Source organism: Tasmannia lanceolata, unplaced genomic scaffold, assembly GCF_043159265.1.
Source record: "Tasmannia lanceolata isolate RefF3 unplaced genomic scaffold, GAP_Taslan_0.1 ptg000029l, whole genome shotgun sequence".
NCBI classification, from domain to species: Eukaryota; Viridiplantae; Streptophyta; class Magnoliopsida; order Canellales; family Winteraceae; genus Tasmannia; species Tasmannia lanceolata.
The window spans coordinates 2,132,137-2,420,286 of record NW_027518706.1 but is presented as its reverse complement, the minus strand read 5'-3'; the positions used below and the strand labels follow the sequence as shown (position 1 = coordinate 2,420,286).

Genomic DNA, 288,150 nt, shown 5'->3' with positions numbered 1-288,150 from the left:
CTGATAAAAATGGCAGGTTCAGAAGATAAAAATATGGCTGCTGATAGCTCTGTGAATAAGCCTTCAAACTCAAATTTTTTTTTATTTTTTTGGTTTCAACTCTACTAATCAACAATGATGTTGCTCAGCCTTCATACTCATGAAGCTTGCTGCGCCGAACTCAAAGGCATTTACTAGAGAAACTGGTCTTGTTGGATTAAACAGCTTGCATGCATACTAGATGCTGAAATTTGTTCAATAATTCAGAATTTCTGAACTGATTTTGTCAATGAGCCAGTATTTTGCAAGCAGCGAGCGTGGGCTAGTGATAGGATGGCAGGGGCCAGGTAATGGAGGTTAGGATGGGGGAAAAGGTGAATGATCTTGGATAGCTTTATCCAGACTTTTCTGACACAAGAAATGGAGTTGCTGGATGTGGGTGAATCCCTCCTTGGGTGTAGCCGTGTAGGTCAGAACTGCGTGCAAGTAAGGACTGGTTCCTTCACTGGCTGCTTGTGCTGAGGAGCTTCTGGATGTAGTCATGTGGTAATGACTTTCAACTACAGGTGATATAGGCTTCAAAAGAGAATGGAAATGCTAGCTCAATATCCACATACCTATATTCAAGTTGGAATTTCAATACAGTGTAAAATCTCTGGTAGATTAGATCTCTATTTTTCTGCTTCTCCACTCTGTTCTTCTATTGGGTGTTTTTCGGTTTTTCTTTTTCCTTGTACTTTTTTCTATTTTATTAATACCTTTTTTCTTCTCTTGGGTGTTTTTCGGCCACTTTCCTAGAGTTGGGTTTTTTTCGGTCACTTTCCTAGCTCTTGGAAAGTTGGGTTTTGGTGCCTTGGAGGAGCAAAGGAAAAACACTCCGGTATGTATCCTTCTTAGCCACAATTTGGGTGCTATGGAAAGAATGTAATGCTACAATTTTCAAGGGATACACTAAAGGGGCCCAGTACCTTTTCAATAAGGTGATTGCGCTTACAATATCATGGGTAAAAATCCTAGAAAGCTTTAAATTTGTGTCGGCATATGATTTATGGCATTGTTGGAGGGAGATTGACTCATCGAGAAATGAGGCCACAATTACTCGAGAATGGACTCCGCCGGACCATGGTATTTTAAAACTAAACTTTGATGATTGGGGTGGCAGTCGCTAATGAAGCAGAGGTTCGTGCTATCCATGAAGGAGTTAAAAGGCTTCAGGATGTGGATTTGAACAAGCTAGTGATAGAAGGAGACTCTCTCAACGTCGTCAGATGGTTAAGAGGCACACGTACACCTCCTTGGAGATTCGCAGCTTTATTTGATGAAATCCAGGATAGATTGGGTTCAGCATTGGTGTCTTTCACCCGTGTTAGACGGTCAACTAATGGAGAGGCGGATAAATTAGCAAGAGAGGGAGTATCTAGGGAGAGTCTAGAACTATTTGATTTCCCCCCTACCTAGCTTCTAATATTTGTATTGTTCTGACTATTCGGATCTTCAGATAGTTTCTCATTGTATTTTGGAGTCCTTCTCGGTCTCTTCTCTATTAATGAAATCACTTTACCATTCAAAAAAAAAAAAATCCTTTCCCCTTTTGTATTTCGTTTTTCTTTGTTTTCTTGGTTCAAGTTTTGGTTTTGAAGATCTGCATGTCTTATGCTTTTGGTTCAGATTATCTTTTTTTAAAAAATGGCGGTTTCTGAGAAAAAAGAGCAGGTTCTTTCGACGATCTTGTCCTGGCACTATTTTTTGTAGGGTTGTTCCTGTTGTGTTAAAACCTTTATTGGACTTTGTGGATGATTTATTTCAAAATCTCCATTGCAGCAGTAGGTTTCTTCAGATGATATTTTTCTATGTTCTTATTTCCTTTTGAAGGTTGTGGAACTGGAGTCGACTAGGATTTAGTTTAATTTTTGTGTTTGGGACCAAAATCTGTAAGACTTAGGTTCAATTGTTGAAATTGGCAGTACTAATGTGGATCCTGTGTCAAAAATGGCAGTTTCTAGGGGAGAAAAGGAGAAGATATTTTGGTGGATGTTACATGGGTAGTGTTTCTTTGTCTTTGTTACTTCTAGGGTTTTGTTCCTCTTCTGGAATCTTTTGTTGGACTGGAGAGATTAATTTCCTTTGAAATCTGTTTCCTATAGTCATTTTAAGGAACTCTATTTGTTTCTTTTTTTCTTCTTGAATTGAATTTTGTGAAGTCTTCGAGAATTATCTTTTATATAATGCAACTGTGGAAAAAGGTTTTATGTTGTATATGGAACTGAAAACTTATGAGAGGGTGTAAAAAGCAACTGCCTTCGTCTGGATTTATTCTTGAAGATGTCAGTTTACAAGATAAAGAGCAGCTATTTTGATTGATTTCGGGATGATATATAGTTTTTTTCCCTGCATTATTGGTTCCAGGATTTTGTTCATATTCTTGAATCTTTGTTAGAAGTGAAATTGATAAGTTATTCGCATGTTTTGTATAAAAGTGAAATATATGAGAACCAGTTTTTTTATGCCAACTTTTTAGTAATTATTTTGGGACACCTTCGTGAAAATTTTCTAAAGGATTCAGTAGCCGACCCGAACTAGTTTGGGACAAAGGCTTAGTTGAGTTGAGTTGGGTTGGGTTGAGTTTGGGTGTTGTGTATAAAAGTGTTATATGGTAACTCGCAGTGATAAATTCACCCCCTTGAAAGAAGAATACACCCCCTGTATTTCTGTTAAAAGGGGTGTATTCTTTTTTTTGAGACGGTTAAATGAGAATATATTAAAAGGCGAACCGAGCTGGTTCAAAACAGATTACAGAAAGAGAGAGAAAGAAAATACAAAATCAAGGTGGGAGATAATCAAACCGCTCCATACTAGACCTAAAAACACCATTCCTTGCTAGGGAGTCAGCATCTGAATTAGTTGATCTCCTCACATGCCTAAACGTTATAGACGAGTCAAGAACTAAATCATCAAGTTCCTCGCAGAAAGATAAAAAACGCCACGGAGGAGAAGCCGCACCCAGAAGCTAGAGAATAACATTAGATGAGTCCCCTTCCACTATCACCTTATCTAACACAGAATTATCCAAAAACTTGATCTCACAATGAACTGCTCTCACTTCCGCTTCATTAGAGTCCGCCACTCCAATGGGGCCCGAGAAAGCCCAGAGAACATCCCCCTTGGAATCTCTGCATAATCCCCCAATCCCTGCATCACCAGGATTGCCAAGAGAGGATCCATCAAAATTCAGCTTTAACATTCTCTCTGGAGGAGGGAGCCAGTGTTGATTAATTTTGACTTTGCTAATCGCCTCCTTGCAAATAGTCTGCCAGCCTTTCCAAAGATCATACGCTGAGACGAAATGAAACAAAGGAAGGCTTCTAGCCAAAGAAATAACCGCTGAAATGATCTTGATAAATATCCAGTAAGACGATTTTGCCACACCGTCAAATACTCGGGAGTTTCTTTCCTTCCAAATGAACCATCATGAAGCCACCATACACATCTTCCACAGCGTCTTACCCTTTCTATTCCAGGGGGACAATTCCCAACTTTTAATAAAATCTGATATGGAGTTAGGGAGAGCCCAAGATATCCCAAAGCGAGATAGAATAAAACCCCATAAATCTCTAGCAAACTTACAGTGAATGAATAGATGATCAATGGATTCGCCATCCGATAAACATAAAGGGCAATGGTTGACCAAAATCATCCCTCTCTTCCTCAAAAAATCAATTGTCTGGATACGACCACAACATACTGCTCACACAAAAAAAGAAACCCTTGGCGGGCAAGAAAACTTCCAGATCGAAGCAGAAGGAGACTCAACTTCGCTACACACCAAATGTTGATAGAAAGATTTAACAGAGAAAAATCTGGAGGCAACCCCCCTCCTCTTAATATAACATCCTTCAATCAAAGACATCAACTCAAGGACTGAATTCAGCTCTCTATCAAAAAAGTTTCTTCTGAACTTCGGCTTCCAAACCACTATCGAGTTCACCCTCTTAAAGCAATCCGCCACCCAAGCCACCTTTTGAGAAGACACCAAAAACAGATCAGGGAATAATACCCTAAGAGGAACTGCCGAGCACCACGGATCTGACCAGAAACGGATTCTATCCCCAACATAAACCTTAAAGCGAATACATTTGGTAAATAAAACCTCAACCTTCAAAATATCCCGCCAAACAGTTAGACCCTTGAACTTAAAATTATCCGTAGTACACCAATTCTCCTCCTTCAACCCATATTTGCTCCCTATTACTTTTACCCATAAGGCAGAGGGTTCTGATCCAAACCGCCACAGCCACTTTCCCAACAAAGTCGTGTTAAAGCCTTTGATTCTCCTTATTCCTAAACCTCCATTTTTCAAAGGGAGGCACACAGAACTCCATTTAACCAAGGGAATTCCACCAGAGGAATGAGAACCACCCCACAAAAACCTCCTTTGAATCTGTTCAATTCTAAGCACTACACTCACAGGGCATTTGAACAAGGAAAGAAAATAAATCGGAATGTTTGATAGAACTGCTTTGATGAGAACCAACCGCCCTCCTTTAGATACCAAATTACGTTTCCAGGAGTCTAAACGCCTCTCAACTCTATGAATGATTGAATTCCAAAGGAGTTTATTCGGTCTTCCCACCCCCAAAGGAAGGCCAAGATAAGAAGCAGGCAGAGAATTCAATGTACACCCCAGAATCCTTGCAAAAACAGAAGCTTCAGAAGAAGGAACATTTATAACATATAACCCTGACTTCGAAAAATTAGATCTTTGACCCGAGACCATCTCATAACACCTTAAGACAGCTTTAAGATTCAATATCTGAGAAAACACAGGGGCACAGAATAACAACGTATCATTTGCGAATTGAAGGAGCGAAACCTCCACTTTATTGCTCCCAATTAAGAAACCTTCAAAAAGACTCAACTCACTTCCTTTTCTCATAAGCCGGCTAAGAGACTCCGCAACAATCACAAAGAGAAAGGGGGATAGAGGATCCCCTTGTCTCAACCCCCTAGATGATTTGAAAAAACCTTTGGAAGATCCATTAATGAGAACTGAGAACCAAGCTGAAGATACACAAGATCTAATCCAACCCCTCCTCCGAGAACCAAAACCTATTTTTCCAAGACTATAGTCCAGAGAATCCCACTCCACCCGATCGTAAGCCTTTTCCATATCAAGTTTACATAAAACCCCTCTTTCACCGCTTCGCCTGTAGGCATCAATAGCTTCATTTGCGATGAGAGAACAGTCCATAATTTGTCTTTTATTAACAAAAGCGCTTTGACTATCTGATATTATTGAAGGAAAGTGCTAATCTTTCTTCCATGTCTTCCAACTCTTATTTTTCTTGTTAAATGCAAGAATCATCCGGAGATTTCGCACTTGGTCGAGCTCTTGCATCTCCTCGCTCGTGGCGTAGATCGAGATCTCTTATTTTTTCCACAAATATATGAAAAAAAAAAAGAGGGACAATTTACAGATATGTAAGTTTTCATTTCAGCAGCTTTCCTACCAATATTTGTGAACACCTAGTGCCTTAGCAATTCATATTACTAATATTTGTGATTTGTAAAGTAATCTACCAATTGAGAAGAATTCAGTCACTGAATGAAAGATCTTTCTTGTTCTTGTGACATTCTTTTTATTCTTTTTATTTTTTTGAAAATGCAACTTCTGATCAAATCTTTCAACTGAAGCATTAATTTAAAAGGTTCCCCAAACTTAGGCCCGGTTTGTTTTTCGATTTTAAGAACCGATTGTGAGTCCAAAACTGATTAGGATATCCAATTTAATTATCACCCTAAAAACTATGAGAGAGCTTTGTACATAATATAATATAGATTACCATTCAAAAAAAAAAAAAAACATAATATAGGTTATTTACAAATAATGATCATTGTAGCTTTAGAAACGACAAGTTAATGGCTTCTAAAGTGACCTTAATTTCCCCATGGTTTTAAATTTCGACCGAAATCCGAAATTTCTTATTGAAGTTTCGGATTTTGGTCGGGACCAAAACTGGAATTTGCCGAAATTTAGATTTTCACGAAATACCAAATTTCGACCGAAATTTCGGAATTTCGTTAATTTCTGCCGAAATTTCGATTATATATATATATATATATATATATATATATATATATATATATATATATATATATATATATAATTATTTTATTTTTAAATAAAGATTACAAAATTTTGGCCGAAATTTCGGAATTTCGGGCTGAAATTTCGAAATTAATTAAATAGTATTTTTTAACTATTACGAAATTTTGGATTTCGGTGGGGTCCGAAATAGGTACCGAAACCGAAATTTAAAACCTTGAATATCCCATTTTAAAATAAGATTAAACTATAAAAATCTTAGGAGCGAAGCAAGCTAAAGGGCGCCTCTGCAAAATACCCAGCTGCAAGAGCACCCTATTGGATTGACGTCACTCATCGCATTTATCATTACTTTTAATTTTTGCATTTATCATTCCTCTTACCAGTGATGTGGATCCAATGAGGCGCCCATGCGGTTGGGTTCTGCAAGGGAGACCTTCACTTTAGAATTAAGGTCACTTTTGGGGGCATTCAAAAAGGCCCTAAATTTATGAGTTCACTACTCTTTTTGTTTGTTGTTAAGCTGCAAACTTGTTAATGACCAGCTAGGCAATTTTGCGAAAAGCCATTTTGCGGATCACTTTTGCAGGAGAGAGCCGCCGCACAGGCTCACTTTTTAGCAGATTTTGTCTTTTTTAATTCATCTGGGTGGCCATTCTCTCTTGCAAAAGTGGGCCGCGAAATGGCTTTATGCGAAATTGCCTAGCGAACGATCAAACTCGGGTCCTACATAACACACATGTGATAGAGATCATTGATGGTGGATCCAAATGAGGTGACCTATAGGATCCTGGTCCAGTCCCACATGGATGGGCCCGTTTGTAAGGTAATTACTGAAAAAACAAAATCCATAGCTTAGCTTATCTTCGTGGGCCCTGCTTGTGCAGCCCAAAAAGTACAGAAGAGCCCACACAAAAATGGATGACCTAAGCACTTCATTTTTGTCCCTACCTCAGATCGGCCATGTCCTAAAAATGGGGGCCATTGGATACAATGCTAATCTTTTAATTTATGAAGTTTCTCTATACCTTTCCATCCAAAAAGGGGCCCACAAATCTAACGGTTAGGATCATCTTATGGCCCCCCATTTTGGCACAGTGGTCTATCTACTACTATGACTACAAAATGAATGGTTAAGATCATCCAATTGATTTAATTGATGAACATTGGCATATGTAGGAATGTTCCAAGAAAGCACGACCTCATTGTAACATAACTGGGCCCATTCACATTTACATAGTTGTCCCCACACTAAAATCTCCATCATATGATCCTGATTGTCCGATCCTATAAATGGACGGTCAAAACCTAGCCACATAAAACTTGGTTCTGAGTAAGAGATCTCTTCTGCTCAATGCTTATTATTAAGCTTCCAAATCATTTGATTGGATGGTTGAGATTGTCCGATTAACATAACTATTGGGCCATTTGATATCTAAAATAGGGCCTACTAGATGGACCGTCTCGATCAACCAACGTCGGGCCCGTACCCAATTGAGCTGCACACAAGACAAGATAGACTTGACAGCCATTATGGGCCCCAGTCAAATTGGGCCCAAAATGTTCCATAGCCAGTCGCCAGAGAAGAGATATATCTTATTAAACTTATTAATAAGTTTCCAAATCATTTGATTGGATGGTTGAGATTGACCGATTAACAAAAATTTTGGGCCATTTGATATCTAACATAGGGCCTTCTAGACGGACGGTCTCGATCAACCAAGGTTAGGCCCACAACCCCAATTGAGCTGCACACAAGATAACCATTGTGGACCCCTGTAGGGGCCCACAAATCACAATATGTTTCATAGTGAGATAGAAGAGATAAGCTAATAATATTAACCCTATCTTATTATTATTCCGTTGGTCTTCTTCTCTAACGAGAGAGAGTTCTGATAGAAATCGAGAGAAAAAAGGGGGTGAAGAAACGAAAGAAGAGAAATGCCAAGTCAGAGAAAAAAGGAAAAAGTAGGATCATCTAATCAGGTAAAATTCTCTCATTTTTTTGCATTTTGAGTAACGATTTGTCGTGTATTATCTCATATGTATATGGATTTTGGATATGCCCTAACCGACCCAGATAAGATTCTCCATTTGGATTGTAGAAATTTTAAAAAATTTCGGGCTTTTCAAGCTTTTCCATTGCTTAATTACACATGAAAGTAAGTAGTTTGAACCATTTGTGAAATTTAGGAAGTCTTCACTAATCTTGGTTTCTTGAATTGATTACAATAAGCCCTAATGAGTGTTTATATAGAACACTCAGAGGGATAAACATACCACACACTAATCCAACGGTCGCATTTTCCTTACAACCAATGGTTAAGATCCAATCTTCTCTAACACCATAGTTACTGGAAACTTCCTAGTTGGATGGGAAGCTCCCTTTCCCAGAAACTCGTTTGAAAAGCTAAATTCTTCTCGCTTCCCAAGTTTAGGGGAAATGTGCTTTCCAAGACACTTCCTGCGTGTTTCCTCTTAATTAAGAGTACGCTTCCTATTTAGGTGATTATTTCTTCCTAATGCCCTGTTCGTTTTGAGATTGTAACAACCTATTGTGAGCCCCAAACCTATTATTGGATTCAATAATACGTTTAGGGGCCGTTTGGATACGCGGATTTTAGAATCCAGGTTTTTAGTTTGAAAAGAGGGTAAAAGAGGGTTCATGATCAAGCTGCTGTATGCTGTCTTGACGGCGTTTCTTGGATTTTAAGTGAGAAATTCAGGTTTTAAAAATCTCTCCTGCATCCTAAGATTTCTAAAACTTGGAAATATGGGAGGATCTGCTACTCTCTTGCAGACGGAAAGAAGGGCGAGAAGTCAAAAACGACGGCTGGTCCGCTTCTTCTCTCGTCTCTTAGCTACAATTCTGAAGAAATCCCGGATTCTAAAATCCGTGTATCCAAACGGCCGCTTAATTTTACTTCAATAATCTGTTTGGGGCTCACAATCAGTTGTCACAATCTCAAACGAACATGGCATAAAAGTATATTTTGTCCGTCTTGATAATGCTGAAGGAGTGTATTAAAAAGTAGTGCACTTAAAACTTAAAAAGGGATTTTAAGTTTCAAAGGGATTTTAAGTTTCAAATGAATGTTAAATATACATGAGTAAAATATATGAAATTGTAAATTCCTAAATTTTATAATTCTAATTAGTTGCGATGTCTTCTTTTCTACTTGCAATTCTTACCGGTATTATCCCTTCTTCCCTAATCTTCCCTGTCTGTGTACTTATTTACTTCAGATGAGTCGTCTTACATGCTTTGTGATGATGACACTTCCCACACATTTTCTCTTTATTTCTTTATAGCTTTTCGCTTCTCGCATTTTCTCTTTTCTAAACCTGTCACTTCTCGCTTTCGGTTCCTGCATCGCTTCTCGCACTCGCTTACCAGTCTGGCAACTGTGATTTGAACACTACAGTTCAAATTTTATTTTGAGGGACCTTCAATTTGTAATGATATCCCTCTAAATTAACCATCATAGGAAAAAAAAAATCTGTAGTTCAAACAGGGCCTGAAAGAAATCTTATTGCAAGTAGCTTAGGATTTCATCACTTAAAAGCATGAGCATATATATTCTAGGGTCTTTTTTTAATGATAAGCTGGGCTGGGAATGTGGTTTTTTTGTTTGAAGTAGTATTTGTTGGTTTCTTGATATTTCTAATTTGAAATCTGAGAAACAAGTTTAGGTTTGCTAATGAAAGAGGAGGATTCAGTTTAATTCTCTATCTCATTGAGATCCTCCATCCTCAATTCTTATTAGATAATAACTCAACTCAACTCAACTAAGCCTTTGTCCCAAACTAGTTGGGGTCGGCTAATGAATCCTTCAGAAAATTTTCATGAAGAAGGTGAAAGGATCTACCCGGCTCAAATTGACTAAGTCTACTCCTGACACTAGTTGGGTTCGTCTGCATGGATCATTTTCTTCCATTCTATCCTATCCAAGGTCATGTTTTCTGTTATGTTCCTAGCCCTCAAGTCTTTCCTCACTGTTTCTACGCAAGTTGTTTTCGGGCTGTCCCTACCTCTTTTTACTAGGGCTGCACATGGTTCGGTCCGGTTCGGTTTAAGGGTGTTTCTTGAACCGAACTGATCCCATCGGTTTGGTTTTTTCCCAAACCGTAACCGAACCGATAGGCAGTCTAACCGAACCGAACCGAACCGTTATTGACCGGTCCGGTTTGGTTCGGTTCATGGTTTATCCGTATTTGAGCGGTGAAAAAATCACCAAGGGATACAGCAATTAAAATTCAATAGTCAGGTCCTCTCCTACTAATCTTCAAAACTAACATGAATATTGTGGGAATTAATTTGCAAATCATCTTATAAAATAGTAGGGCATAACTACATAACTAAAAGGTAAGCCAGAGGTTAAAACTTAAAATATGATTCTGAAAGGAGAAAAACTAAAAACTTGACATATTGACAACTGACGGGTAATAAGGGATATTAAACAACATAGATTTTTCTTTTGTTACATAAGGTTAGCAGTATTGAGATTGCTGCCATTGTGCCCAAAGAATTGAGCCTCAAGGGTCAGACAAGATTATATCAGAAAAGTTCTGTTCAAAAATTGAAGATTCAAGAAAACAAACAAATTGAAAGCTTATCAAGGATGTTATATACAAAACCCCATAACCTATGCCAGATCTGCACTGTTACTAGGATTCTTAATCATAATAAACAATAACGGATGGTTATTATTTCAAGTTTTCAACATGCTAAAAGCCTAAAACCAAAGTGGTCCTCCTAAAAGCATGTGAAGCCATTTCTAAATGCAATTATTCACATACACCATATCAATGTGTTGAAAAGTACAATAAGTCAATCACTCAAAAGTTAGTTATGGGATTAAGTAGGGCATCAGCTGTAACCCTACTTCAAAAATGTAAAATATAAGATCAACATTCAGGCTTTCAGTTAGCACCTTGCAATGGTATCTACATATCTGGAAGTCTGGAAGTTCATGGAAAGGTTTCCATAGCCATGACACACTGCATAATAATTCAAACTTATTGCTAACTAATATGGAAAGTATAGGGTCATATTTATTGTACTATAAATTTCTAAACAGTAATGAAATAAGTAATATTTAGTTTAGGGTTTGCCTTTGAGAACCTAGCAACATGACTTGGGACTTGGGAGTCCTACATCCTGCAAGAAGAAGGTAAAAATAGTTCAAGCCACAAAATTAGCAAAGAAGGTCTGTTCAGTGTAAAGTTGAAAGACCAAAGATGATTTAAAAGAACAGACAATTGGATATACTCAAAGGAGCCACAATCTCACACCTTCCTTCCATGTCTGCAAGCCTCATTACTGTTCACAAGTACCCTCGCAGCCCATCTATTACCAAGAAAGTAATTGTTCAATTTTCAGTAAAATAAATGAACATTTTGGAGTCTAAAAATTTAAAATGATCAAGAAAGAAAGACTTACGCGCATGAGGTTGGGGGGTTCCACAGAATCCACACAATGCCTGCAATCACAACGAGCTGAGAGTAACACAAGTCGATATAAACATTTTGGAGTCAATTTCCAATCCAAACAAGTTACAAAAAATATTGAAACCGCAACATGAAGCAGCAAATTCAAATATTTGAAATAGATCGAAATTCCCAAATCTAGCTGGTGAGGTGAATGGGATCTTACATATTTCCATCCGACGATTTGTCCACACCACAGCAGCAGCAGAATATCTCCGCTACAGTAATACAATATGCATTCCAGAGAGTATCATCCTCTCTTCAAGAACCCCAACACCGATATTCACCCTGAAACAAACATAAATTTGGAATAATTATCCCAATAGACTTATATGGAGCTCTAAATTTGTTCATTCCAGAGAGTATCATCCTCTCTTCAAGAACCCCAAAATGCAGCTTCTCCAGGCATAATCTGTTCTAAAGACATATACTCCCATAGTCCCATAGAGCATAGATGGCTAGATGCAATGTAGAGTGGTGTCAACTTTCTGCAAACCATCAATCAAGATTTCTCGTTAGATAAAAAGCAATTCAACAACAGATAGAATTAGACAATAAGAATATTTATTATCCACCACAACAGATAAAACCAAACTATTGATGATTTACTTGCGTAAGGCAGAAGCCAAGTGACTGTCTGACTGACAATAGATTCAGCTGAAAATCATGTTTTGAATGGGAAGATCACCTAGGCTCACAAGTCACAAGGATACATTATGGGTACATGCATAATCTGATATTAAAACTCTATGTAATTATAACATGGCAATAAGATAAAATCAGATAGTAAACCATAAAAACTAAAAAGATCTTAATGAGGGAACAGTTACATTGAGTTCATGAGATGACAATTAAAACAGTTATAAATAACTAAATCCAAGACCATTGCCCAATCTATTTTAGAACATATCCATTATCCAAAATTCCAAATCAAGTCATCAACAGAAATAAAGTAACTCAATCCAGCCATCCAGCTATCAACTCGCATCCTTTCTCCTCAAATCCAATATCCATAGCCCATAGGTATTTTCTGAAAAATAAACATAAGAGATTAAGAGTAAGTAACTCAATTAATTATTTATCATGAATCAAATCTTGCACCCCTTTTCCTCTAATCTTACAAGAACATAATTAGTTACCATGAATCAAGTAACTCAAGAGTTATGTTATTCATGAGTCAAGATCAAAAGCTTCAAAATCCTTAGCTATGCCTACAAAAAAGAAAAATAATTATATATGTATTAGAATCGACATCTACACAAATTGGAATTAATTAAAATTGCCAACAAGAAGTTAAAAAAGAAAACAAAGAAAAAAAATACCTAACTCAAAATCTTCTAAGTCATGTAAGTTCTCTTCAATATCTATAGGAATTGGTGAAGCTCGTAACCAATCCTGTGTACAAATCAAGCATTCTACTAACTTAGGAGTTAGAGAACTACGAAATTTATCAAGTACTCGACCTCCTGTACTAAAAGCTGACTCCGAGGCATCGGTAGAAACAGGAATAGCTAGAACATCACGTGCAATGAGTGAGAGAACATGAAACCTAGAACAATTTAACTTCCACCAATATAATATTTCAAATGTCGACTCCCCCTCCTCAACATCTTCCTCCAAATATCTATCTAATTCCGTCTTGCATTCCAAACCCTTGCCTTGTCTCAATTTCTTTCTAAAATCCGACATGAAATCTGACTTTGCTTGCTCACATCCCTCAACACTTGGTTGATCAACATCCATGTCACTTGCTACTTTTGGTGTGCTACTTGAAGATGATGAGAGTGAGTCCACCCTTTGGTAATACTCAAAAAGACGATGCAATGTGTCCCTCACTCTCTTTTCAAGTAAATTAACCTTTTCAGAGCTATAAAGTCTTGAATAACAAAAGGTCACATACTCTAATTTGTAGCGAGGATCCAACACTACCGCAACTAACAACATTATGCTGACTTTTTCTATATCTCCCCAATATTTATCAAACTTCTCCTTCATCTTCATTGCCATTAATTTCAATGATGAGTCTACATTTTTTGACCAATCAAATAGAATTTTTTCAATTGCACACACTTCATGAAAATATATATTAGAAGTCACATACAGAGTTCCAGATAAACGATTAGTCATATTGTAAAAGGACTTCAAAAATCTATGCAATAATCGAGCATTATCCCAATCAAATTCAGTAGGAACCGCATCCTTCAAATCAATCAAGTATGATGAATCTTCCTCTTCCATCCGTTCAAACGCTTTTTGGAATTTCAATGCAGCATCTAACATTAGGTATGTTGAGTTCCATCTTGTTTGAATGTCTAGGCAAAGAAGACTCTTACATGTGATTTTCTCCTTCTCCACACATTCCTTAAATCTTTGGCTTCTAGCAGGAGAACTCCTAATATACCTAACTGCCCCACGAATATTATTGATTGACATCTTCACCTCATTTAAACCATCCTTCACAATTAAATTCAATATGTGTGCACAACACCTCACGTGCAAAAAATCACCATCCAACATCAAACAATTTTGTGAACTAGCATTTGTCTTAACAATTCTTCTTCTCAAAGATGCAATAGCCATATCGTTGGAACTAGCATTATCTACAGTTATTGTGCACAATTTTTCAATACCCCAATCAAGTATGCACGACTCTATTGCCCCTCCAATGGCATCACCTTTGTGACTAGCAATTAGACAAAAATTGATTATTCTCTTATGAAGCTTCCAATTTTTATCAATAAAGTGAGCGGTGAGACACATGTAAGACATGTTTTGCAAAGAGGTCCATGTATCCGTAGTGAGGCAAATTCTTTCATTAGACAACAAACCCTTTAATTTTTTCTTCTCCACAGCATACAAAGCTAAGCAATCTCTAGCTACAGTCAAACGAGAGATCAACTTGAACCTGGGTTGCAAAACACTACAAAAATACCTAAAACCTTCATGCTCTACAAATTTAAAGGGCAACTCATCTACTATTATCATCTTCGCAAGTGCATCCCTACATACATCTTGGTCAAATTTCCAAGAGACAAGACTATTATCTCCTTCTTTTTGTGTCACTGATTGCCAGGATAAAAGCTTTTGTCTCTTGTCATTATTGTAGGGATACTTCTCACATTTTTGTAAGTGTGTGCGCATTGTACTAGTCCCATTAGCACTACTATGTACATATTCAACACGACAATAATTGCACTTTACCTTGTCCTTAGAAGACATGTGTCCTTCCACTTTTGCAATTTTAGTGTAATGATCCCACACATCAGATTTGTAAGGCTTTTTTTCACCTTTGACTTTGATGCATAGGTTTCTTGTGGAGCATCGAGGCTCAGCTCGACAGTTGGATTAGAGCCGGAGGTATCTTCCATGCTTGACATCTAATAAGAAAATGAAGAATTCCCAAAGATGTTGTTAGGGAATGAGGTTTTGATGAAGGTGATGAGTAACAAATGAATTCAAGAAAATTGACTAGAAAAACATGGGCAATTAGGAATGTAACAACTAATCAGCCGTGAAATTGGCAAGCAAATCCCATTTATGCTATGATCACATCCAATTAAATCAGCTCAAGATAAAAAAAATTGAAAAGAAAAGAAGCAGTGAACCCTAATTGAAAAAAAGAAAAGAAAAAGAGAGTTGAAGAATAAAGGTACCTGGTGGGATAAAAATATACAAAGTCTGTTTGGTCCAAAAGAAAACTGAGAAAGTAATCTAGAATTAAAACACAAGAGACAGTGAAATCACCCTTCGAATGAGAAAACCCTCGATTTTTTCTTTGAATGAAAAAACCCTAAAATGGAAAAACTCTGGCTTTTTTTAATGGAAAAACCCTAGCTTTTTTTTTAATGGGAAAACCTAAGCTTCTTTTTTTAATGGAAAAACCCTAGCTTTTGTTTTGAATGGAAAAACCCTAGTCAATACAACTTATTGAATCAGAAAAAAAAAATTTATTTTCTTCTAGTCTGGAAAAGAAGAATCACTGGTTTTTTTAGGAGCTGAAAAAGAAGAGAATCATCGACTTTTCCACAGAAATTCTACAACACATTAAATGCTTTATTACCTCTTTCGCTATTTTCTCTGATACTTGGGAATCACCGGAGCCAAATGATCGACGTTGGGCGCTTTGAGATGCGAGTCAAGCTTCCATCTTCTTCGTTCAATTGGCTGAGGGGTTTATGGTTCAAAAAAAAAAATGATTTAGGTCACTGGAAATGGGCGAAAATGGTGGATATGATGTTTGGTGAAGAACTAAAGAATCAAGGGCAGAAATGATGGTGGCTGATGGAGTGAATGAGTGATGGTGGTTGATTTAGGCAAAAATTAAAAATGGAAATGGAAACAAAGAGAGGCAGAGAGCTAGGGTGAAGGGTCGGCCCAAAGATGGAAATGGGGTGAGTCTTTACCTTTTTCAAAACCCACCTCAGTCTTTTCTCCTTTTCAAGATTGGGTTTTTTTTTAAGGAGACAAGAGAGAATGACGAGATCACTATTGTGCTAAGTGGTGAAGGACTGAAGGGTCGGCTGTCGGCGGAGACAAACAGAGAAGGGAGATTTGCATTGAAAAATAAATTTTGAAAGAGAGAGAGAGCTAGGGTTTCTTACCTTTTTCAAAACCCACCTCAGTCTTTTCTCCTTTTCAAGATTGGGTTTTTTTTTAAGGAGACAAGAGAAGAGAGAATGACGAGATCACTATTGTGCTAAGTCGTAAGTGGTGAAGGACTGAAGGGTCGGCTGTCGGCGGAGACAAACAGAGAAGGGAGATTTGCATTGAAAAATAAAATTTGAAAGAGAGAGAGCTAGGGTTTCAACTTTCAACTTTACTTTTCTTATTTTTCTTTCCCCTTGGGCCCACTTTCATGGACCAATAAGGCAATAAGAAATAAAAAACGACCTCTCCACTTCTCCAGCATGATTTTTTTGCCCACTGTTCTGTACTTCTGTTCACGTTATAAAGGATTAAAGGGGGCGGATGCGTACTTCATGGGGGGTGAAAATATCAACTCCCTTCTGTAATCTGTAATCTTTCATGGTTTTTTACTTTTTTATACGTTTCTAACAATTGCCGGTTCGGTTCGGATTTTTCGGATAAAATTTCTTTGAACCGTAAACCAAACCGATGGGATCGGTTTTCTGATTTTAGAAACCGTAACCGAACCGAGGGGCAAAAAAACCGAACCAAACCGAACCGAAAGGTCCGGTTCGGTTCGGTTTATCGGTTTGAACGGTTTTTTGTGCAGCCCTACTTTTTACTCCATCAACTTGGCACGAGTCACTTCTTATTAGATATGCTCATCAAGAATTCATATGGAAAGATTCGAAGCTTTTATAGTTCCTTTGTGGAAAGAAAAGCTAAACCTTCCCGAGGCACGCAATGGACAGTGTTGTGGATCTTTTGAGTGGATTTTTTATAATGACACATTACTGGAAGTAACTATATGTTAAAGCATGCCATTCAAAAAAAAAAGTATATGTTAAACCATAGTTACCGGAAATTTCCTAATTGGATGGGAAGCTCGCTTCGTAAGCTATGTTCTTCTCACTTCCCAAGTTTTGGGGAAGCTTTGGGAAACATGCTTCTCAAACGCTTCCTACACGTTTCCTCTTAATTAAGAGTATGCTTCCTATTTAGGGGATTATTTCTTCCTAAAAGTACATTTTCTCCTTTTCATAATGTTGAAGGAGCGTATTTAAAAAAAGTGTGCATTTAAAACTTGAAAACTCATTTTAAGTTATAAATGAAAGTTATGTGGATCTGCTTTCATCACTTTAGAAGATCAGCTAATGAGGTAGCGGATTCTCTTGCCAAGAGAGGAGTTCAGTTGGAAGCTTTGGAGAATTATGACTTCCTTCATCCTTGATTTTTTGTTTATTCGCTTTATTTCGCCCGGTGTTTATTTGCTATCTTTCTGTCTTTTCTCTTCGTTGTATTTTTATTGGACCATCTCGGTCTTTTATTAATGCAATTCTTGGCCATTTAAAAAAATATATGTTAAGCTATAAATTCCTGAAATTTATAATTCTAATTAACTGTGAAGTCTTCTTTTCTACTTGTAATCCATACCTATATTAAGTTATTAACCCATCCTCCCTAACCTACTACAATCCTACTCTTTCTATGCACTTCTTCACTTCCAACGAGGCTTTTTATATGCTTCATGTTGACATTCAATGACACTTTCCACACATTTTCTCTTTACTTTCTTTAGTGCTTTTCTCGTCCTGCATTTTCTCTTTTCTAAAACCCTCGCTTCCCGCTTTCGCTTCCCGCATCGCATCTCGCGCTCGCTTCCCAATCTGGCAAGTATTTGTTAAACCCATTCTCAACTCAACTTCCATTCTGCTCCTGCCAAAGAGAAGAACTGACCTGCTACTAGTGCCACATTCGCAAGGCTATTCTATCATTGACCTGCTTCTAGTGAGGCCTCAGGTTTCAAGGTTCCAGTTATTGGGATCAGTTGGTGCATCGACTGATACACATGTGTGTTTTCCCCTCCCATGATCCCAAAACAAACTAATATATGGTTCTCACCACATATTTATGCCTACTTTTATCTTTACTGATTTCTGGTGTGTTTTGTTTCACAATTACACACACACACAGTAGCAATTTTGCCCATGCTATGTTTGAGTGTAAAATAAGGGACCCAACCTTCAAAACATGATGTGTAGATTAGTGTTTGCTTCCTGATTCTTCCGTGTGGCACATTTTTAAAATGCAACAACTCATCTCATAGTAATTATTTTCTCACCTGGGTTTTTTTAAATGTCAGAAAAACTTTTTTTTTCTGACAAAAGGAAACCCAAAAATCGTTTCTATTATAGGTCATAAATAGGGGTGAGGCTCTGGGGAACTTCCTCGCATATGTTTTTTTTTTTTGAAAACTTCGTTTGTTAAAACAAAAATAGATTGAAAACTTCATCTTGTTCACGTTGATTCAGAATCTATTGTTTGTGACACGGACACGAGTGTTGCGTCTCGACACGGACACGGGGCGTCAGACACGGCAAACTCCCAAAATTTAGAAATGGGGACACGGCTAAAAAAGAAAGTACATATACTCATGATTTGTGGACACGGATTCGTGTGCCGAGTTTTGACTAAGTTTCGACACGGATACGAGGTATCTGACATGGAAACCCCTAAAAAACTAAAAATAGTGTCACACTCATACACATACATACATATAAAGTTGCTAACACTTCTAGCAGTACATCTAAAAGTGTCTAAAAGAGTGTCGACGCGCGTGGACACGACACGTGTGTTGGCAATAAATTCGAAGTGTCGGCCAAATCATAGTTCAGAATAAATAATGTCATAAAAATGCTGAAAAAAAAACAAGAGGGAAAGTTGGCTTTTATAGTAGCCAATTACAAGGAATCAGTGACTAAACTACCCCTAGTTATGAAAATGACTAAAAAATACATGTAAAAAGGAGCAAATGACTAAGCCACCCTATATGCTTTGTACTAATGATAACTATGCTAATCAGCTTCTTTTTTTTGAAATGGCAAAGATATAGTATAAAATAAGGGCGGGGGACCAAGATGGATCACACCCACATGTACAGGGAAGGAAAAAGAAAGAAAAATACAATAAAGCAAAAAACATAAAATGCAAAATATGCTACGGAGGGAGAAAATCAAACCACTCCAACTCCATACAACCAACCCCACTTCTAACCAACCCATCCGCCTCTCCATTAGCACTCCTCCGCACGTGATCGAAGGCAATAGACGAACCCGAGATTAGCTCCTCAATTTCATCAAAAAAGGATAAAAATCTCCAAGGAGGCAATGCCACGCTTTTCAACCAATGAATCACATTGAGTGAATTTTCTTTTTGAGAATTGAATCACATTGAGTGAATCACCCTCCACAATGGTATTATCCAAGCACTCTCTATTTAATCTCATGATAACATGATATGCCGCCATCACTTCTGCCTCTGAAGCATCACATCTCCCCAAAGGGCCGGAATAGGCCCACACAACCTCTCCACTGTCATTACGGAACAAACCGCCAACCCCACCCAGACCCGGATTTCCAATACTCGAACCATCAAAATTCAATTTCCACTTTCCAAAAGTAGGAGCCTCCCAACGCCGAATAATCCGAGGCCGGTTTTCCCTACTGAAACTACCCTCCATCCCTCCCATAGATCAAATGCCGATACAAAGCGGAAGAATGGGAGACATTTTACCCAAGATATCGATAGTGCAATAATTTTGCTTCTCAGGCTGATGTGGAGATTCCTAGGGGATGCTCTTGCATAAGAATCCAAGCAGTATGAGATCTATCACTACCCGAAATCATGGAAAGGATGTTCTACTCACCACCATCAAATGTGTCATTCACCACACTTACAAATATGTCTTGCTCTTACATTATGATTTGTGAACACCCTGCTTTCTTTTCATAATTGTCCACTTGTTTGGAAGCATGGTTTTAAACTTACGTGGAGATATGCCAATTTCAATTACCTATTTTGACTCTCATGGGGATCGAAGTCTGAACCAAAATTCGAAATTTGATTCCTTGATGTACCCACATAACCAAAAAGCTTCATATGTCTAGGAAATATTAGTGCACATTCCATTAATAAGATGAGCAAGTTGAGAAGTAAAAGAAATGGCATGATCATCAGCTTTCAAAACAAGTGAAATATCTATGTTTAGAATTTACCTTACTATTTTAGAGATGCACTAAAACTCGTGTCACTAAGTATTTGATCTCGTTAAACTATTATGGATGGTTGTCTTTCTCTTGCTTATGTGGTGTGTCTATTTGTGCTTAGTTTAGCATTTTCTAACGCTCCATCTTAAATTTTTATCGTTTCCATGGACTTACATAAACTTTCACGAAGCACTTCCACGTTCATGGGAACCAAAGTCCGAACCAAAACAATGAACACAAGAATTTATAGTGTCTCGATCTATCCAAAAGACCTTCTCCACTCTTCCAATTTTTATCTCCTTGGGCTCTCCACTATTTGGACTCCACATGATGGCCGGATCCGAGGCCGCTTTACAACCTCGAGTCTTGAAACTCTCCAAGGGTAACACCCTTCTTTACAAGTGTTTGAAGAAGAAAGAAAAGCTCTCTTGTGCCTCTTAGTAGGCAAATAATACAATGATAACACTCTCCTCACAAAACAAAATATTTTACAAAGATTCCTAGCTTCAATCCTCTCAAAGATCAAGGTGGCAATTCAAAGCTCAAAGAGGGTTTGTGAGGATATTAATGATTATTCACAAGCTGTAGGTATGTTCAATAATAATTCTTAAATGTCCAAAAATGTATTAAATGAGTTAGAAGAGGTATTTATAAGAGATGAGCTCAAAACTAGCTGTTTTTGGTCTTCCAACGGCTAGTTCGGAAGTCTCTTGGAAGCCTTAAGAACTAGCCGTTATATATTTTTTTTAAATCTGTATTTGGGTGCTCGAAGATGTGCTCAGGCGCCCGAAAGTAGCTTTGGGCGTCTCTGAAATGATACCCCTTCCGGTTAAGTTTTTGCCCTCATCTTCGGGCGTCCGAAAGAGGATGAAAAACACATTCATTTGGGTTGAAATTTTTGGGTCCCTTGTGTTTTATTAAAGTTGTTTTTAGGGGCATATTCATGTTTGTCAGGGTGTGTTTTGAGCCTTGAATACCAACTAGACCTAGAGAGGATTGAGTTACATTAAATACATCCTAGGTCTCATGGTCTTCAACTTGACAACCTTGAGTGCATGGTGACTTTGGATCTTCGTAAGATTGCTCTCCTTTTGAATTTTCCAGCCATGGTCCTTTGTCAATGCTTGATATGGTAGCCATGAGTCTTTCCCATTTGAGTTGCTTGTGGAGTAATCTCATAATGACCTGAACTCAATCCACAATGCTAACAGGCAGATCATTAGTGTATAAGATTCAATCAATTTGGGTTTGTGATCAATCAAGATATGGGTGATCGTTGAACCATTGGGCTTACACCCCATAATATCACCTTTGCTTCAACCTCATTTGAGTCACATATTTGGAGCCAGACCCAAATACGAGATTAGCATCCTTCCGTTGGAGTCCCGAATTATTCTTCCAATACTGGCGGGGCCCGATTTTCCTTTTAACTCTCGTTAGAGTTCAACTTTAACCCCCCATTTGGTGTTGGATGCCATTTTGGGGCGATGGTTATCCTTGCTTCATTCTCTTGCACGACCAATTGCCATTCTCTCAAGATATCTTCCACTTGATAGCTTGTTCCTAGCTTAATTGGTAAGGATAATTGAAAGGAGGAAAATGAGGAAAGCGTTGTTTGTACGAAGAGGGAAGGGGGGAAATACTGTAGCGATGAATATGAAGCCCTTCTCTAGCTCAATTGGTAAAGATGATGTTCTTCAACCTTGAGGTCCGAGGTTAAATCCCAGCTTACCTACCAAAAAAGGAAAGGAGAAAAAAATATGTAGCGATGAATATGCCCATGCTATTGATTTATAAAAATTAATTAATTAGCGGTACTTTTGTCCAAAAAAAAGGACATCCTACTAACATGTCAATGAAGGCCGAAATGTTAGCATTCCCCTATATAAAGGGAAGTGATATATTTACCGCCTTTTCTTCCATTGGCCATCCCTTTGTAGCGTAAATAGAGTAGCCATCGATACTCTTTTTACACTACAAGGGGGTGGCCTGATGATGGAGACCATCCTAGGACCCATATTTTAATTTTTGGGAAAATTACATATAGACCCCCTGTGGTTTGGCCATTTTCCGCTTTAAACCCTGTGGTTTGGAAGTTACCAAAGACACCCTCTCAACTTCCTAACATTTTTAAGTAGACCCCCTCCGTTGACGGACCGTTAGTTTAACCTGATGGAATGACTAAAACTAACCATGGTTAATATTTTGAGAACAGAAATACCCTTTATCACTGGTTTTTAGCCATTTGCAAAGGGATTAGGGTTACGTTATTTCCCGCCGCCGCCGTTGCCATTTCTGGTAACCGCCGTCACCTCCACCAAAGACAATGAAACCCCACGCCATGGCTACATCAAACCACATTTCAAGAAAAAAATATTGATAAAAACAAAACAAAAATCCCTAAAATATTATGGTTTATGTGCAAATCACGATAATGATGTGAATGAAGACAAATAAAACTCCTAAATCAAGGGTTTATGTTGATAAATAAACAAGGGTTTGAATCAAACCCTAATTTTCAGTTTTCAAGTATGAAAACCCTAATTTCAATTGGGGAAGACGAGGGCATAACAGTCATTTCCCCCTCTCCGTGCACTCCGTCACGTTAAAAAACCCACGGAAAGTTGAGGGGGTGTCGTTGGTAACTTCCAAACCACAGGTTTAAAGTGGAAAATTGCCAAACCACAGGGGGTCTATATGTAATTTTCCCTTAATTTTTAAGTGTATTTTAGGTGTCTTTTAAGTCCCTTAAGTTATAGTAGCTGTGCCATAGTCTTTTTCTATCAAAATTACTTAATAGGGCCCAGACTTGTATTATGAAAATTTTAAGTGGGGTAGCAAGCTATGAAGCCTCTTGTTTCCCGGCAAGTGCAAAGGTGGTTCTTCTAGGTGGGAAGCCTAGAACCAGAGGAGAGATTTCTTTGGACTGTTAGTGGTTGGGAGCCCTAACCCTAGGTGTGACGTCCTAGAATCCTTGAGCGATTCCAGGTTTATCTTCTTGTTCATCTTTCTTATTCTATTTACTTTATCAGTTTTGATTTCTGTTTGGACTCCTCTGATCTCTGTGCGTAGATTTTCAAACCCAACAAGAATATCTACCCCTTTATTTCCAACCTAGTCATTTATCCCTGCACTCTATCTCTTCTCATGTTGTTTCCCATCCCCTCGATTTCCAACAGTCCTACCTTTTGCAGCCGATAGCCCAGTCAGCTCTTTCTTAATCAATTTCTGCAGATCCGTTCTAACCAGACTTCATCTAACGGACCGATCAAGGCCAAGCTTTACGGTTTGTTGCTGTTTATAGGTTCTCGCATATCCAAAACCCGGAGTAATTCAACAGTTGGAACTGATCCTGAAATTACATCTAGACCGCCGATTTATCAAAAGTGCGGATTCTGTATTTTCACCCAGATTTAAGATTGGATGATCGGATTTGCTCCGAAAGTGGATATATCAATTCCTGTAATACCACTACACCATATCCAAGAATTGAGACAATCCAACGGTCGGATTGTTCCGTACGACCTCTTTTTCAGATCTGCTGTTGGATTTTGTGCAGAAATTTAAATCCACTACACCATATCCAAGAATTGAGATGATCCAACGGTCGGATTGTTCCGTACGACCTCTTTTCAGATCTGCTGTTAGATTTTCTGCAGAAATTTAAATCCCTCATATTGCAAATATTTTTTTTTAGTTCTCCCACAGATCCATCCTGAATCAGATTTGGTACCAAAGCGAAGTATTAGCCTTTCCTTCGACCATCAGGCTAGGGAAGAAAAGGGCTCGAATATATCATTTCCCTATATATATGGGCTTGAGCTCAAAGTTTGGACCATTGCGAATGCGAAGCTATTGGCCATTCTCATCCATTAATTTAATGACGTAGCACCATAAAGGCGGAGAATTTTTTAACCAAGGAGCTGCAACAATTTGCTATGTCCTATCTGTGAAAAGTGCATTGCAATTACAAATATGTTTGAAGGACAAGAATCCTAATCCTAAAAATCTGAAGGGATTGGATTTCATGGCATTGTCTTGATGGACAAGCAGTTCAATGAATCATTTACTTGTTCCTTCAAGGCTACATTGTCACTTTTTAAAGTTCTTTGCCAAGTTGATGGACTTGATTCAGATCAAAGCCTGTAATACGATTATATTTGAGTCAATAAACTGCAATTAGTCACTCACTTGACCAAGGGCTGATTTTCAATTTCTTTCAATTTTTGTGATGATCACTAGGAAGTCTTTCAGTATATCCCATCCTGTGAGTTCGTCCTCATCTGCTAGAATGTGTTCATCTTACTCATAGGGTTACAATGTTTTTTATGAGGACTCCTTCCAACATCTTAGTAGTAAAAATGCAAAGGTTAAGAAAAACTATTTTCACCTTTTTGTTCATTGAAAAATAATTTCTCCACAGAGCCTTCAGTTTTAGATTCTTGAATGAAGCTCCCGTTATACCCATACTCTGCCTTGGCAGCTGATCAGGTTCTCAATTTGCCCATCACTTCTTACTGCTTGTTCTCTTTCTGTCTGTTTTCTTGTTATTGGATCTTATGTTCTTTCTAGTTGTGAAAAGTCATTCATCTTGGAGAGAAAAAGTTGCTTCTTTTATGGGGATTTCTTACCTTCTGTTCTTGTAATTTGAGTTAAGCAGAACTCATATTTTTCTTGCTTATCACAAAACAAAGGGTACCTGGGAATGAGGTAATTCAAGGGTCAGAGACTTGTTTCACAGTTTTGGAGTGACTATGCAATCACCCATAACCCATTATTAAAGTATCAAATTAACTATCTGTAGTTAAAACGGTTGTTGGCATTTCATGTTGTATGATGTGTTGATTGCCACAACAGGGAGCATTCCACTACTTAAACAACACTGTCGACGATAGATCTCAACAGTAAATTTACCCAAGGAACCATATTTAAGTAAGCTAAATGAAACCATTGACATGAATCAAAAAGAAGAATCAATAACAAGCAAACTTGCCACTCAGTTGCATGATATTAAAGTAATCTTACCCAAAACATGTATTTGCTAGAATGTTCTAATTAATTTAAGCTTGCATCTTTTTGTTGTATCATCTATCCATACAATAGATTTTAATTTTGAATGCGTGCATTTAGCAAACATACTAGTACTAAAAGTTCACATGGGGAGGACTAACAACTTCTCATTGGCTACACTACAATTTTTTGTGCTTGCATAGAAGTCAACCATGAGTTTCTACACCATCTTTTTTTGCTTTTATTGTTTCAAACTCACATTCTCAAGTGTGTAGCTAATGGATGCCCAAGCTCCTACCAACAATGATCGTTCAAGGACTATATGGACACAACCAATGACCCATTATTTCATCGAACTTATGATAGATGAAGTCGGTAAGGGTAATAACAACAGTCAAGGTTTTAGCAAGCAAGCATGGACTCACATGACCAGACTGTTCAATAGTAAATTTGGAGTTCAATTCAGTAAAGATCATTTGAAGAATAGACACAAAACTTTGAAGAGGCTCTATAATGATGTAAAGCTTCTCCTTGATCAGAGTGGGTTTGGCTGGGATGAACAACGAGAAATGATCACAGCTGATGACGTTGTTTGGAACAATTATATCGAGGTAATTGTTTACTAAATTAAATCTTGTTACTTACATGCAATACAATCAAGGGTTATTTCGAGGGTTATTTTGAAGAGAAAAGAGTGTCTACTCTATAGAGTAGATAAGTTATCTGCTCCGTCGACCCCCAAATACAGTGGGTGCCCACATTTTTTAGGTAATTCCTTTGATAGGCCCTGACATTGATAGGGTGTGCCAAAAAAATCTGCTCCATAGGATCATCCCAACCCTTCGATTTGTGGAGGTTAAAAGTGGACAAATCGAAGGGTTGGGATGATCCTCTGGAGCTGATTTTTTGGGCACACCCTATCAATGTCAGGGCCTATCAAACGAATGGTTTGGATCATCCAAAAAATGTGGGCCCCCTGTATTTTGGGAGTGACGTGGTAGATATGTTATCTACTCTATAGAGTAGAAACTCTTTCCTCTATTTAGAACTGCCAGTTGCTTTATATACGATATACATGCAGGCACACCCTGATGCAACCAAGTATAGATTCAGGCCTATTTTGAAATTCAATGATTTGAAAGTGATATTTGGGAATACAATCGCTGCTGGAAGATTCAATAGTTCAGGTCACGATGTTCTACTCCTCGGGGATTGTGCCTTAGAAGGGGAGGCCGCTGGAGCATCAGGAGGTCAAGAATCTCCAGTCAAGTGTATTGACCACAGGGTTCCATTCAACGATGTGCCAGATGAGACATCACAATCAGGTGGGGCCATGGATATATCTCCTCAACAGAGCAAGCGTCGATCTGCAGAGCCGTCAACCTCTCAACGCTCTGGAAAGCTGCCGAGGAGCACCGGAGACCGTATGATGGATGCCATTAATGAGATGGCTGTTGCTCTCAAGTCATTAGCGGATAAGAATAAAAGGAATTCCGAGAACTTGATAGATGCACTTAGGGCAGTACCCGACATAGATGATGATCTCATCTTAGATGCTTGTGATCTTTTAGTAGATGAAAGGAAAGCAAATATGTTTTTGGATATGGATGTCGTGCTACGAAGAAAGTGGTTGATGAGGAAACTTCGTTCATAACCTATTCGAGGAACAGATGGAGGGAACAAGCAGAATATGTCTTTCACCGGCTACCGATCGCCTTCCCATCTTGAGTGAAGGATCTTGCTTAGGCCCTTTTCGTTTGAGATTGTGACATTGTGACAACCGATTGTGAGCCTCAAACCTATTATCAGACTCAAACTTTTATGTAATTTTGAGTCCAATAATAGGTTTTGGACTCACAATCGGTTGGCATAATCTTATACAAATAGGGCCTTAGTCTTAGTCTGATTCGGTTGCGGGCTCAGGTGGGATTGGGAAGTGTTCAATCAATGGTAGGAGAGAGTATATTGATGTGTTTATGTTTGAGGATGACTATCATTTTCCATTGTAGTTTGGATACTGCATTGAATTAGTGAAACTGACTTCTGAACTGTTTGTACTGTTTGGCATTTGAAAAAAAAAAACTGTTTTCTACTATTTGCAAGTTGATTGTAATTCAATGATGTGAATAGATGGATTCAGTTTTAATGTTAGATACTGTAATGGCAAAAAGTTTGTGGCCTTCATTTGAGTGGGTGATTTTTGTTCAGTTCTGCCTTTGGATTTCTGGAATCAAGAATAGTAATCAGCATGCTATTCTGATTCCCCTTGGGGAAATGACACGCTCTTGTTTTGATAACGAAACTCCTTGAACTTATTGAATTTTTGTAGGCCCTAGTTTTATGGATGAGGTGTGTATTGAGAACGAGACCAAAACCTTGTGGTCGGTCCACTCATGATGGTCCACTAGATCAACGGTCTTGATTAAACACATGCCCCATAAGTGGGGCCCAATGTTGATTTTTTAAGATCGATCCCACCCACGGTTGTAATAAAAAGAGTGTCACTAATAAAAACAAGGGAATGTAGAGATTATTCACCCTTCCATAAAGTAATGGGCTTCAATGGACCAAGACAGTCCGATGGACCATTGGAATCTGAATTTAAACTGACAAGATCCATGGGCTTATTTCGGTACCCTATCATAGGATCCGAAATTATTATCTATCATTTTCTTGAAAATTTGCAAACCAACTGGACCCTGGATTTTTTTTTCCACGGATTTTTTTTTTTTTTTCTTAAGAAAAAGAACACAAGCTCTCTGGGTCAGTATGGATACACAAAAAAGTGGGAAATTAAAAGTTAAAGTAGAGACTTCCCATTTCCTAGCTTTAAAAGTTAAAGTGAAACAATGATGGTTTAAAACAATTTCTCATTTTAATGATGGTTCAAAAAGAAAATTCTCATTTTTTAATTTAGGACCTCTTTGGATTCCAGGAGTTTCCTTGAAAAAGTTGTGTAGAGGAAAACATTTCTAAAATATCCTACTTGTTTAACACATGAAAACAGATAAACTCTTGCTAATCCTATTTAATTTTTACATGGAGGGATCCTCAAATTATCATAACCATAATCAAGTCATTTCCCTCCAAATCATTGAAATAAAAAGTTTTCTTGTCATATGATATGGATTAATTTCTAAGCTCTGAGCTCCTGAAAGAGGGCAGGGCCACCAATGCTTATTAGAGTTAAAAGAGTCCATGAGGAGGAAGATAATGGCCGTTGGTTTTGCTGTTTGGTTGTAGTAAGAATGAAGTTGAAGATTTCATCCTCCCCTTCCAAGAATCTGATTATGGCCCATGCTTGTCTACCAAAGTAAAAACTTCAACTGGTTTTTCTAAAAACTTCAATTGCTTTTGCTTTTGACTTTTGCTTTTGCTTTTGATTTGAAGTGGGCTTTCTTTATTGTCTAAGAAAAGATTTAAAATGACTTCTGCTCTTTAGCTTTGAAGCAGTAGACTGCTAGTGTGAAAGCACAAAAAGCTGAAGGATACCATAAAAAAGACGAGCAGAAGAATCAATTCAGCTATCCCACTTTTTTCCTTTTACCCCCTTCATTTCCTCTTGGTTTCCTCACATCTGGATTTGGATTCCCATTACTGAATTCCCCCTATATAATCTCTTTATGGGAGTTCCAGTAATACCCTACTGAGATTTGAAAGAGGAGAGAAAAATATCCAAAATTTCCTTTTTTCTAATTAGCCTAGGGTTGATTTGTTAATCATAGGAAGACAATTCCTCTACTGGGTTTTCTCTGAAACTAGTCTTGGGTTTCTTTGATTTCATGAGCACTTTCAATTACTTGAGATAGTAGGGAGAAGTCCTGGATGTAGAAAATATGAGTTAGTCTCACATAACAGAGGAAATTATAGGACTGTTGGGTTTTTTGTATGAATCTAGTATTGGGTTTGTCTGATTTCTTGAGCAATTTCAAATTCTACTTCTGTACCAAACAAGTCTAGCAAAAAGTTACTGGAGAAAGAAGGGAGGAATCATGGAGGTAGTAAACAACAGATGGTCTCAACTTCCCAAAGAAATTCTAGGGTTGATTTTAAAACGCTTGAGCCTTACGGATTATCTCCGGTTTGGCGGTGTATGTGTCTCATGGAGATCAGTCATGGCCGAGAGGTGTCATCCATTGGCACCTCAACCCCCATGGATAATGCTCTATAGCCATGGAGACAGTGAGATTCAAGGCTTTTTCTGTCTCACTGAGAAAAGAGTTTACAAGCTAAATCTGCCTGAGGTTCGTGGGCGATGGTGTTGTGGATCTTCTGAAGGATGGTTGATCATGACTGATTTGATCAAAGGAAATTTTCTCTTGAACCCAATTTCAAGAGCTCGAATTCATCTCCCATCCCAAATATCGATTCCATGCTCCGGCCCAGGTTACATTCGGAAGGCGATTCTTTCGTCGCCCCCTACTTGTAATAATTCCATTCCAACTGACTGTGTAGTTGCAGCCATTCTTTATGATAACAGATTAGGATTCTGTAGATTAGGAGAAGGAACATGGAATGTCTTTGAAGATCGAGATTATGATTATACGGATGCGATATTTTGTAAGGGATCGTTGTATGCCATAAACACTAGCTGGGAGCTTAGGATTTGTAGATTAGGCCCCCATCCTAAATCCCAGAAAGTCCTGCCGCCGATGAACTGTGAACTCAATCGGCTAGTCCATTTGGTAGAATCTTGTGGGGAGTTGTTGATGGTTTCAAGGATTTTGGATTTCTGTGTCGCATCAACACTTAAGCTTCAAGTTTTCAAGCTAGATTTGAGTGTTCCTCATTGGGTTGAGGTGAAAAACTTGGGTGATCACGTTCTGTTCTTGGGTAGGAGCTGCTGTAAATCTCTGTCAACGTCTGATTTTCCTGGTTTTAGAGGGAATTGCATCTATTTTACTGATGAGGACATTACTTGTAAAAGTGGTGTTGAATTGAGGGTATTTCACTTGGAGGATTGTAGTATAAAACCATATCTTCTCAGCAATTACCATTCATTCATGTTTTCACACATTTGGGTTACACCAAATCCATGGTAGAATGAGTACTTCTCTGTTCTATTTATCTTGTTTCAGGACTACGTATGGGCCTGTTTTGGGTATGATTTAGGATACAACTTCGTTAGTTTTCTCCCTGGGTCATTTGATTCTTGTTTCTAAGGAAGGTTCTATTCCTCTTATTCCATGAGCATAGATAAGAAGGGAGTTGCAAGGATTTCAACCAAAGATCTCTATGGAGGAGATTATTTCAATGACATTTTTGCTTCTAAAGTCGTTCTATTGAGCTATATTCAGCTAAATTTCGATGGTGGTTCAGTTGGCAATCTAGACCCAGATGGTAAGAGAGGCGTTATGAGTCATTGCCGGTCCGATCAATATTGCTTGCAGTAAGGATTCATGAAGGTGCGGCGAGATCGTAGGCTTATGCTGAATCAATTTGCCTATAGATCAGTTGGAGATGGTGTCATTAAGCAAGACATAGTTATTGGGAAAGCTTTTACTCCTTTGGTAGTTTCACTGTCCTTCAAATTTTTATTATGAAGTTCTTTTTTATCTTCCAAAACTTTTGTTCTCTCTGTAAGCTCTATTCCTCTTTCTTCTTCTACTCTTTGATTCCTTTTCTGAGATGGTCCTATCTGTTAGCTCTTTCGCCCTTACTGGTCCCAATGTCTACATTGATCAAAACCGTCCATTTGCAAACCCCACCAATGGGCAGTAGCATTGAGAATCACTTGAATTTGGGCTGTTCTAGTGTTCAGTCAATTTCCTGTAAATGGGGTTGTTGAAAACAGTCAGTTGATGGGAAAAACCACCCACAGTTAGAAGTAAAGATACATTAAATGGACAATTAGGTTTGCCCAATTGATCAGACTTTAGGCCCATCTTCACCCATCCATGGATCTGCCAAGTGGGTGGTCTGGATCAACATACACTGGAAGAGGAGTGTACAGAGATAGGATTTTATCCAATCACTACAAACTACTTACTATGGCTTGGATTGTCTATTTGGTTTGATTTTTGGCTGTGGCATACCCAGGTTGGGGCCTTGAATGAATGGTCTACATCTTGTGTAGAAGTATGCCATGATTAGATTAACTAGAATTAGGACAAGCAAAGGGTTCTACTTACACTTTAATTTTAAAATTTTGATAGACTCGTTCATCTTATTTAATATTCAATGGCCATATTGAACCCCAGACATTCAATTCTCTACCCTCGCCAATTGGAGCACTATTTTGTATTGGGAATGATACCTGTATTCCCTTATTTTGATAGGGAATCCCTACACAAAGTTACTTTTACTATCAATGTTTAGCTTTTGGGTCCTCCAGTGGGGAATGGGGAGCATGTATGTGAAATCGAGACCGTTGATCTTGTAGAACATAATGAGACGACCCACATGATCTTGATCCCATCATGAGCGGGCATACCAAGTGTAAGATTACTCTTGGCAGAACCCTAAATGAGGCCTCATGGATCAAGGAGCTAGGAGCATCCGATCAAGCTGTACTTAATGGCATTTGGGGCAATAGGTATATTTTAGGAAGAAGCATAAAAATGACTTTCTTTTTAGCATTTTCCTTTATTATAACGACACTACTCTATCAATATATTTTCTCATTGGTTATCGATAGCTTTTTAGGAATTGTAACAGAATTTAACAGCTAATTAGAAAATCATATATAACTAATTAGAGTGCCATTATCAAAACAAGGGAGTGCAGATGCCTTTCACTTTGGTATATACGAAACCTGTATAGTGGATTAACAAAACGTATATAAAGAGTAAACCTTCCAAGCCTGTCCCTTTTCAACTATACTTTCAAAGTAGTTTTTTTTTTTTTTTTTTTTTTTTTTTTTTTTTTTTTTTTTTTTTGAAGATTCAGAAGCCAAATGAGCTGGTCTTAGAGCTGTTCAAATACTTTCTCAGTTGTGGTTGGATCAATATCACTTCATGAGTTTCAGTGTCTACTCCACTGATGGGGTTGTTCTACATTGCAGTGGATTATATTATCCTGGGATACACTTGTTATCCTCTGTTCATTTCAACCTTTGTTCTTGGATGAAATATTACTGATGAAAAATTGGTGTGTAAAAGAAGAAATTTTTTTGATTTGATTGTGACTGCATTACCGTCTATATATTCTATAAAAGTTACAAAGAAAGGCATAGAGGATAGTCATATGCAAGGTTTTAAATTTCGGTTTCATAATGCGTTTCGGTCCTCAACGAACCCGAAATTTCGGACGAAGGGCTATTTTATCTCGCACATAATTTCGACTGAAATTTCCAAAATTTCAGCCGGATAGTATTAAATAATTATCAAGAATCCATTTTTTTGGTGCAATCCCTTAAATTTCGGACGAAATTTCAGATTAGGTCGAAATTAAAAACCTTGGTCATATGTCAAGTTGAGAAGAGGAATGTAATAGGAATATACGGTGGTTTCTAATTTTCTCTATTACTCCCCTGCAAACATATATTAGGTGTGGTTATCAGTTTTGATCGATTGTAGAGAAAAACAGTAGTTGTTTGCCCAATTCTTTCAAAACATGGCCAAAGAAAATCCTAGTCAACTTGGCATGACGCGGATCAGTACTCGATTGACGCAACGAGTACTAGGAGACTTGAAGGAGTTTTGATAGACTTTATAGGGCAAAATGTGGACTTGGACAAGAACGAAACCAAGGTAAAAAGGAATCGACAAGCTGTTTTAAATGGCAATTTTTTTTTCAAAAAAAAAAAAAAAACATGTTTTGTAGAACTGCCGCTTAATAGTCCTTTTAAAATATTTTAAAGCAAAAAACAACATTTTTTTGAAGAAAACTTTAAAAACACATTTTCTGACAAACTATTCAACTCTTCTCCCACTATATTTGAGAAATAGCAAAATTACCGTCAAGAAGGGTAACACTTGATGTTTGCTTTTTATCTACAAGTCATCACATTTTTGGCATAGGTTCTTTCATAATTTTTATATTAAAATCAATGTTAGGACAAGATATTGCAATCAAAACTAAACATACCTGGTCTATATCATTGATTTCAATTAATTCACAATACAAATGGAAGAAAATTTTCAGAAACTTCAACGAAATCATGAAGACAATAGAGTGATAGGGTATCATTTTTGTTCTTTAACATCATGATTAGAAGTAACATACTACCCGAGGAAGTAACATATATCTTTAACATATTGCTGAAGAAAAATACACAACTCAGATAAAGAGAAGCCAATACTTCTATTTATAGAAAACAAAAACTGCAAAGATAGACAAAACATCAAATCTAATCCAAGGAACATTAAAATTGGTTCCATCAAATGACCAACCCAGAGGACATCTAGTCAATAAGTTACATAGACAAAACTATGCATGAAGGATCTAAAGGAACTGACAAAAAGATCTGAGAGTCGGCATTGCTTCTATTACTTTTGGAACTAAGATAAAATAGCATCTACTCACATTCTAACTTTTACAGTTATTTATCAACTTCCATTGCTTGGGCAGCTTTGGCCTTCGCCAATGCAGTCAATTTGGTCTTCAATTTTCTCTTCCCAACTTGGAAACCGCCAGTACCCTTCTTCCTTCCCTTCTTGTCACAACCATCGATCTAAAACACCAGCAAAAGAAGCCAAAATTTTATAAAGAATCCCAAGCAAAAGAACCATACATATTGGAAAAATAAAAATTCACTTTTTGCCTTTGTAACTCCCATAAATTTAAACCAAATAAAAAAAACTTCATAGAATATTTTGAAAGTTAAAGCAGAAGAAAATGACTGGAATGAAAGGAGAAAAAATCTAAAGCTTTGTTTGGATACATGGATTTTATAATCCGGGATTGAAAATTCTTTGATTTTAAGAGCTAAAACCTGGATTTTGTAAGCTAAAACATTTCTTGATAAATCCATGATTATAAGATCAAGGAGAAAATGAATGAAATGAAAACGGGAAAAAAATCTAAAGCTTTATTTGGATACATGGATTATATAATCCAGGATTGTAAAATCTTTGATTTTACGAGCTAAAGCATTTTCTAAAATCCAGGTCTTGGCTTATAAAATTCATGTTTTAGCTTATAAAATTCATGTTTTAGCTTATAAAATCCAGGGTTTAGCATGTACAATCCAGTATTTTACCATCCAAGATTATAAAATCAATCCCCAGTTTAACAATCAAAGATTATTAAAACCACGTATCCAAACGCCTTGCAAGTGTCTACCTCACCTTTCTTCTCCATTTAAACCTAGGTTCACTTGTGGTCTGAAATCTAATTGGATTTTATGTGCAATTTGTAGGTCAACATGTAAGCTAAGATTTTCACTGAAAGGAAGCAAAGAATTTTACTTCAACTACACAATTTGCAACAAAAACCCACTAGAGTGGCACATCCAAACAAGCCCTAAAAGAAATTATTTTTAAATAGCATAATTTAAACGATTAATTAGAACTATCATAAACAGGCGGAGGCAGTGGAGTGGGAATGGAAACGCAAGTGCGGACTGGCAAATGGGCAAAATCGGACAAAAATGCAAAATCAGTAGGTGGAATGGGGATTGGCTATGCTCAACCTGTGATTATCTTAATTTTAGATGGCGGAATCGATGCCGGTGGTGCTACCAAGTCAAACAGACTTTTGCTCCCCCAACAGTCTCGTCTCCCGCCCCTGTTCAGCCACCAAATCCATCGGCTAACACCGGTGATGAGGGTTTTTGATGGCTTGATTCCAGGGTGATTTCGACATCTGTTGAGGAAGGGATCCCAACCTTATCTAAATCAGGAAAGGAAATAGAAGTGCAAATGGATATCTTAAAAGCGTGTCTGATCGATAAGAGAATGGATAACAACGGGACCGTAGATGACCTTTGGCAATGGGCTAAAAGATCTTGGGGCATCCCCTCCCTGACAAAACCATGCGCCCTAGCAAAATACGAAGTTCTTTTCATGTTCAAATCAGTGGAATTGGCCACCAGGATTCTGACAAAGGAGTTTGAGGCCTGTGAAAACCAGCTGCTCTCTCTTTCTCCCTGGCATAAGGATCTGGGTTAATTTTTATGGAATTCCGCTGCACACTTGGGCTACTTCCACAGTTGAAGCTCTGGGAAATATCTTTGGTCCTGTCTTAGAAGTGAAGATAGAAGGCGGTCATGGTCACTGTATGAGCTTTGTGTCGGCGAAAATCCTCACTCCTAAATGGAAGTTATCCCAGTCTTTTGTTCAAATCCGGATTCCGGGCAATCGTTTCACCATTGGAGTTAAAGTTCACAAATTTCTCTCTAAAGAAAGCAACGAGTCCCAATCGGCTCCACCTAGTGCTAACTCCCACAGCATGACAAGCCTTGTTCCGATGAGTCTATTGAAGCCGCTGCCACTGGTTCAGGTGGCTGATTCGCCAGTGGATCGTAACTGTTTAAGACCGCCGGTGAATCCCGGGGAAAGCTACGGTTCGTTGACGGACTGTAGGAATCTCCGAGGTAACACCGTTGATCTCTTGGGGCCCCCACCATTTAAATTCAAAATTCAAATCGCCACAGAAAAAGAAGGGCGTTGTTCCCAAGAATCTCCAGGTCGTGACCGATGGAAATTCTTCGGGTCATGTGGTTAATCGGCTTGGAAAACATGGTCTTTCCACTGATCGGCATAGTGTACCTTCAAAATCAATATTAAATGGCCTGTCAACATCAAAAGGGGCTTTCAGGCATGTGGGATCGTCTCTAGATCAAGGATCAAAGCGAAAGAAATCAGCTGGATCTAAGTATTCTCTTGATCTGAGACCGAATTCAAAAAAGATTCTGGGCATCCTCAAGAATAAGACCTTTGGGTTTCACTCCTCTGGAATGGTCGTCAAGGTTCGAAATCCCAATTCTGGCTCTATATGGAAGCAGAGAGTTGGTCAAGCTCTATCAGAGGATCAATTTGGAAGGACCTCCTTTGAAAATACAATCAAGAGTAAACCGGACTTTATCATAAAGCCACATCCAAAAAGTCATTTGAAGGCAAAATTGGCTGAGTGGGCTTCAAAAACACCGATTTTTTCCCAATCTATCCACAGGGCATGTGTCACCCTTGGGTGATTAGAAACCTTCGATGCCTCTCTAGTTTCTACCCCCAATTAAGCTTGATGATGGCGGTTCCAGGTATTTGGGGGAGTAATAGGTGAAATTGAATTTCACAGCATTAAAACTAGTCTTAAATTGAAAGTGCTAAAATGAAAGGACCGATGGACTCTTGGCGGGCCTCCTTATTATAGGAGGTGGGGATAAGGAAGATAAGGTGTCCACGAATTAAGCAAGATCTGTTCGAAATGTTTTTTGATGGTAAATGGCAACGTGAAGTCGGTGGCATCTTCGAATGGGATGTTAATCATGACTAGATATATTTCTCATTAAAAGCGTCATAGAAAATAGCGGTATCTTTTTGAGATCTGTCAGAAATAATCGAAACAAGTCTCGTCCCATAAATGGTTTACAATCTAAGGGTGGAAACTTGCTTCTCACGCTTCTGTGGTCAGAGTGGAGTAAGGCTACTAGACAGACTCAGCGGTTTTTCTCTCAAAAGGTGTCTCTTGGCTTCACCTAGGAGATTTAAAAGAGTGAACTCTTTGCCCCTGCTATCACTTTAAAATGGAACAGCACGGTACATCTTCCCTTCCCTCCTCTTCCTTGAGTTGAAAAAGGAGTCGGTCCATGGACCTGTTGGTTCTGGAGAAGATTCTTTACAAGATGAAGACGATGGTTTATGATGAAGAAAGGGCTTCTAGAAATGATCCAACCCATAAGGAAATTATTAAAGATTTCCTCAAAAGACAGTGGAAATTGTTTAAGGAGGCCCAATATAATGCAGAGGAGCTATTCCGTTTAACTGGATTATCTAATGTTAAGAACACTCACTCGCCTTTGTATAAACACCCCTTCTTTAACAAAACTCTGGCCGATGAGAGGAGATTGAGGAAGATTCGATGGGAGGCTAATAAGGTAGTGAGAATTAGAAAGGTGGAAGAAAGGGTTGCTGGTAAAAAGATACTCAGAATTAAGGAACTGGAACCTGAGGATCCCTTTGACTTCACATATGTGCTGGATTATGAAATTAAGTATCTTTTGGGGGAGTTGGAGAAGTGCCCCTCTTAGGGGAGAGTTTCCTTAGGGGTTTTTTGTTCATGAGTTTTTGTGGTGGAGGGAGGTTTTGTTTAGCTTCAAGATCTTCGGTGAAGACCGCAAAGGTTTTTTTTTTTTTTTTGGGTGGTTTCAATCAAGGTTCTTAGGAAGATCATAAAGATGGAAGTCATATAATGAAAGGTGGGTGTAATGGGAAAGAGAATAGTTTTGGGAGCTCTTGTTTATCAGGGCCAGGAGTTATCTCCTAGGCCATCATACGATGAAGTTTTAGGGGAACTCCTGGCCCCTCCTCTATGTAAATTTCGTATGAATATTAATACAATCTGTCACTTTTAAAATTAAAAAAAAACGATTAATTACAATTTCCACCCATTTTCTAAATTTCATCTACCCAACAGCTAATCTTTCTTCGTATGATCAAAATCAAAAACATAAAAGAGAAGAAAAAAAAACACCCAAACAAAAAGAAAATCTTACCAATATAAAGAAAAGTCATGAGTAAAAAAATAGAAAAATTAAAACTCCAAAAAACCCCAATTCGAGAATCAACAAAAAAAAAATGAAGACCAACGAAAGAAGAAAAGGCAAAATTCGCAAAACCCAGATGAAAAAATAAAGAATAAAACTAAATAAATAAGAACCAAAAAAAAAAAAAAAAACACGAAAAAAGAACTCACTTTCATCTTAGTTTTCTTTGCCTGCAACTTCATTGTCTTCTTCTCCTTTTCCGCTTTCTCTCCTATAATTTACAGAAAGGGAAAAGAAATTAGAGAAATCAAAATAAAATCACAAGATTAATAATAAAAGGGATTTTTTAGAATTACTCTGGAGCTCGAATTCATGTTGTCTTTTTCTTATCGCCAAATTGTTCTTCTTCGACATCTTTCCAACTAGAATTTTTCTTCTTCTTCTCCTCAAAACCCTAAAAACCCTAAACACTCTTTTTATTTTCTAAAGAATACTCGAGCCTTACGATTTTTCGAAAATGCCACTAACTTTACAGGATTATTACGAAACTGCCACGCTTGGGAAAAATATACCGTGCGACTGTCTATGCGAGATGATCGTTTAATTGTTCCCTTAATTAGAATTTAGAACTGCTTCTGTTTCTACGTTCCCTTAATTAGAACTGTTATCTGAATTTTGAAACGTATCCTCCTCCTCTTTCAACTGTTCTGCATGAAATGTGTTCCATGTGATGGGAAAAATCTCCCATGCAACTTCTCATCCTCTTTCCAATAAATTCCAATAAAATGAACGTTTCTAAACTCCTAAATACTAGTATAAATCTCTCTCTCTCTCTCTCTCTCTCTCTCTCTCTCTCTCTCTCATTTGAGATGAAGGGCTGGGTTTTGGAAGTGCTTCTTGTGAGTGCCAAGGGCCTTGGGCATTCCACTTTATTTGGTACTCTCTCTCTCTCTCTCTAAAAAGGCTGATTTTTGGGCTATGGCCATAGTTACAAAATTTATATTTGGAAAAGAAAAAATCAGAATTACATATGTACAAAAAAATTGGGAAATTTTAGAAAAATTGCATGTGTTTTTCTATTTAGAAGACATATATTTACTATATTTACACTTAAAATTTATAATAGCAGAACAAAAAGGCATAGAAGGGTATATAGTTAGAGAGAACAATGTGGGCCCCCACTGTATTTTAAGCTAGTGTGAAGGTAACTTACCTACACAAGTGTGTAGGAAATGTTCTCTCATATAGTTAACTATCATGTCTTTTGTAAACTTAGGATGCGAGTTTAGTTTAAACTAAAATGTCTTTTCCGTAATTTTGAATTTCTTATGAGATTTACAAATAATATCGAAGAAATTAATTTACAAATTATTCAACAAAATTGATAAATTATTTGTCAGTTGCCTGTTTAATTCATAAAAGTTGGAAAATTTTGACATTATTCGAACGAAGTAAATAATCTTTTTCAATTATTACCGGAATTTGAAATTTCAAGGGTCCGAAACCGGTACCGAAACCAAAATTTTAAACCATGGTAATCCCAAAATTTTACTCTACAGGTTGTCACTGAGGTGACATTTATGTGGGCCCCCACACTTAGGGGACATTTATGTGGGCCCCACACTTAGGCTCCTGGCTAAAGTTTAATTTGTGGTTTTTGTTTATTAGGTAATTCGGGCTACTACGTCGTACTACAATGTGGCGAGGAGACTCGTAAAAGCAAACTAACACGAGGTTCGTTTCTCTTCTTAATAGTTTATTAAAATGACCAAAATGCCCCGGAATTTTAAAATGACAAAAGTGCCCTCTGGATTGCCCCCAAAAAATCCTCTTGGATTGAAGGGGGAAAAAAAATTCTGCCATTAATTTTTTTATTTTTTTATTTCTTAGGATGTTTTTTCTTGTTTGGAGGAAAATTATATGTTTTTCGCTTATTTAGCGGGATATTTTCCAAACTTTTCCAAAAATTTCCTACAAGTGGTTAAATCAATGTCTTAGACCGTTTCCTACTTAAGGCCATGTTTGGCAACCATGAAATTTTTTTCCATGGAATATTAGTTTAATCAAGTTGTGAGACAAGGGTGGGGAGGTTGTGAGAATGAGAGACTTGTGAGAATGAAAAATAATATGATCTATTGTCCCCCTTTTTAGCCACTTATCACCCTCTCCTCACTGCTGCCCACCTCACAAGTCTCTCAACCTTCCTAAGCTTCTCTCACCACTTCATTAAACTAATATTCCATGGAAAAAAATTTCATGGTTGCCCAACATGGCTTAAGAAGTCATATTATCCTTGATTACATCACAATGAAAGTAAGGGGACAATTTGGTAATTGTAAAATCAGCAATGTTAATTAATAATTAATTTGCTCTTGATTATGTTATTTTAATATAAATTTCTATTCAGGCAAAAGAAGGAAGAGCAGGTGGAATGAGAAAATCATATTCAAATTTCCATTTTCCGACCTGAAAAACATGGCCCAACTTAGCCTGAGGATCATGGCTAAGCATCCAATTGGGAAGGACGATTTGTTTGGTGAATCCATGTAATACTCTCCTTAATCTATTATAACATAATTTATTTTTTCTAATTATCCTCTTTCAACTTTGATAAGCCCCACAATTCTCAAATATTTGATGTTTTGGGGCTATTCACCATGGGATAGGTAAGTGGTGAATACACTACAAGCTAAACTCAATAAAATATGGTTGTGCTGTTATCATTTCCCTTTATATAACATGCCGAGCATAATACTCATTTTTTGTGAGGAGAATAATGGGAGGAAATGCTGGAAATGATAGTAATTCCTACTTCCTAGTAAAAGAAATAAATTACCCCCTTTGTGTGTCTTTTACTGAAGGGTGGAAATGAGGGAAAAGACAAACAAAAGAGAAATAAAATATAGTAATTTCTAGTAAAAGAAATAAATGGGGGTGGAAATTCTGGAAAAGAGGGTGGAAACATCATAACAGCATCTCCTTCCTCACTCAAAACATTTTTGCTACAACCTTTGTTTTTGGTCCATTCCTGCAAAATTGAAATGGGTTTTAACAATCTAAACTGTCTATCTTATGGATTCTACTTTGGTTGGGTTAAAATATAAAAATACAGTGTTTGGAAGAGGCATGACACGATGAAAATAAGGGAGTACAAAGATTATGTTCCATAAGTTAATTACAGCAGTTTTTTGTTGAACAACATAATCATAATTAGAAACTTAAGGCATGCAAAGATGAAAACAAAGGAGTGCAAATATCATGTTCCATAAGTTAATTACAACAGTTTTTTGTGGAACAACATAATCACCATTAGAAACTTCCAGGCCATGTTTGGCAGTCAAGAAATTGTTCTCCTAAAAACAAAGAGTTAATTTTTTTCCTATTTTTCCACCACTTGACACTATAGCCTTACTCCTGCCCTCTTAATTCTCTTCCTCTCCTACACTTTCTACCCCTTTCTTACCTCTTGTCAAACTAATATTCCTTGGAAAAAAATTCATGGTTCCCAAACATGGTTTGTGATGCATCAGATTTTCTGAAATCTTACAGAATTTTTGAAGTATAATCTAAAATTGCAATGTAGAATTCACCTGGGAGGAATATTGACAGAAGTCAGACAGGAAGGATGGGTAGAAGTGAAGCCAGCTCCATACAACATAGTACTTGAAGATGGAACCTACAATGGGGAGATCAAAATTGGTCTCAAGTTCATCACAAATGTAAGTATCTATATATACATAGATAGATATGCATAAATGTATTGGCGTGTATATGTATGTATAGTTATGCACGGATGGATGCATATATTCATGTATGCTCAAATGAGCGCGCGCGCACACACAGACACCCTTAGATGCATTCACCCATTCATCTATGCATACATGGACAAAGATTTACATCACAACTGCCTGTCATTCTGACATGATTGTCTGTGGTGTCCGTAGTTTTCAAATACATGATACATGCATCTAAGCATGTGGATGGCAACTTTTACATGTGCCGGCATGGTGCAATTATCAAATCACTCTCCCCATGGCAAATGGGTATCTAGTTTTATTTTTAACTTTTTATCATGAGGTCATGCATACATTGCTAGGCTACATGCATCATAAGCATGCAAGTTGATTGATGGGGATGCATAGTCATGAAACAAAACAAATAATAGATGCATTATGGGTCGCCAAATCAAGCGCTGGAATCTGCATCCTATTGCAATTCCGCCCAATTCTGGCATTTGGTTCAAATAAATGAACAGAACAAGGGAGGCGAAATTGATACCGGGGTGGAATAGAGGGCGGAATTAATTTTTGGGAGTCTGTTTCCTGTCCAAGAGGTGATATTCTGATTCCAACAGCGGGAATTAGATAATACTTGGAAATTTTTTCTATTCCATTTATTAGGAGAATCAGAATAGGATGCCGATTCTGATTCCTGATTCTGGCAACTCAAGCACACCCTATGTGTAAGCCATTGCATATTTGCTGTAGATATATAAATGAGTGCATTTATAGACTGTTTGGATGAATCAATATATGCGTGCATATGTGCATGAAACATTAGAATTTATAGATTGATGACACACACACCAGTTTATTCTTGATTTTTCATGTGACTATATTGCCATGGCGCTGAAGGTTCCTGTAATTTGCAGGTGGAAATAGAAGAGCCACAAGAGAGAAGAGAAACCAGTGCAAATAAAAAGGAACTCCGACCGTTATATAGAACCATCTTGAGTTACATGCAAGTCCCATGGCTAAGGCTCTCCCTTTTCCAGAAACATGCAAATCCTACATTCAGCAAGAAACACATATAGATAGATGATCAAATTTGGACAAATCCCACCTTCAAGGTTTATCAGAACCATGCAAGTCCTACACAGAGCAGAAACTTACTAAGTTGCTAACAACCCAAATCAAGAGTAAAGACAATGTGCATTAATATAGCTTCTTATATAAAATTTATGGAAATCTACTCTAGTAATTAGTTGGAGATGACTTTTGTGAGATTTTCAGATTTGGAATGAATATCTAATTTGGCAACTTAAAATCCCATGATGTAGGGTTCACATCCTACAATTTGATTTGAGTTCAGTGGAAAATGAGTCCTTGCTCCGTTTGGTTGCCGGAATTTTTTTTGGTTCTTGGGATTTCTGTGGAACAAAAAACTCCCTGGGAGATTGGTGGAAAAAATAACTCCCTGGAAGTATCCCGGTAAAATAAAAATCCCATGTTTGGTTGACCAGACTATGGTGGGGAAAAAAACTTGTTTGGTTGCTTGAACTGTTGGGAAGAAAAAAATTCTTCTGCAAGCTTATTTTTGGTTCCTGGGATTATTTTGGGCCCAGCAACCAAACGTGGGTTTCCTGCGGAAATTCCACAACAGTTCCAAGAACCAAAAAAATTCCGGCAACCAAACAGAGCAAAGGATGATGTAACGGTTTTATGATTGCTATTGGTTCTAAAACTAGTTTTACCTTATGAATGGAAAGGTTAATTTCAGACAACTTTCTTGTGTACATTTTGTGTGTATGCTCCACAACAGTTTCATCACTAAATAGAGATGCCAAAAAACATTATAATTTAATCAAAATTTGCCACAAGATGCTAGGAAGTTGTCAATTTGGTATTCTGTTTCTGTACTGCCAGGTTTTAATAATTCTATTATTGTCTGTAAAAAAAAATCAAGATCCAACTGATATAGCCCAGTAAAAATATCATAAAGTGATTCAAATTTTAAAGATTTATCCAGTAGATGGAACCACATCAATAAAAAACAGAATATTCATCATAAAATTGGCACAAAAAATTCTGTAAATTTATTGTTATATTCTACATATTCATCTATTGATTACTTAAGCTTGTTCAAAATGGTAGCACATACCATCTTGATGAAATGGTATTATTGACTAAAGATCTAAAGAACACCATGGTGGAGATCCGGAATGTAAAGTCCTCCGGCTTCATGTCCACTGCCAATCAGCCTCTTTGTTGCAAATTCTGGAACATGCATTGATCAGGAAAGAATATCACACAACAATTTAGATTTTTAGTTACGCAATTAATAAATAGTAAGTTTGCAGATAACTGAAGAGCATGTAATATGGATGAGAGAGATAAATGATTGCTAATTTTCATATCAGCCTTTCCATCTCATCCGAGAAAATGGCAGCACCATGATTAGATGTTGAAGCAGACAATCGAGAAGTCTAAGCAGAGTTATCAGATGAAGGAGTACTAGAGGCAGCTGCCACATTGGCCTCCGTAGCTCGATTTTAGTTAAACTTTGATGGTCGACCAATAAGACCCCAACAAGTCTCCCTAGTATGGCGACTATTCCCACAATAGTCACATCTCAGTTTGTCCTTGTCATCAGGGGATCTTCTTTTTTTCATTTCTGTTAAAAGTATAAAAGATTTGATAACACCTTCTCCAACAGCTTAAGCTTTTGGAGTTACTGGTTGTTTCACAATTTCCTCCCTTGTTTCCAATCAGAAACGAAGCGGGGGAAGGAAGAGCTGCTTACTCTTACTCTGACAACAGAACAGGTCGATGTTGCATCACAATCCTCCCAATGGCTTCACTTTGAACTAAAGAGAAGACTATATCAGGGACGGGAAGCTCATCTCTTCCACAAATCTGCAAATTTGACATCTCATTTCTGTGTTGAGACTGGCTAGGAAGTTGAAATCCTATTTTGTTCGACTTGATTCAGATGTTTATCTCCATTGTTTGTGTTAAAGTATTAAAGATAAATAACGCCTTTCTCCAGCAGCTTAAGCTTTTGGAGAAGTTGGTAAGTTAAGATGGTATCAGAGCCAAATGTCTCAAGTTCAAACCTCCCGGATAGCAAAAATCCACATGGGATGGTCGGCCAAAGTGGGACCACATGTGCCACATGTTTGCTAAGTGGGCCACGTGCAGGGGAGTGTTAAAGTATAAAAGATAAATAAAGCCTTTTCTCCAGCAGGTTAAGCTTTTGGAGAAGTTGGTAAGTTAACAGTTTGTATTATCCCAGTTCAGAAAAAACTGCTAAGGTTCTAATTCTTCTCACATTCCTTGAAGGATAGAACAATACCTAGAAAAAATCTTCTTCGCCTTTCCAAGAGTTGGATTCCCGCCCGAAGCTCATTTACGTGCACACACCCAAACTTTATTGTTGTGATCTGCACACATGGTTTTAATTCCGGCCGAAATAAATTTCGGATTTCAGTCCAAACCGGCACCGAAAGTACATAGATTCAGTGTCAGTCTGGATTTCGGTAGGAAATTTCAGCCAAATGTAAATTTTGATTTTTTTTACAAAATTCCCAAGATTTTGGTAAAAATTTCCAAAATTTGCGAAATTTTTTTTTTTTTTTAAATAATTTCGGCCAAAATCAAAACATTTTAGTTTCAGTTGTGGCCGAAACCGAAATTTCAATCCTTGTCTGCACTATTTGGGATTTATCAATAAAGCAAACCAAGGCGAAAATAGTTCCCGAGGCTATGTCTATTACTGAAAGTGATCTCTGAATCGTTGGTGATCAACATAATAATCTTTTCCCTTTTTTCAAAAGAAAGAAAGTCAATGTCTCAGATAGGACAATATCTCATTAGAGATGTATTGGAAAAGGGAATAGCAAATGCAACAGAAAAACAAAGTAAAATTTGCGAAAAGCCATATTTTTAATTTTTTTCCCCATTTCCTATTAGCATCTAAAGTTCAAGATCCAAGTTGAAGGTTCTTGGAGAACAAATAAAATATTAGTAATTTCGTGACAGTTGAGCTTTAAACCTTATCATCAAGCTCACTACTAATGAAGGCAATACATGCCATGGAACTGCAAATAAAGCTTCCATGCATAATAAAACAAGAAGTGACAAAAAAGATGGATCAACAAGCACTTTTAGGCATATAAAAAAAGGTCATATGACTCATATGAAGGTCTAAATGGATCAGTAGTCCCTTTACCAATCATTTTGATTGTTTTTAGATCTGTGATGACACCTCATTGAATAGTATAATCACCTGGGCCTAAAAGAAGATTTTTGTTAGTTTATGAGACACCTTTCCCATATAGGTGAGCGTACTCGGTCGAGTAGATAAGCTTATCTCCTCGGTCGGGTCAAAAACAGTGGGGGCCCACATTTTTTGGGTGATCCAAACCATTCATTTGAAAGGTCCTTACCTAGATAGGGTGTCCACAAGAAATCAGCCCCATAGGATCATCCTAACCCATCCAACAGTGGAGGGGAAAATGGGCAGATTTGTGGACAAACTGTGTTTGTCCATTTTTGCCCATTTTTCCCTCCACATTTGGATGGGTTAGGATGATCCTATGGGGCTGATTTCTTGTGGACACCCTATCTAGGTAAGGGCCTTTCAAATGAATGGTTTGGATCACCCAAAAAATGTGGGCCCCCACTGTTTTTAACCCGACCGAGTAGATAAGCTTATCTACTCGACCGAGTACGCTCACCTTTTCCATATATATATATATATATATATATATATATATATATATATATATATATATGGTGATTGCAGTTAATATAGAAGATAAAGAAAATGAATTCTTGGTAAAAAGACAAAAGCTTCATCACCGTTTTGTAATTTCAAGGTAAAATAAACACACAATCAAACATGGGCATAATCATTCACATGTGGTGATTATCATTCTCGTATGGTAATTGTGACGCATACAACTGATAAGAAAGAAAAAAAATACAAAAACATGGGCATATTTAATGATGGGAAATGATTTCAGCTCTACCATGTTTTGATAAGATGCGCGAAGCATCTTATTGTTTAGTAATTAAAGGGCTGTGAGAAGAATATTGTATTTCTCAAAAAGCTCTTACGGGCCCTTAAATACTAAATGGCAAGATGTGTCGCGCATCTTTATCAAACCAGGGTAGTGATGAAATCATTTCCCCTAATGATTTATGCAAACAATTATACAAAATAGAATGATACTTATGGCGGCAAATGTCTGCAAATGATTGCTTGATTAATGCGTGGATATACGAACAGGTCCACATATTTGAAAATCAGAATGTTTGGTAGAATGCAGCTTCTCGACCTGGGACAGTTGGTCCTAAGACCAATTTAATTTACCGAAAGCATAATTTTACATTTGACAATGGTTTTGGAATAAAAACCAAATCTTACACAATACAACCAAATTATACAGAGAAAAGAACAAGAATTTGTACCGAATTTGCACCGAAAACAAGTACACGAAAGAATGACTAGTGCCCGATCGAAATGTCACGTATGGTACTGCCGAGCCAGCTCCCGGAAGAGCTAATTCGGATAGTGAGGCGAGCGGAGTGAGGGCGATCGGTAGTTTTGCGGTAGTGAAGAAAGGGCTAATTCCGTGAGTTGCTTTGATGTAACAGGCTTGGCCTATTTTCCTTTGCCCTTTCCAATGGAAGTTTGATATAAATTGTAGGAAGTTTCATGTATATCCATATCTTTTGTGCCGTGCATATCCATATCTTTTGTTTATCTCATTAAAATTCTCATCTCCATATGAAAGGGTACTTTCTCTTTCCCTGTGTTTTATATTGTACAGTCTTTCAAGTAACCTCCTTGCACGCCCCTTCGTCCCTGGTCTTGCAAAGGCATGACTGATGCAACCAAGAGTTGTTCCACATGGAAAAAACCCTTTTTCATTCATCTCTTTCAACAATCTTTTCACCTCACCTCCATTTGAAAGTTTACACCACCCACTGATCAATATATCATATGTCGAAGAATTAGGCGAAACCCCTCGTTTTTGCATTTCATTAAGAAATTCTCTAGCTTGATTCATCATCCCCACCTTGGAAAAATCACTAATAAGTGAATTGTATGTACCGACTATAGGAACAAAGCCTTTCCTTACCATTTCACAGTATAGTCTAAGAGATTCCTTCTTGTTACTTTTCTTCCCATGGCCCGCAATCAAAACATTGTAAGTAACAGCATCAGGGGCCAAGCCTCTTCTCTGCATAGCATCTATTAATTCATCAGCCTCTTGCATTAAACCGGCCTCTGAAAGCCCACTCAACAGGGTGTTGTAAGTCACAATGTTTGGAGAAATACCCTCAACCAGCATTTGAGAATATGAAGCAAATGCCCTTTTTAGATTGCCACCCTTGCAATATCCACGTATAAAAGCATTGTAAGTAATCGTATCAGCTGAAATTCCTCTTCCAAGCATATCATTCAACACACGAGTAGCCTTTCGTGTTATTCCCAGGCTGCATAAGATTCTAATGAGAGTATTACAAACTGTTACGTTAGGTTTAAGTCCCATCTCAATCAATCGACCATGCATTTGAAGAACCATATCCATCCGGTTACTCTTGGAACATGCACGGAGCACCATTCCATGAGTAGTAGTGTTCGGGCAAAATCCTTCAACAGCCATTTCATTCAGCAAATCCAAAGATTCCTTCATCCTCCCCGCCTCACAGAGCCCTTTGAGAAGGATGTTATAAGAGACGAGATTGGGCATCAACCCATTGCTCTTCATCTCATTCATCAGTTCAAGAACTTTCTCCAACTTTCCCTCTTTGTAATGTGCATTGATTATGGTGTTGTACGTTGCACGATCAGGAGCTAAACCCATACCTTCCATTTCAATGAAAAAGGATTGCGCTTCTTTAGGCTTGCCAAGTTTGCAGAGACAGTTAATGAAGACATTGTATGCAACAACATCAGGCACTAGGTTCTTTTCCATCATTTCTTGACCAGCTTCGAAAGCCGCAGAAACATTTCCCTCTTTGAAGAGGCCATCCATCAGGGAAGTGTAGTTAACACAGTCAGGTACTAAGTTGTTTGTTTGCACCATATCTTTAAATAACCGCTCCGCCTCATCCATCCTTCCACTTTTTCTCAAACCATTTACAAGAACATCAAGTACAAAGTTGTTTACTTCAAGACCCTTTCTCATCATTTCCTTATACAGTTCAAAAGCTTCTTCTTGTTCCCCCATCTTAAAGTACCCGTCTATCAGTGGACCATAAGTAAAAACATTTGGAAAAATGTTTTTCCCCTTCATTTTTCTTACAACATCAACAGCTTCAACAAGCATTCCCTTTTTGGCATAACCGTTCACAATAGAGGAGAAAGTAACAACATTGGCATCCACGCCTTTCCTCTCCATCTCTTGTAATACGAATTCTGCACCCGTCATGTTTCCTGCCTTGCAACGCCCATCAATCAATGCAGAATAAGTAACCTGATTTGGAACAAGATGAAGTTTCAAAATCATCTGAAACATGTCCTCTCCTTCTTCCAACTTACCCATCTTTAAAAGCCCGTCCATCAAAATGGTGTACAACACCAAATCAAAGATAATCCCCCGAACAACCATTTTGCTCTGAAGAAGAGAAGATGGCATAGCGTTCCCGGTTTTTAAAAAAGAATCAATCAGAGTAGAGTACGAGACATGGTTAGGAGGGACACCCATCTTATCCATCTCCATAAAAAGTGTGTGTCCCTCCACAAGCTTACTACTCTTGCAAAGGCCGGCAATAAGCGAACTGTAAGTAACTACATCCGGCAAGTAGCCACTTTTAACCATCCCCTCATACAAAATAAATGCCTCCTCAAGCCCTTTGAATTTGCAATATCCACTGATGAAAGTCGTGTGTGTTATAAGGTTCGGTTTCAAATTCAAAATTTCCTCCGTCAATCTACCATTCTGATTTTGAAAATTACCGATTGTTAAACTGCACATGTTCCTTTTAAGGCCCAAAATCTCATCCATAAGATCCTTCGCCTTACCAAAATCCCCAATTCTACAAAACCCATTGATTAGAGTATTGTAACTAACAATGTCAGGTGAAAGACTGTCCTTCATAACCTCCATCAACGCAAGAGCATCACTCATCTTCCCACGTTTACAATACCCATCAATCAATGTATTAAAACCGATAAGATCGCAACTAAAACCCCCACAATTCAACAGTTCCATCCCCCATTCAGCGTCCCGTAACAACCCTTTTTGGCAGAACCCCTTAATCAAGATATTACAACTAATTGTATCAAAACAAATGCCATTTTTAACCATTTCTGACAGAAACCCAACAGCCGATTCGACCATACCTTCCTCACAAAACCCCCAAATGACAGTATTATAACTCACAGTATCAGTTTCTACAGTTCTAAGCAAATCTAAAGCCATTCTCAACCTACCCACTTTGCATAAAGCATGAATTAACACATTGTAAGTAAAAACATTAGGAAACACATTGCATTTCAGCATTTCAGCATACACATCCCATACCTGAGAAATCAATCCAGAGCTATTGAATTTGTATAAAATCTGATTCCATGAGTGTAGGTTTGGTTTTAGTCCATGCTTACGCATTGAGAGAAACGCTTCTGATGCGTCTGAAAATCTTTTGCAGTTCAAATAGAGTTGTATTAAGGTGCAAAAGAAGGATGAATAGAGATGGAAATTGGGGGATGGGAGTGAAGGGAATTGGGTATTAGGATTTTGTTGGGGTTTTGGGTATGAAGGCTGTTGTTGTTTTGATGAGAAATTTGAGGAGAAAAAGAAAGAGAGAGAAGGTGGGGGAGATTGGAGTGTGAAGTAGGTGGGTTTTTTCATATGTTTTAGAGGGTTCATCATATGTAGATGGGTAAAGGAAAATCTAAAGGAAAATCTAACTGTCTTACTGGAACTGGAAGAACACAGCATCATCAGCAAAAGGATGATGATGAATTTCTTTACGAGGAGTTTCTGAGCACATGATGATTATTCAAGGTTTCCATCAGTTTCAGAGATTCCTTGAATTTGTAGTTCATTGGATTGTTCGAATATAATACTTCCTGGTCAAGTGGTCAGGCAACTCTTTGGCAGATTGGGGGAAATTTAAGGAAGAGAAATGATATACTTGCCTGCTTTTATACTTTTCTTCCTGGGCCACCCCCTTGTAATGTAAAAAGGGTAGGCAGCATTAAGTTTATAACTCATAAATAGACTAGAGGGTGTGGACGGGAAGAAAAGGGGGCCAATATTCACTTACCTTCAAGAAAATTTCTTTAATGTTTGGCGACCACGAAAAAATATTTGATGGAATATTTTTGGGGCACTGTGTGTCTCTTTGTGGGGGAGGGAGCCAGGTTTTTAGTTTGAAAACAGTGTAAAAGAGGGATAGAGACAAGAGAAGAGGCAAACTAGCCGTCGTTTTTACTCATTTTTTACTTCTCTCCCTTCTTTCCATCAACCAGAGAGTAGCTGATCCTCCTATATTTCTAGGTTTTAGAAATCTTAGAAGCTGGAGAGATTTTTAAAACTTGATTTCTTGCTTAAAATCCAAGAAACGCTTCGTTGATCATGAACCCTCTTTTACACTGTTTTCAAACTAAAAACATGGATTTTAAAATCTGCGTATCCAAAGGGACCCTATGGATATGCGGATTTTAGAATCTAGGGTTTCTTCAAAATTGTAGCTAAGAGACAAGCGGATCAGCCGTCGTTTTTTACTCGTTTTTTACTTCTCGCCCTTCTTTCCATCAGCAAGAGAGTAGCATATCCTCCCATATTTTCAGGTTTTAGAAATCTCAGGATGCAGGAGAGATTTTTAAACCCTAATTTCTCACTTAAAATCTAAGAAACACTGTCGGGACAGCATACAACAACTTGATCATGAACACTCGTTTACACTGTTTTCAAACTAAAAACCTGGATTCTAAAATCCGCGTAATCCAAACAGCCCCTAAAAAATAAGAAAAATACAACCTAATTTTAAGAAGGGTAGTTCTCATGCTCTCGCCTGTCCGACTACTCAAATATCTTCTTCTTCATCCTCCTCGTCCCATCTCTCACAGGGGGACCAACTAAAATTAAATGGAATAATTTTCCATGGTTGCCAAACATGCGGTTTGTTTAGGGGGATATGCTATCGTCCATCACATAAGGCATTTCGCGGACAGTCTATTGCATGTGAATGCAACGACGTCATTCAACCTCATGAATGACACAAAATCTGCTGAAAAGTGAGACTATGTGGCTGCACTCACATGCACAGACCATCCGAAAATGCCTTCTGCAATGGACGCTAGCAAATCCCTTGTTTAGCTGTAAAATTTTTAGGCGTACGAATTTTATAGAGTGCTGCCATGGAGGAGTCAAACATGAAACATTGAAACATGTCCCTCTACACCGCAATGGCATAGGGACGGGTACTTTTGCCATTTTTAAGGAAAACGGAAGAGAAACCAAAAGGAATTAATATAAAGCCAGTAGTTACTAACACGTGAAGAGGCCATTTGATGTATCCATGCTTGGTTACTATATCATTATTGAGTTTTATATAGTTTGTTTCTGTTCTTTGAAGCATAAAAGCTAATTAATCAATGGAAATTTTTTGTTGGTCATACCCCTATCTCATGAAAATGACAAAAAGATTAATCCCTTGGAAAATGACCAAAGTACGCCTACAGCCTATCTCATGGAAAATGACCAAAATACTCATATCCCAAGAACTATGACAAAATTAATTCATTACTCGGTGAAAAGGGATTTGGTAGCGTCCATCGCAAAAGGTATTTCCTGGATGGGTTGTTGCATGTGAGAACAGTCTATGGGCTGTTGCATCGCAAAAGGCTAGACTGTAGAACCCGTGGGGTAACGATCTCCCCACTTTTGATGATGACAAACACACATTGATTAGAGGTAAGGAAATCCTTTGATGGGTTGAATAGAGCACTTCTTGCTCCCCCTCAATGATAGATTAATTTTGAATTTATCATGAGATACGTAGTGTCAAAGTTTAAACACATCAAGATAAGCATTTGAGACACCATTAAGCATATTTAATCATGGGTAGACTAAAAGTAGAGCATTTTAGGAATAAGATGTGAATTTTCTGTTGGACAAATTAGATGTTGTCCAGTAGGGTCTGATATATGGCTTGATTGAATCCAGAAATTAGAAATGTAAATAAATCAGTACTTAGCTTTTGTAGAAAACGTTTCTGTAAAACAGATCGAGAAGAAGAAGGCTGAGTCGTGCCACTGGTCACTCTCCTTAAGAATCGTATCCGCCCCCTACCGGTGCAAACCGGGATCCGCGAACCGATGCTCCAAGATAAAACAGCCAAAGTTGGCTCCAGTCCACGTGCACTCGCTGACTGGTCCACCCAGAATCACCGTAGAACTGTGCTCAGATCAGAACGGAGGAAAGGAAGAAGACAAGCAGAAACTTTGATGTTTTTTTCTGTAAAAAACTATATCTCCAATGGTGCTGTTCTCTTCTTTTTATAGATGAGAATATGACTGTTGGAGGATAATTAATCACCATTAAAAGACCAAAACGTTTCTCTTTTAATCACCATTAAAAGACAAAAAATGTTTCTCTCTTAATCACCATTAGAAGACAAAAAACGTTTCTCTTTTGATCACCATTAAAAGACAAAAACGTTTCTCTCTTAATTACCATTAAAAAACAAAAAACGTTTCTCTTTTAATCACCATTAAAAGACAAAAACGTTTCTCTCTTAATTACCATTAAAAGACATAAACGTTTCTCTCTTAATTACCATTAAAAGACAAAAACGATTTTGGTTTTGAAAACACACCACAAGCACACTCACCAAGGTCTTGGGTTCAAGTCCCCACATATGCAAAAGTCTTTTGCTTTAAAACAAGAGAGGGAAACATAATTTGAATCTTCCCTCCAAATTTTTTAAACAAAAAAAAAAGCATCTTTGATTTTTCAAATCTTTTTATTATTTTGTTTAAAAATTCTAACAATCCCCCACAAGATTCAAAATACAGTTGAAAATTGAAAACGGAAGTATCTGAGCACATTAGAAAATAGAGTGGATTCATACCGGTGTCTTTTGGACTTCAACCGATATTTAGGATAAACAGATTACGTTACCGAGTACGGGTAGAGTTAGACTCCTTCAACCTTTCCTCGTGGGTGTAACTGACTAACCTATTATCCACACTCTACATTCGATTCCTTGGTGATTCATTCACAGTTTTGGAACATTTTGGCCTTGTTCCCCTCTTGGTTCTCATGAATGTTCTAGAGAATTACTCGTTAAATTCTCATAGGAAGCGGCCTTACCTCCACATTCACTTAGGTCAGTCATCAAGTATGCACTGCAAGTAACATACCACCCAATACAGGTTATGATCTGATTAAGAGTCTATAACTCATCCTCTCTCATTTGCAGTGAACACTATCTTTCATCATTTTGCATCTAGGAGTAGGGGGTGATAGTGTTAACAAACCATCCGGTGACTTGTTAGTACCCATTGAACCAAATTCCAGGGATCTCCTTTCACATTGGTTGGGTGTCCATCACTAATGATTCATGCCACGAGCTTTAACCCCATTCCTTGCGATGTCTCATAAACCACCTTGTTTATCTGTGGTTTTGTCAGAGGATCTGCCAGATTCCTCTCCGACCTTACAAAGTCGAGTGCTATTGTTCCCTCACTCAAGTATTGCTTTACCAAATTATGCCTCAGGCGTATATGCCTTCTTTTGCCATTATAGGTCTTACTTTTGGCCTTGGCTAAAGCAGCTTGACTATCACAGTGTAAAGACACTGAGGGAACCGGCCTTGGCCATATAGGCACATCTGCCATAAAATTCCTGAGCCATTCGGCTTCAGCTCCTGCTAGGGCTAAGGCTATAAATTCTGCTTCCATAGTGGAACTTGTACTACAAGTTTGTTTAACCGATTTCAAAGAAATCGCACCACCACCAAGGGTGAATACATATCCACTGGTAGACACTGAATCTCTTGAATCAGAGATCCAATTCACATCACTATAGCCTTCTAAGACAGCAGGAAACCCCCTAAAATGCAGTCCAAAATTTATTGTACCTTTTAAGTAGCTCAACAACCTAGTCAAAGCCCGCCAGTGTTCATGTCCTGGTCTATGTGTGTGTTGACTGAGTTTTCCAACTGCTAGTGCAATGTCAGGTCTAGTACAGTTCATTAAATATGACACTGAACCTATGATACTTGAGTATTCCTTTTGGAATACCAACTCACCTTTATTTTTCTTTAGGTGTACCTGACAATCTAAAGGTGTCTTTGCAGGTGAACTATCATATTGTCCAAATTTCCTTAGAATGCTCTCTACATAATGAGACTGAGACAATATTATTTCATTTTCTTTTCTGATGATCTTCATCCCTAAGATTACATCAGCTTCACCCATATCTTTGGTTTCAAAGTTTGACATTAAAAATCTCTTAGTAGATTTTACTATGTCCAAATTAGTACCAATAATTAGTATATCATCTACATATACACAAAGTATTACACCTTTATCCCCATTATACTTACTATAAACACATTTGTCGGATTCATTTATCTTATACCCATTTGTAATTAAGATACTATCAAATTTGTCATTCCACTGTTTAGGTGCTTGTTTCAAACCATACAGTGACTTAATTAGTTTACAAACTTTGTTTTCATGACCAGACACAATGAATCCTTCAGGTTGTTTAATGTAAATTTCTTCTTCTAAATCTCCATTTAAGAAAGCTGTTTTTACATCCATTTGATGTATTACCAATTTATGAATAGAAGCTATAGCTAATAATATCCTAATGGTGGACAACCTAGCAACAGGAGAATAGGTATCAAAATAATCTATCTCCTTTTTCTGTCTAAAGCCTTTAGCTACTAGTCTTGCTTTAAACTTGTCAATTGTCCCATCAGGTCTTAGCTTCTTTTTAAATATCCACTTGCTATCTAGTGCTTTTGTTCCAGGTGGAAGGTCCACTAGGTCCCAAGTGTGATTTTCTATTATGGAATCTAATTCACTTTTAATAGCTTCTTTCCAAAATACAGCATCTGGAGATGTTACAGCTTCAGAGTAAGTTACAGGGTCTTTATCTATTAGATAGGTGAACATCCCATCTCCTAGATTTGTTTCTTTTCTTTGTCTTTTACTTCTTCTGAGTTCTTGAAACTCAGAATCCAATTCCTTTTCAGTTTCAGGTTGATTTCTTGAATCATTACTAGGTTCTTTAGGAATTTCTTTCTTCATAGGGAAGTGATGTTCAAAGAACTCATCATCCCTAGATTCAATTATAGTGTTATATTCAAGGATATTTTCAACTGATTTCAAAACTAGAAATATATAGGCTGTACTATTTTGAGCATATCCTATGAATACACAATCACATGTTTTAGGTCCTAATTTTCTTTTCTTAGGTTCTGGTATTCCAACCTTAGCCAAACAACCCCAAACTCTCAAATGAGATAAACTAGGCATTTTGTTATGCCAGAGATCATATGGTATTTGACCCTTTTTCTTTGGAGGTATCCTGTTATATATATAACAAGCTGAAAGAAGTGCTTCCCCCCACAAGTTCAAGGGTAAACCAGAACTTATCAACATAGCATTAAACATATCCTTTAATGTTCTGTTCATTCGTTCTGCTATACCATTTGATTCAGGTTGGTACGGGGCTGTGGTTTCATGGATAATACCATTATCATCACAGAACTTAGTTATAGAGTATTCTGTACCTCTATCTGTTCTAAGTCTTTTAATTCTTCTATCTAACTGATTTTCCACTTCATTTTTATATTTGATAAAGGCTTGTTCAGCCTCATCTTTAGTTCTAAGAAGATATACTTTAGTGTATCTAGAGTAATCATCTATAAAGGTCACATAGTACCTTTTACCTCCTCTAGATTCAAGATTTCTAAAATCAGCTAGATCACTATGAATTAACTCTAATAAGTCAGATTTTCTTTCAACACTAAAGTGAGGTTTCTTTGTGAATTTTGCTTCAACACATATTTCACATTTTTCTTTACTAGGTTCAATTTTTTCATTTATTAAACCTAAATTACAAAGTCTTTTAATGTAAGGTGCACTTCTATGTCCTAATCTACCATGCCAAATATCAAAGGACTCAACAATGTAAGCAGAAGAAGAGGATACTTTTTCATTCAGGATTTCAAGTACATTAAGAACAAATAAACCATTTGCATTGTAGCCCTTCCCTACAAACACATTATTTTTGCTAATGATTGCCTTGTCTGCTTCAAAAGTGAGCTTTAGTCCATTCTTGTTCAAGATCGCACCAGACACCAAGTTACGCCGTATATCCGGCACATGCAGCACCTCTTGAAGTGCAAGTACTTTCCCTGAAGTTAACTTCAGCAAGACCTTGCCCTTACCAACGACTTTTGAGGTCTGTGAGTTCCCCATGAAAACTTGATCCCCTTAACTAAGGTGTAGTTGTAGAAGGAGTTTCGGTTTCCACAAATGTGCTTGGTAGCACCAGTATCCAGAACCCACTCCTTTGGATTTTCTACCAGATTTACCTCAGTCACAACCGCTGCAATCACATCTGCCTCGGTTAAATTAACCTTGGCACTGGACGAACCAGTCTTTCGGTGTCGGCAGTCCTTCTTGTAGTGTCCGGGTTTTCCACATTCAAAACAGACTCCTTTCTTTTTGGGTCCAAATTTCTTGAAGTTCTTTTCCTCCTTCGGTTTCAGATTCTTAGTCTCAACAATGTTTGCCTTAGAGGTATACTCTTTGGCATTTTGTTGCTTATCTTTTAGTCTGTTTTTCTCTTCGATTTTAATCCGAACAACTACTTGGTCTAAGGTCCATTCTTTTGTCTTGTGTTTCATTCCGATTTTAAAATCTTTCCAAGACAAAGGCTGTTTCTCAATAAGAGAACCAGCCACGAATGTGTCAGGTAACTTCATACCTTCCTTAGCCAATTCTCCAATTAGGAACTGATACTCATCTATTTGAGCAGATATAGGTTTCCCATCTTCCATAGCAAAGTCTAAAAAATTCCCTATCACATATTTCCTATTTCCAGCATCCTCTCAATCATATTTAGTTACCAATGCATTCCAAAGATCAGCAGCATGTTCAAATGAATAATATACGTTATAAAGGTCATTTGACAAACCATTCAAGAGATGGTTCTTGCAAATATAATCAGCATTATTCCAGTTTTCAAAATCAGCAGAATCTTCAGATGGTTTTGATTGTGTAAGAACAAAAGCGGCACCAATTTGTTGTAGAGCAAACAAGATCCGTTGTTTCCATCTTTTATAGTTCAATCCAGTAAGGCGTTCGATCTTGAAAAAATCTTGAATGGTGTTGAGAATTCTGTTCACAACAGAGGTGCGAACAACCGTTGGATTGGAATTCTCAAGAGAGATGGTATCAACAGAAGTTGGGTTCGGATTATCAGAAGCCATATGATCAGATTTGAAAATTACGATTCTTAAGATTGTTGGACAAATTAGATGTTGTCCAGTAGGGTCTGATATATGGCTTGATTGAATCCAAAAATTAGAAATGTAAATAAATCAGTACTTAGCTTTTGTAGAAAACGTTTCTGTAAAACAGATCGAGAAGAAGAAGGCTGAGTCGTGCCACTGGTCACTCTTCTTAAGAATCGTATCCGCCCCCTACCGGTGCAAACCGGGATCCGCGAACCGATGCTCCAAGATAAAACAGCCAAAGTTGGCTCCAGTCCACGTGCACTCGCTGACTGGTCCACCCAGAATCACCGTAGAACTGTGCTCAGATCAGAACGGAGGAAAGGAAGAAGACAAGCAGAAACTTTGATGTTTTTTTCTGTAAAAAACTATATCTCCAATGGTGCTGTTCTCTTCTTTTTATAGATGAGAATATGACTGTTGGAGGATAATTAATCACCATTAAAAGACCAAAACGTTTCTCTTTTAATCACCATTAAAAGACAAAAAACGTTTCTCTCTTAATCACCATTAAAAGACAAAAAACGTTTCTCTTTTGATCACCATTAAAAGACAAAAACGTTTCTCTCTTAATTACCATTAAAAAACAAAAACGTTTCTCTTTTAATCACCATTAAAAGACAAAAACGTTTCTCTCTTAATTACCATTAAAAGACATAAACGTTTCTCTCTTAATTACCATTAAAAGACAAAAACGATTTTGGTTTTGAAAACACACCACAAGCACACTCACCAAGGTCTTGGGTTCAAGTCCCCACATATGCAAAAGTCTTTTGCTTTAAAACAAGAGAGGGAAACATAATTTGAATCTTCCCTCCAAATTTTTTAAACAAAAAAAAAAGCATCTTTGATTTTTCAAATCTTTTTATTATTTTGTTTAAAAATTCTAACATTTTCACAATGCTTATAAATTCCCCTTGAACCTATGAACCTTTATTATATAGATATAGTAGAATATGGTACAAAAACATGTTCATGATTTTGTTGTTGGCGTAGTCGTAGTCAGAAGAGTTAAGTGTTTCAATTAAAAGTGATGATGCTTTCTACTCCTTTTGTCATCAACAAAAAATCCGCTAAAAACACCAATTGAGTAGCTCTTAGGATTAAGGGTTGGCATCTCAGCCATGCAGTTGTAGGCATACAGGGAGGCAATGCATAATATATAAAGTGATATACATGTAAACCAAACACAATCAAGTGGAAATATCACATAAAGCACAACCAATTATGAAAGATAATATTAAGCACAAACTAAAATTACCCATTAACCGAATAGTCGAGTTATCCACCACATACTAAACTGTTATAATTGTTTATCAAAAGGTAAGAAAGTAATTAAACCTAATTAATGTTTTAAACCCAAAAGTAGCTCAATTTGAAGTAAAGTTTAATCGGATGATTTTGCGCCATTAATCTCTACCAGCTTTGCTTCCATAGACTCGATGCACTTTGAAGTTGTGTTAACTTTTCCTCCATGGAACATAAGTGAGCACTTTCGCTTGATGGTGGATCACGAGTCGTCTTTGCTTTTCCTTGCTTTGGGATGAGTGGAGTGAAGACTTCTTCATTTGAATGTCCACATTAAATTTCTTGAAGATCCATTTCAGGAGCATTCAATAAGGCAATGGAGATTTTTGGACTGAGTCTTGCTTCACCAATGTAGCTGATGATTACATAAACTAGATGAATTCGCTGATCGTGCATAATGCAAAAGATCAAAAGAGCTTCCATTGGCATAACTAGGTATTTGTTGCTACCGCGAGGAGTGATATTATTCATGACTACTATGAACAATCCTAGTTGATGGAGTTAGAATCGTTGGATTGATCCACCTTTGAAATAATTTTGCATCTTTTCTGTTTGTAAAATGATATAGATAAATCATGTCTATCAATACCATTTTCCTTGATCTCCTCATTCGCCCAAAAATATATCCTACTTACATCTATTGGAATATCAATAAAATCACATAATTCATCTAGAGACAAATTGAATACTTGTTCCTTTAACTAGTGAAACAATTGAATCGAAAGGGGATTCAACCTTGAGATTCGCATAGAAAAGTCTTACGAGGTTTGGATAAACATTTTCCTAAATGTTTGTCACCCGTGACTGCTAACTATTGTCCCATGTTCTATGAGGGAACTTAAAATAACCATCTACTTAATATTTGAACTCTCACAAGTCCTTTATGCTCCATTTGGTTTCCATTGGGTTTTAATTTTCTTGGAAAATTCATCGTTTGGTTGCCAAAATAGCATTGGACTCCCCTTATACTCCTTTGGATGTCTTCCATGTAATAATTGCTTGTCTTGTGACATGGACTCCTTGTCCCCTCCTTAACTTTTGAATTTTCTACGAAATGATGCTCTCTCTTCCTTCACTCTCCTCTACCCCTATATTGGTAATGGCACCCCTGCTTATTATCCTGCCCTCCGAGTATATGCCGCGCAACCAAACACTACTTACACTATTCTCCAAAGTAATTTAGACAAATCAAAATGCTTATCTCATCCCTCGTGACTTCTTCTGACTTCATACTCCACTACTCCCATAGCCACACCGAAGCAACCAAATGGAGCATTAAAGATAATTTTTGTCTCCAGAAAATGACAGTGTGGTTTCATTTGACTGATTTCAAATTAAAAAATAGGTGTAAACACATTATAATAATTCAATTTTAACTACCAATAATATATACATTATCCATTAAAGACTACATATAATCAACTATAATCAACTCTTCATATTAAATGACAAAAAAATATACATAATTGGATACTATAATTCCGTGATTGGCTTGATTTTTTATCAAATGAACTGTTCTGATCAAAGAAAAGTGGGACCCACTATAATGTAGTGTGTCACCAAGAAGATGTACGGATTCAATTATGTGTTGGATAGGAAAACAATAAAAAAATCTGAATGATTGGGGAAGAATGTTAAATACAGAGAACCTCAAAGACTATTTTAAATACAGAGAGAGAGAGAGGGGATTAAGATGCAGACGGAATGAGATCTCATCTCACTCGGTAAGCTCACAATTACACTCAACAAAAACATTTATTTAGATTCTATCAAACCAATGATTTGATTCTGGTTGGTTTAGAGGGATATCATCATAAAATTGAATTGGGTCGGTTCAACTTATCTGTATTTTTCATTAATATAAAAGGTTAGAAATGTTTGAAATATTTTTTCTTTCCAAACTTTTTTCCAGAAAATTCCTGGAATCCAAACATAGCATTTACTGTTTATTTGATTGATGAGTTTTTTGGGTTGTATTTATTTTTTATGTTAGCTTTCATCTGGAGTTGGATTATTGGGTTTTTTTTTATGCTACAAGAAGAATTCAAGAATCAGAGAGCTAATCTCTTAGTGCTACTTTAATGGGGGTGAGGACGGGAGGGGCAATATATGTATTTTCTTTGTTTGCTAATATTGAATCCTTTTGTGTCTATTGTAGTTTTTGTTCATTGGGTTTAATATGGTGCATAGAACTAAAATTTGTGTTTAGAAGAATGAAAAATTGATGAAACTGGAGGTCTGATTGACCCACATGGTTAATCAGTTACTCTGTTGTTTTATTCTGTTTGTTTATTAAGCATTGCGTCTAATGTATTTATTTATTTTATTTTTTCTTGGGTTCATTTGGTTTAATATAAGCACGGTGTCTATTGTATTTTTTGTCCATTTGGTTTAGTATGCTGCATAGACCTAAAATGCGGGCTTACTGGAATGAAAAATTGGAGAAATTGGAGGTCTGATTGTACCTAATTGGTTAATCAATTTGTCTGTTGTTTTATTCTGTTTTTTTATTAAGCATTATGTCTAATGTGTTTTTTGTTCATTTGGTTTAATACGGTGCATTGACCTAAAATGCGTGTGTAGCGGAAAGAAAATTGAGAAAAAATTGGAGGTCTGATTGAGCTGTTATTTTATTTTGTTTGTTTATTAAGCGTAGATATGTTTAGTGAAACTATTCTCTGTGGACTTAATTGTCTGTTGTTAGTCCTTGTGTACCTCATGAGCTTGTGAATTCAAGCTTTCTGCAAATTAAGAGACTAGCAAACCAGTATTTGATGTCAAATTAATCTTTCAGGCTGTATATGTTGGAAAATCCATTCGTCTACTGAGAGTCTTCTCATTGCTGGTTCGAGCTCTGTAATTACTTGAAAAAAGATCGGAGAAGGCACTTTCCGTGAGAGTTTTATTGATAAGGACCAGATTGGATTAGTGGGTTTCTGCCATATGGATGCAATATTCCATTAGCAAGCCTAGGAGTGAAGTGTTTTTGTTTTTACGTTTTTTGATTTTAGGATGGGCATTAGCTGTTCAAAGTTCTCAGCATGCTGTTTGGTTTCGCAGTCCAAGATGACCCTGCTTGAGGCTCCCGATGTTGGTGAGTTACGTGACTTTTTATATGTGATTATTAATTCTCTTTGCACGAGTGTGACGGTGTTGTTTTATGTTGCAGAAAACAAAGAAAAGAGTGAGATTGATGACCTGCCTACATTCCATGAATATTCTTTTGAGCAACTTAGGGTTGCTACAGCTGATTTTGCTTTAGAGAACATTGTGTCTGAACACGGGGAAAAAGCTCCCAATGTCGTTTATAAGGGAAAGCTGGAGAATCAAAGGCATGTTGCTGTTAAGCGCTTTAATAGAGTGGCTTGGCCTGACTCTAAGCAGTTCTTGGTATACCCATCTTACCGTTTGAACTGATAGTTCCATATTTTGCTGATATTTTGATATTTTGTTTTATTTCTTTACTATTGTTTGATCATTGCTAACTATCCATAGCATTTCACTTAGAGAATCTCGGTTATGGAAACCTTGGGTTGCATTGGAAGTATACAACAAGACAGCTGGGTTGGGACTCACATGAAATTACATATTTACATTCATTCAGAATTTACTCTTCAATATTTTTTTCACCCGAAGTTTGTACCAATTTATTGCAATGAAGCAACCTATTATTGGAATCTGAACTGAACTATAATAGAAGGTCTATCAGTATGAGCCACTGTAGAAAACCTTTAAACAAAGGCATTTGTTCTATATTATTACTCAGACTCACCTTCTATTCTTTAATTCATAGCAATCCATACTATCATAGATGAATTTTGAGATATATGCTGACAAAGGTGGGGATATCACCGTCTCACCCTAGTGAAAAGCCTTGAATCCACAAGGAATAAAGAGAAAACTGAACTGAGTTTATTCAATGAATGAAGGAAGAAGTTCTCTACACGTACACACATCCCATATTTATAGACTCTCAACCCCTTCTTCCTAGACTTTTTAACCTCCTCAAACTCCTTTTTTAATTCCATTCAAACTCCTCTTCTAATCTCTCTCGGCTACACCTCTAATCTAACGAAGACTAGGACTCCTATCTTAACAAGAATTCTAATTATAACTCATACTAACTAACTTAGTTCAGGACTTTGTATTACCGAACTAACTAAGAGACCCAAAAAAGCAAGGAACGTCATACATCATATCCCCCTTCACTTGAAGAAGATTGATGTCATACATGACCCATTTACTTGCCACAAGCGTACAACCTGCATCATATCAATAACATCGCATAAGACCTAATATTTTCCAAAAGGTATACAAAGTCGTTTTGAACTCTTTATATTCTTGACATTGCGAATCCAACCGATCTTGTGAGGGTCATGGTGCATCTTTTCCTTAAACTGTGATTGGTCCACTAGGGCTGTTGAAATGATGTCCTCACGGTTGTTGTATCATACGATTCAGTGGCGAACCTTTTGACTGATCATACGCATGGATTTGAAAGTGTTATGTCGTTGTTGTGGATCTCCCTCTCATTCTAGTGTGTATAAGAACTCCTGAGCAATCAAAATTGGGTCATCTCGCAGAAGATTTTCATGATCGTCATTTGTCACCTCTTCACCTTCTGCTTGCAGGAAATCCTCTTCTTCAAATTTTAATCCTTTATTAACAACTAGATTCAGTTGTTGAATGGAGAACCTGTAGCGAATTTGGGAGAATTTGATAACACTTTTGATGATACAAATCGGAGGTTGTTGTAGAATCTGAACATCAGAGGTAAGAGTACCTATGAAAAATATGAAATTAGGTAAGGCTAGGGGGCCTGACGATATTCCTATTGAGACTTGGAGATGCTTTGGTGATGTGGGTTTGGTTTGGTTAACTAGATTATTTAACAATATCTTGAAGACTAAGACGATCCTAATGAGTGGCGGAAGAGTACATTAGTACCTATTTATAAGAATAAAGGGGATATTCAGAATTGTACCAATTACTGGGGAATTAAGCTAATGAGTCACACCATGAAGCTTTGGGAAAGGGTAATTGAGCATAGACTAAGAAAAGAGAGTAAGGTGTCAGAGAATCAGTTTGGCTTCATACCCGGACGATCGACTATGGAAGCTATCTTCTTGATTAGGCGGTTAATGGAGAGATTTAGAGAAAATAAAAAGGACCTTCATTTTTTTTTTCATTGATTTGGAGAAAACGTATGATGGATTCCCATGAGTGTTATGTGGTGGGTCCTTGAAAGGAAAAAAATGCCTACTAAATATGTTGATGTGATTAAGGATATGTACGATGGAGCAGTAACTAGTGTCAGAACCACGGATGGCACGTCTAGTGAGTTTCCAATTACAATAGGACTGCACCAAGGATTAGCTCTAAGCCCTTATCTTTTTACTCTAGTTATGGATGAGCTTATCGAGGGTATCCAAGAGGAGGTGCCGTGGTGTATGTTATTTGCAGATGACATAGTATTAATCGATGAAACCAAAGCAGGAGTAAATGCTAAATTAGAGTTATGGAGAACTACTTTGGAATCCAAGGGCTTTAGAATGAGTAAGACTGAGACAGAATATATGGAATGCAACTTTAGTAATGTAAGGAGGTGGGACGAGGATGTAGTAAATATGACTGGACAGGAGGTACCTAAGAGGGATATCTTTCGCTATCTTGGTTCAATTCTACATAAGGAAGGAGAGATTGAAGAGGATGTTAACCATAGAATAAGAGCAGGTTGGTTGAAATGGAAGCTTGCCTCAGGAGTTCTATGAGACTGTAAAATCCCTACCAAGTTGAAGGGAAAGTTTTATAAGACAGCTGTAAGGCCAGCCACGCTGTACAACTCAGAATATTGGGCCACCAAGAAGCAGCGTGTGCATAAGATGAGTGTAGCGGAGATGTGAATGCTTAGATGGATGTGCGGCCACACAAGGTTAGATAGAATTAAAAATGAAGACATTCGTAAAAGGTGGGGGTGGCACCAATTGAGGAGAAGATGAGAGAGCACCGCTTAAATTGGTTTGAACATATCCAACGTAGGCATTTGGATGCTCCGGTGAGAAGAGGCGACTCGTGCCAAATTGATGGAGTAAAAAGAGGTAGGGGCAGACCAAAAACAACTTGGGTAGAAACTAAGGAAGCAAGATTCTTCCCTGGGAGCCTTCGATTCCCGCTCTGGCAACCTTGGTAGAAATGAGGAAAGACTTGATAGCTAGGAACATAACAGAGAACATGACCTTGGATAGGATAGAATGGAAGAAAATGATCCACATAGAAGAACCCAAAGAGAACCAGGATTAGAGCCGGGTAGATTCCTTTTACCTTCTTCATGATTTTTTTCTAAAGGATTCATTTAGCCGACCCCAACTAGTTTGGGACAAAGGCTTTGTTGAGTTGAGTTGAGATTAACAGCTAGATTCACTGATGCTGGTGGAATTTGTTCTTCACTGTCCTTGACAATTTCTTCTTCCTCTCCCTCAAGTGTGGGATTCCTGTCGCCTATCTCTTCTGAACTTGAATCTAAGTTCTCTCGCATCTGCACTGATGCTGGTGGAATTTGTTCTTCACTGTCCTTGACAATTTCTTCTTCCTCTCCCTCAAGTTTGGGATTCCTGTCGCCTATCTCGTCTGAACTTGAATCTAAGTTCTCTCGCGTCGGCATCGGGCCTTGTGCCAATGTGATAGACATCATCCTACCTATTGAGTTCTTCATCGTAAGTTGATCTAACTGTGTCTCCACTATGGTGGCGAGTTTGAGGGCGTCGTTAAGAGTCCACACCACCTGCGCATCAAGACTATCTTTTATGGCTATAAGTAAACCACCCATGAAGCGTGCAACTTGCTACGATTCTATCTTCATCAAATCGCTACGCGAGGTTAAGACAAACTCCTCCGCATAATCCTTCATGGTCCGACTCCCTTGACGATATATGATCCTGGATCTTCATGCTATGTAAATCGGGTGGGACTACTTGTCCCCAATGTAACTTTCATAGGATGAATATATATGTAATTTTCCAAAAATAAACTCCCTTGACGATTATTCTGGTATTGCTGGAATAGTACTTGATCATAGTCTATCGGAAGGAATCATGCTAGCATCAATTGTTTCATCATCGACAAGTACGAATTAGTGCCTTCATATGTTCATCAGAGTTAGAGTTCTTTTCATCAAGTTGAAGCTCCACCTTTGAGCTTATATGCCACCAACTTCACCTTTTTGTCTTCATGGATCTGCATATAATCGAAAAACCTTTACACTTCAACAAGCCAATCGAGGAAATCCTCGACATGAAGTTGTCCATTGAAGTGGGGAAAGTTAATATTGAGTCGACAATTTCACTCTTGTCTGGCTCTTCTATGCCTTCCGTGTTGGAGGATCACTTTGTCAACCTCTTCATCCCTAGACTCCTCTCCACGAAGTGGTAGTCTATGATTTATCAGATGTGGTGGATCCCAAACCTGTCGACTGTGAGCCCCTTTGCCGATCATACGGTGTTCATTCACATGGATCCGACTACGCTCAAAGGCATCCGTCAATTGGGCAATCCACTGCCAGCATCTCCTGCATCGATCTTTGACTGCCCCATTCGAAAGCCTCGAATGCCGCTATTGTCATAACGCTGTTCTTCATGGCACCTCTTGAAGAATTTCTTTTGCCTGACTCGCTATTGGCCGCCATCAACCCAAGAAGAAACAAACAATTGTTTGCTTTTGGATTTTAAGAGGGCTTGGATGAGGGGCAAAAAGGGACTGGTCGGCTAGAGTTGAGGCTTGAAATAAACCCAAACTTGTAAGGGTTGTGGTTAAAAATAAAATTATAAGGGATTGGGGACTTGTGATTAATATGAAGTTTTAGGTAAGAAGGAACTGGGGTTCATCAATAAAATTTCAGGAAGTCGAAGAATTTCAGCTGCGGTTAATACGGGCCCAGAACGCAAAAAAGGTGGGGGAGAAGCAAACCGAGCATCTGATCGACCTGGACACATAAATCATTCTCGGCGTCAAGAGAGAAAATCCCTTAAGTAACTTAGTGAGTGCTTTCTAAGAAGGGCTTGTCTTGGAAGAAGAAAATTAAATTAAACTTCATTTGAAATTTTCTTAAGAAAAATACTAGTTTAGATAGGCTCATGAGTGTTTATACCTTTTATGAGACCCCTGTAGTAAGAAACCTGTGCTATGCACAGGGCCATTTTATCAGATAGTGAAGATTATTCAATGAATTATTGGTTTTTGGGACAGCCAAACCAAAAGGGCCATCAAAAGATTTAATTTATCAACGGATGGTTAAGATCATCATACCTATTCAATTTTTGGGTAATAGCCATAGATTGGACGGTTTGGATCAATGAGAAGGTCCTCCAATTGGAGTGTTCATGTGATGTATTATAAGATACTTGCTCCATTTTCTCTCCCATTTTATGAATCCCAAATCCTGTGTATGAGATCTAAAACAATCATCCGTACCAGATTAGCCATGCCCCAAATAGCACACATATTAGAAGATCCTAAAATTCAATTGTAAGATTAACATCCCTCCCTGACAGCAGGGACACATACCGTCCATCTCTTGTAACCCTCCATCTAGAGAGAGTTAGAGACACTTCTAAGGAGAAGAGACCGGGGGGGGGGGGGGGGGGGGGGGGGGGGGAGGGGGGGGGGAGCAATGTTGAAGGTTCTGTCTATTTGGGTGACACCAAGAACACAAAGAACAACGATTCTGATGCAGCCCAGCTCTGCCCCATGTTCCCATTGCCATTCCCCATCCTTAACCAGATCACCGTTCCTTCGTGAGGCTAAAAAATATATTTAAGAAAGCAAAACAAAGCCAAAAGAGAGAATCAGAAAAGGAGGAAGAAATTGGAAAAAAGAGAAACTTACTGCAATAGACAGAACACCTAAAATGAAGTAGAGATCAGAAACAATAGCTCTGCATATATTATCCACTACCTTGACCGATCTTCCCTGATATGAAGCCAGAAACTGGTTCAAACAAGAACAGCAAGCCCGAAAACCTTACGGTCAGAGATAACCTCTGTGGGTGCTGCCTTTTCTACAAATTTCTTGTTCTTTGAATCCCAGAACGGGCTAGAGAGAGAGAGAGAGAGAGAGAGAGAGAGAGAGAGAGAGAGATGTTGTTTGATTTTCCCTCTTCTTTTCATTTGACACACATAAAGCGGGAAGTGGGATGCCCTTTGATTTCCCCTATTCTTTACATTTGACGCATTTAAGCGGGAAGGGGGATGCCATTTGATTTTCCCTCTTTACCTTCGACGCATTTAAAGTGGTGTCTGTGAAAACGAAATTAGTAGTGCAAAACTGAGTTAATAGCAAAAAACTGAATGTTACGTGCTTAGTATATAACTATATGTTATAGATAGACAGATTATAAATAGATATATAGCTAGGGACCATCTCAGAAGGCATTTTGCGGACCGGTCTTTGCATGAGAGAGCAGCCACATGGCTCACTTTTCAACAGATTTTGACTTATTCATTAAATTCATCTGAAGTGGCTGGTCTCTCATGCAACAGCCGGTCTGAGAAATGCCTTCTGCGATGGTCCCTAACAAATCCCATACACACACATGCTTTATAATTAGAACCTTTCTTATTGACCTGCAATGTGATCTGGCTGTGATTCTTGGCTGCCTGCGACTGAATCTGCCTGTGGACATGCTTTGATTTTCAGTCTTCGCAGTCCATAACTCGAGTCTTTCTTTTATAATTTTAGGAGGAATCAAGATCTGTTGGTCAGCTCTACAATCATAGATTGGCAAATTTACTTGGTTGTTGTTGTGAAGGTGATGAGAGATTGCTCGTGGCAGAATATATGCCCAATGATACACTTGCAAAACACCTTTTTCACTGTAAGTTTCTGGTTGACACCATGGTGTATTTGTTGGTATAACCTATTGGCGGAGTGAGTTTTGTAACGTACTATGTTGTATTTAGTAGTTCATAATATTCTTGTACGATTCAGTCTTAACATAAAAATCATGTTTTCACTTACCAGTCTCACCCTAGCTAGTGCACTTATTAGTGTTTATTTGTTGGCCCACTGTTGGGCAGCTGCTGATCATACTCCTCCCCATGGCACTGAATATCACTATGATTGATTATCATACTATTGGTGAACCTTTGAATGTTGGTTTGGAATAGAACCATGCATACTTCTCTCCTTGGCACTATATACTACGATGATCGATTATCATGCTAGTAGTTAACCTTTGGATGTTGTTTTAGAGTAGAGCCATATATCATATTTGCTTTTGGAAGCCAATTTTCTCTTACTCCTTTAGGTGTGGTCTTCCTAAACTATTAACATTGGTTGCGTATTTAGGGTTATATTTTTTTATTTGCTTCTCCAAATCATTGGTCTTGTTTTTATGCTTGTCTTATGAGGAGTTATTTAAATTTGTGCAGTGTTAGGACCAAAAGGGTGATAGGGTTGTATTGAAACCTGGTTTTCGAAGGCACATGAAAGACGAGGAGATATAGTCCTTCATAGAATTTTTGCACATGTTAGAGTTTGCATTTGTAGGGATGGGAGGGATCGAAGTCCTTGTGTTGGTGTAGTCCCTGGTAGTGTGTTGTAGTCCATCTAGTTTTCCTATAGTTGTTGGCTTTTGTTGGACCGCATGTTTGGAAAAGATCTTAACAGTTGACCATTTAACCCTTTGTTGGTCATGGATTCCCAACATGTGCATCTTTGACTACAATACCATTTGATTATTGATTGCCCTTCCGCATCAATGTTATGGAACTTCAATTTCAACCTTTGTGGAATTCTTGGAATGTGTTGTTGTATGTTTCGTTTCAGTCAGGGCATGTACGATGGAAGTTACTTTTAGCTTCTAATATTTGGTTGATTTGGGGTGAATGCAACAATAGATTTTTCAAATAAAGATTAGATTTAAAAAAAAATAAAAAATAAAGAAGAGAATTACTACAGGAGTAAGAGAGAACATTGAGACTCTATTATTATTTCAGTGGGCAATTATTTGTGAGGATTTTCAAGGCATTAGGGGAAATAACATTAGAAGAAGCAGGAGAGAAATCTCATGCATTTTTTTTGAATAAGAAAATGATAAGTTAGAAAGGAAGAAGAAACATAGGTTGAGAGGAGAATTCCTTCATTGACAACCACAATTTAACTTCGGTGGTTGCATTTTGGTTACCCGTTGGCGTCGAGTGTCCATCAAGCAAAGAGGAAATAGGAAGAGAAAACAAGAGGATAGAAGGAAGGAAATGAAAGATGGGTAAATGTGTGTATAGGTCACTTAAGTGACATACATGCCTTATCAATTATGTGTCTTAATCAAGGGTTAGATTTTGCAAATTTTTGATACTTTTGCGTGTTTCAAGAAGTCTATTGAGTTTTGATGGGCCCTCTTTACGTTTTGACTTTTTTGTGGGTATTAGTCATTCTCTAACTGTTTTAAGTGTGATTTCAGAACCCCACAAAATTTGCAAACTGTATGAACATAAGAGAGGAGAAAGTTGAGTTCTATATTTACTTATTTAGACTTTAGAGACTAGAGAACACATTACTAATTTAGAGATTAACCGACCCGAACTAGTTTGGGACAAAGGCTTAGTTGAGTTGAGTTGAGTTGAGAGCACATATCTTTGGTTAGTTTATATTTAGATATGGCATGTCTAGGTGTACGGTCATTTTATTGCTTAAGTAAGGGTTGTAGAGAGCTATTTATACTTCTTTTGCCTCTTTTGACATCGAAAGAAGTTGTTCTAAGTTTTTGTGGCTCTCGGATGTGATGCTTTGTGGCATCATTCTTCCACGAGCTTGTTTCAATAAAGCGTCTTCTTTATTGTTGAAATCTTTAGATTCTTACTTTCCTATGGTTAGAATAAGAGTAGTTTGGCTATCAAATTGGTAATATTGCTAGTAATATTCCTGGAATTGTTTTTTCTGTGATTCTGCCAAAACATGGAAATATTTTTAGATATATTTCTCCCAACCTCCTACAAGGGTTATTGGTGGATTGATCACAGATGATGTAGAGGAGGTGAGGATTTGGGTTAGTTGGGAATTAGGGGTATTCCATTTCAGCAAAGATCTTGGCAATGGAACTGTTATGAGAAATATTTTTGGATATATTTCTCCAATTTCCCACAGGGAGTATTGGTGGATTGATTACAGATTATATAGACGAGAGGAGGTTTTGGGTTAATTGGGTGCAAGGGTTTCCTTCAAGGCAAAGACCTTGACACTAAGACAAGGAATAAAAAGTTCTCTTGTCCCAAATTCGGTGTATGTACTTGATGGAAGCAACTCTTTGAACGTGATTAGGCATGCGAGTAATGGTGAAAGGTTTTTCTCCAAATGGATCCTATTGAGGATTTTTTTTCCATGCAGTTTAGAGGAGTTTGTCTTCCATCGTGTACATCATGAAGCCAACTTGGAGGTGGACTCATTAGCTAGAGAGGGGTAGTTAGGTAGCTCCTAGCTTTTGGCTGCCATTTCCATTTTCTGGATGTACCTAATGACCATCTTGGTAAAGTTATCTATTACATGGCTTTCTCTTTCTTAACAGAATTACTTAGTGTCCATTAAACAAAAAAAACAAAAAAAGAATCATGTGAATGTAGCTATGATACCAGTCTGTCTCAGGGTCCAATGAGACATTAGAAACTATATATGCTCGATTATTTCTCTTTATTTGTCATAAAGGACCAATAAGTAATTAAGTAAACTACATACTCTCTGTATATCATTGCTTCTTTTACACAATTGTTCAAAATTCAACTAACAGGTCCTTTTGTGGATGTGCTTTTCTGATGGCCCCAAACTTGGTTACACACTTTAACCTCTTTGGATCCCCATTCAGTGTTGTGAAACAACCAATTACTCCAAAAGCTTAAGCTTTAGAGATGGCGTTATTTAATCTTTTATACTTTAACACTCCGATTCACGTGTGACCCCTCTTTTTAGGGTTGGCCTACATGTGGCACATGTGGCTCCACTTTTTTGGGTTGGCCATTAAAAAAAAGGCGGACCAGTGCACGAGGCTCCTGGCATTGTGGGGTCTGGGGAGGGCTAGATGTATGTAGCCTTACCATTGCTTTGCAGAGAGGCTGTTTCCGTAACTCGAACCTGTGACCACTAGGTCACAATGGAGCAACCTTACCGTTGCGCCAAGGCTCGCGAACTGCTCTGATACCACGTGAAACAACCAATTACTCCAAAGCTTAATCTTTGGAGATGGCTTTATTTAATCATTTATCTTTTAACAAGTGTTTAGCTTTCATTTTAGTCAGACTGTAGAATCAGGAATTTTATTCTAGTGTTATTTGTTGTTGAAATCCCAGGTAGGATGGCGCCCCCCGAGAGAGAGAGAGAGAGAGGGGGGGGGGGGGGTGAATTGGGTTTTAAATTTTTTTGCCAAAAACAATGCGGAAGCTAAAAACAAAGGCAAATTAAGCGTTAAACACAAATGAAGATAAAAATCAAATGCACACAGCCAAGGACCTACTCCACTCCACCAAGACTCTTGATGGCTTCACTAAAACGGATTCCCTTAACGGAGGGGAATCAACCCAATTACAACAGGAGAAAGCTCTGCATCTCCAAACACTCGCTCTTGAGATGACTCCGCGTCTCTTCACACTCGCCCTGTGGAGATGACTCTACATCTCCACCAACACTCGCCCAATACAATGATTTGTATGTAGAAAGAAACAAAAAAATCCCTCACAAGGGTGTACAATGATGTATAGAAGATATACAATGAAAAGCCTATGTCGACTCTCACTTTTGGATTCAAAGAGGCACAAATGGGTGTATAAACTCAAGTTGATGTTGAAATAGGTTTAGGAGTGTTTCCCCTTTGTCAAATGGGTTTACAAACTCGAGGATTTTCAAATGAAGTTTTGGAGTCTTAGAACCTACTTTAATGAGTGTTTGAACTCATATATATAGCCAAAACAAAGACTAGCCGTTGAGGGGCAAAACTGTAGTTTTTCGGCCCCAAAAGTAACTAGCTGTTGTACTCCAACGGTCATATTTTCGCGCTTGGTAGACATCTGTCCAAATGTCAGATGTCTGGTAATGGACCAGAGAGTGACAGACTTCTGGTCAAACGTTAGACGTTTGGTAATGAACCAGAGGCAAAAATACAAGCAGACGTTTGGTCAGACTTATGTCCAATTGTCAGACTTCTGATAATGGATTTCCAGATTTTTGCACTGATTTTGTAATGTTCTCTAAGGCTTGTTGTAACGACCCGGATTTGGGCAAATTTTTAGACATAATTTTTTTTTTTTTTTTGCCAAATCCCAAAACCTGAATCGCTACCCCAAAAAGGGAAACAAGCTGACTAACCAATTTTATCCCATGAGGAAAATTCACCAAATAAAATGAACAAATCTTATACCATTATGAAATTTATGGTCCATTACAATATTAAAATCCAATACTAAAAATACCATTGAATTTAAAATAAAGCTGAACTGCAACTCAAGCTAAAACACCATATCTGAATATAGCTCGACACTCTAACCAGCTCCCAATCCCGTGACATTTATAGTGTGTATTTCTGCGCGACAGAAGCTCCCATCGCTAACACCTATAGAACCTGTGGGTGGTGACAGAATCAGCAACAAGCTGAACAAGATCCCTTAATAGCTCGCAAAGTAAGAGCCACTAAATGAGATTGCATTATGAAATTATTTCTTATGATTTAGAGGATTAGCATAAGCAAAACAACTACTCATTAAAATAAAGATAAAAACAGAACAATAACTAGAACTAGAAATAGAAATAGAAATAGAAATAGGGACCAAACTTTAAAATGCAAAGATGCAAAAATAAAAATGCATGAGGCTACCCCAAGACCATACGGCATTTCAAACCGCCCTTTCATTCATTTTCTTTTTCCGTTATTTCTCATTTCATGGTATTTATATGCCGCCGTTGATCTTGACCATCTAGGCCCCCACCCATATTTGGGTGTAACCTAGGTAGGATTTCATTGGTCATCCTGTCTACCAAGTCCACCTGAATGCATTGCCAGCCCAATGTCGTATGCTCTCTTCGGGGTGGCTTTTGGCATCTCGCCCAAGGTTGGCTCCAAGGGGGCCTCCCATGTGCCTCCCTCCCATAGTATCCTATATGTGAATGCATGCTTTTTATACGTACCTCTCTGTCATGGGGGTTTTTTTCTTTTACTTTCTCCTGCATGGTTAGTGTACTACCATATTTTCAACAATTTATCAAAACAGAGCTTGCTATCCAGTTTAGCCATTTAGAAAAGAATCTAATCATACGAAATGCAATCATAATAACAAGACCATTTATGTAACTGTTACCATGAAAGCCACTATCACTTGCCTTAGAGTTTGAGTATAAAGAGATGAAGTGAATGGCTCTAAGTGTCAACCGAAAATAAACCTGTAATTATCACATCTCAAAGTGTCAATTAAATTGGTTAAAGCTAAAAGTTATTTTCTAATTAAATTAGTTCGTCTCAACCTATTTATTCTCTCCTATTATAATTAGTCATAAGTTACTCCTATGAATAGCCTAAGTCTTTCACTCTAGCAGTCACTTTTCGAGCTATATCATATTCATTATAGTTTTTATTATAAAACCATCAAGATTTAGAACCTAATATCTACAAGCTGATTTTTCAAAAGATGCATGTCAGAGAATAAAACTTCACAAAAGATGGTCAATTTTTGTTTTGGTAAAACAATTGATATAATATCAATCTTTCTATATTATAAATCTTATTTATTATAAAAACCATTGTTAATCTAATATCCGGTTCCTTTAGGTGTTGTTTTTACTAAAATCGCCCCCCAATAACTTAAAGACATTATACACATATATTAAACTATATGGAAAAACATATGTACATATTATGTTACAGGTCTCCAAAAGGATTAAAAAAAAATAGTTTTTAAAACCCTTTGTCCTTGCTGATTTTCTAGAAAACCAGCACTTTAGGGCTTAGTAAAACATATATATATATATATATATATATATATGAGAGAACATTTCCTACACACTTGTGTAGGTAAGTTATAAAATACTTGAGTAGAGAATCTACACAAAACAGCCCATAATCGCGCTATTTTTATGTTGATCTCGTATGAATAGCAGCCCTTAAAATATATTTAATGTACCTACATCACACTTTTCAAGAAAAACAACACACGTACTATATACGACAAGTACACATTGAAATCTGTACATAATAATCATTGTTATATGCTGATTTTTGATAAAAACAGTGAGAAATACATACAAAAAAAAGCACACGCATAGGATAGATCGTTTAAAACAAATCTCTTAACACTTTGGGTTACTATTAGTGGAGTTTACATAAAGAAAATATAATATACACGAATTTAAGGCATAAAACTTTGAAAAGAAATTCAAAAATAAGGTTATTGATCCTTAAAGAAAACAAAAACTTCAAGAAAACATCGAATTAATCAAAGAAATAAGAAAAAGCACATGTCTCGGGCATTTACTCGAAGACGAAAACCGAATCGATGAAAACCCTAGCCTTCCTCTTCTTTTCTTCTCTTTTTTTTTCTTTTTCTTTTTCTCTCTCTTCTTCTTTGTTTAAATTTCCAAAATCTTTCTATTTTTAGTAATTCGAACTTATTATAAATAGTAATCCAGAAATTTACTATAAATAATAAATCCGAAATTTTACTATAAATAGTAATACGAAAATTACTATAAATAGCAAATCCGAAATTACTATAAATAGCAAATCCGAAATTGCTATAAATAGTAAATCCGAAATTTACTATAAATAGTAAATCTGAAAATTACAGATTTAATTATCTAATTTTAGATGAAAATTTCATATTTGAAACCTTAGTTTTGTCATGCTTTTGAAATAGTTTAGGGTACTTACTTGTATGATGACAAAAGCCCAAAAGAAGTGAAGACAAAAGCCAAATCCTTCCTCCTTCTCTCCTCTCTCTCTCTCTCTCTCTCTCTCTCTCTCTCTCTCTCGTTTTGGGCGAGCGCTTAAATTGAGAGAAAAACCCACGTTTTGGGTTTTTATAAAACCCATCTTTGTGGTGTTTTAGGTTTTTCCTAATTAGGACTCCTAATTCTAGTCTATTTCCTATTATAATCCATCCACAAAAACTAAGTTTCATTTTAATTTAGGTCTCTTTAATTCTTATCTTATTACTTAAGTTAACTAAAAAGGAACATACTAAATATTAATATTGGCACTCCAAAAAAATTGCCTAATAAGACAAAACTAGTAATTATGCCTAACCCTAATAGAAAAAAGGTCATAACTTACTCAAATCACGTCTGAATCGCTAAATCTTGGGTCCGTTGGATATGTATTCGAAATACCCATCTACTGGGACCAAAATCATGTCGAACGAACAAGATTTGATGCCCCAAAAATTGGTTATACTAAAAAAACGAAAATACACTGATTTTTGGTCTGGGGATCTACGGTCCATATTTAATTAAGGTTATTAACTTTCTAGGCCCGTGTGGGGCCGGGTCTTTACACTTGTTCCAAGTTATTTAGCATGTTTTAAAATCCTAGTTGAGTGCCTCTTAAAACCTTAGGTGCGATGGACTTTTACAATCTATCAAATGACTTGACTTGAACTGAAGGTCTTCATAAAGGTCTTCATTCTTCAAGTCTTCAAGTTCCCCATCTCTTGGATCTTCTAAGGTCCACTTAAGCTCCAAGTTTCCATTCTGCTTGCCTTAGATCCAAGCTTCCTTGATCCATAATGTCTGATTGAAATGATCTACATTTTCATGCACTAAAACATCAAACACGTTAGAGACAACAACACAAATCAACTTGTGTTTGGAATCATCAAAACATAGAAGATTGCCAAGGTGTGAACTGTTGGGCTTACAGTTGTATTGTTTTATGTTCTACACATAACAGTGTTTTTGATCTCTTCATACACAGGGGAAGAACAACCTATGAAATGGCCAATGAGATTGAGGGTGGCTCTTCATCTTGCACAAGCTTTAGAATATTGTACTAGCAAAGGGCGTGCCATTTATCACGACTTTAATGCCTACAGAATTTTATTTGATGAAGTATGGTATCACTCATTGATTTTGCTGCCATCCCTTCTTTTGCAGTTAGGCTTTATATATTCTCTTATCATATGTTAGTATTTTGCAGGATTGTAATCCTAGGCTTTCTTGTTTTGGCATGATGAAGAACAGTCGGGATGGAAAGAGCTATAGTACTAATTTGGCATTTACCCCTCCAGAGTATTTGAGAACTGGTATGTACCACTTTAGAGCCAGAAGCTTGGTCGTGCATTAAGTTTTTCTTGGGGAGGCTTTTGTTATTAGTTATGATATGCCAATGTGATGTTCTTTTATCCTCTGTATTGCGGTGGCTCTTCTTGTGATCTTCATGGACTTGACTTTAATGGTTGACTCAGTGGCTTCCAATCAGGGTATAATTGAGTCCAGTGAGTTTTCAAGTCATCTCATCAAGTTATGCCATGGATTCTTAATACTGTGACCATTATTTCTGGACCTATCTAAATGTTGTTTCTTTTAATGATCTAGGTTCCAGAGCATTTCTTTCTTCTTTCTTGTGCATGCTTGCTTGCATTTGTTCGCGGTGCAGTCTTATATATCTACTGGATGTATTTAGCCGTTTGCTGAAAAAAGTTCCCTCTTTTTGACATTTTCTTATTTTGGTATGGAAATTATTTTCTTTTTATTTAGTTTATTGGGTATTTATTGGCAATAGAAAAATAGTAATAAGTATTCTGTGTATAAATTTTAGAGTCAATGAAAAGCTTAAGTTTGTTTTATTGTAACTTTTAACTTTTAATATTTTTTTTCCTGTTTTGGTCAAATAGAAAAGAGTCTTGGCAGTAATTGTCTTGTCCATGCCGATGAGATGCCCACTGTACGTGTGGGTGCATAGTGTGTGTGATTGGTTCACCTTGAGACCGTAGACATTTTTTAGTTGCACATCAATGAAGATCTTGTACAGTTCATCAATACTTGCAATTGCAAATATGGATGGCCATTTTTTTTAGAAAATGGCTAAAAATACCCTTTTCCAGGTGAGTGGTTAGGATTGCCCACTCGATGCGGGACCATACAATCCCAAGTGGCCCACTAGGTCAATGTTCCCAATTTCTGAACTCACGCTCTGCTTGCTTAGTGAAGCCTTGAAAAACTATTGGTGTGAATATTACTCACAAACTCTTATAGAAGAGCTTGCTTTGAATGGAGTTAGCCTTGTTTGGTTATCTTGTAAAATAGCCTATTTCAATCGTATATTATTTTGATAGTTTGTCTTTTAGCAACATCTTCAACATTAATTGTGTCATTTAAATTATTTTAACATTAATGTGATATTGTTACTAATATTTTGTCAGTGAAACTATTCTATTCTATGTATGTGATATTCTCAAATTTCTACTTCATGATTATTATTTTGAGTTTACTTGCTTTATCGAGATCATTGCACTGATTTTGGAGTCATACTTGACAATTTTTTATATAATTCCTGCACTTCTGCCTAGTGCTATGTATCTTTGTCGCTGCTTTTATGTGACATTATTGGATTGTTTATTATGCTGGATAGTGTGTTAGCATGCAATTTGATCTTTTACTATTTGGTGCTCATTGATTATTTTTTAGTCCTAGTAGTTCAAATGGTTGTTTTTTTTATCAGTTGTATGATCTTTTTCTGTTTTTTATCATCTGTAGGAAGAATAATACCAGAAAGTGTCGTGTATAGTTTTGGCACTCTTTTGCTTGACCTTCTTAGCGGGAAGCGTATTCCTCCTAGCCATGTAAGTTACATATTTCTTGCATAAATAGTGCTGATGGTATTGTATAAAATGTGACTTGCTATGTGATTGTAATATTTAGGAAGTGTGATATTATTGTATTTAATATGTGCACATAAAAAGTTCTTCTGGCATGGATATGGAATGAACTCTAGCTCAAGTAAACACTTCATAGCAAGTCTAGGAGTCTGGTTGCACACCTGGAAAGTGGCCAACTAAATCAGAACACATCTGTATATTCTTAAGTGCCCAGAAAAGGCCAGCTAGTATCTATTGATATATGTTAATTTTATAGCAGTGATAGAGATTTCAAGCATGCTGGTAACAATGTAAAGGGGGTAAACTGTACTAAAAATGCAAACAGATGTGATGTTGTAATTTATGCAATATAATAAAACATATTTGGACAAGTTTCTGTTCCTGATATGTAGCCCATGCCTTTTTATTAAGGAAAAATTATTGAGAGAATACATACGAGCACAAGACCACTTATATATAAGCTGAAAGCATTAAGGAGGCAATGGGGAAAGTAGAGATGTAACTTCATTGGGAGTAAACGTGAAGCATTTATTAAGCCCCACTGTAAGGGAACGAGGAGTGTATAGAAAGAGATATGGTTATTGAAAAAGTATAAAAGATTAACTAACACCATCTCCAACAGCTTAAGCTTTTGTAGTAACTGGTTGTTTCACATGGTAGAGCAAAGGTCATGAGTTCAAGCCTCCTTGATATTAAAAAATCCTCATGTAATGGCCAACCCAAAAAAAAAGGGGGCCACATGTGCCATGAGTAGGCCAACCCTAAAAGGAGGGGCCACACTTGAGGGGAGTGTTAAAGTATAAAGGATTAAATAACTCCATCTACAACCGCTTAAGCTTTTGGAGTAGCTGATTGTTTCACAGTTATAATAGGCCAGGGAGGAAGGGTTAATGCATGTTATGATTACAAGTAATTCAAGAGGACTTACGCCACAGGTTGAAATTACAAGTTTTTCGGACTAATAAATTTATTGGCTTGATGTTTTATTTATTTAGACTTAATGTTTAAGCATCTGAAAAAGTTCACATAGGTTCTATTTGAAACTTAAGATAGTCAGCTTTTAAATACCCTCATTTGGTTATCAAGAGAGGAAAACATTCTTTAGGAAAAAAAATCACCTTTTCCCCCTCTAGGAAAAAATAATCACCTAAATATGAAGTGTACTCTTAGTTAAGAAACGTGCTTATGCTAAATTTGGGAAGTGAGAAGAATTTAGCTTCCGACCCAACTAAATTCTCAATAATCCCTGTACTGCTTTAGAATGGACCAAGTTTTATGAAAGCGTTATTTCTCCAAAAAAAAGGGAACCAAAAGAGGCATTATTCCAGTATGTTGTTTCGATAATTAGAACAAATAACGAGCCAATCATGGCAATGAACACACAAGACATTCACGATTGAACTGAACAAGCATTAATCCAAACTAGTGTATAGCTGAAATCGAAGAGTTATAGATAGAGGTGTTGGACACTGGCACAACCATTTGGGACTATAAAGGGTTTGCATTGTGCTAGCATTATCATAACAGGTTTGGGGCCGAGTATAATCGAGTACTCTTTTGAGGATCTTGGTAATTGAAATGTACTGATGTGCTGGACCGAACCCACACAGGGATGTGTTATATAATAAAACAATCAGTTTGTTATCTAGGTCCCTTCGTTCTGGATTTTGAGAATTGATTGCGCCCAAAACTGATTTTTGGACTCAAGATTGCATTTAATTTTGGAGTGGATAGAATAGAAAGAAGATTGGAGACCTAGAAGAGAAACCTTGTTTCAAAAGGAGGGAGACTAACTCTGATAAAGTCGGTGCTGGCTAATATTCCGGTCTATTTCCTATCCTTATTTAAGTGCCCAGTAAGTGTGGCATTGAGGATCGAGAAGATTCAAAGGAGATTTCTATGGGGAGGAGCAAACACCAAAAATGGAATTCCACTAGTTAAATGGGAAAATGTATGTGTTCCAATAAAAAAAGGAGGTTTGGGATCAAAAGAATTAAGGGATTCAATAATGCCCTATTGAGTAAATGGCTATGGAGATTCGGGAAAGAGGAACTTTCATTGTGGGTGAGGGTTATTGGAAGCAAATATGGGTCTCTTTCAAGAAATTGGGAATCAGATGACTCTTATGAGAAGAGGGGAGTAACATCTTGGCGGGATATTCTTGGTTTGAGGCAGAAATTTCGAAAGGGTTGTTGCTTCAAGGTTTATTCTGGCCATAGGATCAGATTCTGGCTCGATACGTGGTGTTCCGAGGATCCTTTGAGCCTGTTATTCCCTGATTTACTTTTGGTGGCTGCAGATAAGGAGGTTCTAGTGTGTGAGTGTTTTGAAAGAGTTGAGCAGAAGGTAGTATGGTGCTCGAGATTTAGAAGAAACTTTTTTGAGAGGGAATTGTCCTCCCACTCGAACCTGTTCGAGATCATTGAAAAATGCTATATAAAAAGATCGGGAATGGATAAAAGAATTTGGACTTGGTTCCCTTCTGGTGTTTTTCGGTCAAATCTTGTTATGCTCGGCTGGTTGTTGGTGAGGAGGATTGTTTATCGGCAAAGGTTTGGTAATTTCATTGTCCCCCAAGAGTAGGCTTCTTCGGATGGTCTGTTAGTTGTGATCGAATTCAGACTATGGATTTCCTAAGAAAAAGAGGAATGTGGTTAGTGGATCACTGTCCTTTATGTTTGCAAGATGGTGAGTCCATTGATCATTTGTTTTTGCATTGTAGGTTTGCTAGAGAAATCTGGGGTCTAATTCTGTCGAGATTTGGTATCCATTGGGTCTTTCCAAGATCAATCTCCCAATTGCTTAAATGCTGGGATTTTGTCCCTTGGAAGAAGCAGGGGAAGGTTTTATGGAGGATATGCCTTTTGGCCACGTGGTGGTCGATTTGGAAGGAAAGAAATGGAAGAGTATTTGAAGGGAAGGTTAAATCAGCTTATGGAGTTTATTTGAGAATAATTGCAGTATCCATCCAATGGGCGAGGAGCATCCCAATGTTTTGTTGCGTCTCAGCCTTCGATCTATGGGAGGGGTGGCAAATAGTCTGTAATGAGGCGACAATCAAACCTAAGGTAATTCAAAAGTGAAATCCACCCCCGATTGGATATTTCAAGCTAAACTCTGATGGTGGTAGTATGGGCTTTTTCTGGCCCCTGTGGTATTACAGACTCTAATGAGGCGGAAGTCAATGCCGCTTATTCGGGTATTTTACATTTGGACAAAGAAATTATGGATAAAGTGATTGTAGAAGGAGATTCTTCCAATGTTGTGAGATGGATTTCGGGTTCTGCTCCCCCTCCATGGAGATTTCTTAACATGGTTGAGGAGATTTCAGATTGGGTGATGGGATCTTCTGCCTCCTTCGTGCATATTAGGAGGTCTGCTAATGGTGAAGCTGATTTATTGGCCAAAGGAGGAATCAATAGAGTGTGTTTGGAGTGGTTTGATTATATGCCGCCATAATTGTTATTTTTATTGTTGTTTTTTTCTCCCTCTGTAATTTTCTTCGGGGACCATCTCATTTCCTTTTTAATATATTACCATTTCAAAAAAAAAAAGGATTGCATTTAATTTTGAGTCCCATAATCAGTTTTGGACCCAAAATCAGTTCTCAAAATCCAAAATGAACAAGGCCATAGAAAATCATCTCTAACGTAGAGTACTCACAAGCAGTGATAGTTCTTGATGACCATAAAAGTTGACATTGACATCTGATTATGTCTGTCTATCCAAGGCACCTCTTAATACCTTCCTTTCTTTCTCTCTTTATTTTCCTGGATCAATCAACAACAGGAGAATGGTCTTGCCACTCAAATTAATCATATTCCAACCATGTCCTTTGTGTTAGCTGATTTGTTTTACTTAGGACAAACTGGTATGGCGGCATGCTTAGTTCTAAGAGTGGCAATACCACTCCCCTTAACATAATCCTATTTATTTAAAAAAAATCCTGTTTATTCTGCTTTGTAGGTTTTCTGCAACCGTAATCTGTTTTTGCATCCATTTTATTTTCCTCATATGAACTTTTCTATGTTGCGTTTATTCAACTGCAATTTTTAGCAGGATGGCTTCCACCATATATTTTCTTGCTCGTTATGTTCTAGAGTTAAAGAGCTAAGGTCATGGAGTTCGGTGAGAATGATAGAAGAAACATTAGAATTAGCGAGTGGCCTAGAAATTTTCTTTTATCATATCATGTACACAGGGAAGCTAAATAGGTTGCGGATTTCCTTGTGTTGGACAGACTATCATGGCTTTTGTTGTGATTGGAAATCTCTTCCGGTATTATAATTTTTCCTTGTTTTCAATAGATTTTTTTGGCTAAATTTTCAAAAAAAATGTATCCTTTTTTTAATTAGCTCCACCAAAAGATAACTGATGAATATCTTATTCTTATATGGGCCTGTAATGGTGACATACTTTAACCAAAATTGTTGCGTTGCGAACTTACCTTATGTTGTGTACATTATGTAACTTGTTTTTTTTTTTTTTTTTCATTTTTATGATGGGTTTTTTTATACTGTATTAATGCATTTTCTGCTTCTAATGAACTGTGCATAATTTCTATACAGGCATTTGACCTCATAAGGGACCGGAATTTTCAGACACTAACAGATTCCTGTTTAGAAGGACAGTTTTCAAATGCAGATGGCACCGAGTTCGTGCGCTTAGCTTTTCGGTGTTTACAATTTGAGCCCCGAGAGCGGCCTAATGCAAAGTCATTAGTGGCTGCATTGGCTTCTCTTCAGAAGGAAATCGAGGTGTGTTGTTTCTCTTAAGAAGAAAGTTATCTCAAATAGTGGAGCCTCTAATTCTTTCTGCAAACTTGGTGCTCATTGCTGCTATCTCGGTCAGTTTCTGTGTCTTCACCTATGCTTCTGTTGGGTGCTACATTTTTGGCTAGTTCCATTCTTTCTTTCTTTTTTTGGAATGGTTGGCTAGTTCCATTCTTACTCATTGATTTTGTTTAGAACAGTTTCTATTTTTATTTTATTTTGAACTGAAAACAAAGGAATGCTCTTGAGCCTTGAACCCATGACCTTTAATATAGAAAATCAAATTACTTTCCAACCTACCTAAATCTATTTTCAAATACGACAGCTAACAGTTTCTATATATTTTTTTACCGTCTTCTATGTTGAGTGCAGTTGAATGTTACATTTTGGGTAATTCCATATCTACAAGTCAATTGATGGACAATAACTTGCTACACTACCATTTCATTTTAATCAGTATTTACTCTAGTGCTTAACATACCACGTAGTTTTCTTTTCCTATATTTCATTACGTGAATCGTCAGTCGTCCCTGTAGTGATTTTAAGACATTCTGAATCGTGGAAAGGCGGCTGCCTAGCTAGTTCTCTCTGCTTGGAGGAATTCATTTTCCTGTCAGAGAACCTGCATGCATAGTTTAAATTTCGTAATCTTGACCTGACTTCTCTAAGTGAGTCGAGCTTTTCCAGTGGAGTGTTAGAAATAACACATAAGATAAACATATTGTTATGGTGTATATATCATTAATGGCACTTCTGATTAAATTGCTGCCATTATACAAGTGTAGGATTGGGGTTGTAATCATTCTAATTGAGCAAAGGAAACCCCAAGACCAGTTTCTGTTCTCTCTTCTTCTCGTCTTCCTTCACTCTCCCTCTCTTCACATGTCAGTTTATTGAAGATTTAACATGGTATCAGAGCTAAGGTGATCAAGACCAAGGGAAGTTCTTCTCTCGATCAAAAGACTTGCTAGCACATATCTAGAAATTCTCTCATCTCTATTGTCTTCTTCCATCCCTTCGAACCCCACCCTAGCATCATCAGCCTCGTTACTCTTCATCATTACTATTTGAAACTATAATCCACACAGTCCTCTTCTGAAACCTACTTTCCTCTTTACGAAATCCTAATTCTACCCTTCAACTTCCTTTGAATTCAAAATCCCAATCGCTACCTATCTTCCATTCACAACCTTAATCTATTCAAATGATTCATTTGAAATCCTAGTCTCCTTCCATACAAACCCCTAAGTAAGGTTTAAAAAAATAACCATTCAAAAAAAAAAAAAAAAAGGTTTAAAATTTCGGTTTTGGTTTTGGTTTCGGACAAAGCCGAAACAGAAATTTCGGTCATTTGGGCCATGTTGAGAGTGGTCGTATTATATGCCTCCCTTATGGAGGGGTATTTCTGTCCTTCTATATATCCACATTCTCTCTCTCTCTCTCTCTCTCTCTCTCTCTCTCTCTCTCACACACACACACACACACACACACACATATTTCGTGTGAGAGAGATAACTCTTAAGCAGATTTTCTCCCATCTCATCTCATCTCTTCTCCATCTCTCTCTCTCTCTCTCTCTCTCTCTCTCCAATGTAGACTCGACATGGTATCAGAGCTCAAGGTTGAAGATCGACTACTCCATCCTTGAAAGAAACCATACTCCAAAACCCTAACCATATAAACCCTGAAACTATAACGCTAGCCCTAGAAACCCTAAAACTATAACCCTAACCCTAGAAACCATTGCCGCCACCCCTTTCTAACCCTAACCAGTGCCGCACCACCTCTAAACAGAATCACGCCCCTCCTTTTCTTCCTACCAGTGCCGCACCACCCAAAACCTTTTCTCCCAACCCCACGCCACTCGCACCCTTCCTTTTCCCACTTCACATTGTCGCACCACCCAAATCTCTGTCTCTCCATCTGTTCCACCCTATGGACCATTCACACTCATCCCATTCTGTTTCGCATCCTCACACCCTACTTGAAACCCTTTTCTTTGATTCTCACACCCTTAAAACCTAACCCTAACCCTAATCTTTACTACTCATGATCTAAACACTCATCGTTTCTTCTTTTTATGATTCTCTGCTATTATTGGTGTATGTATGTGCTGTAGTTGTCTCTTTATCTCCTGGAACAACGTGTTGATGTATGTGATCTCGTTTGATGGTGGTTGGTTGTTGGTGAAGCTTGTAGGTAACTTGTGATTTGTATTGGTGGTAGGTTTGTGGTCACTTAATGTACTTTGACTGGTTGTTGTTGATGGTAGTTGGTCTGTTGAACAAACACATGTTGGCAGCCATAGTTGGCTTTGAGAGGCATGAAAACGTCAAGCTGCTGACATAAAGAAATAAACTGCTCATAGTGAGTCTCAAGAGACATGTCACCACGACGCAGACGCATCAATTCCAAATAAGTGGCACAGATACGGGTGAGATTCTCAACTCCAGACTAGGTCAAGGCAGTGTGATCCCAGATCTCCTTTGCAGTCGGGAGGAGTATCATGGCGGATGAAATGACAGGGGTCATGCTCTGCCAGAGAAGACTCCGAATCATTGCATCTTCCTGTTCCCAGCAAGTATACGTAGGGTCCTTGGGCGGAGGGGGATCTTGACGAAGAAAACTGACCTTATCCCGTCCATGGAGATATGTCTCAACTACAACTTTCCAGGGTAAGTAGTTGGTTCTATCAAACTTGGCAATGTTCAGCTGTGGGTAAGAACCCTCCACAGGTGCCAAGCTAGGAGAAGAAGAGAAAGAAGTAGCCGGTGATGAGCACGGACCTCCGTGGTCATGCCAAGTGAGGGATCCACAATGACAGGTGGATCCATAAGGACAACAAATGACGAGAGAGCTGAAATACCCACAACCAACGGCTACAAAGAGTGGAAAAAGAGTAATGGACAAAATCAACTAATCAAGGCGATGTCTCATAGCACGGCGTCAAGGGCCAAGGATAGAGATGGAGACACTACGGAAGAAGGCATAGAGAGCCTCGAAGACATAGGAAAAAAAATAGGAAGACTTCAGAGCCGCGGAGAAAAGAGGAGAATTTTGTTAGAGATGGAATGCATGAGGTAAGGAAAGAGGGTACGGTTTGGAAACAAAAAGGGAAGAATGGGTCACAGGGTGAAGAAGACAGAAGTTCGGAAGGGATTAATATGGGAATGATGAAAGAAGGGAAGGAGGTGTAGGTAACCACCAGTACTAAGGGATTAATATGGGGTACGGGGTCGTACGGGAGGGGAGGAGGAGTCGTACGGAAGGGGGTTGTGATAGGGGAGGAGGGGAAGAGTCGTACTGGAGTGGGGGGTTGGTTACGGGTTGAGTTGGGTCGTCGAGAGAAGAGGGGGGTATGGGTTACGATATACGAGAGAGAGGGGATGGGTTACATGTGGAGTGGGGTTGTACGGGAGAAGAAAGAGGGATGGGTTATGGGAGTACAGGAGAGGGGGATGGTGACGGATGAGTGGGGATGGGTACGGGTGAGGGTAGGGCCAAAGGAGGAGAGCCGTAAGGGATTGAGGTGTGGTAGATGGATTTGGCTTTGGGTGGAGGAGATGGAGAAGATGGAGGTTGGGTTTGTCCCTAGGGATCAGAAACCTAGGAAGCACGGGTACTCTCCCGGGGCTCCCGCACCCGCACCCGACACGTATGGGGTGCGGGTACGTCCGGGTACGCCCCGGGTACGTCCGGGGTGCATTACTTAAGATTTACATGTAAATAACGGAATACGCCCCTTTTGGATTTCTTAAAAATAGTTTCAACACCCAAATCTAAAAGGAAAAAAAGTCAACTCTCCAGTTCTAGTACAAAATTCAAAGAAAAACGGTCGGGTCAAAATTTTAACTTTCTTAACTTCCAAACGGTGGGGTATTTTTCAAATTTTAAAAATTCATAAAATCTATCGTGTCCAAACATTATTAAATCCCAAAAGTCCGGTAAAAAAAATCTCATAATTTGGTCTCTAAAAATTATTCATCTTGTCAAGCACTGGTCAACACACTGGTGACAGACTTTTTTTTCTAATGAATGATGTATTGATGCCTCATGTTATGAAATATGGAACTTAATCACTTATGGAATGAAGAGTAATAGTAGAATTTTCCATTTTGGTGATGTTATTGTTATTTAATTGCTCTACAATTTTTTTTTAAATTTTTTATAAATATATAATAAAATATTAAAATATATTATTATATTCGGCGTACCCGAACGTACCCGCACCCGGTTTTTTTGGCAAATCACGTACCCACGTACCTGTGTCGTGTCGTACCCGCACCCCGTACCCGTACCCGTGCTTCATAGTCAGAAACCCTAGGGCTCTGATACCATGTTACGTGAGCGAAAGAGAAAATGAGAATAGTGAGTTAGGGCTGTCTCCCCCTCACTGATTTATTTATATACTTAAAAGAAAGGTACAATTACTAGAATGCCCATAGGCTTATTCTAACACCCCAGGGTTAGGATTTTAGGGTTTAAGATCTAAGAGGTATCTTAAATCTGTATCTTGATTTGAAGTTATAAATTTAGGGTTTTAATCTATGCGATTTTTTCTTTTTACAAGATTTGATCTATGATTAATAGCCTCCATGATTTTTTAATAAATACTAAGACATACGTATGAAAATTTTCCATGGATCTATGTATTAAATAAATTCGTTAATATATAAATGTATAAAAAACTCAAGAGCTTTGGTAAATAAAATATGATGATTGATTTTTGGAATTAATAACTGAAATGTATATAAAAGATCATGAGTTTCGTATTTATATTTATTCCTAAAAAAATTCATCAGTTGATTAAATATTTATCAATCATGGTTTTTTGTGTATGTAAATTAATTTCCAAAAAATAAACTATTGAATATTTCTACTTAAAAACATGATTTTCGTAATTATAGACTAAATCAGAAATTAAATAATTGATATTTCTCATTTAAAAACATTATTTTCGGATTTGTATTAAATCTGAAAAATATAATAATCATTAAAAATATTAAAAACTGTTATTTTCGGAAATTTAATAATTCCAGAAAATTAGTAGTTAAATAAAAATATTAAAAAATCAGGATTTTCGTATATTTAATAATTTCAGAAATTAATAGTTAAATAGCTATATTAAAAATCAGTATTTTCGTATATTTATTAAAAACAAAAAAAATTAACAGTAATGTGAATACATTAAAAATCAGCATTTTCACATAATAGTAAATTCCGGAAAAAAAAATGAAATAGTTAGATAAATATGTTAAAAACAATAATCTGCTTGCATGTCATGCAACATTTTAGCAATGTAGAATGTGTTTTTATAGATGGACGACCTTGTACCTGAACTGATTTGCAGGGAAAAATAGCATGTGGCATGGTGCCTTGTAGTACTTGGAGTGCTCCTACTCTAGCTCTTTAAATGTCTTCCTATTTGACAGAATGGATTTCTTTTTGGATCTTACATAGTTACATCTCTTATACTAATGTGATGCTTATTTAAACTTTTTTGCTTCATATCTTCACGTACAACATTCATACATGTTGAGGACCCAATCATTTATTCTCAATGCCTAAAATTATTTGTTATTCGAACTTGGATTTAGGGTCGTCATATAATAAGCAGATTTTTTTCACAGGTTCCTTCTTATGAGTTGATGGGTCTGCTGGCACATGTTTCTGCGTCCTCATTGCAGACAGCATCTCTATCTCCACTCGGCGATGCTTGCTCGAGGATGGATTTGACAGCGATACACGAGATCTTAGAAAAGATAGGCTACAAAGATGATGAGGAAACAACAAATGAGGTATGCTTTTGATGGTTCAGTTTGAGAGAAAAGTACAGAAGACTGAGCTGGCATTCTTCGCCATTTGGTCCTCTCTCTCTCTCTCTCTCTCTCTCTCTCTCTCTCTCTCTCCTAGAGCCACATATGTTTTCACCCTCGTGTATACATTATAAATATATACTCATGTCTTTCGTGTAAACCTTACTAGAAATGCAGAGGAGGAAGCAGGGCAAGATGCCTTGAAGCATCAGATTTCGGATACGTATCAATCACCTTAAAGTCTGATACATATCGGATAATGTCATCCAATATAAACACTCAAACAATAAGATTACGTGTTTTGGATGGGAAGTGGATGTATTGGTCAGATATGTCTAAAATCCCTTATGCTAGTGCTACTTGTTGTCTAATATATGCTATGGACTGTATGAGGCCACATATTGCACATGTGAAATACAAAGGAAAAGAAGAAGAGTGGAGGAGACAAAAAAAGATATTTGTGATACTATCTCCCAAGCATGGGGACATCTCTCTTTTATTATGAATCAACATAAAAGGAAAAGAATTACAAATATTTTTTTAATAAGGAGCTTAAATGCAAAATAAGTCAGAAACACAGTAGCATTTATGTGCATATAGCATTTCTTATTGGAATAGTGTTAATTGTTAAATTTCTACCATTGCTCCAGATGGAGAAGCATTATATTCATCTCTCGTTTTGGGAGATAGATTGTATTTGGTCTTCTTGGACAGTACTACTTCTCATATACACAAGGAAGGCAACTCAAAGGCGGAGTCTTGCTAAGTTTGACCGTAGAAGTGACAATGTTGTATCTTGGCATTATATGCATGATTTATAGCTTAGGCTCATGGCGTGAGCTTCGTTGTTCTTTTTGTTTTTTTTTCCTCATAGTTTTATAGGACTGAGATATATTAATTATTGTAGCTATAATATTTAGTATGATAGTAAATAGCACCAGATATTGCTAGCAATGGCGAGAGCTCTTATCTCAATGGACCTGCATATTGTATTCATATTTATTTTAGAATGATATGAAACAAATTCCTTTCATATTGTGTACAGCTATTTGGTTCTCATATCTTGCCACTATTTCTTAAAAGCCATACTGAAAACAGCAAAAACAAGAGCATTGTTTGGATGAAATATCCATTTTGCAACCCGTCGTGTAGGTTATTTTGAAAGTTTTTGTATCACTTGTTATGATTTTTATCATTTCAATGGAAATTGAATGCCTTTTTCTAAGGATGAAGAAAAAACATTCAACTTCCATTGAAAAGATAAAAAGGCAAAACAAGGACAAGGGATGCTATGAAGTTTCTTGTTTCTTATGTCTTTCTACAAAGTTAATTGAGTTTCATCATAGGAATTTTCAATTTAATGATACCGCTCAAGGACATAAGATGCTATGAGAGGTTTTTTTTTTGTTTCTTGTGTTTTTATTATTAGTTCTCCTGTTGTTAAGTGATGCCACACTTTTTACATCTTCAAGGTATTTGTCCATGTCTATATTTAGAATCCTTGGAGCTGTTACATATATAATTAGAAAATTTGGATGTTATGGCATTTGCAAAGCTCCCTTCGCTTCCAGATTGCCTCCAAACCTGTTTAATGTAAATCCATAGTCTCCATTGATGTAGGGTGTATTCTCAATGAGATTTTTGATATATGTAAGTGTAGGGATATATCATTTAGTCTTGTATTTAGAGAAGCCAACAATCTTTCTGATTGAATTTGGCTCTGGGGTCAGTGTGGACACTGACATCCTATCTGGGACAAATGCATTTTCTGTCATTGAATGGATCTTAGCTCCGTTTGGTTGCCAGTAAAATATTTGTCCTAGGAAGTTTTTAGTAAAATTTTCGTCCCATCCCATGTTTGGTTGCCTTTTAGCACTAGAATTTTTTTAATCCCACTCTTGTAATGATTGCTTCTGTGGTGACATGGACTCCTTGTCCCCTCTTTTTCTTTCCTAGGGAATGATGTCCTCTCTCTTTCTCTCTCTTCCCTTCCCATATTTGGTAATGACACCGAATTTTAGGAATTGTAGCGAAAAAAAGAAAACCTAGCAAATCCCGTTGACTTCACTGTTTAGATTAAAAACTCCCTAGGATAAAAATTTTACTGGCAACCACACAGAGCAACAGTTATGAGGGCATACGCATTTTGAATGTTATGTTTGTGATATCCTATTTTCATGTTTGCTATTCGATGTTTCGATTTGTATTTTGTAGCAACAGTTATGAGGGCATACGCATTTTCATGGTGCTGTAATTTTTGGGCTTAATTTTTGGGCTTAATTTTTGGGCTATTTGCATGTTTGCTATTCAATTTTTAGATTTGTTTGTTGTAGCAACGGTCATGAGGGCATACTCATTTTCAGTGCCTCAGTCTAACCTAGGTACTCGATTGCTCCTATTATTTTCTTGATTTGTTTTTATCCTGCAGCCATCATTTCAGATGTGGACCGACCAAATGCAGGAGACTTTAAACACTAGGAAAAAGGGTGATTCTGCTTTCCGACACAAAGATTTCAGAGCTGCAATTGAATGCTACACCCAGGTTAGGTCATGTCAAGTAACTATTTTCTATTAATTTTTTTCTACTAAACATAAATTTTCGTTTAATTTTCCATAATTTAAAATTTTCTTACATTTTCCAAGTAACTACATTTCTTTTCAAATAGATGAATTCGTTTTAGTTTGTAGAAATGATGGAATTTCCTCATCCTGAATAAGATCAACTGATCTCCCTGAAGAACCACTGGTCGAAACTCCTATTCTCTTGGAGTTCATAACATCTTTAATCTGCCAAATGTCATCCAGATTCCAGAGGAATCGATCTGATTGACTTAGTAAAATTCAGGTCTTCTACTGCCCGTTTTAGAGCTCCTTTTCTGCTGACCCTATTCGGCCATTATCTTGCATAACTTCAAGCTCCATATGCCTAAGGAGCTTCTTATGTTCACGAGCAACCATTAAAGTTTTGTTTGATGGAGTTAGGAGGTGGAGAATTTAATCTAGCTTTGGTGCACGTCTTTGAAATCCTACCACACGATACCCACCCACCCATCTTAAACTTGGTCCGTCAAGCTGGATTTCAGAAACCCCTCTTTCTTTAACTTATTCATCACCAAAAGGAACTATCAGTCTCCCATCTCTATATTCCTTACAAGAGGCCCAACACCCTCTCTCTCAACTAACCACCTTGGTCTGGTTGCTAATAAAAGCCTCTATCGAGAGAGACTCCACCCTTCTACTAGATCTATCTTGCATCTCTGACAAATAAACAACATGGTCTTCTACTGCTGTTTTTTCCCGAACTTTGGGAACATCACCTCAGTCACACCCCTGATAGAACACCGTTCTATCAAAACAGAACTTAAAGAAAAAGAAGAGAGAAAATAGAGAAAGATGAAGAAATCAGAGTTAATTCGAGGAAACTCAGGCCTCCAATGTGCAAAAGCACTGAGACGAATATTATTGCTTGAGAATAGCCATACGGCAACTACATGGATTTATAGAAATCTAGGGTGGCAAATAAGGAAATAAAATCAGCAGAAGAGAAAAGGAAAATAAGGAAAAGGAAACATAAATTATGGAAATAGCTTAAAAAAGAAAGAATCGTAACATTCCTCCGCCCTTAATTTCAACCTTGCCCTCAAGGTTGACTAGCAATAAACTCCGAAAATTTCTGCTGGAGGAAATAGTAAGGCTCCCACTTGGCATCTTCCATTGGCAAACCTTTCCATTCCACGAGAACCTCAGTCACTGCTCTATTATTGCGCTTGACAAGGCGTCGGTCCAAAATGGCATGTGGTTGGGTTTTAACTTCTCCTGTTGGGGACGTGGCTGGCAACTGACTTTGAGCAATCACATGCGTTCCTAGCTTCTTTTTCAAACCTGACACATGGAAAACAGGGTGCATTTTTGAACCCTCTGGGAGATCTAGCTGATAAACAACAGTACCGATACGCTTAAGCACCTTGTAAGGCCCATAAAAACGTGGAGAAAGTTTCCTGGAAGCACAAGCATTAACAGACATCTGTCGATAAGGCTGTAGACACAGGAATACCCAGTCACCAATTTGGAATTCTCGCTCAGTTCGATGTTTATCGGCTTGTTGCTTCATGCGGGCTTGAGCACCTTGTAAATTATCCATAAGAATCTGCAGCACACGGTCTCGTTTACGTAAGTCACAGTCAACTTGGTGCACATTTGAAGACCCATGGGTGTAAGAAGTGATGAGAGGTGGGGCACGCCCATACACAATTTCGAAAGGTGTCCTCTTTGTAGCAGAGTGATAAGTCGTGTTATACCACCACTCAGCCCAGGGTAGCCAACGGACCCACTCCTTGGGTCGATCACTTGTGAAGCAACGTAAGTAATTTTCTAAACAATGATTGACAACCTCAGTTTGGCCATCAGTTTGAGGATGGTATGCAGTACTCATGTTCAGCTTAGTCTCCTGCAAGCGGAAAAACTCTGTCCAAAACTTGCTAATGAACACTGGATCGTGGTCACTGACAATAGATTGGGGCATTCCATGCAACTTAAAAATATTATTTATGAATACTTGCGCAATAGTAGCTGCAGTGTATGGGTGAGATAAGGAGCAAAAGTGAGCATATTTTGTAAGACGATCGACGACCACGAATATGGCACTTTTCCCATGCGAAAGAGGCAAGCCATCAATAAAATCCATGGAAATATCGGTCTAAACCTGTGTCAGAATCGACAAGGGATGAAGAAGACCGGGGCTTGCCACCGTCTCACCTTTGTTTCGTTGACATACGTCGCATTCCTCCACAAATTTTTTGACTTCTTGTTTCATTCCTTTCCAATAGAAGGCTCGAGATATCCGCTTATATGTGCGAAGGAACCCGGAGTGTCTAGCATATGGTGATGCATGAAGTTCCTCAAGGATGTTGAGCTTCTTGAAAGAGTGAGCAGACAACACCATTCGCCCTTTATATCTGAGATCTGATGAGTCCCATGTATATCCTGGAACGGCAGTGGGATCTTGCTGTAATTTATGGATGATGTTCTGAATGTCAGGATCACAAGTCCACTCCTTGCGAATGTCATCAAGGTCATTAAAGAGTGGCATAGATATGGCTACAAGTGATGCATTCTCCGGTATACGTGATAGTGCGTCAGCCACCACGTTTTCAACCCCCTTTTTATAGATGATTTCATAGTCATAACCCATCAATTTAGAGACCCATTTGTGTTGCTCCATGGAAGAAATCCGTTGCTCCATTATGTACTTTAGACTCTTGTGGTTTGTCAGTATTTTGAAATGCTGACCAATCAAATACGGCCTCCACTTTGTGACTGCATGGACGATAGCCATCATTTCCTTGTCATACACTGACAACTCCTGGTGCCTGGGGGACAAGGCCTTGCTTGTAAATGCTAAGGGATGACGCTCTTGCATTAGTACTCCACCAATACCAATACCAGAGGCATCACACTCTATCACAAAAACCTTATTAAAATTTGGCAAGGCGAGAACAGGTGTCGTTGACATGGCCTCCTTTAACCTCCCAAAAGTGACATCAGCATCCGCTCCCCATTTGAAGTTGTCATTCCGCAATAAAGCGGTTAAGGGCGCACTTATTTTGCCATAATCTCTCACAAGTTTTCTATAATATCCTGTCAGCCCAAGAAATCCCCGCAATGCCTTGATTGTGGTTGGTTTAGGCCACTCGACCATAGCTTTGATTTTTGAAGGGTCTACTGCTACCCCATCCTTTGAGACAATATGACCAAGGTACTCAACCTCAATTTTCCCAAAGCTGCATTTAGATTTTTTGACAAAGAGACAATGCTCCCGCAGGAGGGTGAGAGTAATCCGTAAATGTTGCAGATGATCTTCCCAAGACGAACTGAATATGAGAATATCGTCAAAGAAAACCAAAATAAACTTACGGAGATATGGTCGGAAGATGTCATTCATAAGGCTCTGAAAAGTGGAAGGAGCATTGGTGAGGCCGAACGGCATCACTAAAAAATCATAGTGACCATCATGAGTCCGAAAAGCTGTCTTCGGAATGTCCTCCTCGTGAACACGAATCTGGTAGTACCCGGAGCGCAGAAATATTGGGCACCTCCAAGCTCATCAAGTAATTCATCCACCACTGGAATTGGATACTTATCTTTGATAGTGGTGCGATTCAATGCGCGGTAATCAACGCACATCCTCCACGAGCCATCTTTCTTTCGCACTAGTAATACAGGGGATGAGTAGGGGCTAACACTAGGCCGAATAAAACCAAGTGCTCACATTTCACTAACAACTTTCTCGATCTCAGCCTTCTGTATATATGGATAGCGGTACGGTCTCACATTCGCAGGACTACTGCCTGGAAGAACGGGTATGCGATGATCATGCGAGCGCTTAGGAGGCAGCCCCTTTGGTTCTTCAAATAATTCAGCAAATTCTAAGAGAAGGACCTCCATTTCCTCAGCTTCTGTGGCAGTTTCAAAACTCTCAAGTCTTCGCAGCTGCACAAGGAAGACCTCATGCTCTTTCTGTACCAGCTTTTCCATACGATGATTGCTGATTGTAGTTACACTGCCTCCACCCTTGCCCTTAATAATGACTCTTTTTCCATTCAACGAAAACTGCATGATGACTTTGGAAAAATTCCAAGTAATATCTCCCAAAGTACGCAACCATTGAGCTCCCAGAACTAGATCACAACCATCTAGTAGCAATAGGAATAGATCGGTGACTAACTCCTGATCTTGTACGGAAATCTTCATATTGGAGCATTTCCCCGTACTGGTTAAAGTTCGACCATCTGCTACCTTAACCTCAAATTTATCAGAGTGCTCCACAGGGCAAGAAAGTCTTTTGGCAACCCGAACATCAAGAAAATTATTTGTACTACCCGAGTCAATTAAAATCGTCACAGATTGGCGTTTGATGTATCCATTGACCCGCATAGTTTGGGGAGTAGAATATCCCGCCAAGGCATGTACAGAAATAGCAATTGTATCACCATTACCTTCTTGATCGGCATCCTCATGATTTGATTCATCATCGTCCTCAATGTCAGAATCATCCACGGGCTCGATCATCGGCAATCGCTTTTGTCTACAACGATGACCCCTGTGCCACTTCTCATCACAATGCCAACACAGCCCTTCTGTCAATCGTTTCACCGGGAGGTTACGACCCGTAGATTTGACAGGACCATCTCGAGGCCCATCTCGAGGCCGACTAGTGGAGCCTCTATATAAACGTCGACTATCTTCATTGAGTTTTTCCTCTTGCAATCGTGCGTACGAGATAGCCGATGTCATCGTGCGAAGGTGGTACGTCTTGACTTCTCGTTTAATGTCTGGACGGAGTCCTGCTACAAATGTTCCGACCAACTGTGGCTCTAACCAGTCCCTGGCTCGGTTAGAAAGTCGTTCGAAGCGGCCTTGATACTCCAAGACAGTTGTCGTTTGGCGTATTTTCGCTAACTCTCCATGAACATCTTCGTACCCAGAGGGGCCGAAGCGCACCAATAAACCTTCAACGAACTGTTTCCAAGAAGGAACTCCATGGCAAGTGGCTTCGAACCAATCGTACCATTGGGTAGCATCGCCCTTGAGGCTGATGGAAGCGATTTCTACCCTAAGGTGCTCCGCCGTCTGATAGAATCGAAAATAATGCTCCCGGGACACCCAACCAATCGGATCACTATCATCCCATCGTGGAGACTCTACTTTATCTCGATCATTATAATTTTCGTCTCCCTGATTATCTCGTTCACTGACGCAACGATCATGGAAGTTCGTAGCGCCTTGATCTGATCGATCTGTGTGCATAATGGTAGATTCAGATACAAGATCAGGTCTCTCTCGGGTGGCCATCGTTGGTGGAGGATTGGAATTTTGCAAGGCCAATTCGCTAAACATTTTCAGTATTTTCTCTTCGAAAGCTTGGAATCTCGAATCGAACTTCGCTTCCAACCTCGCTTCCAAGGCTTGTTCTTCCGAAGACGAACCGTTCTTGTTCCTGGCAGCCATGGAATAAGCCTCCAAATCTTTGATACCGAGCTCGTTCTTTTGAAGACACGTCAAAGGCATCCACCAGGAAGTGCTCTGATACCAACTTGATAGAACACCGTTCTATCAAAACAGAACTTAAAGAAAAATAAGAGAGAAAATAGAGAAAGATGAAGAAATCAGAGTTAATTCGAGGAAACTCAGGCCTCCAATGTGCAAAAGCACTGAAACGAATATTATTGCTTGAGAATAGCCATACAGCATCTACATGAATTTATAGAAATCTAGGGTAGCAAATAAGGAAATAAAATCATAAAAAAGAAAGAATCGTAAGAACCCCCAAGGCCTTTTTCTAGCCCAAAAGTTGATCTAGGTGTGTTGATCGCAAGGAAAATCTCCAAGCTTTTAATCTAAGGATCGAAATCCTTCCGAGCGACATGGTCTCCTAGATCCTTCAGCGAACTTACATCCAAATCCCATGCATTCTTCCTGCTTCCTGTGACCTAGCTCTCTCAAAAGTCTTTAATAGTGTAATACCTAATTAAAAAAACCCAAACCCATCCATTATTTCATTGTTAGTTATCTAAAGTCCATCATACAAAAAATCGGTAAGATACATTCTAATTCGGTAAGCAACTAAGTCATAATAATCCTGGGAAGGGAGGAGACATCCTATAGAAGGTTATGGCTATCAATAGCTTAAGTTGCATGAGCAAAGGTAATTCGGTAAGGAACCAAGTCATAATAATCTTGGGAAGGGAGGAGACATCCTACAGAAGGTTATGGCTTCCAATAGCTTAAGTTGCATGAGCAAAGGAGTCATTCTCTTAATGCAGCCCCTTATTCAAGTTTTAAATGAGACAAACTTCCGTAATTTCATAGATGTCAAGAGCATTGGGTTATTCATTTTATAAGCCTTTGGGCCCTCTTCTTTCACATGAAAATACAATCATCAGTTACTGGATTTTGTACAGGTTTGGCAATCCTTCGGTGTTATGTTTTTGTGGACTCTTTTGAATAAAAAGCATTAGTTACTATAGACAAGCTGGTTGCTTTGAATGAAAAAGATTTAAGAGGCGGTTCAAATAGAGCCACTAGAATAAACACACCACAAGATCGGTCATGTTTTTAAGCCAGTTTACCTATTAGAAAAAAACAGATCAGCCTTATCGGGGACGATATACATAGAAACTGGCTAGAAGGATGATACTCCTCCGTAAAGCTTAAAAGAAACTGGAATGGCGGGGCAAAGATATGCATGAAAGACTAGAAACATTATATCTATTGGGGTTTGAAATGCAAAGGAAAGAGATGACTGTCTCGATGAGATGTTATAACAAGGCGACCACTAAAATCTCACATGTGCATATGTTCATAGAGTTGCATGATATTGATACATAAGATGTACCCATTTAAATGCAAATATGAAACGACTAAGAAAATCATAAAAATGGCATGCAAAATAACCAAAAAAATGCATTTTGTCTCAATCTAGGGCATGTTCGGCAACACTTCTCATTAAAGCCTAAAGAATCGGGCAGAAACGGGGTGATGAAAAACTTTAGAAACGGTTATTTATCGCTTCACGGAATCCTATTTTTTAGTCGAAAAAGTAGCAGAAATTTTGGAAACGGACCTTAGCGGGTCACGCAGCCGAACAAGATTTTTGAGATTTTTTTGGGTTTCGCCATTCTCCACGCCTAAAAAAGGGGGAAATCCTGTAAAAGAATAGTTGCCGAACACGCCCCTATTGTCCCCACTTCCATTAGTCTTGGTTCCTTTCGAAAAATGGACTAAATGTTCTTCGGGTTGTTTCACATGTATCTCTTGTTTAAAGTATTATCTTTATGGTCATTTTTGAACAAGTTTCATTCCTGTATTGTTCAGAAAGGAGTCTTATTTAAGTTTCAGTTGCCAATTATGATGAGCCACATCGTTCAAACTGTAACTTTCTGAAATTATGTTGCATTCTTTAGAACTTTTGATAAATGGTGTATACATCGAATAGATTACCTTCCCTTACTATATTATTGTATCGAATAAATTTCATTTGTTATGGGGCTGATAGTAATTTTGTAATATTTGCAGTTCATTGATGTCGGAACTATGGTTTCTCCGACTGTTTATGCACGCCGTTGCCTTTCTTATCTTATGAGTGACATGCCACAAGAAGCTATTAACGACGCAATGCAAGCCCAAATCATCTCTCCTGAATGGCCGACTGCATCTTACCTGCAGGCGGCCTCTCTTCTCGCACTTGGTATGGAAAATGAATCTCGAGAAGCACTCGAAGATGGTTCATCACTAGAAACGAGAAAGAACGCTCCTTCGGGACAATAGAGGAAAAAGAATAACATCAAATGAATGGAAATCTGTAAAAACTCCCTTCATTTGAGCAAAGAGAGCACCTCACTTCTGTGCAGAAATAACAATAAAAAAACCTCCATCACCTCCAGCACTTTGAATTTTCTAATGATAAAATGGCTTTCCTGGCAATATCTGGAAATGAAGGTTTTGCCAGCTTTCATTGTTGTGCACAGGTTTCCTGAGTGGTTCTGGGCTGCTTTGATGCAATGCAAGTTGTTTGGAAATTTAGTAATATGCCCATGGAAAATTGTGCAGGTTCAATAGTATTATATGGTGGACATAGCTGCCATTTTGAAAAATGAAATGGGTACATAAAAGGAGTGTGTATATCATTCTTTGTATCTCTAGACAAGAAGATACTGTTTTTCTGAGGGGCATGTGATGTGTATGTGCCTTCCGTATTGTTGGGAAACATGTAATTTGTGTAGAGCAACTGGTTTGATGTTCTTCAAATCCTTCTAAAGTTTGGGTTGTATTTTGTAAGTGTTCATTTGGTTTTTAACTCATGTGATGCATTTCTGAGGTTTGGTTTCTGTATGTGTATTGTTGTGTGCATTTTATATGTAACATTCCTGTTTTTTTTGGTTGACAAGGGGTGTGTAACATTCCTATCTATTGTTGCTACTGCATTAGCATAAAATATCAATATATATAGGGATATGCTAGCGACCATCGCAGAAGGCATTTCGCTGACCAGCTGTTGCATGAGCATCTACCTCAGATGAATTAAATGAATAAGACAAAATCTGAGGCTATGTGGCTGGTCTCTCATGCAACAGCTGGTCTGCGAAATACCTTATGCGATGGTCCCTAGCAAATCCCTATGCGTGTGTAGGGATTTGCTAGGGACTTCCTCAGAAAGGTATTTCGTGGATGGCTGTCCGTGAGAGAGCAGCCACGTAGGATTACTTTTCAGCTGATTTTGTCTTATTCATCTAATCCTTCTGAGGCGGCTGTTCTCTCTTGCAAAAGTCGGCCGCGAAATGGTAGCTCATTTCACAGGACACATAATGATGGAAAATTGAGATTTCATTGATATGATTTAACTTAAGCTTCATATGGCTGTTGTGTATTTGATTTTCAGAAAGATATCAGTGTGCTTTATGTTGTGTGTTTGCAGGAACTGACTTGGAACGGTAGCAATATAGAAAAGAATATAGGCTTAGTGTAATTCTAGGAAAAAACTCCGTGACCTTTTCTTTTGGCTCTCTCTGTTTTGAACTAAAATGGGTGTAAAACAAACACCCATTTTTTCCACTTAAACATGTGCATAGAATTTGTTCTACGCCCACTTTTCCGGCAAAAGAAACAGCCTTGGTGAGTTTTTCATCTATTGTATGATCATCCCCATGGGAGATCACATATCTTTATACTTTTTTAGCTGCTCTTTTGTTTCTTTGTCAAGCTTAGCCTAAGATTGTGTGACCATCTCGGTTATTTCATCTACTCTGAATCAAAATCTCATAATTATAGTTCAAAAAAGAAAAAAATTGGGAAAACTTAAAGGTATATAGCATATTACCATGTCTCACTTAGAGTAGAAAATTAAGCAATGATAGACTTGCAAAGAATTGAGCAGGGAGGCCTTTGATGTCCCTTTTGGTTCCATTTCTTTTACCTTTGGCCCCATTTTGAATTGCAAGAAAAAAAAATTTTGCAGAATTTTTTTTTTTTGGCATGATTTAGAGGGAGCTAATATGATTATGGTTAATTTAGAGGGATATTAGCATAAATTGAAGGCCCTTCTTGGTAAAAAGTGAATAGGGTTGGTTCAAATTGTCTTTTTAGTGAGTTAAAAGAGTAGGAAATTTTAGAAATATTTTCCTTTCCAAACTTTTCAAAAATATTCATGCAATCCAAACAGGACCTTATGGTCCGTTTGGTTGTACATAGATACCGCGGAGTAGCGGTGAATTAGAATTGAAGTAGTCAACATGTGTAATAGCATTGAAATAGTTTAGTTTCGTCGTCAAGAAAATAGAAAAATTGATTCTTAGACAGTTATACATGAGTTTGCCGAATACAATTTTGTTAAATGCATTATGATTTTTTTTTTTTCTAAAATTAGAATCAAGAGAATGATTTTTTCTTTCGTCCTCGTCGCTTGAAATGACAATTTTCTTACTTAATGTGGGATTTTTATTTTCTAATTTTGCATTTAAAGAGCGAAAATCGAAGGCTCGGAATTGTTTTGGATAATCAACGGGTGAACTTTCTTTGTATTTATTAAAAAGATGATAAATTTGCACCCCCTTTAGGATAATTCTCACCCCTAATAACGTGAATTCTGGCAAGACTTTAACGCTTGTGGACGGCAAATCATGTTACAAGTGATGCGAATTATCCTTCAGTGGGTGCGAATATATCAGCACCCATTTATGGGTTATAACTTATAACAACCAATAAAAGGGTCTGATCTCTCCTATAACAACCCATTTGAAATTTTGTTAACGACCGTTAACTTCAAAATCTATTTTTCTAACCAAATGAGACAACCATTTAACTTCTAAAAATCACTTGCCTCTCCCATGCTTAGATTCTTAGAAGCTAAGCTCTCTCTCCCCTTCTCTCGGTTGTGTCAATATTCACATGTTTCTTCCTCATTTGAGTCACAAAATCCTCAGTTTCTTCATGTTTTTCTTATAAAACAAGGACTTAAATTTGACACTTCTCTTGGGACTGATCTTATTCTCACCTATTTTGTCAATGGTGAAATAACAATTGCCCAATCCTTATTCAAAGTCTTCTTTGAAAACAACATCCAATTACTGAATTATAGAATCAAACACCTTTCGGTCTCCGGTTTCTACGAGAAAACTCTCTATCTTTACTCTCTTCTTCGCGTTTCCAACACGAAACCCGATAACTTCACCTTCCCTTACGTACTCAAGGCCTGTGCAAATCTTCCTGACATTTATGAAGGTGGATCAATCCATACTGATATCCTTAAATGTGGGTTTGAACTCAATATTTTCGTTGCGAATTCTCTTGTGGACATGTATTCTAGGATGGGGTATTTGTTATCCGCCCGCCGTGTGTTTGATGAAATGCCCAAGAGGAATTTAGTTTCTTGGAATTCGATGATTTCGGGTTACGGATTGAATGGTTATCCGGTTATTGCACTGGAGCTTTGTAGTTTAATGAGAGAAGAAAAGGGTACTAGATTAGATGAAGTGAGTATGAAAATTGTTCTGCCTATTTGTGGACAATTGGGCGAGATCGAAGTCGGTAAATCAGTCCACGCATATATGGTTAAATTGGGTTTGTCTTTAGATTTAGTTTTACGAACCGCAGTTATGGATATGTATGCAAAATGTGGGGATTTAGATGAAACAGAGAGACTTTTCGAGCATATTACCTTCAAAGATGTTGTAACTTGGAATGCCATGATTACCGGGTATTCAAATGCCAGAAAACCAGGTATGGTTTTGAAGCTCTTTCACAAGATGCGAATAGAGAATTTGGCCCCAAGTGTTGTTACAGTTCTGATTACCCTTCAAGCTTGCTCTGATTTAGCGGTTCTCCACGTAGGAGAAACCATTCATGGCTACATTATAAGACTTGGAATCAGTTCTGATGTGTCTGTAGGTTCACTACTGATAGACATGTATTCAAAGTGTGGAAAACTAAATTCAGCTTATTTGGTTTTCAGAGGAATTTCTAGGGGAACTGTAAATTCTTGGAGTGCCATGATTTATGGGCTTGGAATGCATGGATGTGGAGAAGCTGCTCTGATGGGTTTTTTCGAAATGTTGAAGAGAGGCATCCATCCTGATGAAGTCTGTTTTCTTGTGATTTTATCGTCTTGCAGTCACAATGGATTAGTAAATGAAGGTCGTAAAATTTTTGACCATATGATGAGACAGTTTAGGGTTAAGCCAAAAATGGAACACTATGCAAGCATTGTTGATCTACTTGGACGGGCAGGATTCATCGACGAAGCATTTGGATTCATCTGTCAGATGCCAATAGAGCCGGATATCAGTGTGTTGGGGGCATTCTTGGGAGCTTGCAGAATTCATGGCAAATTTGAGGTGGGGAAGGTTTTGGGGGACCAGTTGGTTGAGTCGTGTCCGAAAACAGCAGGATATTACAAGCTTTTGTTGAGTATTTATGGAAGTGATGGAAATTGGGATGAGGTCTTCAAGATCAGAAGGTTGATGGGAGAGAGGTGTGTGAAAATGAACTCTGGATTTAGTTTGATTGAAATGAACAGCTTAGAGCTGTCATAATGGTTGGAAGGGGAATGTTATAGAGTATTTTGTAGGACAACGCATTTTATAAGGCTCCATTCCTGTAAGGAATGTATCTCATCACCAAACAAAATTCAAACTAGAAAGTTAAAGGAAGGTTGTTTTCTCATCAACATAAGAAGTTTCTCCTCACTACTAAATAATATGGACAAGATCAACAAACCTAAGTCTTAATCTATATAAAAACTAATATGGATTTATTGCTTCAATATCACTCCTGCACCAATGAAAGTCAAGCCGGATCTGGGTTTTTCTAGCAGAGTCAATTCTACCATACCATGTGATGGTGTTTATATCAACAAACCATACTAAGTGATGGTGTTTACATCAACTACCGCTATGTCCAGTACATATAGTAATATAAATAAATAGCAATCCATGAGAAGCTGACCAATGTATACCAAGAACTAGATGGCATTCACACTAACAAGGGCGTAACAAGAGCTATAAATGGACTTAAACTTCCCAATGCACTATGCCAAAAGCTGGTTGGATAAGACTGCTCTGTTCCTTGCCGCACAATGGGATTGTGGAACTTGCAGAGATAGAGTTACCATTGGTTATCTGAATTTCTTTGCAATGCTGTTGGTTTTCTGGGTTCCACAATGGAGGGAAATTGAGAGGTTGGGCTGATCGTGGTTAAGTGTGGGGTTTCAGCATCTGTATACTTCTTGGCGGATGCCTTGTGTTTACTTGTGTTATGCATGCATCTTACTATGATCGAACTAAACTTAGTAGCACCCTTAGATTCAAATGCTAAATAGCACTCACTACTCATAAGAATGATAAGCAAATGAGCCACTGTATGATGCACATTTGGACATACCAATCGATTAAGAAAAGCAGAAAATAGAACACAACTCATTCTTTTCCAGGGAAAGATGGGGAAGGAAACAGTTTGTCATAATAATTAGAACAGCAAACCAATCGGCACACATCCAAACAAGAAGAACACAATGAAATGTGAACTACCATTAATCAAGTTTCCAAGTTATCATAAATTCTATAATTAGATGCTGTAAAAATATTTACTTTTTAAGTGTGTGATACTCATCTGTTTTGTTTTTTTTTGGAAATATCACAGTTTTATTAGAAATCAGTAGCAACATATAACAGGGACAAGGCATCCCTAGAATTATATACAGAAGAAGGCCCCTCGAACCCGTACACTGACCCTTAAGTTTCCATCCTTATATCCACCTTGCAATGATTAGGAGTCTCCATATCTTCCAACTCCTCTCTTTCCTTGGTTGCTTGTTCGTTTTCCGATCTCCTCATATGGTGAAACTCTAGTTCAAGTTGTAAGCAAAGATCTCGTATCTCCAAACTTATGTCCTCTAATTTCCAGGGGCCAATGCCCTGATAGCCCGAGCAAGAGCATTAGTGGAGTATCCTTCAATGATCAAAGGATAACTCACAGACTTGATGTACCACCCCTCGTTTTGTCTTGGTCGAATCGCATTCCCCTGCCTGACAAGAGAAGGTAAATATAGTATCCATGTTATGATCACAGAATATGCCTCGGATTCCTGCCCTTCCAAGGTTGCCTTTGGAACTTCCATCGAAGTTAAACTTCATCCGTCCATTTGGAAGGGGTTGCCACGTTAACCTTCATGGCGTTTTCTCTTGTAATCTCTCTCCAATTTCTGAGGAAGTCTCCCATGCTAGAAATGGAAAAGATTTTATCATTTCTTCCCGACAGGATGAGGTCAATCTTGATTTCAAGCACTATATACTCGAAGCATCGCTTCTTTTCCTTGAAAACGCTATTGTTTCTCTCTTTCCATATGTGCCAAATCAAGGCATAAGGAACTAATTTCCATAGGATCTGTTTGACTTTTCCAAAAGGTCTACCAACCCATTGGAGGATGATGTGCTTGATCGATCTTTGAAGAACCCATGCCAATCCGAAGCTTATGATGATGGCCTACCAAAGCTGATTTGCAAAAGGGTAATTGTGGAACTGTGTCGGGAGGTTATCCCTTCGCACCCACGAGCGTGGATCGGCGTTTGCTTTCTTCTGGTGTGTTTGATGGCAGTGTTTGATTTTCCTCACTTTCCCCATGAATTTGGGGTTGGAAACCCGAACTTTACGACCAAAAAAGGAAATGACTAGAGTTGCCACCTAGGTTAGGGCCTAGGATTCGTAAGTGACTCTACAAGACTAAGCATGTGATCCCATGACGTCTGTTGCCTGATTAAGAGAACGGAAGGTGTTGTTCTCGCCAGGTAAGTACTGGTCTTTAATTTTGAGGGCTTTATTTAGTTAAATGTTGATCAAAGGCATTAATGTGTCTTATTCTGGGGATGGTTTATTGAAAACATGCAAAGGGATGGATGATGTGATATATGCTATTAAGGAATAGGCAAATTTATTTCTAATCTAGGATGAAATATGAATCTAACATAGATGGATTTAACATGGTTTAATGACCTAGTATGAACCTATATGACTTAAGATGAGCCTAAATGCCTCTATTCTAAATGGATGTACCATATGGTTGATCATGCGAGGACTATTGATTGATTCACCATAGGTTTACCTATGAATTTCATATATGCCTTTGATTTGGTCAATGATAAAACATGAAAGAGTTCAACCTTGATTTAATCATGACAGCTTACTAACAATATCCAGACTTGGGTCCTACATGCCTAATGTGGGACTTAAGTATCTAATATGGGACTTAAGTACATAACATGGGACTTAAGTGCCTAATGTGAGACTTAAGTGCCTAATGTGTGTTCCAACATGGACCTTGCAGGTGTAACTACCATAATTTTTTTTAATGAGGCATGGGTATTACCTAACCCAAATGGACAAAACTGAAAACAAGGTTTGAATTAAACTAAACTGGGATGTTTAATTTCTAATTCAGGAGGACTCTGGTTCACTTCTAGGACTCTGGTTATGAAAATGGGTCACTCTGATGCACTCCCGGAGCACTCTGGTGCACTCCGGATCATTCCAGGTGTACTCTGAATCATTCCAGAGGGACTCTGGAACCTTTCAGGGGGAGTCTGGGGGAATTCTGGTTTGTTCTAGTTCTAAACTAGATTATATGAGCCTAGAGGGTTAAAAGCTAATGCGAAAATGAAGCAAAAGATGATGCAAAAAACATGAGTCTTAGTGCAATTAAGTGTTTGGAAAGAACATGGGATCTACATGAATTTTAACATTGATTCTAACATGAATTCTAGCATGAATTCTAACATGAATTCTAACACGGATTCAAAACAGAACATGGACTCATACTGTGTTAAGGGTGGAACCTTGAAATCTGGAGGGACAGTGGACTCCGTGACCTTGGTGGAGAAAGGTCCGTCATTATCCGAGTCTGGGTCACCGCCAGCTTCCTTCCCTTTTCGGGGTTTGATGACCATCATTGTTGTCCCGATTCCTACTAGCAACACTAGGCAGTCGTGCGGGGTGGTTGCAGGCTTGAGCCGCAGGATTTGCGTGATGACCTAGCTCCGGAGCCAGGTGATCCTGTCTGGGGCTAGAGGAGGCACTTGGGGGGCCATGGTTATGGGCCATTGGCACATGAGGGGTGTCCCGTGGTGAGCAGTGCTCCCGCGGCGCTACACCCCGCTCTGATATAGTGACTAGTCTGTGTACCGGGGTGGTCAAATGCTCCATCTGGTTCTGATATAGTGACTAGTCTGTATACAATGACGAAAGGTGATTACTAGGTAAGAGCCTTTTAGGATTGTTAGGCTGCTGACCTGTTCCCTAAGAGGTGGCGGGCGAGGTCGTGAGGTACAGCTCTGCAAGGAGGTGGCTGCCAGAGAAACGATGGACGGTGACCATTTGGCCCGCGATTGGCTAGGGGCCACGTGTTGGAATTCAAATGGGTGCTTAGACAAGAGGTGTGGGGAGGCCCTTGTGTGATTATGGCTTGGTGGGGCCCTAGGCTTCGGGGTGGGTGCTAGGCGCCACGTGTCGTCATTGCATGCTAACTCGTTTCTACCCGTGACAACCAATGGGCCCACTTCACTTTTTAAAAACGTGTGCAAGTGCAGATACGTTATAAAAGCTCTTTTTTTATATGGGATTTGCTAGGGTCCATCGCAAAAGGCATCTGTTGCATGAGAGAGCAGCCACCTCTTGAGACAAAAATCTGTTGGAAAATGAGCCTATCTGGTGCTCTCTCATGCAACAGATTTTCCGCGAAATGCCTTCTGCAACGGACCCTAGCAAATCCCTTGTTATAAAGTGGCAAGACAAAGTGTCACTACCTTTTTGGATGATCTGCAGGGTCCCCCGCTATTTGGAAGAACTCAAGGCAGCTGATATTTTCACCCCCTCCCGTACGCATGCGCCCCCCTTGTAACCTGATTTGACGTGAACAGTGGGCAACTTCTCCACGGGATGTCCCCACCATAGATAAGGTTGTGACTCAAGAGAACTTCTCCATGGAATGCTCCTAACCCTCCGATATATTTGGTTTAAAATTGACGGCATAGAAATTTCAAAATAAGACCGTCTAGAAGCCTTCATAAATCGAAGGGTTAGAATCATCTTATGGCGGGGGACCACAAAATGAATGGTTTAGACCATCCAAAAAGGTGGGTCCTACTGTAGTTTTATCTGCAGGGCCACCTATAAGAATTCTACTTTTGATCAGAATTTTATATGGTGCCGTGCATGCACGTTCAGCCCAGAAAAAGCAATGGGGACAACAATGTTTGGGTGATCTAAACCATTCATTTGTTGGGCCCTGACATAAATTAGACCTGGCAAACGGGTAACCCGCGCGGGTGCAGGTACGGGTACCGGCGGGTACAGGTAAGAAATTCCGGCGCGGGTACAGGTAGCCTTTCATGAACCCGGAACCCACCCGGACGGGTTGGGTATACCTGTGGGTAACCCGGCAAATTTAAAGAATTATATATATATATATATATATATATACCAAAAGAAATTATATGATGATTGGGTGTATGAACACATAAAGTTTCATAAAGGTGGTACGTTTGATGTACAAGCCTTGATATTTAATACAACAGCAGCTTCTTAACAAGTCAGCTGCTGTTGGATCAAATATCAAGGATGGGAATATGAGTACATATTTATACACCCATTCATCATACAATTTCTCATTTACTCTAACAAGTGTTTGTTTCGATACAACCAAAGATACCAGTCACCTCTAATGGCATTGATTCACATGAACTTGGGACATTTGAATGAACTTGGAAAAATCGAAAAGGATGCCGCTATTTCACCATTTCTTACATGAAAACACAACCAAATAGATATTTTTTAATACTTACGGGTAAACCCGCGGGCACCAGTGCCCAACCTAGACCCACAGTCTATTGCTTTGCTTGTTTTGTTGGCCACCCACATAGTCTATTTTTAACTGTTTAGTGTTTAGGCCTTAGGAATAAAAAGTTGAAAACCGAATGGCGGGTAACCCGCGGGCACCAGCGCCCGACCCAAACCCCCTTGTGGGTCACTGGTACGGCTTGGGTGCGGGTATATTTTTTTCACGGGTAATGAAATTGGTACCCGTACCCCTGCGGGCTGGGTGTACTCGCGTGTACGTGTCCCATTTTGCCAGGGCTAACATAAATAGGGTGTGCCTAGAAAATTTTCTTCAATAGGCTCATCCTAACACTCAGATCCGGAGAGGTTTCTATACTGTGCCGTCCATTTTAAACCCACACAAATCGGACGGTTAGGATCATCTTATAGAGAAGATTTTCGGGGCAAACCTATCTACCTCGGGTCCAAACAAATGAATGGTTTGGATCACCCAAATAACATGGGGGGCACAATATTTTGGGCTGCACATGCATGCACTGCTGCCCACCATATAATTTCTCACTTTTGAAGACCGAGCAAAAAGTGACCAGGGCACACCCGTAATTTACAGGTCTAGGTCAATAAATTAGCGACCCGTTGAAATTTGACCCAGTCCGTACGGGTCTCATCAAAACTGGGCCGGGCTGGGTAAACCCGCGGATGCTGGTGAAAGCCCTGACGATCGAGATTTTATATGGTGTAAGCCCTTATAGTCTCATAATTTTCAGAAAGTATTGTACGGACCACATCATAGGATGATCTAAACCGTCCATGTAATGAAACACAACGTAAATAGGTTGTGCCCCAAAAATCATTTCCATAGGATGATCCTAGCCCTCTGATCTATAGAGGTTTCCATAAATAATAATATGAAATTCCTCAATAGATCAAAGGGCTAGGATCATCCTATGAAAATGATTTTTTGGGCACATCCTATTTACGTTATTGCCCATCACATGGATGGTTTGGATCGTCCTATTATAGTGTGTTAGAGTATGTGAGATCTCATAGTTAGACTGTGTTGACTGTTATCCATCGTTGGTTATATACTTTATGTCCTTCCATGTCTAAATTCCTCCTGTCGCTTTCGGCATCAAAGCCAAAGATATTATTTCTATTTTCAAAGCAATCTTTTTGGTGCTTATGCTTGCACAAGAACCCAATACTGACTGATTAGATTTCCAATCCACTTCTTTGTTTCATTCGAAGGATACCAAATTTCCAAGTAGTGCTAGCTTTTGCTCTCCCTTTTCTCTACTATGCATGCCTTTGTTCATCTTATCCAAACACCCTTTACACTTTATTATCCCCATGTTGATAAAGGCCTTCTAGCCTTCTATTATACTTTTGCATAGTTTTTTAAATGGAGTGAAAATTGCATTATTTTGGTGACACCTCCAGATTTAATAATTGCACCCCTTTCATTTGTCTTGCAAAAGATTTGCTTGTTGTCACGTCTTTCCTAATGTCACTAAGTTTGTCCTCAGTCCTTCCTTGTTGCCCATCTCTGTCTTTTTTTTTCTCTTTTTGTTGCCCATTCGGGCATTGGTCCATAATGACCCATTTGTTGCCAATTCCGGCATTAGTCAATAGTGACCCATTTCTTGCCCATTCCAGCATTGGTCCATAGTGACTCATTAGTACTCGCCCATCGAGGCTTGAGTCTTGTCTAGCTCATTCAGGCTATAGTTTGTTCTCTATCTCTTCACGACATATCAACAAGCGGCGTCTCCTTCAAAAATATGCATTTGGCAACAACATCAGGGCATATTCATCATCAAGCTTCGAGCTTCAAATCAAAAGATTCTATTTTTTATGGGGAGAAAATTTTATTTTCTTATTGGGGAATTTCATTATAATCAAACGTATGTTGATTTTCAATCCACATACATTTGAGGGGACATGTTAGAATATGTGAGATTTCACATTCAGATTGTGTTGAATTCAAGGTTTTAAATTTCGGTTTCGGTACTGGTTTCGGGCCCTCAAAAAACCAAAATTTCGATAATTTCGGTTGAAATTTCTTACTCGAATTTAAAAGGTTTGAATAAAACATTGAATTAAATAAATTAGTTTTTTAATAATCAAAATAGTTTTTTTAACTTAAATTTCGGTAAAAACGAAATTTTGACCGAAATTCCGAAATTTCGATCGAAATAAACTATCGTTTCGGAAAACCCCAATTTCGGTGTCGGTCTCCACCGAAATCCGAAATTTCGGTTGAAATTTAAAACCATGGTTGAATTCACACCATTGGATCACTATAGTGCTAGATTAGGCAAGTGGGTTGAATGGGGTAACCTAGCTAGATTATGCAGCTAGCTTAAATTAGCAATTAGGCTAATCTTAGTAGGTAGGGTTTCTAAAATTATCTCTTTCCCTGGTTATGTTTATATCTTTCTATGTTTAACCCTTTGAGTGTTTTATATAATTACTCATTAGGGCTAATTGTATTGTATCCAAGAATAATAGAAATTCTCTAAATTTATCGTACTGTGGTAATAAAAGCAGCAAAAAAAAAAAAAAAAAAAAAAAACAGGGTGACCCGAGGGTCCACCTGGCCCATATGGGTTTGGTCTAGGTTCACCAAATTGTGACCAGTAAGATTCCGGGTCATTTGTGACCCGGCCCATACCACCCGGACCCGTATGGGTTGGGTGAAACCCGGCACGGTCCACCTGTTTGCCAAGTAAATACGATGAGTATGGTCCCACAGTCTCCAACTTATAAGAGAACCACACCTTCCATGGCACACGCGGACTACCAAACATACCCTCGTTAGATAAATATGGATTTTTTGACTTCTGAGTTTTGAGATGCCCGCGCCCTCTGGGCCTTCTATTTCATCCCAATCCAGTAAATTCTTTACATAAAGGAGGGTATTTTAGTAATTTAAAAACTCATACAGTTCGAACAATGAGAACCACACAAACGAAAATATTCTCTGCAATACCACGCTAAAATCCCGGCCGAGGCAAATGTGCCGGAATCCTCTCCCTCCGGCGATTCTCCGCCGGAACCCTAAAAAAAAACTTTCAATAAAAAAAAGAAGTAAAGCGAGAATATCGATGTTAACACTAGTATTTAATACAGGAACATTAGGCTTTCCATTGCAATCATTTCATTCTCAACCTTTTCATCTTTTTTCTTCTCAAAGAAGAAGAAGCGGAATTAGGGTTAGGGCAATGCCTATTTCTCCTTCTGCTGAAGAGAATGTATCTTTGCGTTCATTCAAATTGAACGAATCTACGTTTTTAGCTTCTCTCATGCCGAAAAAGGAGATCGGAGCTGATCGATTCATCGAGGCAAACCCTGGTTATGACGGGAGAGGCGTTCTTATAGCAATCTTTGGTGATTTTTCACTCTTTCTCTTGATTTTGATTGTTCTTTCTTACTGTTTTAGTTGTTTTTATGATATATGATCGTTATCTGTGTTATAAGAAGAATTTAGCTTGTTAAAATTGCTCTTCTTTTTATTCGATTGTTCGTTTTTTAGTAGCGCATCAGTATCCTGATCTGTTAGCTTGTTTTAATCATAGATTATTTTTACTCGCGGATCACAGCATTCTTCCTATTTTTTTAATCTTACTATCCTAATCTTAGAATGTTCTTACTTTTTTTGCTGTTTTAATGCTATTTGATCTTTATCTGTGTTTGATGAAGAGATTAGCTTCTGAAAAATGGTTTTTTTCCTTATTAGATTGTTCTTCTTTTTTTTAAAAAAACTTTGTTTGACCTTTCGCATTAGATTATAGGATGAGTTTAACTTCTTACTGTTTTTGCTGTTTTTTATGCTTTTTGATCGTTACTTGTGTCATAAGTTTAGCTTCTGAAAAATGTTCTTTTGGCTTCTTCTTTTTTAATCTTACTATACTAATCAGTTAGCTTAATGTAAGCTCAAATTTTTGTGTAATTTCTCACGACCATATGAAGGATTAGTTTTACTCTTTCAGCTACCCGGTTTTTTTTTTTTTTATATATATTATATATTTTTTTTCGTTATCGATTTGATGCTCTTTGATCCTATCATACTCTTTTATCTGTTTTTTATGGTATTTGATAGTTATCTGTGTTATAAGAAGAGTTTAGCTTCTGAAAAATGCTCCTTTTTCGTATTTGATTGTTCTTTTTTGTGACATAGCATGTAAATGTATAATTGATAAGTTATTGGTACTGTGTTTTTTCAAACCTTGCTTAGAATCATGTGTGGCACCATTTTAGAGGCTAAAAGTCAGATGTGAAATCTTTCAAAATACAACAAGATAATTCTTTTTTTTATTCTACCTTGACATATTGATTTCTTAGTTTGTTTTAGAGCATCCTTTAAACCTATTGCTGTTATCCAGATTCTGGTGTAGATCCAGCTGCTGCTGGCTTACAAGTGACATCAGACGGGAAACCCAAAATCATAGACATCCTTGATTGGTACTACTGGAACTCTGAGCAAATTGATGATTTTTGTTGGTTTGGACAGTGCAGTGAGTGCTCTCTAGACCTTTCTAAAACTTCCTTTAAGCAGAAATCATTTCCTTTGCAGCACAGGAAGTGGTGATATTGACACTTCAAAAGTTGTTAAGGCTGATGCAGATGGTAATATCATAGGAGGATCAGGTTGGTGGAGCTAGAAGTTTTTTTACTAGCATAAAATGAATGAATATATGTGTCTGCAAGTTTGGGAGCCCTAAATTCTTGAGCTGTAGTTTGAAAACTACTCTTTCTCGTATGTAGTGTTTATTTCCGTTTTTTTTACTCTTCTGAATCAAGTAATAGCCTAATAGGTCATGGGTTATTGGGAGATCAGTATTACTACTTTCAATTTGATTCTCATATATGTTTTTTTTTTTTTCCAAATTCATCGCTTATTTAGTGATTATGGTAAAATGCTTTTCTATTTGCTGTTAACTTTCCCTTCTTTTTATGGCAAACATCTTTTCTGCTTTCATCAAACCTCTTTTTTTCTTTCATGTTTTTTTTTAATTTTTTTCTTTTCTTATCAATATAGCTATTCAAGTTTTTTTCTTTTTTTTTCTATTTTCACTTTTGGTCAAAGAATATTTCCAGGACTCGGGATTCTGCTACTGGCTTGCTAGAGTTGGCTTGGTTTGCCAGGAAGCTAATTCTCTTATATTGAACCATGACACTTAAATTAAGCAATAAAAAGTACCAACTATCCTCTGGAATCCATCAGGATGTGCCACGAGTATAATAAGTTTTTAAAATGGAGGTCAACACAGCTCTTTTCATATGATAATCATTCAGTGTTAGCGAGCTCAGTCTCTAAGATTGAAACTTGACATTTAAATTAAGCAAGAAAAGGTACCACCTGTCTTCCGGCATCCATCAGGTTGCACTGTTACTCGTGAGTACTGGATTTTTAAATGGAGGTCAATGCATCTGCTCTTTTAGTTGTGAGTTGAGTTTGGAAAGGAAAATATTTCCAAAAGTTCCCACGTTTTTACACACTTAAAAAAGCTAACTTGAACCAACCCTATTCAATTTTTATTCAGAGGAACCTTCAGTTTATGAATATACCCCTCTAAACCATAATTATGTCATTTTCCTCCAAATTGTGGGAAGAAAAATTTTCTTGAGAAAAATATTTCCGTCAGAAAAGTTTTTCTTGCAATCCAAATGGGGTCTTAAAGAAGGGTATTTTATTCAAATTTTGGGAGTATATTGTCTGCAGTATTTTGATGTTACATGATTTTCTACTGATTGGCTAATTTAGGGGCACAATTGGTTATAAATCCGTTGTGGAAAAACCCCACTGGGGAGTGGCATGTTGGCTATAAATTGGTGTATGAGCTCTTTACAGACACTTTGACATCTCGTTTGAAGGTATACACCTATACTTTTGACCATTTGACTTTTTAAAGGGCTCCTTTTGTCTGAATTCTTGGTAATAACTAATAAGATACACATGATATGCCAGAAAGAGAGAAAGAAGAACTGGGATGAGAAAAATCAGGAAGCAATTTCAAATGCTCTAATGCGTCTCAATGAATTTGACCAGGTTGTTAACATTGTCCTTTTTCTTCGTCTGCCGAATTTCCATATGGTCACAAGCACTTAAATGTTATTGCATGAATATTTGTTCATATCATCTCTGTCTCATGAATCAAACACAATTTGGATGACCCTTTGGTTTAACTAATACCGGCTAAAGCAAAGTACTTTTTTTTGGGGTATCCTTCTAATTTAAAAAATTATAATAATACCGGTTATCAAGCAGAAAAACTTAAAGAAGCATGTGATAGACATAGCATTAATGAAACAGACAAAACAGTATGTGTGTATTCATGCAAAACAGTAAATTATTACTTAAAAGGGAAAGGAATCATTACTATATCCTATAGTTAAAGCAAAGACTCAGAGACAGAGATGATATGAACTTACTAATTCTCTCTCTTGATTATCTACTTGAGCACTTGTGACATTCTGAAATTTTGAACCAATCAATCCCGTGTTGTTCTCAGGGTTTCAAATTTCGGCTGAAATACGGAAATTTCCACTGAAATTTCAGATTTCGGCTGAGACCGAAACTGAAAATTATACCGAAATTTTACGATTTACGCCGAAATTTCCACCGAGATTACCCAAAACCGAAACCAAAATTTCAAACCTTGGTTGTTCTGTTCCATGTACTTTCAGGCATGGTTTTATCTTAATGTACTTACATGCTAATTCTGATTTCCAATGGATCCTGTTCGTTATTTACAATGACATGGCTCTTTGCAGAGACATGTTAAAGTGGAAGATATCAGCTTAAAAAAGTCTCGTGAAGACCTTCAAAATAGAGTTGATTTTCTTAGAAAACAAGCTGAAGTAAGTGACTGCGTGTTGAGTTGTATATTTCAATTTTGTCTGCTCAACTGTGTTATTCTTAGAAGCTTTATTTTATCTATTTCAGATTTATGATGATAGGGGACCTGTCATTGATGCTGTTGTATGGAATGATGGTGATGTATGGAGGGTTGCTGTTGACACACAGAGTCTTGAGGATGATCCAAAGCATGGGAAACTGGCTGATTTCATTCCTCTAACGAACTTTAGGTGTGGTCTGCTAATGCAGTGGGACTTTTTTTTCTCTCTGTTTAATGCTTTTGATGTTTGGAATGGTGTATGAATCTTGCGTTACATTTGTTGAAGAGTGTTGTAGGGTAGTTTGGTCATTATGTATGTGAGTGATTTTAGTGTTTCCAGGACCTTGAGCAGTGACAAGAAAGCGGTCGTGCCAAATCTCTATTATGAGAGTGATTTTAGTGTTCTAGTTTTTAAATAGTCGAATGACAGCTGATATTATTTCTTGATCCTTTTTTTATTGTATTTATATTAATGTTTTCCTCCTTGTTTTGTTATATTCTTGCATTCTTCCTTATGCCGTTAATGGAAAGTCCTATGTTTGGATGGGTTCACAAGTAGGCCTTGGATTATTTATTTCCATGCGTTGTGCTGGATTGAACGGAAATTTGGCATTTTTAGCAAATTAGATGCATGCTCCTTTGTCACAAATGTTTATGGTGAAGGAAATATGCTTTAAGTATCGTAACTGATTGCTTGGTATCATTTATCTTAAGTATCGTAACTGATTGCTAGGTATCATTCTCACACACACACACACACACACACACACACACACACACACACAGACAGACAATGGTACTGGTCAGATGTGAACCTTTTTTAGAATTTCCAGGACCAGCAATGGTACTGGTCATATTTGAACCTTTTTAGAATTTCCAGGACCAGAAAAAGTTCGATTCTATCGTCTGCACAGGAACCGGGCATGCCAAATCTCTTGTTAGAGAGGGATATTTTACTCATTTAGTTTTCAAATAGTCGAATGTCATAGCTGATATTATTTCTCTATCCGTTTTTGTTTCCGTTTTCCTCTTTGTCTTGTTACATTCATGCATACTTCCTGATGCTGTTAATGGAAAGTCCTATGTTTGGGTGGGCCCATCAATAGGCCTTGGATTATTTATTTCTATGCATTGTGCAGGATTGAACAAAAGTTTGGCATTTTTACCAAATTAGATGCATGCTCGTTTGTCACAAATGTTTATGATGAAGGAAATTTGCTAAGTATCGTAACTGATTGCTCCCCCCATGGTACTCATGTTGCTGGTATTGCAACTGCTTTCCATCCCAATGTAAGTTCTGTCTTATAATACGATAGAAATATCTATGTTGTTTTTATCTCCACTTGCTTTTCTGTACTCTTATGACAATCGTTATATGCTGTTCTGGACCATCATATCACCATATAGGATCCCTTGCTAAATGGAGTTGCACCTGGAGCACAACTGATATCTTGTAAAATTGGAGACACCCGTTTAGGTTCAATGGAAACTGGAACTGGTTTGACGCGAGCATTGATAGCTGCAGTGGAGGTAAGTTTAAGTTCATATGGTATATATTATAATCCGTTAATTCCTAACAAACAAAATTACCTAGCTTTCCAAATACTTTAGTTGTATCTTATGTGAAGCCCTAAGAATTATACTGATCATGTTATAGTGCTGACTGCTCTTGTCTGTATATGTTTGTGAGTGATACGCAATTTTTATTATTTGAGTTGAATGCAGAAGCTAGGTGATGACTATTAACTCCCTCAGATTAGGGCGCAAGAAATACTTATATAATAAAATCTGCATTGATTTTTCCATTGTACTTCTTTACGCTGTGAATGTACCCTTTGAAAACACATGCATTGGAATTTAAATTACGGTGTCAATTAATCAAGGAGTGTAAACTATATATGAAATATATGTAAGGTGTCAAATGAGATAAAAGCCATTTGTTTAGAACAGAACAAGTAAACAAAGTAAATTCCTGCTGCATGAATCCACTGCCATATTTAAGATATCTTTTCTGTAAGAGTGTAAGACAATAATGTAAATTTGTACCAAGGTTGCTAGAGCGGGAATCGCAATAGGAATCGAAATCGGGAATTGAAGGCTCCCGGGATGGAATCGAAATCGGGAATCGAAGGCGCCCTGGATGGTCGGAAGCGGGAATCGTGAAGTCGCCGTAGAGTCACCGGGGAATCGCCGGGGAGTTGTTGGAGAGTTGCGAATCGCGGTTCACAAAATTGGGAATCGAGGTTTCCAAAAAGTGAGAACTGTGGCTCCCAAAATTGGGAATCAGGGTTCCGGCGAATCCGAACCCCGATTCCCAATTTTCAGGGATTCAAAATGATTCCTGTTTCAGAATCGCATATTGGGGAATTGGGATTCCCCAGTCCAAGGTGCGATTCCTGCTTCCTTGATATGTACTAAAGAAGAAGAAAAAATACAGAAAATAATATGCCCTAGAAGGCCATCAGTTAGAAGAATGGAACTAGGGAAACCGTAATATTCTTCATGGAAAACAAAGCATTAGCCTTTTTTAAACTTAACTTCGAGGGATCCAGCATTTGCAACCCGGGACCCTCAGGGATTGGTGGTCTCCTTAGAGACGAGGAGGGGTCTACAGTTTGGGCTTTCTCTGGTCCAATTGGATCTGCTGATTCCAATGAGGCAGAGGTTAGAGCGGCTCTTTAGGGTATGAGGTCTCTTGAGTCTCATGATCTATTTATGATAATAGTGGAGGGCGACTCGTTTAATGTTATTGGGTGGCTGAAGGGTAGCAAATACCACCCTTGGAGATTTGCTCACTGGTTCAATGAGATTAGGGATCACATTGGCAGGCCGGAGGTCATTTTTCAGCATGTTAAAAGGTCCGCTAATTCAGAAGCTGATAGACTTGCTAGGGATTGAGTCGCGAGGGAGCTTTTCCTTCCTCCATGAGAGTTTTGCTATTTGGCTTTTCATGCTTTTCCTCAATTATTGTCTCTCTCTTGGTCCGGACCTACTCGGCCGAGCTTGTATATTCTTTCATTTTCACACACACACACACACACACACACACACACTTTTTACCATTAAAAAAAGAAAAGAAAAGAAAAGAAAAAGAAAATAACAAAGCATTTGCCCAGAAAGTACTCTTTTCTCTTCTCAATAGAAAACAATGCATTAGCCTAAAAAGTTGTCTCTGTATTTGTTTTTCTTTTATATATGAAAGCCCTAGGTTTGATACCCCTCATGAATTTTTGTGCAAAGAAATAAAATAAAATTACTAAAGTGTCTCCCATAAGGTATTTAAATAAAAATGAGAAATCTGCCCCCATGTGATTAGAAGAGCCCTGATCTTGGAAACTTCGACAACCCCAAGACTCGGTTTTCGACTCCACCGCCACCTAGATCCCCAGTCAAGTGAGGCCATTCCAGAAAGAGCTCCTTTTCAAAGCAGGGTTTTAAATTTCAATCTCGGTTTTGGTTTCGGTTGCCATGAAAACAAAAACTTTTTGGTTTTGGTTGAAATTTTCGATGGAAAGCCTTGTAAAACCACAGAAATGCATGGAAACATATGCAAATAATTGATTCTTGAGATGAAACTTCAGGAACTGCTAGAAGAAGCACAAATACACAATTAGAAACCATTACATAAGCAAGATAACCATCAATAATGGTTTAACAACATTGAACACCTAGTGACATGTGTTGCCTGACATGTCTGATAATTCAGTACATACCAAATTGCACGTGTAATTCATTTAAACATTTATACATAATACATAACACAATATTTTCACATGCAAATCATATAAATATATTTATTTATGTAACACATACTAATATAATATATCACTTGTATGTATGTATGTATATATATGATATATATTCGAAGAGAAAATTGTGGAAAGTCCGGGAACCGAGTTGGTCGCTATAATAACTTATTTATTCTTCGAGATTTTGTGCTGCTGTACTTCAGTCTTGGTTATAACTATCATACATATCTTTTGCAGCACAAGTGCGATCTCATCAACATGAGCTATGGAGAGGCTACGTTGCTTCCGGATTATGGACGCTTTGTTGACCTTGTTAATGAAGTATTACCTCTAAAACCATTTGCCTTCTACTTGCTTGGTAAATATTCTGGGTTTTATATATCTTTCTATCATCAAGATTTCTACTAATAATACTTCCAATAATAATTTCAGGCAGTTAATAAACACCATGTGATATTCATCAGTAGTGCTGGCAACAGTGGACCTGCATTAAGTACTGTGGGCTCACCAGGGGGTACGAGTTCGAGCATCATAGGAGTTGGTGCATATGTCTCTCCTGCCATGGCTGCTGGGGCTCATTGCGTGGTTGAACCTCCATCTGAAGGATTGGAATACACTTGGTACATTCTCTTCCTTGTGCATACATATTTGAGTTAATATCAATGTATGGCTGTGTTGCATCAGTATGGATACGGGTGTACGAATCTGACATGGGTATCTAGTGTCGGATTCGCCAAACCTCAAAAAGAAGGATTTGTGGATTCGCCGAAATGTATTGATCAATTCTAAAGTTTTTTTTACATACTGATATGATTATAACAAGCAATGTATTAAATAGGTTAGTACGTTAAATAGACACAATATTTTATTTCCATTTAAGAAACTTACTATTAGGGTGGGTAAAACTCAAAACATGCGGCAATTGTAAATTTGTGGTACTGGTACCTGATAATAGAGATCTAGAAGTGTCTCAAAGAATCCTTAAGTATTGGAATCCGGGACGTGTCCGACACAGATTCTTCAGCCATCTAGAAGAATCCATGTAACATGGATGTGAATAGTTTGGACTTTTTTTTTTACAAAATAAAAGTGATCTCAACATAGATATCGACAAATCATAATCCCAAAATACAAGTGGTTGCTAATCAGTATTCAGTTCAAGGTTTAGGAACAAGATTCTTACTGCTAATTTACAATAGAAGTGCTAGAAAGTCGTAATATTGAATAAACTGAGCAAATACATTTATTTACAAACTCACATGATTGGTTTCCAGCATTAGGGAGTGACGCCATGAATGAAGATTCGAGATCGAAATGCAGCTGCCTTGCCTGATGCTCTGTCAGCTCATCTGCAGTTCCCATTTTTGACGAGCCATGACTTCCTTCATCTTTGTTCCTCCTTCAATCAAATTCATCCGGCAAGATGCTGAGTTTATTCAACGAGGGCAATAAATCTGAAAGCAGCGGGTGAAGCCGATGGGTCAACCATCACCAATTCCAACTTGAACTCGTCCATTTCTGTGATGGAATGTTGCACGCACTTTGCGGCGGCGGAAGCCGACGTGGTAGTAGATGCGGTGACTTCGGAGGCGACTAGGCGGTTGAGGGCCGTGGGACAAAATCCATCCAGTAGGGTATCGAAAAAGCGTTCAATGTTAGGAATGGTGTCTTTGAGGGAGTACGTTAAGGTTTTGAATCGGGCAATGCGTTTGAGGCATTCAGGCTCGTAATCGGTGAGATAAATAATGTCACGAACATACTCCTTCTGGAGCTTCTCCATTGCTTTGGTGATAGCAAAAAGATCAGCAAAATTGTCGTACATCTAACATTCATGCTTGTCATTCCAGAGTTTCACTTCCATGTATCCTTCGATTTGGTAGATAGGGAATTTAACTTTTTCTTGTTCGTTTAGAATGGAATGAGATAACCTAACTGCTATGAATACTTGGAATGCCCAAGGAGACACATCTCATGGCACCCCCAGCCATCTTTGGAATATCTCTCCAGTCTCCATTACCAGAACACCCATTTTTCTTACTCACATGGAAAATTAGCTAGCGTATCTGCCACCTGGTTTCCTTCTCTAAATTGATGCAAACAAAATTAGGCTTTAAGTGATGGATAAGGGGATTAAGTTCTTTCTAATAGTGCTTTATAGAATAGGGTGATTGGCTTAGTGAAAAAACAAACTAGCAAGCATCATGCCCCAGTTATTCAATACTCACGACCTTAATGAAAAAGCTGATTGGCGTAACAAAACCCTCGATATGCCTATTGCATCTCTCTCACCATATCTCCTAGGTAATGGGCGAATGAATGAGCTTTAAAGAAACACAAATGTTGTTTTACTTCTCATAGGTAGGTCAAATTATTGACGCAATTTAGTATTGATAGATTGGTTCTCCATCAGAGGCACATTAAGTTTGCATTTCGATCGAGCCACATCACTATTGATGAAGACATGATTTAGGTCCTCTTTTTTTGGCCTGGCACAACGTATGCTTGGAAGGGATTGGCATGGGAATTTCCTTCAATCTACTATCTACAGGGATAAGATGCATGGAATTTTTTTTATTAAACATCCAATTTTAGCTGGGAGGGCCTTCCAAATGAAAGAAGTTCATCACTTCTTAGGGTCTTTGTTTCTCACCAAATTCCACTGATCTAGCATTGAAATAACCAAACTTGTTAAGTGTCCGAACCAATTCATCTTTCTTATCAGTTATTTTTACCATAGTGGATTAAATGACCTTGATGGGGTTTTGCTGAATATTGTCCTCAACAAGAGATAAATTCCATTCTCCATCTTTATTTACCACATCCTGAACAAGTAATTTCAAGTGTCCGTACTCCCAGTTAGGAACTTGATTTATGAGAGGATGGCTCCCGAACCATTTGTCAGTCCCAAAAGCGACATTTCCTCTCCAAATAATCCATCTACTATTGCTTATCCAATCCTCTTTCATCAGGATCAAGTCTTTCCATTGCTTAGAGTCACCCGTTTTTCTATCCATTAGATAGAAACTTTTGCCTTTCAAGTACTTGGTTTTCATAAAGAGGTATGCTAAACTCAAGGGTGCCTTTGCAAAAATGGGCTGAAAGGGCACCCCCATTGGCCACAAGTCACCATCGTGCATTTAATACTCTTTGACTTGCAGTCATCATAAATTGACGATGATGACTTGTACCAATGGGGGCGTTCTTTCAGCCCTTTTTTGCAAGGGCGCCCCTGAGTTTAGCATTCCTTTTTTAGAAATTCACTCCAACAATTAGACTTGGTTTGCAAGTTGTATATACTTTAAGTCTAAAAGCAATGCTTACATCTTGCTGTGCTTATGTTATCTTTTTCGAAGGTCTTGCAAAGATTTTCTCATGCCACCCAATGATAACTCGTTTTTTTGGTCTGTTGTTTCCTACTAAAAGTTTGTAAATAAACTTTCTATTCTACTTTGGACAACTATAGGAGGTCTATGGGAAGATAATATTTATAGGAATGGATGACATTACATGCAAATTTACCTCTAGAAGATAGAAGTTTTCCTTTCCAGCCTTAGACCTTTTTCCGAATTTTTTCTGTAAGACCTTATAGGGAGGTTCACCAAAACATTCCATAGAAGGACATTTAAAAGGGGACACCGTTGCCATATTAAGAATTCTCCTCCTAGATAGGAAAACTTTGTTAGAGCATGAGAAGCAAATCATATCCCTGTTAATAAGTTGATTAGAGACTGCTTCATAAGATGCCAGGAACTTCATGATATTATCAACTGTTTTCATTTTTCCATTGCAAAAAACAATAGCATTATCTTTCAAAAAATAAATAATAGCATTACTTGTAAAGAGGCAGTTTGATATGGGGTTACAACCTCTAGAGCAAAGGAATAACCAGCCTTCCTACCCTAAAAATGCTTTCTTAGGCCGCTATCCATAACTTTATCTGCAATGATAAACAAGGAGATAGAAGATCAACCTCGCGAAGATCCCTGGTTGACTTAAAAGGTCCCTTCTGTTCACCATTGACCCATATTGAATACCAACATTTTGTTATAGTATTCTTGTTCAACTGGATGAAATAATTCCTAAAGCCAAATTTCGCTAAAGGCTTTGCTTTGGTCTGCGAATGCTACCTCTTCTACAGCCTTCTCAACAGGTGATGACCCAAACGCAGTGTCTGAACGTGAACAATTTGAGATTGCCTCATCCTTCACAGCTGTCTGCGTTTTTCACTACCTTCCCCTGTCCGTATTGCCATGAGAAGATCCCATTTCACCTTGTCATAAGCTTTTGCTGTATCGACAATATTCTTTCCTTTAGTAATAGTACTTTGCTCACAAGATATAATTTCATGAAGAACGATGGCTAACAGGTTACTAATCACCTTAGAAATAATCTTGCAACTGAAATTGCAAAGGCTAATAGGCCGGTAGTCAGACATAGCTCTGGGTTACTACTTTTTCTTTGGTGGGTTGTGGGTTATTACTTTTTTTTTTTGATGGGTAAGTGGGTTACTACTTATTTGGGATAATAGTAACAAAGGCTGACATGTAGGATTTGGAAAGATTGTCGCCCAAAAAAAAAATTCCCTAATAACTCCAACAACAGATACTATTAAAAAAAGGAACAGTTCCAACTACATTGCCTTTTATAATCTCCCAGTAGAATATAAAGAACATGCCATCAAAGCCATTAGGGTCAGGGACACCTTCAGCTGGCATCTGCACCATCAATAAGGAATTCTCCTCATCTGTGTCTATATTAAGAATATCTTCAAGAATGTAATGATCACTAAAAGTTCCATCTTCAGACCAAAGATTACCATAGAAAGAGCATGCCACTTCTTGAGTCAGAAGCGGGTCATCCACCCATTCACCATTATGCCTTAGTTTGGTTATACTGGTTATATGACTTTCTCTGAGCAATTGCTACATTAAAGAACTTTGTGTTTTTATCTCCTTTCAACCATTTATCTCTTGATTTTTGTCAGATTTTACTTCCTTCAGAAGCGCATGGTGAAGATTTTGTTTAACTATAGCCAAAACTTCCCCATTCTGAGCAGATGGATTCACCTCCTACTCACTTTTAACCATTGTAACCCCATCCCCCATCTCTGTAATATTTTGAAATACGACCCCAAATGTCTCTCTGTTCCAACTCTTCAGAGTAATTTTCAACCTCTTTAGCTTAGAAGCTAGTATGTAGATTTTAGTATTTTACTCCCATAGATGGGTTTTTGCTAATTCTATTTAACTACAAACATATTATTTCAAAAAAAATAAAAATAAAAATATTTAACTGCAAACATGGACCTTTCATCAGTGGTCCTCATCTTCTTCTGGAAGCGAAACAGTCTTTTGATCACCAAGCCCAAATTATTGAAAGGAAGAAGAAGGGATGGACTTAAAATGCAAATACCCTTCTAGAAGTCATAGGTAGGTCAGTTGCTTTTAGATTTGATTCTTGTATACCTAAAAAATGGGATGAACTCTTTAGGTTGCCAAAGTTGGTTTGTATTATGTAGTTGTTTTTCTTTGTTACATTATTTTAAATCTGGTGGAAATCAGCGTCTTTCAGTTATATACTCTCTTGCTACTTTAGCGTCCAAATAAATTACCTTGAAGACATGGCTAAACTCGCTACCTTTGACCTCATCCAAGTAAGGTTAACGTGTTTGCACACGGAAATACTTCTCTTGGGAATCTCTCGTGGAGGTTGCATCACAAGATATTTTTATTTTTGATTTATATTGAGAAAATTAGAAAAATAAAATATTTAAAATATATAAAAATATAATGTTGAAGAGAAAAATTAGGAAACTAATAGTATGGCAAATTTATTGGGATACTTTTGCTATAAAAAATAAAGGGAAATGATTTTTGCGCTCCACTTGTTTGTCGTGTAGTATTTAAAGGGATGTCAGAGGATATTACGGTTCTCAAAAAGCTCTTAAAACCCTCTAAATACTACACGACAAACAAGTGAGCGCATGTTTATCAAAACATTGGAGCGCTGAAATCATTTCCCAAAATAAAATATGAAGAAATCTCGATTTTTTCAATATCTTGGGAAAATTTTGGGATTTTGTCATTTTATCAAAAAATTGCAATATATCGTGGTATTTTCGTAAATACCAGAGGTCTTTGTGACTAATGCGCGTATGACCTTAAGTTGTGGATGAGATACGATGATAACACAACTTTGGCAAAAAAATTGGTATTTTACACATTCTAAAGGCACCGTATCTCTGACCTCTGTTTGGGAATATGATGAAACATTGTGCCTTTTTAAGGTCATGCGTAGTTCTTTAAGTTTTTCTGAATTCCCCTGGAATTTCAGATGTATTCTAACCTCTATTGTGGCTAAAATTCATGGTCCATGATTATCCATTTGTTTTGGCAGAATGGTTTAGATTAAAACAATAGTTTGTTGAGGTTGAAGTCATCCACGTGTAATGCGTTGTTTTGTAGCAACGAATCTTCGTCTCCGTGAGAAGTAGACCACAACAGTATTATATGGAGCATTGAATAGTTTATGATTGTTGTAAAAAATAAAGTATTTGTAGTGATATTTGAATCTGTAATGTATTGTTAGGCGTTTGCAAGGTTAAATTTCGGTTTCATTATTCATTTCAGTCGCCATGTAAATGAATACAATACGGTTTCTGGTGGAAATTTCAGGGAAAATCCCGTAAAATCACGAAAACTTTTGGAAACATTTGCATGCGATAGAAATTAAAGATGAAGCTTTAGGAAATGCTATAATATGCACAAATACACACTTAGAAACCATTTCATAAGCAAGTCAGCCATCCATAATAGTTTATCATCGAACACGTAATTACATGTGTTGTTTAACACAATATTCAAAAAAAAAAAAAAATGTGTTGTTTAACACCTATGACAACCATCCATGATTATCCAATTAAAGATTACCAAGTCCATCTTATCATGTTCTTTTGGAATGGCAATGATGTTTCACCTTTATATTTTCTAAGACCTTATAAATTTGTTAATTCATTACTCAAAAGATCAAAAGATTATCAATATATGTTCCCACTATCAGCCTCTTGAAGCCCCTGTAGTCGTTATTCAATTGAATCATGAACACAGATTCCTTTGCTGCCGACATTGGTTAATAGTAAAGTTAGGAAAGCATTCATGCTGATGGATGGTAGGCAGGTTTGGATCAATGTTACTGGGGGATCGCCCTCCCACACTCTCCGACCCATGATCCGGGATCGTCGACCCCAAAAAAGGTCGTTTGCGACCCGGATCGCCAAAAATGGCAACTCGTGCGACCCGAGAGAGAGAGAGAGAGAGAGAGAGAGAGAGAGAGAGAGAGAGAGAGAGAGAGAGAGAGAGAGAGAGGGAGGGAGGGAGGGAGCAAAAAAAGAAAAACTCTCATTTCCAGCTTTAATCTAATCATACTTCATTGGAGGCCAAAAAAGGAAGAAACAGAGAAGATGTAAGGAGACTAACCTGAAACAGATGTTGTTCCGACATAAACTTCCACTGAAGACCGCCAGTCGAAATACAATCCATGTACAGTATTGTAAAACCTCCTTTGCTGCCTGCTTCCTTGCTTTTGCAAAGAGGGGGGAAGTTGTAAATGGCATAAGAGAGGAGGGAAAAGGGAAACTGTGGAATGCATGCAGCTACTATTTTAAAAATCTTACGATTTATGATTCAAATCAAATCTTATGCATAACGATTTGAATCCCATGATTGAATCTTAATTTGTATGAATCTTACAATTTTCAATTGAATCTTACGATTCGATCGTAAATCGTACGATTCCTGTGATTTATCTAAATTAATTTTTGTATAAAAGAAAATAGGAATTTCTTTCGAAAGATCTCATTTCTTTTCTACATTATAGGAAGCCTTCGAAATCCCTCTCATTAGAATGTAGAAGAGAAAGGAGGAGCAAGAGTTCGAAAGAATCGAACCAGTCAAGCACAGTGCATGTGCTTGAGGGCATTGCTTGCATTGAGTAGGGCTGCAAACGAGCTGAGCCGAGCCGAACTTTGGGGTGTTCGTGCTCGGCTCGCTTAGTTTGAGCGTCGGCTCGTGCTCGTGACGAGCTTTATACTATGGGCTCGTGTTCGGCTCGCCAAAATTCAACAAAGCTCGAGCTCGGCTCGCTTGGCTCGTTTAGTAAACAAACGAGTTCGTGACGAGCTTTATACTATGGGCTCGTGTTCGGCTCGCCAAAGTTCAACGAAGCTCGAGCTCGGCTCGGCTCCGCTCAATTTAATAAACAATCGAGCCCGAGCTGCGCTTTTAGTGAGCCGAGCCGGGCCAGGCTCGAGCTTGGTTGGGTTCGGGGTCAGCTCGTTTAGTAAACACATCAAATAAATACCATTAAGTAATATATATATATATATATATATATATATAATATAGTAATATAACGAACATAATCCAAGCTTTAAAGATCGCCTCGGCTTTATGAACCGAGCCTAAAAAGTTCATGAGCTTGTCCAAGCAGAACTATACAAAGCTCGAGTTCAGCTCGTTTAATAAACGAACGAGCCCGAGCCGAGTTTTTAATGAGCCGAACCCAAACATGTTCGTGATCTATCTCGGTTCATTCGCAACCCTAACATTGAGGTGGGATATGACTATAATGAGGTCAACATTAACGAATCTCGTCTTTTTTGATTGATATTTCTCATTTGATGATTGAGATACGATCTTGTGAATTTTTTTATTTTTAAGATTATTATGCAATATGTATGGGTTTGGATGAGAAATATAGGATTACTGTGTCAAATTTGTTAGCAAACAATTTGTATTACAATATTGAATGATTAATCACGGTAGTTTCTATTTAAATTAATGAAGTTGAATGAAAAATGAATAATTGGCTATTTTTTATTCTTTAATTTATTTATATAATTTTTTATTATATATATATATTATTTATTTATATATTTCTGAATGAATGTTACGATTTACGATCCCGTATGATTCAACCCTTATTACGATTCGATTCCGATTTTCAAAACATTGCATGCAACCACTTAAAAACCCTAAACAAAAATCCGACCACAAGCCTTCTGATATTGGCAATTTGGCATTGCAAGTTTTAACCTCCTTTTTAAACAGTTGTCAAATGTTATTACCTTTCCTCCTTTCCCAGAAACTGATATTGGCACTAGAAGTTTTAATCTCTTTTTTAAACAGTCGTCAAACGTGATTACCTTTTCCAAAAACTGTCTGTGGCCACCAGTTGATATGCTTGACCATCATATTTAAGATAATGCCTAACAATGCTTTAGCATCTCTTGCATAATAGTAAACTAGATAGAGAGAGCACATGAGTGACCCGGATTAGAGCTCCAAACCAACCCGTGACTCCAAATAGCGAACCAACTTAGCCTACCCTCATCATACCCCATACCTATTTCCGTACCGCGTACTGGATTGCCATCGTACCCCATACCTGTTTCCGTACCGCGTACTGGAACGAACCGCGTTCCAGGTAACATTGGTTTGGATCATCATCTTCTTTCTTTCAAGTTAATTAATGACTTAGTAAAGAAATACAATTAATTTTCAGTCAACAACTAATTAATCTTTTCACCGGGCATAAAATTAAACGATACTTTGTTCCCACTTCTTGAAATGGTATGTGTTCTTCACTAACCCCTTTGTTGGGCTCGTCCTCAGTTTCTTTTGTTTGTCTTCTGCACACCTTTTTTTTTCTTGCGAGTCTTTCTATTTAATTCATGAACGGTAATAATTTTATTATGAATGTAACAGGTCTAGCCGAGGCCCAACAGTTGATGGGGATCTTGGCGTCTGCATAAGTGCTCCTGGCGGGGCCGTGGCTCCTGTCCCAACATGGACTCTGCAGCGACGCATGCTCATGAATGGAACTTCAATGGCATCTCCATCTGCTTGTGGCGGGGTTGCACTATTGATTAGTGCGATGAAGGTTGCTTCTTGTTCTTGTGATATTTCTATATTTCTATATATATATGAGAAAACGGTTTCTACACACATGTGTAGATAAGTTATCTACACACTAGCTTAAAATACAGTGGGGGCCACATTATTTGGGTGATCCAAACCATTCATTTTTAAGGCCCTCACATAGATAGGGTGTCCACAAAAATCAGATCCAAAGGATCATCCTAACCATTCGAACTGTGGAGGCAAAAATTGGACTAATTTGTGAAGGTTTAAAGACATCCATTTTACCTCCACAAATTGTAGGGCTGGGATGATCCTATGGATTTGATTTTTTGTAGACACCCTATCTATGTGAGGGCCTTTAAAATGGATGGCTTGGATCACGCAAACAATGTGGGCCCCCACTGTATTTTAAGCTAGTGTGTAGAGAACTCTCTACACATATGTGTAGGAACCGTTTTCTCTCTCTCTCTCTCTCTATATATATATATATATATATATATATATATATATATATATATATATATATATATATATATATCTGTGTGTGTGCGTGCGTGCGGGCGCGTGTACCTTTTTCTTTAATGTAATCTATGTAGCATTGTTGTTTGATGAAAATCTTGTGTTGTTGGCATGGTTTTAAATTTCGGTTTCAGTCCCAATTTCGGCCTTGGCCGAAACCAAAATTTCGTCCGAAATCCCGAAATTTTGGCTGAAATCCGGTAATAGAAAAAAGGTAATATTTTATTATCTCCTAAATTTAGGAATAATAAAACCCGAAATTTAGGATTTCGTGAAATTTTGGATTTTGTCCAAAATTTAAATTCATGGTTGTTGGTAAATGTTAATTGATAGTACATACAGACCTTATGACCTTGCAGGCAGAAGGTATTCCCGTGAGTCCATACAGTGTGCGCAAAGCACTTGAGAATACGGCAATTTCTGTTGGTGATGTTCCTGAAGATAAGTTATCCACTGGGCATGGGCTTATGCAAGTTGACAGGTCAGTTTTAGTATTTGTGGCCATAGTTTCTTGTGATAATGGTTTAGAAATTTCCACCTAGTGAAAATTTAAGTGCAACAAGGGTGGCTGACTTGTGTTTTGAATCGTACTGAATTTTGAAAATTACTCCCAAGGCAGGGCACATGAATATATCCAACAATCTAAAAATTTTCCGTGTGTATGGTACCAAATAAAGATCAATCAATCTGGGAAACCTTGTAAGTTCTCTGCTTGCCCTTTTTACATATGCCCCTTTTCTTGTACCTTTTTATTCAACATGAATGGCAGTGATCAAAATTTTTCATATTGAGCTAAGCATTTAAATTTTAAAGTTCCATTTTCAATTACTCATTCAATTTTGAGGTCCTAAAAATGCATACAGCCTAAGCAATAGTTTCTAGGTCTGCAATACCATTTCTAGTTACCTGAATAATTACTTTCATTATTAAAATTAGTAAAACATTAACAGAATTTCTTTCTTAACAAAAAAAAGAAGAAGAATTTCTTTCTTAACAATCACCGTCAGGACCTAGGTTAGCAAGACCATTTCTAGTTATCTGGATAATTATTTTCATTGTTAAAATTCAGAAAACATTAACGTAATTTCTTTCTTAACATCACCATTAGGACCTTTTTCTTTTGACACCACCTTCGATACATGGTTGGGGTTCCTACCACCAAGCTTTTCCTCTCTATTTAACACAGCATTGAAGTCACCTCCTACTAACCATGGATTGGTTATGCTAACACTGCAATCTTCCAAATATTTCTATACAAGCCTTCTTTCTGTTATGGAGAAAGTGGCATCAACCGCTGTGATAACCACATCAATGCTGCTTCTCAAGTGTTTGACATTGACTGTCATTGCTTGCTTGTCTGCTGAAACTAGAGAGAAATCTGAGGAATTATCCCAAAATAACCATATAAGCTGAAACTTTTCCTTTTCTTTTCATTCGTTTTTTTTTTGGTAGGTAGCTGAGATTGAACCTCTGATCTCCAGGTTGAAGAACAAAGTCTTGGCCATTGAGCTAGAGGCTCAATCCCATATCTGAGAGTTTTCAGTTCTATTTTTCACATATTTCGCTATCCTAAGTTTTAAAACGGTGTACCTAATAAATCTGAATTCAGGATCATTCGCTCTATTATAGCTAGGAAACTTATTCTATGCATCTTGACGAACTTGATAACTTGTCTAATTGTCAATTTATTCCTTACTCCCCACATTCAAAAACATACTATGCATCATGATATGATTATCTCCAGATGTTTTACCTGAGCGAGTAGTTACAACCCCCTTGACCTTCCATTTTATTTCTATGTTCTGGTTGTGATCAGTGTTCCAAGCTTCCCACTGTTCATCTCCCTCCTCTTCCATCTCTATGTTACATAAATCTTGGTTGGATATCAGAATGGCGATGGAATTGTCTAGTGCAGCCCTATCTGAAATGCTTTTAAGCTTTTTAGTGAGTAGTTTGAATCCCTCCATCTGCACCATTATCTCACTCATCGTCACTTATAACGTGTCTGACTTTAGACGACACTGCATTTTTAGCTAAAGACTGCGTAATTTTGTTTTTTCTCTTTGACCCACTGCAGATTTTGTATGTGGTTCTTCTACTTGTTCAACATAGGTTCTCCTACGTTTTCTATACTTGTTCCAGCCACCGGTCCTCATTTCTAGCATCTCTAACACTTTCATTCGCATCGCATCTCTAACATTTTCCACTATGCTGGCAGCTATATTGGCTATTTGCTACACACTTGTTCCCTCTTCCTGGTCTGTTTGTCTTTTGTCAGCCCAGGCCATTTTGGGCTTTAGTATTATATCTTTTCCTTTACGCTCTTCATCAAACACTAGGTCTCTGCCCGATTCTTCAGGTTCTTGCATTGTTACATTTCATTCCCAATTTTGCAGCTGTTGGTGCAATACGTTGGTGCATTCTCATATGCAACCTTCTGTGACATGCCTCTTTCTGTTGAGAGAAATTATATGGTGCCCGATCGGGCATCTGCCCTTGATATTTGATCCAACAACAGCCTCTTAAAAAGTTGGAAAAGTGGGCTCCTGTTGGATCAAATATCAAGGGTGGACGCCCCGCCAGTGTTGGTGCCCGATCGGGCACCGTATAAAATCTCTTCTGATGATGAACCAATCTAAAATCTGTCTGGTCTCTCTTTAGTCAGATCAAGTTTTATACATATCCTTGCATTATCGTTCCTTGTCCCATGTAGAGTTCGGAGTTGCAATCTTTAATACTCTCTCCATAGTGCTCCCTATGGCATTCAAAATATCAGCATCATAATGAGAGGGACGGATGGAGGGAGGGATTATCTTTCAACCAAACATTTTGGAAATCATTCTCATTAGCAGCATATGCCACTATCAATCACCCTTGTGACGAGTCGTCTTTCAGATTTTTGCTTTTCCTTACGAATATTTAGTCACAGATAAACTTGGTCTGCATTATGGGCATTTGGCAATCATAACATATTTGAACGGCGCTCAGGCTTGCTGAATGGCAGCTTTGCTAATAATAGCTGGAGGTTCCCCAGATATCTTTTTCGACTGTTGAGTGTTGCTGATTGGGTTTCTGGGTAGAAACAGGTTTGAAGTGTGTGTTGCAGTGAAAGAACATTTGGGGCATTCCTTTGAATTAGATGGGAAGGGATTAATCGGATACATGGTGGAGGAACCTTCTCCCTCGGAGGGGGCTCCCTAGATTCCGCCATTGGAGAATTCTGTGAGTGCTTCTAAGGTTCAGCGAAGGGGAAGAAGCGAGAGCTTCACCCAACTTATTGATCTATGTGCTTGCGCTCAAGTTCTTTTGATGGGAAAACTTTTTATCATCCTTTGACCTATCCATTGGCATCTCGCCCCGGCGCAAGCATTGGAAGTTTTTTGTTTAAAATCCGATTGTGGAAAACAGAATTAAATATATCACTCATGAAATCTTTTCTAAAACATTCTCTTATTATGTTGTTGCATTATAGGGTGAACTTGATTGTAACACCATCGACAATGTTTTGAAATGTTGAAAATTGTGTGAAGTATGGTATACAAGACAGTCCACATGGTTGTTTTATGGTGCTCTAACTGATTGCAGCTCCTACTTCACGAGGGATCTATCTAAGGGACGCGGGTTCATGCCAGAAAGTTACTGAGGTAAGATTTGATAGAATATTTTTACTTTATTTTCCTTGATATGACTTCGAAGCTTGCTCCGTGTAATTCCTAAATTGAAATAAAAAATCCCTTTTCCTGTTATTTTTTTTTTATTGCTTGCCATAGTTATAGATTTTGATGCAGGAATGCTAATTCCCGCAAAATAATACAAATTGAAAGTAAGTTAATAAATACCAGCAACTTTTTCTAATCTAATATGGTGGATTTTACTGAGATCGAATTGTATGAATTGAATTATTAAAATTTAAAATTGCAGCCAGTTCTAGAAAATTTACTTGAATAACAGATTGAACAGCATCACACCGTTTGGTTTATAGTAGAGTGTCACACCACGTTAAGATCTTGAGGATCTGAGAACAGATTCTTATATAATGTTAAAATCAATTACAGAAAAAGAGTATATAAAGTGGTCCTAATCCTGTTAAAACCATTAAAATGATTTTGACTCTTGGTCAAGCAACTCTACAAGACCCTCCTTAACAGCAAAGAAAAGTCTCAAGAGAATCCTAGACTTTACTAATTCTAAAAGACGTCTTATTCCAAATTTTACTACTGACATTTTATTTACTGGTCCTACAAAAAACTATTTAAACCCCACCTACATTTTATTCAATGGGCCTACAAAAAGCTACTGTAACCCAACCGATGCCCTATTGAATATCACTAAAATTTCTTGTAAATGATATAGGCGCAAACTACCAAAATTTGCTCATGACCTTGAGTTTTCAAAACTCAAATTCGAAAGGAAGAAAAAACTATTTATGTTTTCCTAAATAAGCCTTAAAACCCACCTATACTCATCCTAAAGATCATTTAAAAATCATTAAATTTTTTGATAAATAAAAACTATTGTCAGGCAAAGCCCTTTAGGTCCCTTTTTTTGTCATTAGTTGCTCTTGTATCTGATTTATGGCGTTTATGACCATATTTCTCATGTAGAGCTCACACTTAGCAACCATCACATTAGCAAGATAACTTGTTTAACAACATCGAGCACCTAGTGACATGCTCTGTCCTGAAGGTTTGATAATTCAATACATACCACATTTCACATGTTATTCATATTAATATTTATACATCATATTTCACATGCAATTCATATGAATTTATATTATGTAATGCAATTGCTATAATATACCACTAATACACTTACGGTTTTTGTTTTGATATGCATTTCAGTGGGGATGGAAACGGAAACATTTTGATAGTTTCTTGTCGGTTACGATGGAAATTTGAAACCATGCTGAAAATACATGTCACGAGAAGATCTTGTCAACATGTAGTGTTTTAAGCAATTTACCTATTTGTGTAACGATTGCTATGCACTGTTAAATTCCCTTTATCATAAAATTGGAGCACAATTTAATTTTCATATGATTTTTTGAATCTGTTACATGTGATGGACATCAGTAGCAGTGTAAAAACTGACGATCCCTGTTTATCTGCATATTCATTTCTAATTTCTTTTTATGGTGTTAAACAAAGACAAATTGGAGCCTCATGAAGTAACAAACATACGTTTTTGAATCTATTAAATGTGATGCACACCATTAAGTGTAAAGACTCACAATGCCTGCCTTATATCTTTGAAACTACTGTGAAATTCCATTTATTTGTCAATATGGAGGTGTCTACAAACCAAATGCTTTGGGCATATGCATAATTGTCAATTTGTTGGGGGTTTTTGCTTCCGTGCCTCTTAAGTTTTGGTAATAATTTGATGCTGGTTTTCCTTTCCCAGGATACGTATTGTATTTCTATCAACCTGGACTTTGTTTCTCATCACTATTGAGCTAGCAGTTTCTTTAGAAGATTTTGCGTTTTTTCTTTAAAATTCATATTTCCAATGTGGCTCTCTTTTCCATAAACTAAGTATGACTATTTTTGCAACAGTGGACTGTGCAAGTTGAGCCAAGGTTCCATGAAGATGCAAGTAAGTTGGATGATTTGGTTCCGTTTGAGGAGTGTATACAGTTGCATTCTAGTGAAAATTCAGTTGTTCGGGCCCCCGAATACCTCCTCCTTACTCATAATGGGCGTAGCTTCAAGTTAGTATGCGTAATTTTTAATGTTTTTAGTGCAAATGCTTGTATATTTTGTGATACCATCAAATTAGTTCTTATATGCAATGCATGTCGGCTGCCCCTCAAGCTGGAAGAGGTGTCCAACCTTCTGTGGTATTTAGAAGTTGGTAATTACATGAACAAAGATTGAAAAAAGGAGACCCGTAGTGGATGGAGTTGTGTCCAATGTTATTATAGATGTGGACTTAAACTGTGATGATAATGATGAATAAGTAGACCCACAGTGGATGGAGTTGTGGCCAATGATATTATAGATGGGGAGAACTATGATGATAATGATGAATCTGCGTTGAATTCAAATTTATGTTGATATCTAGAAAAAAATTAAGTACTTTTTTTTGCGGGAATTATTCTTTAAACACAGAGAGGGATGTGTACCTTGTGATATGGTTGGTGCACTGGAAATAAAATTCACACACACACACACACACACACACACACACACCAACTTATATACATACACACTATATATAGGGAAAATTATCCATACTCCCTTGCTTTGATAATGGCAGTCCTATCTTTGTTTTACACTTTTATTGTTGGCTGTTGGTAGCTTGTGTGGAATCGTAACAACCTTCCAACATTGAATTTGCAAAGGGTAAGATAGAGAGAGCATTGGCATTATTAAAACATAGAAGATGGACAACATCTCTCTCTCTCTCTCTCTCTCTCTCTCTCTCTCTCTCTCTATAAACACACACACACACACACACACATTTTCTATAGTGCATAATATAATTATTTGAATGGTGAATTTTAGACCCAGGGAACATTCCAAAAAACAAAAAAAATTAAACCAAGGGATTGCGATGGCGGCCATCTGGTCCGCCTTATTATTTGTGGTGCTGTAACGCATTCGCATGCACCTCAGCCAAGTCCAAAACCTCCTTGCGATAGCACCTGCAAACCTCTTAAGAGATTCCTTTTCCTTAGTCTATCGAATAGCCTTGAGAGAATCCCCTTAAATTACTAATGCATCGAGAAGGGAAGTTTTAACGAATCCTCTTCATAGTTTCTTGAGATCTAGTATTCTTATAATATCCTAATGGTTCTCTTAAATCCTTTTGCTAGCATTCTATTTTTAGGTTAAAACCATAGTTACTGGAGGATCCCTAGCTGGGTCGGAAGATCACTTCGATAGCTGTATTTTTATCACTTCCCAATTTTAGAAAAGTGATTTCTGCATGCTCCTTTTATTTAAGAGTTCACTTCATATTTAGTTATTATTTTTACCTAAAAGAGTATGTTCTCGGGATTGAGCCTCTAGCTCAATGGTTAAGGCTTTGGCCTTCAACCTTGAGGTCTGAAGTTTGATCCCAGCTTACTTACAAAAAAAGAGAGTAACATCTCCTTTTAATAATGCCAATGGAGTGCATTTAAAGCATAAAAAATTCATGATTTTTCAAGTAAAATTATATTTTATTTCCAAAACATAACATAGATCTAAATGAATAAAACATCTAGCTTAAAAAACTATAAATCTCTGGAAGTCATTATCCTAAGTAGCTGCGAAGTCATCTTTAATTACTTGTGACCCTTATCAAAATAAATGCCTCCTCTCTAACCTACTTTAGCCCTACCTCTTTCTGTATGATTTTTGTTCGGTTTGTATGGGGTTTCCTACATGCATCATGGTCACTTCCCATGACGTGTCACACATGTTTTCTCTTTTACTCTTTCTATTATTTTCTTAGTTCTTCTCGCTTCTAGCTTCTCGTATTCTCCTGTATCCGCTTTTCGTATTGTTTGCCGCATTCATTTCACTCTTTGGAAAATATGGTTAAAACTACAAGTTGATATTTAAGTCTTGTTATTTTCATAAAAATTTACTTTTTCATTTCTTTATTTTGGCAGCATAGTTGTGGATCCTACCGGTCTTTGTGACGGGCTACACTATTATGAAGTCTACGGCATAGATTGCAAAGCTCCATGTCGCGGTCCTCTTTTCAGGGTGCCAATTACTATAACAAAGTCCGTGGCTTTAAAGGAGCAGCCTTCACTAGTTTCTTTCTCTGGCCTAACATTTTTACCAGGTAGACTGTTCTGCTTTTATCACATTTTATTATTATTTACTCACAACGCACCATTTGCCTATCCGTTTGGATTCAAGTCTTCACTCTAGTGCTCCGCCTTCCCATGTTGCACTTTTGAAGTTTAAGTGTTCAATATTTTGTCTTTGGATGCTATGATTCTCTTTTTTTTGTGTAATACTAAAATGCTTAGTTCCCATGTTGCAGTTTTGAAGTCCAAGTGTTCAGTATTTTGTCTTTGGATGCTATGATTCTCTTTTTTGTGTAATACTAAAATGCTTAGTATGTCTATTTCATTCTCATGTTTGTATTTTACAATGTCTTTTCCTCGGGTGTGTGGTGCTGGTGATGTTGCTGCTGTTGCTTTGTGATTCCTTATCATTTTGTTTGTATGAAATGATGACAATGTTGTTGCATATGCTCAAAATGATTGGAATCGAAAAGCAAGAGAGGGAATTACACAGCCAGGAAGTTTTCGTTTGATTCTTTGTATCCATGCTTGTTTAATTCTCATTAGCTAATCTACAATAGAAGTGAGTTTTAATGCTTGAGATGCAAGTCTCTAGTTCATCCTCATTCTATACTAAAGCCTCAGCCCAAATCCTAATTAAACACAATACTTGCATCTTCATTAGTTCGCACCCAGCAATCTCCCTCTTCTTGAAACCTGAGGGTTTACTTTTGACTAAGGACAACCCTTGGGGAACTCTGTGTTGATTGTGCACTAGTGTTCCATGCAACCTTTCCTCTTTGGTGCTAATTCAAGGGGGTTGCATTGTATTGAAGATGCTTTGATGGAGATTGGACAGTGGACCTGCTATGCTCAAGATGTATGCATTTATGTGCCCTGTCTTAAGCTTTCCATGTCACCAGTAGATAGGAGGTCTACCACGGGGTATTTTACCTTTGTTGGAGGTAACTTAGTATCGTGGAGAAGTAAGCAAGACGTGGTAGCCAAGTCGAGTGCAGAAGCAAAATATCGTGCCATGTCACATACAAGTGGAGAACTTATCTGGTTGTGCTCCATCCTATATGAGATTGGCTTCTCTTCCTTATCCCCATCTCAGCTTTATTGCGACAATGAGGCTGCTATCCACATTGCCACCAACCCTGTTTTTCATGAGAGAACCAAGCACATAGAGGTGGACTGTGGGAGATATGCACTACTTTCACTAGATCAGTGGATCAACTAGCTGATGATTTTGCCAAGCTAAATGACATTTGTAACAAGCTAGGAATGTATGCTTGAGGGGGAGTGTTAGAAGTATATATGTGCCTAAGGGCACTATGGTCTTTGTACGCTATTCTCTTTCTATATCAATACATAAGTGAGGGGGAGCTCATCTCCAACTCACTCTTTTCTCATTCTGTTCTCTTCTCTCTTCTCCTCTCTCAACATTTTCCCCTATATGAAACTTTAAAAACTGTGCCCTAGACCCCCAATAAACTCAAATTCCATTTTCGACCTTACATCAGTTTACTAAATATGAAAATCCTAGAAACCTCTGTTTCAGCAATATCCATCATCGCTACATATGAGACTACAGTATATACAGTTCCAAAATCCTTGAAACTCATGACTTGGGAGCCTGAATAATCTCTTGATTTTTCCCCATATTATTTGTTGTTTTAAACATTCCTTTTCCCTAATGTTTCTAATTTTCTATCTATATTAGACATCAATTCTGTAACTTCTATAAAAGATCGAACGAAACTCACCAAAATTCCTTAAAAAATAAAAAAAGAGGCAACTCATTTTTATTCTTCCGTTGAATGCTCACCTGTGAGGCGATATCAGATCTGGCTAAGTTTTGGCCTCATTTTCATTGTATTTTGGTCTTTAATGACTTGAATTGTGGGCCCTGTGGTACTGAATCACGGGCTGATTATTTTCTTTTATTATTTGTCTACTGAGATAAGTAAAGGACTTTCTTTTATTGACTGCATCACTTGTTGTTTCTACTGTTTGAATAGGTCACATTGAAAGGAGATTTATTGAGGTACCAATTGGTGCTACTTGGGTTGAGGCGAGCATGCGAACCTCTGGGTTCAATACTCCAAGAAGATTTTTTGTTGACACTGTTCAGGTAGAAAACACTCGCCATAAGTGTATTAACTTATTTCACATTTTTGCTAATAATGTGCTAGCCTATGTGCTGCTTTGCAGATTTGTCCTATGAAGAGGCCTGTTAAGTGGGAGACTGTCGTGACATTCTCTTCTCCTTCATTTAAAGGCTTCGCTTTTCCTGTGGAAAGTGGTCAGATGATGGAATTAGCCATAGCCCAATTTTGGTCAAGTGGCATAGGAAGTCCTGAAGCCACTGTTGTAGATTTTGAGGTATTTTTTCCATTGATTTTAAAATTTTCCCCTAGAACTAATTTGATTTCCTTTACTGAGATGATAGTTCCGCATCTTCCCTAGTTGTAAGATTTTTCTCATTTTTCTGATATTATTGTTTTATGATCTTGTTGTTTGCTTGTGCTATAAGAATTTCATATGCAACTGACTTTTTTTTTTTGATAGATTTAAAGTACCGAACAACCGGGTGGCAATACCATTTCCCATAAATTCAGTTGAATTTCTCACGATTGGACAACTACTTTAGTGCTCGCATTTGGTTTCCTTTATTGAGATGATAGTTCCCCATCTTTCCTACTTTTAAGATTTTTCTCATTTTTTCTGATTTTATTGTTTTATGATCTTGTTGCTTGCTTGTGATTTTATTGTTTTATGTTCTTGACTTGGTGGGGCCCACAAATTTGGCACTTTTTGTTGGATTCGATACAAGTTAGGCTTTTGGGTAATGTAATGGGGAATGGGGATGGGTAGCATATAACGGATATGTAAACTAATCCTACTGTATGTAAGGGGCAGTAAGTTTTAGCCTGTTAGGGGACAGCTTGTCCCTTATTTGGCACTCTTGGGAATAATAAATGTCAATTTTCAAAAACAAAAAAGAATTTCAGTTTATTTTGATTTAGTATTTTTTGGGAGATAACTTCTACGTGATAAACTTTTGAACCTTGCATTTAGATGGCTCGTGTGCGAAACCAACTATTGAAATCGAATTATTCCATTGTAAGACGTGTAATGCTATGGTAATTACATGGATCCCTAACTCATTGTAGCCTTCTATAGGTTTGAATTTCCGTCCCTATTAGTTTGGTAAGGAGAGGTGGGATTACCTACAGAAGATATACGAGCAACCAAATCAGGTTACACTCTTCAGGATAGATTATGGTATCTCTCACTACTGCAATGAGGATATCCGATCCTATTACTCGAGCATTACGAGCTTGTAGACTAAGCAGGGTATGCTTTCTCTTCAGGAAATTACCTATAGAAGATATACGAGCAACCAAATCAGGTTAGACGCTCAAGGATAGAGTATGGTATCTCTCAGTACTGCAATGAGGATATCCGAGCCTATTACTCAAGCTTTACGAAATGCCTAATACTACATACATGAGTTTATGAACCTACTAGATAGGAGCACGTTTAAGCAAAATTTCTAACACCCTCTTCATTCTCCCTTGCAATATCTCATATCACATGATACTTTATATGGCACTATGGATCTTCGTTTGTTTTTTCCTATCATTCTGCAGAAGCCGAGTATAGGTCTTCTTGATCTGGTTTGCTTGTATGGTTGTCCTACTTACCACTTCTGGAAGGCATCTTTCTGATTCCACACCTCTACTACGCCAAAGACAAAAGTGCTATTTAGATTGGCACCAGTTTGATTTTCAATGACCAGATCGAACACATTGTTAACGTTAGAACACTCCCTTCTCCTTTTCAACCTCATGTCCTCCTTTTCCTTTCCTTTCTCTTTCACTATGTATGGATTTGTTGTGGTCAAAGGGTAATTTTTTTTTTAAATCACTGACCTGATAAGCCACCTGAAGGTCAATTCTTGTAACCGAGAATCTCCCAGACAACTTTTACACATGGAGAGTATTTTTTTTTTAACTTTTGCAGATCTCACAACACCCCAACCTAGCTCTGTAATCAAGCTTCTCTTTTTTGCAAGATAAAACTTCTAATCGAACACCGGCAATTATTTGTTAGCAAGGTTGTGTTTTCCTGCATGAAGCTGATGGATGATCAATTTGGGATAAATTGTATCTGGAGCGTGTAAAATCCATAAAAAAAACTCCAATCATTCCGTTTCAAAGATTCGTCATAGGGAAGGTCTAAACGTGATAATCCATGGATGGCAACCTGTAAGCAATTGGAGAAGAAAGGCAAATCATTTAATTTTGAGACCATTTTGGCTTCTTAAAAAAAATTGTCCAGCCCATCGCTATGCTTACACGTACTATCAATACCAATAATCTCGCACAGGTGTGACAAATAATACAATCCTAGCTATAGGCGAGAATAAACCTACCACAGGTGTGACAAATAATACAATCCTAGCTATAGGCGAGAATAAATCTACCACAGGTGTGACAAATAATACAATTCTAGCTATAGGCGAGAATAAACCTAGCATGGAATTTTCATAAAAAATCCTCAATTCTGCTGCAAAAGTTTAACAAAAGCATCATACAACTTTAAAAATAGGGATCTACTGCTCCCTTCGAGTCCCAGATCGAAAAGCAAACAAGATAAGTGAGTCCGTGAAAGAAAAAGATTCCCAAATGAGATTTCAAGAGTGTGTCTCAGAACTCTGCAAAGTAAACCACAGACACACACCCCACCTCCCCCCCCCCCCCCCCCCCCCCCGAAAAATGAAAAAGAAAAAAGAAAACTCTGCAAAAACTTTCGTACTCAGTTCAAAACTCTACTTCTAATGCATGCAACCGGTAAAACTGCCACTTGAACAACCATAAAATGTCATACGCTGGGGTCTAGAAGGCTTTGGATAGCAATGGCAGTTAGAACTTTATTCAAGGCAGATATAGTAAAGCAAGACTATCTTTAGGATGTTGCATGTCCGAGAATGGGTTAAAATAGAGATCCTAGGATTAATGAAACTCTAGATTCCTAATGCTATATCATGACTTGGAAACTAAGAGAGAGATTGGATAAGTAATTCCGATCAAGCTGAGTTATGGAGGAATCCTGTTAAGTATAAGATGTGCAAGAATAACAGAAGACCTAAGATTATTATAGCACATAATAATTATGTTTTTCCAAACGATCTGTAAAGTTAGTATTTTTTTTTTATTATTGTTTATACTGCTAACCAAAACATTGTTTGTAAATGTATTTGATTTTACTTGGAACCAATGCATATTGGGATTTTTTATTTTATTTATTTACTATGATTTGGCATACAATTTGAATTTCTTGCTGACACACGTGTCGTGTTGTGTCTGACACGACACCCGTGTCCACTCGTGTCGACAATCCATTAGACACTGTTAAGTGTACTGCTAGAAGTGTCTGTAACTTTATATGTATGTATGTGTATGAATGTGCCACTATTTCTAGATTTTTAGGGGTATCCATGTCAGATACCTCGTTTCCGTGTCGAAACTCGGCACACGAATCTGTGTCCACAAATCATGATTGTATGTACTTTCTATTTTAGCTGTGTCCTCGTTTCTAAATTTTGGGAGTTTGCCGTGTCTGACACTCTGTGTCCGTGTCGACACGCGATACTCAACTCGTGTCAGTAACCACAAATCATAGTTTATTTATATTAATTAAATATGCAAACTCCATAGTCATGCAAGTTCTTGAGTTCTGATCAATATTAGGTTTTCAACAAGCTAGTGGGTCTTGATCTCATCAGATTATTAGATATTTGGATGACCTCTTCTAGCAGGTTGAGAGTGGTAAATTTAGGAATAATTTTAGAAAGAAACAATGCTCTATATTCATGAGATACAGATTCTATGTTTTTTGACTTTTGAATTATTTCTTAGATCCGGTTCCATGGGATAAACATTAATAAAGAGGAATTAGTATTTGATGGAAGTGAAGCACCTGTAAGAATTGATGCCAAAGCTCTATTATCATCTGAGAAGCTTGTTCCTGCTGCTGTTTTAAACAAGGTAAATAAGTCTTTCACTCTGACATTGAATGATTGCAGGCCAAGCAGATAACATGATAATAGCCTGTGCATGATATACCACCGATGGTTTTAAATTTCGCCCGAAATACCGAAATTTCGGATTTCGTTGGGACCGAAACTGAAAGAACCAAAATTCGAAATTTCGGGAAAATGTGATTTTGTAAGTTTTTTTGAAAATTTCGACCGAAATTTTGGTATTTCAGCCGAAATTTCGGCTTCGGCTATTTCCGAAACTGATACCGAAATTTAAATCCTTGAATATACCTTGCTTATATCTCCCCTTTCCCCTTTAATTCTTGGACTCTTTGTTTTGCAGATAAGAGTTCCCTATCGTCCTGCTGAATCTAATCTGAGTCCACTCCCTACAAACCGTGACAAATTACCATCTGGCAACCAGATTCTTGCTTTGACATTAACGTGGGTTCCACTATTACTGTTTGTCTGCTTTCAATGCTTCCATTCTTCTACTTCAGTGTTGGTCATGTTTGGTCTATTATGTTTCTTTGATTGATTTCTGCAGTTACAAGTTCAAATTGGAAGATGGAGCTGAAATAAAGCCTTGCGTCCCACTACTTAACAATCGTGTCTATGACACTAAATTTGAGTCCCAATTTTATGTCATTTCTGATTCAAACAAGGTACTTCTCTCTTATCTATAATGCTTTACTGTATAAATTTCCAGTTTATGACATGCCCTTCCACTTGTGATATTGTTGTTTTTCTGTCTCACATTGTCATTCCCTTTAATTTATTTAATCTCATATTTCTCTCTGTCATATTTTAAATCTAGTTCAAGTATAATGGATGTGCAGCAAAATGTCCTCAGATGAATTTACTTGATAGGTTCTCTTTCTATGTTCATATGAAGTCTGACTATCTAAACTAGATTCTTATATATGTCACTGGAACAATTTATTTTAGTTTTCTTTTTTATATAGTCTCTTGATTTTCGTGCTTCACCGTAGTAACTCTTGTATTTGATCCTTTAAGGTGGCATTGACTTCTAGATACAAACCACGCTCAGTAGCTAGTTTTTCCATCTCTGCTTGTTACTGAACTCAACTCAACTCAACTCAACTCAACTAAGCCTTTGTCCCGAACTAGTTGGGGTCGGCTAATGAATACTCAACTTAACTCAACTAAGCCTTTGTCCCAAACTAGTTGGGGTCGGCATGTCGGCTAATGAATCCTTTAGAAAATTTTCTTGAAGAAGGTGAAAGTGTAACGACCCGATTTCCATGACCGGATCACTACAAGCAAACACCTGCCAAAATACCCATAAATTTTTTTTTTCTCTTAAACCATATATGAAAATTAATTAGCCATCGCTCTTATTCCATTTCCAAAATGTCTCCTTACAATAACTTTAACTTAAAACCAATGTACTCAATTAAGCAAAGTCTCGAATTAGCCAATTTAAAATAAATTCAAAGGGGTTGACGAAGGGTATCGTCTTCCTTAATTATTTGCTCCCATCATCTACGCTCCTAGACGTCCTCGTGCGCAAACGCACCCTCATTAGAATTCTCTAATCCTGGGGAGAAAAATAAGGTCAGAAGGATGATAGAAACTGAACTAGTATAAGAATTCAATTTAAAACAACATATCAAGATCCATTTATTATAGATGAGACAATTGAAATTTTCCAAAATAATGGTGTACCAAAATCTTCTGCAACTGAATAGAAAAATCATTTAGAGCGAACAAATGTAATAATAACTGAAAGAGAATAATTCAATAACATTAGGAACAATTATAAATCTACCACATTCTTATCATAACAATTTCATTTAAACCCAGGGCACTTCAGCTCCCTCTAGCTTGTTGCCCTTGCCGACACGGTCGACTCCGCGTGGACTTATTACGGTAGATCATACCGCCTAGGGACTCTTGGTCTCCGTAGGATTCCGACATCAACTGGGAGGTGCGCGTTTCCCCCAAGTTGTATACCTTTGTTTACGGGGATAACTCAATGGTTTCCCATCACCCTTTCCCATTTCCTCTTTGGATATTTCTTATGTTTCCATACGACTTCCAAGTTATTTCATGTGATAAAAGCAATTTAAACTGATAATTCTTTATTAGAAATCAGATTCATTTCCAACATGTAATACAAGAGACAAAATTTCATTCCTCATAGAATAGTTTAGAAAGCCATAAAAATTTAGATACTTCACCATTCTTGTTGCATGAATTGAAAGCCATACGAGCAAAGTTAGCTATCACCTGCCTTAATCTTTCAACAAGGTGAATAGATCAGTCCCTGCTAGAAGGAGCCAAGAAGTGGTCATGAAGGCAAATCAATAAGTGAAATAGAGTCAACTTATTTCGGTCTAGGTTCTTTTAATCATTTTCGTATTTTCTTTATCGGGAGGAGCCCCTGACTTTGGGGTCAACAGGGTACCTGCAACGATACAACTGCTGCCCAGTTTTGGGCGTAAAAACACCCATATTGACACTATACAGCTGTCCCGTTTTGGGACGGAAAGTACATATGTGAAAACATTAAGTTGCTGTCCCGTTTTGGGACCGAGAACAACATACAAAACAACGCTTAATTTGGTCCATTTTGGGACCAACAATAACACACAAAAGCAGTGTTAAATCTGGTCCGTTTTGGGACCTATAGAACGTACATTAACAGGGTTTAAATCTGTTCCGTTTTGAGACCTATAAAACATACATTAACAGGGTATAAATATGGACCGTTTTGAGATCTATAAAACATACATTAACAGGGTATAAATCTGGTCCGTTTTGAGACCTATAAAACATACCTTAACAGGGTATAAATCTTGACCGTTTTGGGACCTATAAAACATACCTTAACAGGGTATAAATCTGGTCCGTTTTGAGACCTATAAAACATACCTTAACAGGGTATAAATCTGGTCCGTTTTGAGACCTATAAAACATACCTTAACAGGGTATAAATCTGGTCCGTTTTGAGACCTACAAAACATACATTAACAGAGTATAAATCTGGTCCGTTTTGAGACCTATAAAACATACCTTAACAGGGTATAAATTTGGACCGTTTTGGGACCTATAAAACATACCTTAACAGGGTATAAATCTGGTCCGTTTTGACAAATGAGATGACAAGAAAATTCTTATGGTTTTATAGACTCAGACCAATTGTAAAAGTTTGGATGATCAAACCCATTAATATCATATGATTTTATTAGGTAAACCAATATCAAGTGGATTGAGCCTAACTTGAGTAAAACATAAATAGGAACAATATACTTACTTGTGCTGAGTTTTAGATAGGAGGTCAAAGCTTCGCTCTTATCTTCACTTTTCCTTTCTTCCTCCCTCCTACTGTTGAGGTGTGCAAGGAGAACAAGGAAGGGGAAGAATATGGGCGAGATATAGAAGGAAAAAGGGAGAAGAGTTGGGCGTGTGAGAAGCCCAAGTTCCTTTTATTCTACACTCTTTTGCTATAGTCTTATACAAAAGAGAGTGAAAGAGATATGGTAGTTGCTAAATCAAATCCCTTGATTTCCCAATGACTACTATGTAATATAGGCAATATATAAAAGAGAGTGAAAGAGGTATGGTAGTTGCTAAATCAAATCCCTTGATTTCCCAATGACTACTAATGTTGGGATTTGATTGCTCATTTTCCAAAAATTACAAGATCTTATCTTTTAAGAAATCTCCTAAAATTTTGAGATTTTGAATTTTACGTAAGTAAGTCTATCATACCAAAAGAGGGGTACAAGATTCCTTTCAAAGTGGAAATCAAATCTCCAAAAAGAAAAAGAAACTTTCCCTTCCCAACATTCTTAACTTATTTATCATGCAATCATTGTTACTTACTCTAATTATATATATATATATATAATTAGTAGTTTTGAAATGCTATTACTAATTAAAAGCAAAGTATACAATATTCAATGGATTTTTGAAAAGATTTTTTTTAGGTGGACCCACACCTATATGCACGTTTTTCCATACAAGGAAAAAGGTGGGTTTCTTCCCTCCACTTTTAATACAAAAAATTTTCCACCTTTTAAGTGCTATTTTCCACGGAAATTATTTTCTTCTCTCAATTAGAGAATTTAGATATAACTTTCAATAGCCATTGATTCTAAGATCTATGGATCCAAGCAAATCGAAGGGAAAAGAGTGATTAAAATTTAAGATCAAGGGTTGATCAACGATGGATCGTTGATCCCCACCCTTGAAAATAGATCCATTGATCCAAAGGCCCAAATCTTAGGGTTTTGAAAGAAAGAGTTAATCACAGTCATTACAGAAAGGATCTACCCGGCTCAAAATTGACGAAGTCTACTCCTGACACTAGTTGGATTCGTCTACATGGATCATTTTCTTCTATTCTATCCTATCCAAGGTCATGTTCTCTGTTATGTTCCTAGCCCTGAAGTCTTTCCTCACTATTTCTACCCCAGTTGTTTTCGGTCTGCCCCTACCTCTTTTTACTCCATCAACTTGGCATGAGTCACTTCCATCTCTGCTTGTTCTGACCAAAAAAATCATTTCCATAGGATGATCCTAGCTCTCTGATCTATAGAAGAACTGCATATTATGGAAACCTCCATAGATGGGAAGGTTGGGATCATCCTACGGAATGATTTTTGGGGCACAACCTATTTACGTTGTGGCCCATCAAATGGATGGTTTGGATCATCCTGTGGTGTGGCTCGTATATTACTTTTTGAAAAGTACTGGACTATATGTGCTTACACCATAAAAAATCTTCATTATATGATACCCTAACATTCATATAAAAAAAAGGGAAATGACTTCTGCCTTCTAGTGTTTTGATAAACATGCGCTTCACTTGTTTGTCGTGTAGTATTTAAAAGGATGTCAGAGGATATTACGGTTCTCAAAAAACTCTTAAAGCCCTTTAAATACTACACGACAAACAAGTGAGCGCATGTTTTGATAAACATTGGTGCGATGAAATCATTTCCCAAAACATATCATAAATATATTATTATATCTAATATTTTTATACCTTCTTCAAAAAAAAATCTAATATTTTTATTAAAAAAAATAAAAATAAAAATAAAAATAATATATGATAGTATGATACCCTAATATTTATATAAAATCATTTATTGTGTTGCAACTTATAGATTAATTTTTTTTCTACTTATCCTAACAGAATATACTTCTGTCTTTCTAATAATAATAAGAGAAACAATAGTAATAAAAAATTAACCAGTCTCAAACTGTTGACTGACAGAAAATGTGTCATTCCATTCTTCCATCTTTTAAATATTTAAAGGAGGTTCTTATGTAGTTTTTTTTTTTTTTTTTGTGTGTGCTGATAGCGTGTATATTCAGTTGGGGACGTCTATCCAAAATTTGTGAAACTTTCCAAGGGTGAATACTCTCTTCAACTTTGTATAAGGTATGGCCCATTTTTGTAGCAACATACTAAACTTATAAATGCCTATGTTGAAATCTTTCAGTGCATTGTACCTGCTGAACAGTGTGAAATCTACAAACTTATGACTTAACTAGAAATGGTGTTCTAGCTGAAAGTATTTGTCAATGTTGTTTTTTAAAGAAAGTCTGTCTCATCAAACTTTCCGAAGTTATGGAGCTATAGAAGCTACGTAATTTTTCACATCATTTTACGACTCTATTTAGCTAATATAGTGTTTTCTTTCTGATCAAAGAATACACCAAACAGAACAGAAAGAAATTGTTTCAAGATATTAAATGAGCTAAAGTTACCAAGTCTTTACTATTTAAGAATTATATTTCAAGAAGCTTTTGATTCTGGTACTTGTTTGTTAGTTGTATGTGAGTTGACATTCCCTTGTTAATACAGGGTTCCTTGAGGATGAGTGCTGAATATCAGAGATCACTATGCTGAATTTAATTTATTTTCACAATGCTAGGAGGATATGTTACTTTGGGCAAAAATTAAAATCTCAGCATCAATATGATTTCAAAGAGTTTGATGGAGACACCTTGATGCAAGTCAGTTCTCATAGTAGAAGAGGACTGACTTTTAGATGGTTGAACAACCAGAACTTAAAATAGTTCCAGTAATAAGACAGGTCTTTATGCAGATTGCTTGATAAATACCACACAAATCCCTAGAGAAAAAATAGCTTATAGAGGAGTAGATTTCCTTCTAGTAACAACTGCTATAATAATATAAACTGGGATTGAACACTTCACAAGAAAACACAAACAATATCATTTTTGGTATTGTTTTTGCTTCATCAAACCCTTCTTTTCTAACCATGCTTCTTATGTTGCAGGCATGAAAATGTAAATTACTTGGAGAAAATGAAAGATCTAGTCTTATTTATTGAAAAAAGGTTGGATCAAAAGGTAAGAGGCACTGTTTGTTTTTAATGGGAACAATTTAGCATCATAGAAATATCTTAGATGATTGTAATATCAAGTATTCTCTCTGATTTCAATCTTAAAGTCACTGTATGAAACTGCGACGATAGCTAGAAACAGGGCAGTTTCTACGACGATACTGTAGTTAAACTGCATTTTCCCATTTTCTTGTTTTAAATTTTAATGGTCTCTCAAAAGCATTGTGAATGTTTACTTGGTTCCTAGTCCCTTCCTTTTCATTTGTCTCCCCGGGAATAATATATAAATTTGTGAAGTTGTGTAATTACTAGGTTCATAGGTGGGTTGAGATCCCTTGATTCACGACATAAGTTGGATGGCTGGGTAATATACCTAGCTTTATGAAACTTAATCGTAGAAGTGAATCTATTACAAAATTATTTCCACATTGACAAGTACAAATTCTTTTGACTTTATGTTTGAATGACTTAATCGTTTGTCATGACAAATTTGCCTGTCATGTATCCCATGCTCCCATGTTGTGGACACATCAGAGGGCTCTGGGTAACCTGGGTCCTACTAGAATGGTATGAGGAGTCTAGAGAAGCTGATGAATTGTATTTTGTGTGGTCTTTGTATTTTCTTTAAGGACATGGGAACATACTATGAATTGGGGTTGACTCTTCTAATTTAATTGCTTAGTCCTTATTTTTGTTTGTGTAGCCCATGGCCGTGGGGATTTGCTCACATTGTGGGTGAAATCACAGACACGTAGATGTGCTAATATTTCCTTTATCATATATTGAGATAGGCAGATTAGATAAATGATTCTTTAGTTGGGAAGGGTCTATGTAAATGTAAATATAGATGTTCTAATTGTAGGTTATCTATGTGTCATTTGTAATTTCATTGTTTTTTCTAAATAAGCTTGTTTGCTGTCTCCCTAAGGATACCAAATTCTTAAAAACCTCCTTTCAAAATTCCAACTCCGATGTCATTGTCGAAACCAATACTCGCTTAGGAATCAATTGATTCCAACATCAAGGGAACTGGATGGTGTGAAGAGACCATGTTCTGCTTCAGATGGGGATTGTCCCAGGTTGTGACAATGTTGAATAAACTATACCTTTTTTGACCACTCTAACCTGAGCCATGTGGCAGAGAAGACAATTGTTTGGTCAATACAGTCAGACCTTTTGAAGGAGTGAAAATGTTTCCACTTATGGGCTTTCTATTGTCCTATATAGCTTCTTTACTAAGATTTACATGAAAGCTTTGCCTAGTACAATAGAATTACATTCTCTTTCCTCGTCAAACTATTTCATTGGTGGTGGATGTAATATTTTGTATCTAAGTAGCTTGACATTCAGATGGTGAAAGATCTTCAGTGAAAATATCAATTATTTTTTCCATGCTAAGCACAATCATAGGAAAAAAATGAACACATTACAGCATACCAACCTTGTAGAAACCCATCAAAATTTTGATATGCCTAGATCTTTTCCAAATTTCTAGATCTGGCTACATAGATGGCCGTACAGACAACTCTACATTTGTAGGAAGTTTTCACCTCTAGTTAGGATTCAAGGCGAGGTCAAGGTTTTAAATTTTGGTTTCGGTCTGCACAGAAACGAAAACATTTCAGTTTTGATGAAAATTTCGGGGGAAATCTTGTAAAATCACAGAAACAGATGGAAACGTATGCAAATGATCAAGATTCAAGATGAAACTTTGGAAAATGCTAGAATAAGCACAAACACATACTTAGAAACCATCACATATGAAAACCATCCATATAATCAAATCGAACACCTAGTGACATTCATTGTCACATATGTCTGGATAGCAAACTCAAAAATGAAGTACAATATAATGAAATGTAAGAAACTACAATGACCTCTCCCAAAATCCTAACTCTTTGTCAATACGATGTAAATAGCTTTATACTATGTATATCATAACACCTTTCCATTACCATTTTTTTGTCCTTCCAACCATTTCAGTCAAATTTCAGTCGGAAATAATGACATGGAAGGAATTCACTGTTTCTACCAAAAACAACTTGGGTATAAACAGTGAGGAAAGACTTGATGGCTAGGAACATAACAAAACCTTGGATAGGAGAGAATGGAAGAAAATGATCCATGTAGACAAACTCAACTAGTGTCATGATTAGACAACTTAGGTAGAAACAGTGAGGAAAGACTTGATGGCTAGGAACATAACAGAACACATGACCTTGGATAGGAGAGAATGGAAGAAAATGATCCATGTAGACAAATCCAACTACTGTCAGGATTAGACCGGTCAATTTGAGCCGGGTAGATTCTTTCACCTTCTTCATGAAAATTTTCTAAAGGATTCATTAGCCGACCCCAACTAGTTTGGGACAAAAGCTTAGTTGAGTTGAGTTGAGGGGGTGGAAAAGGAAACATTTTGGTTGTTTCGGCGAAATTTTGGGAAAATTTAAAACCATGGGCGAGGTTAATGGGAGAGGAGAAAAAACGCACAAGCTTCGGAAGCGTTGTTCCAAAGCCTTGATTCCAAGTTTAAGTCAGGGTTTATATGCTAAGAAAGGAGAAAAAGGAAGAAGAGGAGAAGAAGAAAGTGAGATGGAGAAAGGTAAATTCATATGAGTGATTCATTCCCTCCGAAGACCCAAGAGTTTTATTATAAATGTTCTCTATGTACAGTTTTATTATAAATGTTCTCTGCTTACATAGATTACAACAAGGCCATTCATAATTCACTTCTTTAGCGTACTAGTTAAGGCTATTTTGGTCTTTATTGTAATGTTATTTTAATGGCGATAGCGTAGATATCAACGTTAGTGAATAAGATATAAGAGTCGTCTCCACATCAAGGATATTTGCCCTCACCTTCTATGTTTCGTCTCCCTTGTCATCTATTTCTTTCTCTTTCTTTTTTCTCTTTCTTCCAACGTGGTATCAGATCTGATCAAGATCGTGATTAAAGGTTGAATATCGAGGCCCTTTCCCTTGTTTGCCTTTGTGGACGATTGGATTGAAGAAGAAACCCATCTTGGTGACTTTTTTTTTTGAATGGCCATAACCATTCCATTTGTCGCGACTCGATTTCTGCTAGGTCGTTATATGAGGATAATCAATTCAATTCCTCAACATATTCTGTCGCAGATTGACTCCCTCATCTGTACTTCTTGTGTTGTTGGAACAATACCTAATCATTATCCTGTGGTGGAATCTCCCCTGCATCAACTACTTCATCCTTTGCCACATTCTAATGAGTGCTTTGCCTTGGCGAGTCATGAAGCTTTATAGCTTCTCGTTTTTGGATGAAGCTCCAGCCTTAAGCTTGTAGTACAAGCTTGCCCTTCTTCCTTTTGAAATCTTGAAGTGATTAAAAAATCTTTCAATCTCCTAAAGCCAATTGAGGAAATCCTCGATGTTGAGTTGGCCATTGAAGTTTGGGAGATCCAGTCATCTTGTAATTTCGTGAGTCTCGATCCTCATCATCATATCCTGGCCCTCGGAGAATGATGTCTTCATCGCTGGATTCTTCCATGTAGGCTTGTTGCCTAAGTGAGTGTCTAGGTCTATTATCATGAGCAAGAAGATTGCCAGCCTCTTCGATGGTGCGAGGTTTTCCATCATCAAAAAATTTGGCGCACTCCATGGATTTTTATCAATGATGTGATTGCTGCTCGCATCTCTTGTTAGAATGTCCTGAATGCTTCTACTATCCTGTTTTGATCCCACGAAATATCGTCCTTGGAGTTGTTGCAGTTCGATCCGTTATTGGACTGGGGAAGACGTCTCTCTAATACCAATTAACATAGCTTAGAACACCAGTAGTCGCAAAGAAAACGTCTTCAACCTCAAGCTTGAATTCACAAGAAGCCATAGAGGAAAGCATAGCCTATTCAAGAGATAAACTCAACTAGTTTTGGTTACAATGCCTTATATATGAGTTGTAGGCTCTCAAAACCCTAAAGTTGACCTGAAATAAGTAAATATCCTAACCCATGTAAAACACTCTTATTTGTCTCTAAATACTAAAATAAGACTTCTTAAAACAACACTCAAAAACTTCCAAATCGGCTAAGAATTAAGTTTAAAGACTGAGACTTTGAGAATTGATATAATCTTAAAACACTCTTATTTTTCTGTCTTTTTATAATTGATATTTGTCATTTGATGTTTCGAGGCTTTGAGAATTGATTTAATCTTGTCTTTTTATTACTTTTAAGATTACTATCCAATATCATGGGCTTGGATGGGAAATAGATGATCAGTATGTGACAAGTCCCATAGCAGGCATTTTGTATTATGATATTGACTAACTAATCATGGTACTTTCTCTACTCAACTCAACAAAGCCTTTGTCCCAAACTAGTTGGGGTCGGCTAAATGAATCCTTTAGAAAAAATTTTCATGAAGGAGGTAAAAGGAATCTACCCAGCTCTAATCTTGGTTCTAGTTGGGTTCTTCTACGTGGATCATTTTCTTCCATTCTATCCTACCCAAGGTCATGTTCTCTGTTATGTTCCTAGCTATCAAATCTTTCCTCACCGTTTCTACCCAAGTTGTTTTCGGTCTACCCCTACCTCATTTTACTCCATCAATTTTGCACGAGTCGCCTCTTCTCACCGGAGCATCCAAAGGCCTATGCTGGATATGTCCAAACCATCTTAAGCGGTGCTCTCTTATCTTCTCCTCAATTGGTGCCACCCCCACCTTTTTACGAATGTCTTCATTTTTAATTCTATCTAACCTTGTGTGGCCGCACATCCAATCCTGGTACTTTCTATTTAAATTAATGGATTTGGATGAAAATGAATAATTAGCTATTGTATTATTCTTTAATTTTTTAATGTTTTATTATATTTTTTATGTATATATAAATGTTAATGAATCTTTCAATTTACGATACGATTTACGATGTGATACGTTTAAGAACCTTGTCGCCTGGATAAGAATGACTTTTGAAGCAAAACAATTCATGGATTGCTTGATTGGTTTGGCTTAAGTAATTTGTCATCTTACAAAGTGAATACTGACATTACCAAAGAAAGTCTCTGAATTTACTGTTGTTGTTTTTTTTCCCTGTGAAAAATGTCCTACCAAAGTGCATAGTTTTTTCCCCTGGGCAATGTTCAACCAGAATCTGAAGCAGAGTCTCCATCGAAGACTGGACGCACTACAAAGCATAATGAAAAGGCATATCTAGATTTACTCCCACTTGACTCAAGAGTAGAGGATGTTAATCCCCTCTCTGATATGGTTGAAAGGACACCAGAAGAAGACCCAGTGATACCCGAAGTGTCTTTTACCCAACTCATATCAGAGAAGCTAAAAGATGCAACTTTGCTCTCTGACCATCTTTGGAAACTTAAAAATTACATCACAAATCGGAGCATTGACGATCTATCGGTGCAAGTTAAAATGGATATTCTCAGGGATGTTAAAGAGGAGCTCTCCCAAATCTCGGGTTGCATCAACGAGAAGATTTCGAGTTGCCCATCTTCAAGCAAGAAGAAGAAATGGAAGAAGCCTTCAAGAAAATATTCACACTCCTTTGAGGATGAATTTGAATTCGGATCTACTCCACCTAAGCCAAAAATCTCTATGGTTGTTGGTTCTCGATCTCGTAATGGACCTCTCCCCACCGGAATACTGCCCTCCTCCATACCAGAAACTTCTTCCCTGATTGCCAAAACCACCTTGGATTCTGTCATTCCAGTTTTGCCAAACCAGCTGGTAAAGGACCAGCTAGTCCCTGCTGCAGTCAGAAAAGGTGTGCTGGCTTGTGAAGAAAGCAAAGTCAGCAGTAGCAACCCTCACCAGTCAAATTGTGGTCAAAATCGCAGTCCCAAGGCAGCTAGTTGTAATTCAGCTATTACAGCTCTCTTTTCTATGGATGGAAAAGTAAACATTAGCAACACTCTTCCTGTGGACAGAAAAATCAGCAACAGCATTAATGCTGCCCTCTCAGCTATTCAAATTAAAGTGAATGAGTGTCCCAGTGTTGACAAAGTCAAAGATGGTGTGCTGGGAAGGACAAAAGGCATAAATTTCGTTGCTATATCTGATATTTCCAGCCCATCCCAACTTGAAAACCATAGATCCCAATCTAAGAGAGATAAGGAACCTGTGGTCTCTTCTAACACCACCAGGGTGTCCCCTTCAGAAAACACTAAAATCCCTGTGACCTCAACTTCCCCTCTGGTTCCAAGTATTGCTGGCAATGGCGCCCCAAAACTCATCGGATCCCCCTCTCCGGTTGCATTTGGATGTGCTCGTCCTCCTCCAAATGGTGCCATCAACCCCTGGAAAGCATTATTCACTCCTCAAGTTTCGACCCCTGTCTCAACTTTTATGGATTTTATCACTCCAAATGAGGAAGAAATGGCACAACTAGAATTAGATATCAAAGACGAAGAATCAGAAGAAGCAGGGCTTAAATGGTCTAACTGCCTTGTTGGGTATTTTTTAGGTAAGAGACCCTATTTCGTCGCTCTAAAGGAATCCCTATCCCGAAAATGGAATCTTAAGGGGGATTTACACTTGTTCACCTTAGAACAAGGATTCTTTCTGTTCAAGTTTTCTAACCCGGAGGATTGCACTCAAGTTCTCGAAGAGCCGAGTATAGCTACGGAGGAAGGCCCCTCATTCTTCAAAAATGGACCCCCAATGCCTCTCCTGAAAGGAAAAAGATCCAGGAAATTCCAGTTTGGGTTTGCCTCCCGGGGCTTCATTTAAAGTTCTGGACAACCCATATCTTAAGCCGCATTGCCAGTATCTTTGGGAAACCCCTCTATATGGATACCTACACTGCCGAATCCACAATATTAAATTATGCCAGGATGTGCATTCTAGTCAAGGCCGGCAAAATCCTCCCCGAATCAATTAATCTTAGATCTTCATCGGGTATTATCACTCAAAAAAATAGTATACGAATGGAAACCAGAAGAGTGCAATATTTGTTTGGACTTTGGCCACAAAACAAAGGAATACCACCATGAGCAAAATCAACATCTCCCCATGCCCAAACAGGTTTGGAAACCGGTTCGAAGAAAAGAAGAGATTCATCCAGCTCCCCTCATTGAGCAATTGAAATCCCTTCAAAATCTGGTCACTCATTAGTCTCCCCATGCAGCAGGTCTGTCCTCACAAAAGGGATCTCCCCTGCCTCAAAGGTGGCCTCTTCTCATTCTCTTACGCATGGGAATAGCTTTTCTACATTGGAGGGATTGGATCAAGATGGAAATGAATCCTGGAAAACCGTTAAAAAGAAAAAAGGGAAGTCTCCACTTCGCCCCCCTACACATGCATTCTATCATCCATCTTCAAATTACCTCCCGATTTAGGCAAATTGTGGGGCCGTATGGGTTTTTTTGGTGCTGCCAGCTATTTGTGCCCTCTCCCCTGGCCCTTCTGGTTCTTCTTTTTGTGTTTTAGGGCGTTGGGGAGGCGGTTTTGATGCTCTTCTTTTGCTGTTATGCTTGGGCTGCTCTTCCCTGCTTTGGGATGCGTTTCTTGTTTGCTCTTGGATTTATTTCTTATTTTGTTTGTATGTTCATTTACTTGTTATTGTCGGCCCCAAGCATGTTGGAGGGTTTGTTCTTAAGCTTCATGTTTATCCTTCCGTTCCTATGAAATATATCTGGTAGGGGTCTTGCCTAACCTCAGCTTACCCATCAAAAAAAAAAAAAAGTGCATAGTTTTAGCAATTGTTGGTCTTTAATGAATTTAAATCTGTAAATCTAGGTAAGTATTTCTCCTGCACAGAAAATATGTGCAAGTTTAAGATGATTACTTCTGCAGAATGCACATTCATTTATCATTTAGCAAGAATGAACTGTGTCGCGTTTCCAATGTTCTAATGGTTGTAGAATGTGAATGGCAGGAGTTCATTAGATTGAACTTTTTTTCTCAGCCAGATGGTCCCATCATGGGAAATGGTGGTTTTAAATCATCCACTTTAGTTCCTGGGTAGGTTTAATTTCCTGAATGACTTGTAATCCATTTTGTTATGGAAAACTGTGCATTGAAAAACTCTGCACGTTGTAATTTACGTTGATTCTCTCTGACAATTTTGTAGAAAAATGGAAGCATTCTATGTGGGCCCACCAACAAAAGACAAGCTCCCAAAGGTTTATAATTTCTGAGGGGTTATAGGCATATAGTATTTCCTCCCATGTGACTGCCATAATCTGTTCATCATCTTGCAGAACTGTTCACCTGGATCTGTGTTGCTTGGAGCAATTTCATATGGAAAGCTATCTCTGGGAGTTAAGAAAGAGGCGCAAAATCCGCAAGAATTCCCTGTTTCTTATCAAATTTCGTATGTGGTTCCACCAAACAAGGTCATATAACTTACTGTTTCCTTTTCAACATTAAATCACCATTCATGCATCGTACTTAATTAGTTTGATTTTCTAGGTCCTAATGGGACTTATATAGTGATCATCAATTGCATGGTACCAAGAAAATGTTAGATCTTCTAGAGCTTTATGTTTTGAGTTTGTATTACCTATGTATTATTTCCTCGTGGCAGATTGATGAGGACAAAGGGAAGGATACTTCTAATGGCACCAAAAGTATTTCTGAGCGATTGGAAGAAGAGGTATGCATATCGCCCAGTGCGCGTTCATTCTGTTTATAATATGTGTCCATGTCCGAGCATGAGTGTCCATGGCCTAATACAAGGGTTGTGATTTTCTTTAATTTTTTTTGTTATGCCTTTAAATTCGTTTTTCTATGCTCTAAAATAGAAGTGAATCGAGTTTGAGTTCTGAAAATGACTCGTTTAGGTTTATTACCGAAGGCAAGTTTGTGACAATAGTCTGTCTTACCTCGGTTTGAGATAAAGACTCAGCCATGCCTGAATTATACAACATTTTACTATATGATATCAAAACTGAATGTCACTGTTTGTAGATATTATATAAATATAAAGTGAATTTTTTTGGTAGGTAAGCTAGGATTGAAACCTCCAGCCTCCGGGTTGAAGAACAAAGCCTCGACCTTTGAGCTAGAGGCTCAATGCCATGTACAGTGGGTTATGAATAATATATTTTTAAATATGTTAATTTAATATATATTAAAGGCATAATGCATCAATGTTGTAATGTCGTATACAACTTCAGTTTTGTCCTAATATGACTACAAATTCCATTGGTGTGGCGGTGGTGGAGAATCGCCCGCATGGGAGGGGTGGTTAATTAGGTCTTCCATCCTAATTTCCTTATCATTTTTGTCTCTTCAAAGATTTTTCTAATGACCAAAATTTTAGAGGACATTTTTTTTGTTACGAGCATATTGTTTACCATTATTTTATATATATATATATATATATATGAGAAAACGGTTCCTACACATATGTGTAGAGAGTTCTCTACACACTAGCTTAAATTACAGTGGGGGCCCACATTGTTTGGGTGATCCAAGCCATCCATTTTAAAGGCCCTCACATAGATAGGGTGTCTACAAAAAATCAGATCCATAGGAACATCCCAACCCTACAATTTGTGGAGGTGAAATGGATGTCTTTAAACCTTCACAAATTAGTCCATTTTTTGCCTCCACAGTTCGAATGGTTAGGATGACCTGATTTTTTGTGGACACCCTATCTATGTGAGGGCCTTAAAAATGAATGGTTTGGATCACCCAAATAATGTGGCCCCCACTGTATTTTAAGCTAGTGTGTAGATAACTTATCTACACATATGTGTAGGAACCATTTTCTCTCTCTCTCTCTCTCTCTCTCTCTATATATATATATATATATATATATATATATATATATATATATATATATATATATATATATATATATATATATCGGAAAAGTGTTGCTTCTCGGTCTTGTAGCTAAGCTTATCTACTTGGTTGGGTTAAATACAGTGGGGGCCCACATTGTTTGCGTGATCCAAACCATTCATTTGAAAGTCCCTTACCTAGATAGGGTGTCCACAAAAAAATGGGCAGATTTGTGGACAAATTGTGTCTGTCCATTTTTTCCCATTTTCCCCTCCACTGTTGGATGGGTTAGGATCAGCCTATGGGTCTGATTTTTTGTGGACACCCTATCTAGGTTAGGGACTTTCAAATGAATGGTTTGGATCACCCAAACAATGTGGGCCCCCACTGTATTTAATCCGACCGAGTAGATAAGCTAAGCTACAAGATCGAGTAGCAACACTTTTCCGTGTGTGTGTGTGTGTGTATATATATATATATATATATATAATTGTAATGTGTTTTGATTCATTAACACAAGACAAACCATACAAATTGCATGGCTTCTTCCATCTCTCTCTTATTCTACTCTTAGGCCCTTCATCCTTGTGTTATTCACATGTTATTGGAGCAAGGCTTGATGGCTTCATCATCAAAGGAATGCAATATCTCCTTACCTTTATTCTCCTCCTCCTCCTACCATTCGAAAACCATAATCTTCTGTATTCGCAATTTCCTTTTCATTTTTGTCTCTTCAAAATTTTTTCTAATGACCAAAATTTTAGGTCATTCTGTTTATAATAGTGTCCATGTCCGAGCATGAGTGTCCATGTCCTAGATACATGGGTTGTGATTTTCTTTAATTTTTTTTGTTATGCCTTTGAATTCATTTTTCTATGCTCTAAAAATAGAAGTGAATCGAGTTTGAGTTCTAAAAATGACTCGTTTAGGTTTATTATGCAAGGCAAGTTTGTGACAATAGTCTGTCTTACCTCGGTTTGAGATAAAGACTCAGCCATGCCTGAATTATACAACATTTTGCTATATGATATCAAAACCGAATGTCACTGTTTGTAGATATTATATAAATATAAAGTGAATTTTTTTGGTAGGTAAGCTGGGATTGAACCTCCGACCTCCAGGTTGAAGAACAAAGCCTTGACCATTCAGCTAGAGGCTCAATCCCATGTACAGTCGGTAATGAATAATATATTTTAAAATATGTTAATTTAATATATATTAAAGGAATAATGCATCAATGTTGTAATGTCATATACAACTTCAGTTTTGTCCTAATATGACTACAAATTCCATTGGTGTGGTGATGGTGGAGAATCGCCCGGAGGGCTGGGGTTTGTGTGTGTGTGTGTGGTGGGGGGGGGGGGGGGGGGGGGGGGGGGGGGGGGGGGGGGGGGGGGGGGGGGGGGGTAATTAGTTGTTCCATCTCAATTTCCTTATCATTTTTGTCTCTTCAAAGGTTTTTCTAATGACCAAAATTTTAGAGGACATTTTTTAGTTACGAGCATATTGTATAACATTATTATATATATATATATATATATATATATATATATATATATATATATATATATAGTTGTAATCTATAATTTGTGGACACAGACACGCGTGTCGACATGGACACGGCGAAACCCCTAACTTTAGAAACGGGGATACGGCTAAAATAGAAAGTATATCGGGGGGGGTAATTAGTTGTTCCATCTCAATTTCCTTATCATTTTTGTCTCTTCAAAGGTTTTTCTAATGACCAAAAAAATTTTAGAGGACATTTTTTAGTTACGAGCATATTGTATACCATTATTATATATATATATATATATATATATATATATATATATATATATATATATATATATATAGTTGTAATCTATAATTTGTGGACACAGACACGCGTGTCGACACGGACACGGTGAAACCCCTAACTTTAGAAATGGGGATACGGCTAAAATAGAAAGTATATCTAATCATGATTTGTGGTTATAGATTCGTGTGTCCAGTTTCGACATGGATAGAAGTTGTCTAAATGAGGCAAAGACAATATTCAATAAAAAAACAGAATGTCACACTTGAGACGGTACAAAAACATGTCCACACACCAACATTAAGTCTAAAACTTCCAGCAATAGAAGTAAAAGTGTCCAAAGGAGTGTCGACACATGTGGACACGCGTGTCGTGTCGGACACGGAAGGACACGTGTGTTAGCAATAAATTCGAAGTGTCGGCCAAATCATAGGTTGTAATGTTTTATGGTTCATTAACACAAGACAAACCATACAAATTGCATGGCTTCTTCCATCTCTTTCTTATTCTACTTTTAGGCCCTTCTTCCTTGTGTTATTCACATGTTATCGGAGCAAGGCTTGATGCCTTCATCATCAAAGGAATGCAATATCTCCTTTACCTTTATTCTCCTCCTCCTCCTTCCATTTGAAAACGGTAATCTTCTATATTCGCAAACCATAATATTTTACCCTACCTTTGAAACCCATAGTCTCTTGCCTTTCCCTTGGAACGTTCAATAAAACACCAAATTCCCTTTTCCTAATCATCAAACGGACTAGACCCTTCCCCAACCCCTTTGTCCATTCAAGAGAACCCCAAAAAACCACTTCCGTCATCATCGTTTATTTTTATCCCGTCCCCACCAGTTCATCCAAGAGAAACCCAAAACCCATTTTTCTCGATCTTCAAACACCAATTCCACACCAAAAGCCCATCTTCGACCCCCTTTTCACCCATTCGTGCATCTTCCTCTACCCTTTGTTCCATTCTTTCGTATTGGTTTCTTCTATATTATTCCCTACCATTCTTTTTTCTATGATTATACCATCTCCATGCATGTATACCTCTTTAGATGCAAGTCACCTTCATCTTCCTCTCTCTCCCAATCAGTAAACGACAAACTCACTGGTGACAAATGCCTTCTCTGGAAAGGGCAGATTTTATCCATACTATGTGAACAAGATATTCTTCTGCATGTTTATGTGAAGAAACAAAAAAGCACGATCACAAAGATCCCTAATTATTATGTATAATGGGAGACTAATCTAGAGTATGGTACTTGGCTTGCAGAAGATCAACTGATCATTAACTGAATCAACTCACAGTTGTCCCTAAAGTTCTTGCTTTTCCCACTGCGCCTGAACTTTAGAAAACACTATCAGACACTTATTCCCATCAATCCGATTCTAGGATTCTACACCCTCAGTCTAAAGTTCAAAAATGAAATAAAAATAATCATTCTACTCATGATTTTCTCTCAAAGGTTAAGAACATATTTGATCAGTTTTCGACATCTTCCAGCCTTTTGATGAGCGTGATCTAGTTTGGCATACTCACGATCCAGGGGCAGCCATCTGCATCATCTTGTTTTGTTGTTTTCTAATGACATCAGTACAAGTTACCTAGACATTTACTGCATGCAAATGAGTTATACTTACCTTTCTGATTGAAATGATTCGGGAAATCTGTGTATAGTCCATCCTAAGAGGAACATAAATTGTAACTTTAATTTTAAGTAGTCTGAATTTTGCCTGACCATGTACTGGTATGTAAATGAGTTATGCCTACAATGCTGATTGAAATGAGCTAGGTTAGGGATGTCTTACTTGCAATGTCTCTAGAGGAACAAAAATTATATGACATGCATGTTCTTCTGTTTGAATTTATCTGTCTACGTATCTAAGACATTTATGTAGTCAGATAACTATTGTTTATTTTTTGTCTTTTGATTTACACTTGTCTATTTTTTGTCTGTTGATCTTTAATCTCTGATCTTGGTCTAAAACTGGGATCTATGTTCTTGAGTTTCATAAGTTCATAATGATCTATGATTTAGCTGACACTTTGAATTTATTGCTGACACACGTATCGTGTTTGACCCCTCTCTTTTTATTCTCAAATGGAGTAAAAAGAGTAGGGGCAGACTGAAAACAACTTGGGTAGAAACAGTGAGGAAAGACTTGAGGGCTAGGAACATAACAGAGAATATGACCTTGGATAGGAGAGAATGGAAGAAAATGATCCATGTAGACAAACCCAACTAGTGTCAGGATTAGACTTAGTCAATTTGAGCCGGATAGATCCTTTCACCTTCTTAATGAAAATTTTATAAAGGATTCATTAGCCGACCCCAACTAGTTTGGGACAAAGGCTCAGTTGAGTTGAGTTGTACACGTGTCGTGTCGTGTCCACAATTGTCGACACTCCTTTCAACACTTGTAAATGTACTGTTGTGACTTTATATGTATGTACGTGTATGACTGTGCCGATATTTCTAGTTTTTTTAGGGATTGTCATGTCAGATACCTCGTATCCGCATCGAAACTCGTCGCATGAATCCGTGTCCACAAATCATGATTATACGTACCTTTTATTTTAGCTGTGTCCCCGTTTCTAAATTTTGGGAGTTTGCCATGCCTGACACTGTCCATGTCCACAAATCATAGATACTGATACTATTTATTGTCTGTTCAGGTTCGGGATGCCAAGATAAAGCTTCTTTCGAGCCTGAAACAAGGCACTCCAGAGGAACAATCAGCATGGAAGGAATTTTCTACTTCTCTGAAGGTAAAATTTCCTTGTGCTATCATTGTAGAGAAAAGCATATAATGACATGTTATTTACTTGATTGCAATAGGATTCTCTTTTATTCATCTTGTGAATGCTTAGTGAACACATGTGCAAGAATTAATACTTTGGAACTGCCATAATTCTAAAACAAATGTATTTTTTGTTGGACGTATTTCTCATTTATAAGGGTATTCCTATATCATATATATAAATATGATTTTTGTGTGGGAGGGAGAATAACTCTCTAACAACCTTTCTCTCATCTCCTATCTCTTCTCTTCTCCTCTCCTCATCATCCAATTTAGAAGATAACAATTTTAAACTGGCATATGCATAGTTGTACTCTGACTGAGGTGGTTACATGTTTGTGATTCTGTTTCTCTGCATATGGAACCCACCCACAGTTTCTCTTTATTTTCTATGATGATGCACCCCCTAAATTTATTGAATCATGAACATTTTAAGATGGGAATCACCTTCTCTGGTTCTGTCTTCTTGCAGTCAGAATATCCAAAGTACACGCCATTGCTTGTAAAGATATTGGATGGCTTTGTTTCCAGAAGTGCTGATGAAGACAAGATTAGCTATAATGAAGAGGTGACTTTATTTATCATTGTGAAGAATTAATTTATGTTTTATGTGAATAGTTTATTGATTTATTAAATAGATATTGATTCCACTTTGAAAAGCAAAGTTGTAGGAATTTATTATGTGAGTTGCATCCCCATTAGTACTCAACATTGATAATTATATCCTTGATTTCCTGAGAAACAATGATAAGCTGAATGCCTCAAATTTTCTTAATGGCCAAATCCACAGTTTTTGGGTTGACAATGACAATTTACACTTGTTGATCTTTGCTGGATCTTCTATTTTTCCTGACAAAGATAACTCTAATTTGTATCCTTCTTGATTCTCTACATATGAAAGTACTTACATTTCAGTAAATAGTGAATTCCATCCCACCATAGTTTAATATAAAATTTTTGCATATATTGTTAAGAGTTCTGGTTTGGTACTATGGAGTAGTGCTTAGCTCTCTTCCTTTTGAATTACTCAAATGGAATCCACGCAAAACATGGAATGATCCCATCATTACTGGGTCTCTAGGTTTCCATCGATGGAAAAGGGAAGAACACTGCACTATGGAATACCTTCTTTAAAAGAAATGTTTTTTTGTTCTTGATTTTCAGCAGGAACTAGCAGCTAAGCAGTACCGTCCCGATTTCTATGAAATTAATGATGTTTTCAGAAGTTACTGGAATATTGGATGTATAATAATTTCCTTTTGTTTAAGCTTTGTTCGTGATTGTTTGCTCAATGTAGGATTGCTTTTGTGCTGTTATTTCTGCAGGTTATAAATGCAGCCAGTGAGGTGGCTGACAGTATTGACAAAGAGGAGTTAGCAAAATCTCTTTCCATTAAGGTTGATCCTGAAGACAATGAGGCAGAGGTGTGCATACTTAGTAATACTCTTTTTTACAAGAATCCTGAGATACTTTTGGGGAATTTGTTCTGACTCTTGTCCATGGGCTTGTTATACAATCTGAAAATTCCACAAATTTTAGAATTTGAGGACCGGTTGATTGCCGTGCTACCAGTTGTCTTTGGATAACATGCAGGTGCATGCACTATGGCTAGAGGACGTGGTGTCTTCTCGGAAATCAGTCACTTGACTTGGCAAAAAAGTACATGTAAAATAGGAAAGGAAAAGTAAAAAAATAATAAAAGAAATGAAAAAAAAGGCTGTCAGGTTTGGATTCGGAAGAAAAGTTTAACAAATGGAAAAGTTGGTGGAGTCGATCACAAGAAAAGTTTAAAATTAGTGCTGCTTTTTCTCCAACTAGGGCACTTGCTTTCCTGCTTAACTTTCTGATGTCCAAATAGCTAGTTCATTTCCTGTAAAATTGAGCACTTTCTTACAGTACACAGTTCTTTGAAACAACGGCTTTTCATTTGTTACACTGGCTGCTTTTTGTAGAAAATCAAGAAGAAAATGGAGGCAACTCGTGACCAGTTAGCGGAGGCACTGTACCGGAAAGGAATAGCACTTGCTGAAATTGAATCTTTGAAGGTGAGAGTGGCTTCAGTTAATTGATGTACCGTGCTCTAGTTTTTTTTTTCTTATTTAGGAAAATTTTTATTGTTGATTTAAAATCAGTCTTAGTTTCTATCTTTATTAACCTATATGAAAGGTATCCCTATGTGTGGCCTATGTCACATGTTGCAGCATAGTTATGCTCATATTTCAAAGAGAGAAGGAAAAAAGGAAAAATCAACTTAGCACTAGAAGTAGCAGCAAGCAGGAGCAGCAACATAAAAATGTATAATGAGCTCTTTAGGGCTCAAGGCATCTAGGAATTCTGAGGTTACGAACTCGGACACCACCCTAAACATAAAAACTATGCAATAATAGAAAATTTACTTTTTTTTAATGGTAGAAAAAAATTACATATTACTGAGATTTCTTTGTTATCCAAGAGTGTGAGACATGTAGTTTGCCCATTTTGTAATGTCATGTTTGAGCTTATCTCGGCAGAAAGGGCTGGTAATCTCTTATACTTTCATACTCAGTCAGCCTTGGGGTGGATATATTGAATTTTGACAGTTGTAAGCTGGTAATCTTGATTAATACTCAGTGTTAATATTTGCCGGAATAGTTACATGTATCCTCCAACATGAGACCTTGGGCTCTCCATTGAAGCCTGGTTCCTTGGACTTGAAGGTTAGCTCAAATCATGAGTGGAATTAGGATGGTCCACAGCTTGATTTATCTGAACCTTCCATGTGGTAGGCACCCCCATAGGGGTTTCATTGCCCCAACACCCATTTTGATTGGACTATCCTCTGTCTGATCAAGACCTAGTAAATGTAATATTTTTTTAAACTGATATTTTATTAATGTTGAGAAGTGAGGATAGGGTAGAGGAAGAAGAAGAGGAATGGAGAGGATGGAGAGTCTCCACTAAGGAGTCATCCCATGAATATGATGTATATATAGGCTCAACTAGGGAAACATGATACAAAGACTATAATACCCTTTAACATACAACGTAATGACTACAATACCCTTCAACACTCCCCCTCAAGCTGGAGTGTATATACTATATAACTCTAGCTTGTTACAAAGAAAATTACAATAACAACCAAAAATACCCACACAACAAAAAAGCAATAATCCCATACACAGCCAGCTTGGTACAACACTCCCCATAACATGTTGTGGTGAATACATAATGAAAAACATAATAAAAAAGGGCAACAACCACAGTGAATAGAATGGCATGATCAACGGCCTCCAATGATAATAGCTCCTCCTGAATCAGCACGACTGCCAGAGCGATCACAACAGGGCCTCCCCCTGAATCAAAGCACGACGAACTAATCCGCATACCAACGAGCAATAGCTAACAGCGAGATCAACGATCGAACAGAAGCGTCGCAGTAGAGAAATAGCCACGAACAAAATACGTATACTAAAGGCATGCACATGAGCAACAACGAAGTACCACGAGCAGAGACATCAACTGAACAGCACAGTGCCAATAGAAGAACTCTCAGCACCGGAAAGGTGGGAGGAACTAACCAATGACGGCGGACAACACGTCGCCTAGAGAGAACACCAACCAACGACTACGGACAACACGTTGCCTAGGATGATAACCAAACAATGATGGGGGACACCACTTTGCCTGGCGAGATATGGTCGAAAGCAATGCTAATGACCGGGCATATAGCCGGAGACAATGAGAAGGTGGATTGCGACGCAAACCACACTGAATGCACTACGCAAGGCAACTATACAGGCGTGTAAAAGCACCAATAAACAAGATGCAGAAGGAAACAATGAACAATGCGAAGAAGAAACCAACCCAACAAAACACCATCAAAGAAGGGTGGATAGCATAAAAGGAATCATGCCAACAAGGCGAACGGCGAATAAAGAGGGTGCAACTACACCAACCCGGAGCTGCCAACGACAACAAGACATAATAGGAAGATTAACCACTAAGAAGAACCACTAACAAGGGGTACGAAACTACATCATGCGGAGACGACAACAAGACAGCACTCCATCCTCGGAACAACATGAGGCCTTCAACACTCCCCCTCAAGTTGAAGCCGAAGGCCTTCCACTTGCAGCAGAAAGGGACTTGCAAGGCACGTCATCTCTCTTAGACATTTCAATAAACACTTGGCCTGCACCTTTGAGATCAACACAGACGCCATAGAGCACAATAAATATATAGAGAAAGAGAGAGATAACAAAGATTAGGATGGACGGGAGGGGAGGGGAGATGAGGCTCAAAAAAGAAAGAAAGGGAGGATTTAAACCATAAAGAAGGTGTAGGAAACTAGAAAGAACCGAACAATAGACTAAGATTTAGAAAAGAAAAGGATGTAGGGTTTTAGAACAAAAGAGATGGGTATTTATGGATTTAGAACAAAAAAAAAAGAACAAGAAAGAAATGGATGGAGAAAAGAAGGAAAAGAATGTACAAAAGGGGATATTTTCTTGTTTCTTTTTTGTTTTGGAAAATGGATGGATTTACAAGTAGTATTTACAAAAAAAGGTTGGGGTTTAAGGGTTTGGAATTTTGGATTTGGGGTTTTGGATGGAGATTTAGGGTTTGGGAATGCAAAAGGGAATTGGTTTCTTCATCAAATGGGATGTTGGTGAGAAAGTATGGATTTGGGAATGTGGATGGATTTAGAATATGGAGGAGGGGTGTACTGTGAATTAAAAGAGGATATGGGGGGGTATGGATTTTACGGCAAATGGCAATGGGATACGAAGTGGATGGGGGGTACGCACTAGATGCGTAGGGAGGGGATTACGGATTGGAGAGAGGAGGGTCTACGGCATGGGATAGGTTTACTGGATTGCGTAAATGGGAGGTGGGGGGTAGCGTGCGGGGATGGGAAGGTGGGTATTGCACAATGCACAAAAAATGGGGTGAGGGTAGCGCATGAGGGAAAAGGGAGGGGGGGGGGTGGGTAGAGTGAGATCGGGGAGAGAAAATAGGGATGTGGGAGAGATTTTAGGTTTGGGTGTGGATAGGGTTTGAGGAAAACACTGACGCACACGAGAGAGAGAGAGAGAGAGAGAGAGAGAGAGAGAGAGAGAGAGAGAGAGAGAGAGAGAGAGAGAGAGAGACTGCTTTCTTTCCTCTTCCTTTTCTTTTATTGTTTTAATCAATTGATTTGAGCCATTGGCTCTAATACCATGTTGAGAAGTGAGGATAGGGTAGAGAGGAAGAAGAGGAGGAACGGAGACGATGGAGAGTCACCACTAAGGAGTCCTCCCATGAATATGATGTATATATAGGCCTAACTTGAGCAACATGATTCAAAGACTATAATACCCTCTAACATACACGTAATCACTACAATACCTTTCAACACTCCTCAACAATTAATAAACTTGTATACAGAATTACATCCTTGGGGACAAGTTGTCTCCCCAATGCAGTTTTCACAACCAATTCCTCCCCTGCAAAAGCATCTGCAGTAAGGATTTCCCATACTCTAGAAGTCCTCTCTCATGCAGCAGTCAAAGGTGTATAATGCATGTCCGAGAGTCTTAGGTTCCAGATTGTGAAAGTAAAGAGGTGCCCACAAGTGCAATTCCTCGTCTAGCACAGGCTTATCAGCTGACTGTGATCTGCAGAAATGATTAGTGTGGCTCCCTACACCAATCATCAATCGGCAGTTTGCCCCCTCAAATGTGATTTTTACCCCTTAGGTCGGATTCTGTTCCGTATTAATGCCGGCTTCTATGATTTGTAACCCCACTATAGCCAACCCTTCTTTTGCCCATTTGTCCACGCTCTCATGTGTTGAATTTGAGGATCAGCAATCCGAATGAGGTCCCTAATTTCAGTTATGAGTGGCTAATTTACATGGACCTTTCACCTTGTGAAAAATTATGTAAAAATTTTATATACATGAAATGCTCCTCGTTCATAAAGAATCCACTGATTAAATGGTTAAAATTTTCGATTCCAGGGTCACAGCCAACCCATTGTATGGATGGTTCCAGTATTTGAGAACTCACCAAGTCAATCGTCAACTTGCCCGAGTCGACTCCCTTTACGTTGGCGGATTCCAATTTTTTTCCCAGCCAAGTCAATCGAAACTCTTTTTGACTCTCCCAACTTAATGAAAATTTGACCTTGTCAATCATTGAATTGCCTGTGTTGACGCCCTTTTATCTTGTCCGAGTTCTCGTCGTAGTCCTAGTTTTGAATCCTTGGATAGTTCAAATCAATCATGGTGGGCCTCATGTATATGGTTAATCTTGGCTCTAGTGTAATATGGCAGAGCTATGTCAAGGATACCTTATAACTTTCACTGTAGAAGTCATGCTATACTTGCAATTAAGTCTTTTGTGCCATTGAAGTGAGAATTCTAGAGAAAAGGGGATGGGGGTGTCAATCACGATGTATTTCCATTCATGGGTTTTTGATTGCTTTATAATATCATAATCTTGGTCCTCAACATTTTAGCATGGTTGAACCATACAGGCATGTCAATGTCTATTAGTGTTGTGACTGAGATGTTTTTGGTTGACCAATAGAGGGAGACAATGTGTGTAAGAGAATATTTCGGAAAACGCCCGGTAAGCCCTCTGGGCATCTTCTACTTGGGAAGGAATATAGCGAACGGAACCTGCGCCTGTGGCTATAGAATAGAAAGTCTTAAAGATCTATACCAAGACGTTATAGAGGCTGGTTATACCGTTTTTGAAGCTCTGCAGTGGCTGGAGATCGATAGAGATTGTTGTTGGAGAAACCTAATTTTGTTTGGCAATGCCCGTAGGTCACCATCTCCCCGTTCAATGCCGAGAAGCCCCCATGAACATGAATCACTTACAGGAAGCAGAGGCGAAAGGTCACCAGAATTTCTCCCTAATCGTAGACGTCAAGCAGAAAATTGGACTGAAAATCACTCAATCAATTGGACCTGCGGAACCTGTGAGTATTACAACTTCGGTATGCACAATAGATGCCGTAGGTGCTCAGAAAATAGAGATAAGGAGCGGCAAAAGGAAGGAAGAGATAGATCAAGATTTGACAAGAGAGATGTTTCTATTCCTTTTGACATGGGTACGCTGGGGGAATATTCAGAAATCGAAGTAGCAGGCAAAGAAGTGGAGGACCGCAAAAAGGAGCTCAAAAAATGCCTGATTGGGTACATGAAAATTGGTCCATGGGACCTTGAAGAGGTGTGGCAGTGGGCTATTAGAGAATGGAACCTACTATTACTACCAAAGCCACTTGTCATTAATAGTCAGGAGGTTTTATTTAGATTTGAATCGGAACAACAAGCCCTACGAATTCTACGTGTGGGGTGGGGTGGGGGGCAGGCTGGGGCCTAACATTTCCTCCCTGCTCTCATGGAATCTAGTGATACATTCGGGAGCCAAAACAATATGCTTAAGATTTTATGATATTCCTCGTCACGCCTGGTCATTATCAACTATTATCAACTGTTGAAGCTGTCAGAAAGCTTTTTGGGCATGTGACCAAAGTTCAGTTATCAGGGAACCATGATTATTGTGTGGCCTTTGCCTCAGTGAAAGTCCTAACAGAGTACTAGAAATCGATACCATCTTTTGTTAGGCTTAAAGTGGGTAACGAATTCTTCCTAATTCAAGTGAAATGCATGCCAGAGGCGGAAAATGAGGAAGCATCCTCTCAATCGTCTAGCCAGCTAGGAAATAATATCACTGGCCTTGTCCCTCCGCCCCCGGAGGAAGGTATAGTTTTGGGAGGGGAAAAACCTGGCAGTTTGAGGCAAGGACCGGAGGTCCAAAAGGTACCGTTGAATTCAAATTTCAAATCTCCACCTAACCACTTGGTGGCTGAGACTTCACTAGCTGGATCCCTTAGGCCAAGATTAGAGTCTACCAAGCAGGAAGCATTAAATGCCTTATCTCATGTAGATCTTGGTGAGGAGCATTCTGATCGTGGTGGTCTAAATCGACGACTGTCAAAACGTCAGTCTTTTAAAAGTGCTGCCTTCAATCATAAGGGGAGTAAGGATCTTTGGCTAGAATTAGCCTAAAAAAAGGTGAAGTTTGGCTTCAAAAAGTCTTCGCGCAGTTGACACCCCAGTACTGCTGTGAAGAGCCACCTCATCTGGGAAGGCGAAAATGAAAGGAAATCGCAAAGTTTCCATGAAAATAAAGTTTACTCCTTAATCCGTCTCGATAAGACCAAAATCCCTTACCCTCCCAGAGAAGATAGAAATGTGGGTACGCGTTTCCCAAGAAACGATGGGGAAGAAATCTCTCAAATAGCAAGGACCATAAAAGGAAACTATTTGTTTCAAATGTAATAAAAATGTTAGAAGACTATGAGAGATCAGGTGGCTTGTTGCACTCAGATGAGGAGAGAGGAAGGGGTAAGTATAACAGAGAAGGGGCGCACCATAAAAGAGGTCGGAGACAAAAACAAGGAAGATCTTACGATGTATCCCCATCGAGAAGCGAGATAGCAAAAGAATTCAAGAAACTCCATCTCTCAAAACTCAGGCAGGATGGCGTGGCTCACGAAGACATTCCTTCAAAGCCACTGGTTCCAGCGAATGAAGGCAGCGTCCCCCGGTCTAATCAGTTTCTGCCTAACAGACAAAATCGACAGGAAACTATGGAATAGCCGGATGCCAATTGGGCAGGAGAAAGGGTAAAAAAGAAGGAAATAATACCCCTGGATGAAAGGATCCAAAATGACGAGAGAATGGAAGTGGAACTCAGCGGGAAAATTAAATCCATGGTTTTAAATTTCGGCTTTCGGCTTCTGCACAAACCGAAACAAAATTCACATGAAGTCGTTTCTTTACAAGATTTCGCTGATATTTTACCGAAATTCTGAAATTTTGCCGATTTCATTTTTGGACTCTTACAAAATTTCCACCGAAAATTTAAAAATGTACACTGAAATGTTATAATTTCCACCGAAATAGCCGAAATTTCAAACGAAATCACCGAAATTGACACCAAAATTTTAGGCATTTTGGCCGAAATTAAAAAATAAATGAACTCATAATCATATTTTTACATGATTTCAGCTGAAATTTCAGCCTGAAACCGAAACGTTTCAGTTTCGGTGGTGGCCAAAATCAAAATTTAAAACCTTGATTAAATCTTGCATTGAGAAGGGAGAGCAGCTATCAGTAGGAGGGATGGAAACTTCTGCCGAAGAAAGGGAAGTGTTGAATCCTGCCGAGGAGACTTCAGAAGAGGAAAGAGAAGTATCGCCAGTTGCAGAGGAAAGGATAACCTCTGCGGAGTTTGAAAAAATGACAAAATTGGGGGATCATCTGGGAATAGGATACCGGGAACATATTGAAGAAACAAAGAAAATTTTCCTAGATATAGAAAACAGGGATTCCGGGTAAAAAAGGAAAAACCCGGAGAAGAGGTAGAAGGGAACTTCGTGTTCTCAAAAGTTCGGGACCCTCTCTTTTTTGTTGAATTCCTCCAGATCACAATTTAGGTCTTTATACCGTCTTGCGCTGGTTTTGCTAATGGTTCGGGACTCTGTTGTTGGATAAACCGTAAAGCGAAATGGCCTTCTTGCTTGAAGGTTGTTGGAAGCTCTTAGAAGAAGATAGTCTATGATGGAAGGAAATGCTCATACCATGACCATCCCCTAAAAAAAGGACCTAGCTTCCGTGGGGATTTTAATGCTTCAAAAGTGTGCTCGGTGTTTTGGAAAATTGTAGAGGAAAATGTAAAGAAACTAGTTTAGTTTCAGGAGGAAGGGATTTTCTTTTTGGCCAAGGAAAATGCTCATGGGCAAATCATACTATGTATATCCAGTGGGACTACTGGTCCCCATTGTATATTTTGCTGTTACGAATATATTTGTCGTCTTTCCAAAAAAAAATATCATAATCTTGAAAGCCGAATTTGATTTAACATGTTGTAGTGCTTTAATGGACAATTAATTCTCTATATTGTTATTTGATGGCAGGTTGAAAAGTCGTCACTTGGATCTAATTCTACTGGCACCAAAGATTCTCAGAGCATGATGGAGTCGTCTGTGCTCGAGTCTGATTTGTTTGAAGCGAACTTCAAAGAATTGTTGAAATGGGTGGATGTAAAACCCTCCAAGTATGGCATGCTCTTATTGTTGCGTGAGAGACGCTGCGGGAGGCTTGGAACAGCATTGAAGGTAAGTACTTACTGTTGGAATTGGGACAAAATTTTGAAAATACTTTTGGAAGTCTTGAAAACAATCTAGCAGAAAGTATTCTTTTTCCATCTGATGATCCTCTAATCAATTTTCAGAAGTTTTCTCCATTCCTTCATGCTATGTGTTGCTTTAATAAAGAGTCTCCTACATTGTTCTGCTTTTTGTTAACTTTATGGAACTGTGCTACTAGTTACTGCTCTGTCGTCTTTATTTAGTCATGTAATTGAATATTTCGATCAGCCTCGTTTTTTTTTTTCTTTTTTGTGAGAATTAGCCTCTTGTTTTAAAAATAAGCATTCTCTGATGTGATCGTTTTTTTAGCTTTCAAGAAGTGATGCAACAACTATGTAAGCCGGATCTCCTTCCCGTACCAGTCTCGCTCACTAGGTCAGGGTACCCCGAATCATTCCTCGATTCCATTGTTGGATGTAAATCATCCGACAATAGAATATTTACAGGAAAGACTCAAAAGGATGTATCTGTCCTTATTTATTTATTTATCGAGTGGTCGAGCTTGCACCACCGATACGTAAGAACACTTTAGCATCCATTATATCGCCAAGGATAAATCCTGATGCTGTAACCCACTGCGTCCGGGATCAACTCCATCTTAGATCCTCAATTACATGCTCTCGAGTGGCTCAGAAGTACTGCTCCTGCTGATTTGAGGGTCACAATATTCTATCAACCCAGCCCCCTCCCTTCTTTCTCTCACTCTATCTCTCTGTAGGTTCAACATAGATCCTATTAGATCAAGGTGTCCATTTCTTTCTTTGTCTCTAATCAGTAAACCCTGACCATCTGGGCATTTTCCTGGCTGCCATCCCAGCTGCTCTAATTCGGGTAAGTTTTTGTCCGGTCTAGATTTTCCTGAGTTGTTTTCCTTCTAGCGCTTTATAGGGTCGACATCACACAGCTAGATTTGGTGTTAATGCAATTGAAGCCACTGAATACTATCATTTCCAGAAAACACAGCAGTCCTCTGTCCCTTATACCAGCTAGAGCTCACAAACATAGGGGGCCCCACATTGTTTGGATGATCCAAAGCATTCATTTGATAGGCCCTCATATAGATAGGATGTGCCCAAAAAATCAGCTTCATAGGATCATCCCAACCCTTCCATTTGTGGAGGTTAAAATGGACGGGTATAAACCTCCATAAATCTGCCCATTTTTAACCTCCACAAATGAAAGGGTTGGGATGATCCTATGAAGCTGATTTTTTGGGGCACAACCTATCCACAAATGAATGCTTTGGATCATCCAAACAATGTGGGCCCCCCTATGTTTGTGAACTCTAGCTCATATAAGCTTATATGAGAGAACAGTTCCTGCGCTCAAGCGCAGATAAGCTTATCGGCGCTCGAGTGCAGAAAACATGGTGGGCCCACATTTTTTGGGTGATCTTAAGCATTCATTAGAAAGGCCCATTGGATCATCTTAGGGTGTGCCCAAAAGAGAGAGAGAGAGAGAGAGAGAGAGAGAGAGAGAGAGAGAGAGAGAGGAGAAGGAATTGCTATCCTGACTCCCTTGTTCTGATAATGAGACTCCTCACCTTATTAAACGCTTATTTGATTGGCTGTTGATAACATTTGAATCATAACATTTTTAGTAGCTACTCAAGAAAGTATGCAATAGAGGAATGATGTTGTGGAAACTAGGATTGCACATGTGTGCGTAGCACTCTGGGTGTTTTGTGGATTTCTTCTAATCAAATATGTTGCTACATTTTGATTTCTCAAAGATATGTCCACTCTTTTGGGCTGATTACATGCATCACTGGATCAGGTTTTAAATGATATGATTCAAGAGGACTCCGAGCCCCCAAAGAAGTCGTCGTACGTTCTAAAGCTTACTTTACTCAATGAGATCGGATGGGCCCACGTGGCATCCTATGAGAAGCAATGGATGTACATCCGATTTCCCACTGGCTTGCCTCTTTTTTGAGGTTTGTTTCCTTTATTTTTTTTTATAAAGTCTTATTATCGTATTTGAAAAAATATGCAACTTGTTATATAATTTATGTCAGGCACTTAGGAACTGCCATGAAAATTCTCCTTTCAATGAGTACCCTGTAATAGTATTTCAAAAGCTGAAGAACCTAGCTTTGGACAAGTATTCAATAATTCAATAATTTCAATGTCCGATCAAACAGTGAATGAGAGCTAATAGATTGCCTTATTAGCTATTTGTAGAATGCTAAGGCAAAGTACTTCAAGATTTGGGAATGGCAGTCATTGCAGATTTAGCTATTTGTAATTACTGTCTGATGTTAGTGATGAAAGTGTACTAGTCGGTGCTTAGATTGCTCATCTTATTTTGATCAGGTAATTGATCAGATTCATTAGTCGTGAACTTATGGTATTTGTTCGATACAGATTTCCCTCAACCCTAACCCAACCCAACCCAATCCGAGCCTCAGGTTGAGGATGGTCAACCGTAACCCAACCCGCATCTAAAATTTTCAACCCTAACCCAACCCATCAACCCAAAATCGGGTCGGGTTGAACGGGTTGGTTCGGGTTCATCTTGGGCCAAACAGAAAAATACAATAACCCAAAGAAATCAAGATATACTTAGAGGATTAAGGTCGGATTCGGGTCGGGTTGGCAAGGCCTCAACCCTAACCCAACCTGGAATTAAATCGGGTTGGCTTTTCTCAACCCTAACCCAACTCAATCCGAGAAAATGCCAACCCAAACCGAAGCCAAAATCAGGTTGAAACCGACCCAAGTTCCACCCGTAGATGAAACACCATCCATATTTACAGAGATGATAATTTTGAACGTTGTGGAAGTTTATAAAAAGAGTAATCAAGCTGTTTCAGTGTGATCTATTCCCGGTCCTGCTTTGACTGTCATTAGCGCTGTCCCAAGAGAGGCTTTTTCTGGAATATGATATATTTATCCTTTCTCCTCTCCAGGCCACCACCTTCCAGTATATTTATTGACTATTTTTTCACACTAAAAGGGGGTGGCATCGAGAGGAAAATGGATTGAATATATCATTTACCTTTGTGTTGTTCTTCCTTTTCGAAAGATCACATTTCTCAGTAGTCAGATCACAGGCTTAACTCTCATTTCCCTCAACTTTTGGTCACGCAGGTGCGTTTGGATGTATGTAACAAAGAAGTAGGAAAGGAACATAAATTCCCACTTCTTTACTTACATTTGAGAAGAAAATCAGAGAGTGAAAACTAAGCAATATTGAAGCAAATGGAACATAGATTCCCATCTCTTTTCTTTTTCCTCCTGATTTGAGAGGAAACTTACATGGTGAAAACCAGCTTGCATTTGAAAAATTTACAGGCCGTTGTGTAAATAGGAAATGACAGCCAAATACTGCTAGGAAAAAGGAAAAGATGTCCTTTTACATTGATTTTCCCAATTTTGTTGCAACCTGTTGGGGTCAAACTTGTGCTCCAATGGTATGATGACATGTGGCAGGAGGGTCCACCGAGACCAGAGTGAAAGCAGCACCAAGTGTGGAGAAATCTGATTACGCGACCTTAAAAATAGTAAAAAAACAAACATAGGTGAATACGCAGAGAGTATTGGACATTCAATGTGTCCGCAGATTAATGTCCAAGTGCCCAAAGAGTAATAGACAATAAGGAGAAGTCCATTATGAATTTAAAATCCTGTACAACTAAACCCCCCCTTAGAGAATTGTATAGGGTCTCTAGAATTTGTGTTCTTCCTTTGTCCTTTCCGTTCCATCAAAGCGCGGGCATATTTCTGTTCCATCAAAGTGGGGGCATACTGGTTTGCTATTGATCTTGGAGTGCAGTCCTTGGTCAATAGATGTGGGCATTTGTTACGGTCCTGAGTGGGGCCCGCCTAGGTATGGGATTGGGTGGGACCAGCCTGTTATGGAACATGTTTAAAGGGCCTTGCCTAACGCACTTCATCAACTTTGGAGCTTTTGACGTATTGGTAAGGTCCCTAACATTTGGTATCGGAGCAGCCAACATGCCTTGTGTTCGAGTAACGGAAGGGGCAACCTGTGGAAAGTGCTACCTGGAAAAAAGACCAGAGTGAAAGCCGTCACAGCCGTCACAGAGTGGGCCATTGAGGATGGTGGATTCGGAAGAGTGGTGGTGTGTTACGGTCCTGAGTGGGGGCCCACCTAGGTATGGGACTGGGTGAGACCCAGCCTAGTATGGGAGAGGCTTAAAGGGCGTTGCCTGACACGTTCCATCAGCTCTGGAGCTTTTGGCGTATTGGTAAGGCACCTAACAGCATTGCAATCGTGGGACTTTACTTTCATGTAGCCACTTGCATAAGTGGGGGAATAAGTTTTTTAAGATAAAGCCTTGATTGGCTTGCCTTGCCTAATTCCTACTTCTATACCTAGATTCTATTTTCTCCTTGGGTTTCTTTGATCATTTGCATCTCAACAATCATTTATCATTCCAGTAGCCTTATTAACAATACCTAGGGGCGTTTGGATATGCAGATTTTAGAATCCGGGTTTTTAGTTTGAAAACAGTGTAAAAGAGGGTCTGAATCAAGCTGCTAGATGCTGTCCTGGCAGCTTTTCTTAGATTTTAAGCAAGAAAATTAGGTTTTAAAAATCTTTCCTACATCCTATGATTTCTAAAACCAGGAAATATGGGAGGATTTGCTTCTCTCTTGCTGATGGAAAGAAGGGAGAGAAGTAAATAATGAATAAAAAACGGCGGCTGGTCCTCTTCTTCTCGTCTCTAACCCTCTTTTACAATGTTTTCAAACTAAAAACCTGGATTCTAAAATCCGCGTATCCAAACGGCCCCCTAGGAACAGACTTGAAGCATAACTTGATTCAGCAAATCACAAGACACTAATCATATATTTGATGCTTTTAATTAGTACAAATGAACCATATTTTCCCCCCATTTTATACACAGAAAGTAAATGCAAGGAGAGCCATTTCATGGCATTGAAAATATACATACACCAAGAGAGATTAATGACCTAAACCCTGATTATCATATCATTATAAAGAATTAAATTAAGCACAGGGAACTGTACACACCAAGAACATACCAGGATTGATCCTTTAACTCCTATTCTAGATAGAAATGGGTCCTCCTATTCCACCTCCATCTCCACCTCTGGTTCGAATTCCCGTGAGTCAATATCAGCAAGGTTCTTCAGATCAACCACCGACAACTCGTCAAGATTCCTCACCACCAAATCCGCCGCCCCAAGCTCATACATTGGATGCTTGCTTGCAACTGCCACACACTTCATTCGAGCCTCATGTGCAGCTTCCACAGTCGAATTCGAATTCCCAAACACAATGCACCGGTCCGGTATGAAATTCAACAACTGCGCAGCATACATAAACATCTCTGGATCAGGTTTTCCTCTATAAACATCTTCCGCTGTGACAATCACATCGAAAAAACCTTCAATTCCAATAGCTTTAATTGCGTACTCAAGATTCTTTCTCGGCCGTGTGGACACCAATGCAGTTGGGATCTTATACTTCATCAATGTTGTTACAAATTCTCGCGACCCAGCTCGCAATTGATAGAACCCACCTTGTAAAGATTGGTATATCTCCTCCTTTCGTGCGCCCAACCTTTTGAGTTGTGCTGGGTCTCTTGACCAGCAAAGAACTTCAGAGATCGCCTGTTCATTCTTCATCCCTTCAATTCTTCTCAAAATGAATGTTGGGGGAGGCGATTTCCCTTCTTCTTCAGAGAGAATCAACCAAGATTGCCTCTCTTTATTCGAATTATCTTCGATAATCACTCCTTCCCATTCGAATATCGCTCCCAACCACCCGCAACCCATTCGTTCTTGTCGGAGTAACGGATTGTGTAGCGAAGGGTTATCGGCCTTATTCGAAGGCGGCCACAACCCAAGCTTTTTAAAGCCTGTATCAATTGAGTCATTAAAATTTTGGGGTATCTTCTCTTCTTCACTAGATGAATTTACCTCTTTTGTCAGCTCCATTGCAAGAGCTCTAGTGGGAGAAATTGTAATTTGACTGAAACCCCTTTCAATTCTTGATGGAACAGATATAAACCTAAAACCCAAGAAATTAGTTTTGATATATGAATATGTCCTAAATTTTCGCTTACTTGATCCATCTTTGTAACCAGACCTTCGTTGACATGGCCAATGCCCGAGAACAGACGTGGCAGCAATCGAATCCACCATTTTTTCCAAACCCTAATCACACCAAACAGCTAATATATAAAGTCTAGGGTTTGTTGAATCTTTTTCAGACACAAGGAGTTCCTTATTGAATTGCTTTTCAGGGTTTTGTTGAATTGAATTTTGCAATATAAACTCTCAAGAATTCAACCTAATCCAAACACAATTTCTATAAAAATTCCCAATTTCCACCAAATCAGAGCAATTGAGACTTTAAAAAACCAGTTCAATTCCTCTCAATATTCCTAGAATTCAAACCCAATCTAAAAATAACACCTATATATCCAATTTTCTGTGCCCAAAACACATACCCATATTCTAAATTTCCTCAGAAATCCTTCTCCATCTCAAATAGCAAAAACCAAGAAAAAAAAATAAATAGACAAAAACAAAGGTTCTCCTCTAAAGGTAACAAACAACAATCCACCAAAGAGTAAAAGATCTCCTTAGCTTTCCAATACAGCTCAATCAACACCCAATTCCAAACTAAATATATTGAATCCTTATAAATCTACCAAGAAAAAAAAATCAAAATCTACCACAATTCCCAGCCAATTTTACTACTTGAGCTTCAAAACCCTCAAATATGTGGGAATTTTATAAGTAGTCCAATAGAAATTCTAACAACCCAGAATTCCTAATGAAAGATAAAATCCAAAACCGGTCTGCACACAAAAAAGTACAGGAGAAAGAGAGAGAGAGAGAGATAATAACCGTTGGATGAAAATCGGAGGGTCAGAATAGAAGCAGCGTAGAACAAGGAAAAGACAAAGGCCAAGAGATGAGGCAGATGAATCCTTTTCTTCTAACGGGTTTCATGTTTTAAATACTACACACATGTGTCGGCCACACGTCTCAGTGTCTTTGTTAGATGAAATTACCATTTTGCCCCTATTTAGTTCCATTTATTGAAGGTTAGCTTGCTTCGTGCACCTAACCTTTCTTGGAAAAGACGTATGAGTTCGATTGTAGCAAAAGGAGGTTAATATTATCCACAGGTTATTGAGTTTATTTACATTAGTGCCACCAATGGTTGAAAAGAGAAGCCCACTTTGAATGTGGCTACATTTTAGTAAGACATTAGATTTTGTAACTGGGTTGGTTATTCCGTAAATTATTGGAAAGACTGAGGATTTTTATTAGAGCTGATCGGACCAAAGATTCGAAAACACGTGGGACTTTTTCTCTCTTACAAAATTTAGGATTTGCTAGCGTCCATCTGAGAAGGCATTTCACAGATGGTCTATTGCATCTGACAGCAGCCACCTCATTAATGAAGACAAAATCTGCTGAAAAGTGAGACTCTGTGGCTGCTGTCAGATGCAACAGACCATCTGTGAAATGCCTTCTGCGATGGACGCTAGTAAATCCCACAAAACTTAGTTTAATTTTAACGAGTTGATATTCGCACGGCATTCTTGAGCCATCAACAGTCCATATTTAGGGCCCTATAATTCAACGGCCAAGATCATCAGCTTTAGCTTATGGCGTATACATGATGAAGCCCACAGAACAAATGGCTAAGATCATGCTGACCCGGATAGGGTATCGTATTATCCCTTATTCTACGAAGGCAGATTAATCTAATCTTGGAAAAGATTAAAAAAAAAGACCATATATTATCCATATTGGATTAGACCATGGTTTTAAATTTCGACCGAAATCCGAGACCGACACCGAAACGGTCATTTATTTCGGTCGAAATTTCGGTTTTTCCGAAATTTGACCCAAAAAATCTATTTTCTAATATTAATTTAAAATTTCACCGAAATTTAGTATTAAATAAAATATTGGTTTCGGGTTTTGTACGACCGAAATTTCGAAACATTAATTTTAAACTTTCTCTCGTTGATTTCTCCACTAAAAAAATCATTGCATGTTTCTCGTTGGAAGCTTCTAACTTCTAAGACAATGTCTAATCCTTATAATATGGCTTAAAATTTGTTTAAAGGGTCAATTAAATTCTAATACCTAATGATTAAGAAAGCTAAACAAATCATTAGCTTAGAATAATGAGAGCTACGGGGGCCAATGGGAGCAAAGTCGGACCGAACTGACTATTTAAAAAGGGCGCTGATAAATTCGCCCTCTGCCATAACCTTTGCGCCCCATTTTTTACCGGTGGACATCTCTTTCTAGGGCCCAACTAATTGATTTAGATCGGGAAATGATATATTGGACCCCTTATTTTTGCTTGGGACAGTCCCCTCTAGTGTAAAAGAGAAGCCATAAATACACTAGAGGGGGCTGTCCCAAGTAGAAAAAGGGGCGAATATATTACTTCCCTATGTATAATTTTAATAGAATTTTTTAGGTACGTATGAAAGTATTACGATCATCCCATAATGCGTATTTATTATAAAATTCTTTGGGACCCACCTTAGTCGAAGAACCAAACGTTCATTTCTATACGGTGCCGTCTATCACAGATTGGAAGGCTAGGATCATCCTATGGAGAAGATTTTATGGGCCAGGCCTAGTTACAGTGGGCCCAACAAATGAATGGTTTCGATTTCGAATAAAGTGGGTCAAAGTATATGATCTTGCATGTAGATGAAAGTTTTTTTTTTTTTTTAGTTACGGTTGGTCCACCTTCTCGAAAATCTAAAGGAAAGTCATATATTCATTCCTTTTTTTTACTTGGGACAGCCCCGTCTAGTGTATTTATGACTTCTCTTTTACACTAGAGGGGGTTGTCAGAAGCAAAAGAGGGGACGAATGTATCATTTCCTCATCTAAATGACCAAATGTGTGTACTGGCTATACCGGTTGTAGGCTTCAGCCCGGTAAAAAAGGGCACATAGGTTCTAACCGGGGCGAATTTATCAGCGCCCTATAAAAACTTCCTGAGTCAATCATCAATTCACCTGAGTCAATCATCCATTGCCCGAGCCGACCTCTTTTTTTAAACCTTGCCCGAGTTCTCGTCTTAGCCGAGTTTCGTCCTACTAAGCCAATCAAACTCTTTTGACTCATCCGAGTTAATGAAATATTGATCGAGTCAACCTGTGACTAGGCCGAGTTTTCGTGTAGTAAGACAATCTCTTGGCTGAGGAGCACATTAAGGTCATTTTCCGGATAGCCGGCCAAGTACAATCGCCCAAAGAGTTTGGTTTCATGTAAGCTTCTCTAGCAATGGGAAATTTTTTAGTATGTATACTTGTGGGGACCACAGAGGAGATACCAATTCAATGCACAATAGAACAAAGGCACCATGTCCAGTCATGTGTCTTTGTTCTAGAAGTGGGTCCCACTCCATTTGAAAACCCATTTGAGCCACGTCATCAACTTCGAAATTGTGGTGGCCAAGGATTAAATCTAGTATCAGCTAGAAAAAAACTTTGGGCTGGTACAAGATTGGTGGTCCACGGGCTACCTATTCAAGTAGACTGTACGATTGGAGATATTGATCCAGTGGGGCCAGCATGGTTGGCCTTGGCCTTGAAATCTCACGATCAGATGATCCTTGTTGTCCAATCAACGGCCTGAAAATGACAATTGAGAGATAAAATGGCAAGGTGGTTCATATTCAACGTCGAATCCGGCTTGGGTCCATCGAAGGGTCCTTCGTGGGTCTAGCTTGGGTAGAGGAACAATCGGTGGGGCAATTTGCAGTAAAAAAGAAGGTTAGGAATGCCAGAGTTGGTACTCCGGAAAACCCTTTGACACTCAAGTCTGTAAGGCAACATATGGGGTTAAGTGAAAAAGTGCTAGGAGTGTGAACGTTCGGTCTCTATTACCTGCATTCAATTAATGAACTAAAGTCCAATAGAATGAACCTTTTTCTTTTTGCTGAGGGTGTGATGGTGTTGGGGGAAAAAATCGGCACCTCTCTTAGATGCTTGACACGTGGCGCCCACCCCGGATAAGAAACTGAATTTCCCTATAAGAAGAGAAGGGCAAGAAAGATTCTCCACTTCTCCAGATTAGTAACCTCTCCAAATAGGGAAGAGCCCTATACGACAACCTTCCTAAAAGCTTAAATGTTATTTGGAAACTAAGTTCTACAAGGAGACTTAAAGACCTCCAAGATAAACATGGAAATCGATTCCATGGGAAAGTCTTCCTTCCAAGAAAGGTAAGCTTCTTAAGCTACCAATCAATCCTTCTTTCTCCATGAATTAGTCTTGCTCAATTACTATTGTATGCCGGTTTCTGACTTGAGCATTGGAGGGCATCCCTGGAGTTTACACTCCGGAGCCCTTCTTCTCTTTGGGTGCAGGCTATTCCAAACAGTCGTGTTAGTCTACAACGTTTGCACGAGATTTAAGTACGGATTTTGGCATCATCAGATTGGCAATGTCCGTGGGACCCAACAGAAAAATTAAATCTGAACATGAACACGCCGGGGGCCAAGAAACGCTCTAAAATCCAAGTAAGGATAAACATCAAAACAATTTCCGCTGCAAAATGCCGGAGACCAGATCCTTTTCTAATTTCAACAAACTGCACTAGCAATAATTTCTTCAATGCTTGGAAGTCACCTTCTCCACCCTGTCTCTTTTCTTATTTTCCCTTTGTCTCTATTTCTCTATTCTCTGCCCAGTGTCCGGCACGAAGGCAAGACGGATGCATGCATCGTAAGTAATTCATTCAACCTCTTTTCTTTGTACCAAAAATTGCGTATTAATTATGAAGCCTGAAAACCTTGTTGCTAATCTTTGTTTGATTGGGCTCTGTCTTGAGCCTTGTTCTTTCTTCATACCCCAAAGGATTGATGTGCATGGTGAATTTGTGCATGAAAAGGACCTCTAGAATTCAATCCAAGGATTGTTTGGACTTTAAGACAATCCGAAAATGTATTTATTTGATTTATTAATCATATTTATGTACACCCTATGGGCGGTTGTGCGGATGACTGAATTTCCCTTGGAGATTGGACATGATATGTAGATTTAGGCTAAACTAGGTTCTTTTTCTTTTTCCGTTTTGTTCGAGGCATTGTATGCAGAACCAAGACTAGGCACCTTTCGAAAATTCATAGTGGATTTCCCCAATATGATTGGTTGCCCATTATCACCACCGAATTTGGCAATATGGAGTTATGAGGGTGCTGATTTTTCAGCTTAGACAGTGGGAGTCCCCTCCTAATCCAAGATGCCAAAGATGGGATGCACTATTTTATGTTTGTGGTTTTGTGGATGGATGCATGTTTTTATTTTCATGTGTTGAAAAGCATGATATGGTGTGCAATTAATTGGTTAATCTCCCAAAACCCTCTCTATGTATATTAAGTTGTAATCGGGATTCAAATCTAAAGGATTATTTCTTGTGGCCTTACATAGCTGGTTGTGTACAGGTACAAGATGTGCAATCTCCGACCCAACCAAGAACTTCTAGGTCTGCAAAGAACATGAAGGTCATATCTCTTCGCCTCATAATCTCTATGTGCATGGCCAATCGTACGATGCTGTCTAACGACAAACATGTATCACGAAGCACATTACACACTCCTATAAAGTACCTAATAGATGTCATGAAACAATATATTCTCATTAATAACATGGTTTTAATACAAAAACAACTTGCTTTTAGGGCATGCACTTTAATAATGAGAATGTTTCCTCATAGTCAATACCACCCTTATGATTGTAGCGGTGTAGGCCTTCGCCACTAGCCAGTCTCTACCTTCCCATCTTAGCCTTTCTTCCTCTTATAACTTCATTTGCTTCTCGTGGGTTTCACACCCTCTAGTGGACCCACTAGAGTCCAGACCCAATTGGAATACATCGAGTCCATCTCGAATTTCACTGCATCTAGCCATCTGTCCGCATCGATGTTCGACATCGCCTACTTGTAGTTAAAGAGATCGATCTTGACCCGGTCGGAGACCATACTATAGACCTCACCAAGGTATACAAGTCTATCAAGACCACTTATCTTCCTAGTACTATATTGGAGGGTTGGAATAGGTTCTGTGGATTCTTGCTCTCTGTCTTGTGTACGAACTTGTGCATGAGCTTCGTACTTACGAACTTTTGGTGGTGCCTTCTCTATTTTCTCACCTTGAGTTCCATTTTTCTTTTATTGGATGATGAGTATTACAGTACTCTCTGAATGGTATTCAATGACGGTTTCACCATTTCTTTTAGTAAAAAAATTGCTATATCCACTCCCCACTTAAAAATGAGGCAATTCCCTTTTAGATATCCTGAGTATATTTCAAATTCGGCTCATATTCTCTCATATCTCTCATAAAAGGCTAGTTGATTTATAATATATATGGTATTGATTGCAAGACAAAAACCATAAGAAACCCTACAACCGAGTGAGCTATAATCCAAGCTGGTTTTTTTATATATAGAAAGTAATCACACACGTTTCTCTTAACGCAGGGTCCATCTCTTAAGTAAATGGCACCATTGTGTAAGACCTTCTTCTCGCCTTATCCTTTGAATTTACCCTCCTTAGCTCTCTCAACCCATGTCATATGATCATATCCTCTTAGATATGAACCATATCTCCTATGATTCGAAACCTTCGAAAAAATCTATTAACACTCTAAGACCCAAGTCCTTAAAGACCATTGTCATTTCCTTCTCTACACTGCCTTCGAGCTTCTCATGCCTTTTCTCCTTGACTTCCTTTCTATCATGATCCTCTTTTCTCATTCCACCCTTAATTTCTTCACCATGCATTACCATGGATTTGCCGGTTCGAACTCAAGTGCAACCCGACCTTATCGCTATGGACCAAACCGCTAAATTCCTGAGATCCACCCATATAGGTGGTCAGGGATAGGAACCCCACCTCGACACGGGAAGAGTTTATCTATGCATGCTCGTATTGCACCAAAACCTACTCGAGTGGGCAGGCGTTAGGAGGTCACCAACATGCACATCGATATGAAAGAGAACTAAGAAACAAACACTTTTGCTCCTTCAAAGCGCTCAGTTAAAGTCGGACAATGGGTGACAAGGCCCATGCTGGGTTCCAATAATGAACCTAAGCTTGAGCCGGGCCTTGGAGTCAGACACAGCGGAGGGAGTTCAGCCAAAAGTTGATAAAAACATCCAGCCCAAAATCGATAGTGCCCTAGTTAAAGAAATCAAATGGAGAGACTACTTGGGCTATGAAACAACCAAAATAACTTCCCAAGAGATAGATTTTGTTGGAATAGAAGTGGGGATGGGTCCGAGAGGGCGGAAAGTGGTACTTAGGTAAGCTCTGATGAGCTGGATTAATCTTTGAAGTTGATGTAAGATCTTTTTAGGCATTTTCATGGACTATTTTGCAAGTGTGAGACGAGGCAATACAGATTGATTATATGGGTGCAATTTGGGTCGGGCTCAACCCAAACCCAAGGGGTTCAACCCGATTTTGGCTCAGATTGGGTTGACATTTCCTCAGGTAGGGTTGGGGAAAGCCAACCAGATTTAATTTTGAGTTGGATTAGGGTTGAGGACTTGGCAACCGGACCCGACCCAACCTGCCCTCTAATTTTATCTTGATTTTCTATGGGCTATTGTATTTTTCTATTTGGCCCAAGGTGAACCCGAACCAACCCGACCCGATTTTGGTTAGATGGGTTGGGTTAGGGTTGAGAAATTTAGAGGCGGGTTGGGGTTGGCGTTGACCATCCTCAACCCGAGGCTCGGGTTGGGTCGGGTTAGGGTTGAGGGAATGCTATCTTGGGTTGGTATAGGGTTGGCCTCATCCCGATTGATGCAAGCCTCTCCTAGGCCACATGAGTTTGGGTTGCATCACCGATCCAACCCGACCCGAGTTGCACTCCTAATTGATTACATCAATAAAAAGAGGGGACTGATATTTTCCCCCCTTTGAAGGATAAAATCCCCCCCTTTAACATTATTCGTTAAGTTTTAAAGGCCAAGAAAAATGTTAGAGGGGGTGAGTTTATCCTCAAGCAGTGAACCATTCTCACAGAAACCGTTAAAGGGGTGGATTTTATCCTCTCTTTTTTTTTTCTTTTTTCAGGGGAGGGTTTCGTTTTTTCAGAGAGGGGGGGGGGGTGGTAAAACCCATATAAACAAAACAAGACCTGGCTCCCCCTCATTCTAACAATTTCAGAAGAAGACAAAAAACCAAAGACAACTTTCATTTCACAAAAAAAAAGAGAACACTCACATTATACAAACAACAAAAGAGACATTACACAGGTGAATGTGCCGTGCACAGAAGCAGTCTATGATACAAGATTATGCCCATATACCTCATCATATGTGGACATCATATATCCTAGCGATAAAAGAAAAAAAAAGAAAAAAGAAAACCTGAATATGACAATACTATCACCATTCAAACAGCGAGAAAAATTAAACACCATACTCATATCTGCATGGGGCTCAATATACAGAGGTATACTTTTGGCAGGACGCGTGTTGTTGTAAGTATTTCAAAGGAGGTATCCAGCGAACCACCACCTGCCAATTCTCAGGTTAGTTATACAGCATCATGATCCCTCCTCCTGAGCGAAAATGGCAAAACCTAAACATCCAAACCTGAATTAAGACAGGCCTGGATTTGTAGAACTCTCTCTCTCAAGCTTATATCAAGAAAAAGGAATGATGAGAAACCTCGGGCTGTAGGGAGCTTGAATGCCTATCAACATCTCTTCTTAAATCCAGGCTAGAGAACCCCGATCGTTTGGAACTTGAGGACGACCTCTGGTTGGTGTTGGTGGTCTATTGGCATTAAGCTCCTGATCACACATCCCATGATGAATGCAAATTACTATAATTATCAAGTTCATGCATTGCCTGTTTGGAACTCTATATATATATATATATATATATATATATATATATATATATATATATATGAGGAAAGTGTCTCTAGTCTCTCCCCTAGATAAGCTTATCTACTCCTCCCTTTAAAAAAACACAGTGGGCCCATGCTGTTTGGATGATCCAAAGCATTCATTTGATAGGTCCTAACATAGATAGGGTGTGCCCAAAAAATCAGCACCAAGTTCTAGGATGACCCTTTGGTGCTGATTTTTTGAGCACACCCTATCTATGTTAGGACCTATCAAATGAATGCTTTGGATCATCCAAACAGCGTGGGCCCACTGTGTTTTTTTAAAGGGAGGAGTAGATAAGCTTATCTAGGGGAGAGACTAGAGACACTTTCCTCTATATATATATATATATATATATGAGAAAACGGTTCCTACACATATGTGTAGAGAGTTCTCTACACACTAGCTTAAAATACAGTGGGGGCCCACATTGTTTGGGTGATCCAAGCCATCCATTTTAAAGGCCCTCAAATAGATAGGGTGTCTACAAAAAATCAGATCCATAGGATCATCCCAACCCTACGATTTGTGGAGGTAAAATGGATGTCTTTAAATCTTCACAAATTAGTCCATTTTTTGCCTCCACAGTTCGAATGGTTAGGATGATCCTATGGATTTGATTTTTTATGGACACCTTATCTATGTGAGGGCCTTAAAAATGAATGGTTTGGATCACCCAAATAATGTGGCCCCCACTGTATTTTAAGCTAGCGTGTAGATAACTTATCTACACATATGTGTAGGAACTGTTTTCTCTCTCTATATATATATAGGGGAAATGTTTTCTGCACGATACCTCAAATAAGTTATCTGAGCAAGAGCTCAAAAAAACATATGGGCCCACATTGTTTGGATGATCCAAAGCATTCATTTGGATAGTCCAAAGATAGAGTGTGCACAAAAAATCTGCTCCACAGGATTATCCTAACCCTTCGATTTGTGGAGGTTAAAGTGGATGGGTATAAACCTCCACAAATCGAAGGGTTAGGATGATCCTATGGAGCTAATTTTTTGGGCACACCCTATCTATGTAAGGGCCTATCAAATGAATGCTTTGGATCATCCAAACAATGTGGGCCCACATGATTTTTTGAGCTGTTGCTCAGATAACTTTTATATATATATATATATATATATATATATATATGGGGAAACGTTTTCTGAGCGATACCTCAGATAAGTTATCTGAGCAAGAGCTCAAAAAATTATGTGAGCCCACATTGTTTGGATGATCCAAATCATTCATTTGATAGGCCCTTACATAGATAGGGTGTGCCCAAAAAATCAGCTCCATAGGATCATCCTAACGCTTAGATTTTTGGAGGTTAAAAATGGACAGATTTGTGGAGGTTTATACCCATCCACTTTAACCTTCACAAATCGAAGGGTTAGGATAATCTTGTGGAGCAGATTTTTTGTGCACACTCTATCTATCTTTGCACTATCCAAATGAATGCTTTGGATCATCCAAACAATGTGGCCCCATATGTTTTTTTGAGCTCTTGCTCAGATAACTTATCTGAGGTATCGCTCAGAAAACGTTTCCCCCATATATATATATATATATATATATATATATATATATATATATATATATATATATAGAGAGAGAGAGAGAGAGAGAGAGAGAGAGAGAGAGAGAGAGAGGAGGGAGGGTAAAGTGTTTCTGAGCTCGAGCTCATAAACTCATGCGGGGCCACATTTTTGGGGTGATCCAAAGCACTCATTTGAAAGGCTCTTTCATAGATAGGGTGTATAAAAAAATCAGGTGGTTAGGATCATCCTAACCCTTCCATTTGTAGAGGGAAAAATTGAGCAGATCCGTGGAGAAACAGTATCTGTCCATTTTTCCCTCCACTTTTGGATGGGTTAGGATGATCCTAACGAACTGATTTTTGGTACACACCCTATCCATGTAAGGGCATTTCAAATGAATGCTTTGGATCACCCAAAAAATGTGGGCCCGCATGAGTTTATGAGCTCGAGCTCAGATAAGCTTATCTGAGCTCGAGCTCAGAAACACTTATATATATATATATATATATATATATATATATAGAGAGAGAGAGAGAGAGAGAGAGAGAGAGAGAACTGTTCGTGAGCTTAAGCGCACCATTTTTTTTGGTGCGCTTTAGTTATTATAACGCCTCCCATTGGTGCGCTTAAGCGGGACCCAGCGGAACCCAAACATTTAAACGAATGGGAGGCGTTATAACTACTTAAGCGCACCAAAAAAATGGCGAGCTTAAGCACACCAACAGTTTTCTCATATATATATATATATATATATATATATATATATATATATAAAGCATGTAGTAGTAGCACCACCTGCATCCATGTATCATCGTTATGACATTGGGGTGATGTTTCTGGTGATGAAATGGGTGGTGGTAAGGGATGGATGAGTTTTGGAACAACCACAAGGTCTCTTCCCAAGACTAAGATGGCCCCCGCATTATTTGCTGTACCTGTAACAGAGACACCGGATTTAAATTAGGAGGATTCAATCACCAAGTAGCAGAAGAAAGCCTTGGCTCTGCATAATAACAGAGAACTCACCGCAGTAATTGGTTGCTGAGAAAAGGGTGATGAGATGACCTTGGGCAAAACGCTCGAATCCATCCATTACACATTCATGTGCTCGCACAATCAACTGCAGCTCGTTGTTATTGCAGAACTCCATGACACGATCAGGCTGCAGCATCAAAATAAACATGAGAGAGAGAGAGAGGGAGGTAATACTTGAAAAGTTAATACTAAAGTTTTGGCAAGATGAATCACTTGTTTTAATATATGATTTTCGTGACACGTTGAATTTACTGTTGACACGAGTGTTGACAATGACACGCATGTAGACAGGTATCGATATTCATTTCAACACTTGTAAACTTAATACTAAAGTTTCAACTTAATAAGGACATCGACATACTTTTATATAGTGTCAAGTGTGAGATATTTACTATTAGTCCTTTAAATTAAATACAGTTTTAACACCTCCCTTTAAATTAGCAAGTGCTTGTTATCCGCCCAAAACCTACAAGCCATAGACAAACTCTTCTTATAAATTTATATTCATTTTGTATTTGTTTGTCTCTCTTTCCCTCGGCATAATGAAGACTGAAGAGAAATAGATTAGTAATGCTATCATGGGGTGTAGAAGAGAAAGAGAAGTCCTTCATTATAGATTATATTGATGAATGCACTAATCCCTGATTATATCACGTTTGTTTGACTTGTAGTTTCATAATACTAAGATTTCTTAGTTAAATGAATATCACATTAATCATGTTGCAAATTATGATTAGTAGCTAGTAATTTTATATGTATGTGTATATGCGATCGTGTCACCGTTTTAGATTTTTTTTTAGTGGTTGTCAACTTGTCATGTCAAACACCTCGTATATGTGCTAACAATCGACATCAGTGTTTCAAAATGCAGATGTGGGATAAAATGCAGCCAAAGCAAATCCTTGTTGACTCGGTGTGACGTGATTGTATACCCGGTTGAGGCGGCCAAGTACTCAGTTGAAGCAGTCATAACTCTCCAGAGCCAAAGGAGTTTTGATTGGCTTTTTGGACAAAGCACAACTCGGACAAGAACACGGCCAAGGAAAAAGGGAGTAGACTCAGGCGAGTCAACAATGATGTGATGGAGTTTTGAAACTATGATTGACACGCAAATCCATGTCAACAGTCGACACGCAAATCCATGTCCACATATCATAGGTTTATTTGACTTTTTAAGACAATATTTCAAGGATGGTTTGATGATTTATTAGCTTAATAAATGGATGCATAGATCCTTTAGCTTTTGCTTCTATAATGTTAGAAGTGGGGCATGTATGTCTCTTTACCCATGAAGGGTATTTTGGGCTTATTGATTTAAAATAAAGGCATCAGAGAGGGAGGTTGACTTTTTTAACTGACACTGCCCTTCTCTCTTATTTAATTTCCACTCTCTCATTCTTTTTCTTATTCTCTCTTCTACTCTGCCTCCTAACTCTTCTCATCAAACTAAAATTGTATCAAAAGCATATTTTCTTTTTGGAAATAACATTGTATCAAAGCATATTTAAAAAAATAAAAATAACATTGTATCAAAGCATATGATCCATTGATTAGTCCTTTTTTACATTTCTCCACTCCTCTTCTTCATCCCTTTTTTTTTAATGGCTATTCTTCATCTTCTTTAGTTTTCTTTTCTTTGGTGAATCAAATCCTAGTGTATTTAACCATGTTTCCCAGTTTTTTTTAATTGTCTGATGCAGTCATCCACAGATTGTGTGGTCTGTGACTTGTGACGTCTAAACTTGTGATGCCTACGCAGAAATGTTGACACAGAAATGTAGTGTAGATCTATGCAAGAGTAGTGCAAGGTATTGAAGTCTTACACAAATAGGGATGAAGTTGCATAGAAGAGCTTTTTGGGCGTGGGTGGGACTTTTCCAGAGTCAAGGAGTTGACAGCAACTACAAATGAATGCTTAGGATCACCCCCAAAATGTGGGCCCCCCTATGGTTTGTGAGCTAGAGCTCAAAAACACATGTGGCCCCACATTTTTGGGGTGATCCAAAGCATTCATTTGGAAGACCCTTCCATGGATAGGGTGTGTACCAAAAATCAGCCCTATAGGATCATCATAACCCTGCCATTTGCGGGGGGAAAAATGGGTACACAGCGTCTGTCCATTTTCCCCTCCACCTTTGATTGGGTTAGGATGATCCTTCCGATCTGATTTTTGGTACACACCCTATCCATGGAAGGGCCTTCCAAATGAATGCTTTGGATGCCCCCAAAAATGTGGGGCCACATGTGTTTTTGAGCTAGAGCTCAGATAAGCTTATCTGAGCTCTAGCTCAGGAACACTTTCCTCATATATATATATATATATATATATATATATATATATATATATATATATATATAGAGGAAACTGTTGGTGAGCTTAAGCTCACCAAACTTATGGTGAGCTAGCTTGCCCAATCACATGGGGGCCCACTTTGTTAGGATGATCCAAACCATTCATTTGAAAGTCCCTTACATAGATGGGGGGTGTACCAAAAATCAGCTCCATAGGATCATCCTAACCCCTCCATTTGTGGAGGACAAAAATGGACAAACCCAAATTTGCCCCATTTTTGTCCTCCACAAATGGAGGGGTTAGGATGATCCTATGGAGCTGATTTTTGGTACACCCCCTATCTATGATAAGGCCTTGCAAATGAATGGTTTGGATCACTCCCCAAAATGTGGGACCCATGTGATTGGGCAAGCTAGCTCACCATAAGTTTGGTGAGCTTAAGCTCACCAACAGTTTCCTCATATATATATATATATATATAGGATTTTCCAATTTGGAGATAAAGAAGGGATGGTTTTCCCATTTTATAAAGAAACAGTTTTCAGAAATAAACCAGATCATTTCCCTCCCACTTCCTCAACTCAACTCACCTCAACAAAGCCTTTTTCCCAAATTAGTTGTGGTCGGCTAAATGAATCCTTCAGAAAAATTTCATGAAGGCTTCCTATTGAAATAAATATATGGAGCTGCTATATGCAGAGTAACAAATATAAAAAATATCGCAATATTTTGCTAAGTTTTGTTAAGCAAATTCCTTGCACCGGGTTCTTTCCCCCTTTCCCATTTTTGGAGTATAAGGAGTGTTCAGCCCGGAATGCCTCTGTAGTCTTTCTAATGCTAATGCCTTCTTCCTTCATTCATTTGTGAAGCCGTAGCTTCCGTGCCAGCAAGCAGCAAGCCCTATTAGCCCTTATTAGTATAGTACGTGATAGGGGGCTTCAAAGACCCCCTATTAGTAAGGCGCCTTACTACTTAACTTATGTTATAGGGGGGGGGGGGGGGGCACTGTATAATAGGGGCTCGCTTCGCTTTGAAAGCGTAGCTCGCAGCAATGCCCTATCACACCCCGTGTCATGATTTTGAAAAGATACATTGGGGTCCTGTTGTTGAGGTAGAACCAGCTCCACCAATAGCATATCCTTTTTCAGCCAATCCGATTTGATCAGCAGGTGCGGGGATAGCAGAGACATAGATAATCGCTTCGTCAGCAGAGATGAAAGCAGAGACAGCTAGCTCTAAAGGAGCTAGACCACTGCGAGGAATTAAAATGTAAATTGGTCTCTCACCCTCTCATTCAAGAGGAATTTCATAAATTGGTCTCTCCCTCCAATTTTCATGATTCTGATTCTATCTTGATTACGTTGTCACTGTTGGGGGTAAAATAAAAACATGTTGAAGGCAAATAGGTCATTTCCTATAAAACCCACCATCTCATGCTTTTAAAGGAGCAAGGGTTTTGCCCAGGAGGGGACACTCCCCTTCTTCGAGCCTTATCCCTTCTCTCACTCCTATGGCGTCCTTAACATTGGAAGCTCTTCCGATGGCCGTTGGATCTCTTTCCATAACAGTCACTTCCCCACACACTCTTCCATTAGTTGTGGAAGGAAACAATGGAAAAGGTTTTGCGATATCATCTATGGTCTATACTGGACCCATCATTGCTAATGCTTGCTTGAAGGGTTTTAATGGAGTTCCGGAATGCGGATTCAGGGCAAAAACCTTTCGGATCTTCTTTCATGAGATCAGGGCATCATCAACATGTCCTACATTTCACCCGACCCCGAAGACGGCTCCCCCTCTCACGCCCCTCTTCTCCCCTATCAAGATCAACATGCCGGAATTCCCGCCAATCGATGGAGATCCGTCGGGGTTTTGTCCCTTGCCTTCTCGCATGCCCTTGTCTTGGCTTTGCTTATGCATGTGCTCAACGGAAGTAGCAGATCGGAGCAGCCTCCGGTAACAGAGGATGTTCCTCTTCCGGTGTCGGATTTCGGGTATTCGTCTCAAGGATTTTCGGAAGGCGTATCAGAGAAATCACTCAAGAAGATGATAACGCATGGCGATGGGTCCATCCTCGGAGGGGTAGGAGTTTGTCTCCGCCATCTACCGAGGTGACCATTCAACCATTGACACGTCGCCACCCAAGAGCCCCATCACGTGCCAACCCACTGAACTGACACGCTCCGTTTCCCAGTGAACATGTCACATCATATACCTAGCACCCCTAGGCCCTAGCAGCCGTACCACGCCCCAAAAGCGCCCAATCACCTTCATCCCTTAGCGGCTGTACTGCACCAAGTGTTGGCATCCGTTCGCCAACGATTGACACGGCGCCATGGTGCCGTCACATCATGCCCAGGAGCACAATCTCTATCTACAAAAGGGAACCCTCTACTCCAAACACCACGTAACACACAACTTTCCAGTGCTGAATTCTCTTTATGTTGACCTCCTATCTGACTTGAGTGTCGAAGGGATCCCCTGGAGGTCCACCTCTGGGGCCCCTAACCTTTTGTCTTCAAGCGTAGGCAATAGGTCGAGCTAGCCCTCCTGTTGTCAAAACCAAATAGAAGGCAGAACCAACATAACTAGGCCATTCACACTCTCGTCCAGATTTGAGTGTTAACAGTCACCAATGTATCTGATAATTTCAAAAATATCACAATATTTTGCGATTTTTTTATAACGACAAACTCGTGAATTTATCCCGATATTCTGAAAAATCATCAAATTCTTTTTTGAGATTTTATTTTTAGAATGAAAATATCGCGATAAATTAACAATAATATATGTTGTCCAAATTTTGTTCTTAAATTTTATATTTTTATATTTTTTAAATATTTATTTTCTCATTTTCCCTGATATAACCCCAAGAAACAAAAAAAAAAACAGATACACCCTTCCCGAGACAAATATTTGTGACTATGGCCATATGTGCCTTTGCTTTGATATACTCAGCCATCTTTGATTTTAAACTTGTCTTATTGGTTGTCCACAGATGACAGGGAAATGAAAGACATTTGGGAATTCAAAATAAAGCAAGGTTTGCAGTGTCAGTCTATTAGATATAAAATCATATTTTTAAAATTTAAGTCCAAGGCACAATGCGGCCCACTGGAAAGAGCAAACAAACAAATGAGAGATGCAAATAAGCAGCCAAAAAAAAAAAAAAATACTCACCCCAAAAGTAACCAACCCTGGGCCTCTAGCATTTGGACGCAATCCTTCAACACTATCATTCTCTGTTGGGTCTGACCTGTAAATAAGAAATCACAAAACGAATATACTGATATATAAAACAAATAACTAGCTTAAAAAATCAAATAAATAGCACGATAATACTGCCAGTGCATAAAAGAATGGACTGACCATAATAAATCCATCAGAACCACAGAGCCTGCTTCCATCGTAATCGGGCGTTGTAGGCTCTCAATCTGCTCGACATGATTTATGGATCGACCAATGCCACCATGCATGCAAATGATTTTCTTTTCAATGAGGGCCGCCAAAGGAAGCCAATTAAATAACCGATTTATGCGGTGCCAAGCCCAGATGCCATCTCTCTCTCCCTGCTTGCAAGTGAGTTAATTTGGTGAACTTAAACAAACTGATCCGGAAAAGAACACATGATCATAAATAAATACACAGAAATACCATGCGCTCTATGCACTCAATCCGAAAGCCAAAAAGAGCATTGATATCTGCTGCCTCATGGTTCCCACGAATTAAATGCACATTGTGTGGATACTCGACCTGAAACATCCAAACCACCATGGTAGAAAACTTAAGGCTACCTATGGTTAGAAAAAGGAAATATTAATCGGAAAAATAAATGATGCCAAGTGGTGGTACCTTCAAAGCAAGCAGAAGAGAAATTGTTTCTAAGCTGTGCTGGCCCCGGTCAACATAATCCCCTAGGAAGAGATAGTCGATATAACTGGAATCATATAACCAAATCAGCATGCAGGACAACACAAAGTTCTCCACACGTGCCGGTTAAACTCGGCCACAATGTAACATCACAGTGACACACCCTAAATCGTGCAAATAACTGTTTACAACCCCGAAACTGAAATAAGGGTGGGGGCCCACATTTTTGGGGGGATCAAAACCTTTCATTTGGAAGGCCCTTCCATGGATAGGGTGTGGCCCAAAAATGAGCCCCATTGGATCGTCCTAACCCAATCAAAGGTGGGGGGGAATGGCCAGACACTATGTGTCCATGATTCTGCCCATTTTTCCCCTCCACAAATGGCAGGGTTAGGATGATCCAATGGGGCTGATTTTTGGGTCACACCCTATCCATGGAAGGGTCTTCCAAGTGAATGCTTTGGACCCAGGTGCGGATCCACATGTAGCATAAGGGGGGCAGCTGCCCCCTTGAGTTGGGTAAAAACTCATATTGTCATTATTTGGAGACGTGAACAGTGGGAAATTTAATACTTTTTGACGTCAAATCACGTTATAGGGGGCGCATGCGTACTGCAAGGGGGGTGAAAATATCATCGCCTAAATAGGTTAACTTAAAATTAAAAGGGCTATCTGTAGTAATGCAAGGGAGTGAAAATTATGCATATAAAGGCATTCACTCTCGCCACATACCACTTAAGGAGAAAAAGAAGCTTGCTGCTCGGTGCTCGCCGTCACTCTGAGGTAATTATTTTTAGGGTTTTTTTTCCCTTTTTTGGTATATTTCTCTGATTTCCAGTTTCTCTCTCTCTCTCTCTCTCTCTCTCTCTCTCTCTCTCTCTCTCTTTGCAATCTATTTCTAGGGTTTTTTTGCAACCCTAATCAATGTTATCCATTTTTTGGTGTTTTTGCAACCCTAATCTAGTCTCTGATTTTATCAACCCTAATCAGCAGCGGTTTTATCAACCTTAATCAATGTCTATTTTTTGGCTTTTTTGCAAACCTAATCTCTGATTTTTTTTCAACCCTAATAAGATTTCGGTTTTATCAATCCTAATCAGATTTAACGTATTTATTTTTGGGGTTTTTTTACCCTTTTTTTGGTATATTTCTCTGATTTCCAGTTTCTCTCTCTCTCTCTCTGGAATCTATTTCTAGGGTTTTTTTGCAACCCTAATCAATGTTATCTATTTTTGGGTGTTTTTGCAACCCTAATCTAGTAATCTCTGATTTTATCAACCCTAATCAGCAGCGGTTTTATCAAACCCTAATCAGATTTCGGTTTTATCAACCCTAATCAATGTATATTTTTGGGCTTTTTTGCAAACCTAATCTCTGATTTTATCAACCCTAATCAGCAGTGGTCTTATCAACCCTAATCAGATTTCGGTTTTATCAACCCTAATCAACAGTGGTTTTATCAACCCTAATCAGATTTCGGTTTTATCAACCCTAATCAATGTCTATTTTTGGGTATTTTTGCAACCCTAATATTTGATTTTATCAACCCTAATCAGATTTTGGTTTTATCAACCATAATCAATCTCTATTTTTTGGGTTTTTTTTTTACAATCCTAATCTTTGATTTTATCAACCCTAATCTATTTGGACCACCAAAAAATGTGGGCCCCCAGCCTGTTTCTGCACTCATGTACAGGCCCCCACCATGATTTCGCGGCTGGTCTGTCGCACATCAGACCAGCCACCTCGTTGGTGAAGACAACAACTCTTGTCTCTATTCACGAGGTGGCTGGTCTGACGTGCAACAAACCAGCCGCGAAAAGCCTAATGCGATGGAGCTTAGCAAATCCCATATATATATATATATATATATATATATATATATATATATATATATATATATATATATAAAGAGAGAGAGAGAGAGAGAGAGAGAGAGAGAGAGAGAGAGAGAGAGAGAGAGAATAGTGTTCCTGCACAGCTGCTTCAAAAACTCATGTGGCCCACATTTTTGGAGTGATCCAAAGCATTCATTTGAAAGGCCCTTCCATGGATAGGGTGTGTACCAAAAATCAGCCCTATAGGATCATCCTAACCCAATCAAAGGTGGAGGGGAAAATGGACGGACACTGTTTCTGACCATTTTTTACCTCCACAAATGGCACGGTTAGGATGATCCTAAAGGGCTCATTTTTGGTACACACCCTATGCATGGAAGGGCCTTCCAAATGAATGCTTTGGATCACCCAAAAAATGTGGGGCCACATCAGTTTTTGAAGCAGCTGCTCAGATAAGCTATCTGAGCAGCTGCGCAGGAACACTTTTCTCATATATATATATATATATATATATATATATATATATATAGAGAGAGAGAGAGAGAGAGACAGAGAGAGAGACAGAGACAGAGAGACAGAGAGAGAGAGAATAGAGTTCCTAAGGTGTCACCTCATATAGCTTATATGAGGTGGCGCTCACAAAACGTTAGGGGGCCACATTTTTGGGGTGATCGAAACCACTCATTTGAAAGGCCCTTAGATGGATATGGTGCCTACAAAAAATCAGGTCCATAGGATCATCCTAACCCTTCCATTTATGGAGGTTAAAAATGGGCAGATTTATGGAGGTTTATACTCATCCATTTCAACCTCCACAAATGGAAGGGTTAGGATGATCCTATGAAGTTGATTTTTTGGGCACACCCTGTCTATGTGAGGGCCTATCAAATGAATGCTTTGGATCATCCAAACAAAGTGGGCCCCTTATGTTTTTAAGCGCCACCTCATATAAGCTATATGAGGTGACACCTTAGGAACTCTATTCTCATATATATATATATATATATATATATATATATATATATATATATATGAGGAAAGAGTTCTTGAGCTATAGCTCAAAAACATGTGGGCCCACATTTTTTGGGGGATCCAAAGCATTCATTTGGAAGGCCCTTCCATGGATAGGCTGTGTACCAAAAATCAAATCGATAGGATCACCCTAACCCAATCAAAGGTGGAGGGGAAAATGGACAGACATCATGTGTCCATGTTTCTGCCCATTTTTCCCTCCACAAATGGTAGGGTTAGGATGATCCTATAGGGCTGGCTTTTGGTACACACCTTATCCATGGAAGGGTCTTCCAAATGAATGCTTTGGATCACCCCAAAAATGTGGGGCCACATGTGTTTTTGAGCTCTAGTTCGGGCTTAGGAACACTTCTCTCTCTCTCTCTTTCTCTCTCTCTCTCTCTCTCTCTCTCTCTATATATATATATATATATATATATATATATATAGAGAGAGAGAGAGAGAGAGAGAGAAAACGGTTTCTACACACAAGTGTAGATAAGTTATCTACACACTAGCTTAAAATACAGTGGGGGCCCACATTGTTTGGGTGATCCAAACCATTCATTTGATTGGCCCTCACATAGATAGGGTGTCCACAAAAAATCATCTCCATAGGATCATCCCAACCATATGATTTGTGGAGGTAAAATGGACGTGTATAAACCTTCACAAATCTGTCCATTTTTTGCCTCCACGGTTCGAAGGGTTAGGATGATCCAATGAAGCAGATTTTTTGGGCACACCCTATCTATGTGAGGGCCCATCAAATGAATAGTTTGGATCACCCAAACAATGTGGGCCCCCACTGTATTTTAAGCTATTGTGTAGATAACTTATCTACACTTGTGTGTAGAAACCGTTTTCTCATATATATATATATAGAAAAATGTCATTTTATTAATTTCCAATAGGGTCAGTCGTGCACAGATAGCTTATCTGTGCAGCTGCACATACTTTACTCTCTCTCTCTCTCTCTCTCTCTCTCTCTCTCTATATATATATATATATATATATATATATATATATATATATATATATATATATATATATATATATATAAAGAAAAACCTGGAATTGAAAAATCAACGCCAACTTATATATGAAATTTTGAGCCAGTGATCATCAACTTTTTTTACTTGATTGTTGATAGCTTTTTTGAGGATTTTAACAGCCTTTCAACAACTAATTAGATATGTGTAAATAAAGAGAAGAGTGCCATTATTAAAACAGCGGGCTGTAGATATCATTTCCCTATGTGTGTGTCTTCACATACATGTAGATTATGTCATATTTATGTAGAGTTTTTTTTTTTTTTTTTGAATGGTGATACATAGATTTATTATTTATTAATATTTCCATTTCTACCGAATCTTTCTAACTTTTTACACGAAAGAAGTTCACAATGCATCAGTCGACATTTACCCAACCCTGATAGATGACAGTTTTCAGGCTGTCCCGTACATACCATACTTCTGAGATGCTTAAACTTACTTTGCAGATACAATGAACACATAATAGGAATAAATAATCATAGTAAGCATAGGAACAGGAAAAACATTGTAAACAACAAAACAAAGAGACCTGCAATTTCATGTGTTCTCAAACAACACCAGCACAGGATCAAAATGCCTAAACAACAAAATATCATCTTCCAAGAGAAAACTATAACAAATCACAATTTGGGAACAACAAAGATACAAAAGTGATCCAAATATTGAAAACTGAAAAATGAATGCAGAATCATAAAACATTGGATGGTGTTGGCCATGCAAGGATGATAAATTAATGAGAAGACTTACGCTATGTCTCCTGCAGTTGAAGGAGACCCATACTCATCAAACAGGCGCATGAGATCCCCAAACTGACCATGTAAATCACCAAAAATCTTGACAGGAGCTTTAATTTGCAGAACACTAGGTTCACTTGAAAATATTCGTTCAGCAGTGTCGCAAAGATCTGCGATTTCATTGCAATCTAAAAAGAATTGCCTGCACACAGGAGGCTTCCAACCGCGAGGCTTCAGAAGGTGTGCTACGACCTGAAATTCGATAAGAATGACAGAGCTCAATACATGAAAGAATGGGTGCAAGGGAAAGCTATACTCTAATCAGCAAAGTCATGAACATTGTGATTAAAATATTAAAATTGTCAATGAACAGGTGGATACAGAAGAAGGATAGTCCACAACCTTAATCCGGTCAGAACACAGTTAGGTGTAATACTGCACATTAAAGAAATTAACAAGAATAGCAAAACCTGACAAGAAAATACTAATCTTCATTGTCCATACACATTTTATCTACATGAGGTTTACAGAAAAAATGGCATGTGTTTGGGGCATTCTTTCTCTTACTATAAATTTATAAACACAGTAGAAGCGAAAGAGGGAAAAAAAAAGAAAACTAAAATAAAGTCTAAATTTCCTTATGTAAAACTTTCTGTATGTTATCAGCAAGGTTTTAAATTTCAGTTTCAGTTTCATTTTCGGTACGAAATTTTTGCCGAAATCTTGTACAACTATGGAAACATTTTGGTAAGAAATCAGGGCAGAAATCCAGGGAAAATTCTTCACCATTAGTTTTTCTTTTTATTTTTGACACTGTTTAGAAATATCTTAAAGGAATCTCGTTGTTCTTCTGTTTTCTGTGAGTGGAGTTGATTTTTCTCAGGTTTCTGTCGAAATGTTATTTCAACATACACTTTGCTTCCTCTTTTTTTAATATGAAAAGTAGCATGTTTCACATATTTCAACAGAAACATTAACAAAATCCCAAAATTTCGGACAAAATCTAATAATTGTCCGAACATAAGTGGATTTTGTTTCTATAGCATCCGAAATAAAAATATTTCAGCCAAAACATTTCGATTCGGCCGAAATTTGAAACCATGGTTATCAGTGTAGAAAATACATTAAAAAGCTCGTGGAACACAGGAAGACACATTTCCTTCCAACACCATTTCAAGAACAATATAGAAACTTTAAAAGGGGGGCATATAATCCTAAAGGGGGGCGGGGGGTGAAAAAATCATCTCCCTATTTTTATTTTATTTTAATAATGGTGGACATTTTTGCCTTGTTAGACACACAATTACCTTTTTAGGCACGCTATTGACAGAAATTTGCCGATCCAATAGCTTTCTAGCAGCTGTTGCACTCTCTGGAGTACCATAACTAACTCGCTTGCCTTCATTTTCAAACTGATCAATGGGAAGTTGCCTGACCATACCACCCAAAGCTCCCCCAGTCTCTGCGGCTACAACCACCTGCAGGCATTTATAAGAAGAAGAGTGACTGTTAGTTAACTAGTGCCATATCATATGAACATAACATTCAGACAAGGAAGACATTTTGATACTGACAGCCTTTTTTTGGTGCAGTTAACTGGCACATAAAATATGAACATAGCATTCAGATAAGGACGGCATTTTGATACTGACAGCTCTGTGATGCAGCCGAATGCCAGCTGGCGGCATGCTATTTGATAAGGCAGAATCTGGCACCATAATAAGGGTAGAGATCTGTTTCTCACTAGGTGTAGCCTCAGAACCACGATCCCGATCTGGAAATTGTTCAACTCGTTCTCCATTAACTTGTCGAGCCTTGGCAGCAGCTAATGTAGCACTTATAGCCTCAGCTTCTGCTGCTGATGCTTCAACCAGGTACTCCACACCTTTACTAAGTCTCCTGCACCAAGGTCTAAAATCCTAAGTAACATGTCCAAAAAATCGCATCCAGGAAAAATAATGTTCTAATATTCAATTATGAGCATCCTATGTCAAAAATATCGCCCGAGAAATTCAATTTCTCACGAGGAAATCAAGATATTTTGATTAAGCGATAGAAATAGATTTTTCTCACAAGAAATTGGATTTCTCATGATGTTATCGCGGATTATCGTGACAAATTGGGGAGTTGACTTTAAAAAATATCTTGAACTTCTCATTCATTCTAAAAATCTCTCAAACATCCTTAAACCTTCGACCTAACCCTAATTTCGAATTAAAAAGTGTATATATTTGATATTTAATATTTGTAAATTAATTTTTTTTTTCCGTTTTTTCCGATATAAACCCGAAAAAAATAAAAATTTAAAATATCCTAAGATTTTCCACTGTCGGGAAATTCCCGAGAATGATATTTGTGACATAACGGGCATCAAGTCTTCACACAATAGAACGGAGTTTTTGAATCCAGTCAATATGAACAGTAGCTCACCTTGGACCCTGAAGCATGGCATTTTCAGTACTTATGTCAGTATACATATCCCCATTTACAGGAGGAGCAACAGGAATGCCCAAAACAACTGCACCGTCCGGAACAGCCGTTGTTGTTTCAACAGGATCTTGTGCAACAAGAAGGTCATCTAGCAACACTCCTGGAGCAAAACAACTTTTAAAATGAGTAAAAAGAGAAATAAAATACATCATATCATCACTATACAAAGGAGGTTTAACTAGGCATCCCAAAGCAAATGATTCTAAGCATAACTCACTATTCCCAAATAACAAAATCTCTTAATGAGCATTAGCATGTTGCGAACATCACTGACAGGATCCTCAAGGAAAAGTATATAGTGGCATCGAAGCATAAAGTTTAGCCACCAAACGTGCAGGAAGTGGGAATGGGAACGAAGCAAAATAGAAGCAGAAACAAAAAGAACAGGTTAAACAGTTTTAGGGCCTAAAGCTTTTAGAGAATGACGTGGTTGGATCTAGAAGCATTATTCGACAATCTTGGAGATCCGATAGGTCTGAAAATTCATTTTTTTTTTTAATATTTTTTTTAGAAAAAGACAAATCTTGATCTACGCCACGAGCGAGGGGATGCACAAGCTCGATCAAGCGCGAAATTGTCGGATTATTCTTGCATTCAAAAAGATTAGCACTCTAATCTTTGATATCCATATTCAGAAGAGAAATATGGGGGGATAAGGAGAAGAGCCAAGCTCTATCTAAAATTTCCCTCCAAGGAGAATCTCTATCCAAAACTTTCAATTCCCAAAAACTTTAAAAAATGAGAGGGAAAAAGGCCTTATATAGGCAGCCCCTAATATAACATGAAATTCCTAAACTATCCCTAATAAAACAAAAAGACCATTAAGGACAATTACAACAAGAAAAATGCAAACAAAGACACCTACACTATGGGCCAATGTAGAAGCTGGTGTGTATCAAGAGGATGGTCCTGCATCAGAGAACCACAAGATTTAAAACAGAAAAGGGATCCTGGGTAGAAGAGTCGTGGAGCTATAGCTTCAATGTGTGCTTACCTTTGAAACATACAATATCTGTCACTTCTCGGGGAGTATTAAGTATTAACACGCACCTTTCTTATGAGAGGAATGCATACCATATTCATGACCAAAGAAAAAGGGTCCTATCAAATGACAAGATACTACAGGCAATCAGATCCTAGAACTAGCTAGAACCATACTTGCATACCGAGTGTACATAATCCACAACGAAATGGGAAAAATAATTCCAGCAGATATTTACCAAGATAAGTTATGCTAAGAAAAAAGACAATATAATAGTGTGAAGTTGACTTTACCTATAACAGATACCATTTTCTTAGAATAATAAACTGGCATTTATCTAGCTACATTGAATAGTCACAAGATCTACAGAAAATACGCTTTGAAATTAGGGACAGGGTACTTATGGTCAGGGATTTAAATTTCGGTTTCAGTTTCGACCAAGGCCGAAACCAAAATTTCGGCAAAAATCAGGTTAAAAAAGAATTAATTTATTATTTTGGAAATTTCAGCCGAAGTTACGGTAATTTCAGCTGAAATTTCAGTAATTGCAGCTGAGTTTTGGAAAAAAAAAAACATATTTTCGAAAAAAAAATCAATTTGTTTGAAATTTTGGCCAAAATTTGGGAAATCCGAAATTTCGGATTTCGGGAAATTTTGGTTTCGGTCCGGTCCCAACCTAAAGCTGAAATTTTAGACCGAAATTTCAGATTTCAGGAAAATTATAAAACCATGCTTATGACGCATAAAAACTCATTACCAGTAAAGCTCAACCATATGAAACCCTGAATCTTCCTTACTCTATTTTACCTTAACGCTCGGATGTGTCTTCATTTTTCTTTTCATCAATAACAAGTTAAGAAGGAAAAGCTACAAATAAGATACAATCATAAATTTTACAACCGTCATCTGTCCCCAAGGGAGCCTATTGAGAACTCTGCGGTGGAAACCTCTACTTTTGCTAGGGAATCAGCTTCCTCATTAGATTCTCCATTGACATGATGAAAGGAAAGCGTAGATCTACAAAAAAGTCAAGAACGTCCTCAATAGTATCTGCTAGCCTCCACCGAATAACAACGAGTGAGTCCACTCACATCGGCAGATCCAGATACCAAAAAGAACAAAACCACACTCCCTAAAGAATAGCAAGGGTTCCACCTCACTAGACTCCTTCATGCATAAAGTCCCAAGTCCCAACTGCTCCGTATTCTTCATATCAATAAGATCAATTTAACTTGATTGAATGTTTCTTGACAAGTATTGAGATTTCAAATAAATGCAAAACTTTGCTTATCAGCGCAGAACTCCACATACTGACTCCAAAGTCCGACTTTATAAAAAAAAAAAAAAAATCAACCAAGTTTATGATCAATCCTGCTGATTTTTCCCATAAACAGTAGAGCTTTCCACTCAGTCAAGTCAAAGTTAGAAACCTATATAGAATGAATCCAAAGACAGGTTCAAAATTTTAAGTATGGAGGTTATGAGCACCAGGAGCACCAAACCAGTAAGGAAATCAACACAAAATACATGAAGACACCATCCAGCTTTACAAAGATATTGGGAGCACACATTAGCGAACTTTTTATTTATAACAAAGCTAATGAAATTATGCTTGGGTCTTAAACTAAAAAGATGCATGATGAAAACCATGGATTTAAATTTTGGTTTCGGTTTCGGCCTTGCCCAAAACTGAAATTTCGGCCGAAATCCGGTAAAAAAAGTTTTAATTTTTAATTTTGAAATTTGGGGAAAAAACGAAAGTTCAGGTTCGGCGGATTTCGGTTTCGGTCCCAACCGAAATCCAAAATTTGATATTTCGGCCAAAATTTAAAACCATGATGATAACAATCTGGTGGCTTCGTGTGCTAGACATTGAGACAAAAAATGTAACCATAGCTAGAAAATGAGATGCATGACTTACCGCCACGTAATCCACCATAAATAAAGATCAAGTCACCGACGGCAGCAGCTGCATGTCTACAACGCCTTGTTAACTCAACTGAAGCATCTCCACCAGCGGCATCGGCACTATATCTGCCAGTCCTCGGACTCGTAACAACAGACTTGGTATCACACCAAACTCCAGCTGCAGTGTCCAGCACTAAACATATGGAAAACACAAGATACCTGTGAGATCGATCACCAGTGATAAGCAGAACAAGATGATATCATCCGGAAAGTGAAAATCAAAGCTTTGGATTCCAACACCAAAACTATTTATTTAGGCCATGTTTGGATACCTCGTGTTTTTGTATTTTGATTTGGATTTGAGTTGGATACAAAATACATCAATCTTCCTTATGCACATGTTGTACGAGAGAGAGAAAGAGAGAGGAGAAGGATGAGGAGGAGGAGGAGGAGGGAGGGGGGCGGGGGAATCTCAACTGCAAATGTGAGTAATCCAAATCTAAATCTTGTGGGTATCCAAACGTGGCCTTATTTATTTCTGAAAAAAAAAATTGAACAATTTCTCATTAAATTCCTTTGAAACAAAAGAAACTAATTGCCATAGTTCAAATATATTGGACAAGCATATGCATCAAGGGGACCAAAATTGTACATAGGGTAGCATGTTGCACAAAAATATACACCAAGCTAGAAGGTTTAAAGTTGCTATAATATTGTACATCAGGTAGCATGTTGCACAAAAAAATTTCTCCTCTTTGTGTTGGCCTTTCTTGCACCGGTCTGCCTTTCTGTTTCTCCCATTTTCTCATTTTTACAAGAAATTTATCATTTGGCTAGGAGGTTCATCAATGAAAGCAATTGTGTTAACATTACATTTGTCCCCTCCAATGAACAAAGAAAAACTATCATATCATCCACATACTACAAAAGTTAACCACAAGGAGCCACTTTGATGCCACAAAGAAAGGTAGACTATGAAGCCTTTCTTAGAAATACAGAACCAATTCAGTGGTGAAGGTGAAACAAAGATAGATTGTGTTCATTGCCTTGCACCCCTAGAAGAAGAGAAATAACCACATAACACATCATGGATGACAAATGGAAAAAAACGGCAGACATGCATCAATACATCCACTATCTCCATTTCAATAAATTCAGCATCAAAAGAGCCCACATAAGAAGAGGGCTCTCATGAAAACTCTAGGCCTTCTCCAGATCTAACTCCAATAGCATGCACTAGTGTTGTTCCTTCTAACCGAATTGATGACTTCATTTGCTACAACATCACGCCTAGCCAAGAAACCACATTAATTAGAAGCCATGGCATCGTTGAATAACATAATTCGAAGGACAAAACATTGGAACTAATCTTATAAACTCCTCCAACAAAACCACTTTTTAATAATTTTCCAACAAAGTTAATCAGACTGAATTCTTTAATATTCACCACATCACTTTAAGAATCAAAGCTATGAAAGATGAATTAAAAGCACAGCAGTATTTAACAGAAATAGAATCCTTTCGTCGGCCGATATTAAATGAATCTCATAATGTCCCATACCAGCTAAAGAATGCCAAAGAGAAATTATAAGGGCTAGGTTCCTTATTGATGTAGAGCAGGTTCCGAACAAGTTTTATAGCATAACTTATTTACATGAGAGCTGGAAAGGGACATGCAAAGCTTTAATACTGACCAACCGGATAGCCCAGTTGGAGAATCAATTCCAAACAGACAATTCTGAAGATGAAGTGGACTTGAATCCTTTCTATGATCTTGTACCAGTCGGCAAATCGAAGAGAAAAAGAAAATAACCATCGGGAGACCTTCCTTATTTCTTTGGGAGCCTTTCTGCAGAAGAGTTCCTGGATTGGGTTCTCACAATGGAAAGTAAATTAGAGTTCAAAGAGGTTCTAAACACAAGGAAGCCCAATTTGTGGCTCTTAAATTGAGGGGGCGCGTCTCCTCTTGATCGATGCAGATCGAACAAATAAGGGTTTGACGAGGTAAGCAAAAGATTCAGAGTTGGAAGAAAACTAAAAAGAAGATGCAAGAGGCCTTTCTACCGTTCAACTATGTCCAACCCCTATATCAGAGAACCCGAGGGAGGGGAACAGTTCGATTGACGATTACATCGAGAAATGTTATCAACTAATTTCTTGGAATGATCTCTCAGAAAGTACAGAGTAGATGGAGGCATGGTATATTGGAGGCATGTGGGAGGCCTATTAAGATTTCCTACATCTTCACACCAAATGGACGATTATAGAAAAGCCCATAAGAGAGACCTCACGTGGGAAAAATTTACTGGTGGATCTGGAAGAGGCACCGGACAAAACTGCGACATGCAGGACACCAGTAGCAAAGCTCCCAGTCGGTTCCAGGATGCAGAGAGCCTCATCCACGATCGCACCCCACAATTATGTGACATCCACACCGACTACAAATCGTAGGAAGAAAACTAATCCTTAGGTTACTTTCTTCAAGTATGGAGAGACCAGGAATATTTATAGTAATTGCCGGAAGGGTGGACGATGGAGAAGGTGAAGGGTTGGAAGAAGATCTGGTATACAACACAAAGGATGATGCCATTGTGCAAGGACATGTGGGTTATTAGTTATGTGGAAGGTCATGTTAAACCTCCCTGGATGAGTCACAAGATTGGGTGTGAAGGAATATTTTTCACACGACATGCACGGTAGACAGAAAAGTCTGCAAGGTGATTACGGACAGTGGTAGTTGTGAAAGCATGGTATTCTAGGAGGTCATCAGGAAGTTGTTGTTACCACAGAGGAACATCCTTACCCGTACAAATTGTCATGATGGAAACGTGGTGTTGGTGTCAGAAGAGGAGTGGTCTCGAGAAGACAAATTGATGGCTAATCAGAGAAAAGTGAAACTTCTAAATATTATAAGAGATCTGGATGGTAAAGAGGAGGGTGGCCCTTTGTCAAAAAAGGAGTTGAATGAGAGGTCGAGACTCGATAAAGACTACCTTTTCTTGGGCTCATAGGAATATACTCATGATCTTCTCGTATACTAATGTGCTATTTTGCACGAATTTTCTCAGTTAACATATCATTTGCAAGTTATGAATTCTCCATCTAGTCCTCATGCAATTCATGAGTATATTGGTGATTTGAATCAGTACACACATAAATTCAGACATCTTTAATTGGCAGTTTCCATCTAGGTGTCAAAAAATCCTGCAAATTAGTTCTTTCGGTAGATGAACTGATTAGAATCAAGCTTCAATAGTGCACACCAAAAGCCATTAGTCTAAAGTCCATAAGCAAGAAAAAAGTAAGAAAATACCTGCAATGCTAGAGGAGTCTTCTACCATGCGGCCACCACCAAGTGCCCCTCCAGATACATGGAGTCGTGCATTGACAAAGACCTAAAATGAATACGATCTTTAGGTTCTAAATATAGATAAAGAGAGGAAAGGTCAGAAGAGAAACGAAAATTGGAACCCACCGCCGCGTGTTGGTATCTAGGAGATGGTGAGACACCAGGAGCAATTGCCCATTCCCAACGACCATCTCTATGCTTTGCAAGACCATATGCACTTGCCAAAGGCTACATGAAGAACGCAAGACATTTTAAGAAAATACAGTGTCAAATAATTTTAGTTGTTACTAGGGCAGAGCAAATAAGAGCAATATGACATTGGAGACAATGTAAACATTCCAGAGTAACTTTAATTAACAATAAAACATAATGCAACAGATATGGAACAAATGAAAGTTTACTATATCCAATTGGTATAACTATGTTTAAAAGCAACATAAATGCTAGTTAGAATTTTGAATGAAGAAAAAACGAACAAGAGACTTCATGAGCCAACCAGTTTTTGAGTCTTTTGACGATCGAAATGCGCCTGAGAGAAATAGATATTGTTCTAAATGCTCATATCTTAGCAATGTATTTTGTTATTGCCTCCAATCTAAATAGAAATATGGGGCCCATTTGCTCAACCAGTACTAGTTAACACCCAATTTAAAGTAAAGAGTCCATTTATGAATAAACAACTACTGAAACTTGATAACATCTAAGTATTTGAAGAACTATATTGAACTGTCATATCCACTCATTGTGTCTACTGTTTCGTTTCGAAGAAATAATATTTTTTGGTAGATAACCTGGGATCAAACCTGCGACCTCAAGGTTGAGATCCAAAGCACCACCCATTGAGCTGAGCTACAGGCCCAACCCCTTCGAACACATAATATATTAACAAAGAAAAATCCAAAGACGCAAAAAGCAAAAAAGGCTACTGTAGCCAAAGATTACAAAACTAGAATCGCATGACAAACTATAAGCTTTGTACACTTTACTCCAAAATTTGCTAGGGTGCCGACTCAAGCGCTTCCTTCTTGATGCCCCGCTTTTGCTAAAATTCCCTTATAAGATAACATCACAGATTGGATCACTATTTCTATGGACTACCCCCAATACCCCCACCCCAACCCACCCACCCACATCCCGGCCTTTAATTGTGTGGAAGGAAAGAAGTTTGACAATAGCAGCAAGTTCGCCCAACGGGAGGTTGGGGTTGTTAGCATTGTCAATCTTATGGGTGGAGCCCGGGGGAGGGAATTCTCTTATTCCAATGGCAGAATTGTAATGGGAACTTCTCAGCAAGGGAAAATCTCGGAATATATTAAATTTTTTTATTTTTTGGGGTTTATATCAGGAAAAATGATAAAAATAAAATTATTTAAAAAAACTATAGATATATAAAATTTAGGAAAAAAATATAAAATAAAAATATCATAAAATACCGGGATAATACCGTGATACTATCACGATATTTTTTGATAAAAATGAAAATATCGCTATGTTTTTGAAAGGGAAATGTTATCAGCACTACTGTATTTTGATGATCGCACTCCTCACTTTATTAGAAGTACGGTATGGCCCGCACCATAGGATGATCCAAACCGTCCATTAGATGGGCCACAGCCTAAATAGGTTGTGCCGCAAAAATCATTTCCATATGTTGATCCTAGCCCTCTGATCTGAATGCTAGAGGATCAACATTCAGATCAGAGGGTTAGGATCAACATATGGAAATGATTTTTGGGGCACAACCTATTTAGGCTGTGACCCATCTAATGGACGGTTTGGATCATCCTATGGTGCGGGCCATACGGTACTTCTAATAAAGTGAGGAGTGCGATCATCAAAATACAGTAGTGCTGATAACATTTCCCTTTTTAAATCTCAGGATTATTTCAGGATTTTTGGTGTTTTATCAAAATGTTGCGATAAAAACACGTTATTTTGAAAATATCGGATATATTTGTTGCATAGGCGAATGCCAAAGCTGTTTGCACGTTATTTTGAAAACATGAATATATTTGTTGCATAGGCGGATGCCAAAGCTGTTTGGAAGGGGATTAGTCATGTTCCTTGTTTAAGCCCCTAAAAATTTTTGATTGAGGGTGATTCTCTCAAAACTATCAGATGGCTTAAGCCGAAGTTTCTTACCCTTGAGGATTTAGATGCTTCTTTAAAGAGATGGTGGATACTATTGATTCTGTGGAGTGTGATTTCTCTCATATTCACTGAGAAGGAAATGAATGGTTGATTCATTGGCTAACTTTGGTGTTATATATATATATAGCAGAAGAGAAAAGGAGAGAATTATTTGAATTTCTCCCAAAATTCTATGAGAATTACACATCACTTTTTTTTTACTTTTTTTAACAAAGGCACCCATTCAACCCACATATTTTCAATCCTACCCCTCCTTTATGCTTTTTAACAAAGGCACCCATTAAAGCCACATAATTTCAATCCTACCCCCCCTCCTTTATGCTCTTTTAATTATGGAAACCTCTATAGATTGGAGGGCTAGGATCAGCCTATGGAAATGATTTTACGGGCACAACCTATTGATGTTGTGTTCCATCACATGGACGGTTTGGATCAACCTATGATGTGGTCCTACAGTTCTTTGCCAGCCCGTGCATCGCATGGGTTTTTTACTAGTGTATATATATGTATAGTCTGGCATGAGAACCTCATTTTGTAATGTTGGCTAATTTAGCCTTCCACTTTTTCTTTTTTTTTTCCTTTTTTGCCTCCTCAGCCATTTGTATTTTGTCCAAATTTTCCTTTAATCTAATACATGGTCGAAAAAATGATAGAAGAAACACTTCAAAGCAGCTATAATGACTTCCGTTTCTCTAAATAGGCGTCGAAATCTCCAAGGAGAGCAAGTACCCTCCTTAAGCCACCGGATTATGTTGACAGTCTCCTTCAATTCAGATCCTGGACGGGCTTAAGCGATATTAGTCTAATCACTCCATGCCGCTTTAACGTCTACTTGTATAGCATCACTCTCACCAAGGCTTGAAAAAGCCAGAACAACCCAACCATTAGAATCACAAAAATCCTCCCAACAATAGTTGAGTGGATATTTTCACCAACACTGCGCAACGATTTGTTGTTATCGGTAAAATTAAGATTAATCTACATGGCGGGAGGGATGTTCCAAGCATCTTAAGGGTAAATCGGGATGGAATAGTCAATACTAATAGCAATACAATCTTAAATAGATGTCCACCAGGAAACCTTGACGATAATCCAGATGATAACTAGGCCCAAGTTGTTTCTTTTGCCAACAAAAATCCAGTCATTTTGCTCCTTCCAGACAGTCCAAAAGGTTGAAGGGAATAGAATTTTTGACAGAAATGTCTCTTTATTTCTATGGGCTCGGACCATCAGGACTAGAAAAATTTATAATGATAGTTTCAATGTATTCCCCCCCACTCCGCCCCGTGCTCTCCATTGGATCTCAGATTGAACAACTATAACCTCTCCTATCAAGATGATCTGGAAACTCTTATGCTGAGATTTGACAGGATAAGAAGATTTGAAATGCTTAGCCCCACTGACAATGAGTGCGATCCAAGCTCTGACGTTGATGAATTACAGGAACAATGCCTAGCCCGCCAACTCTGGTTAGAAGAAAATTTGATCTTACGCAGGAAGGTGGCCATTGCAACCAATTATCTCAGCTACCACCCATTCTATCATATGGATTCACAAAGTTATTGTTGCCTTGATCTTCACATATTCAATCATGTCGGGTCTAGTATTGAGCACATGCTACAAGTAGGTGAAGCTATTGCTATCGGATCAAAGGCAAATAAACCCAAATTAAGGGAGTTGAATAGGTTGGAAGACAGAGACGAGATAAACCGAACTCCACCTGGTGAAGGGTTGATATGTTATTCCAGAGAGAAGAAAGACTTCAAATGTATGGCTGGCAATTTCACCTTGCCAGAGTGTTCATATAGGGTATACAGAGGGAGATGTGGATAACCTAACTGGTTTATGATGCAGATTGGGTCTTGGACATAAGGGCCCTGGGGTCCAGATATAAGAGAAATATTGGGACTGATTTCAAGAAAAGCATAAATATAAGAGAAATATCGTGACTGATATAAAAAAAAGCAGAAATTTGGATATTCTCTTTATTCAGGAGTTTACGATCGACTATTAGAAATATAAAAAATGTGGGGTGGTAACTAGCAGATTGACTATCAGCAAGTTGACAAGATTGTCTTAATTATCAAATTAGACTATTGATTGGGCGAGAACAAATCTTCGAAATTGGTCCATTTCTGTGACTGGTATTATTAGATGCTGGAAATCAATTGTCAACGATAAGGGGACTCATAGTAAAGTGCTCCTGAGATAGAAACCTTCGTTGTGCAATACACTCAAACAAAATTTTGACGAGAGCTCGAAAGGAAGTCATGGTCTGGCAGGAAGAGGTGGGGGGGTTAGAAACCACAATGGCGAAGTCTAATGAAGCAGAAATGAAGGCACTTATGTAAGGCCTAAACATCCTAGCTACCATATGAGGTGAAAAGTATTAGATTGAAGGCTATTCGGTGGTAGTGATTTCGTGGGCCCTTAGTAGTTATACGAGTCCGTGGAGATTTGCTAATGATCGATCGAATTAAAAAGGAGTCACTTCAAATTCGCTTATATCCGCAGTCTGCTAATGAAATTGCTGATGAGTCAGCTAAATCTGGAATATATCATGAACTCCTTGACATCTCTGATGGTCTTCCATTTTAGGTTGTATTTTTTTTTTTTTGGGTAGGGCCATCCTCAGCCCTTGGTGTATCTTTTTCCAGGCCTTTGGTCTATTTTTTAGTGAATCATGTTTAAGAAAAAAAATAAGCTCTCACACATACATTTCTCTTTCCACTTCCACTTCCTACATTGCTTCCCAGGTTCACTTCAAGACTGGAACCTATGGCATTCAGCTTCCAAAATATCCATGAGATAATGCCATGAATCTTAAAGGAAAAAGGAACCATAATCCAAGTTAATAGAGTGGTTTAAGAAACCATGAGCAGAAACTACATTCATGGGCATGCCGAATGATGAAGCCATTGCAAATCCTACGTGCTTCATTCCATGTCTTTTAAGTCATTAGATCCATTTCAAGGCGAGCTTCTCAAAATACTTTTAGCCGATTGCTTATGTATATGGAGGTGGGTATAATAATATCTTGACTATAGACAACCAGTGGAGAATAAGAAGCAATCTTCACCCTAGGCAATAAATGTTGAATGATTTTGATGTTAGGGGACAGAAACTAGAAAAGGTACCTAAAGTATAAGATGTTTCAAGTGTATCTAATCGCCATAGAATGTTCTCACATTTCCATGAGTCAGAAATATTGCTTTTTCTAAAAATTAAAAAAAAAAGCAAGAATAATTTGTTACACATCTCCACAACTTGGAAAAGTGTGTAGTTGAAATGCATATCTTGTTGTCACACTTACGAACATGAACTAAACAGTTCTCCCAGACATCCACTTAAATTAAACATTCTTCAAATGGAATTTTCTTAACTCACCACACTATTTGCATCCCTCCCTCCACAAAGCAGAAGAAGACCATCAGAACGTGCACTTGCAGTTGCGTACCTATGTAAAAATGTCAAGGACGTGTGTTCAAATTGCGATAAGGAATTTTATGTTTCAAAATGATTTTCTAAAACATTGCTATAGAAACTGAAAATCAAGAATAGAGCATACGTTCAGATTGATATAAGAAATTTCTAGTTTCAACAGAACATTCTAAAACCCGACAGTACTTTAGAAACACCAATCCAAGACTTTACCCTTCCCAAAAAAAAAACACCAGCAATCCAAGAGTACAGCAACAGTTAGTTAAAATGCCTGGATAGAAACCTGGACTATTCAATCCATTCTCACCATTGGGGAGCAGGCACCCACAATCCCATGCTTGTGAACAAAGCACCTCCCAGCTTGAAATATGGAATGCAGCCCTAATGCCCACAAAATAGGAAGGTTGCAAATTGATGTGAAGCAGCATATGCTTCTTTTCAACAGAAACAAACCCCAACATTTCTCCAATGAATGCCAATGAGTGTATGTTTTCTAAGCATGAACACACTAATCGATACATAGAAAACCTCATGACAGCATGCACTAATGAATGAGAACAATTCGCCCAGTCCACATGCCCATGCGGGCTTCGAATAAAAACCAGATTCACCATTAGCAACCCTCAAGAAAGGGAGACTAAGATCATTTGTCACCAACACCCAATGGATGACCAAGTGGCAATCTTTAGGTCTGTGCCTGCCATAATACGATGATGACAAGCAGTCACACTTTTAAAGAAAGCTTAGTTCCAATATCAGATGAATGCTGAGTAGGACCTTCGAACCAAACATTGCGGAGGATCACAGTCACTATTGTAAAATTCATGAATCTAACTCGGTATTTAACAATATTAGCTATGCAATCAATAGTTCATCTTCATGGACAATAATAGAAAGCATGGTGCCATCTTCTTATCCTATGACAGTCCACTTGGAAAAAAATTGATGCAATTAATGTTTACATGTGAGTCATCGAGCCGAGGTCGCAGGTCTTGATTTTCATATTCCAAGGGGCACATATAGCTGATGAAAAGCATTGGTGCCATCTTATCCTATGACGGTCAACTTGGAAAGAATCGATGCTATTAATGTTTAGGTGTGAGCCATCAAGCCGAAGTTTTAGGTGTTGCCTTTCACATAGTTTTAAATTTTCACCGAAACCGACATGAAACAACATATATATATATATATATATATATATATATATATATATATATATATATATATGTATGTATATATATATATATATATATATATATATGTATAGGGAAAAAGGTTTCTGAGGTATCGCTCACCGTGAGCAACCCTCTAGATACCCCATTTCCCATAGTTGGTTGAGTCATCCAACCCATTAGTTATGTAGGTTATAGGTAGGATTAGGGTTAGGGTTAGGGTTAGGGTTAGGGTTATGGGTTATGGTTATGATTAGTGGAGGTTTTCAAATGGATGGCTGCAAATTAAACTCCTATAAATCAAATGGTTAGGATTATGGGATGGAGGTGGTTTCTTAGGGACACCCTATCTATGTGAGGTCCTATAGAATGAACGGGTAGGATGAGTCAAACAACATGTAGGTGGTGTTTTATAGAGGGCTGCTCACGGTGAGCGATACCTCAGAAAACCTTTGCCCATATATATATATATATATATATAGAAACTGAAAAGCATACTAAAACCAAAACCATAACAGTACTTGTGGTATATTATATCAGTATGTGCTATACAATTATATTTTTATGAATTGCACATGAATGTGGTGTATGTATTGCTTATGAATATTTATAGGAATTACATGTGAAATGTGGTTGCATTGTATTATCAAATATGTGCGACAACGCATTTCATTAGGTGTTCAATGTTGTTAAACCATTATGGATAGTTGTCTTGCTTATGTGATGGTTTTTAAGTGTGTAGTTGTGCTTATTCTATCATTTGCTAAAGTTTCATCTAAAAAATTCTATTATTTTCATATGTTTCCTTGATTTTATAGTATTTCCACTGAAATTTTCAATATCGAACCAAAATGTTTCCATATTTAAAATTGTGGTGTAAATACCCAACACCTAGAAAGAACTTTGCAATTTTATAAGGAATTTTTTGGGTGCTAGAACATATTAGTCATTAACATATTCAACCCTAGGGCATAAATGAACTATTTGATTCATGGGACAAGAAAGGAAATAGATACAAGTCATGGGCATAACTGCATTTTGGTTAGATGCGGGACAGGATAGGTTTTCCTATATTATCAAGTGATTGTAGGAGGGCATCGTGGTCATTATGGTTGGAGTTGGGGTAGCTTGTCCACACTTCACTCCAAGCACATGCCCCACATGGACACGCAAGACACCCTAAGCGCACATTTGTCTCCCCATGCACACACAGGACACTCCAAGCATGAACTCGTCCTCCCATGTACACACTTGTCATTCCAAACCAATGTTGTCGGAAACGCCTATCCAGAGCACACTTCCGACTTCTTGAGAAATGCATTTCCGTGTATAGGGAAGCATGTTTCAAGTCCCCGAGAATACACGTATCGGGCTTTTTGGAATCATTCGGGATTTCATTCCTATGTTAACATCAATTTACTTAAGATTTACATGAAAATAGGGGAATACTCCCCATTTGGATTTATTAAAAATAGTTTCAAGACCCAATTCTAAAAGAATAAAAAGTCAACTTTCCAGTTCTAATACAAGAGATTTTATACGGTGTGAACCCTTATAGTCCCTTATTTTTCAAAAAGTACTGTACCGGAGCACACTATAGGAAGATCCAAACCGTCCATGTGATGGGCCATAACATAAATAGGTTGTGCACAAAAAATCATTTCCATAGGATGATCCTAGCCCTCCGATCTATAGAGGTCTCCGTAATATGCAGTTCGTCTATAGATCGGAGGGCTAGGATAATTGGTGATCATATAAAAGTTGTTTATGAGCAACCAATTGTTTAATTATAGTATTGATCCCATGATTTGTGGCAGTGTACTGAGTATTGCCCAACAAAACCAAAGACTAAAGAGTTTGAAGTTCCCAGTACAAAACACTCGTTGATCCTTGAAAATGATCACTTATCCAATTTACGTACCTCTACAGTATATAGAGGTCAACAGAGAACTGAAAAAATAACGGTAGCAAGTGATTCAGTAGCAAAAGAAAAATGTCTAGCTGGAATTATCTAGGAGCGAGTACAAAGCCAAAGAAACCAAATGTGATATATCTCTAAATAATGCAAAGCAGAACATACATGCATAGCTAGATAAACCAATGGAGAAGATGCTATGACTATGAGAAAGAGAAACGAAACTCACATGCATGGAGGTGGCCCTTCCCCTTCTGGCTCCAACTTCCTCCATTCATAAGGCTTGGCAGCCGTGTCAAGGGCCCAAACATCAGCTAAAGGCCGCTTTCCTAGACAACATGCACCAATTATTCACCGTCCTAACACATACTCAAAATATTGAAAGTATAGTATCCATTTGGTGAACAAAAAGTGAAAAAACAAACTTTCCAGCATTAAAAGGTGAGAGAAAGTTAGTACCATCATTTCCGCCGATTGCCAATAAAAATCTTTGTCCTACTAGAACCATCACATGTCCATAACGAGGTCCTGGACCAGGGCCTTGGACAACTACCCTAGAAACACGAACACAGATTTTATTGAATAAAAAAGGATCTAGCATAAAGAAACAAGCAAATATGCAAGCAGCTCTATAGAATATTACTACAACCTATGCCACCGTGGCCTTTGTTGTGTTAGGTCAAGAACATGTAGATCCTCAGCAGACAATCCAGCTGGACCAATTCCACCCTGGGTTGCGACAAGAAAATTGATATAGATTGTGAAGGGTACTTCTTTTGTCTAAGAGTACAAGTGAGGCTTGTATAACCAAAGAGGATCAACATTTTAGCTCTACAATTACCTGGATAACCACCATGGTACCTACAGCAGTTGCAACATGAGCAGCCCTAGGTGAGGGTTGTTCTCCAAGCGGAGTAAGCCTGTGAAGAAGTTCATCAAAAACACACATATATGACATAACTGAATGAAAGTACTAAGACTAGCACATGAAAAGGAAAACTAGCAGTGTACATGTTCATAATAAACAATCATGCCATATATTTTATCAAACCAAAAGGAGTTTATGAGCGACAAGCACAATAAATTCTCGGGTGACTATAATTTGTATTCAGAAACCAAATGGCATTAAAACATAAAGATGAGGACCCATCAAAAATGTAATACAACTTTAATTCTGGATAATACCACCATTCACAATCCATTTTACTAAACCTAGTGACTTGCTAATTTATTATGAAGAGCCACGCAATATCATTTGTGCCATTACAAATTAAGCATCAGTTATGGCTTCACCTTGACCACTTGTTAGACAAAACATCATAACAATGGACATCAGCAGTTGCACCAGCGAGTCCTGCGATGAAAGAAATCCCACGCTTAAAACATCTTAAATAACAATTTTCTCAAAGAGACAAAGACAATATAAGCAACAATGCAACAAATTGGGTAACAGGTTGAAGAAGCATATATAGTTACTGAGGACCTTATACATGGCAGAAGCTTACAATTTTATTTTATTTTTCCTTGTCTTTCTTCTTTTTTTGGGTTTGTGTGGAGAAGCAAAATATTACAGTGCACATAGAATTCGACCATAATGGCAATCTATGTATTCATATATTAGGACGAGTTGAGAAAATTAGGGTTTCATGCATAGAGGGGAACTCAAGAAAGAATGTCACGGACAGATGAAATGTGCATATAATTACCATGTTTACAAGGGTATGTTAGAACCATTTTTTCTTTTTCACGTATGTTTTTCCTTATTTATGCTATTGCCATATTCTAGTAGGTTTCCTTAAGGCCACGTTTGGATACCCACAAGATTTAGATTTGGATTTCTCCAATTTGCAGTTGAAATTTGGAACTGGATCAGATCCTTAGATTTCCAAATCAGCTACAACCTGTCGTGCAAGACATTATTTGGAAATCAATATTTGTGGCAATTACCTTCACCCTAGCTGCTACTCAACCTTGCTGCTATAGCAGCCAGCAGTCTCTCCCTCCCTCTCACAACATTAGCATGAGGATAATTGATGTATTTTGTATCCAAAACTCAAATCCATCTCCAAATACTAAAACATGAGGTATCCAAACGTGGCCTAATTTCCTTTTCCTATTTTGCAGATTTATATTTCCTGTTTTACTTTCCTCAATTTCTATATAATGTAGATGCCGTGTGGCTATTCGGCAAGGAATAATCACAATTAGTGCAGTTAGCACATTGGAGGCATGAGTTTCCTCGAATTAGCTCGTTGGAGGTCCGAGTTTCCTCGAATCAATTCTTTGGAGGTCCAAGTTTCCTCGAATTAAATCACTGTTTTTCTCAAGGGAGTTGTAATGTAGTCATTATGTAGTTATGGGCATGTGCTTTAGGCTCAGTTTAGATGTAGATGGTTACCATGTCGATTAGTGGTATAAGTAGTCAACAGGGAGTAGACAAACTTTTGTAATGTTTGATCTACCTAGGATTTACTGGTAGAATAATGATAAGTAGTGTTTGGTTAATTGGTTGCCAATCTCATATAACTAATGGTAGGGTGCCATTACCAATATATATATATATATATATATATATATATATATATATATGTATGAGGGGAAACATTTTCTGAGCAATACCTCGGATAAGTTATCTGAGCAAGAGCTCAAAAAATCATGTGGGCCCACATTGTTTGGATGATCCAAAGCATTCATTTGATAGGCCCTTACATAGATAGGGTGTGCCCAAAAAATCAGCTCCATAAGATCATCCTAACCCTTCAATTTTTGGACGTTAAAAATTGACAGATTTGTGGAGGTTTATACCCATCCACTAAAACCTCCACAAATCGAAGGGTTAGGATAATCCAGTGGACCAGATTTTTGTGCACAATCTATTTATTTTTGGAATATCGAAATGAATGCTTTAGATCATCCAAACTATGGGCCCATATGTTTTTTTGAGCTCTTGCTCAGATAACTTATCTGAGGTATCGTGCAGAAAACATTTCCCTATATATATATATATATATATATATATATATATATATATATATATATATATATATAGAGAGAGAGAGAGAGAGAGAGAGAGAAAATGTTTCTAGTCTGCCGACTGGAGATCATTCTCTAGTCCGGCGACCAAAAAACATGGGTCCCACCTTATTTGGGTGATGCAAAGCATTCATTTGATGGGCCCTGACATAGAGAAGGCGTCCACAAAAAATCAGCTCCATAGGATCATCCCAACCCTGTGATTTGTGGAGCTTAAAATGGACGGCTATAAATCGGCACAAATCTGTTCATTTTTTAGCTCCACAAATGGAAGGGTTAAGTTGATCCTATGAAGCTGATTTTTTGTAAACACCCTATCTATGATGGGGCCTATCAAATGAATGCTTTAGATCACCACAAAAAAATGTGGGACCCAAGTGTTTTTGGTCGCCGGACTAGAGAATGATCTCTAGTCGGCAGACTAGAAACACTTTTCTCATATAGGGTCCCACATTTTTTGTGGTGATCTAAAGCATTCATTTGATAGGCCCCATCATAGATAGGGTGTCCACAAAAAATCAGCTTCATAGGATCAACTTAACCCTTCCATTTGTGGAGCTAAAAAATGGACAGATTTGTGCCGATTTATAGCCGTCCATTTTAAGCTCCACAAATCACAGGGTTGGGATAATCCTATGGAGCTGATTTTTTGTGGACACCCTCTCTATGTCAGGGCCCATCAAATGAATGCTTTGCATCACCCAAATAAGGTGGGACCCAAGTGTTTTTGGTCGCCGGACTAGAGAATGTCGGCAGACTAGAAACACTTTTCTTATATATATATATATATATATATATATGAGGAAAGTGTTGGTGAGCTTAAGCGCCTAATCACATTGGGGTCTACTTTGTTAGGATGATCCAAAGCATTCATTTGAAAGGCCCTTACATAGATGGGGTGTGTACCAAAAATCAGCTCCATAGGATCATCCTAACCCATCCATTTGTGGAGGTCAAAATGGACAGACATTATTTGTCCACAAATCTGCCCATTTTTGTCCTCCACAAATGGAGGGGTTAGGATGATCCTATGGAGCTGATTTTTGGTACACACCCTATCTATGATAAGGCCTTGCAAATGAATGGTTTCGATCACCACAGAAAATGTGGGACCCATGTGATTGGGGCGCTTAAGCTCACCATAAGTTTGGTGAGCTTAAGCTCACCAACACTTTCCTCTATATATATATATATATATATATATATGAGGGAAATGGTTGTGAGCTTGAAGCTCATATAGCTTAAATGAGCTTGAGGGCCCAAACATTTTCCTCATATGAGGAAAATGATTATGAGCTTGAAGCTCATATAGCTTAAATGAGCTTGAGGGCCCAAACACATGTGTGCCCACATTGTTAGGAAGATCCAAAGCATTCATTTGAAAAGCCCTTACATAGATAGGGTGTGTACAAAAAATCAGCTCCATAGGATCATCCAAACACATGGGTCCCGCATTTTTTGTGGACATCCAAACCATTCATTTGCAAGGCCCCATCATAGATAGGGTGTGTACCAAAAATCAGCTCCATTGGATCATCCTAACCCTTCCAAAAGCGGAGGGCAAAAATTGGCAGATTTGTGGCAAACGATGTCTGTCCATTTTGCCCTCCACTTTTGGATGGGTTAGGATGATCCTATGGAGCTGATTTTTTGTACACACCCTATCTATGTAAGGGCTTTTCAAATGAATGCTTTGGATCTTCCTAACAATGTGGGCACACATGTGTTTGGGCCCTCAAGCTCATTTAAGCTATATGAGCTTCAAGCTCATAATCAGTTTATATATATATATATATATATATATATAGAGAGAGAGAGAGAGAGAGAGGGGGGGGGGAGGGAGAGAGAGCAAAATTCTACTTGAAGAATTCCACTTCACTTCGGCATGGAGAGTATAAGGAGAGCTGATAGGTACCACGTCACCAGACAAGCAATAATTAGCTATTTGGTAGTATGGATGGAGTGTGATGCTAAATTCACAGACAAACACCAAAAAAGTTCATTTTTTTTCCCTTGGGGATTGCTCCAAAGGGTTTTTGGGTGTTGAGGTCGGGTTGCCTCGAATCAACCTTTCTCCTCATCATCCAAACAAGCGAACTAAGAAAAAGTAAGGGAAAAAGAAAAGAAAAGAAATCACACGGATGCCGCCGGCGGGTGAAGGTGAAGGAGGGCCCACAGAAACGGCGGAATTGCCTTCAAGTGCGGTGGCGCCACCGAAGAGGATAAGACGTGGGCCCATATATCCTGTCGTTCCTTCCTCTCCTATGCCGGCAACAGCAGTCAAGGTGTGGCCACATCGGGACCCAGGACCGTCCTCCTTTTTATCGATGATGGCGTTCGCAACCGAGTAATTGGGCGCAGGTCGTGGGCCCCCCAGAGGAGGAGGAGGAGGAGGAGGAGGAGGCTGTGGTGCCTGTTCCTCCTGTTTATCGATGTACTCATCGTGGTTTTGGGTCGGATCCGGATCGGTCTTCCGCACCAAGGACGAGTCCAAATCCATTTCGAATCCGAGATCGGATACAACAACTATCAGGTATTACCATTTATCCCTCCATGTGGGTTGCCACGTCAACATATTGCAGGTCGATCGAGCAAGTTTTCTATCTATTCTTTGTTTCAATTGCAGGCCTCTCTCTCTCTCTCTCTCTCTAAGACGGACGACAAAAATTATATCTTCTGAGAGAAAAACTGTAAAAATAAATATAGGTGTGTCGTTATCAAGAAATAGGTCAAAAATATTGCCGTTGAAAAAAAGGGAAACGATAAAGTTAGGGCAGGTAATGGATAAATCGACTCCCCGTCTAGATAGACACATGGGGAGTCGATTTATCACTCCCTAAATTTATACCTTTTTTAACCTGACAGCCCCCCTCTAAGTGTAAAAGAGTATTCATAAATACACTTTACGGGATTGTCCCAAGTAGAAGAAGAGGCGAATGTATCACTTCCCTTCACAAAAATATGTGTATCAGTAGTTGGGGCTAGGTGAATGGTTGCCAGTTCGATCCCAGCTTACCAACCAAAAAATAATATAATCGTTGTATCATTCTAAAAGGACCGCCCAGTGCAGGAGCCATTTGGAAAGTTGCCTTATTTCCAACCGGGATGGGTTTGCTTGGGTGGGAAGGCGAGGCAATTAGGTTTTTTTTGGAAAACATAATCGAAAAGAAAAAGGTGAGAACGCTTTCGTCTTGTGTGTGGGCTGTGGCAAGAAGGCTTGGAGTGCGTCGGCTACTTCAAGGTAAAGGAGAGAGAGGGAGAAGAAAAGAGAGGGTTTTCTTCTTGGGTTATTCTCTTGGGTTTCTCTTGGATTTGCTCTCGGCTTTCTCTCGGTGTACAGTCTTGGATTTGGAAAGCAAGGAAAGGGTTGCGGGTTTTGGATTTTGAGTTTTAAATCCATTGTAATCATTGTATATTGTTTTTCTCATAGTGGAAGATCGTGTTTCTCGCACGTAGAGTAGGCTTGGCCGAACCATGTAAAATCTTGATGTTCATCTTGTGGCTTGTTTATTACTTTTATCTTTTCGTTAAGGATCAATTACCAAATGGGGACAGAAATTAGGCAGAATTATCAACTGGACCCAGGCTTTTCAGAAGTTACAAATGGGGGACAAAATATGTACGGATGAAAAATTGTGGTCGAAAATGCCCTTTTCCTAATGACGACTTTCCTTTTTACTTTTTTACTCTTCCCTCTTCCCTCTTCCCTCCTTTACTGTTTCCATTTTTTTACTTTGGGGGTTTTAACCTACCGGTCATCTCCTTCGCTTGCAGCCACCATTAGAGGTGGAAAAAGTCGACGAACACGTGAGTTTTTTTTTTTCCCCATTTTCTCTATCTCGGTTTTGTTTTTCATTTTTTTTTAGGGTTTTGCAATGCTTTTGTTTTGTCAGTATCTGTTTTATCTTGTTTAGAGTTTTGTATTTTGTTCATCTCTAATGATTTCTGGTGGATTACCCTATTTTGAGAGTTGAAAACCCGATTTTAGGTGGATACCCTATTTTGAGGTTTTGTTTTGAGAGTTGGAAACCCTCTTTAGATATTTTGTAAGCCCCATTTAGATACTTGAAAACCCCTCTTTTATAGACCTTAAAATCTTTGACAACCCCCTTCTAGAGATTTGAAAACCCCTCTCTTATAGACTTTAGAAGCTTTGAAAACCCCCTCCTAGAGAGTTGAAAACCCTATTTTGAGGTTTTGTTTTGAGACTTGAAAACCCCTCTTTAAATATTTGGTAAGCCCCATTTAGAGACTTGAAAACTCCTCTTTTATAGACCTTAAAACCTTTGACAACCCCCTTCTAGAGATTTGAAAACCCCTCTTTTATAGACCTTAAAACCTTTGACAACCCCCTTCTAGAGATTTGAAAACCCCTCCTAGAGAGTTGAAAAGCTTTGAAAACCCCCTCCTAGAGAGTTGAAAAGCCGATTTCAGGTGGAAAACCCTATTTTGAGGTTTTGTTTTGAGACTTGAGAACCCCTCTTTAAATATTTGGTAAGCCCCATTTAGAGACTTGGAAACCCTGTTTAGAGACTTGAAAACCCTGAGTTAGAAACCCTATTTCAGGTGGATAACTATATTTTGAGGTTTTGTTTTGAGACTTGAAAACCCCTCTTTAGTTAGCTAGTAAATAGAGCCTTTATATAGATTCAGGTTGGTTCTAAGGTGTAGAACTGATAGGTTGGAGTTGTAACGAACATACTCGAATATATAAATAAGAGACTAGTAAAAAAATGTGAAAACTGATATAAAAAAAAGGTGTGTGTGTGCCTTTCCCTACTATGATTTGAATGTATTTAAAAATGAGATGTGAAATGAAAATATATATAGAGACTAAAGCTAGATTACGATGGATGTTAAAAAAAAAAAAAAATTCAGTTTGTATTAGAAGGGGTTTGAAACAGGACACTAGCTTCCAGAAGCAATTTTGGAAAATGATGACTATGAAAGTGATTGAATGATCTTTGATGTGAAAATTGATTTTCATATTTTGTGAGAGTGTTTTTTATCCTAAATTGAAATGTTTATTTTCGGATCTTTTATTTCAGTTATTTGAATGGTCTACCTATTCTATTTTGCTTATTTGTATGAAGATTTCCTCTCAAGGTTGGTTAGTGTTAAATACTTTAGTTGTCTCCTCATGGTGTTTGGTGTTAGGATTGTCTAACTTATAGAGGAATATGTGAGTTGCTATCATTTTTTTTAAAAAGAAAAAAAGGGTTCAAAGAACTTCCTGTATACTCTTTCTATTGTGTATATCTCAACTAGCTTTCTTATTCTTTCTAGCATCATTTTCTAAGTCTCTTAAAGTTGACATTATTCCTAATTGTGCTCTACCAATTATATAATTATTGTTCTACTTTGGGAAATGATTCCATCACTTAAATCTTGTTATATGTATAGTTTTTTTAAATATTTGGTTAATAGTAAATGGCATCAGCCCAATCTTTGTTCTATCTCTTGTGACTAATGGTATTATCACACTCATGTTTTAGTGTTTGCACTGTTAAGGCTTGCCTTTTTCTTATAATTTGGTTGTGAACTATGGTGGCATTTTATAGAGTATTTTAGCCACTAGGAAATGGTGCTTTCTAATCCGGTTATGACTGAGGTTTTTGTCCTCAAACCAATTCCTTCTTCTCTTCCTTTTGTTCCCAACTAGAGGTTTCACCAATAGATTGCATGAAGCTAGCTCTGAGATGGTCAAACAAAGACAATAGGCAAAGGAGAAGACCAAAAAACTCAATCCTAACCCCCGCTACTCCATCTCTACCCAACCAGTTTGCCTCTCTAGATATTGGAGAACACTATTTTGGAAATCACGTATGAGACGGATGTATCCTTGGTGCACATTTGAATAAGCGCAAATGAAGTGGCAGACCTTAATGCAATGGAGGTTTTATATGTGGGTCAAGACACTCCACTATAGAACTGTTTTGTGATTTTCAAGGGTGCTACAAATGTATTTCTCTTGTCCTGACCATCTTGGTCTTTTTCTGTGAATAAAATTAGCAGCCATTCAAATATTTCTCTTGTACTGCCTTGGCTAGTTGAATCCATATCGTCCCTGATGTTGTATACTTCATTACCACGAAATTACTATATCTTGCTCACACACCTTGAAAAAAAAGAGAGTAAGAATAAGAAAGGAAAGAAAGTTATATTGAGGTAGTGGTCATAAATGGCTTCAATCTGCCATTTCGTTATAAATGAAAAAGAGCCAACCTCTCCAACACTTGCAAGCATAGAAGAGAAAGAATAGTGAATACATGTCATATCAAAAGCAATAGCCCCCGATACAACTTAATCATGATATGATTATTTTTGAAATGCAAACCTCTTAAAAAATAGGTTTTTTTAAAATTCAAAATTTCTAATTGTGTTCATTCATGTCATCACAAGGTAGTTGATAACCTTGTCTTCTTTCTTCTCTTGCCTTTGATTTAAAATAATATGAGTTTTGATAACCTTATTATGTAGTTGATAACCTTGTTTGTTTTTTCACAGATCTATATATTGTATCTATTTTGATAAATGGCAAAGGTGACAGAAAAAGGGGGGAGCAAGGCTAAGATTCAAAGGGGGAAGATTATTAAGAGGGCGAAAATGCAAAAGGGGAAGGAAAAATTTGAAGGGAGGAAGCAACATGTAAGTGTATTTCATATTTATGTTTTCAATATCATTCAGTTTTCATATGCCATTTAATGTTTTGATGATGTTAATTGATTTGCAGGCTCCTTATGTCCCTGCAAGATGTTCGCCTTCATGTTTCAAGAGTGCATTGGCTAAGATGGGGTTGCAGCAACACCATTACGAGGCACTAGAGAAGACCCCGTTCAAACATCTGATCCACCTTGAAGAAATTGTGATGCACAAGCCCCTTATCAGAGCACTACATGATAAGTGGGATCCTGCCACTAAATCATTCAGATTAGACTGTATTTCAGTTCCTTTTAAGGCCAACGATGTAGCGTTGGCGTTAGGCCTACCAGTCAGAGGGGAGGCAATAAATGTGAACAGGGTTATATCAACTGACAAGAGAAACCCTCCTCCTCTTGTTGATGGCTGGCCATTTCGTAAAGCAAATGTTGTAGCATATGTTATTCTACAGGAAATCAAGGCAATAGTTGGGAGAATCGAGGAAGAGTACATAAACAAAACCGTGACATATGTACTTTTACACCTATTTGCCACCGTCCTATTTACTCAGAGTGCCCATCGAGTCGATCAGTTGTTCTGGCCCTTTGTGGATGATTTAAAAATTATTGGTAATTACAACTGGAGCCAAGCTGTTTATGATTGGTTGATAGGATATCTTAACAAAGTCAGCTTGCATGGCGGCACATATCTTGGAGGGTGCTCGTTGGCAATGCATGTATGATGGATTCAACCCGTTAAAGTTTAAACTTTGTAATTTTTGCGATGATTAAGAAACTTTCTCTTGTCTATGCAGGTGTGGTTATATGAGCATACAAACTTATGGGTTCCGAATGATCCAAATGCCCGTCCTCATATGCTAAAATGGGATTGGAAAGCAAAGGAGTCGAGTAAGTATGTTCTTGTCGAGAGTAAAAAATAGAGGAATCTCAGGTGAGACATAAAACTAGATACCATATTATATCAATTGTAATTTCTTATTGAGGAATTAACTTATTCAACATCAGGTGGTGGTCGCACTGACGCTAGGAGAGGAGGAAGTAGAATATATAAACGATCAGGTATCCCAATAGAGCATATCAATTTTTGTTATTGATTAATGTTTAAAAACTCATCATCGTTTGCTTTATTTGTATGGTAGGAACCCGCGGAAACGGCTTCAATAGAGGGCCAAGAAATATTGGGTCACTCCCCTACAACCTCAACATTGCCCAACCTTGATATGGATGAAGACATAGAGAGAGATGGGGATAGTCAGGATGAGGAGGGTGGAGAGGATGAAAGGAAGAGGAGATCGTGGATGAGGATAAGAAAGGCAAAGGAGGCACTCAGAAAAGAGAGGGAGAACTTTCAAAGGGAGAAGGAGAGATGGAGAAAAATGTTAGAAAAAGTAAGAACACTTATTTTGGAAGAAGACGAAAAAGTTGAAGAAGTCGAAGAAGAAATAGGCGCAGGACACTTCGAAGGGTTTGAGGCAGTGGAGGAGAAAGAGAAGGTAAAAGAGAAAAAAGAGGACGAGAGGAAAGAAACAACATGTACTGTTACCATTGACCAACAAAATGAAGTAGGGAGCATTGAGAGATGCGTGAAGATGGAGGCACGCAATAGGAAACCAAGCTACAACGTGATCAGCCCCTACGGACCACTTTTACCCCAAAAGAGGAAGCTACTAAGGAAGAAGAAGAATGGGAAGACAGAGGAGGTGAGAGAGGAGGACAAAGATGAGGAGAAAGTTAAGGAGATGGAGGAGGAGAATAAACAAGAGAAGAAAGAGGAGGAAAAAGAAGAGGAGGAGAATGGGAAGGATAGGAGGACTGAATTGATTAAAAAATTGTTAAAGAATGAGACAAGGCAAGTAGATGCTAAATGTATAACCTTATTTTGCTTATAATTGTGTCATTTTCTAACAATTATATCATTTTGTAGTCGTTGTATCATGAAGGAAGAAGGTATAACGATATTTGTTGATGACTTGGTATGCCTGTGGAGGCGCAGAAGATACTTCAGTAATAATGTAAGTGACTTTTGTTTAAGGGTGATTAAGAAAATATATGTAAGTCAATAAAGATATGAATAATCTTCTCTTGAACTTTTTTTATTGAAGGTATTGGATGTATACAGAAAGTTTCTTCAGAACTCCTACAAGGACAGATCAACAAGTCCTCATAGCAAAATTATATTTGTTCCTTCATTGGTACATGTGAGTAAATTTTTCTACGGTTAAGAATGCTAGTTTTCCTTCATTGGTGGTTGAAGCATTTTTTTACAATCGAGGACTTTCCTTGAACAGGGAAATCTTATTTCTAGACTTCGTACCATGGATGAGACCACGGATGAGAAAACAAAGCTCAAATATTATGAACTTGCGAAAGGGATATTGAATGCTAGACTTATAGATATCCCGTGTGAAGAGATTAATATGCTCTTGATCCCATTATGTCAAAACAACCACTGGGTTCTGCTTGTGCCTGACATGGTTAAAAAATCCTTCTTCGAGTGCAACTCCTCAAAAGAGGTTAAATTCGACGAACTAGCAAGGCATACGGTAATTACATTAACATTTTCAGTGATAGTCTAAGATTCTTAGATATGTCAAACAGTTATATTTCATTTCTGATTTTATCTCCAGGTAGCCTTGATAAAAGAATATTTCAAGTCCCATGGTTGTGACATAGACCACTTTCCATATGCCCAAGTGGCAAACTTCCCACAACAAGATAATGGGTAAGGCAGCCTATAAACCTTTTAAATGTGAATGCTTTTATGTCATTCAGAGTTTAATCCTATTCCATTTACACTACCTATTGTTTTACAGATTTGACTGTGGACTATTTGTGATCAAAGGGATCGAGCATATGTATAGTGGGGTCACTTTCAATTTTGGTCCGGATGACATTCCTCAGATGCGACTGGAACTATGTCAACGATTTATACGATGAGAGTTTGGGAAATGTGAATGTTGTGGACGGATGTGATTGTTGTGTTTGAGTTGTTGCGTTGTTCAAAACTTAAAATGATGTGTATGTGTTGTTCAGAACTTCAATAGGAGAAATGATGTGATTGTGTAAACAGGTTGTTGTTCAAAACAGGTTATTGTGTAACCAGGTTGTTGTGTAAATGGGTTGTTCTGTAAACAGGTTGTTGAGTAAACAAGTTGTATACTGTCTTGTTCAGAACTTCAATAGGAGAAATGATGTGATTGTGTAAACAGGTTGTTGTTCAAAACAGGTTATTGTGTAAACAGGTTGTTATGTAAATGGGTTGTTCTGCAAACAGGTTGTTGAGTAAACAAGTTGTATACTGTGTTGTTCAGAACTTCAATAGGAGAAATGATGTGATTGTGTAAACAGGTTGTTGTTCAAAACAGGTTATTGTGTAAACAGGCTGTTGTGTAAATGGGTTGTTCTGCAAACAGGTTGTTGAGTAAACAGGTTGTATACTGCGTTTCTAAGTTGGTAACCCTATTTTTAGACTCCAGAACACCGCTCACATTCACCGGACTTGATGGTCTCATTTCTAAGTTGGTAACCCTATTTTTATACTTGATCACCTCAAAATCGAGGATTTGAAATCCCCATGTGGATGGACCAGTAACTTCGGCCAACACGCATGGACTTGATTATCCCATTTTGATTTTCGTGACCCCATTTTTTATACCTGACGACCCCAAAACCAATGACTTGAAAACCCCATGTGGATGGGCCAGTAACTTTGCCCAACACACATGGACTTGATGATCCCATTTCGATTTTGGTGACGCCATTTTTTATACCTGATGACCCCAAAACCCATGACTTGAAAACCCCATGTGGATCAGCCAGTAACTTTTGGCCAACACACATGGACTTGATGATCCCATTTCAATTTTGTTGACCCCATTTTTTATACCCGATGACCCCAAAACCGATGACTTGAAAACCCCATGTGGATCGGCCAATAACTTTTGGCCAACACACATGGACTTGATGATCCCATTTCGATTTTGGTGACCCCATTTTTGATACCCGATGACCCCAAAACCGATGACTTGAAAACCCCATGTGGATCGGCCAGTAACTTTGCCCAATACACATGGACTTGATGATCCCATTTCGATTTTGGTGACCCCATTTTTGATACCCGATGACCCCAAAACCGATAACTTGAAAACCCCATGTGGATCGGCCAATAACTTTTGGCCAACACACATGGACTTGATGATCCCATTTCGATTTTGGTGACCCCATTTTTTATACCCGATGACCCCAAAACCGATGACTTGAAAACCCCATGTGGATTAGCAAGTAACTTTTGGCCAACACACATGGACTTGATGATCCCATTTCGATTTTGGTGACCCCAAAATCGATGACTTGAAAACCCCAAGTGGATCCGCCAGTAACTTCGGCCAACACACCCGGACATCTTTGATCCCATTTCGATTTCGGTGACCCCAATTTTTATACCTGATAACCCAAAAATAAGGACTTGAAAACCCCCAGCTTCACATAACCCTTTTTGTAGACTTGATAATCCTGTACCAGTAACTTGATAATCCTGTACCAGTAACTTGATAATCCTCCAATGGAATTACAATTCTACTCATGATGGAATAACAAAAGATATGGATTCAAAGAAATGGATGTTGTATTCATTCAATGTGCTTCATGTATTACATCCCAATTCATGTAGTACAAAAAAAATTATAATGGTTAAGTACCCAGAAAAATATTTTTGTAGCCACCTTGTCTGGTTAAGTACATCAAAAACATATCATTTACAAGTAATCCACTTGTCTTCTAAAAAAAGAGACTGAAGTCATTCATCGTATGCAACTAATCCAATTGTCTTCCAAAAAAATAGACTGGAGTCATCCATCATATACAACTAATCCACTTGTGTTTCAAAAAAGAGAGTGAAGCCATCGATTCATTGTCTCAGGAACACACCTTTACAAGAAGAAAGGAGGTTCACAAGGTACACCAGACCTAAAAAATACCAGCACCACAGTTAATTATTGTTGAAAAACATTTTTTTCTAGAAAAAGAATAATTCATATAATGTGTACCCCGTACCTGTTGAAAATAGGTGCAGAAGGTCCAACGGCAGTTTCGTCAACAGGTTGTCTTACGATGGGAGGTTCTTTGCAACTTCTTTTGTTCTGACCAAGTTGTCCACATGTGGTGCAATTGTAATGTAATCCGCTTTGCAATTCACGATCTGTTCTTCTCGTACGCGGCCTTCCAGGTGGCCTCTTTGCACGTGGTGGTAATAGTGTCATTAAAGGTTCTGGAGGAACTTGCCATTGGGTCCGATCAAGTGTAGGGTGCAACACCTCATCGTATGTATCTCGATATCTCTGTACATGATACCATTCTTTGCAGTAATCATAAGGATCAAAATATGTGATGCCAATAGCTGCCATGGCATGTTCGCACGGTAGTCCAATCGTTTGGAAAGCACGACAGGTGCATGTTTGCAGGTGTAGGTTCACAGCATCAACATTTTCAAGGGACTTTACTTCATAATCATGAACACCTATTCGATAAGCTGTATATTGGCGGCTTTCTTCCCTTGCCAATGCCATATGTTCTTCTGCGTAATGGGTCAACTTTGTCTGCCAACCTTGACCCATTTCTTGACATTTCTGCAAGAAGTCAGAAGTCTTCCATCGAGTGTGTTCTACCAATGATGCAATCGGCAATTTTCTCGCATCCTTCAAGACAGCATTGAAACACTCCGACCTATTGGTCGTCAATACATCATATATATCCCCTTTAAAATAAAAACTAGCCCAATGTTCCTTGGGGATGTCACTTATCCACTTGTGTGCATTTTCATTCATTTCCTTAATCTTCTCCATTGTTTCTTTAAAAACACTCTCTCAATGCCCGTGCAGCTCTCCAAAACAATTTCTTTAGTAAAAGATCTTTGAACACAGAATAGAAATTAGCGGCGAGGTGACGCATGCAATAACTATGATTTGCATTAGGTAATTCTATAGGTACTGCTTGCATCAACCCCTTCTGTCGATCAGAGCATATGGTGAATACGTTCGTCTCCGCTGACATTACGTTTTCTCTCACCAACCTAAGAAACCACCTCCAACTATCTTCGTTCTCGGTCTCGACAACTGCAAACGCTAATGGAAATAATCCGTTGTTACCGTCAACCCCGACTGCAATCAATAAGATTCCTAGATACTTTCCTCGTAGATGTGTACCATCGACTATGTCTAAGTGTTTGATTAAAGGAACGTATGCTGGGACCAAATGTCCAAAATAAGCGAACAAACCTATCATCTCCCCTTAGACGTAAATCTCTTCCACGGAAAACACGCATATAAGTGCCAGGATTTCTTCTCATCATCTCAACTGAAAGTGCAGGCAATATGCGGTAAGAGTCCTCAATATTCCCACACTTAATTTCAAGGATGATGTTCATCGCAATGTACGCTTTTCGATAGCTTATAGTTATACCCCAATGCATCTTAATATATTCTCTTATGATCCTTGTCCCGATCTCTTCTGGGTGACCGAATAAGCGTAAGCATGTCTTAGCAACCCAAGCTGATGTTACAAGAGGGTGATCATTGCCCCTTAGTTGAGTTGTGCACGTTTGGTCGGGAACAAACGTCTTCACTAACACATAAGTCATATTATTAACGCCAGATATACGCCATTTGCAACCTTCTTCCTTACATCGAACGACATATTTTTTTGGTGTTGACTTTGATTTCACAAACTTAAATCTTTGCCGAATTGCATACTCTCGAACTACCTGCTTGAACTGTTTCATATCTGCAAACATTGCCCCACACGTTAACTTCTCAAGCTCAACATTATCAGCATCTACCTCATGAGCCCCAACAAACATATCATCTACTTCCATTTGCAGCCTACTGTCATGAGGGACACCAAGATTTCCATCATCAACATCATGATCATCATCAATGCCATCATGATGATCCTCATCATCGTCACTATGATCATCATCATTATCATCATCATCATCATTCCTATCTTCTTCAAAATAACCACTCATGACACAAAATTCATCTTGAAATTCATTATTGAAGTGCATTTCCAAATCTCCATCACTTTGTCTGTCGTGGATATCTTCAGTGGCATGATCCGTCAAATCATGTGTAAATTCTTCATTTAGGACAATGCGAGACCTGCATAGTTCAACAATATATAATCAGGCTAGTAGATTGATTAATTTTGAATTTCAAATATTGAAGGGGGAAAACCATTGATAAAGAAGTACAATACCTTACAGTCGGTTGTGTTGAATCACCTCCTATATTGGTACCATCAAGTTCATCATCGTAGTCTCTTTGCAAATCCACTTCAAACGCGGGGGATGATTGGCATTTTCTGCTTCTCGAGGAAGATTTTGGGGTGGATTCGAAGTAGACGGAATGGCTACATTATTAGAGGGTCCCATAATAGAAACATTGTTTGGAGGCAGCATTGATGAATACAATGAATTTCTACCATTGTCACTAATGCTTTTGAATATGTATATCATCATAGAATTAAACACATCTTTGTCAAACATCCTCATGATGGTTTGGAAGGCATCATCATTATCGACATCCATTAAAGTGGATATATATGGATCAACAATGTATCGACACTTTATGGATTCAATCACCTGCCCTTCTATAGTTCCGATTCTTTTTTGGATTAGAACTTTAAATTATTGGAAATTGATTCGTCGTCCAATCGATAAGAATGTCTTCCTCCAACCGATATATGCCCACGAAACTTCATCCTTCAATTTTCCATCATAGTGTAAAAGAAGAGAAACCATTGTTTCGGTCATTTTTTTAAATACCTGCAAAGACACACAAGATGTCAGAAGAACAATGTTGAAATAAGGGGAGTTTTCAAATCTCTAAACAGGGTTGTCAACACTCTAAATGGGGGTTTTAAAGTCTCAAGAAGGAGGGTTATGAAGTCAACAAACATGGTTGGCTAGGGGGGGCTCAAGTCTAAAATAGGGCTGATCAAGTAACTAAATTGGGGTTTTCAAGTGTCTATAGAGGGCTTCTCAGGTCCCAAAGGAATTATCAAGTACCTAAATTGGGGTTAACAGATATCTAAGGGAGGGTTTTCAAGGACAAAAAGGCTTATCATGTGATTAATTGGGGGTATCAAGTATCTAGATGGGTTTCAAGACTATAGAAGGGGGCTTTTCAAATCTATGAAGGGAGTTATCCATTATCTAAATTGGATTATGTATAAGCATGGGTTTTCAACTCTCTAGGAGAGGGTTTTCAAAGCTTCTAAAGTCTATAAGAGAGGGGTTTTTAACTCTCCAAAAGGGGGTTGTTAAAGGTTTTAAGGCCTATAAAAGAGGGGTTTTCAAGTATCTAAATGGGGCTTACTAAATATCTAAACAGGGTTTCCAACTCTCAAAACAAAACCTCAAAATAGGGTATCCACCTGAAATCGGGTTTTCAACTCTAAAAAAGGGTTATCCACCAGAAATCATTAGAGATGAACAAAATACAAAACCCTAAACAAGATAATACAGATATTGAGAAAACAAAAACATTGCAAAAAAACTACTCACGTGTTTGTTGAGTTTTCCCACGTCCAATGCTAGGTTAAAAAACCCCCAAAGTAGAAAATGAAACAGTAAAGAAGAGGGAAGAGGGAAAGGGAAAAGTAAAAAGGAACGTGGTCTTTAAGAAAAGAAAAGGGCATTTTGGACCACATTTTTCCATCCGTACAGATTTTGTCCCCCATTAATTTCTGAAAAGCTTGGGTCCAGTTGATAATTCTCCCTAATTTTTGTCCCCCTTTGGTAATTGGTCCTTTCGTTAAATTTGTTCCTGGTATGATCGGACTGCCCGGTGGATTTTCTCAACAGCTCCCGCCACTACAGGGTCTGAGTGGGCTAGATGTACGCAGTCTTACCCATGCTTTACAAAGTGGTAGGTCACAATGGAGCAACCTTACCGTTGGGCCAAGGCTCGCCCTCTTAGAATTAAAATGAAGAAAATGAATAGAAAATATGTCTCCAGACGGGCATGAGCTATGTGTATGGCAATCGGGTCTGTGAATATTGCTTGTCATTTCAAGTCTGGCCTATCGCCCTTGATCCCACCCTAATCAGATGATTCTAGCCCTTTCATCAAGCATTGTGAAAAAGGAGTTATTATACGGTGCCCGACCGTCAAGTACCGTCAGAACGGTACCACCCTTGATATTTGATGCAACTGCAGCCCACTTTTTAAGATGCTGCCGTTGGATCAAATATCAAGGGTGGTACTTTGAAGTACCACCCTCACGTGACTTGACGGTCGGGCATCATATAATTTCTCGTGAAAAAGATGGTCTAAAGATTTCTTAAAGTTGTTGATTTTTATGAGGTTCAATCATGCGAGTGAGAATTCCATCTGGTATAAGACAATAACCTATTGGGTTGTCTTATGGTGTCTCCCACAGGATAGACGATATTTGGTATAAGACAATAACCTTCCTTTTTTTTTCCTGATGACGTAGGATGTCTCCACCCCCTTCGGGAGTAGGACTATTCCCTACGGATACACGCAACGACCCACTCACCACGGGTATCAGGTAAGTCGGGGGCAGGATTCGAACACTCGTCAATAGGGAGCAAACCCATGACTTTATGCCGAAGAGCCAACGCCTCGGTGGGTTAATAAGACAATAACCTATTGGGTTGCCTTATGGTGTCTCCCATAGGATAGGCGATCCCGCTCATCAAGTACGGCAAAAGGGGATATTATATGGTGCTCGAGCGTGAAAGTTCACTGCTGTGGGCACCACCCTTGATAGGCTGATGTTGGATCAAATATCAAGAGCGGTATTTCTCAGTACCGCCCGGATTGGACCTTACGCTCGGGCACCATATAAAAACTGTGTGTGTCTGAGCTCTCTCCCCATAAAAGTTTGATCCAATATTGTTTGTGATTTTTTATTCCAAAGATACTGAATACATACCTCTCGTAGATCCTATGGAGCTGATTTTTTGGGCACTCATATCCATGTGAGGGCCCATCAAATGAATGGTTTGGATCACCCAAACAATGTGGCCGCCACTGTATTTTAAGCCCACGGAGTAGATAAGTTATCTACTCCGGGAAGTAGGAACTCTTTTCTCATTTTAGAATGGACTTGGTTTAGCATTTTTAGAATTTCTCTTTTTGATCCACACGTGCATACATAGCAAACAAACCAGAAGCCCGGGAATCCAAGGAGACAAAACATAAGCATACACCAACCTTGTTTACCTACTCAATGCTCACAACCACAATTTTATAAACTATCTAAACACACACACTTCTCTTTTCCAATCCATTTAGGAGCATCCCGCACAAATTAAGATGCATCTTAAGTAAGCATACACCAACCATATTAACATTAATAAAGGATACAACATGATAGTATTAAAATATTTATCAGTATAAAAACAAGGCTTTCTTTGTAACCAACTTCCACACAAAACTTAAGCTGTACAAAAACCTTCTGTTAGGTGATAAAAGACCCATACCAGCAACAGCTACTAATATATAGTGGAAGTGTACTTACCCAGATTATCTTATTTCTTTTGGGGAGGCATCAAGCTGGCTGAACTCAAGAGGTTACAGGTCCTAAATTTACGGCCTTCTGAAACACTCTTACAACCGGCATACCATCAGCATCGTCGTTATCAACTCTCCAGGACCGGTCTTTCTTCCTTTGGGGTTTCTTGTGAAGCTTATGAGATGAAGCCTTTGCGGCCTTCTTATTAGCAGCAGCAACAGACTTATTTGTGCTATCAAACGACTCAAGTTCACTTAGCATGTGTTCAAGAACAGGATTGCTGGGACCGCATACAGCCTCATCATCAACAGAAGAGGAATCTGATTCGCAAGTACTTGCAAACCCATATCCATCTCCACCATTAACCTCCCCATCGACCCCTTCTAACATGCCTGGAGGCATTTCAAAATGGGGCAGTTTCCCATCAATGTAGTCTTTCAATAACTGGCGGGCGGCTCTGGTTTCATCTGGAAGACCACTCGAAGCAACATGCCCACGAGATGAGCAATAAGCTCTCAAAAGCTCCGAAGCAAAAGGGGCTCTAGACTGCGGTTCATAGGGCTTGGGTTTAGGTAAGGTGATGTTATAGACACCCTCAATGATGTGCCTTGGAACCCGGTTTGCGACAACTTGCACCGCCTCCCGGTGTTCGGTCATCCGATCGATGGGTAAAACTCCCGATGCAACCATTTCATATCTGGAGCTGGAAAAGGAAGGGAACACTAACCCAGGACAGTCGCAAAGAACCAGCTCATCGGATATTATCAGTGTTTGGAAATGCTTTGTCTTCCCTGGAGTTGAAGTAACCCCGGTTCGTTTCTCCCCCACCAATGCATTGATTGTTGAGCTCTTTCCAACATTAGGGTAACCGACAAACCCCACGACAACCTGCTTAGAAGCCGGACTCCCAGCGCTTCCATCTGGAGAATGAGGTGGCCCCACACTCTTGGGGTTCCAACCCCTCCTACTCCCAGCAATAGCCTCGGCTTCAGACTGCAAGCAAGCCAAAAGCTCATCCCTGCCATAAATTTTAGTATCGGCGTCAGAGAGGCCTGGTTCCGGCACTGTATTTTGCACTACCCAGGTGCTCCCCAACTTCTTGCCTTCCAGAGTTGCGGTAGCAGCTTTTGCCGACCAAAATACGAAGAGAATCCCATGAAGGCGAAAGTACTTCGCCCATTTCGCTCTGCGGGTGACAAGGTTTAAAATAAATTATCCTTTAAAATAAAATATTCAGTATATCAGCATAGATAGAGAAAAAAACAAAGCATGCTCTAACCTGATGGAGAACGGTAAAAGGTCTGCCTTGTTAACCAGCAGCAATGTTCTTTTGTGCTCATCAATCTCCCTAGCATATGCCTAATATTTCAACATGAAGGATTTCAACAGAATGAAGCCATCTTGTGATAATTAAAACGTAGAGAGTTCCAAGAGCAGCTTTTTCTATAAGAATATGGAAAGCAAAATAATTATACCTCAAGGTCAGGGCAGCGGTAGAACAATGGATCTCGTGCATCCACAACCATTACCAGCTAGGAAAAAATACAATGCCATCAGTATTGCTATGTGAATACACCATAAAAAACAAAACAAGATAAGAAGAACTTAAGCAGAGTCTGTGATCTGATTTCAAGATGAGAAAAACTAAGGTGTAAAAGCCATAGAGACTTGTGGAACATCCCTGTCATTGACAATAAATAAAATGTCAGCTTAGATTTGTTAGTTATATTAATTATCATGTAAAGGAAACCTCTATAGTAATCAACATCTATCTTCAGCTCCTAGCAAGCGAGATTTCCAGATGCAAGTCCTTTAGGGGCTGTTTGGATATGTGGATTTTAGAATCCAGGTTTGAGTTTGAAAGTGGTGTAAACTTCTGGATTTTACAATCCATATCCTGGACTTTAAGTAAGAAATCCAGGTTTTAGAAATCTATCCCTCATCCTGAGATTTCTAAAACCTGGAAACGGGACGATCTCCTACTCTCTCGCCCGACGGAAAGGGATAGAAATCAGAAAACGACGGACGGTCTCCTTCTTCTCTCGTCTCCCATCCATGATTTTGAGGAAATCCAAGATTCTAAAATCCGCATATCCAAACGGCCCCTTAAGGTGTGCACAGTTAGCAAACTAATGAGAGAGAGAGAGAGGAGCGTAATTTTAGGTTGTGTTCTTTAACAATTTTTGAGTCATTTTCTGTTTTTTTTTTTTTTTGGCTAAAAAAAAATGTGAATTAAGTTCTTTAACACTTTCGGCAACTCACCCACAGATGTATCCTGATTTCTAGGCTCAATTTTCTGGAGCGGATTTTTCTCGCTCTAGGGATTTAAATTAAATGGAATGATTTATCGGGTTTTGTCTCTTCATTCACTCCTCTCACCGTCTTTCTCTTCACGTTTCCCCTCTCCATCCTCTACAAATCTTTCCCTCAACTCAACCCTGCATTCCGATATTCTCATGCCCCTCTAGTGTGATCCTCCGTGGAAAACCCAACAAAGAAGACAAAATCAACTGGATACGTTATTACCATTTCCCTTCTTTTTAACCATTCATTCCGCATTCTACTGTTTCTCAAAACCCTAAAAATCCAGAAACACCCCTCTCACCAGAAAGCAAGAAGGTGTAGATGGAGGAAAGGGAAGAAAGAGTGGATAAGGGTTGTTGGAAAGGTTACTGAAACTAATGAAAGCCTTTCTTTCAGGAAGGTGGAGGATATGGAATTATTTAGTGAGGTTCTTTAATGTGAAAGGGTATATGGAAGTTGGTTCAAGAAGTTGTAGTTTAAAAGGACGTGTAAGGATTCTGTGGTTATGGGGTATTCAGTTGGGTAGAGGTTCTTGAAGATGCAAGAATGTGTAGTTGCGCAGTAGGTGGAAAGAATCGAGATGACTGGGCGGTTTTTTGGGTTCTTGAAAATAGCCAACTGATGCAAGAATCGATTGAGACAAGGGGCGGCTGGAAAACAAGAAGGGTGACATTAGATCAGTTGGTTGTGGTGGTATTTGTGGCGGTTTTGGAGGTTAAGTTGTAGAGGATGGGCTGTGGTTAACAGAAAGGTGCGGCTCAATATTGTGGGTATGTCGGATGAAAGAGAAAATGCAGGATCAGCTAGTAAGGAGGTGGGTTTGTGTGTACAACTTAGATACAGAAGGTACGGTGGTTTACGGTTAGAAGGAAGGACAGTTGGGGTGTGCAATCGATTAAGGATGAGGGACTGGTGTGGTTGATTCTGCAAGTATTAAACGACCAGACAGGGACTGGTTTAGGATGAGTTTGGGCGGAGGAAGGTGGCCGTTTGGAAGGTTGGGGTGATTTGGCATGGAATTTCGAAGCAGGAAAACTGCCTCTTGCTTATCGAGGATGGTCCTCCCGGTATTCAACAAGAAGAAAGGGTGACTTGTAGTTGTTTTGCAGTATCAAAATGACTGCAACTAATATGTATTTATAGACTTAGAAAAACCGACCTACCGTAATTCTTCCTAATCCTACTTTACTAATAAATGATTTCTATAAGAAAAGCAACATGAATCTAAGAAAAGCAACATGAATATACCTTACTAGTAAATTCTAAGTCTTGGTCGTTTGATTATCCACGTTTTTATTGCAGTTCTTCATCTCTTGGAAGAAGGCATCACCTCACCTCTATTGAAGAAGACAAATCTCTAGAAAGAAGAAAATTCCATCTCATTTTCTAGAAAGAAGCCCAGTCCCTTGTTGAGAAGTCCTCTAGAAGTGAAGCTTTTCTACTTGCAGAATTTTTCACAAAAACCTTTTGGAGTAAAGTAGAGGGCGAGCCTTGGCGCAACGGTAAGGTTGCTCCATTGTGACCTGGTGGTCACGGGTTCGAGTCACGGAAACAGCCTCTCTGCAAAGCAGGGGTAAGGCTACTGCGTACATCTAGCCCTCCCCAGATCCCGCAATGGCGGGAGCCTCATGCACTGGGCCGCCCTTTTTAACCTTTTAAGTCATCTTGGAAGAGGGCTCTTGAATTTCTGTAAGGCCCACCTGAGAGAGACTGAAGCTAGGAACGGGCTGAGAAAATAGTAACGAAGACCAAGCCAACAACTACTTGATGCCAACAACAACGACTTTAGAGTCAAATTCTTAGGGAAGAGGGCTTCCCAATCCATAGAGGATTCAATTGTTGGATCTTAAATAATCTTCCTCCCCCGAGACAGTATCGTTGACACGGAAGGGTTTGAACCATGGTTGCCAAAGCCGAGATGCGATGCGGGAAGTAGAAGCGAGGGCTTCGGAAAAGTGAAAAATACTGAAACAATAAGCACTAGCGAGCGATGGGGAAACTGAAGAGGAAGGGCGTGGAAATCTTCGTGGGAAATGAAAATGAGGTGCTAAGGAAGCGTGCACACAAGTTTTAGAGATTTATGCTCTTACATCTTTGGCTTTTTAGTCATTTAGGCTTACGGTTACTCTATTTCAGAACCACCCTTAGGATTTAGGATAAGCTTTTTGAAGATAACATGTTTTATTTGAAATTTAATGAGCACTTTTAAGTTTTAAATATAATCATTCCCAATAAAACCTCTTAATTAAGGAGAAGTATGATGAAAGCATGCTTATGATCAATCCGAGAAATAATTAGCTTTTGAAGGAATTTCTTCTGACCCTTCTAGAGAATTTCCAATAACTATGTTTTGAACGATTGGATTTTTACAATAAGTCCTAGAAAAAAACAGCTTCAATTCATAGGGAGATCACCCCCGGATCTTTGTGGAAAGTCGTATAGGAGGACTTCAGGGGCTAACTCAGGGTTCACGGGTTATTCCTGTAAAACCTTAGGAACTTAAAGGGGTATGTCTTGCAATTGAAGTAACCCAAACCATATCCAAGACAGATTGACGATTGGAAACAGTCTAACCAGCCAAGGCTACTCACTTTATATTAGTTGTTAAGAGAGCTCATCAAGGAACTCAAAATCAATCTTAATTTTCAAAAAAAAAAACGGAACTTAAAATCAATCTCAAGCAAACATTGACAATAACAATTCTCATCCAAGAAGCAAGATATAAATAGGCATAAATAAGTTTAAGGATCTTAATACAAAATACAAATTGATAATAAAAGAAATAAACAAACCTAGCGCCCAAACAACACCTATGTAGGGAATGAAGGTGTCAAGGGTGATGGATGGGTAGAGGTAAGAATCTAAAGGGGAGAGGCTAGTTAATAAGGGTAAAAAGAAATCAATATGGCAGTAGGAGGAAGGAAAATCTGATGTCGTTATGGAGCGTCCAACCATGGGCAGCAATGAAACCTAGGAGGAAGGAAAATATGTAGTAAAATGATGCACTCGGGGAGGGAGTCGACAAGAAACTATCTCGGGCAGCAAGCGACACAGCACGAGCAGTTGAGGATCAAGAAGGGGAAAGAAAAACGACAAGAGAAGATTGTTTTAGGACGATCAACCTCGAAAACGGGTCCTAACAGTCCCAAGGGAGAGGAGACTGTTTGAAGGTGGGAAAAAGAGTCTAGGGGATGTAGGAAAGTGGAGGTGGAGAGAACGGGGTAGGAGGCGAATAAAATGTTGAAAATACGGGCGACTGCAGTCAAGACTGCTCGAAACCACAGGGCATGACGCTTCAAAAGGAAGCAGATAATAAGTACGCTTCCCACTTACCAGCGCCATGACTCAAGAAATGAAGTGGATTTGCAAACGTCCTGACATGACCTCTTGACACCGCATTCATTATCTAACGTCTACTAAGCAAGCGGACCCCGAGATCCGACCCAGAGGCCAAAAATAGTTACTTTTCAAGTTGTTTGCAGTTCAAGTCACTTCAGATTCCCACTTCTCAGGTTTGATAAAGCAGGTGACAGCTAGACTTAGCTTAGTATATTCTTTCAATATGACTGGATTCATATAACGTGATTCTTTATTTTTAGTTATCTCTAAATATGAATTGTTTAATATGTTATGATATAACTACTTGAAATGCAATAAATGTGCGACTATTTCCTAACTTTGTGGAAAAGGATGCAAGAATGAAGAAAGCAAAGGTAATACCCAAGCATGTCATTCATGGGAGAAAAATTAGGAGATTATAAGGGTGGTGGTGGTGCCATCCTAGGACCAAAGGTCCAAATGGCCAATGCGAGAAGCGTGTACAGTCTTGCATTGGCAATGCATCTGAAGGGACAGGATCCCTGAGGACAAAAACGCGAGATCGTAATCCGAGACCATAACGCCACTACTTTGGACGGGGATAGTGAGTAGTCGTGCAGCAAGGTCACCGGAAGAAAGAAAGAAAAGAAATGATGAACAAAAAATAAATAAATAAATTTGGGGAAAGCCGGATGTACATGGGAATGAGCTGTCTCATTTCACTTGCATATCACACACAGCGCACTATCTGCATTTTATTTCAATTCCTGTCATACTTAGTGATATATGAGTTCTCTGTTTTTTATTATATCTTATCGCTTTTAGTTACTTGTTCTGGCTCATGGATTATATTATATGCCCTTTTATATTGTTATTTATACTCAGTGACTCGCTCGGTCGCTGAAGGACCCTGCTCTAATGCTGTATTTTCTCCACCTTCAGGAATTGCAGCGATAAAGGAAGGGGCTTTCGCAAATGAAGATAACATGGGATAATGAGGGGTGTGCTCGTTAAGTTATAGTTCGTTTGGTTGGGTCGATGACGTTCCGTTTGTTCTCGCTTTGTAGTGGGACTCACCAAGTACTATTCACAAGCACGGCCCACAAATGGGTCCCACCGCCAGCGGGTCCCACCTCACAACCACCACCATAAAATTTCATCTGTCATCGACTAAAACCGTTGAATTTAATTACCAAAATAGTGATTGTAATAAATCACCGACGAAACCGTTTGATCGTAATAAATAACCGACGAAACCGTTCGGTTTTAATATTAAAATAACAATCGAACGAAATTCGTTCGAATAAAAAATAATAAAATTTATAACAAAATAATATTAGTCTTTTATACTGTTCAAAAGCCTTCACTATTCAAATATGTATACATATACTATTCATTTATTTACAAATAAAATATGTTAATGACATCTCTCAAAATTTAATAAAGCTATCAGAATTTAGATATTATTCATGATACTGTTCACTCAAACTTTTCTTATAAATAGACACCAAGAGAAGAAGAAAAATACAGTGAGAAAAAGTAAAATAGAGAGGAGAGAGGAAAGAAGACAGAAAGAAGAGAGGGAACCGGCATCTCATTACACAGATCAATTGGCCTATGATTCATTATTATTCTTTCGATGGCAACTGGGCTAACACGGATCTAGTTACTAACTGATAAAGTAGTGACCTTAGTCTGGATCTGGATGAAATGAAACAAGAAAACAACCAAACGGGGGGATACCTTAGAAGCTAGCCCAATAGACCTTCAAAGCTCTAAAAAAGATCGATTGGCCCATGATTCATTATTATTCTTTCGATGGCAACTGGGCTAACACGGATCTACTTACTAACTGATAGAGTAGTGGCCTTAGTCTGGATGAAATGAAACAAGAAAACAACCAAATGAGGGGATACCTTAGAAGCTAGCCCAACATGCCTTCAAAGCTCTCAAAATACTCTTTCCCTCTCTTCTCTTCTTTCTTTCGTCCTTTCTTCTCTCTATTTTACTTTCTCCCACTCTATTTTTCTTCTTCTCTCGATGTCCATTTATAGGAAAAGTTTGAGTGAACAATATCATGAATAGTATCAAAATAGTGATAGCCTAATTAAATTAAATTCTGACAGATGTCGTTAACATATTTTATTTGTAAATAAATGAATAGTATATATATACATATTTGAATAGTGAAGGCTTTTGAATAGTATAAAAGACTAATATTATTTTATTATAACTTTTATTATTATTTTTATTCAAACAAATTTCGTCGATTGTTATTTTAATATTAAAACTGAACGGTTTCGTCGGTTATTTATTACGATCAAACGGTTTTCATTGGTGATTTATTTATTACGATCAAACGGTTTTCATTGGTGATTTATTACGATCAAACGGTTTCGTCGGTGATTTTTTACAATCACTATTTTGGTAATTAAATCCAACGGTTTTAGTCGGTGATAGCTGAAAATTTATGGTGGTGGTTGTGAAGTGGGTCCCGCTAGTGGGCCCTGCTTGTGAATAGTACTTCGTGGGTCTCACTGTGAATAGTTGTCCATATTTTGGAATCCGCACCCAAACAAGCAACCGGAAGAGGAGGGGGGAATAAGGAGAGTAAGTGTGACCAAGCTAGGCCTAAGTACTTAATTTGAGCTTAGTTTCATCTGTTGCCTCCAGAGCCGACTTGAGTGTCAAAGGGTACCCTAGAGTTCCCAAACTTCGGGTGGCTTTAAGCCTTTGTCTTTGAGCACAGGTCCCTCTCTCAGGATCATCTTGTAGACCTTATGAACCCCGGAGCTCTTGAAGGAAAGACCCGCTTGAGCACTCGATTGAATCTGGACCGCAACAGAGATGATCTTGTGAAGCATCTTGAAAGTAATGAGCTAAATCTAGAATTTGATCAAAGCCCCTTTATTTATGAGGGCAATGAGCCCCTTGATTTATTGGGGTAATGATTTGAAAGTCCGTTGCTTGATTAGAAAACTCGTGAGTTTCAATCTTTTTGTTGTGAATGGTCGTGAGTTTCAATCTTGAGATAAGTTGGCATCGTAATCTGTAGATCGACAAGAACAAGTATTGTAGTGTTGCAACCCAAAGATCAAATGAATTTGTAACATGATAAGCAATATACCGGCCTAGAGATCGATTGTATTGTTAAGAACATTTCCACTTTCTCTATCAAAGGGATCATCTATTTTCTCTTTTAGAATGGAAACCTTCTTTCCCTTTTTCACGGAGAGGGGTAGGGAAAATTTCTTCTCCTTTACTATTGGACAATAATCGAAGCCTTTCTAATGAGGCGGAGGTGAGGGCTGTTCATACCGGGGTTAAGCTCCTTGTTGGTGAGGATCTTAATAGAGTAATGATTGAAGGGAATTCCTTAAATGTCATTCGGTGGTTATCTGGTTCTCATACTCCCCCTTGGAGGTTTTCAGCCTTCTTTAACAAGCTAAATGATATTATTGGCTCGTCAAGCATGTCTTTCCGCCACGTCAGGAGATGAGCAAATGGGTAAGCGGACAGGATGGCTAAGGCTGGGGCTCAGAAAGAGGATTTTGGGATTTTCGACTTTATTCCCCCTGAATTGTTGTCCGGCTTTTTTATTTTGTTTTCTTTGTTGTATATTCTCGCTCTTTTCTCCTTGTATTCGACCATCTCGGTCTCTTTTAATGAAAATTGATCCATTTACCATTCAAAAAATAATAATAGAACCCTTTCTCAAGTTTTTCCAAACAAGAAGTCCTTTCTCCTAGATGATAAGAAGAGAAGCCTTATTCTCTAATTAGAAGGACAGCATGTTAATGCTAGTATCTATCATGGATTGTATCATAATATGCAGAAAAGATCCCAAATAGCGGGTCAATGCCTCAACAGGACACTGTGAAGGAAAAACATGCAGGCACAATCGTACACCTCACAACAACAACAACAAGAAAGACGGCAAGATTAAAAATGAGTAGTAGGGAATAAGGTATGCCTCAAAGGTAATGTTCAGTGTTGGGACTTACCAGACATAAAATAAGCAGTTCAGCATACAAATAAGCAATGGAGAAATAAGAGCATTTCAATAGAGATGTTTAGGATTCAGGAACACCAAATATGAATCACAAATTGTTTAATATGTATGTATAAATATAAGTGCATAAAATAACCATTTGTCCTGGACTTTACGCAATAAAGAATAAACATCACTAGAATTCAGATAGCCAAAGTATTCGTCAACTGTAGAAATGCAATTTCAGAAGAAAAGGGAGTTGCACCCTATGCTTTGATATTGATACCACACCCTTTATCTGAACTTCTCTCATTGGCTGCTGACAGCTTGTTGGGAAGTACACAAGTAAGAGAGAAGTCTCAAATAGATGGGTCAGAGTATCAAATAGAAGGGCATGAAAATCTACTTCCAGAAAAGAAAAGGCCGCCAACCTTCAAATGCAAGCAAAATCATTTATGGCACAGGAAAACAAAGAAAATTACCAGGTCACTTCGCTCAAGCACCCGCCAAAGCTGCCTCCAGATATCCAGATTCTTTTCGAAAGGAGTAAGGACAAGCTTCTCATTTTCCTCGAGTCTGAAGCAAGTAACTGCCTTAGATACTTACATGCCAAAGATGCTATAGCTATCAACTTATAAAACATAACATGTGCCATGACCATGAAAGGATTTCCACTTTGTTTTAATACTTCATTGAAATAATGCAAACAAGAAGTCTCATACATCCTTTAGAGATAATTAAATATCACAATAAAATATAAAATCTGAGTGAAGATATCTACAATACTAGCACAGTGACATTTTTTTATGGGCAAAAAAAAATGATAAGGTTTTTTAGAAGAGATATGAAACGCAAGTAATCTGTTCCTTTTTGGTAGACCCAGGCTCTTCTATCAATATCATGCCCCTACGCACTCTCAAAGAGCTGAATATCCTGTTACCTAAAACCGACTAAGGTCACTATTCCAGGGTATAATGTAACATCTCAAATGCACGACTTGTCATACCAAAATCTTACCCGATCTCCAGCACGAACTCTGAAGTTGATCACCACTTGTCATACTAAAATCTTACCCGATCTCTAACACGATCTCTGAACCTTGTTCTGGCCTTGAATACATGTAAATATCACAAGATATCGTGCCACACTGTTATATTCAGGCCGATAAAAATGATCCCTTGACGCTCAATGCCTCAATGCTAACCCATATTTACTGACAATTACTTTTGACCATAATTGCATCTCCTCCTCCCCAAACCTCCACAATCATTTACTAAGGAACGCCTGATTCACTTCCTTTATCTTTCTGATTCCTAACCCTCCTGCCTTAACGAGGTTTACAGACCTCCCATCTGACAAGAGGAGAGATACTTTACCATACAATTAAAGTATATAGGTTGCTTATTAGTTACTCTTAAGGTAAAAAAATTTATCAACAGAAACAGAACAAGAGGAGAGATACTTTATATGTTCAACAACCTTTAATAAATGTAGCAAATCCTACATTTGTCAAACAGAACAACATATGTATGGTGAAATTAAAAAAAAAAAGAACAATATATCTATGGTATAGATAGGGGATTGAACACCCAACTTTTGATAAGGACACACTTCGTCATTTTCTGATAGGATACAAAATTGATGGTACCATTTCAGAACCGGTCACCTGCCCCCTCCCCGGATGCTCTATTCTTTTCTCATGATATCAGGCATAACAGAATTTAGGTAATGAGATTCAGGCAGGTGAAACCCTGACACGAAGGAACACTTCTCCTACGTCAACAACAAAAAGTAGAGCATAAGCAAGGGGCTGTTTGGAGCCTTCATAAATCCTAAAGAGTTCATGGGAAAGCATATCAATAGACCTCATCTCAGCATTGTAAAAAGTTGGCTTGGATCCATCATGGCCATGGTGGAACGATTCTCCTAGGATGACACCTTCATTGTAGCACCAATCAGTTTCAAACTAATGCAGAAAGGTTCTTCTTGTCAAGGACATCCTGTATTGGGAGATCATGGAAAACATCATGAGAGGGCTGTTCAAGATATGTGTGTTCAAGCTCCTCAATTCAGAGTGCAATTCTATACAAGCCTCCACCAAGGGATATATATATACAGACTGTATCAACAATATAATTGAAGAATTCTTTTGGCCATCTTCTAATTGTGACCCAGATCCGCTACATATTTTAGATGCAATCAAGCATAACCGCTTTGAAATGGCCAACAAACCCTCATATTCGAGATGAACCCAGAAATTATTAGCTCACCAAAGATCAACAAGAGCGAGCTAACTGCCAAGACATACCTTGACAAGACTGTGGAGTATGTCAAGTACTAGATACCAAGAGGCAGCTTGTTGAGTACAAGGAGACTTGTGATGGTAACAACTACAACCACACAGTTCATGTACCATTGATAAACAACTGTCAAGATCCCTCTCAATCATGAAAAAGGGACAAGCGTTCATTGGTCGGGTGTCCACCACCCATGCTACCCTTGCAGGTGGTTGTCACTCTACCCTCCTGCACCAGTGTACAGCCTGCTTGAAAAGCCTCCTGCATCATTAGTATTTTAACCTCCAATTGATTTTCAAAGCGCTCTTTCCCATCTTCTATTCTTTCTTTTTAGTTTTCTAGCAAGTTCGTTATGCAATTCAACATGCATAAGCAGGCCTACATACCTGTCACTATCCTCATCTAAATCATCATCAAATGCAGACTATTTCGGTAGCCTTTTCCTTCTAACAGGAACAGACTCACCAAGACTACCTTCATCAATATTTCTCAAGCTACCAGAAGTACTAGGCTCTTTGTCATCTTCATCAAACAAGAGAAGCCCACCATTGCTCCTTGAGATAAGAGGTAAGGGCTATGTTGCTCAATCAAAAGAGGAAATTTTTTAACAGATACGCAGTAGAACTATCTTAAAACCGAAAAACTATTCATGTTCGAAATAATAACCTTGACCAAGACTCAAACCAATCCCTTACCTACGACTGCCCAAGGAAGCTCATCCTATCCCATCAAACTTCCCCGATCGTAAACCTTTTTTTTAAAGGGCCCCCAATCTTAAAGCTTAGCCCCTACCTTAGATTCAAGCCTTACAAACCTTTGCATCCTTAAGACCTGAATTCATACCATATCATCCGTAAAACCCTAGATTTGTTATACATCGTAATAGAATTAAAGCATGTTAAAGTGGAGGAAGAAACTATAGACCACCTGCTGGTTCACTGCATGGTATCGAGAGACGTATGGGCTGAGCATTTTGGCTGGTTTGGAATCAGTTGGATACAACCAAAAACGGTTAAGAAGGTGATAGAGAGTTGGCATTGTAAACATCTACGAAGTTTGGGGCAACTCATTTAGAATATGAAACCCTTCAGCAAAAACAGTTGCAGTGAAGAGCAAGGCATCATTAATTAATTGATTCAAGTGCACAAAAAGGCTAAAGGTTAGTTGAGAGAGAGAGAGAGAGTTGAATGAAGTGAACACCACCTCCCCGAACATTATTAAACTGAATTTCGGCAGTTGCCCTCCTAGCAACCCCCGGTCAGCAGTTGTAGGGAGAGTTTTTAGAGATGAGAGTTGTATTCTTCTTTCCTAGGCCGTACGGACTCAGCAAGGCCGGAAGTGAGAGCATTACTAAGATATTTGCAGTTGTTCAAACCAGAATTAAGAGTCAAGCTTTTGATTGAAAGAGACTCACCAAACGTGAACTCTTGGTTAGAGGAAACGATGAAGATCTATAGAGGCTTGGCCAATTTATAAATGAGATATATACGACAAAATAAGTCATAGAAGATGGGTGCAACCATATTCCTAGAAGTACAAATAAAACAGCCGAAAAGTTCAGCTGACAAGTTAGCTAAGGCAGGAGAAAGGATGGAATTGTATTGTCAGTAGGTGTTGCCAATTGATGTAAATTTGCAATTTTTTTCCTAGTTGCTTCGTTTAATAAGGTATTTTTTCAGACAATCTCATGTCAGAAGGGATGATTTCTTGATTCTAAGAGAGATTTCTCACATTCGACGCGAAGTAAAATTTAGGCTGACAATAGCATGGGCAAAGTCAATCCCATCTTTCTCGTTTATGTCAGCCCATTATTGATGGTGTGGGTGGAAGGAGATTTGTGATAGCTCATATCAGTGTCGTAAGATTGTGCAGGAATGGGATACTCCTGCCCCAAACTTACTAAAAATGAACTTTGATGGATCTAGCATGGGAAATCCAAGACCTTCTGGAATTGGGGGAGTTCTTTGAGATGAAAATGGATCAGTGAGATGGGCATTTGCGGGACTAGTAGGGGTAGCGGATTCAAGTGAAGCAGAAGTGCGAGCCACCCATCAAGGAATTAAGCTTGTTGAGAATGAAGACTTGGATAAAAAGACAGTGGAAGGGGACTCTCTCAATGTGATTAAGATGGCTTAGAGGTTCCCACCCTTATCCGTGGAAATTTGCCAAATACTTCAAAGAGATTCAAGATAGGGTGGGTGAATCTCATCCATCCTTCATGCATGTACGCAAATGGTGAGGTCGATACGTTAGCCAGGAAGGCGTTTCAAGGGAGGTTTTGGAAATATTTGATTTTCTTCCTCCTTGATTTTTTTAATTTCTAGCTTAGCTTTGGGGGGCCTCTATTGCATCTTATTGTGTTGTTTCTATATATTGCTTGTATTCACCATCTCGGTCTTCTTTTTCTATTAATGAAATCTTCTACCATTCAAAAATAAAAGTAAAATTTAGGCTGACAAAATATCAAACATGGTCTTGAATATTTCTATAATGATGACACGGCCTTACATTACATGCCATGTGATGTTACTTCTATCAATGTCCCGCTTTCTCCGATCTTTCTTGAATCTAGTCAAAAGCTATTTCCAAAGAAAAATAAAAAGAGAAGCAACAAGACAGTCCTGTTATTTTTATCTTCTTTGGTTGGCTGTTGATAGTTTGTTGTGAATTGTAAAATCCTATTGAATTATATAAATGAACGTGACTACCAAATTTATTTATTTTTTTGAAATGGCAATATATTAATAGAAAAGGAGGGTCGAGAAGGACCTCAAGGGAACAAGAAAGAAATAAAAGAACAAGACCTACAAGAAATCAAGGAGCCAAGGAGGAAGGAAGTCAAACCAAACTAAGAGTGGATAGCATCTCCGTATTTCTAAACAAAACTATGTATTGTTCCAAATCATCAAATTCAAACCTGACCTTGCAAGATTTCTACGCCACGCTAAGAAAGCCCGCCTTTCATTAGCATCAAGTTCTTCCACGGACATCTTGGAATTCCAAGGCGGCCTGAAAGTATAACATTACAATAACATTATTTATAAGCAGATATAACATAACAGCGGGGGACAAAAAATTAGAAAAAGAGAGAGAGAGAGAGAGAGAGAGAGAGAGAGAGGGGGGGGGGGGGGGGGAGGGATAGGCCAAAAATGCATTCACGGGAAGCAGTTGCTGAGATTGTAAGAAGGCATGTTATTGATAGTACATAAAGAAATGAGAACAACATTTTCTTGTCAAAGAAAAACTACATGCCTGCGAGGAACTCGAAGACTACTTGCGTGCAATGCCTCCTCGTTTTTCTGTTGCTCTCTCTTTTCCTCGGGCGTCATACGACTTAATTCAGAGCTTGTATCTCTGCTCCAAACAAGAACAATTGAATTAGAACGAAGCAAGAAACCAGAACAGAATATCTATTGACAAATGGAATTGATTCACAGTGGGCATTTCGTCACCTCTGAATCTATTTTTTATTAACTTATCTGCCCACAATATTACACATCAAATCTACACAATTTATTTGATCCAGGTTTGAATGAAAGATGAGAGTGATTGATGTCATTTATTTAGTTTTTCATTTATCTATGACTTTATATTCCATTATATTGTTATTATAGAGCCTAGATGTAGGGCGTGTCCATGTCACCTATGGCCCACCACCTCCTCACCACTCCCCTTACTTTGCCATGACCATGATTTCCATTTTGACCTTTACCCAAGTTTTGAGGTATCAAATCTTGTTCATCTGTCTTGATTTTGGTATCATTAGAAAGGTTTTTCGATTACCTATATAACAAGCCCAATATCAAGTAATCTGGAAGTGATTTGAGAAAGTAAAACACGTATGGAAATTAGATTTTGATGTAATTTAGGGTTTTCTTATAATAGTGAGATAGTAAGAAGAAGAAAAACTTACAGGTTGATGAGGAGATTAGGACGGGGATTGTCGAGGGAGTAGACGCGATCGGCCTCTTCAGCCTGCTCGATTACGGCTTCGATGTCTCCGATTTCGGTGACGGATTCAAGGATTCGTCTCTGCCTATTGAAGAAACGACCTTTTTCCTTTGATTCTTGAACCATATGATTGTGATGCCTCACCAACGCTCTTCCAACACCACCTGATTCTTCCCTCTTCCCCATGCCGATTATCCTAACCCTAAACTCAACACAAAACCCTAAAATTCCCAATCTCTTTCTATCTCCCTCTTCAAACTTTCAGGGGCGTCAGGCGTGGGAGGTGATTTTGATTTTTGCTACTCACTCAGCTTTAGGCCTCGGCCTCTATTTATTGGAGTACGTTTATATAACACGTAACGCAGTCAGCGCGTGCTAACCTGACTACGTCTATGACCTAAATAGGAATGAGTATAGGGTTGGGATGATCCTGTGAAGCTGATTTTTTTGTGGACACCCTATCTACGCTACGGCCAACAAATGAATGGTTTGGATCACCCAAACAATATGCCTTCCACTGTATTTTAAGCTAGTGTGTAGATAACTTATCTTTGTGTATAGAAACCGTTTTCTCTTTTTTATTTTCTATGAAATTTCTTTTGTTAAAATTGGAAAATTTTCCTTTTTAAGGAGCAAATCTACTCGGGCTTAGAATTTTCTATGGAATATTTTTTTCCCCAGATCTAAACACCCGTCAAGGCCGTATTTGAATTGCAAGAAAATATCGGAAAAGTGATCCTACTCGGTCAGTGGAAGCCCACATTGTTTGGGTGATCCAAACCATTCATTTAAAAGGCTCTTAACTAGATAGGGTGTCCGCAAAAAATAAGATCCATAGGATCATCCCAACCCATCCAAAAGTAGAGAGAAAAAATGAGGAAAACTTTTTCCTAGCAATATTTTTTTAAATTTTGCATAATTTAATTTTAGGGATATGATTTAAATTGAAAATCATTGTAAATAAAACTTGAACATGGTTCAAATTTTTTCCTACCTAAGGTCATGTTTGAAATGCAGGAAAAAAATTTCTTGAGGAAAAAATTTTTTCCTTATAATATTCTTTTAAAATGTTTTTTTTAAAACATTGTTAAGATCGTGTTTTTCTCTTGATCCAAACAACCCCTTAAGAAGCCCTGTCTGGATTGCTGGAAAACATTTCTTGAGAAAAACTTTTTCTTAAGATTTTTTTTAAAATATTCTCAGTTTTGAAGGAAATGATAAATTTTAGGGATATCACTGTAAAGATCCCCTGCAAACAAAAGGGGGCAAAGGGCGCACCTATTGGTCAAATTCCATTAATGACAGTTGTGATCTTAATTTTCTGTGCCATCTTAAATGGAATTTGACCAATGGGTGCGCACATGAGTCTAGTATTCCCTCATTATAAATCAAAGATCATAGTAGATAAAGCATGAACTCCCTAATTCAAATTACTTTTTTCATGTGTACTAAAACAATGAAAAGCACTAAATTTCAAAAAAAATTTCTTTTCCACCTTTTTTTTGATAAAATTGATGTGATCCGAGTGTTAGAACAAGCTTAGAATCTATATTCTAGACGACACAATCATCTCTCAAGACAGTATAATAAATTGAGTTCCAACTTTTTTTTGGAGAATCATCACCTCTAACTCAATTGGTTGAGGTTTACTGGCTTAGGCCCGGTTCATCTTCCTTAGCTTAGTTTAATGGTAGAAGGAGTTATCATGTCTACTAGATGACGGAATGGGAGCTCAGAAAAGCCTCCATGCCTGTAAAGGTCAGTCATAAACAGACATTCAAACGAAATAACCAAAGCCCATTTCACATAACACATCATCTCTCATACATAACTCATGAGAATTCCTGCTTTTGTTCCACAGCCAAAATAGACTTCAATGTCGATCTCAACCATAGTGACTAGGGTGGAAACGAATTTGGGAAACAAAACGTGAAACGGAAATGGGAAACGCATGAAAAAAAATATAGGGGAAAGGAGAAATGGGAAAACAATAGAAAATTATAGAAAAAATACACAAGAAAAACATGAAATATGTGGTTTTGTAGATTTTACATTTTTTAATTTCAAATTTCTATTTGAATTTTTCTTACTTTTATTTTTTTTACAATATAGGCTATTGTTTTCTTTTTTAAATATCTATTCCACAATCTTTTGTGTTTTTTTTCCAAAATGATTTTCGGAAGATCCACACATGTTTCCTACATGTTTCACATGCTTTTTCTACGAATATTTATTGTATATGTTAATCACTCGTTTTACACATGATTTACATAAGTTTCTCATATGTTTCCCATGTGTTTTGGAAACATGTTCATTTTTTTTTTATCAAGTTTTTGAAACGTTTCCAAAACGCAGGAAACACGTCTTAGGGGTGACAAGTTTCCCACCTTCGAGAAACACGTTTTAGGGGAAACGGATTTCCCATCCGCCCAAGAAGTTTCCGACAACTATGATCTCAACCACAAGCTATTTGCAGCATTCATGCTTCCCCTTCCATTTAGGGGTCTCTCTATCATATGCATTTGGATGATTTTTTCTCTCAGTATTCAATGTGTTTTTTGTGGTTGTTATTAAGGCCTTGTTCGTTAGAGATTATGACAACAGATGTTGAGCCCCCAAACCGATAATTGGACTCAAAATTAATGTAATTTGAGTCTAATAATCAGTTTGGGGGCACGCCATCGGTTGTCATAATCTCAAACAAACAGGGCCTTAATAATCTCCAAATAATCTCTTCCTCGTGTTTCCATGATTATTTGTTGAAGATGAAAGGGTTGGAAGGTGCCATTTTCATGGATTGCCGAACATACTAGGGCTCTAGTCACTATGTCCCAGGTCAGTTCCTTCATTTTTGAAATAGCTTGGTTGTTTTATTTTATTTTTTCCATCCTTGTATGTGTATTTATGTATGTAAGCATGAATGTGCTATGTATTAATGAAATGTAAACATCAGTCACCCCCCCACTTTGTATTTGGCATTAGAGTGCTTTGAGCTGCTCTTGTTACCCGATACCTCCCCGGACTGTGAAATAAACGAAATGCGTCTTCATTGGAAGATGGACTACTCTGGACGATGTTTAGGTAATGTCAAGAAGAAAAGGTAATTCTTTATTGATGTTTTGAAAACTATAGGTAAAATGATGCATAAAGAGCTCTTCTTTCTGGTAATCCTGTGATTAGGAGTTAATTATTCTTCGTCGGACCACGTTGGGTTAGGCATTAAAACCTTTCACAGGCTTGAGTAGGCTTGGGAGAAAATTTGGCCAGCTAGATATGGGCTGAACCTGGTTGGCCCCAGACCAATCTCTCTCTCACGCACGCGTGCACACGATTTGTTATGGGAAAGAAAAACTGCATTGTTTTGATGATGGCATTCCTCAGTTTGCCTGTCCCTTGAGTAGGGACGCAACTTGGGTCAACTTTTGGGAATTCTAGTCCATCTTTTACCATAAGATTGAGTTGGGTTCGGGTTGATTCCAATTCATTTTTTTAGCGACCCAAATTGCACCCATGCTGATTTCGCATTGATGAGGAGGGGAAATATTAAAGAAGAGTTTGAGAAATAATTCAGAAAAAATGCATTTATTTCTATCTAGAGTTTATATCATACAGAGACAGTATGGAAATATGATTGAGTGCATGTGTTTGCTAAACTAGGAAGGGTGTTCAATTTTCACAATGTTTGAGTAAATCATCCTTTTTCAAATTTAAAAACAGGGCATAAAAAATTCATGATTTTTCAATTATTCAGAGCATTTGGTAACCATGATGGGAGCTATAATTTGCAAAACACAAAGGGGTTTAAGAGATGCCTAGAGCTTTTGCAAGGGGGTGATAAAACACCAACCTGCAAATCTAATCAATGCCGAACCTACAAATATTAAGAGGAAAGAGGGATTCTACCTGCTATGCCTCAGATGGTCCACACACATAAAATAAGTAGCCATATAATAATACAAACATTACATTACATAGTCAAGCTCCAAACATTACACAGTTTTTCAATCACACATATAGCAATCAAACCATTCTCCACAATCATCCTACATTAGAAACACCACTGATCCAAGTTCTGATGTTCTCATGAAATAGTAATACCAAGAGAACAGACCCATCAACAGTTTTTTTTTTTTTTTTTAGCTTTTGTTTTTTGCTTTTTTGTTTTGTTTTCTCTTTTTACAGTACATTAAGGACTTTGGCAACATAACTATCTCAAGACTGCTAGAGTTCTTGGGACTGTTACGCTATGAGAAAGGCCTTAACGTAATTAAGCCAAGAATGAATTGCCTTAACAACCAAATGGTGGTGGGGACCATCCCGCGACCGGAACCCATCACAGTGATCAGAATGACATTGTGAGAAGCTCCTCCATTTGGTTGCAGAAAGGACAGGGTATGTGTAGACTGCAGCACCAAATGCTACAACTCACAACCCTATATCCATGCGATCAAACTTTGAAGAAGTCACAGCAGCCATCGGATGCTGGGACCCACTTGGAAGAGAAACTGATACTCTGCCCACTATCCATCACATTCGAAAGAGGGTGAAAGGGAGGACAGAGATGCTCAGTCTGAAAGTGATTGGTATCCCCATGAGAGTACATGCTAGTCACCTCTGACCCAGATCGACTCGAGAAAGCACGTGCCTCCTTCACCGAATTCAAATTTCCACTATCAGATTGAAGAACTTCGGAGCTTGAGGACCCCACTGTCTGAGAAAGGTGTACATTACTCACCTTGTCACTTTCGCTCCCACTTTTCCCAGTATTCTTTGTATTCAGGAAGCGCCCACCACATCCCCTTGCTCGACGCTTTGCATGTAGATGGCGTGATTCATGCAGATAAGGCTGTAGATGGGAAAATTCAAATCAAGTGTGAGTGACAAGGACCTTAAAAATATGGGAAGATAAAGATATCCATCGATGCTCGATAACTCAAGGTTCAATTATGACTTGGAACAGTCTCAAGTCAGTCATGTTTTTTCAATCTACTTGACCAAGTTTTGAGTTGATCTGTCAACTTCTTAAACTATGATGATCCTTCGGGCAGTAAACGGGATGTGATGAGTGGTTAAAAATCGATGCAATTAAGCAAAAACAAAAATTCTTAGACTATGATACCGGTCCGTAATTTCATTTGAAATGGCAAAGGTACCCATAAACATTTATAAATGACATGATAAATCTTGGTTTTAGCCCATTCACATTTGAATGCTTTGGAGTGGTCAAGCCAATTAGGATCAAAGTAATGGCTGTGGACATAGAAAAAGATGACAAAAACTCTTCTGGGAATGTTTATAACTTTATATGCAGCTAACATGAAATAAATAAAACTTTCAGTGCCTTCAGAAGAATCAGGTGGGGTGCTTTCAAAATGGCTATCTTTCTAGTGTATTCATTTTTACAACCCAAACTTTTCATCAGATTTGACTTAAAACCCAAATAATGTCCTAAAATCTTGAAGATCTACCACATGGGTGAAAGATAATAGTTTATGGCAAAAAAGAAAATTTGATGTCCACATTAGCGTATGGGTCTCAAATTAGGATGCAAGGTGTCAGCTTTAGTGACCCTGGCAACCTCTACCAACAGTATGCTTAGGACGACATCAATATAGACATATTTAAATATTAGTTCATATATAAAGGCATTTATCTATTTAAATAAAATTCATCGAAAAGTGAATAAATATTAGATAAATGATCACCCAGTAGAAAAAGACAACAAAAAGGGATACCTCACAGTTTTGCCTGAACAGCCATGCTGAATGTGTCTAGCATGGATGTTCCAACAGAGATTTTTTCTGAAGAAAATTTAGTATCTTAGTTACACAGATATTAGACAACTGGCTCATAGTGTACCTTCCTTAGTTTGATCACTTTATTCTCCCGTGCGGCTTTTGCTCGACATTCTCGGCGTCGAATGATTCCATGGTATTGCTTAGCATTTACATATACCGGTCCATCTTCCATGACATTCAATGGCAACAACATCCGACCATGCTTCATCGCAAAAAAGGAAACAAATGGATATTATATTATGCAACAATCCTCAATTTTAACTAATCACCAGCAAGCTAAAAGCCAGCAATCTGTTTAAGAATATATGGATAATAGACGAAAACCTCCATTCTCAAGTTTCCAAAGCATTATGATTACTGTGATTTGATAACCAATACATGCTCTAAAAGAAAAATAATTTAGACTGGACATAAAATTTCAGTGCCAAACACAAACATGGCGTGTCAGATACTGTGAACCTTTAAATCCAGATTCTGATACGCAGATCATAAAATGTATTATTAGTATAAAGAAATATTAAAATCCATGTTGATAAGTGTCTAACAAGCATGTCCACAACAGTGGTACATATGTATATGTAAGTAGATCCACGTATGTATATATCTGTATATATGTATGTATATAGTATACATACATACTTTACATGCATACATTCACATGTGTATGGGTGTGTGCATGTGCGCGCACAAGTGTGTGTATTCAACGACCAGGCAATCCCATATGGTTACTACGGGCTTCTCGTTCTTCAAGTTCAGTCTTGGTCGCAATTTTAGTAAGCGATTTAGAGATTTCCTTTGATTGTTGTTCCAAGGATGATAATTTCGAAGGTATTTTCTTTGTTTCGTCTTCCGATTCAATGATTCTAGAAAGGAGTTGAGTGTAGACTTGATTATTTCTCCCGATTTTTTTCCTTCTCGGCTGTTAGTTGACCTATGTGATCTCTGAGCCTCAACCAATGGTCAAAAGCTTCGTTATGTTGCCTTTTCAGAAATATTAGAACCTTTAATTATCCCTGACGAATGAATACATTGAAACCAGATCTTTCAAAGACCTTAAATTGTTCTTTCATTGTGGCCACTCCCATAAGCTAGACCCTGATAAAAATCAATGCCCCCAACCACCATAATTGTGGTATTCATACAGTGGACTTGCAAATTGATCATATTTGCATGCATTATGACTACTATATATATGTGTATATATTAGAAATGGTGATGACTACTATGCATTTTCCCCTTTCCCAACATTTCCACCCCATTTTGTGTGCCTTTTCCTAGAAATCACTTCATTTTCAGGAAAAGACAATCAAAAGGGTGGAAATGCAGCCATTTTTAGGAAAAGACAAACAAGAAGTGGTGGAAAGGCTGGAAAAGAGGATGGAAATTTTGTATGTTTGTTTGTTTGTGTGTGAAGAGATGGAAAGGCTGGAAAAGAGGATGGAAATTGTATACACATGGATGCAGATATCAAGTTTCAAGTTCACGGTTTGCATATTACACTTAGTGTTGATTGGGGCATTGATGTGGACCATATTGTGGTTCATTACTCAGCCAAATGGGATTCCCAACCATTGAACGCAATCTTTTGTACTTGATCAAGGCCTGCAAATGTAAAAGATAAACTTTTTACATAAATAACCTCAAAGTCTCCTTTTTGATGGAGGTGTTGGAATCGTCCATTAGGGAGGGGGAAATCCCATATGGCTTGGTGGTGGCCCACCAGATCAACGACTTCAATCACCATACACATGTGCCATGAGTACAGTGGAACTATGAATACAAAAGTTTTGGTACTCAAGTGACGGTTGCTAGCAGTCTCAGTATGTGCGTGTGTGAAATGCTATAATTTATATAGAAGATTACAAAACATGCAAACAGATAGATATCGATAAAAATCATTTCAATACTTATCTCAGAGTACACAATAAAAACCAAAGAATACGAATATAGGAAAAGTACAGAGTTTTCGCTAATTTACATGCAACAAGTATTGCCTACAAATTACTTACTAGATAGTTCCAATTAGTTGTCTCTTTAAACACTACCTTTCCACACCACACCATTTTGTTCTTGATACACCACAACATGGTAATATTGACTTCTGTGAGCATGAATTATCATGGCAAGAAAGTTGTTGCAAGCGGTTCATACAAGCTTGAGATTCTCAGGCTCGAACAAGAACTCAGCCAAAACGAAGTCGACTAGAGCAAGTGAATAATTGGTAGGTTGATCTTTCACTAACTTGAGTAAGTCAAAGGAATTTCTGATTGACTTGGCAGGGACAAACTCCAAATCGGAAGATAACTCAGACAAGGAAAAACCCAGTTGACTTAGACGGGTCAATGATCGACTTGGAATTTTTTTAAACAGTGTTTAATAGCCATCATATATAGTAGGCAAGTTTCTTCTAGATGTATAACATAAACGAGGGGGATTCTTCTAAATTTATAGTCATAATGTGAGGATTCAATGCTGATGCAATCCAAATTCTGCAAGAACGCTTAGAAGCCCCAGACCAAGTGCGATCTGCACAGGAACCCACAATTTACCATCATCGGAGACGCGATTCATCGATCAAAACTCCAATCCATAGATTGATAGCCCAAAACCTCGGACGAGGGTTTTGACAATCGATCGACAGAACAGGCCATCGATCCAGGGATAGCGTGGAATAACAGTTACATACATTAATTTTAACATCTTTTTATTACTGTTTTGTTTATTTTTCTTGACAAATTTGAGTTGGTTTAGGGTTATTTTGCATCTAAGTCTTTCCAAGATAAAAGCAAGCAAATTCTAGGGTTGATTATGAGTTGATATGATGCTTTGAATGATTCAGCCTTTGCCTATGTAGAGTTTTTACTCTTGTTTTGAACGAAGGTAGAATAGTTTTAGTCTATTCTTCTTGATGTCTCCTATTCTTCCTGATTACGTACTTGCAAGCCGGATTTTAATCCCCAAAATCGTTGTTGCCTTCCGCACTACATCATTTGGTATCAAAGCCTGAGTTAGGCCTTTAAGATCGTTCATGTTGAGTCAACCAAGATCCCCTTTTGATGATGATTTGAGAGAGGAAGTAGATGAGTTACATTATCAGGATGAATACTTATCGTGACAACTTGCATTGCAACAATTTTCATATTCAGATGAAGATGTAGAGGAAGGTATGGGAGATTTTTCTGACAAAATTTCTCAGTTTTTCAATACATGTGATGATTATTTTTATGAAGAAAAAGTATGTATGAGGATACACCACCTATTAACGATGAAAATGATGATGATTATGTTGATGAGAAAGAATGTATGTTAATTTTTGCTATTCATGATGGCAATTATGCGAGACGAAGAAGTATCGTTTGAAGAAACCACACCATTTTATGACAGTATTGAATATGGATATGAAGGTGAGGATGAAGGATAATTTGATTAGAAAAGGTGTATAAAATGACAAAGGAGCACTCATAATGAGATCGTCTTTTTCTGTCAAAACAAGTTAATATGCTCTATTTCACCGTCGACTGAGATACATGTCCTATGGTGATCAATAATGGAAACCATGACCGAATTATGGATTAGTTTACATACATCGTTTCCAATGATTTACCACCGGGGTTACCACCAGAAAGTGTGCTTTTTAAAGATCTCTTAGGCCATCTGTGATCAAGGAAGTTCTTAAATTTGTAGATCGTCGTCATGCCCTGTTCGAAGACAAGTGATTTACCTTGGAAGCAGCTGATTTATACTTGAGGACGAGTTTCTTCTGACCTGAGGAGTATGATGCAATTCAGATTATGCAAGAATGCTTAGAAGTCGCAGATCAAGCCACGAGGAAAGGTCTACAGAGAAACCCATGATTTACAATCGATGAGGACGGGATTTATCGATCAAAGCACCAATCCATTGATAGAAAACACAATAGCTCGATCGAGGGTTTTGAGCATTGATCGACAGATGAGGCCAACAATCGAGGGATAGCGAGGAACAACAGTTCGAAGTTAATTTTAGCATGTTTTAATTATTGTTTTCTTTCTTTTCTTGGATGAATTCAAGTTGGTTTAGTGTTCTTTTGCATGTTAATGCTTACAGTATAAAAATCAAGCAATTCCTAGGGTCGATTATGAGTTGATATTATGTTCTGAATGATCTAGGCTTTCCTATTGACGGATTTTATTTTTACCTTTGTTAAAGTTGAGTGAGCTTTTGTCTTCTCTTCTCAATTTTGCCAATTCTTCTTTTCTATGCAACTTTAAATTCGGATTTTAATCCTCAAATCGTAGTTTTTGCTTCCACATTGAATCAACTGCCATCTTTATACTTTTCTAAATGTGAACATCCTTGTCAACCCACGAGTTGATTCAAATGGTTTACAAAATTGATCACCTGACTAACTGCAATATTGGAAGTTTCAATCAAGAAACCTTATGTGCATTGATATGAAATGCCACACATTTGATTACTAGCCTTCACTGTATGTCAACCACTGAGAATTTGTGTTCCTGATACAGTTTAGTTGTTTCCTATGTGAATTTGCATGCTCGCCTCAAAACTCAATATCACGCTTTTCCAGTTCTCACTTTGTAAGATATTCTTATTCTTAATCTTTCAGTCACCTAAAATGTTTCATATTCCATATTCCAAACTTTTGGCCATGGAAGAACTGTGATTCATTATATTGTACGAAGAGAAGCTAGTTCTCTGATAAGATACAAAACCCAAATGAGGCTCTAGGAAGCTATAATTTGCCAAAGGTAGAGAATGAACCTTTCCCGATAAACTATTTACGAGTTCCAAAGAGATAGAGGGACCCCTTAGGCATAACAAATTCAATGCTGACATGGAAAACGTACCTAAGTATCTAGTCATACCAACTCTTCCATTCATAATTTTAAATGTCTACACGAATCCCCTTATGGTCCGTTTGGATGCACATAGCATAGAAGTAGAAGGAAAGGAATATAGATTCCCATTTCTTTACTTTGGTGAATAGCCCATGAGTTGGTGATGTCTTGCTTATTGAATTCCATGGAACACCACGTTTCCAAGAGCATTTATTTTCTTTTGAAGGCCAAGGAAATTTGGTAAATAGCTCACGAGTTGTATTCAAATCAGAATAACGTGCCACGGGTATAGTAGTTATATCAAGCAATCTCTCAATTGTGTCAAGGTTTCAAGTCTCTTCAAGACTATTACGCTGATTTGCGTGGCTTACGGAACGAGTTATCTTTCTATGAGGATATCCACTTATACTGTACTGAAGATACAGAACAACTCAAGAAATATCAAGAAAAATAAGAGAATATTTGAGTTACTTGCAGTCTTGAATATGGGCTTGGGACGCAGACTCTTCCATCCATAAATAGTGAGTATGCTCTCCTTTAAAGAGATGTGTGTAGAAGGCTAACAATGGATACTTCCTCTGCTGTTAAGGATAGAGCTGCCATAGTTTCTTATTCTAGAGGATCAGCAGTAAGGGGTAGAGGTAGTAATAATAGGGTTTTAAAGTTGTGTAGTTGGTTGTGTTTCCAATGGTGTTTCCGCTTATTGATTTCCTTTTTTCATGGATCCAAATGCAAAAGAGGAATCAAATATGATGTCTGTGTACTATCTCAAGGGCTGACATTGTGACTGAACTGTGCTGATTTGTGAAGTGAAAAAAGTGCATTGGTTGGTGTGTGCTCCTTCAAAGACATATGGTATCTTCTTAATGCTGTGGGGTAAGTTATTTTCTTTATTATTTACCCTTTTTTCCTTTGGTCTACAATGGAGGATAAAATCAACAAAAATCTGGTGTTTTTTTAAATTGAAGTTTCTTTGATTTTATATGACTTCTATCAAATTAAATGGACCCAAGTATCTACAGTTATCCAAATCTATTCAGTTTTCCTTACTGCAAAGGGAAAAGTGAAGTATCTTACAAAGGAAACACATTCCCCTTATATATTTTCATATAATGACAGAATACAAGAGAATGCCCAAATTATGACATGGCTTTGGAATATATGAATCCTTCTAAAACAGTAATTTAATGTTTCTAGATATTGCTAAAGAGATTTTTGACTCTCTAGATGAATGTATTTGTCTGACAAGAACATTTCACGCATAAACCAATTGTATTAAGAAATATTTGCTATGAAACAAGGGGATAAAGTTTGGAGAGTATTGAAATCAGGGAGGAGCTTAACGTATATCAACCTCTTACAAGTGTTGCCATCTCAGGTCTTCCAGTCATCGGCTTTGATGCCTTGAGTTATTCATGTTAGTGTTTAACTTACATAAACCCAGATGAAATGGTTAACTAAATACTTCCACAATTTTTATGAAGAAAATATTAAATATTTTCAGAACCCCATAATTCTAAAGAACTTTTAGTATATGTAATGCCACTACAACAAGAGTAAGAACCACAGTGTTCTAAATAACTTTCAGTATATGTTACTACAATAAGAGTAAAGGGCCATGCTGCCTAAGATGTCACATGCTATTGGCAGTAAAATAGAAATATAGACACTCGTGAGCATTAGAGAAAACGAGGGAAACCCACCACAGCTTTTTGAGCTCCATAGAATGCAAACAGGCTATAAGATTGATCCATATAAGGATATTCTGCGCAAACCTACACAGTGCCATTTTCAGCAGCGAAAAGATAATAATTCAGTGTCTACAGAATAAATTAAAGTAAATGAAAGCATTGTCGAAAATTTGAAAAGTCAAGAAAGAAACAAATGGAAAAACCTTACCTTAGGCTGACCAAGTCCTAGATCAAAAGGAGGTTGGTGTTCAGGGGGAGATGACTGAAGACGGATGGTTGTGGAAAGTTCATGTGATTTCTGCCCATTCCTAGAATCCTTGTTGTGGCCTGATATAGAAATTTCTCAGCTGGTCAAGAATATTTATATTTCAGGCCATAGTCTCTACATAATCTAGTTTCCAGGCATCAAGAAATGATGGGTAGGCATTAATATAAGATATCCATAAACTGCATTTAATCAAGTAAAAACATGATAGATACATTAGAAAAACCACAGGCCTTAGACTCCAGGTTCAAGGAAACATCTCTTATCAAAATAGTGTATCCGGGATTTGGCAGTAGCCTTATGAAACTTGCATGAATTATTTGAATGTTTTTTCAACTCTTTTAAGTGTGTACTTTTCTTTGATAAAGGGAGCTAGAAAGACCGGCTCTCTAATCTAGTAGGAGAAAATGTACTAATATATCCGGCTTAACAAGGGCCTCCCAACAATAATGCTCACAAATAGAATCAATGAAGGAAGCCGAACACCATGAAAGGACCAGTGCATATAGCGTACAGATGAAAAGTGTTAATCTTCGATGTTGATGGATCAACTTTTATGTAGAGATGTAATGGAAGTTGTCCTGATTTGATAGGGTGACAACAAGGATGTTGCAATCTCTTTTCCAGAGTATTTTCATCACCCAATATCAATTTTTTCGCTATAATTTATGATACGATGTTATTTGGTGATTGTTTTTGGTGGTTTGTTGTGGCGTATAACAGAATCTGCTGTTTGGAAGGTTGTATGAAGAGAGCTGTATGTAGACTTTATTTTGTGTAGTTTTAGATAGATTGCAATGGATAATTTCATGTATGCTGGCATTTCTTAGTGGAACTGTGTTATGGTTTGATATACTATGTGATTTCGCTACAGTAATTAGATAAAGATATGGACACAGATATGGGAGCGAAGATACAACTTGGCACTTCTCAACAATCTAAGACATGGGTACCCATTACCGACTTTGGATAGGGTCACAAGTTTCCAACCTTTCCTTATAGATAAAAATTATAGAACCAATGGAGGTTCAGAATGAGGGAACAGAGTGGGATGGACTGATTGTAGTTATCTATGTTTTTCAAGTCACAAGAATGTTTCCTTTGCTTCATATTTGGAATCCATCCATGAAAAAAATATTTCCTTAGCCAAAGAGAGAAATCCATCCCTACCTTACCAAATACTTTCATCCCTACGCTTTTCCAACTATGCAGAGCCAAAAGTCATCACATGGGGCAAAAGAGAATTAGTCCTCTTCCATTCCAATTTCTGAATAGGCTTATTACCAACGAAGTCCAAAACCACTTTCTCACTATCTGGCATCTAGGCTTTCGAGTTCCATAACTGTTATTAAAGTAGGTCAGATCAGCTTAGTTAACATTGCAGCAAATGGGGTTCCTAGTTTTCAAGGACTAGGAAAAAAGGATTTTGTTGACCTATCTTCTCAAGCTACGTCCCCATCAGTTTGTTGGCCTTAAGAAGGGAAATGAAAAGCAATCAATCCAATTATAGGAGGAAAAAATTTGAATCACCTTACAGAAGAAGAGAGGTTGTCAATGAGAAATTAGTATGTGTGAAAAACGAAATGGAAGCAATTTTCTGTGATCGACTAATTCCACATGATAGGACAATGGTCAGTCAGTGTTAGCAAATAAAGTCCATGCTATGTCCACAACACATTAAAGGAAGACTATAGATATCACTAAGAGAGCACCTTTTAATTTGTAAATGGCATACATATTCACTACTTCAAGAATGAAAAAAGGAACTCTTACTAGGAAATATAGTGAATTTAGCCGTATCATAACCCTCTTTCTCTGTGATCGCCATGCTTGGCCCTTGGCCTATAGCATGATGTACTTGTCGGGGAATAACTGAGAAATGGTCTTCCGTACTTGGTTGGTCCACAGATACAGACTTCAAATGGTTGAATGATTCACCATATACTGGCTGAGATCCAATTACACTCCACCAAGGCACAAAAGCAACTGGGGCTGACTGGGAAATAGGATTTTGGAGAATCCCTCCATGATCTTTGACGCACACAGCTTGCATTGTAAACACCTTCCAAAAAATCCGTACTAAACTTCGGAGTTAAGTTTCGCTTAGGGGTCTGTTATTAAGTACAACAAATACAGACAACTGCACCAATCCAATGGAATGAGTCACTGGCCATTGATTACCTGCAATTCAAATTTCAAAAGTCTCATTGGAATAACATCAAGGGGCACCAAATTCAGTCAAATCCCATGTTGCACAAAGAATTATCAAAAGTTATCTATGTAAAGAGCTGATCAGAAATCAGACAAATTTATGTTTAACATAAGGCCCTGTTTGGATTGGAGGAATTTTATGGAAAAGTTGGGAGAGGAAAAATATTTCTAAAATTTTCTATTTGTTTACACACAAAACTGATAATTTGAACCAACCCTATACAATTTTTACCTAGTGGGACCTTCATTTTATGATAATATCCCTTTAAATTAACCAAAATCATATCATTTCCCTCTAAATTTGACTTTGATCTATGACCTAAATTAGAAGAAGCCAAAAATAAGCAATCCCCCATTCTCTATTCCTTAACATCCCAAAAAAAAAAAAAAACAAAACAAAAAAAAAGGAGAATCCCACCTAAGATGATGTTTAAACATTGCAAATTGGGTTTTTTTTTCAAGAAGAAATTGCAAAACTCAAACTGATAGATAGCCATATCAAATTTATGCAACTCACTTTACTCTGCCCTTTAAGCAAATAAAATCTTACCAAATTTATTCCTGACACACTTCACTAAGGAAGGTCAACCTATACACATCCCAACAAAGTAAAGAAAACAGAAATCAAAACCCATAAGTAAACAACCTTATTGCCAAGTAGAGACTGAAACTTAAAAGGAAGAAGAGCACCAAGTCAACAAAAACATCCATTCAAGACTCTAATAATAGTATACTTACAAAAATTGAGGGATACCCAGTAGAGAGAGAGAGAGAGAGAGACTCACGTTTAGAGAAGAAACTTGGAATCCCACCACCAAGCTGGAGAAGTGCAAGACAACCCACCAAGCTGGAGAAGTGCAAGACAACATCAAGAGGAGAGAGAGAGAGAGAGAGAGAGAGAGACTAGTGAAATACAAGGTAGGAGCCAATGGGGTTGGCTTGTCATGGGGTTGGCTTGGTTTTTTGTATTTTGGTGGGGTACAATTAGTATATCCCCCACATTTGGGAAGTTGTATATCCGCTACCCAATTTTTTAGACGGCCCCTCTAGTGTACTCATAACCTATGATTATTCTTTTACACCATAGGGAGCTGTCCCAAGTAAAACGAAGGGACAGAGAATATCTAAACTCAACTCAACTCAACTCAGCCTCTGTCCTGAACTAGTTGGGCCGGCTAATGGATCCTTTAGAAAAATAAGAAAAAAGATAAGAGTGAGAATTTATGGGTGATAGAAATGGCCAAATTTTAAAAACAGCAACTCTCGTGACCTTCCAGTCTTCCACCATGTGACATTATGTTGATGGACAATAATTGTCATAGATAAAAATCTATAAATATTATTTATAAAATTAAACAGGGAAGTGATATATTTAACCCCTTTTCTTCCCTGGGTCAGTCCTGTGTAGTGTTTTTTTTTTTTTGGTAAGCTGGGTTTAGGCAAGACCCCGACCAGAATTCATTAATGGAATAACAATTACAATCTGAGATATGGGACTCCATTGGAGTCAGTTCTTACAATAAAAGAGATGGGGGGACATGTTTACACTAGAAGGGGTAGCCCGGGAAGAAAAGGGGTCAAAGGTATCATTTCCCAATTAAATAATGTAAAGAAGCATAAATCTGTGGGGGAGATTCTCAGTCCAAGTAGAACTGTTCAATTGGAATCTTACAACTTGAGCTGAAAATCTTAGAAATCCCACACACTATTTGCCCCTACACAACCAAAAGTATACGTGGTGCTTTAGGGGTCAGGACTTTAACAATTAGAGATTGCTCAAGATTTGTATCCATGAAATCATCAATTAGACTATAAATTGAGTCCTTTTTTTTTTGTTCTTCCTTCTTTCCTGGAAAGGAGAAAAAATATCATTCGTACTAGTAACTCAAATTGGGTAATTCTCAAAGAACTCGAAGGGTAATTTCTGGACATTTAATGAGCCGTCCCTAATTTTGTCTTCTCTATATTACCGTATCTCTGGAGTCAATAATTTTATATGAGGAACTACTAAACTCAATCACGTCCTGCTGTTACTCTTCAATTCTCTATTGAGGTCTATCCTGTGGTTAGGGGTGTAAACGAGCCGAGCCGAGCTTGGCCAGGCTCGGCTCGGCTCGTTAAGCTCAAAAGCTCGGCTCAGGCTCGAACCAGGCTCGGGCTCGGTCAGGCTCGGCCAGGCTCACGAGCCTTACCGAGCTCGGGTTATATTAAGTTCACACCCCTCATCTTCCCTGGACAACCCTATCTAGTGTAATTTGACTACTTTTTTTACACTATGGGGAGTGGTCCAAGTAACAAATGGGGTTCCAAAAATGAAGTGACATATTTTGCCTCCCCTTTCACTCCATGGACAACCCTTTTAGTGTATATATTAATATACAATATATATATTTAAATATATTAAATTCTTAACGAGCCTTAATGAGCCGAGCCGAGCCTGGCCTAAATCGGGCTCGGCTCGTTAAGCTTAACGAGCTTGGCGAGCCGGCTCGGCTCGGCTCGGCTCGTTAAGGATTCGAGCCGAGCCCGAGCCAAAATTGACACCCTTACCCGTAGTGCTCACAGGTAATTCAAAGATCACTTCTTTTACAAATTTGTTAAAAAAATGCAAACATTTGGTGATATTGTCAACAAAGGGTACCTTCTGATTTATTGTGAAAGATGGGCTGTCAGATACTTTTAGAAAGTGCTTAGTACAAGAATACCCTCCTTCCTTTTCCCTCCACCTTTTAGCTCATTTCCCCATGCACTTTTCACGTACCCCCTTTTCACCTTTTACCTTCTTCTTCCCTAAGCCACCCCAAAAGTAAGAAACTCCATGAAGAACCATTGAAGCTCCATTGCCATACGTTCTAAAAAGCCATCACCTTTTAGCTCTATTGTCATTGCCTTTGGAAAAAAAAAAAACTCCATTGGTTCTCTTTAGTTTGCTTTGGGTGCTCCGGTAGGTCCATGCTCCTCCACTTGCTTAGGTTTACTCTCCATTTTTCATGTTTTTATGTTATTTGTGATTTGGTTTATTTCCACCCTCTTTGTTGTTGTTTGGTTACATGTATGTTTTCACCTCTCTCTCTCTCTCTCTCTCAATGGTTCAATGGTTCAAAATGGTTCAATGGTTGTAAACATTATCAAAGATAAAGTACTCTATATAGACACTCAGAACAACCCATTTATACAGTTGGAACCATTATGTAGACCTAGGAACCACAATTTAGTGGTTCCGAGAGTGTAAATTATGGTCCAAGAGTGTAAACAAGAGTTCATACATTGTAAAAGTGATCATGAGTGTACTAATTGTGGTATAGGTACTCATATGTATACAATCAGAACCCTCATGTAGACCTCAGAACTACAATTTAGTGGTTTCGAAGGTTGCAAAAGTGATGATGAGTGTACTAATAGTGGCTTAGGTACTCATAATCAATATGCATCCAATCGGAACCATTATGTAGACCTTAGAACCACAATTTAGTGGTTTCGATTGATTAAATAGTGGTTCCAATAGTGTAAATTATGATTCCAAGAGTGTAAATAGGGGTTCATACATTGTAAAGTGATCATGAGTGTATTAATAGTGGTTTATGTACTCATAATCAATATGTATACAATCGGAACCATTATGTAGACCTCGGAACCACAATTTAGTGGTTTCAACTGATTAAATAGTGGTTCAAAAAGTGTAAATTATGGTTCCAAAAGTGTAAATAGGGGTTCATACATTGTAAAAGTGATCATGAGTGTATTAATAGTGGTGTAGGTACTTATAATCAGTATGTATACAATCGGAACCATTATGTAGACCTTGGAACCACAATTTAGTGGTTTCGATTGATTAAATAGTGGTTCTAATAGTGTAAGTTATGGTTCCAAGAGAGTAAATAGGGGTTCATACATTGTAATAGTATTTCAGTAGTTCCAAAAGTGATCATAAGTTTATTAATAATGGTTTAGGTACTCATAATAGTATGTATACAATCGGAACCATTATGTAGACATCGGAACCACAATTTAGTGGTTTCAATTGATTAAATAGTGGTTCCAAGAGTGTAAATTATGGTTCCAAGAGTGTAAATAGGGGTTTGGATATCATCACTAAAGCATCTTGTCTCTTAGTACCTAAAGTGCTCTTCATTATCTCGATAGAACGATTTGGACTTTCCAATTTTCGAAGTTGGCAAAAGGAAGTCGTAACTCTCTAACCCTCTCACTCTCTCTACAATATCCCACATGGTAGTGCAAATATTTGTAGCCGAATGCTGATTTTGGGTGGGGACCTCATGTTCTGAGCATGCTCCTTCCTTTGTTTTAGGTCATTTGGAGATAGGGAGTAGTGGGGCCCACATTATGGATGATCCAAACCAATTACTTGATATGCCACCAATTGGACAGTTAGGATCATCCCTTGGAATTGATTTTTGGGACACAAACCATTTGTGGGGAGGCTCACCAATTGAACAGTTAGGATCACCCGTACGGAATTAATTTTGGGGGAGCGACCAATTGGACGGTTTGATCATCCATGGAAATGATTTTCTTGGCACAAACCATTTAGGCCGAACTCCATCTAACGGACGGTTTGGATCATTCCATGGAATTGATTTAAGGGACATAACCAATTTGCAATGAGACCTAATGGACGGTTCGGATCGTTCCATGGAATTGATTTAAGGGATGCTGCCAATTTACATTGTAGCCCATCCAATGGACTGTTCGGATCATCCTATAGAAGTGGTATCCAGGGCAAGATCCATTTATGTTGTGGCCCATCCAATGGATTGTTTAGATCATCCTATGGACATATTTTGGGTACATAACCCATTTATGCTATGTCCCATCAATTGGGTAGCTCGGATTAACCTATGAAAATGATTTTGGGAGGTGCAACACATTTACATTGTAGCCCATCCAATGGACGGTTCTGATCATCCCATGAAAATGATTGGGGCCACGACCAATTTACATTTCAGCCCATCATTTGGACCGTTTGGATTAGCCCATTGAATGATTTAGGGGGGGGGGGGGCAATCCATTTGGGCTGTGGCCCATCAATTGTATGGGTCAGATCATCTCATGGAGGTCATTGTGGGGGCACACCCCTCCCGGATCTAGGTCCCACAGATTAAAATACCTTCAATGGAATTTCTCACGTTTGAATGGCTTGGGTCTTGGGGAAGAAGAAGGTAAAAGGTGCAAAGGGGGTAGGTGAAAAGTGCATGGGGAAATGAGCTAAAAGGTGGAGGGAAAAGGAAGGAGGGTACTCTTTTCCCAAGCACTTTCTAAAAGTACCTGACAGCCTCTCTTTTACAATAAATCAGAAGGTACCCTTTGTTGACAATATCACCAAATGTTTGAATTTTTTTAACAATTTTCCCTTTTTTTTATTTCAATTTTTAAAAAATAATAAAATTGTTGGGAAAGTTGCCTTATTTCCCACTCACATGATTTCTTGGGTGGGAAGGCAAGAAGGCAAAAAAGGAAAGTATCTTATTTCACTTGTTTTATTCCTTTTTGGTTGATATGCTAAAATAGCAAGTTTTGCTTTTAGGTTTCTTACAAAACCTAAGTATAAAAGTGAAGACGTGAGTGTCACTTGTGTGGCTAGAGAAGGAGAGTGAAAGAGTGAGAGGAGAGAGAAAAAGAGAAAGAAAGGAGAGAGAAAAAGAAGAGAAAGTGGGCTTTTCTTGGGTTTTTCTCTTGGGGTTTTCTCTGGTACGGTCTTGGTTTGGGAAGCAAGGAAAGGGTTGAGGGTTTTGGGTTTTTGGGTTAAATCCATTGTAATCCTTGTATATTGTTTTCTCATATTGGAAGATCGTGTTTCTCGCCCGTGGAGTAGGCTTGGCCGAACCACGTAATTTTTGGTGTTCATCTTATGGCTTGCTTGTGTTTATTTTACTTTCCTTTTAATTTGTGCATGATCGGATTGATTTGCTCGTCGGATTTTCTCAACAACTGGTATCAGAGCTGTGGCTGGAGCGATCGTTGAGGCCAGGTGGAGTGATCGTGGATGTTGTGGTTGGATCGCGGTTAGAGCGATTTTTTTTTGGAGTGGAAAGATTCTCCAAGGAGATTCTTGTTCGAGGTGGAGTGCTACAGCGGGAAGTGAGAAGTAATCTAAAATGACAGTAAAATTAAGTTCTACTCAGTTCAACATTGACAGATTTGATGGAAAGGGGAGTTTCACCCTATGGCAGATGAAGGTGAAGGACATCCTAGTTCAACATGGCTTGGCTAAGGCGTTGAAGGAAAATGATGGGAAGGCGAAGAAGATGACGGGTGCCGAGTGGGAAGACATAGAGTGGAAGCCGGTCAGCACGATTCGACTATGTCTGGCAGATAGCGTTATGTTTAACGTTATGGAAGAAGAAGATGCGTCTAAATTATGGGAGAAGTTGGAAAAGCTTTACATGTCAAAAAGCTTGGCCAACCGGTTGTATCTGAAGCGGCAAATATACGGGTTGAAGATGCAGGAAGGTAGGGATCTTTCTTGAACACATTACGGTGTTCAATGGGCTTGTGGATCTACTCCACAAGGTTAATAAAAAGTTGAAGGAAGAAGACAAGGCCCTATTACTTCTTACTTTTTTTCCTAATTCGTATGACAACCTGGTGATGACTTTGTTGTATGGTAAGGATACGATAAAGTTGGAAGAAGTCACGACGCCACTCTTATCGAATGAGATGCGAAAGAAACATGTTCTTGGTGGAAGTGAAGAACATGGGTTGGTTGTTCATGGTGGGAATCAAAGAAGAAGGTCGTCTGACAGGAGATCAGGAAAAGGCAGGTCAAGATCTAGGGTCGGCGGAAAGGGCGTGAAGTGTTACAGTTGCAAGGGATATGGCCATATCAAACGGGATTGTCCGAAGCGAGCTGACCAGCCAGACAATGGTGCTACGAATGCTGCTATGGCGGTAACGGATGAACATGGTGAAGAGTTTGGAGACGTTCTCACAGTCTCCACAGGTAATCACATTTCTCCTCATGATGATTGGATTTTAGATTCAGGGTGCTCTGTTCTGTATGCTCCGGGAGGGAATATTTTGATACGTTCCAAGAGACAAGGGCGGGTGCAGTGTCCTTAGGTGACAGGTCTACTTGTGATGTCACGGGAGTTGGAACGGTGAAGATCAAAATGTTTGATGGAGTGGTTTGTACTTTGGGTGGTGTGGCGTATGTCCCAAATATATGGAAGAATCTAGTATCACTTGGCTGGTTGGACTCCAAGGGTTGCAGGTTTTCAGCTGCAGGTAGAGCCATGAAAATCACACGTGGCTGTATGGTTCTGATGAAAGGAGAGAAGTGTGGCAAATTGTATCGTCTGGTCAAGGATACAGTGACTAGTGTTCCTAAGATCTCAATGGCTAGGTGGAAATGTGGTAATGGTGTGCGCACACGTAAGGTTTCTTTCGCAGTTGGTGCAGAGACAGGTTTCCAGGTTGTAGACGATAGTGAGAAGGTGATAATACCTGCGTTGGGGAGGATAGATCAAGATCCCTCGCCCAGGATGACTATGTGAGTCAACGGGTTGGCACACATGTGCATTGGCCGTGTTGATCGAATTGGAAGGAGTCATAACCAAGGTAATTCGAGGCTGCGTAGCTGGTACTTCAGAAGGCCAATGGTAGTTTGCGGCGATAGCGGACCGGTGGCGATATTAACGAGAAATCTTTGGGTGGCCGGGAAATAAGCCAAGGTGGAGATTGTTGGGAAAGTTGCTTTATTTCTAAACCTGGCAAACGGCCGAGTCGGGCCAAAATGACCCGAAAATTTTTACGGGTCACTAAGCTTGGACCCACACCCCAACCCGTACGGTCCGGGTCGACCTGCAGGTCACCTGAATTTTTCACATATTTTTTAAGATTTTTTATTTGTATGGGGATTTGCTAGCCACCTTCGCCAACCATTTCTGTTGACTGTTTGAGAGATTTGTCTTATTGTCGCGTGGAGCAAACTGCAAAGATTGGCAGAAGTACGATTTGTGAAAAAAAGTAGCTATCAATAAATAATAGCAATAAATAATAATGATGGGGTACTAAGTTTTAAATGAGAAATTACAGAAAAGTGGAAGCAAAGTGGAAAAATTACGAGAAAAAAAAATTGAAAGAATGTTCTAAAATATGACAATTATGGAAAAATACATAGAAAAAGTAAAAGTTATGACAATTATGGAAAGAAAGTGCCAAAAATTCCAAAATAAAACCTTTTGCACTTCTCTACGGGCAGGGGTGGCAAAATTGGCCGAACCGAACCGGAACCGAACCGAAAATTCGGTTTCTGTTTGGTTAAACCAAACCGATTCAAATTTCGGTTCGGTTCGGTTTGGGTATCAAACCGAACCGAAACCGAATATTTGCAATTATTATGAGTAAAGGGTGGCAAAATTGGCGGAACCGAACCGAAACCGAACCGAAAATTCAGTTTTGGTTCGGTTTTGGTTTGGTAAAACCAAACCGATTCAAATTTCGGTTCGGTTCAGTTTGGGGGTCAAACTGAACCGAAACCGAACCATTGCCACCCCTATCTACGGGCAACCGCGGGTCCACCGGGCCCGGCCCAGTTTTGACGGGCCAAGTGGACCCGCGGGTCAATTTCAAACAGGTCACTGATTGGTGATCCGGACCCGTAAGTTACGGGCGGGCTGGGTGGACCCACGGGTCCGTGTCACTTTTTGCCAGGTCTACTTATTTCCCACTCATATGATTTGTTTGGGTGGGAAGGCAAGACGGGAAAAAGGGAAAGTATCTTATTTCTCTTGTTTTATTTCTTTTTGGTTGATATGCCAAAATAGCAAGTGTTGCTTTTAGGTTTCTCAGAAAACCTAAGTATCAAAGTGAAGTCGTGAGTGTCTCTTGCATGGCTAGAGAAAGAGAGTGAAAAAGAGAGGAGAGAGACAAAGAAGAGAAAGTGAGCTTTTCTTCTTGGGTTTTTCTCTTATGCTCTGTATGGTTGCCGGGTTTTTTTTGTTCCTAGGAGTTATGTGGGAGAAAAAAATACCCTTGGAGATAGGTGGGAAAAAAAAAGTCCTAGAAGTATCCGGTAAAATAAAAATCCCATGTTTGGTTATGTGGGAGAAAAAAACACCCTGGGAGATATGGTGGGGAAAAAAAAAAACCTTTGTTTGGTTGCTTGAACTGTTGGGTAGAAAAAAATTCTTCTTAAGCTTATTTTTGGTTCTTGAGTTTATTTTTGTTCCTGGGTTATCTTGGGATGGGATGAAAAGGCAATCATTACAAAAGTGGGATTAAAAAATTCACCCCACAAGTAATCATTACAAGAGTGGGATTAAAATAAACCTAGTGTTAAAAGGCAACCAAACATGGGATGGGACCAAAATTTAACTTACTCTCCCACAAAACTCCCAGGAACAAAAAAAACCTGGCAACCAAACAGAGCATTAGGGTTTTCTCTTGTACGGTCTCGGTTTGGGAAGCAAGGAAAGGGTTGCAGGTTTTGGGTTTTTGGGTTAAATCCATTGTAATCCTTGTATATTGTTTTTCTCATATTAGAAGATCGTGTTTCTCGTCCGTGGAGTAGGCTTGGCTGAACCACGTAAATCTTGGTGTTCATCTTGCTTGTGTTTATTTTACTTTCCATTTAATTTATGCACGATCGGATTGATTTGCCTGGCGGATTTTCTCAACAAAAACCATATTTTGAACCAACTTTAATAAAAAAAATTAAAATTATAGAACAACTTATACAAACTTCGTTGTAACCCCCAAAATACTAATAAAGCAGTCTCAACCATTTGATCAATGGGCTTTAAGTGATTAGATTTAAATAATTGATTGAACTTTTGTTTTATTTTTTCATGCAAGCCTCAAAATTCCTCCTAACTTAATGTTACGATCATCTAATCAATGTGTTTTTTTGGGCTCTGATCCATTTATAATGAGGGCCATTACATGAACAACCCGGATCACATACAAACTGGATCACATATAAGTATGCCATGTGTAATGATTACAGTGTTTGAATTGTAATTGGCTTCCAATATCATAATTGGATACGTGGATTTACTAGGCAATTCCATATAAAGTCATTTTCGCGGTTCACTTTTGTAGGTTACGCCAGCCACCTTAAATGAATTTAATGAATAAGACAAAATTTGCTAAAAAGTGAGTCGTGAAATGGCTTTCGTGAAATTGCCTAGCAAATCCCATACATATATATATATAGACACACATGTAGGTTTAAAAAAGTTTCATAATTTGACTTGTTTAATCTACTTATAATTTGATTACAATAACAAGGGTTTATATATAGATATTTTACTCAGATTAAAATGGTTGTGATCTAAGACAAAGGGATGATTGTGTTGTTCCAATGATGTGAGGCATTGGTGGTGATCTCCCACACTTGCCTCCTACCTTTGAACCAAAAACATGTGGTCCACTCGCATAAGTCACTCACTACACTTCTTCCCCTTCTCTCCCTTTCGATGTTTGTCTCTCTTCCCTTTTCATTTCACTAAAATAAGGGAAAAAAGAGTCTTTGCTGTGAATGATCTGGCCACATGTGTCCTCTTTCCATAAGTCGACGCACTCGTCCATCCAAGTGGAATTCTATCGTAAGGGCACGTAAGTGCTTTTGCCATTCAGTCTGATTTGCGATCCACATGAGAGAGAGAGAGAGATCTTTTTTAATTACATATTAGTTTGCTTTAAAATGTTGGGAAGTGATAAATCGACCCCCATATATCTTAAATCGACCCTTTTTAACATAAAACATTAGGGCATTGAATAAAGTTGTTATCTGCCGTTATATACCGTACAAGTGTACAACTCACACTCCCTAACGTTTTATGTTAAAAGGAGTCCATTAAGATATATGAGCGTGGATTTATCACTCCCCAAAAAAGTCTTGTTAGATTAATAGAATATGCTTAGCACTAAGGGAAAGATGTGGATTTGGAAATCCTACAATCCCTTTTCATTAGTGGGGGGATTAAACCCATACACATAGATGAATAAAAATATCATGACAATGTACAAGCTTAAATCCTGTTGCTAAACTCTACTCGTATTTAAATCTCTTTAAGCATTTTTTTAAAGGACTTTATGGTGATGGAGAAGGGTCCAACAAGTGGTGCTCCCTCTTTGCTTTTTAATAAGAATTATTCAATTAGGTTAGATGACAAGAGGCCCAATATCTCCTTATACCTATGGACTTTCCTTAATGCATCTCCATCTCCATCACCATGCAGGTACACGTCCATGACCATTACATCCAAAAATGTAAGCGTATACTTTTAAAAAGAGATAAAAGAAGAAAATGGTAAAAAGCACTACCCCAATTTATCACCTTGGTATTTAATTAATTATCATTATAAAATAAATTAACTAGGCATAAGCTAGTTCAGTTCATTGTATGGTCCACATCATAAGTTTATCATGTAGTGGGTTCACATGAAAAACCCTACGCCAGTTCATTGTAAGTTGTAATAGAATATGTGTAAGTTGTCTTTTTTTATTCAAGAGAATAATTGTTTAAAGAGGAATGATAAAATGAAGGGCGCCCTTGCAAAAATCAGCTTCAAGGGCGCCCCCATTGGTCTGTTTTATCAAAGCCAAAGCCATTTCCGTTTTTTTTCTACGCCATCCACTTTTTTAGGCGTCATTATTATTTGACTTTGCTGAAACCGACCAATGGGAGTGCCCTTGAAGCTGGTTTTTGCGAGGGTGCCCTTCATTCTGTCGTTGCTCTGATTTAAATCTTAAAAAATATTATTATAATTTTGAATAGTAAATTATTAAATATATTTATTATAAAAAATAGATATAAGAGAACATGTAGGAGATACTTCAAAAGCAATTTCGCCGACCCTCATTTCGTGAATCGAAGTGCCACCTCTAGGGGTGCAAGTCGAGTCGCATTGGATCGGGTTGAAGCCAACCCTAACCCAACCCGAGATAGCATTCCCTCAAACCTAACCTAACCCAACCCGAGATAGCACTCCCTCAAACCTAACCCAACCCGCCTGTAAGTCTTTCAACCCGAACCCAACCCATCTAACCAGAAATTGGGTCGGGTTGCTTCGGGTTTACTTTGCGCCAAACGGAAAAATACAGTAACCCAAAGAAAAACAAGATAAATTAGAGGACAGGTTCGGGTTGGGTTGCTTCGGATTGCCAAATCCTCAACCCTAACCCACCCCGAGCTAAAATCGGGTTGAACCCGTCAGGTTCGGGTTGAGCCCGACCCAAGTTGCCCCCTGGCCACCTCATCGCTTACTTTAAGTTTTTCATCTCAAAATCTTAAATCCTTCTATAGGTGGCACTTCTCTTCTGAAAATAGGGGCTGCGGAATCGCTTTTGCGAAATTGCTTGGACGCTCGAAATATGGACATGAGGCGTCATGTCATCCACCCTCATTATATATGAGTTGTAGGGGTGCAACTCGGGTCGGGTCTGGTTGGGTCGAAGAACTCGATGGGGTTCAATCCGATCCAACCCGAGGAACAATTTCCTCAAGCCGACCCAACCCAACCTGACCGGATTTCCATAGTGAATCGTGTTTAGACCATCTAAATATGTTGGCCCCACTCGTACTTCTGCTGCCGGTATTTTTCCTCAGAAAATATGCACGGATGTCATATAATTCATCTAATTAAGACACTAATGGATCCAATATACAAAGTTAGAAATGAAGGGTCAATCATATAGTGATGCACTAGTTTCGAGTTAAGACACTAATGGATCCAATATAGAAAGTCAGAAATTAGGTGCATAAATGTACATAGAACACTACCGAGAGTGCAAGTGTCAAGTGGCATTATGTAATTTAAAATTTTAAAAACAGTACACAAGTCAGTGTGTGTATAAATATATAATGCACCAAATATCAACCATTATGAAGCTTACTTGTCCATCTTGCATCCCCTTCTTAATATCAACAATCTTAACTATTAAAAGAGTAAAGTAAAAGACTAAAAGTCTAAAACCGTAAATATTACTAAAATTTGGAAAAAATAAAATAAAAGAAAACTTAGCAGAAAATGGCCGGGTTACAATTCGGATCGGGTTGCCCGATACCCCAGCCCGACCCAACTCGATTTTCAGTCAAGTTATAAATTCCCAACCCGCAACCCAAACCAACCCGAAAAAAATTCAACCCAACCCGTCCAAAAATAGGGTTCAACCCGTTGGACCCCAAATGAGTTGCATGGGCATTCGTTCATTAATTAGGATCATCGATCTAGCGGTCCAACACTTCGATAGGCCATCATCTTATGCATGGTGTTGCAACTAGTCAAACAATTTGTTGGTTTATAAAACTTTGAGATGCATTTTCATGAGTTTCAGGAGCTTTATTGAATTTTATAAACTTTAAGATGCATTTTCATGAGTTTTAGGCCAAGTTTGGCAACTACCATGAATTTTTTTCATGATAATTTTTTTTTCTCATGTGGTGAGAGAGGGGTAGGGCGGGTGGGAGAAGGAGAGACTTGAGAGAGCATGGATTTTAAAAGGTGAGAAGTGGCTGAGAAACAAGGAAAAAATCAATCATATTTTGGGTTGAGTTTTTTGTTTCCTTATTTTTCATGCTTTGCTTACCCTCTCCTCACTTAGGCCTTCTCATGTTAATCCCTCTCCCATCCTCTTTCACCATTGGGTAAGCTAATATCCAGGAAAAAAATTCATGGTAGCTAAACATGTTAGAGTAATTAGGTCAAGCAAGAGGTTGCTTGAAGCATTACACCCAAGGTATCTAATTTGGAATACCAAGTTTGTTGCCTCCAGCCCCTATATATATTAGATACGCTAGGATTTTAATAGGTTAGTGGGCTCTAGCCCAAATAGGCCCACTACACCGGTCCATTATCTTATTGGGCTTATATTAGAACATGCACGGGTTATATTATATACCCAACAATCTCCTCCTATGTTCTACATATAGCACAATCCAATAGATAGATAGGGTAATGTTCAAAACAAAATATTGAATCATCCACATCACCATATGGTCTATATCATAAAAGATCTGTAATCCAACTGAAAACATGAATCCTTTTATGACAAACCAAGAGTTTTAGATATACAACAAGCTAAACTCATCCAAAAGGTAGTTTCACATATAAGTGAACCCCACTGATCTTAGATGAATTCATTCATGAGGTATGATTCTCATCGAGATCCAAAATAAAGTTCCACAAAAAAGTGAACTCTATGTATACTGAAATGTAAGCGTAGTCTTTATGACTTTAGAAGATTTACTCATCAAGTAAGTCATCTTCATCAAAGTCCAAATCAAGACAAGCTCCTCCTTTTTCGCCAATCCCTGTAAATTATCAAATATGGATTTCATGAAAATGAATCCAATCATTTGTGTAAAACACTAAAGTATCTAGTTCTACCTGAAGAAGAACTTAGTACAATTCCATAATTCACGAAAGTATCTAGTTCTACCTGAAGAAGAACTTAGTACAATTCCATAATTCACGAAAGTATCTAGTTCTACCTGAAGAAGAACTTAGTACAATTCAAAATGGTTGAAAAAGTATCAGTATCACTCTCACCATAAGCATCATTGTCAAGTTTCAATAAAGAACAAGACCTAAACAACTTCTTTTGCAAATAACCATTCCTAATTGTCAAGTTTCATTAAAGAACAAGACCAAATAGTTTCTTTTGCAAAGAACCATTTCATGTTTCTTTTTGGAATGTTACAGTCATCTTATCCATATTTGAGTTAAGCTGTATCATCAAGTTTGGAATGTACAACCTTTCCCAAAAAGGACATGTCATCAAATGTGGAATGACACTCAACAACTGTAAACATCATCAAAACATATCAAGTGCCTATCTTGGCCAAAAGGGAGATTTGAAGATTCAAAATAACATGGATGTAGGTTAAGTCCTGTCTATACAGACTTTAGCCCCATCTCCCCCACAATTTTGAATAGTTGATCTTTGGTCAATCCCTATTGTAAGAGCTTCAGCCTATTATCCTTCGATTTTGTATCAATCAAAGTGATAATCCCGTGTTCTTGAGATAATTCAGCATATGGCCTGTTGCAGCCTAAGATGTCTCTTCTTACCATTAAAGAGTGAGTGCTTCACAACCATTGTTGTAGCTTGATTATCACATAACACACATAAGGAACTATTCCTTAACCCACTAAAGAACTAATCTTTAATCGGGTCAGTGGAATGCTATAAACATAATCAGATTCTTTATCCCTTAGCTTTCATCTATAGCTGAAGTTAGGGCATAAAGTTCCAATTCGACTTCCACACAACAACAATAAATTTGCTGTCATCTGATTCTGAGCCCCATGATACATCATAATAAAGTTCCACAATAAGTGGATGGCTACCATAGTTTTGAGCATACTCTGGAGTACATGAAAGATATCTCATCAGCCTCATAAGGGCATCTCTATGCTCATTAAGGGCATCTCTATGCTCATGGCCAGGATTGCTAGTAAAATGACTCAGCATGCCAACTATAAAGGCTATGTCTGGCGTAGTGCAACACAAATATGAGATGACCAATCAGTTTAGAATAATCTAACCGGCGCACACTGTCTCTTCCTTAGAGATCAGCTTCTTGGTATAATCAAAATGGTGTCTCAATCGGTTTGCACTCACTGCATCCTCAAAAAGGAAAGTAGTTTTTCACATAATGGGCTAGGCCAATGGTGATTCCCTGCCTTTCAAAAAACTTACTTTCATACCAAGAATGATGTTAACAACACCCAGGTCTTTTCATGTCGAAGTCTTTACTCAAGGGTAGTTTCACAGTTCTCATCACAGAAAGAGATTGGAAAGAAGAATCAACATCTACATACAAATAAATAATCATGACCTTATTCGACACAAAACGATAGTGAAGGCATTGATCCGAGTTATATGTCAGAAACCCAAAGCTCTTTACAACTTTGCCAAATTTCGGATGTCACAATTTAGGTGCTTGATTAAGACCATAACAAACTTTGTATAATCACATACAAATATCTACTTGCAGCCCGTAGTCTTAGCCCCTTTTGGAAAATCGACTAGCTGCCAAGTTAGATTTTCTAACAGAGAGCTCATTTCATCATGAATGACTTCTGCCCACAATATAGAGTCCCTAGATCTCATCACATCCTGATAGGATGATGGATCATTCTCCAATTGGTAGGTCACAAAGTCCTCACCAAATTCTTGAGTACTCTATCAAATGGAGGAGCATA

At 38.3% G+C, this 288,150-nt stretch overlaps 11 protein-coding genes and 2 pseudogenes across 26 annotated transcripts; 5 read left to right on the top strand and 8 right to left on the bottom strand.

Moving 5' to 3' along the window:
- Positions 1-7,909: 7,909 nt before the first annotated feature.
- On the top strand, positions 7,910-27,409 carry LOC143859246 (uncharacterized protein At2g29880-like). The gene is made up of 3 exons (XM_077369955.1): positions 7,910-8,068; positions 25,530-25,865; positions 26,336-27,409. The coding sequence occupies exons 1-3, from the start codon at positions 8,024-8,026 to the stop codon at positions 26,906-26,908; spliced, it is 954 nt and encodes a 317-aa protein (XP_077226070.1). The 5' UTR covers positions 7,910-8,023; the 3' UTR covers positions 26,909-27,409.
- Positions 27,410-28,718: 1,309 nt separating this feature from the next.
- On the top strand, positions 28,719-31,318 carry LOC143859128 (putative F-box protein At3g25750). The gene has a single exon (XM_077369809.1). The coding sequence runs from the start codon at positions 29,247-29,249 to the stop codon at positions 30,294-30,296; it is 1,050 nt and encodes a 349-aa protein (XP_077225924.1). The 5' UTR covers positions 28,719-29,246; the 3' UTR covers positions 30,297-31,318.
- A 2,161-nt stretch (positions 31,319-33,479) lies between these two features.
- Positions 33,480-38,341, bottom strand: LOC143859202 (uncharacterized). The gene is made up of 3 exons (XM_077369895.1): positions 38,197-38,341; positions 38,050-38,111; positions 33,480-33,868 (listed from the first exon to the last, which is right to left on the bottom strand). Exons 1-3 carry the CDS (start codon positions 38,252-38,254, stop codon positions 33,737-33,739), a joined length of 252 nt encoding a protein of 83 aa, XP_077226010.1. The 5' UTR covers positions 38,255-38,341; the 3' UTR covers positions 33,480-33,736.
- Positions 38,342-40,633: 2,292 nt separating this feature from the next.
- Positions 40,634-50,745, bottom strand: LOC143859167 (PPR repeat protein). 2 transcript variants are annotated; one of them, XM_077369857.1, is made up of 5 exons: positions 47,035-50,745; positions 43,721-43,836; positions 42,427-42,627; positions 41,431-41,516; positions 40,634-40,868 (listed from the first exon to the last, which is right to left on the bottom strand). In XM_077369857.1, the coding sequence occupies exon 1, from the start codon at positions 50,517-50,519 to the stop codon at positions 47,280-47,282; it is 3,240 nt and encodes a 1,079-aa protein (XP_077225972.1). In that variant the 5' UTR covers positions 50,520-50,745; the 3' UTR covers positions 40,634-40,868; positions 41,431-41,516; positions 42,427-42,627; positions 43,721-43,836; positions 47,035-47,279. The 2 variants fall into 2 exon arrangements, with proteins under 2 accessions (XP_077225972.1, XP_077225971.1); XM_077369856.1 differs by lacking the exon at positions 40,634-40,868 and having other exon boundaries at positions 41,055-41,516.
- Positions 50,746-60,977: 10,232 nt separating this feature from the next.
- Positions 60,978-100,682, top strand: LOC143858897 (putative serine/threonine-protein kinase BSK3). Of its 7 annotated transcripts, none has more exons than XM_077369586.1 (12): positions 60,978-61,094; positions 62,165-62,263; positions 62,382-62,464; positions 62,549-62,760; positions 69,103-69,238; positions 77,306-77,439; positions 77,528-77,633; positions 79,087-79,172; positions 83,777-83,965; positions 89,611-89,778; positions 92,225-92,338; positions 99,871-100,682. In XM_077369586.1, exons 3-12 carry the CDS (start codon positions 62,383-62,385, stop codon positions 100,120-100,122), a joined length of 1,479 nt encoding a protein of 492 aa, XP_077225701.1. In that variant the 5' UTR covers positions 60,978-61,094; positions 62,165-62,263; position 62,382; the 3' UTR covers positions 100,123-100,682. The 7 variants fall into 7 exon arrangements, with proteins under 7 accessions (XP_077225701.1, XP_077225699.1, XP_077225702.1 ...); XM_077369584.1 differs by having other exon boundaries at positions 62,540-62,760; XM_077369587.1 differs by having other exon boundaries at positions 62,165-62,464; positions 62,554-62,760.
- Positions 100,683-102,677: 1,995 nt separating this feature from the next.
- Positions 102,678-104,381, top strand: LOC143859422 (pentatricopeptide repeat-containing protein DOT4, chloroplastic-like). The gene has a single exon (XM_077370135.1). It carries the CDS (start codon positions 102,678-102,680, stop codon positions 104,379-104,381), a length of 1,704 nt encoding a protein of 567 aa, XP_077226250.1.
- Positions 104,382-112,631: 8,250 nt separating this feature from the next.
- TPP2 (tripeptidyl peptidase ii) lies at positions 112,632-177,642 on the top strand. The gene is made up of 34 exons (XM_077369870.1): positions 112,632-113,064; positions 114,060-114,138; positions 114,251-114,324; positions 115,442-115,551; positions 115,646-115,726; positions 116,452-116,538; positions 116,624-116,766; positions 117,716-117,866; positions 117,984-118,106; positions 120,563-120,646; positions 120,758-120,945; positions 130,090-130,264; positions 131,124-131,245; positions 131,384-131,463; positions 134,350-134,408; positions 136,323-136,477; positions 138,368-138,546; positions 140,518-140,630; positions 140,711-140,881; positions 144,424-144,552; positions 144,889-144,989; positions 145,093-145,210; positions 149,882-149,961; positions 150,827-150,899; positions 158,760-158,845; positions 158,955-159,006; positions 159,085-159,219; positions 159,411-159,479; positions 165,090-165,182; positions 165,687-165,782; positions 166,540-166,638; positions 167,167-167,259; positions 175,169-175,369; positions 177,179-177,642. The coding sequence occupies exons 1-34, from the start codon at positions 112,692-112,694 to the stop codon at positions 177,335-177,337; spliced, it is 4,131 nt and encodes a 1,376-aa protein (XP_077225985.1). The 5' UTR covers positions 112,632-112,691; the 3' UTR covers positions 177,338-177,642.
- LOC143859124 (vacuolar protein sorting-associated protein 28 homolog 2 pseudogene) lies at positions 121,511-122,286 on the bottom strand (annotated as a pseudogene).
- A 2,557-nt stretch (positions 177,643-180,199) lies between the features above and the next one.
- On the bottom strand, positions 180,200-182,328 carry LOC143859316 (5-amino-6-(5-phospho-D-ribitylamino)uracil phosphatase, chloroplastic pseudogene; annotated as a pseudogene).
- Positions 182,329-189,573: 7,245 nt separating this feature from the next.
- LOC143858918 (serine/threonine-protein phosphatase BSL3-like) lies at positions 189,574-226,781 on the bottom strand. 7 transcript variants are annotated; one of them, XM_077369614.1, is made up of 22 exons: positions 226,253-226,781; positions 222,374-222,434; positions 221,922-222,000; positions 221,727-221,809; positions 221,540-221,634; positions 221,310-221,409; positions 217,940-218,009; positions 212,528-212,629; positions 212,366-212,447; positions 209,066-209,245; positions 206,103-206,262; positions 205,325-205,583; positions 204,980-205,150; positions 203,686-203,924; positions 199,017-199,101; positions 198,819-198,917; positions 198,534-198,733; positions 198,345-198,420; positions 192,863-192,998; positions 192,632-192,771; positions 190,002-190,201; positions 189,574-189,923 (listed from the first exon to the last, which is right to left on the bottom strand). In XM_077369614.1, exons 1-21 carry the CDS (start codon positions 226,611-226,613, stop codon positions 190,118-190,120), a joined length of 2,862 nt encoding a protein of 953 aa, XP_077225729.1. In that variant the 5' UTR covers positions 226,614-226,781; the 3' UTR covers positions 189,574-189,923; positions 190,002-190,117. The 7 variants fall into 7 exon arrangements, with proteins under 7 accessions (XP_077225729.1, XP_077225731.1, XP_077225730.1 ...); XM_077369616.1 differs by having other exon boundaries at positions 189,574-189,987; positions 190,077-190,201; XM_077369615.1 differs by having other exon boundaries at positions 190,077-190,201.
- Positions 226,782-235,700: 8,919 nt separating this feature from the next.
- LOC143859421 (uncharacterized) lies at positions 235,701-236,612 on the bottom strand. Its single transcript, XM_077370134.1, has 2 exons — positions 235,825-236,612; positions 235,701-235,737 (listed from the first exon to the last, which is right to left on the bottom strand). The coding sequence occupies exons 1-2, from the start codon at positions 236,610-236,612 to the stop codon at positions 235,701-235,703; spliced, it is 825 nt and encodes a 274-aa protein (XP_077226249.1).
- A 4,507-nt stretch (positions 236,613-241,119) lies between these two features.
- On the bottom strand, positions 241,120-257,503 carry LOC143859473 (P-loop containing nucleoside triphosphate hydrolases superfamily protein). The gene is made up of 7 exons (XM_077370169.1): positions 257,135-257,503; positions 256,474-256,575; positions 256,144-256,230; positions 251,407-251,500; positions 242,787-242,843; positions 242,591-242,670; positions 241,120-242,497 (listed from the first exon to the last, which is right to left on the bottom strand). Exons 1-7 carry the CDS (start codon positions 257,356-257,358, stop codon positions 241,363-241,365), a joined length of 1,779 nt encoding a protein of 592 aa, XP_077226284.1. The 5' UTR covers positions 257,359-257,503; the 3' UTR covers positions 241,120-241,362.
- A 3,596-nt stretch (positions 257,504-261,099) lies between these two features.
- On the bottom strand, positions 261,100-273,078 carry LOC143859120 (nuclear transcription factor Y subunit A-10-like). Of its 3 annotated transcripts, none has more exons than XM_077369802.1 (7): positions 272,761-273,078; positions 271,538-271,945; positions 269,708-269,826; positions 269,512-269,583; positions 263,032-263,172; positions 261,908-262,018; positions 261,100-261,820 (listed from the first exon to the last, which is right to left on the bottom strand). In XM_077369802.1, the coding sequence occupies exons 2-7, from the start codon at positions 271,815-271,817 to the stop codon at positions 261,620-261,622; spliced, it is 924 nt and encodes a 307-aa protein (XP_077225917.1). In that variant the 5' UTR covers positions 271,818-271,945; positions 272,761-273,078; the 3' UTR covers positions 261,100-261,619. The 3 variants fall into 3 exon arrangements, with proteins under 3 accessions (XP_077225917.1, XP_077225915.1, XP_077225914.1); XM_077369800.1 differs by adding an exon at positions 272,526-272,564 and having other exon boundaries at positions 261,100-262,018; positions 272,761-273,054; XM_077369799.1 differs by having other exon boundaries at positions 261,100-262,018; positions 272,761-273,052.
- Positions 273,079-288,150: the final 15,072 nt, after the last annotated feature.

Excerpts from the sequence above, each read along its gene's own strand:
- LOC143859246 (XM_077369955.1), top strand. The coding sequence starts at position 8,024 with ATGCCAAGTCAGAGAAAAAAGGAAAAAGTAGGATCATCTAATCAG. Across the intron at positions 8,069-25,529 it reads AAGTAGGATCATCTAATCAG|CTAATGGATGCCCAAGCTCC; the intron begins GTAAAATTCTCT and ends TCAAGTGTGTAG. Across the intron at positions 25,866-26,335 it reads TTTGGAACAATTATATCGAG|GCACACCCTGATGCAACCAA; the intron begins GTAATTGTTTAC and ends ATATACATGCAG.
- LOC143859128 (XM_077369809.1), top strand. The coding sequence starts at position 29,247 with ATGGAGGTAGTAAACAACAGATGGTCTCAACTTCCCAAAGAAATTCTA.
- LOC143859202 (XM_077369895.1), bottom strand. The coding sequence starts at position 38,254 with ATGTCGAAGAAGAACAATTTGGCGATAAGAAAAAGACAACATGAATTC. Across the intron at positions 38,112-38,196 it reads ACATGAATTCGAGCTCCAGA|GAGAGAAAGCGGAAAAGGAG; the intron begins GTAATTCTAAAA and ends TGTAAATTATAG. Across the intron at positions 33,869-38,049 it reads CAAAGAAAACTAAGATGAAA|ATCGATGGTTGTGACAAGAA; the intron begins GTGAGTTCTTTT and ends CTGGTGTTTTAG.
- LOC143859167 (XM_077369857.1), bottom strand. The coding sequence starts at position 50,519 with ATGATGCTGTGTTCTTCCAGTTCCAGTAAGACAGTTAGATTTTCCTTT.
- LOC143858897 (XM_077369581.1), top strand. The coding sequence starts at position 61,075 with ATGAGATCTCATCTCACTCG. Across the intron at positions 61,095-62,381 it reads ATGAGATCTCATCTCACTCG|GATGGGCATTAGCTGTTCAA; the intron begins GTAAGCTCACAA and ends TTTTGATTTTAG. Across the intron at positions 62,465-62,539 it reads GCTTGAGGCTCCCGATGTTG|AAAACAAAGAAAAGAGTGAG; the intron begins GTGAGTTACGTG and ends TTTATGTTGCAG.
- LOC143859422 (XM_077370135.1), top strand. The coding sequence starts at position 102,678 with ATGCTTAGATTCTTAGAAGCTAAGCTCTCTCTCCCCTTCTCTCGGTTG.
- TPP2 (XM_077369870.1), top strand. The coding sequence starts at position 112,692 with ATGTGCCGGAATCCTCTCCCTCCGGCGATTCTCCGCCGGAACCCTAAA. Across the intron at positions 165,783-166,539 it reads AGATTAGCTATAATGAAGAG|GTTATAAATGCAGCCAGTGA; the intron begins GTGACTTTATTT and ends TTATTTCTGCAG. Across the intron at positions 175,370-177,178 it reads GGCTTGGAACAGCATTGAAG|GTTTTAAATGATATGATTCA; the intron begins GTAAGTACTTAC and ends TCACTGGATCAG.
- LOC143858918 (XM_077369614.1), bottom strand. The coding sequence starts at position 226,613 with ATGGATTTGGACTCGTCCTTGGTGCGGAAGACCGATCCGGATCCGACC. Across the intron at positions 203,925-204,979 it reads TCAATAGCGTGCCTAAAAAG|GTCGTAGCACACCTTCTGAA; the intron begins GTAATTGTGTGT and ends ATCGAATTTCAG. Across the intron at positions 198,734-198,818 it reads TTGAGTGCATAGAGCGCATG|GGAGAGAGAGATGGCATCTG; the intron begins GTATTTCTGTGT and ends ACTTGCAAGCAG.
- LOC143859421 (XM_077370134.1), bottom strand. The coding sequence starts at position 236,612 with ATGGAGAAGATTAAGGAAATGAATGAAAATGCACACAAGTGGATAAGT. Across the intron at positions 235,738-235,824 it reads TCTGCACCTATTTTCAACAG|GTCTGGTGTACCTTGTGAAC; the intron begins GTACGGGGTACA and ends GGTATTTTTTAG.
- LOC143859473 (XM_077370169.1), bottom strand. The coding sequence starts at position 257,358 with ATGGGGAAGAGGGAAGAATCAGGTGGTGTTGGAAGAGCGTTGGTGAGG. Across the intron at positions 256,576-257,134 it reads CCTAATCTCCTCATCAACCT|AGATACAAGCTCTGAATTAA; the intron begins GTAAGTTTTTCT and ends TGTTTGGAGCAG. Across the intron at positions 242,498-242,590 it reads CTTTTACCGTTCTCCATCAG|AGCGAAATGGGCGAAGTACT; the intron begins GTTAGAGCATGC and ends TGTCACCCGCAG.
- LOC143859120 (XM_077369800.1), bottom strand. The coding sequence starts at position 271,817 with ATGCAAGCTGTGTGCGTCAAAGATCATGGAGGGATTCTCCAAAATCCT. Across the intron at positions 269,827-271,537 it reads TAAATTCACTATATTTCCTA|GCCACAACAAGGATTCTAGG; the intron begins GTAAGAGTTCCT and ends TTTCTATATCAG. Across the intron at positions 262,019-263,031 it reads AAGTGATCAAACTAAGGAAG|CCTTATCTGCATGAATCACG; the intron begins GTACACTATGAG and ends TCCCATCTACAG.